This window comes from Patella vulgata, chromosome 1 (genome assembly GCF_932274485.2).
Source record: "Patella vulgata chromosome 1, xgPatVulg1.2, whole genome shotgun sequence".
Taxonomy (NCBI): Eukaryota; Metazoa; Mollusca; class Gastropoda; family Patellidae; genus Patella; species Patella vulgata.
Window position 1 is genome coordinate 32,485,008 of NC_065879.2, and position 237,179 is coordinate 32,722,186.

The 237,179-nt window shown below is 34.0% G+C and overlaps 16 protein-coding genes across 25 annotated transcripts; 9 read left to right on the plus strand and 7 right to left on the minus strand.

The window, feature by feature from the left end:
- Positions 1-19,903: 19,903 nt before the first annotated feature.
- LOC126808950 (protein SDA1 homolog) lies at positions 19,904-22,437 on the minus strand. The gene is made up of 2 exons (XM_050534021.2): positions 20,434-22,437; positions 19,904-20,277 (listed from the first exon to the last, which is right to left on the minus strand). Exons 1-2 carry the CDS (start codon positions 22,300-22,302, stop codon positions 20,059-20,061), a joined length of 2,088 nt encoding a protein of 695 aa, XP_050389978.1. The 5' UTR covers positions 22,303-22,437; the 3' UTR covers positions 19,904-20,058.
- Positions 22,438-22,552: 115 nt separating this feature from the next.
- Positions 22,553-29,890, plus strand: LOC126808952 (adenylate kinase 8). Its single transcript, XM_050534024.2, has 10 exons — positions 22,553-22,714; positions 24,536-24,620; positions 24,858-25,021; positions 25,921-26,071; positions 26,965-27,036; positions 27,293-27,493; positions 27,911-28,042; positions 28,269-28,358; positions 28,559-28,700; positions 29,335-29,890. The coding sequence occupies exons 1-10, from the start codon at positions 22,631-22,633 to the stop codon at positions 29,651-29,653; spliced, it is 1,440 nt and encodes a 479-aa protein (XP_050389981.1). The 5' UTR covers positions 22,553-22,630; the 3' UTR covers positions 29,654-29,890.
- A 41-nt stretch (positions 29,891-29,931) lies between these two features.
- LOC126808951 (F-box/LRR-repeat protein 6) lies at positions 29,932-41,271 on the minus strand. Of its 2 annotated transcripts, XM_050534023.2 has the most exons (11): positions 41,015-41,271; positions 38,019-38,178; positions 37,660-37,833; positions 37,039-37,228; positions 35,785-35,913; positions 34,312-34,434; positions 33,571-33,717; positions 33,210-33,313; positions 32,274-32,448; positions 31,882-32,036; positions 29,932-31,286 (listed from the first exon to the last, which is right to left on the minus strand). In XM_050534023.2, exons 1-11 carry the CDS (start codon positions 41,046-41,048, stop codon positions 31,130-31,132), a joined length of 1,548 nt encoding a protein of 515 aa, XP_050389980.1. In that variant the 5' UTR covers positions 41,049-41,271; the 3' UTR covers positions 29,932-31,129. The 2 variants fall into 2 exon arrangements, with proteins under 2 accessions (XP_050389980.1, XP_050389979.1); XM_050534022.2 differs by lacking the exon at positions 41,015-41,271 and having other exon boundaries at positions 38,019-39,026.
- A 614-nt stretch (positions 41,272-41,885) lies between these two features.
- On the minus strand, positions 41,886-46,376 carry LOC126808953 (6-phosphogluconolactonase). Its single transcript, XM_050534025.2, has 5 exons — positions 46,219-46,376; positions 44,094-44,294; positions 43,464-43,606; positions 42,750-42,890; positions 41,886-42,484 (listed from the first exon to the last, which is right to left on the minus strand). The coding sequence occupies exons 1-5, from the start codon at positions 46,343-46,345 to the stop codon at positions 42,359-42,361; spliced, it is 738 nt and encodes a 245-aa protein (XP_050389982.1). The 5' UTR covers positions 46,346-46,376; the 3' UTR covers positions 41,886-42,358.
- Positions 46,377-46,826: 450 nt separating this feature from the next.
- LOC126808949 (parafibromin) lies at positions 46,827-57,694 on the plus strand. Its single transcript, XM_050534020.1, has 13 exons — positions 46,827-46,987; positions 48,146-48,251; positions 49,450-49,579; positions 49,920-49,978; positions 50,200-50,282; positions 51,209-51,431; positions 52,045-52,161; positions 52,941-53,007; positions 53,312-53,488; positions 54,006-54,093; positions 55,064-55,293; positions 55,710-55,851; positions 57,638-57,694. The coding sequence occupies exons 1-13, from the start codon at positions 46,857-46,859 to the stop codon at positions 57,672-57,674; spliced, it is 1,590 nt and encodes a 529-aa protein (XP_050389977.1). The 5' UTR covers positions 46,827-46,856; the 3' UTR covers positions 57,675-57,694.
- Positions 57,695-63,051: 5,357 nt separating this feature from the next.
- LOC126821983 (uncharacterized) lies at positions 63,052-70,832 on the plus strand. 3 transcript variants are annotated; one of them, XM_050550697.2, is made up of 9 exons: positions 63,052-63,327; positions 64,550-64,691; positions 65,497-65,642; positions 66,074-66,187; positions 67,464-67,577; positions 68,390-68,542; positions 69,056-69,264; positions 69,697-69,855; positions 70,492-70,832. In XM_050550697.2, exons 2-9 carry the CDS (start codon positions 64,552-64,554, stop codon positions 70,663-70,665), a joined length of 1,209 nt encoding a protein of 402 aa, XP_050406654.1. In that variant the 5' UTR covers positions 63,052-63,327; positions 64,550-64,551; the 3' UTR covers positions 70,666-70,832. The 3 variants fall into 3 exon arrangements, with proteins under 3 accessions (XP_050406654.1, XP_050406646.1, XP_050406662.1); XM_050550689.2 differs by having other exon boundaries at positions 63,052-63,315; XM_050550705.2 differs by having other exon boundaries at positions 63,052-63,315; positions 70,238-70,633.
- Positions 70,833-71,966: 1,134 nt separating this feature from the next.
- LOC126821977 (serine--tRNA synthetase-like protein Slimp) lies at positions 71,967-82,749 on the plus strand. Of its 2 annotated transcripts, none has more exons than XM_050550676.2 (14): positions 71,967-72,182; positions 73,464-73,861; positions 74,108-74,212; positions 76,123-76,203; positions 77,123-77,197; positions 77,398-77,440; positions 77,714-77,774; positions 78,425-78,566; positions 78,983-79,109; positions 79,608-79,729; positions 80,179-80,285; positions 80,957-81,050; positions 81,477-81,563; positions 81,786-82,749. In XM_050550676.2, the coding sequence occupies exons 2-14, from the start codon at positions 73,553-73,555 to the stop codon at positions 81,819-81,821; spliced, it is 1,389 nt and encodes a 462-aa protein (XP_050406633.1). In that variant the 5' UTR covers positions 71,967-72,182; positions 73,464-73,552; the 3' UTR covers positions 81,822-82,749. The 2 variants fall into 2 exon arrangements, with proteins under 2 accessions (XP_050406633.1, XP_050406623.1); XM_050550666.2 differs by having other exon boundaries at positions 71,968-72,182; positions 81,662-82,749.
- A 5,247-nt stretch (positions 82,750-87,996) lies between these two features.
- On the plus strand, positions 87,997-107,354 carry LOC126815604 (A disintegrin and metalloproteinase with thrombospondin motifs 6). The gene is made up of 25 exons (XM_050541328.2): positions 87,997-88,045; positions 88,676-88,804; positions 89,438-89,577; positions 90,267-90,426; positions 90,703-90,857; positions 91,343-91,426; positions 91,612-91,736; positions 92,002-92,145; positions 92,513-92,647; positions 93,138-93,303; positions 93,472-93,573; positions 93,756-93,907; positions 94,020-94,083; positions 94,423-94,528; positions 95,138-95,295; positions 95,520-95,640; positions 96,171-96,251; positions 96,581-96,747; positions 97,071-97,212; positions 98,034-98,163; positions 98,811-99,012; positions 99,491-99,647; positions 100,252-100,689; positions 104,429-104,590; positions 107,104-107,354. The coding sequence occupies exons 1-25, from the start codon at positions 87,997-87,999 to the stop codon at positions 107,217-107,219; spliced, it is 3,585 nt and encodes a 1,194-aa protein (XP_050397285.2). The 3' UTR covers positions 107,220-107,354.
- A 754-nt stretch (positions 107,355-108,108) lies between these two features.
- On the minus strand, positions 108,109-113,535 carry LOC126815609 (protein Dr1). 2 transcript variants are annotated; one of them, XM_050541341.2, is made up of 5 exons: positions 113,422-113,495; positions 110,810-111,002; positions 109,866-110,217; positions 109,364-109,527; positions 108,109-109,076 (listed from the first exon to the last, which is right to left on the minus strand). In XM_050541341.2, exons 3-5 carry the CDS (start codon positions 110,092-110,094, stop codon positions 108,954-108,956), a joined length of 516 nt encoding a protein of 171 aa, XP_050397298.1. In that variant the 5' UTR covers positions 110,095-110,217; positions 110,810-111,002; positions 113,422-113,495; the 3' UTR covers positions 108,109-108,953. The 2 variants fall into 2 exon arrangements, with proteins under 2 accessions (XP_050397298.1, XP_050397305.1); XM_050541348.2 differs by lacking the exon at positions 110,810-111,002 and having other exon boundaries at positions 113,422-113,535.
- Positions 113,536-113,745: 210 nt separating this feature from the next.
- On the plus strand, positions 113,746-120,991 carry LOC126821265 (uncharacterized). Its single transcript, XM_050549667.2, has one exon. The coding sequence runs from the start codon at positions 113,905-113,907 to the stop codon at positions 116,440-116,442; it is 2,538 nt and encodes an 845-aa protein (XP_050405624.1). The 5' UTR covers positions 113,746-113,904; the 3' UTR covers positions 116,443-120,991.
- A 677-nt stretch (positions 120,992-121,668) lies between these two features.
- Positions 121,669-144,282, minus strand: LOC126820315 (aspartate--tRNA ligase, mitochondrial). Its single transcript, XM_050548183.1, has 18 exons — positions 144,160-144,282; positions 141,824-141,987; positions 140,480-140,569; positions 139,595-139,693; positions 139,341-139,464; positions 139,017-139,063; positions 138,567-138,638; positions 138,041-138,145; positions 137,170-137,343; positions 136,412-136,516; positions 135,666-135,731; positions 128,319-128,471; positions 127,363-127,417; positions 125,529-125,612; positions 124,676-124,755; positions 124,144-124,254; positions 123,150-123,225; positions 121,669-121,949 (listed from the first exon to the last, which is right to left on the minus strand). Exons 1-18 carry the CDS (start codon positions 144,263-144,265, stop codon positions 121,789-121,791), a joined length of 1,872 nt encoding a protein of 623 aa, XP_050404140.1. The 5' UTR covers positions 144,266-144,282; the 3' UTR covers positions 121,669-121,788.
- On the plus strand, positions 131,285-135,743 carry LOC126820307 (insulin-like growth factor-binding protein complex acid labile subunit). The gene is made up of 2 exons (XM_050548170.1): positions 131,285-131,402; positions 132,589-135,743. The coding sequence occupies exon 2, from the start codon at positions 132,747-132,749 to the stop codon at positions 135,510-135,512; it is 2,766 nt and encodes a 921-aa protein (XP_050404127.1). The 5' UTR covers positions 131,285-131,402; positions 132,589-132,746; the 3' UTR covers positions 135,513-135,743.
- Positions 144,283-144,608: 326 nt separating the features above from the next.
- Positions 144,609-159,982, plus strand: LOC126820236 (rab-like protein 6). Of its 3 annotated transcripts, none has more exons than XM_050548078.1 (14): positions 144,609-144,716; positions 145,977-146,242; positions 146,921-147,027; positions 148,237-148,457; positions 149,126-149,272; positions 150,100-150,205; positions 150,409-150,512; positions 150,802-150,959; positions 151,292-151,498; positions 151,864-152,002; positions 152,507-152,993; positions 153,372-153,450; positions 156,144-156,229; positions 156,550-159,982. In XM_050548078.1, the coding sequence occupies exons 2-14, from the start codon at positions 146,107-146,109 to the stop codon at positions 156,754-156,756; spliced, it is 2,184 nt and encodes a 727-aa protein (XP_050404035.1). In that variant the 5' UTR covers positions 144,609-144,716; positions 145,977-146,106; the 3' UTR covers positions 156,757-159,982. The 3 variants fall into 3 exon arrangements, with proteins under 3 accessions (XP_050404035.1, XP_050404043.1, XP_050404029.1); XM_050548086.1 differs by having other exon boundaries at positions 144,615-144,684; XM_050548072.1 differs by having other exon boundaries at positions 144,622-144,778.
- Positions 159,983-160,477: 495 nt separating this feature from the next.
- On the plus strand, positions 160,478-171,561 carry LOC126816059 (ribosome-recycling factor, mitochondrial). Of its 3 annotated transcripts, none has more exons than XM_050542211.2 (7): positions 160,478-160,569; positions 162,169-162,385; positions 163,413-163,574; positions 163,972-164,090; positions 164,940-165,031; positions 166,004-166,163; positions 166,421-171,561. In XM_050542211.2, exons 2-7 carry the CDS (start codon positions 162,205-162,207, stop codon positions 166,502-166,504), a joined length of 798 nt encoding a protein of 265 aa, XP_050398168.1. In that variant the 5' UTR covers positions 160,478-160,569; positions 162,169-162,204; the 3' UTR covers positions 166,505-171,561. The 3 variants fall into 3 exon arrangements, with proteins under 3 accessions (XP_050398168.1, XP_050398178.1, XP_050398186.1); XM_050542221.2 differs by having other exon boundaries at positions 162,196-162,385; XM_050542229.2 differs by having other exon boundaries at positions 163,416-163,574; positions 166,421-171,560.
- A 3,217-nt stretch (positions 171,562-174,778) lies between these two features.
- Positions 174,779-188,815, minus strand: LOC126816057 (nose resistant to fluoxetine protein 6). The gene is made up of 16 exons (XM_050542196.2): positions 188,236-188,815; positions 187,734-187,891; positions 186,733-186,841; positions 186,125-186,218; positions 185,473-185,726; positions 184,125-184,295; positions 183,014-183,110; positions 181,634-181,726; positions 180,707-180,872; positions 179,888-179,967; positions 179,138-179,257; positions 178,561-178,684; positions 177,638-177,824; positions 176,423-176,565; positions 176,004-176,123; positions 174,779-175,208 (listed from the first exon to the last, which is right to left on the minus strand). Exons 1-15 carry the CDS (start codon positions 188,603-188,605, stop codon positions 176,004-176,006), a joined length of 2,286 nt encoding a protein of 761 aa, XP_050398153.1. The 5' UTR covers positions 188,606-188,815; the 3' UTR covers positions 174,779-175,208.
- A 3,675-nt stretch (positions 188,816-192,490) lies between these two features.
- LOC126812149 (GTPase-activating protein and VPS9 domain-containing protein 1) lies at positions 192,491-228,842 on the minus strand. Its single transcript, XM_050538421.2, has 21 exons — positions 228,807-228,842; positions 226,952-228,183; positions 219,218-219,349; positions 218,600-218,798; positions 217,858-218,012; positions 216,960-217,107; positions 215,139-215,447; positions 214,598-214,758; positions 213,974-214,075; positions 211,877-211,961; positions 210,577-211,565; positions 209,835-209,916; positions 208,267-208,311; positions 207,187-207,243; positions 206,328-206,718; positions 205,545-205,679; positions 205,178-205,301; positions 203,711-203,777; positions 203,418-203,532; positions 198,853-198,991; positions 192,491-198,104 (listed from the first exon to the last, which is right to left on the minus strand). The coding sequence occupies exons 2-21, from the start codon at positions 228,083-228,085 to the stop codon at positions 197,832-197,834; spliced, it is 4,842 nt and encodes a 1,613-aa protein (XP_050394378.1). The 5' UTR covers positions 228,086-228,183; positions 228,807-228,842; the 3' UTR covers positions 192,491-197,831.
- Positions 228,843-237,179: the final 8,337 nt, after the last annotated feature.

The following is a 237,179-nucleotide window of genomic DNA, read 5'->3' on the forward strand; positions in this document are numbered from 1 at the left end:
TGGACGAAGCGCATGCGTGTAAATGTAAACGCCGTTTGTTTGTGATTGTTTGTTGACTGTTACTGCTAGCCTTTCGTTTGGTAAATAACGCTTGTATTTTCTTTGATGCTGTTAAGTGGATTTCAACCTATTTTCCAGCTGCACAAGGTGAATGATTGTATATTATAGGCTATCTTAAACTCTTGACTTTTAATGTCTGAGTAAGTTCTGGAATCAGCATCACATTAGGCCTAGACCTGTGGCTGTTACACGGTGAACGTGACAAGCCGAAGGTCGGTGACGACGACATTATTATAATTTACTAAACTATTAGGCTAGTTGATCAGCTTTAACCATTACTATAAGGATTAGGCCCATTGTTTACCACTTGTGCATATCAGACCTCAATCACCACGCATCTATCGCCTCATAATTCATTCAAATCAAGACTCACGTCACAAATTCTCACCATTTTATTTTTATGATTTTGTAGCCTACTGTCACTGTAAATTAGTGTAAATTACTAATAGTACTGAACTAACTTAGCCTAGACCTACTTAACTAGGGTAACTAGGGCTTTGTCTACTCTATAAAGTTTATGATCTCTGATGAGTTGGCTCATCAGGTGACTTGTTGTAATCTCGGTGCATGGGCGTCACACATGGGGGGGGGGGGGGCGAACCCGGCCCCCCAATTGTTTTTTTTTGGGGGGGGGGAGGGGGGTCTGAATATACTTGCCCCCCCCCCCCAAAAAAAAAAAAAAAAAAAAATTTACATAGTAGGCCCAAACTCCTATTTATTTACAACAATTATTAGGATTAGAAAAGATTCTACCTGTATAAAACCTGTACATATCCCAGTATGGTTTATACTGCTAAAATAAAACACAGAGATAATCAGCCTGGAAACATGTGTGAAGTGAAAAGTACCTGTGTTCCATAAAATTGTGTCTAGTTAACCTGTCAGTAATATTTTGCCTACATAGTAGGCCCAAACTCCTATTTATTTACAACAATTATTAGGATTAGTTAAGATTCTACCTGTATAAAACCTGTACATATCCCAGTATGGTTTATACTGCTAAAATAAAACACAGAGATAATCAGCCTGGAAACATGTGTGAAGTGAAAAGTACCTGTGTTCCATAAAATTGTGTCTAGTTAACCTGTCAGTAATATTTTGTTAATTTTTTTCTGACACTTATCAGAGTGAATCGCATGTAGGTACACAAAAACATAACCGCCTAAACCAAATATTTATCGCCCGCTCAGCCAGTAACGTAACCATAATGCTTTTGCACGAGGTGTCTAGGAAGACAGCATGGCCACATGAAGGGAAGGGAATGTATGAAGGGAATACTGTACGGTCGTTAAACCTACGGTCGGTAGGCCTACCACCGGTATTAAAAAAAAAGTAGATCTATGTACAAATGATAGTAGGGATTAACATTAATGACAATCAATGCATTTCTTTTCACCTTTAGAGCTTACTAAATTATCCACAAGCTTTCCTTTTGTTTTCCAGGTTAAATCAGGCATGATGCGTGGCTCATAACATGCCAGGACCAATACATTTCCAGGTGTATCATGTAGCCTATTAATTTCACTGACTGGAAATGGATTCTTCAAGTTTAATGCAACAGGAGTCTACAATAAGGGACCACCACAACACTAATTTCGCCAATGAGAATATTTCTATTAAATTGGGCCAAGACAATGAAAATCCATCAACATACGAATCCGAAACGCACGAAATTGTCAACACAAATAAAGAGAAATCTAACACACAATTGTGTAGGGACTTGGTGGAGGATACATTACCAGTTAGTTTGAAAGACCGCTCTATCTTGTGTGCCGATAATGGTGTTAATATTGATTTTGAGACTTCGCAGCGACAAGCAGATAACATCTTACAAACGTTAATATCTAGTTTGCAAAACTCCAAAGTTGAAGGCGCAGCATCCACCCTACCATGTGAAAAAGAAATATTACAAAATATATCGATGGAGAAACCGATCAAAAATAATGAAGAACTTTGTTCGTTAACATTAAATTTAGATGGTAATAATCAAGGAACGGGTAATTCAGAACAAACCAAGTGTTTGATTGATCATGGCGAGAAAAATAAAAAGGAAGATTTTACGTTGGAATTGGCTAACTTGGAATTGGACAGCAAAAATTCACAAAGCTCGAAATCAAATGAACCAATATTAAATCAAACTTCTCTGTTTACTTTAAATAGTCATACCAGCCCTGGGCAAACAAACGATCTGTCCGTTTACGTTTACGATTCGAAAATAAACGACCCAAATCCTGAAACCTTAAAATGGGATTACCAAGAAGATAGTTCAGAACAAAAGATAACTGTAAGCACAAATTATCAATGTCGAGAGATGGATGAACAAATATTAAAACCAGTTACGCCAGGTGTTAAAAAATGTGACATTACCACAAGTATTTCGATCTCAGACGTCTGTTTTGAAAACGCGTCACAGAATGGTGAAAATGAGCAATGCATTCAAGACAAGAATTCATCCAAAGAGGGTTTTACTAATTATTCAGACACAGACATAGATACTAACTTACAAATGGGTATCAAGAATATAGATGGAGATATTGAAAGTTATCCTCAGGTATCTATAATCCCATATGAAGAAGTAAAATTTAATCCCTTATACAACGATCCAGTTCTCGGTGCAGATCCAAATTTTGCGTCTAATGCAAATCTAATGGAAGGAAATGTCCATGGACTGATTCATTTAGACGAAGATTGCAATCTACCACAAGAGTTACAGGAATTTGTGTTTAATGGTTCACTCCCTTCTGAGAATATTTCTTTAAGTGATGTAATGTCGGCATCAGACCCACTACCCACTATGGACAACCTCTCAATGCTTGTTAACACGTATCTGGCTGATGGTGAAAATGGGACAATGTGGACTAGTGGAAGCGACAACTCAACTTCACAGACATATTATACACAAGATACGCAGACACTGCAACAGCCAAATTCACAAATGTATATGTATATGCCATTAAATGCACCAACAACGGACATACACGAAAATCAGACATATTTCATTAATCCATCCCAAATAGGTACCCAAGGTGTCCAACTCTTTGTTAACGAACAAGGCCAATATATCACACAGCAAGTTAACCCGTTTCCGACTGTAAACAACATACAGACCAATCTATCTAATCCACCAACCCTTTCAGACAGCACTCCCCCACCTGGTTGGAGTTCTACAAGCTTATATCGATATTTTAAACCACGCTCTGTAAAGAGGGACAGTTTAACAGCCTTCAGACGTTGGCGAATACAACAACAGAAACGCCAAAACGAGGAAGCTTTAACGCAGTACCCCACGAACACTGGTGATACAACTGGAAAATCATTAAAACCAAGCACCAGCATTATAGCCAATCGCCACGTAAAAAACGTTAAACCAGCGAATAATGAGCTCTGTAATACCAATAACAATTGTCTGCCAAAAGAAGATGAGGTTAAACCAGTTAAAAAGGTTACATTGGAAGAAGACGAAGAAGTTGATAAAGTGTATGTTGTTCCTGCTCATTGGCTTACTGAATCAGCGGATGTTACTTTCCATGACAGTGGAAAAGATCCAGGTGAAGTCATTCCACCTGGTATTCCTTACTTAACTGTGAAGAATCAAACCATGTCATCCAAACCTGATTCGCATATAACAGAAAACAATCGATCTCAGTTTTGTAACGAAGTTTCGGATACCCAGTCCACGGGAGTTGAAAGTGTGGCGTCTAATGAGAACACTGGGGATCAGGACGATTGTCCATCTGTCGAAGCTATGATAGAGTTTTGTAAAAGGTATAACAGATGTAATTTGCCAGATGAAAGGACGCGTAAGCCTAAAAAAAAGACTAAAACAGCTTCCAGACCAATAAGTCGCGCTTCTAGCCAGTCATCAAGTGAAACACATATTTCTAGAATAAACAATTTACATGGTGATAATTATGCCCCGTTTCACGGCGAACCAGCAACATTATCCGCAGATTTTCTTAAAATACCACCTAATCATACATCAGTAAGTGAAACATCGAATGAATCCAGACACAATACGCACAATGTAAAAATACAAGAACCATATCCATTCAAACCCAACAACTTCCTTACTACTAAAGAGATTCCAGAGGGATTCAGGCTTTTAAAAGTTGCAGAGCATAAAACTGCTGATGGAAAAACGAGTTATACATTGCTTGAACAAGACGAGATAGCAGAAGCAGACGAAAAAAATGTTTCTGAAATAAACGATATATACTATAACATGTGTGATACCTCGACAGACAAAACTATTCCATTCGAGATGCAATTCTCGAAAGATCGCTGTGACAACTCATCTAACCCTATTGCTGTGAGTTGCACTCAAAATATATTTAATAACTTGGGCTACTCCCCTCAATTTGCACAGTTAACACAAACTCAAACATCAGATTGTCATCAAATACTTACTCCTTTAAAACAAGGACTATCTAGGCTATCGCCCAAGACCTCTCCTATCCCGGAAGCTACCTGTGTAAAGAATGCTCTTACGCCCGTCTCAGAAGCCTACCATGACTCGCCCAACAGATTAGCCCACAACATAGGCCACTTAATAACACCTATCGCAAAAGAGCGACCAAGGGATGGGCTTTCGGGCGTGAAAAAATACGTTTCAGAAGATGCAGAAATCATAAGAAAAATTGAATCCAATAGGAGAAGGCATAGTGTTTCAGATTTAGACCACCACCCTTTGATTATGTCACCAACAGCATATTATAATAGTACCAAAACTGAAGTGGGTATGTCTGAAAATTTACCTAATAGACCACACGTGATGCCCGATTCTAAAGTTAAAGGACTTTCAAGATCGACGGAAAAGGATACAGTTATGATCAACGCTTACACGATTGCCAGTGGTGAAAGCTCATACAAAAATCGAAGAACTACTAGAACATTACAACCAGATTTGATTAAAGGGTGGTATGCCTTACGAGATGGAACCGGAGAAAGTAACCATATTGTTTTATTGGAAGAGAATGATAATTTGATAGTTTTACCTATTGAAGATGACGAAATCAAGAAGGAACTTGGCACCTTGCGAAACGAAAAATCGACTAGTAATATCGACTTAGATAAAAAAGAAATGAATAACTTAGACGGAGAATCAATCGATACGTCGGCGCGCGACTCAATAAGATCACGGTTACGTTCATCAAAAGTTACTACGACCAAAAATGCTGTACAGAGGAATACAGATACAACTAAGGCGTTATCAAAGCAAGGAAAGGGGTGCACCAAACCCTTATTAAAGCATAAGGAAGAACATATAGAGTCTTGCTCTTCGCCACTCACTGTTTCGTCAGTAAATTCGGACGTTACAGTTGGAGAGACAGACACTTCTCACATGAAAGTTCAATATTCTGATATTTCCATATGCAGTTCCCAGTCTAGGAAAAGTCCACCATATAATTGTGTAGGTAAGTCACACAGTAATGACAGCAAGTCACACAGTAATGATAGCTATCGATCTGTTAGAAGTGATAGTAATCAAAACCTTCTTGGGGTCTCGGCAAGTAAGAGAAAGTTATTGCGTTCCAAAACAAAGGCCAATAAAAAATTAAATTTTGATGAACAAGAATGTCAAAGCCGTGAGCAAGCTGAGGACGTATCACCTGTGGATTTAATCCGTATCTTAGACCCCTTACTCCGAATTTCTGCCGAAAAAGATTGCCAAAAACAATTAATTCTGCTTCAAGTTCACATTTTGAAAGCCAAGGACTTGCTACTGGATGAATCACAACAAAGAAAGATGAATACTGTTGGACGGTCTCTTTATCAATGTATCAGTCACCTGACAAATGCCATTCTATCGAGTGTAAACAGCTTACATTGTTTGATGAGCAACAGTGGGTCGCCAACAAATTCCTTGTGTCATCATCTACATCAAATGTTAAAAGTCAATGGAGAACAATTGTGCCAAATGATCCCACAGTATGTCTTAGTACTGTCTACGCCTGAAGAAGCACCACTCATAAAAGAATTCTTTAAGAATTCCTGTTTAGTATCACCCCCACTGTCTTCAAAGAATAGAAGTGCAGAAAATTTGTTTCGTGGCATATCGCCATCATCAAGTAAATCTATGAAAATCATAGAATTAGAAACTCCTAAGTCATCAAAACCAAACACAAAATTACACGAAATACAAGATGAACTTTTTAATGTAGTAGGAAATGATAATATCCGTGGCTGTGTTGAATGTCATAAACCGACTACAGAAGCATCAAATGACGATCTGAACACTTTTGATACAGGTACGTCTCTAACTAACAATTCATCGTTGCCAACGACTGTTCAACTACTGGGTGATATCAGAGCTAGTCAAAATGAGGAATTATCATATGAAAGTTCACAAGCCAATCCTGAAAGAAAGGCTTCGTCCCCACGTCTGTCAACTGTGGGGGATGATTACTTGGACACATCTTGTAGAACTCGGGACAGTTCTTCTGATGAACTTGAACTTTGTGGTGAAGTACAGTCAGAATTCAGCAGTTCATATTCGTCTGATAAAAGTCAACAATTTAACGACTCTGACAATGTCAAATCTCAAAGCATACCACTGGTGGTTATAAATCACACGACTAGTAATCCTACAGAACAAAGTACGAGTTCTATTGACTTGGAAATCAACGAGTCTACCCCTACTCTTGATTTTGCGTCATTCCATTCCTTGCCATCAGACGAAGATGACAGTCATAAATTACGATCTTTCCCTTCTCTGGGATCAGGGTCAAGCGACACTGTTCCATCAAGACGGTCTTCGGATTTAAACAAAACACATCCAGGTATGCCTCTTGTTTTGTTGGAAAACTCGCCTATTTCGGAATCAAAAGATATTCAGCAAATTGTTTCCTACCATATTCTTCAATCCGATTCGAGCACATCAGTAAAAACATCAGAGTCGGACTCAAGCATTAAAGAAGAGTTGTGTGATTCCAGTTTCACTCATCTGTCCAATTCCAACGACTCGATACGATCAGTTGAATCATTGATGGGTGCCAGAAGAACTTCCTCTCGATTAAAGAGACAGGGAGAAAGTAGGGGAAACATACAGATTTCTGCTGGAGATGTTAACCATACTAATATTTTACAAGTAAAAGAGGCGCTTGTGGAAGATAAAAACAGCAGGGTAACAGGTATGAATACATTTGTTCTTTTGTCAGTGACAAAATGAGGGTTGCATTTGGCAATGTTTCAGACCGAGGGCTTGGCAAGGGGCGGTGACTAGTCGTTCGGTGAGGCGATGAAACCGGGATCCAGTGTACATATTGGCGTGAACGTAAAAGAACCCTTGACAGTCGAAATTCGAAATAAGAATAGGCCTTAGCGCTAGAGACAGGGCAAATTTGCCTCATAACAAATTGCATTTAGCCCGATTTGTGCAGAAAAGTGTAGGACATTAAACCTCATTTAATTCATTCGTGACGGCTTGAGTACTGTCTTACAAATTCAAAGAATTAAATTAAATGAAAATTATAGGGAAATTTTAGTGTTCCATATTTAATTGAAGGTAGATCAGATGCAAAGCAAATGAGTAAGCGGAGACGTAAAGAAGTAGATGAAAACAGTCCCGAATCCGTTATAAATTCAAAAATAAAGCGAACAGGTTTAGTATTTTCTTTTTAGCTTTAAACTTAATCTTAAAGTGGTAATTTCATATTTTAGGTTATATTTTTAAAATGTATGAAAATAAAGCCTTAAAATAGATGGTATCTATAAACAGTCCTACCTTGTTAAAGAATAATCCTATTAATCCTATAATTCACTATTGCCAGTTGAGTAATTGGCAAAAATATCATTTTCAACTTCAAATTCAAACGTTCGTAGATAGCTATTCCATGGGGGGGGGGGGGGGTAGAAAAACAAGGGAGGTAATTGTGTTATTATTTCCGAGGTGAATGATTTTTAAGTGTGAGAATGATACCTATGATCGTATAATAGTGAGTTGACAACCTATTGAGCAAAAGACATAGAAATAATTATGTTTTGACTTTCTTAGAAAATATGAAATTCTCGCTTTAAGCCATTTTGTCTTCATAATAAATTAAGGGGGACTGAGGGTAAACGAGCATTCGGCGACAAAGAGAGAGGTCACACGGCACTATGCTTTTTTTTTGTATTGAGAATTTTATAATATGATAATCCCTAATGGACAGACATTGTTCCCCGGTTATAAACTAAGCAGCAAAAGAAACGTCAGGTTGGTATGTTACTCTGAATAGACGCATTGCATAAAACTTGCTCAGAGGAACCGGGCGTTTTGAAGACTCGACGCTGGCCACACTGCCAAAGCCGTTGCCAATCACTTCCAGGTCAATTTTCGGACCATCTAAAGGATTCAGCAACGCTTTCGGGCCACCAACACCACGGGTGATCGACCCCGAACTGGTAGACAAGACCGCCATGTTGTTCGACAGCACGTGCATAATCCCTTCACAAGGCATCTGAGACAGCACGTCAAACAGTGGGAACACACGGAAGATCCATCAGTACCTAAACAGTGCGCCGACGTCTGACCAGAAAGAACATCTATTGCCGTAGACCTTACCGTGGACCGATCCTCACCCCTCGCCATCGACGTGAACATCTACAGTTTGCCCAACAACACCAGAACTGACGACACAGGCAATGGAGAACTGTTCTGTTCATAGATGAGAGTCGGTATTGCGTATCAGCTGCAAATGGCAGGGCCAGAATATGGCGTCGACGTGACCAGCGTTATTCTGACCAATGTGTCATGGAACGAGACTCATGGGGAGATCCAAGCATATAATGGCTTGGGGTGGAATCAGCTTGAACCAGAGAGTGGGTCCTGTGGTGTTCCAAAATCTTGGTCCAGGTAGAGGAGGCGGCATCACAGCAGTGCGCTATACATCGATCAAGCTCTGAGACCCCACGTCATACCACATTTCGCACGTCATTGAAACAACGTTTTTCAGCATGACAACGCCAGAGTTACTCGGGACTTTCTACAGCAGAACGGTGTCAACGTTATGCACTGGCCAGCCCTTAGTCCGGACTTAAACCCGATTAAACATCTTTGGGATGAAATTCAGAGGAGACTTAATAACGTCGTACCGAGACCAAACACAACCGATGGATTGCGCCAAGCTTTTCTGAGAGTGTGGTTCCAGGTGCCAATGGCGTTCATCAATCGTCTGGTCCACACCATGTACAGACGCTGCGCTGCGGTGGACACGCCAGATACTGATGTATAGACTGTGTACAGGCTCTAAACCTTCTCGTAATGTCTTGGAATTGTGATGAATTCATCACTAATGTGTCAGCATACTACTCTCAAAAAATTGCTTTGATTCATTTAGTAAGTCGTTTTCTAGAATGATTTGATTAAAGTGCCTCTCTGATTTTGAAATCGTATTGACGTTTTTATTTTTTTGCTGTTTGAATATAAATTAGTCACACATCCTAGTCAAAAGGAAAAGGAATAGAACAATCGTTTATAATTAGTCTGAAACGTTACAATTATTTTTCAGGATCTAAGAAAACTCCCAAAAGGAAACCTTCAAAGAAAAGACAAAAATCAAGGAGGCAACCACAGAGAAAGTGGTTTCCAGATCTAAGTGCCATGACAAAGAACACCTCTATATTAGCAGGAGCTAGTGATAGTCTGCTTTCTCTAGTGGGGTCGTCCTCGGAAGAAGTTATACCACAATCTGTAAAACGAGGATTTCAGTACAAAGAGGTATGCGGATAGAATTTATTTACACGATGAGCTGTCGGAGCTTTGGAAAAAAAGGAGAATTGTCTCAAACGCTGTCAGAATTTTGTAAACTCGACATGGCTGATTACGTCCTCATTTAATTTACAGATAAAAAACAGAATTCTAAATTGTGATAATTGACGAGACTGTTCATTGCTTACGGGCGTTTGTTCACATTTTGAGTTGCGATGCAGAACAAAAATTCTATGAATTGACGCAATACAGGACAAAATTCTTGATATATTTTTTTAAGAACTGGGTGGCATTGTTTATTGGGAAATCAAGTGAAACCTTATTGAAATTACGACTATTTCTCAATTGGCTATTTGGATTTTAAAAAAAAGACTTGCTCAGAAGGGTTTGTCAAAATTGATTTTAAAGGGTAACTTTGCATATGAGGGGGCTCTACATAGAATTTACTTTTTTATTTTTTAGGAATGCCTGACAATTTTGAATGTTTTATATAACCACCAAGATAGTGATTATTTCTGTCATGAAATAAAGTCGTGTCAAGATCCAAATTACTATAAAATCATCAAGAGAGGCATGTGTTTGGATGTTATAGCTACAAAAATAAGACAGAGTTTGTATAATAATATGGAGGAATATATTCGCGATATGAAGCTTATATTTACTAACTGTCGCACATATCACAAGGTTAGTATATAACAAGCAGTAGCGTAGTAGTATGGAGCGACATTTACGAAATAATTCTAACTCTTTGCCTAGTAATGCGCAGGGCTCTATAAAAGTTGAGTGTGCCTGCGCACACACTAGAAAATGTGCCTGCAGGGTCATACTGAAACACAGGGATGTAGCCATGATTTGGTGAGTGGTGTATAAATATATCTGGCGAGCGGAGCGAGTCCAAAAATTTTTTGGGAGGGGGGCGTAGTCTTTTATGAAAATTAAACCCTTATTGGTGTATTTTCAGAGCATCTACTGCCTTTTGTATTTGGTTCAGTGCAAATCAAATTTCCATTTATATATTACCAAATTCACTTAATTTTCATCAATGATACAGGGATCTAAAAACTTTTTGACACCACCCGACCAAGCATAAAATTGTCCCACCCCACTCTGTTTCTCTGGATAGTTGAGGACCTTTCGGTATTTGATGTTTTGTTGGATTTTTTTTTCAAATATTACTTTATTACTTTGAGATTAAAAATTAAAACGATTCTTAAAACGGTGTTTATGTTTTATTTGAGTACTGCAACGAATTATGACAACAGGTAGATATTGATAATTAAAACACGTTGTATTATTTGACTTGTTTGTAAAGTTGTTGTACGTGTCTCACGAATATTATTATTATTACGGTGGAATGAGAATCAGGTCAGGCAGAAACTGAGAAAGCTCTCATCGTCCTACTCTCGGGCCGTAGCAAATCCACGGTCAACACAGGTAAGAAATAAAATAAGAAACATCATGAAAATTTGCAGGCACGTGTTGGACAATTACGACATTCAAACCTGTAACATTGGAGTGCCGTAAATTAGTCTGGGTGACCTATTTACGGCAAATAAACAAATATAAAGACCGTAGAATAATTGTAAAATGAATATACCTAGGCCTACACATCTTCTAAGTATAAATAAACAAAATACCAATACATCTTTCTTAAAAAAAATTTGGGATGATAGGGTCTACTACGGCACACAAAAATAAATTATGCCGTGACAGACATGGTTTGCGTACATCGGCTTTTACCATGGCTTTGCCGTTTAATTGCCGTGGTAAATTTTGAGCGCCGAGTTTGTGTACAGAAAAGGACGAAGGGGTTTAAATACGACTGGGCGACTTTCTTCGATTTTTTCTTTGTGCTGGGCGGCAAAAAATAGTGCCGGGCGCAGGCGCCGCCGGGGTGGCTACATCTTTAAAAATGTGCCTGCAATTTTTTTTTTAAAGCAATTGTGCCTGCGCACGCCGTGCGCATGTGCGCGGAAATATCGATGCCTGGTAATGCGTATTGCTTACTTCAATACATGCAACTTCTAACTTACTGGATGATTATCTGACTTGTTTGTTAGATACTATTGTTGGATTTGTATTGTGTTATATCTCCATGATTGTCCCCCGCCTTTCGAAGAAAGCGGGGCACTATTAAAATGGGTTCGTTTGTCGGTCCGTCCGTCCGCCCGCCCGTCCGTCACAGTTTTTGGAACACAATAACTTTCCTTCTAATTGAGCTAGAATGTTCAAACTTGGTGTAGGTGTTTATTAGGTGAATGCCTTGATGGAGTTGGAAGATGGGCATTTTCTGCTAAGAGTAAGCAGATATATTCAATTTGATTGGTTGATGCTTTTGGACACGATAACTTCAGTTTTAAGTAAGTAAGAATGATGAAATTTGGTGTATAGTATCATTACATCAATACCTTGACTAAGTTCGATAATGAGCATCTTCTGCTCAGGGTAAGCAGAACGATAAGCAATTTGATTGGTCGAGACTTTGGAACATAATAACTCCCCTTCGAATTGAGGTAGAATGTAGAATGTTAAAGCTTGGTGTAGGCTTTAATTAGGTGGATGCCTTGATGGAGTTCGAAGATGAGCATTTTGTGCTTAGGGTAAGCAGAAGTAAGCAATTTGATTGATTGGTGCTTTGGGACACGATAACGTTTGTTCTAATTAAGTGAGAGTGATGAAACTTGGTGTATAGATGTTCATTAGGCGAAATTCTTGACTGATTAATATTTCCCGTTAAAGCTAAGCAAAGCTAAGCAATTTCATTGGTCGATGCTTTGGGACCAGATAACTTGGATTCTATCTGATGGAGAGTGATGAAACTTAGTATATAGTTTCCCTACCATGTACTTCAAAAAGATAAATGTGCAATTAATTAATATGTGTCATCAGTGTAATTTGGGATTTCGACGGGGGCATCAGTCTCACTGTTGGCTTGTTAATTATAACTCCCTCTCGATATTAATAAAGCAGTTTAGAGTCGATTTAGTTTCGTCTACATTTCACGAATATTACAACATATCGACTCAATTCAAATATTATGGTAACAAATAGCATTGTTTACAAATATGTTTTTCAATAATCAGTTTTGAATTATAGGGTCGCAAATTGTGGCCATGTAAAATCTTACCCTTTTCGTAATCCGACAACACAGCACGACAATATTAGGTAAAAGTTGCTAAGTTGATGCTGCGCATCCTCGATATCCTCAGTGGTATCGTTTCGTTCTACGCCACTGTACCCGTGGTCCATTCACGGAGTTTTCACAAATTCAAATTATCTGCCCTTGGTTGTAGGTTGATTCTACGAACCAATCAAAAATAACATTACATATCAGTCGTAGCGTCATTCTTTACGTTCACCATAATAGTCTTAGTTGAAAATGAAATAACGTGCGAATTACTCCCCTTCGCCCACTCGATTAGTCGGTAAAAATTAGACAAGTATCGAGGGCGGCTAATTTGATTATGTGTCTCCCCCATGAAAGGACACAGTGTATAGTAAAGTAGAACGGAACGATACCACTGGTAATATCAAGGATGAATGCTATGTTGCTATTAATTTGTACTCTTAATATAGACTTATATACAAATCTACTTCTGTTAGTTTTCTTTTTGGGGAGATTGAGTTGTGCAAGAGGCCTTCGCATCATCAAGTAGTTCCTTTAGGAACTGTCTCTGAGCGGACGATGATGTCCTCTGACAATTCCTGTCGGGCCTTATATAGCTGCAATATGAAAATACGGTAAAATACCGCTCTTCCCTACCTTAGTTCTTGGGCTGTTTTAGAACACTAACCTTCTATTTTTCAACGTGACTATTTATTTTCCGCCAAAAGGAATCATTTGTCACTATATTTGACACAATTTTTTTAATAATTCAACACCATTTTCAAGTAGAATTTAACGATAAAATAAACATGCGGTTTGCGCATGTTCGGGTCTCGTAATGGCTGATCAGTTCAAACGTATTTTGTGTATGTTTTAATCGCAGAACTCTACTTGAAAATAGTGTTGAATCATTATAAATGTGTGTCAGCTGTGGCAAGAAATGATTCCTTTGGCGAATAAAGTAGAATCAAGGTGAAAAATAGTAGGTAAGGATTCCAAAATAGCCTTAGAACAGAGGTGGGAAAGAGCGGTATTTTCATATTGCAGCTATTTTGGACCCGATAAGGAAGTGTCAGTGGGCATCGTCCGCTCAGAGACAGTTCCTAAAGGAACTAATCATCAAGTAAAGATGGTATAGTTATTTTATATTCAGTGTTCTATTACGAATATCTAAACATATGTTCATTTCTGTACATTACAGAAAGGTCATCCTTTACGCCAGTCGGCAGATCTTCTGGAGTCGTTGTTTGAAGAGAAATTTAGAAGTCAATTTCCTGTAGAAATTTTACAAAGTGAGTGAATCATAGATAAATTATCTTTTTTTTAAATTTTTTTTTTACAAAGCAGTCAATTATAATGCGCTTTTATAGTAGCCAAGTCTATAACTCGGTATCATCCAAAGTCTTTGACATTGAAATCGCGAATTCTTTGTCAAATTAAATCAAAATTGATGTTGTGATCTTACCGGGAAAAGATGGGCTTGTGATGACCAATATTTAAGACAAAATACATGTAGACATTTTACCATTTGTAACGCGTTTCGGTGCCATTTGTAACAAGGGACTCGAAGAACGAGACTAGACATATTCTACAAACGGTGACGGCATATTCTTATCTGGAGAGCAATAAATACTATTGGTGTAGACTGGAATAACCAGACGCGAGAGATTGCCATTCGACTGAGACTTCTTGCCTTTTCGCCGAAAAGAACTGATTCGAAATTACAGTAAAAACTGAAACGATTGAATGTAAATCAGTTTGTGTACATTCATAATACATTATTATATGCGTTGCGACCCATTCGAGTCAATTTCTATATATCCCAAATATTACCGATTTAGTCCCTTTAAACTACAAAGAGAGAGAGAGAGAGAAATGGGGTTTAACGTCCACTCGACACAAACTAGGTCATTTCGGGACTAACATATGGTTTAATTTTATTTCAATAATTCGCTTGCGCATAGGGGTCTTTAGCAGTGGGAGGAAACCGGAGGACCCGGAGAAAACCCACGAGGTTGGACAGGCGACCCTACTCCTTGTCACGTACAACCGGGGATTCGAAACCACGCCAGTCGACTCAATGACAGACTTTAGGATACAGCGCGCGCACGCTAACCATTCAGCCATCCAACCCCCCAAACTACAAAGAAGTAGGTTATGATGCGCTTTTAAACTATCGTCCATGGTCTTCACAAACATCCGTCAGTCCACTCACGTTTTCACAAAAATGTTATATTATATTGAGTTTTTATCGAAATTCGACACACTTCCGCGATTATTTACTGTGTTATTGCACTTATCTAAAAAATAAAAAAAGAGTGTAGTGAAAAATGTTTTTCGAAACTTGGTTGTTGGTGTCATCTTATTCGTAAGGATGAATCCTAACGAAAATCGGTGAATGTCGGCGATCTACAGAGTCATTGCATTTGCCTAAAAGAAACAGGATCACTGTCCTTACCTCAAAAACACTGTTAGTGCCTTACACAAGAGAAAAGTCGCCAATACATTTTCGGAACCAACAATTATTGCATAAATGCTGCATAAATCCAAAAACGATTAAAGATAAGTTATTTTTAAATGTATAGTTTTAAAACTAAACTTACGTACCAGTAGTGAATTTTTAGGAGCATACTGACGAGCCATCTAAGAAATTTTAAGCTATTATTAACCCATTTATGTCTGTGGCTAAATCCATGCATGCTCCATAAAAAAAAACCTATTTTATAAACAATACGGATCGGAAATCATGATTTACTGTTACAAGTTCGATGACTTCGGTTGGATGAAGAACCTTTTTGAAATTTTTATACGCCCACAGTTTTATGTGGACATATATTGTCATCGCCCCTGTCCGGACGTGCGTCCGTCCACAATTTGTTTGTGGACATTCTACAGTCACAATTCTTATCCGATTTTGACGAAACTTGAAATATAGGTTTATCTCCAAAAGATCTCGGTTTCGATATTGACATATATCGGATCGAACCTTCATGGATTATGACCCCTGATTGTACGAAAAGTCAGGTTTTTAGCTTGTGGACACTCTAGAGGTCACAATTTTCATCCGATTTTGATGAAACTTGAAATACATGTTCATAACCCAACGATCTTGGTTCCTTTCGATATTTGCGCATATCGGAACGTAACTTCCTGAATTATGGCCCTTGATTGTACGATAAATCATCTTTTTAGCTTGTGGTCCCTCTAGAGGTAACAATTATCATCTGATTTAAAAAACCCAAAAACGTTTGAATACATCACTGTTACACCCTTATGATAGTTGAGTTCGAATTTCGTGAAAATCGGACCAAAACTGCCGTACAAAATGGCAGCCCCTTGTACGCAAATAGTGTAAAAGTATGCAATACCGGTACCAAGGTTGTGGACTCTCTAGAAGTCACAATTTTTATCCGATTAGGATCGTAACTTCCTGAATTATGGCCCTTGATTGTACGAAAAATCATCTTTTTAGCTTGTAGTTCCTCTAGAGTTCACAATTGTCATCTGATTTTTTAAAATAAAAAACGTTTGAATACATCACCGTTATACTCTAATAATAGCCGAGTTCGAATTTCGTGAAAATCTTGCCTGGCAACCGCAGGTTAAAATATGATTCACACCTGTCATGAGTAACACCTGCTGCGCTGACTGGTAAGAGTGTCTAGTTGTTCGGACGGGTCATGTTATCGAGGTCCAGTATACTTAAAGAAACAGATTGAGCGGAAACAGTATTGTATCTTCAAAAATATTTTAATTTGATTTGATTTAAGATATGTTTTCTCTTCTTTCAGATTCGTTAAGCTAAGACCCCGGTGCCTTCAAAGAAATCCAGAAAATGGTGTGCGGTTTCGAAGATTTCAGACACGTTATTACGTTATGATTTTAGGTGTTTTATTTCTGTAAGGGTGATGTTGTCCATGATATTTAAGGTTATTCTATACGGATCGGCTTCCATTGCTCAAATTACTAATAAACAAATCATATAACGGCCTTTAATGGGATAGTATTCCGTTGTTCGAGACTAGTTGGAATTTTGCGTAAAAAGAAGTCGGTTAAAGCCTTTAATGGCTCGTTGTGTAAATATAATGATAGAAGGGGGTGGGAAGGTGAATTGGAAAGATGGACAGACTCATGTTTTTCATCATAGATTGATGTTGAATGTATTATTATTTTTGATATTATGTCCAAATCAGTTCATACCATATAAATAATAATGTGATAGTCCAAATGTTTGTATTTTATTTTAGTGACAACGTTCTTGTTTATTTATTGTTATGTACATCCAGGTTGGTGCCAACATCCATTAATTTATGTGATTTCGTTTCTTTGTATGATTATTATAATGAAACTGATTTTGTTAAAATAGATTTTGACACATTCGAATTGAACTCTCTTGTTATACACAAATGCGGATGTATATTGTCATCAATTATTCCTGATATCGTCCTTATTACTATTTTATTACTATATAAATAAGCTTTGGAAAATTAGGATATAAGGCAGGCTACTCCATTTAAAATACATTTACTGAGAATGGTGATAGATATATTGCAACAAAAAGTTCATTCAGGATTGCATGAATACAAATTCAGTCATGTGGGATCAGCACGGGCAAATGCCGGTCCCAAATTTTCAACGATCGCGATAATCGGGTAGACGGGTGGCGAAGCAACAGGTTGACTGGCTAACCTGGAGGTCCCGTGGGCGATTCCGGCGGAGAAAGTTCGTCGTGATTTCACCTTGTCAGTGCTAATATGACGGCGGGCTTTCTCGGATTCTGGCAGGCCACTTATTGGGGAAAATTGGTGTATTAAAAACAAGTCACCTTCGCGTCGTGGAGCCCCTGTCCGACCTCGTTTCGATTGAGGCTCTCGTCACCGTCAGGGTATCCTAACCCCGCTAGATAATCGGAGCCTAGTCCAGGCCTGTAGAACCCTAAGATGATGGTATGCGCCCGTGTCGCTCCGCTGACAGTGATTATGCACGCGGTTAACGATTGCTCTAGGAAGGCTGACTGGTATCCGATCTTTAAAATGGAAACTGGAAGCGAAACTTTTACTTTCGTCTTTGTTTTATTAGCCGCTAAAAATCTCAATTTTTTTTAAATATATTTTTGCAATGTGTTTTTTGCAAAGTGACCCCCAATTACCCCAGATATATGCCAAAAATGACGCTAACGCTAGAGACCATGTATCTTTCTAAAAAATTTCGAGCTTGGGAGAGAGAGAGCCCCCCCCCCCCCCCACCTCGCTTAGTTGTTTGTCCCATGGCCCGGAGGTCCCTGTCGCTGGCCCTGCTTTGGTGACCTTTATATCAATGCACAACTCTTAATTTTGACCGAGTTCTTGCTTTATTTGTCCTGTTGGAGCAGAAGAGTAGGACGTTAAAACCCCGCATTTAATTTTCTTTACTTGTTTAACAGGTTTCGCTGAAATAAGTTATAATTCACATGAACCGGTGCGAGACTCTAAATTTAGTTAGAGACTTAGCTACTTTAATTAGAACCAAAGTTATCGTGTCCCAAAACATCAACCAATCAAATTGCTTATCTCTGCTTACGCTAAGCAGCATATGCTTATCTTCGAACACCATCAAGGCATTCACCTAATGAACGCCTACACCAAGTTTGAAAATTCTACCTCAATTAGAAAGAGAGTTATTGTATTCCAAAGTCTCGAACAGTCAATTTGCTAATCAAACTTAGTCTAGATATTGATCTAATGAAACTATACACGAAGTTAAATCACCCTCACTTAAACATGTATTATGCAGGAGCAAAATCTGATTATTGCAAGTCTTAATTTAGGCTTCAGATGTTATAGAAATTATAAATTAGATCTTTATTTAAACAACAAGCCCAAAATCAACTCTGTAGACCCACGGATGGCTCGGCTACAGCTCGGATTTAAATAGGATTTCACTTATTAATTAATTCAAATATGGCGCATCCTGATGAGAATACGTCAGTTAGATCGAGGCTAAATGATAGAGTGTACTTAGCGAGGCCGCTGTAGAGCGTTTCCGCATGCCATTGAAAACTTTACTTGATAATCGAGATATGTAGGTGGTGTCAATCAAACGATCGGCCAAGGTGACGGCACATTTCACTACCATTTCTAGTCAAATATTACAACGATGATAACTATGTTCAGAATAAAGTAATTTGACTGAAATTTTCAATATATTCTTCTATCATCATCTACTTTTGAACTGTTATAGCAAGAATGGCCAATTCTCTATAAAAATCTCCCATAATGTATCTTTAATTAGTATTAAAGTTATCGGGTCCTAAAGCATCAACCAATCAAAGTACTTACCTCTGCTTACCCTAAGCAGAAAATGCTCATCTTCGAACTCCATCAAGGTATACACCTAGTAAACAACTACACCAAGTTTGAACATTCTAGCTCAATTAGGAGAGTTATTGTGTCCCAAAACGTGTGACGGACAGGCAGACGCATTTTAATACTATAGTATGCTGCTTTCTTCGATAAGTGGGGGACAAAAAAATAGATAATGCAAAGGAGCTATGCTGAAAATGTCAGTCAAATTATTTCACTCTGAGCCGAGAAATCCCCGTTTTAATAACACTGTAGCCTTGATTGTCATTGTTACACGTACCTTATTATAATAAACAAAATCGGATTCAAATCTGTTGAAAATCGGACCCATCAGATGGCATTGAGAGTTGATTATGGTCTTGTCAGGTTAATAAATGACTATATTAATAGTTTATATAACATTTAAGGCCTGAAGCTGTCATCTTTTACAGAGTTATTGGAAGACTTTCGTAATCCTCTGTGAAACAGACTGATCTACACTGGCACATGTCAATATATTGATTCCAGGAGGTACATTTAATCACAGGTTTTTCTCTATTCTGGAACTGACTGTACTGAAAATGGTAATTTTCAGCCCTGGACTAACATCCTGTAAAATTTTCTTTATTTTAAAATTATAAACAGAGGGTTTTAACAATTAGATCCATGGCTTATATGAACCATATACCGGTACATGTAATACATTTTGAATTTAAACATAACCCAGAATGATCATAAATATATTTTAATCTCTCACTAAAAAGAAACACAATATTTACTTTTTAACACAGGACTGTACATATTTTTACAATATATCTCATATCCATCAACAAGTCTCCTAAGAAGTTCATTTTGAACAATGATAATAATATAATGTACATAATTTATATTTTCTTTTTTCTCCTTAACTTAGCTCTTCTCAGTAAATTATCTCGTAATAATACCTGTTTTTCCCTGAAAGAACGCTTATTTCTTTTCTGGGTTGCTTTTGGTCTCAACATAAGAAAATTTTTGTTTTTACGTTTCTCTTTATTGGTTGTGCTGGCAAATGGATCTGATCGTTCCCGATGATAAGATTGCTTTTCTCTACTTTCTTTCTCTGCCTGAAATTTAAATAAGTTAACAGAATTTTTTAAAATAAACATTCACAAACATAATCAAAAACACATGTAACATTCTGAGAATCCTTCACAGGTTTATATTCTGCATTTACATTAACCTATGTCATGTATATTTGACTATCTTTCAAACTAACTTACCTTGTGAGCAGCCATCTTAGATTCTTTATCACTCTTGTGTTTTTTATCAATTGATTCTATGTTTGACAAATGAGGTAATTCTCCTCGAGAAATTTGGTCAAACCTTCTCTTTTTACCTCTTGGTCTATCGTGGAGCTGTTTTGCTAACTGTCTCTTCTGGATTCTTCTGAACTCAGCTTGTGTTAGAATACGAGTTGAAAGAATTTCCTGTGCTTTTTTTATTCTTTCAGCTTCATCTAGTTCTTCCTCAGATTCATCACCGCTTTCAGATTCTGATCCTGATGCTTTAAGCTCAGCATCATGATGAACGTCGATCCATTCTCCTTCACTGTCGTCTTCATCTTCACATTCCTCCCATTCATCATTTTCTTCATCCCCATCTTCTTCAACATCTTTTAACAAACTCAATGCTTCTGCTCCGGGAATATAATTAAGAGCATTTACTTCACCATACTGACTAGTAATCAGTTCTCTCTGGGCCTCTGTTGGTTTACCTCGGTCTTTCCGTCTCAACTTATCTGGATCTGTTTCTCGGAAAAAATGAAGAAGTGATCTAGCAGCTGTGATAACAGACTTTACACGATGTGATTTATATTGAACCAAATCCTGAAGAAGGTCATCTCCCATTGCTAAAGGGCACCGGGCACAAATTTCTCTAGTTGCATTCAAACCAACAGCCATAGCATCTGTGACATTTCTTTCTGTGATGAAATTATTCGCAATGGTTTTCAGCACATCTTCCATTAAATCTGGAGGAACTAATGGATGACTAGCTTGGGCAGCAAATAAAAGTAGCTTTGTGACTTCTTTTTGCCTAGGTTGCAAAAATTTCTGAAGGAAGGGATAAAAATTACACAGAATTAATTGATGTATGCCTATCAGACGAGAGATGAGGTCCATCATCATAAGCTTTACCTCAAAGCGTTCATTAGATGTTTGAAGTTTCTGGAATAGTTTTTCACAGAATTCCTGAGGATCATGCAGCAAATGAAGAGCTGAAAAATTAAAGTTTGGTGGTTTCTTTCCATGTCGAACTTTTTTGACCATTTTAAGCTCTTTATCCATTTTTCTTATTCTTTTTCTTGTCTTTTTACCAATTTTAAGATTTACTTTAGCCTTTTTTATTTGCTTAGTAGGTTCTTTCTGTTCATTATCACTGTCATAGTCATCCTCCTCCTCATCTGACTCTTCATTATGACCTAAGAAAAATTTCATTGCTGCAACAAGAACTTTAGTTACTTTAGAGAAACAAGCTGTCGAAATAACATTAACAACTTTGGCATCATTCCAGATATTACGTCTGTATAAATCAATCATGACATCGAGTGACATTTTAGCTGCTGTATGGTTATTATCTCTTAACATGGTGTACATGAAATTCTGAAGTGTTGAATTTAACTTAGCATCTTTGTGTTTAGCATTTACATTTTTAATATCTGATATTATGTAATTAAAAAGAATTTTTCTTAATAATTTATCTTGGCATCGAAAGAGTTTGAAAAATAACTCAAGTACACTAGTGGCAGGGATTAAGTTCTTGTTTCTCAGTAGAATCAGAGCTTTCACAAGTGTCATTCTCATTGTGGGATCAAGAACAGTTCCATGTGTCTGAAGAATGTCACATAGTTCCTGTGGGTATGTAGCAAGTTCCTCTCTGTAGCACTGGGCAATCTGAGCTATGAATGTCACAAGTTCGTTCAGAGTCCGGATAAATTTAGATGGTTTGAGACGAAACACCTCCAAATGTGATTGATAATGACGATATTGTTGCAGAAATTCTTCTCTATAAGAAGCCCCATCTCGTTTGATTAAATTCTGTAACTGGGGTAAGTTGTCCGGTAATTTGTTATTTCTGCTTTTCTGTGACATCTTGGATTTAATGACAATCAATATCCAATCTTTGATTTCACATCAAACCGATATTTCGACAATTATTTTGACCAGATTTTCAGGTGGAAAATGGGTCTACATTTTAACACGTGCTTAATGTTTTTGATTACAACTTCCGGTTAGAAAATCTGGAGTGCGTTCCCCTTTGTTGACATATTTAGTAGCCAATCACTGCCATCGGTTGTAATATTTATGTCCAATCACAGAAAACGTGTTAAGATACTTAGGCTTCAGGCATAGCAACACCCAAACATCACAACATTATTCACAAAAACTGAAAGCAGAAGCAGAAAAGTAACGTTTTGAGATGGATCAGACAAAAAGACCTTTGTTAATACCTCCAGAATTCGCAAATTATGCAGAACACCATGGCGTTTTCGACATGTATAAGGTAACTAAATTTTAACATTGACCAGGAATCACGGCCTACACAGTACAGCACCGGCGGTACGAAAATATTTTTTTTTAATAAAGTAGGCCTAATTTAGTAATACTAATAAGGCAGGCCTACAGTCTGAACCATCATCGTAAAATTTAAACGGATTTCTTCGATTATGAACAAACTACTTAACTTTGGTTATTATAAACTTACCTGTGTGTTTGAAATCACCTCCCGTTAAATAAAATCCATTCTGTGAATTGATTAAATATTCCAATGAATGTATAAAAACTTTAAAATGTTCTCTCTTGCAAATTTGACGTATTTACTTGTATTTTTGACTGAGTTCAAGACAACATAGCTTTCGTCACGTGTTGCATGAAACCAGTGAAGCTGGTGCGAGGGTGGTTTAATTATCTTTGACAGATATTTTGACAACCATGCGTTGCAATTAAAACAAAGTGACATCGTTTTGATCCTTTGATTTTTGGCATCGAAAAATATCGACTGAAGACAATTACAAGTTTTCAAGTGTATCGTCAATTTGATATCATTCTTTCAATCGTTTAATGACATCTATAAGCTCATTGCGGCAGCCCTGAAAGTGCCTTTTGGGTGGGTTTATAATGCTAAAAAAATGTAGGACCTCGTAAGAAGCGCACCATCACTATGTTATATATCATTAAAGATATTCATAGGTAAAATCTAAGCCCGTTAAACAAATGATTGTTTTTGTGCCACATTTGTGTTCAAAAGAAAATTCATCCACCCCCTACTCTCTAATCAAAAATATGATTAAAACAAAATACCGGTATTTCAAAAGGTATAGCTATAAACTTTGCAGAGATTTTACTAGAATGTAAAAGATGGTAACAAGATAAAGGAATATGGACTGTTATGTATGTGAACACCCAAACTCAATACCAAGCCGAGACTTGTAGCTTATTCTTACTCAAAACTTTAATCGTCGTAAAATTACTGCAAACCATGGCATGCTGTAAGCCCTTTAATAATACGAAGTGATCTCTCCCGAAGAGTGACATAATCAGCTTCCATTTTAGTATGTCAGAAGTTGGTGGGAATTCAATTTTTCAAAAGAGAACTTTTTACTCGTTGGGATATTGAATTGTGCAGTGGATTTTATTTAACGGGAGGTGATTTCAAACACACAGGTAAGTTTATAATATGGTAACCAAAGTTAAGTAGTTTGTTCATAGTTGAAGAAATCGGTTTAAAATTTACGATGGTTCAGACAGTAAGTGTAACACACACTATAAATTTACCATCCATAACTGAAATTAATAAATTAGAACCTTAATAAACGAAAGTTAAAAGACCTAATTTGTAAGAATGATTTTACATTTTTTAGCTCTTCTTTGGCTTTGTACCGGTGCACATAAGTAGACTGCAGTCTTGTGGATTGATATGATAGTTTCTGTGCATGATTTGGAAACAATGTTGGATTCAATCAGATTAAAAACAGGCCTATCAAACAAAGATTATGAATTTTGACCATAACCCATTGATCATTATATTGTTTGCAGAGCTTAGAATTAGATTCTCAATGTTGACAAATTTATACTATAAAGCTTATTCCTTTTATAGACCCAACTTCGCAATGTTTTTGTTTGCAAGGGATTCCTAAAAATACGCTCAGCAACTTTATGGAATTTCAAGCTATTCTTCAGTTTCATATTATTATGACTGAGTAAGCTTTCCAGAATCCAGATTTTAATTACTTTATATTATGAATATGATTAGACCTAAATCCTAATAATATATCTACTTTTATTAAGTCTTATAATTACACACTCTTGTTGATTATATCTTCAGAGATTATTAGAGCAGCTGATTATTACCAAACCAGCAGACCCTGTAGCTTATCTCATTGATCTGTTAAAGAGAGAAAATGATGATGGTAATTATACAAATAATATAAGCTTATTGAAAGTACATTGTACATTGCAGTAACCCTCCATACTATAAGTAAATAATAACGATTTCCAATATTTTTCTTCAAGCTTAAAACTAAGCTAACATATTTTTGTTCTTTTACAAGTTAACTTTATCGGTACTTTAAACCAGCTAGATGAGATACTATACGAACATGCCATTTCTTATAGTTTAATAATCATTTTTTTTTTAACATTTTCAGTACCACAAATTGTTATTCTTGGTCCACCAGCAGCTGGGAAGAGATCAATTGCTAAACTCATTTGTGCAAAGACTCGTGCAGCTCACTTGACCATGGAGAACCTGATAGGTGATGCAGAACTTGACTTGAGAGAAAAGGCTGAAGATTGTATTAACAGTCAAAAAGTAGGCCTATGTTATGTTTACATTGATACTCATTATCTCTGACATCACATTTAGTTACTATTGATTTGGCAAATCCTTTATTGAATTGCACATATTTTTCCGTAGATAAAACATAAATGCGTTTTTTAAAAAGTATGTCCTGCATGTTTTTCGTCCAGGTTTCCACTTGGTTGTTAGATGTGTGCAGTTCCCCTGCACTTACTTGGAGACAATTATAGAAGTAGTGAATATTTTTATCGAACGTTACATAATGATAAATGTCTGACAAATAAGTAACAATAGATGAAAGAGCCACAGAAAATGCTTTAGGCATTCGAGCAAGGACAAATAGTGCACTACCAGTGTATGTGTTATGTCTGAACGGATCATAAATATTATTTTTTTTATATCACTGGAAACTGAGAAGGCCTACAATAAAATGATTTGCTTCTTAAATTTGGCTTTGTATATCTAGGCTAATTTATTGTTATTGATTAAACATGCATTATGCAAGAGCAAAATCTGCTTATTACAAGTCTTTCTTTAGGCCTGAAATGTTATCTATATTATCAATTAGACATTAATTAACTTATCCAGACCATAATAAACTCTCGATGTCAAGGCTAGCCTTCGATGTTGGCTGGATTAGATTCCGATATGTCGCTAACGGCCGTTGATAATTAAATCAGAAAAAGTGGATAATCGAGACTATGCTGTTTACCGGTATATTAATGATTTTAGTAATGATGACCGAGACTATGCAAAAATTTCACCCGCTTCTTTCTCGGCTCATAGTGGATCAATTTGACTGAAATTTTCAGCAAATTACCTTTACACTATCTAGTTTTTAACTAGTATTATAGCGAGAACTGCCATCTCTTTATCTTATCTCCCATAATGTATCTTTAATTTAATTTCAGGCGGTTCCAACAGAGTTGTGGTCAAAGATAATAGAACAACGTATGCAGTTATTTGATTGTGTGAAAAAGGGATGGGTGATGGAAGGTTTTCCCCAAACTAGAGAACAAGCATTAGCATTACAAGAGAAGGGAATCTATCCCAAACATTGTGGTAAATATTAAACTATATTTGACATTGAGCTTTTAATACATAGTAAAGCTCACTTTACACTTTTTTTGGGTGTTTAACTTTAACTGGTGGAACTAGCTGGGGTTAGAATGGAGGTCACTTGAAGATGTACCCACTATGAACATGTGACAGTTGAGATTTAAGAAGGGATAACACTGCTGCCTCAGTGCCTGTGCAAAAATATTTTCCACCAGCAATGCACACATAAACCATAGTAAAAATAAAATAAGTGATAAAATATTGTTTATTAATCTTTAAATGACTAAATTATAACCCCATTCCTTTCTTTTCAAAATTTAATATTAATGTTTTCTCTTCTTGTAGCATATGACTATGGTAGTCAACAAGTCATCCAAATTCTCTGTTATCCTTTTATTTTTGAAGCATGTATATAATAGTTTATGAACTTCTTGCACAAGTACATAATAATACACAAGCAATCCATAATTCTGTTAAAGGCTCAATACCACTCTTGTTGTAACTGAATAATATGTCCCAATCTTTATTCTGGTCAACAAATTGTTACTATTTTACAATATTCCAATTAATTGATGATACAAATTTCATCTTAACACACCTAATTTAAAAAATTGGAAAAATTCAACTAAATGATTTGAAAAGCCTGACGTAAAGCTTTTCAAATGTGACTTGGATTTAAAAATATTTTTGAACCCTCTGGACAAGTAAAATAGGATTTAATGGATAATTTACACAACAGGTAAGACACTAACACATCTAGTAATTAGAATAAGGCTATTTTTTATTTTCTGGAGCTCACGAAATCTGAGGCAGAAACAGTTGCTAGCTACCACTCATTATTGAATTCTGTAAGTCTGTCTTTTTTAGTTTTACTTTTTAATTACTCTCTATTTTAGTTGTACTGGAGTCTCCTGATACAGTATTAATCGAAAGAGCTTCTGGTAAAAGAATTGACCCTAAAACAGGAGGTAAATAAAAACAACAGTATTGTGAGAAAATGAAATAAATTATTTTAGGAACATATAATTGACAAATATATCTTTATCTCTCAAACATTATAATTTGATATTTAACATTTAGGGGCTAGAATTATGACCATTAATAATAGTTCTGTTCTATCAACTGTACTATGAGAGAGAAATACTAGGAGGATAGCTAAGAAACAGTCATTTTTTTTTTTAAAACATACTAATTACTATTCGAATTAACTCTTGTTTTATTTAGATGTGTATCATACAACCTTTAATTGGCCAAGTAATGCAGAGATTCAATCAAGATTAGAAGAGGCTACTGGTTGTACAGAAGAAGAAATGATAACTAAACTTATAGTCTATCATCGGCATATTGATGCTATTCTACGTTGTTATGATAAAGTTTTAAAGAAAGTCAATGCAGATCAACCTAAAGCAGATGTTTTTGCACAAGGTAGGTTAATTTTGTATACCGAATAATCTTACCGATTTTGTTCATAATAATATTAGCTTTTAAATAGCCATACTATAAATCAAGGGCTTATTTAATTGTTGATTTTATATCAATACTGGTACTGCCTATAATAATCTTACAGAACCAAATTAATGTCAGCAATATTACTAATGTAATCTGGGCTTCTGTTGCACAAACAATAGAAATGGTTATAAGCATTACTCACTGTGACAAGATGGGGTTATCTTTGCTAGCATCTGGTTTGATTAAAAACACTGGGCCCGTTATCCTTTGTATGTGAAAAGTTATCCTTTGTATGTTTTCACGACTCGTTGCAGTCATCTCAAGGTTTCTGTGTGCAGTATCTGTGTTTATGCTGCTAACAGGGTAATAAAGCCATTGTTACATATATTTCAGTGTTTACATTTGTCTGTAGTCAACTACGATCTAATACCCCCCACACACCTCGAGTTGTTCTTCTTGGACCTACTGGAAGTGGAAAAGCAGTACAAGCTGCATTATTGGCATCTAAATATAATCTTGTAAATGGTAAGTATCTCTTTAGTACTAACATAGATTCTGGCATAGTCTTTATATTTTACTTTGTAACAAATATATGAAAGCTTAGTTCACCTTATGTATCTCTTGATACACTTTGAATGGAAAACAAAATCCAGTTTTACAGATGGATTCTTTAAAATTTGGGAAAATCTTCTATGTTGAAAGTGTTTCAATAGCTTTTTTCCTGGTAATGAGAATAAATTTATTATTTAAGTTTCATGTGGGCAACTCATAAAACAGGCCATAGCTGATGAAACAAAAACAGGACAGGCAGCTAAAAGTTATGTCCAGAAAAAAATTATGGGTAAGATAATATTAGTTACTAATTTTATGTAGAAAATTAGTTACTGTAACTAATTTCCTAGTTTGCTTGAAAGTTAAAAGAATCAGAAATATCAGTAAATATACATCTACATTATATTAGTTTTTGAGGTGATTAGAACAGTTTTTCCAGAAGACTGTTATTCTGATTTTTCTTTTAATAAATATTCATTTTACTTCCAGTTCCAGACAGTCTGGTATTAAATATATTAAAAGATAGACTAGGTCAATTAGACTGTGTCACAAGAGGTTGGGTGTTACATGGTTATCCAGTTACCCGAGAACAAGCTGAACAATTAGAAAAAGAGGGATTAGTGCCTAACAGGTTTGTAATATTTGTCACTCTTTTCGTATGCCCATGTACTGTTTTAGATATTACATCAAGGGTTATTGCCCTATATCTTTAAAAGGTTTAAATGGCATATGGCTCTATTTTTTGGAACCATAAATGTTTCTAGAAGGACATATTAATGTAATATGAGTGTATGTAAAGTGATATATATTCAGTCTTTTTTTTAAAAATTTTAATTTCTAATTAATTATGTTCAGTGAAATACGTGAACAGTCCAAACTGAACGACAGTCATACACACCTGCTTCGTCCGTTCTAAACATTTTTATTATTATCATTTGTGAATCAGCCATTACTATTTACTGTCGCACTGTAATTTTGGATATGTTTTTCCGTGTTCAATGATTTTGAATCTGAAACGATATGGTACACAAAATGTTAATTGTGTTTTAAATATTGGATATTAGGATCCCACATTTTCACGGCAACATAACATCAATATGGATTGAAATGGACCAATATTAAATTCTAATTTGTGTTTTTAATTTCAAATATTATAGAAAATATTTAGTTAGAGACTTAGCTCCTGTTAAATTGCTGAGTCACTAGTTCCAAAACTAAAGCCCTGAGTTTTCTGTGCTTGTATTGATTATTAATGTCTTTTCCAGAACATTTTTCCTGGACGTACCTAATGATTCTGTATTAGAAAGATTAACACAGAGATATACAGATCCTATCACTGGCGAACGTTATCATTTACTATACAATCCACCTAGAACACAAGATGTCAAGGACCGATTACAACGACACGGCAAAGATAATGATGATGATGTCAGAAAACGTTTAGCTCAGTACCATGCTTACGCAGAAGAATTGAGTGACTTTTATGTGGACGGACAACATATCAACGCAGATCAAGATCCACACACTGTGTTTGAAACGTTAGAAAGTATGATTGTTGAGCCATTACCTAAGAGACTTCAATAATACTCACATCAGCCTTATTATGAATCTTACAGCAAACTAATTGACCTTCTAAAAGAATATGAAGAGTTTTCTTTCATTTTATTTTATATATCGGCATTTAAATTTTAAGCAGAAATATTGTATTATATGAAATCAGCATTGGATTTTTAAGCAGAAATATTGTACATATTCGACATTGTCATCTTATAAAGGCAACACTAGATATGTATTTAAAATATTTTATTGTCTATTGATGATACAGTATTTAATTTATATCTTGTGGTTTGTAAATATAAACATATTTATTCTTTTATGGTGTGTAAGTACCAACAATTATAATAAAATGTATTAAATAGAATATAAATCTTTTTATTATAAGTTAAAATCCAAATAAAATAGACACTGTACAGGTATATGTATGTATACCAATAAAAAATGACCAAATGGGGAATAAATTTTCAAAATTGTGTTAAACTTTTACCTGAGTATGGTAATAGAATAATTTATTAATTCAAAATGTGCAATTAAGACAATAATGTTAAAAAGAAAAAAAAAATACTAATATAGGAATATGTAGATATGCTGCAAGTATCAATTATAACAATTACATGAATTATGTTCATTTTTGAGATCAGACATATTCAATACACATATGGTACTGAATTGCAGTACCATAATTATTTATACCCTCAAAACATGCAAAGTGATCTTTAAACAGGTCACATTTCTGTGGAATACAATTACTGCTTATTACTGAGCGACACTTGATGAAGACTTCTGAGCTAGCAAGCATTTGAATGTGATATTTTTTTATCTTGCTTACGAGCATTGTTTTGTTTCGGACACTTTCTATTTATAGTCTATCAGCCAATTGTTTGTTTTGTAAATTTCAAACAAAAACTGTCAGATATGCAATGCTTGCTTTGTTGTCATGGAGGCTGTTACAGTAATAGAAGTGGACCTGGAGTTACAACCCCCTGATTTACCTCACATCTTTAGAAATAGTCATTATTGGATTAACATTGTGCTTATCGATGCAGTACTGTATATTTATGTGCTTCTGTCAGCTTCACCGAGTTCAGTCTTTAACCTATCAGGAACCGTTGAAACAATGGTCATTAATAAGATAACCAGCTAATCAGAGGCCTGGATATTTGACAATATTATTATTGGGTAAATGGTTTCTTACTTACAAGTTAAGATTATAAAATGTCACAAATTTTATACGAATTCAATCTGCATTTATGTTGATCATCTTCGGGTCGCATTGATCTCTTGTAATACAGCATACAAACAAGTCTTGACATGATATGCAAGTTATACAGAAGGATCTATCAGATTGCATACAGGAACAGTTAATAATCCAGTTCCCACAGAAGTCCTATTATATAACATAACCAACATTTTATCAAATTTCCTGGACATCTTTGTCATTATATGTTTATTTTTAACCATCAGGTTATCCATACAGAGGTAGTGTGTTCTTTAGTTTGCTTTTCAGTTACTTGAATCACTTGAATCCATTGAATTCAATTCCTTTCGTAATTTTCTGACATCTGCTGCTGTTTGGAATTCTCTTTTAAAACCACGGGTCATTCCACGACATGAGGTAAGGTTCACAGAGGTTAAGTCTTGACATTTGTTCAATACAAGACTGAAACATACAAACAAATCCATAATCATTGCCATTTAAAAATATTTATTCATTTTTCAATTGTTAGGGTTACCAGCAGAGAGAGAAATGTGGTTCAACAACTACTTAACACAAACCAGGTCATTTTAGAAAAACATGTTTCCTTTCAATAAGTTTCTTGTTTGCATCAATCTTTATAAGTGACACTCCCAACCCTTTATGATTTTAGGCAGGTAACCCTATTCAATGTGACATTTAATCAACAAACCTCATAATCAAAAGCAGATGCATTAAACCGCCCAGCAATCCAATCCCTCTTGTATCAGTACAGTCCAGAGAAGTTTTGATGCATAACGTAAGTTTTTATGCAGAGGGGGACCGTTATTGTTAAGATTTTTGTTTGAGTGAAAAGAAGTTAACTTTTTTTTTTCATTTGTCTTACAAGCATGATTTATTCCTTTTGTATCAGTACAGTCCAGAGAACTTTTGATGCATAGAGTGACTGTTCAGATTTTTGTTCTAGTGAAAACAAGTTAACTTTTTTTCATTTGTCTAACAAGCATGATTTATTGAACTTTCAGCAAAAAGTGAGCAGTGCTACAATTGAAATTTTTACCTTACTGTTTCTTGTGTCACATTTGTTCCTGCCAAGTTGAGGCTGGATAATGGGCAATGATCGGTCATATTAACCAGTCCTTTGAAGGCATGATTTAAATCTTCTTCCCGTAAAGTACTCCACGATAAGTCTAATTCTAAAAGACTTCTTCTCCACTGCAAAGGAAAAGCAAAGATTTGTTCAACTGGTGGGTATTTTATAGATCACTGAACAAATAAAGCAAATACATTTAACTGTGACAAGATCCAATTGGTTTCCAAAATCAACATTTAAAGTTTTATTTGATACAAGTTTGGAGCAAGTATATCTACACAGATTTATAAATGGAAGTTTAGTTCTTTATTTCAATTTCATTACTATACATAAATACACAGATGTACAACAGTACTTACCTTCGTCAACAATAATGCCAGCCGTTGATATTGAGAACCATCCCTTTGTGTAGCTGTATTCGAGGCATGTAGAGACTGTACATTATTACTGTCTATATTACACAAGTTATAACAATCTATATTATCATTACCTCGTAGATCTAATAACTTTAAATCAGGTGAATCATGTAGAATCCTAAAATATAAATGTACTCTTTCAACACTTGTACCTTAATGGATCATTACTCAAATCTGACTCCTTAAACATGCATTATGCAAGAGCTAAATCTGCCTATTGCAGGTCTTTCTTTAGGCCTGAAATGTTTTCTAAAGTATTAATTAGTCATTAATTAACTGATCCAGGCCTTAATCAACTCTCGATGGCATCAGATTTCTCCGATATTAAATAGATTAGAATGGTTCAGCGATACTTAGATTTAATCAAATATGGAGGACCAAGACTTAGCTTCGATCAAACAGTACGGTGGTTGAAATTATTGCACACGTCTATCAAACCTTCAAAGGCTAATATCTTCGCTTGCAATAGAGTAATTTGAATGAAATTTTCAAATTATTCATTTTACATCATCTACTTTCGAACTATTATAGCAAGAATGGCTAGTTTAGTTCTTTATCTAAATCTTACATAATGTATCTTTAATTTTGTCAACTGACTTTACACCCATTGCTTTCTAACAAATTACCCTTCAGAATATTATTTATTGAACATACACTAGAGCTTCATATATCCCTAGTTATTCCGAGTCCCCTTTATATCGGACTGAAGAGCTTTGTTATAATGCTGTCATTAGGGTTCACTTTTGTATATCTTAAGTCCCCTATATATCAGACTGAAGGGCCTTGTTATGTAGTCACAGATTTATTGCAATTCTACACATAAATTAAGAACAAAATATTTTCATCACTATCACATGGGGAAAATTAAAATCGATATACCTTGTAACAAGATCTAAATTAAGACAAGATCTTGGTTGATCTCCTGGTTTATTGTATGCTACACTTAACTGTTCTAACTTGGGAAACGATGATAATCCAGGTTCCTAGTGAAAAATTAAAAGATTATAGCATACCCTTAAAATTGAAAATGACATCTATAAAAAATGGCTCAATATAGTCAATAAATAATCTTTTTTTTTTTCCTTCAAATATTAACCTTATACCATCTACATTTGATTTGAATTACAGAATCGATTTTTAAGATTGCTGAAAATATTTAAACCAGACTGACGTCTGATAGAAGTCACTAAGTAGGCACTTTGGAGTGCAGACACAATGGCAAAGAACACTAGCTACAAACCTGTGAAACTCCAATTCTGGAATTGGCTAGTCCTAAGATTTGTAAATTGGGACAAGAATTCTGGAATTTTTTCACATTGACCAAAACGATATCAGTGGAAAATAAGCAATTAGAAATATCCAACATTTCTAGCTGTGGACAGTGACTCTGAAATAGTTAACAATTAGAAGAATTTTAAATCCAGATCTTACATATATTTTTATATGATTTTTTTGTGACTCAAAATATTTTATAGCGAAATGAAACATACTGACTAATCAAACTTCTTTTGATAATGCTGTAAGGTGGAAATTTTTTAAAAGGATAAAGTTCAGACCTACAACTGAATTTTTAAAAAATGCATTATGTGAGATTAGACAAAAAGTTGACAATTCTCAAAATAATTGTTAAAAAATAGATAATATAAATAGAATATGCTCAAAATTTCAATCAAATTGCCCAAACTTTCTGAGATATTAGCTTTTAGGCTAGCCTCGATAATCCTTACTAAAGCTGGTACAATAAAAAACAAAGTCTCAATTATCCATTTTTACTTTTAATTATTTTTCAAAAAATGTATTTCAATCTGCTAAATATCACAGGGTAGTGATGGCATCAAGAGTTGATTATGGTCTGGATAAGTTAATTAATGTCTAATTAACAATTTAGATAACATTTCAGGCCTAAAGAAAGACCTGCAATAGGCAGATTTAGCTCTTGCATAATGTATGTTTAAAGAAAGTTTAAAATTTAATTACTTACTAAAATCAAATTAAATACGGAATTGAAAGACTTATAGGTATTGCCTCCCATAGTAAGTTGTTTAAGATAAAGGCCATGTTTAGGTAACAAAACTTTTAAACTCTGTAAACATACAGCATCTACCTGAGAAAAACAACACCATTATTGCATGAAAGATCAAAACAGTTACAAGCTACAAAATTGTACATGACACATCTGTAAAGATCTGTTTATTCCTTAGGACAGGTTCCAGCCAGCAAAACATACAACCACGGCAGCTAAGTTGTACGATCAGTCAACAAGGGTTGTCTCATATTTATTGTTTTTGTGGGTAATGGCAGCATTTGGAAGACACTCATATCAATTTCTGACAGATTAGATGATAATTTTTATCATTTGAGTGTTCACAAGTTTCTACAAAGTGAAAAAAGGGCCACAACTCTAAGAACTAATTGAAATTGTTGAAATTCAATAGAGGTCTCTGTTTTACTAATGTAAATACTGGTAATATAAACAAGTCAACAGTGCACTTAGTCAAGGTATTGGTATAATGAATTTATTGCTTATCTCTGCTTAGCCTTAGTGGCAAATCGGTGATCGAACACTGTCAAGGCATTCTCCTAATAAATACCTACACCAAGTTTGAACATTCTACCTCAGTTAGAAGGAGAATTATTGAGTTCCAAAGTCTCGACCAATCAGATTGAAGTATCTTCTTAGTCTAAGCAGAAAAGCTCATTATCAAACTTAGTAATGAAACTATACACAAAGTTTCACATAGAATCAAAGACTCCACTAATCAAATTGCTTATCACTCTGCTTACCATGAGCAGAAATTGGCCATTATCGAACTCAGTCAAGGTACTAGAACCCAAGTTATCGTGTCCAAAAGCATTAACCAATCAAATTGTTTACCCATGCTTAGCCTAAGCAGAAAGTGCTCATCTTCGAACTCCATCGAGGCATTCACATAATAAACACCTACACCAAGTTTGAACATTCCAGCTCAATTAAAAGCCGAGTTAAAGTGTCCCAAAAAGTGTGCCGTTCGGCCGGACAGACAGACAGGTGACAATAAATTTTATGCAAATCAGATGATAATGATAATTTTTGTCATTTAAGTTCAAGCATTCACAAGGTCCTTGTGAAATGGTTGAAATTCGTTAGGCTTCTCTGTTTTATTAAGATAAATGATTCATGTTAATTTCATACAATTGGATGATAACTTTTTGTCGTTTGAGTGTTCACAAGGTTCTACAAAGTGAAACAAGGCAAATAAATAATTAACCGAAATTTTCTAAATTCGATAGACTTCTTCATTTTTACATTGAACTCTTAGCCATATTATTCTGAACATATATTTTAATTAAGATTTGATTAATAAGAGCCCTCAACATAGGCAAATATTTAATCTTATTTCAATTTATTAATCGAAAGTAAAACTACTTATCAAATGAGGCTTAAAAAGTATTAAAAAAAAATACCTTTACTTACAGGTGTAAAAGATAGATCAAGTGATGTTAATTGATGACAATTTTCAGCTATTGTTACAATTGTCTCTGTGGTTACTTTACAATATGATATATTTATAACTTTTAACTGTGAACAGGTTTCTGTTAATAGCTACAAAACATAAATATCCAACTAATATTTCTTTCTCAAAATGCATAGTTCATTTTTTCATAATCTAGATTTAAATCTAAATTCGTTTTGTACAATGCAAAGAGTACTGTAGTAGTTGAGCGATTAGGTTACTGGACTCGCAACTTGATTGTCCAGACTTTAAATCCTGGCATAGGCTGAAATAACTTTCAGGTTTAAACTTGTCGGTGGTAGCAGCTGTAGTCCAACAGGCAAAGTGTTGCTTAGATGTTTCAATGATACAAAAATCTAAAGTTCAACTCTGCACACAATGGCATACTAGTATAAGTAAAAGAACTCCTAAAACTGGATAAAGTCAGAACCCCATTGTTAGATAAATTATCCTCTTTATTGCTAAACTACACATGACACATGAGAGAGAGAGAGAGAGAGAGAGAGAGTTGAGGGCCCACTCTACACAAATTAGGACATTTTACACAAATTAGGATATTTCGAGACTAACATATGGTTCAATTTTATCTAATTTCAATAATTCGTTTGCACATAGGGATCTTTAGCAGTGGAGGAAACCAAAGGATCTGGGGAAAACCCACGAGGTTGGACAGGTGACCCTACTCCTTGTCACATACAACCGGTGATGACTATAAGAAAGTATCTGTGTTTGCACAACTCAGAACACTCAAAATTCCAGGAGTTTTCCAGGAGTTATTTACCAGATTCCAGGAGTCTCTGTATAGAATTCTGCATAATAATGTATTTTTTTTACGCTTGAAGAACATTTACGGCGACAAAGTAGTGAACTTTCGAAGAAACATTTGATGACTACGTTCAGTTTTATATCTTAAAATATATACATGTATAGCGAAACCACAAATATTAATTTTCCATGAGTTTCAAGGAGTAATCTTGTTTTTCCAGTACTGGAAATCACATTTTCATTTTTCCATGTGTTTCAAGGAGTGTGCGTACCTGGAGTATTGCTTTAATGGCTAAGGTATTGCATTAATAATACCTTATACTCCATTCCTTAGCTTTCCGGGAGGTCATTCCAAAGCTGATTTTAGCTCTTAACTGATAAATCTTTTTGAACTGCCCATTTGCATTTCAGGTTGTGCATCGTTAAAATTAAAAAAAACAACAAAAAACCTTTATGTTGCTGTTGACGAAAAATTTTGATGCAGATAAGTTGACATCCCTGCAGTGGGTCAATCTGTTTTCACATAACCATTTTAATACCCTTTCACTCATCTTAATCCAACCAAAAGACAAATCCACTTTTCTCCATAATGTGGGATCACAAGCAACATTTCTCCATGTTCTGCAAACTTTTGATGCTCTGGAAATATATACATGTTTTACATGGCAAATGTTATGAACGAATTGAGGATTTTTCTAGAATTCTTATACTATTTATATCAAGAGGTGGTAGTAGTGGTTGAATTGTCTGAAGTGAGAAAGAGAGAGAGAGAGAGAGAGAGAGAGAGGGGAATGGGTTTATCGTCCACTTGACACAAACTTGGTCATTTCGGAACTAACATATGGTTAAATTTTATTTCAGTAATTTGCTTGTGCGTATGGGTGTTTAGCAGTATGGGTAAACAAGAGGACCCAGAAAGAACCCACGAGATTGGATAGGCGACTTGAGTTTGATCCCACCAATTTATATGGAGACAAGGAGTAGGGTTGTCTGCTAATGAGGTTTTCTCCATGTTAAAGAGCAATAGATTTGTTATCATAAGTGGGTGTTACACCATTTCTCAACCTTACCTTACAAGGAATGGGAGAGTACCCTGACTATTTACTAATTCTTGAAATACTTTCAGTAAAATTTCTTCTGGTAACTGTAAGCTAACTCCACTTCTTTCAGTTGACTTCTCAACAATTGATTCTTTAGGTTTTTGTTCCTTGGAATTTTTTATGCGTTTCCTTCTATTAACTTTCCTGAAATACAACATGAATATAACCTATTTATTTTTGCTACATAACTGCTTTAGATTCTCATTGGTAGTCTCTATTTGAATTCAATTTTTGGCATTTCATTACTGTATTGTTATAAAGGACTTTGCATATTATGCAGTATTAAATAATGGTACTTGCAAGGGTTTTTCTCCATCATCTCATATTACCTTTTGGTATTAGATATTTCCTCATCAGAAGGGATATAATCTGAATCTTCTGAATCAGAGCTCCATTCTTCACCTTGACGTACATTAAAAGAAAATAGCATCGGTCTCTTAGGAACACCAAGTATCCCTTTCTCTGTTTTTCTCTTTCTTTTCTTAGAATCTATCATAAAACAAAAATAATGGTTGTAAGTGACTGCTTTTCGTCCTAACATGATCTGATTATTACATACTAACAGTGCTATTTAATAACTAAAATGACGGATGTTTCAAGAGTTTAACCTAACTATCCCCACATCTGATTGATAAGGGATTATGAGGTTACTGGACAGTAGAGGGGGGGGGGGGAGAGAGAGAAATGAGGTTTAACGTCCACTCGACACAAACTAGGTCATTTCGGGACCAACACATGGTTAAATTTGCTTGTGCGTATGAGTGTGTAGCAGTACGGGTAAAAAAGCTCACCCAGAAAAAAAACAATCATTATTTCAATCATTCGCTTGCGCGTAGGGGTCTTTAGCAGTGGGAGGAAACCGGAGGACCCGAAGAAAACCCACAAGGTTGGACAGTTGACCCTACTCCTTGTCACGTACAACCAGGGAATCGAAACCCTGGCAATTGACTCAATGACAGACCATATGATACAGTGCGCACGTGCTAACCATTCGGCCATCCAACCCTCCCTGTGGGTGTAGGCCAAGAACACACTAATCATTTGGAAGGTTGGCACTGTAAACTGAAGAAGCTTGGTCAGGGCCATCCAAATATATACAAGTTCCTAGACTTGATTAAGACCGAACACGAAGATATTAAACTAACCATCAGATAACTAGAATCTGGGGGCAGACTTGCTCCCAAAAGAAGAAAGTGCCGCCACCTTGATAGAGAATCGTAGAAGAGAATACCTTATTAATCACTGGTGCCAAGACACCCACTGAATACCTCAACACTGTTATGAAATTTGTTGGAATGTAAATTGTCATGTTTATCAAACTGTTAATAAATATTTATACTATAAAAATGTATTTGTTTATTTATTTATATATTTACTCATTTTAATATATGCACTTACTTATTATATATATTACTTATTATATATTTATACATTATTGAAATTTATTTATTCAATCTAACAATGCACTTATTACTTATTTATTATATTATATATGTATTTATTTGTATATTATTAAAATTCTGGAAATGGTTTAATATAAGAATCCATATTATATGTACTTTTTACATGTAGTCTTTTTCACTAAATACTGTTTAAATCATTTTGTTGAAGTGTCACAAACTTGTTACAGACTATATTTTACCCCCCCTTTGTTAATTAATTAGCCTTTTAAACAAAGTTTATAATAATATGCAGCTATATTGTTCTTAAAGGCTCAATACCACTCTTGTTGTAACAGAATAATATGTCCCAATCTTTATTCTGGACAACAAATGTTACTATTTTAGAATATTTCAATTAATTGATGATACAAATTTCATCTTAACACACCTTATTTAAAAATTTTGAAAAATTCAACATAATGGTTTGAAATGTCTAACGTAAACCTTTTCAAATGAAACTTTGATTTAAAAATATTTTCGAACCCTCTGGACAAGTAAAATAGGATGTAATGGATAATTTACACAACAGGTAGGACACTTAAAAATCTAGTACTTAGATAGAGATATTATTTATTTTCTGGAGCTTTCAAGCCAGCAAGAGTGTTATTGTCTCTTTAAATTTTAAGCTTTTCTCTAGGTCTTGCAAATAAAGTTAACTGATCTGAGATATTATTTCTGTGTATAAATAATGCAATATATCAATATTCTCACATTGTTGGATAAAAGGAATAAGAATCAAAGAAACATATATTATATAAAACATTTTTGTTGTGAATAATATTGAATAGTCTTTTAATTTAGTTATGAAGCGAATTAGTAAAGGAAAATATTGGTCAGAGTAGTCTACATGTATCAACCGTCCGACTAGTTTTTGTCCGAGTTGTCTGGTTACCCTAATTTTGTCCTGTTTGAAACAACTACTTAATTATGGTTAATTCCATATTTGATGTTACTCCCATTCAAGATGCTATCCTAAACCCAGTCCTAAATAAAAGTCGCGTATGTTTGGCACATGAGTAAAGTCCAGTAGAATAAGACAGTCGAAAAAAACAGTTGATGGCCGATTAAAATTAAGTTTGTAATGAATGTAATTTAAAGAAAAAATGCACTAATTCAAATATCGTTTATCATGGTTTCTGTCTATTTTTTATTTTCCCTAATGTTCAAATTTGATTGTTAAAATCAAAACTTTATTATTGTTTTTTCATTCAATACCCTAAAACAACTTATGCAGACCTCTCTTTGTGAGTAAGGTCATCAATTAGGGTTAAAGGTGAATGACAGAAATAAATGGCAGGACTAAATACCTTCTTTTTAGTCTGTGTCCGATGCATAAAACTGATGACAGCATAGTATCTAGTTGCTTCGGAATAAAAACAACAATGTGGGGGTATTTATAGAGCACTAAGCTACATGTTGTTATCTTAGTTACTGCCACCGCTGCTTACTAAGTCTAAAGTCATGCTTTACGTTTTTCCTCATCATATTGAGCGACTGGTTAAATTTATTCAACTGGATTATTTGACAGGTTTATACGACTGGATCATTTGACTGAATTATGAACTGATTTTATCATCTTAGATATTTGACTGGTTTTATTGTCTGAGATATTTGACCGTTTTTATTGTCTGGATGAGACTACAAAGTAGTAGGCCAACATTCCTACAAGAAAACGCCTTGTCCAATACCTATACCACATCCACCCACCATTTGGGCCTCTATTATCTTAGTTCACTCCAATCAATGTTGATTTAAATTGACAAATAAGTCGTGTTTGCAATGTCGAAGACTGTGGGTGATACTGAGCTAAATCTTGGCTACTTTAAGATACGGTACCACCACTACTGGCACTGGCACCAGACTTGTGTACGTCCATTTCTTACCCGAACTTTGACCAGGTCGTTTTCTTTCTGCCATCCTAAATATTACGGAATCACATTAGCTAGATCTTCATTCCGTTCAGTTCAATATCAAAGACGAGTTGCACAAACTTTGTTATATACCGGTACTTCAGATTCAGCGTTTTCTGTCAATAAATCTGACATTGAATTGTTATGTTTTGTTTTGTTTTCATGCATTGCGCCATTTCCTGTAAGCATCGCTTTCGTTGTTTTCAAACACTAGAGAAAAGCTTGCTAAAAATGAGTTACCCCCCTTTAATGAAAGTGCCCTCTTTCATTAAAACGGCATTAGGTTAGGGTTGTAAACAAAAAAAAACAAACAAAAAAAACCCAAATAAATTAACGATCTACCCTCTAAATAAGAATTCCTAATAAATGCACAAGATTATTATCAAACCGGTACTATTTCCCTTGAAACTATTTCAAGCATCATCTGAAACTTCTACAAACAATTGAAATATTGATATTATCAATATAGGTACAAATGTAGGTATCTTTTTTTCGGGGGGTGGGGGGTGAATCACCAATAATCTAGGTAGGTATGGGGGAGATGATTTCCAATCTAGGTAGGTATTGGAGGGATGATTACCAATCAAGGTAGGTATGGGTTATGATTATCAATCTAGGTAGATATGGGGGAGATGGGTGTGCGTGTGTGTGAGTTCGCAAAATAATTTTTTCAATCCATAAACACATTTTTTTCAGCAAAATATGTGATCTAAAATTATAAAATATTAATACTGAGCAAAACTTAAAATTACCAATATTAGATTCGGGATTTCTTTTATATGCACAGTGTTTTGGCTATCATTATGGTCTTGAGGGAATAAGAAAATGTAATAAAGACTAAATATCTAAGTACATGTATTTATTCAATATCATTTATTATTTGGTAATATTTCATTACTGTATATACATGTGTGCGTTTTTACTAGTACAAAAAAGTTTGGTCTATGTTTGCATAACAAATACATGTACATTTATTGGTGTATGCGGCCTATCCTTTACATTGTAAAATGATATTTTTGTTGTATTTTAAATCATTATAGCACAAATTTGTTTTAGATTTATTTGTAACTCTATAGATTTTAGAACTTAGTTCTTTGTTAATAAAATAATAAATGTAACATAGCAAAAAATAGCATTACACAAAAATATAGATAACAAGCTTCTTAAGCACATACAAGTGCTTCTTAAGCACATACAAGTGCTTCTTAAGCACATACAAATAACATAAAACATTAAATAATTATAAAATTTAATAATATCTTATGTCATTTCAACAATAACAAAATCCTTGTATACCATAATAAAAAAAAAAATATGTTACATTTTACTGTAATTTTTCAAGTTAGCTGCAGCTGGGGCATCTAACATCCAAATTACCTCCCCTTGTTCTGGCTTTACTCTTGATGCAGGTAAAGGTTTCTCCTCATTTCCTTCCAAAACACGCTGAAAAATTAAGATAGTTATAAGTAAACAGAATATTAACAACTTTACGGATACATTAAGAAAGTAACTACATCTTTAATATTTCAACCTCAACGTTAATATGATGAGTGACATTGAATGGGTACGTTTCAAATCTTTATCATAAACAGGATTAACACTCATTAAAGTCAAATAAACATAGATTTATGCAAATGGAGAATACAATTTGCAAGTAAATTTTATAAATTGTACAGGCTTATTAAATGACCATGATGTTATACTTTACCTTCAGTATTTCAGCTTTCCCTGCTCCACAGGAAGCAAAAACAGCACATCTACATTTATTAATAACAGGATAGGTCATTGTAACTCGACACGGTGGTGGTTTTGGTGAATCAGATATTGGTGCCACTATTTTCTCTGTTTCCTGTAATAGATACAATGCAACATTTGGTAATACAATGTGAGGTTTTTTTTACTTTTTCTATGTTAAAAACAATCCTTAGAGGTTCTCTTCCATGCAAATTGATCTAATGAGCTAAATAGGCTGAATATAATATATCAAACAGTACATGATGGCATGCACACACAAAATCAAACCAGATTGAGGGTAGAGATAAAAGAAGCAATCAAGTTATACAAGCCTGACATCAGAGAATATGTGTAGTTCTCAACCTGTGTCACTAACATAACCATACCAAATGCCAGAATATCAATATATTTGGCAGCAATTTATATTCAAAGTAGGTATTTTATTACTAATTTCTGGTCTCTCGGCATGTAGATGTAAACAGATGCTAAATGTAAATGATTTTGGAATAAGAATGTTTAAAAATAAGTTTTGCAAAGAATCACATTTCAGAGCAGAAATAATGAAAGAATAAAATTGGGGTTAACGTACTGCTTTACTGCAACAGCAGAAATAACAATACTGAAATGTTTTATTTTCTAAAAATCTGAACGAAAGTACAGATTAAAAATAAAAATAATCTAATTCTACCTGTAACAGAGGATGGTCAGGGAAGAGAGAACAGGTATGTCCATCAGGACCCATTCCTAATACCAACACATCAAAAACTGGTAGATCTGTTGTTGCAAACACTGTGCTGATTTTTTTAGCATAATCTACTGCACACTCTTCAACTAAAATTGTCAAAATAAGTTAAAAAAAAAATGTGGTATAGGTAGTTTAAAAAAGTATTTTTATTAAAGAGAAGATGAATATTTATAGTTTGTAAATAATATCTTTTGTTTTAATTGTATTTCTGAAGACTAGCCAGATTCTTGAGGTTTGAACTTTGAAGTCCCAAGAAAAACGGAAAAGATCTTTATCTTTATAAGTATTTCTCATTATCCCAATACACCAAATGATTGAAAATAAATTAGATAAATAAAATGGCTATGGCTTAGCATGGAAATAAATCAGACATGAAATAGGAGTCAATGCCCTACTCCTTTGCACCAACAAGACCAAGAAAACATGGTTCTTTGGGGGAACATGACAAATATAATCAGTTTACTTCAACTGAATGTGTTACATATATCTTCAGTTATATTTTCCTTATAAAAATAGAAATGAAAATGTCTTGATTCCCAGAGAAAGATGAACAAAATATATATAGAAGTATACCTGGAAGATCTGGATTTATAGGGTATATATTCTCTGGTGGAAAATTTATTTTGGATAATAGATTGTTTTTATAAACACTGTAGGTACATTCTGGATTTGTAAAAGGCACATGACGTTCATCACAAAAAAATATTCTCCATTTCGACCAATTAGTTTCAGCCTTCTCTAAGCCATCACATAAAAATTTAGCTGCACTTCCCCCTATCAAAAAAAGATTTGTAAATTATATCATACAGATACAGCATCACACAATATAGCTAGGCATTAAAAATCAGGTCCTTACTGAGAATAGTTAATATAAAAAATAAAACAAGCCAACAGTGAGGTGGATGTCCCCTGCCAAAATCCTGAAATAAATAGATGACACGTATTAATTAATTGCAAATTGATCTTTTTCAAAAGTATTGGGCAATCAAACTGATTATCAACTATACACTAAGTTTCATCACTCTCTATCAGAAAATTCTCATTAAACTTAGTCACGGTAATGATATAATGAACCTATACTCGGAGTGTCATAGCTCTCACTTAATTATAACTACGTTATCGTGTCAAAAAGCATTAACGAACGTCTACACCAAGTTTGAACATTCTACCTCAATTAGAAGGAGAGTTTTTGTGTTTCAAAGTCTCGACCAATCAAATTGCATATCGCTCTGCTTACCCTAAGCAGAAAATGCTTATTTATGGAACTTACTCAAGGTATTGATGTGATAAAACTATACACCAAATGTCCTCACTCTCACTTAATTAGAACTAAAGTTATCGTGTCCCAAAGCATCAACCAATCAAACACCTACACCAAGTTTGAACAGTCTGGCTTAATTAGAGGAAAGTTATTGTGTTCCAAAGTCTCTGCCAATCAAATTGGTTATTGCTCTGCTTACCCTGAACAGAAAATGCTCATTATCGAACTTAGTCACGAAGAATGGTGGAAATTACTAATGTTGAAATTTACCTTTTGCAGGTAATATAGACATTAGGGTTCGGGTTATACTTTTGGAAAGGATATGTTGACATTATTACTTGCATTATTTAAAAAAAAATTGATGCTTTTCTGGTGACCTTTAACGTCTTGCAATTCAGTATGAAAATTGTCAGGTGATACATCGATTCAGTGATATAAGGTGCCAGCACTATATTGTACTATGTTTTTATGGGTGATTATTATGGTTGACCAGATAATTTCTTGAATGAATGGGATTCTGGGAGTCACATCAAACCAGATTGCTGTTTTATGAAAGCCAAAGGCACACAGGTCTAATGTATTAGGCTAAATACAAAGTAAAGTTCTGATTGTGTAGTAGTTACTTTAGTAACGAAGTCTTAGAGACCCCTAGTACTCTCTCTTCATTACTGGCGCTTCCTAATGACAACTAATATGAAAATGAGGCTTTCACCGCACATCTCGGTTCTAAGACTATTTTGGAATCCTTACTGTCTGTTTTTCACTGTGGTTCTTCTTTGTTCGCCAAAGGGAATCATTTCTTGCCACATCCGACACAAAATTTATAATAATCCAACACTATTTTCATGTAGAATTTAGCGATCCAAAAACACAATCAAAATTCATAAAAAAAATTGGTGTGGATTCCAAAATAGCCTTAGAACCAAGATGGGGGGAAAGCCGTATTTTCATATTAGTTGTCATAGGATGCGCCAGTAACGAAGAGAGAGCACTAGCCTCTAGGGCCTACTTAGTACTAGATGGGGATGCTCGATTCACAGTCAGGAAGGTCCCGAATTGACAGAATTGCAATCGAGTGACACGGAATCCAGCCCTGTCACAGTTCTGTCAGTCCCAACGACGGAGGTGGTGTGAGTAGAATTGTGACGTAATTAAACACGACGAACAGGTTTCGGATGCATGCTTGGATGAGATATTTATATATCCAGTCGACGCATGCATTGTAGCCCGAAGTACCCATTTTCACTCGATTGTCACTATTTTTGGGATTGAGAGATTTCAATTCCGGAACGTTCAATCGAGTACGCCCCTGGTAGGGGTCTCTCTTCCCTAAGCCTAACTTATAAGTTATTACTAAAATAGTCACAGTGGTCAGCTTAGTGCTTGCATCATTTATAGTCAAATGTTTCTAACTGAAATCACAGAACATGCAATTACCAGATACACCTATAAAAAATTGACCCCTAGAGTTGATTGCGTCCTTAGCTTTGCGAATAACTAAGGAACACAAATTGTCTGCGACGTTTTTATCAGAATCAAAAACTTGCACCGTGGGGGCAGCCATATTGGAAATACTCTCCGCTTCTTACAAAACAATAAATACATTTTATATATCAAGGAAATGATTTCAACAAAGTATTGAAATTTTCTGTTAGATATCTGTTATTTTTCAACACACTTCTGTGGTGATTGTATGTGCGATCTCTTAAATAATCAGATGGAAAACAAATATAGCTGTAAAGAGTTTATTTGGAGAATACTTTTCGTGTGCTGTACATAGAGATCAGTGGTACTGTATAATAAGCCTTTATCGTCCAGACCCTCGATGCAATGCCATTTCGATTTAATGTCTTTTATTTATTAAAAGGATGTGATTCTTGTTTTCAAATGATAATTAAAGTGAAACAAAATCAAACGTGGATATGGATAAATTGACTAAATTTGAACCAATTAAAGACAGTGAACTAAGTAGTAATAGCCGGCCACGCTGTGACCGACTTTTCACAGTGTGAGTGTGATGACAGAAACATTGAGCGACTGGACAACCAAAAATATGTTAACCCAAATCACCAGCAATGGCGGATGTACTGACTATTTTGAGACAGTATAATGTCAACAAAAAAGACATCACGGAGAAAGATGACCAAGTTATATTTGGTGAATTTGCGTGGCAAAAAAACGTAAAGACCAATTATGTCGTGTGGGGGTAAGTATTGGAATGTATTTTATGGAAAAGTGTGAAAAATAGCGTGGAGTGCAGGCTACGTTTTTACTTCCATTTTATCAAGTTCGATAACTCCCGAGAACTGTGGTCTTTATCATTTATAGTAACATGGGGTTAAACGTCCCACTGTTCTGCACCGACTGGTCGACATGTCATAATAGGGGGTCCTTTCGGATGGCGATACGTTCATTACATGTATGTACAGAATATTTGGTTTCCCAGTGAATAAGCAATGAGCAGAATCGCTAATTTTGAACCTAGAAATTGACACAAATGGGTCGCAACACATATAATGAATATACATGTAAGTGTATACAAACTGATTTACATTCAATCGTTTCTGTTTTTACTGTAATTTCAAATCAGTTATGTTTGGCGAACTGCGCCAGAAGTCTCAATCAATTTGTGGTTTCAATGTCAAAGACTTTGATGATTGAGTTAGATATTTAGCTACTTTAAACTTACTGGACGTGTCACGAATAATCAGCAAGCTTGTATATTTATGATTGAACAAAATTGCCTTTAAATGTAAGCTTACTACTTACTTAGATTGTGTCTTAATTCTCACAACGGTACGACTGTTATAGTTTACATGTAGCTGACAAGTCAATGAATGAACAGGTAATAATCAACTCCTGTAATTAGCATACATGTACATGTAGGTGCCATTTTCGAACGACATTACATTAGGAATAAGATTAAAACGTAATCAGCTAGATTGAGTAGTCAATCAAGTTTGTGTTTATAACACTGTAGTTGACTTGATCCTGTCTATTATTAAAGATAATTAAGATTAGTAAAGACATGGTTAAGCTAATACTCTCATTATGTACATTATAATGTTTTTGGGTTGGTTTACTTCTTGATGTCCGATGGGCCTATTTGCTGTCGGTCAGATATTGGACAATCCCAATCGACATATCTGCCAAATACATACAAAAAGAATCATTGCTATACACTGTTTGTGTAGTAATAAGTAATATATTTATTATGACAAAAATTATTTTTTAGTAAAGGAGATGTGATTGAAATTCTTAGAACAAACGTAAAAAGAAATAAAGAATGTATTTTGTGCTATGAATCTTTTAATCATTAATGAAAAGATGTCACTTATTTGCTTTATAAAATAATGTATTTTAGGACTGGCAAGGATGGTATACCAAAAGAATATTACACACTAGATTCAATCCTGTTCCTCTTGAAAAATGTTCACCTTCAGCATTTTATGTATGTCAAGGAGGCTGTGGTTAGTATAACTGCATTGTATTTAATTTTCTTGAAATCTAGAGATCTTTAAATTAAGAGGAATAAGATGTCTTAAATTTAGTTGTTTGATGTTTTTAAAATCTTAACATCATTGATAATTAAAGATACATTATGTAAGATTTAGATAGAGCTGGTCAGTCTTGCTATGATAGTTCAATAATAGATAATGCAAAATGAATATATTCAAAATTTCATTTAATTTACTTATTCTGAGCAAAGATATGCGCCTTTGAAGGTTTGACAAGATGTGTGCACTGATTGTAACCACCGTATTGGTTGTTCAAGGCTAAACCTCGCTTGTCGCTTCACCATTTTGATATGCCCACATTGAAATGTGGTTATATATTGTCGTCGCTGCATCTGTCGGTCCAGCAACCACAGTTGCTTGAGGAAGCTCTAGAGGCTAAAGTTAATATCCGATTGACTTTAAATTGATACACAGTGTTTAAGGTAATCAGACGAAGAAGCCTATTGATTTTCACCAATTTCCGATAATTACTGCCAGAGTTATGGTCCTTGATCACTTTGAGAAATCTGGCGGGTTGGATGGCCGAATGGTTAGCACTAATGTGTTGTATCATAGAGTCTGTCATTAAGTCAGCTGGCATTTTTTCGATTCCCCGGTAATACGTGACAAGGAGTAGGGTCGCCTCTCCAACCTCGTGTGTTCTCTCCGGTGTCCTTCTTCCCACTGCTAAAGACTCCTAAGTGCAGCGAATTATTGAAATAAAATTGAACCATATGTTAGTCCCGAAATGACCTAGTTTGTGTCAAGTAGACGTCAAACTCCATTTCTCCCTCTCTTGACGAGTTGTTAGTCTTAATCAGATTTTGGTGTATTATAAATGTTTCATTACTGACAAAATTAAAAATATCTGACAACTCTTGTTGACTGCACGGGCGATTTAGCTGCTGTGGGCATATGTTTCATTACCTGGCACAACCTATCTTTAAAGTAAATCATTAAATAGCTCATCTGTTCTAATCTACTTAAAATCGGACCCATTTGATGGCATCGAGAGTTGATTATGATCTTGTCATGTTAATAAATGTCTAATTAATAGTTTACTTAACATTTAAAGCCCAAAGAAATAGGCACATAGGCAGATTTACTCTTGCATAATGGCTGTTTAAATATATTTTGTTTCCTACTTTTGTATTAAATTTCATTTTTTCAGGCAAACAATTTACATGTTGTTCGTCGTCCAGATAGAAAAGATCTGTTGGCCTACTTGAATGGAGAAATAGCTACTTCAGCTAATATTGATAAGAGTGCTCCATTAGAGATCTCACAAAGACCCATACAAGGTAATAAAAAAAAAAATGTATCTAGACAGAGTACGTTCATAATGTCATTAGCTAAAATTTGTGATTTTGATTGTTTTGTATTGTCTCCTGGCTTTCGAAGAAAGTGGGGCACTATTAAAATGGGTTTGTTCCATTAAAACATAAATGTGGCAGTAATAAATGAATTAGTGTCATCAACCTCACTTTTGTAAACTTAAACATGAGCGCTGCATCATGACAGATCAATTAATTTTGAATTGCTTCTAATCTGTTTTGATATTTTATGAAAAAAATAGCTACTCAGAATCACTAAAGTATTCTATTTTAAATCGATCTGATTAAGTAAATATTTATTTTTTAGTTAAAAGATCAGCAGAAGAACAAGGAGGAGAAAGTGATAAAAAGAAAAGTCGTTTGGAGGTTAGTTAAAATACAGATCCTGTGCTGTTGTGACTGGATACTCTTGTCAGGAACAAAAGGAAATTTCCCTTTAGCAAAGTTAGCAAAAAGTATTTGATATCACGACAACACATAAGAAATCAATCTTAATGTCCCCAGCCCACTATATATTTACATTAATGTTCGCATAACTGACCAGAAATTTTTCGAGTAAAAAAATGTATTGTATAATTTATTTCTAGGAAGAACAAGTGCAACAGGCTAAAAGAAACTGGATAACCAGGATTGATAGATCTCGTGCTATGTCAGGAATTTCAGGACATGGGTTTGTGTTTTGCTCATATTTTCTTTTATACGCCCACATTTTCATGCCGTCGCCCCATCTGTCCGGATGTCCAAGGACACTCTACAGGTCACAATTTTTATCCGATTTTGACGAAACTCGAAATTTATGTCCATCTCCCAAAGATCTTGGTTTCTGATGCTATTAGCATGTATCGCGTTTTTATAGGTCACAATTATTATCCGATTTAAGAAAAAACGTTGAATATATCACCGTTACACCGTAATGTCGACAAATCTGCCGGACAAATTGGTATATCAAGGTTGTTGACCCTCTAGAGGTCACAATGGATTGTACATAAATCATGTCACAATTTTTATCTGATTTAAAAAAACATTTGAATATATCACCATTTTAATAAAACTTGAAATGTATGTTTATAACCCAAAGATCTTGGTTCCTTTCGATATTCGCGCATGTCAGACTGTAACTTCCTGGATTTATGGCCCCTGATTGTACGTAAAATCGTGTGTTTTTTAGCTAGCGATCACAATTTTTATCTGATTTTATAAACCGTTTAAATATGTCAGTATTCCACCATAATGAAGGCTAGCCTCGATCATCATTACTACAATAAAAATCGGTACAATAAAAAAAGAAGTCTTGATTATCCATTTTTATGTTTAATTATTTTTCAAAAAATATATTCCAATCCACTAAATATTGCAGGCTGGCGATGGCATCGAGAGGTGATTATGGTCTGGATAAGTTAATTAATGTCTAATTAATAATTTAGGTACCATTTCAGGCCTAAAGAAAGACCTGCAGTAAGCAGAATTAGCTCTTGCATGATGTATGTTTAATTAAATGCTACATCATCAATTTTAGTACATTTTAGCCGCAGATATTGTCCGAAAAATGCACATCAAATGGGATAATTATTAGTATATAATTACCATGATTTTCAGTTCCTCATCTTTACATGAAGCTTTACCATTAGAAAAGATTGCAGCTCTGAAGGCTAAAGTTTTAGCCATTAAAAGAACTAAGATTAAAGGTGATGATGATGTACAACCAGGTGCTCTAGAACAGAGAAGTTTTGTAGATGCAGAAGTTGATGTTACTAGAGATATTGTCAGTAGAGAAAGATTATGGAGAACAAGAACTACTATTTTACAGAGTGCTGGCAAGGTTTGTTTTACACAAAAGTAGATTAAAAATGTTCAGCATTGTTAGCAATGTGAACTCCCCCTCCAAGAGAAGTGATATCAGGTATCTGGACAATGAATACACTCTGCCTCATTCATGATACCTCATACCTGTTATAGACGATTGGATCAATAGTTTGAATCTGGACTTCACTCAACACAAACTAGGACATTTTGGGACTAACATACAGTGCCCTTTTATTTCAATAGTTATCTTATACGTAGGACGGTGCAATTTTATTTTAATAATTATCTTGCGCGTAGGGGTCTTTACTAGTGGGAGGAAACTGGGGACTGGGAGAAAACCCACAAGGCTAGATAGACTACCCTACGTTTCATGTACAAGTGTTATTCCTTTACTAATTTGAAAGTTGGATAATTTTTTGTGTTTAATGAAATAAGCTATAAAAGTAATGATCTTTAACATCAGGTTTTTTTTTTAGTTTTTTGTAATAAATTGATGTTGGTATTGGTGTAATACTATACAAGGATGGATAACTTTATTAAATAAAGCAGTATCACATCTTTGTTTATTATTTTACTTTGATAGCCTGTAATTCTAACTTTAAAATTATCTTTTGTCTCATTTATTTCAGCAATTTGCCAAGAATGTGTTCAGTATTTTGCAATCAATAAAAGCTAGAGAAGAAGGTAGCCATCGTCATAGCCATAGTCATCATAGTTCATCTGTCCAATCAACTACACCAGCCATGGTAAGATAACAGCTCTAGTCTGTTTTGTCCTAGAATTTATTTCTCTTTTTTCCTGGAAAAAAAAAAATTGGCTAAAGTTATCAATTAACATTCTAAACTTTTTGAAACCATTGATATTTTGATTTTGATTTCTTAAAGATACATTATGGGAGATAAGATAAAGAGATGGCAGTTCTCGCTATAATAGTTAAAAACTAGATAGTGTAAAGGTAATTTGCTGAAAATTTCAGTCAAATTGATCCACTATGAGCCGAGAAAGAAGCTGGTGAAATTTTTGCATAGTCTCGGTTATCATTACTAAAATCATTAATATAAACAGCATAGTCTCGATTATCCACTTTTTCTGATTTAATTATCTTTGGCTGTTAGCGGCATATAGGAATCTAATCCAGCCTACATCGAAGGCTAGCCTTGACATCGAGAGTTTATTATGGTCTGGATAAGTTAATTAATGTCTAATTGATAATTTAGATAACATTTCAGGCCTAAAGAAAGACTTGTAATAAGCAGATTTTGCTCTTGCATAATGCATGTTTAATTAGATGTTAAATAATCAATATGAGTACATTTTTGCATGGATTAATCTGTGAAAAATTAGATATTGTCTTAACAATTTATTGTTTACATAAAGTGTTTTTTGAGAAAAAAAAAAGATTCTGGTCTCTGGCCCTAATTGGGTGTGTTGGAAATAAATGTAAAACAAAGTATAATTTTCATTGCATATGTACCAAAAAGTAATTGTATTATACATATCTAATTTCTGCTATGTTATATTATAGACACAACCTAAACCTCAACCATCGGCTGGTTATAACAGATATGATCAGGAAAGATTCAGAAAAGATGGTGAGATTTGTTATATTAAACATTTGTTCTTTCTAGTGTTAACAATCAAATACATAGGAAAGTTTTTCTAAATTCTTCTAAAAAGAGCTATAAAATAAGAAACTAATGCATCACGAAATATATGTGTATTGAAGCTGTACCCTACTACTTTATTACAAAGTGAATGAAGTCGAGGTGAGTCGGTGAAAATTGCAATGGCCCATTAACCATTTATTCTTGTCTAAAATTAAACATTCTAACAGAATTAGCATACTTATAAGTTATAACTGTTTTAATAAAATGAATGTATTACATTCTTTTTCAGAAACGGAGGGTTTTAAAATTGATACTATGGGAACTTACCATGGTCTTACACTCAAATCAGTAACAGAAGGTGCTTCAGCTCCTAAACTCCCTCAAGTTTCTCAAAATAATCCTCAGTCATTTTCACAACAATCTCGTCCTATATCACAAGCTCGACCACCACCCAATCAGAAAAAAGGTAAGCTATAGAAAAATATTAACTGATTGTACTCTAATATAGTTACTCATGTTCACAGAACTGTATACAAAATTAATACATCAGCATTCAACCAGATTTGAAAGTCATGATAGCTCAGTGAATAGGGCTCTGGCTCACTAACCTGGAGGTCCCTGAAGTTTGATCCCAGTGTTGGCAGAGAAAGTTTCTATGGATTTTCTGGTATGGTTTCGCCGTATGTCAGTGTTGCAGGACTGAGGGCCTGGTCTGGTCGTTCTGATGATCAGAAAAAACAAGGTCTCAGGTACACATTGGCATGCAAGTAAATGAACTCAAAATGAGAGTAAGCTATAACACTGCTGTCTGTGCAAAAGTTCCCTAATAGCACACTACATGATGTATACCTATCTTCAGCCTGGATGGAGAGGAAGAAATGTTTTATTGTGTAGAACTAGAAATTATTACAGTGCTCTCACAAATATGATTAAAACATGATCACTGTTTTTATAGATTGTTTATAATGTATAATTTATTTCAGGGTCAAAAACACCTATTATTATCATACCAGCAGCAGGCACATCTCTTATTACCATGTATAATGCCAAAGATATTTTACAGGATTTTAAGTAAGTAGCTTAAATTGAATTAGTAACAGACAACTATATGTCTACTTTTTACCGTCATTAAAAATGGTAGTAAAAAGATACAGTCACAATGTTCATCTCAACACCTTCCACGTATGCTCATAACCATATAAAGCATAAGGGGGTTGGGTGGCCGAATGGTTTAGTGGATGTTAAAACCCATTTCTCTCTCATACTAAGCATGTGTATGGATTTCAAAATGACCTTCAAGATGTTGAAATAAAACAATACCACATGGTAATCCCATTTTTTTTTTTTCTTCGTCTTTCCAAGAAAGCAGGGGACTATTAAAATGGGTTTGTCTGTCCGTCACACTTTTTGGGGCAGGATAACTTGGTGTAGTATTCATTAGGTCAATGCCTTGATGGAGTTCGAAGATGAGAATTTTCTGATTAGGGTAAGACAAAATAAGCAATTTGATTGGTTGATGCTTTGGGACACCATAACTTTGGTTTTAATTAAGTGAGTGTTATGAAACTCCGAGCATAAATTCATTATACAATTACCTTGACTAAGTTCAATGATGAGAATTTTCTGCTTAGGCTAATGATTGATAAGCAATTTGATTGGTCAAGACTTTGGTACATAACAACTCTGCTTTTAATTGAGGTAGAATGTTTAAACTTGATGTAGATGTTCATTAGGTGAATGTCTTGACGGAGTTCAAAGATTAACATTTTGAGTTAAAATTAAGCAGAGCTAAGCAATTTCATTGGTCGATGCTTTGGGACAAGATAACTTTGATTCTATCTGGTAGAGATTGATGAAACTTAAGTGTATAGTTGATAATCAGTTTGATTGATTGATACATTTGAAATGTGTCATCTATTTATTTTGGGATTTCGGCAGGGAACATCAGCCTCACTGTTGGCTTGTTTTCTCTGCAATGTAAAAGAACCTATGGTCAGAATATTGTTGACTGCATACTATTTTACTGTTTTTCTATTTATAGATTTGTAAGTACTGAAGAAAAGAAGTCCCAGGGTACCAAGAGAGATAATGAAGTATTAATACAGAGAAGGAAACCAGGGGGATTAACTGTACCCTACAGAATTATAGATAATCCTTTAAAACTCACACCTGATGATTGGGATCGTGTGGTAGCTGTATTTGCACAGGGACCTGCATGGCAGTTTAAGGGATGGCCATGGAATGGTAATCCTGTAGATATATTTTCAAAAAGTAAGTGGAAAATTATTCACTTATATTATGGAAATTATAAAACGACTTATAATAATATGATCTATTTCTAAATTGAGAAAGTTTTTTTTAAAATAAAATTCCTGTAGAAAGTTGTACTTGTCGACACCTCAGTAAAATCATAACTCTTTTAGAAGGGAAAGTCAGAAAGGAAACTTGAGGGATTAATTTTCTTCTTTGTTCTTCTCGGTTCCAAGTGAAACAGATACAGTACAAAGCTAATTTCTTCATTTCTCCTCTTGATGTACCAGAATTCAGGTTTCTGAATTGTTCTCGCTTTTGTTGCATAGTGGGTTCCACTTCAATGCATGTGTGATGCTTGGTGTGCAAAGGACTGAAAACATACATTGAATGTCATTAAATAATCATTAATCGATCATTTTTTTTGTATTTTTCAGTAAAAGCTTTTCATTTGAAGTGGTCAGAAACACCATTAGAAGCAAATGTTAAGAAGTGGGCTGTACATGTCATTGGTTTAGATAGAAATAAACGACATCTTGACAGAGCTTCAGTCAATGGTTTCTGGGAAATATTAGACAGGTATAGTTTATTTGAACTCTGCACATACAGGTGTTTTCTACATTGGTTCTATATTATAACATGATTTATCTTATACATAGTACCAAATAAAATAAGAACTGAAGATAAAATGAAATAGGGTTTAATGTCATACTGTTGTGCTCCAACTGGACGTACACCATACAGTATGCTATGAGGCAAATTTTACCCAGACAGCAGCGCTATGGCCTTGTGTTCTATTGAATTCTAACTGCCAAGGTATCTTTTAAGTGCATGCCAATCTGTATACAGGACGTTGGTTTTTCATCCCATCTGAACGACTATACGTTGTCACTTGCGAGGCCAACACCACTGACAAAGTGGGTACCATGCTGGAAAAGGCTGATGAACTTTCTCGTCCAACAACGAGGGGGAGCCACGGTGGCTAACTGGGTAAGGCGCTGGCTCGCTAGTCTGGAGGTTGCGTGTTCGATCCCTGCATTGGCCGAGAAGGTTCATCGGGATTTTCCAACGTGGTTTCCCATTGTCAGTGGTGCAGGACGGAGGGCCTGACAAGAACAGCTGTCCAATCGTTCGGATGTAACGAAAAACCGAGGTCCCGTATATACATTGGCGTGCACGTAAAAGATCCCTTGGCTGCCCAAGAAATTTTCCCTCATAGCACACTGTATGATATATGCCCGTCTTCATTAGCCCAGTATAGGAGGACGTTAAACCACATTTCATTTCATTTCCAACACCAAGGTTGAACACAGGACCTCCAGGTTAGCGAACCAACGCCTTACTTGCTTAGCAGTTGGAATTCAATAAAAGAGTGCTGCTGCCCAGGCAAAATTTCCCTCATAACAAACTGTATGGTATATGCCCATCTTCATTAGCCCAGTAAACCCCATTTCATTTCATTTCATTTCCAACACCGAGGTTGAACCACGGTCCTCCAGGTTAGCGAACCGCCTTACTTGATGAGCCATTGCAGCTCTAAAATTGAGACGTAAAACACAATGTAGAAGACCATCTACTGGAATTATATATGTGACTTGACAGCAAACGTATTATCATTACCTGTGGCTGTTCCGTTCGAGTCCACTGGTGTGTTTTCGTTTCCCCGGTTGTATGTGACAAGGAGTAGGGTCGCCTGTCCAACATCGTGGGGTTTTTCCAGGTCCTTCAACATCCTTCCACTGATGCTAAAAAATCCTATGCACAAGCAAATTTTTGAAATAAAATAGAACCATTTGTTAGTCCCAAAATGACCTAGTTTGTGTCAGGTGGACTTAAACTTCTCTCTCTCGCTCCCCCCCCCCCTCTCTGTTTAAAATTAGATGACAGTCTATTTTGCTCTATATCCAACATGTACACTACAGTCCATGATCTAACATCTCTGTGTTTGGAGAATTGTCTGCCCCTGAGAAATAAATGGCCCAAAACATTTAAAATTTTATCAATATTTGATAATATCTATTCTTAGTGACTTTTTTAATGATACATATTAGTAAATGTCTTAAAGATTAACCATATATGCATGAACACAAATAATAAATTTGAGATACATTTCTCTTAACCAAGAGATTTGTCAAACAAATTTCATATTGGCTAATAATTAATTGGTAGGCAATGTAATACATTGTTTAATACAAAGAATATATCTGATTCCTCACTTTGAGTGTGTAAGATCAAGCCCTATTGCTCGCCTTTAAACTGATGAGCTGAATATATTGATATATAATTTGACAAATCACAAAAATGGAAAACCACATAAAGATAATTGTTCAGATTTTAACAATGCTTTTTTGTTCGTATTTTTCAGATATATGTTAACAGCTAAACCTCATCTCAGGTTTTAGATGTAGTTCCTTGTAAATGTGACTGTTATTGTGTGTTATTACATACATTAGACAATAGTTTGTGGACAATTGATAATAATAAATATCTAGCCACAAACAATATGTGAAATATAGATGTATATAAAATATATCAGACAATTTGTATATATTTCTAACTTACGTCTATATAAACGCTAAATGAAACTAAATTGGAATCTATTTTGAATGCCTGTTCTAATGGCATGGTGTTCTTATCTAAAGTTTATATGTGCAAGATATGAAAACAAGATGAAATTCAACAATATGAATCCTGAGAAATTTATTTCAAGATTATAAACTAGGATACAGGTAGTGGAAAGAGTAACAGCTACTGGACAAGCTGATTGATCTGGCTGACTATCTAATCACAAACTTCTGCAGTTGGAAAGAGTAGACATAAGTAGAAGATTGAGTAGAATAAAGTGGGAATTTAGTTCATAAGATTTCTTTAATAATTAAATTGCAATTTTATTCTACCTAAGTCTGTTTGTATTTCTGTGCAGCAGGGACCACTCAATCTTCAGATTATAAACTACTTACTATGATTATTTTAGTAATGTAACTAGTATTACGTTTAAAACTTGCTAACTTATATTTAGTTGTATAATGTATATTGACACAATAATATAATTAAATGTTCTGTTCACTTATCTTATACAGGACATTTTTTTTTTGGAGGGGGGGGGGGGGCGGGTGGTGACTGCAAAGACATTAACTTCTTTTTTGGAACTAGATTAAAATTACAAAATTTGTATAAAGACTGGTATTATTGTAATTAATATGCAGCTACACATTTAATTTTACCATACCATTTACCAATGTAATGCTATATCATCACTTTATGTTCCCACGGCTTACCATAAATCACATATATCGTATCACCCAGCTATTCTTCTACAAAACAAGTCTCATAGGTGAATTGTGAATATGACTTTAAATGTACAAAATGTGTTCCTGTAACTTGAGTAATAAAATAATTCATTACACTGGAAAATAAATGCTGATATCATCCTAGTAATATGTTATGATAGAAATACCAACACTGAAAACTCATCTGATCTGTCCACAATAAGTTGTTTATGATATATAATTGAAATATCTTAGCATGTGTACCTGAGAGAAATATATTTTTCTAAATGCAGCTATGTTTTCTCCATTATAGTATACCTGGTTTTGCATTAAACATTAATTTTCATACCTATAAATATTGAATGTTTACATCTATATCCACACTATGAGAAAATTAATATTCATCCTGCAAATATTTTAAAATCAATCTGCATTCATATCTAACAACATTGGTTTAATTTTCAATCGTACTTTTTGGAACATAGTAACTTTCTTCTCATTGAGGTAAAATGTTCAAACTTGGTTGAGATGTTTGGCAAGTTAATGTCTTGACTGAGTTTGGTGTGTATTTTCTTTTTATTTGGTTAGACACTTTAGAACACAATAACTCGACTGCTTTAAATTGAGGTAAAATGATGTAGGTGTTCATTACATTAGGAGTATATCTTGAGTTCAATGATGAACATTTTCCGCTGAGGCTAGTAGAGATCAGCAATTTGATTTGTCTATGCTTTGGAACACGATAACTTTGATTGTAATAAAGTGATTGGTGCAAGTATCTGACTGAATATGGATTTATTTTTATGATTAATATGCAATTGATAGATATGTAAATTCTAGCGAGGTTTATATCATAATTGAAATGTGTTGTTAAAAGTCATAAAACCATATTGATGACCATCAAAGTAATGCATATTATAATCTAGAAATTTGGGTTGTATGAAATGAATGATTTATAAAGAATATTTGATACCAGGTGTAAATATCACAATGTAAATATGTAATATTAAAATATGATAAATTAAAAAAAAATAAAGATGGATTGCTGTTAGAGTTGTCTGAAATATTTCTTGTTTAATGTTAAGTCTCCCAATTTTGTTTACCTGGCACTAGAACAGGGAATTAGGATGACAGCCGCAACTTACCTCTTTTGCTCCCACCTTTCCTAATTTTTAAGAGGTCATTAGCTCTTCCAAGCATAATAACTAGGACGGTCTCCAACAATGCAATACATGTAACATGTACGTTGTAATCCCTTTATTTGAAATAAAGTTAGCAGCGCTCATTTTTAAGGGTACCAATGTTCCCGGCCAACTTACCAGATGGGGACCCCTGACTTCCTTTATGAAATTACTTTTGTGAATTACAAAAAAAAACAGAGTATAAGAACGTTTGAAAAAAAAAAGTCACCAACATTCACTAAACTAAAGGTCAGTCGGTGTTTGATCCTACAGTATGGCTTATGCTTGTTTTCATCAGACCAGGACGTCCAAAAAGGTAGGCCATTAAACCCCATGCCATTTTTGAAACAATTATGGTTTAATATAATATCATTCATTTTAGTTCACTTTTTTATGTTATGAAAAGTTCAAAATCTTATACACCTATTTAGAGATGTTTCATCAAGCTCTAAGAAAATCACGATTTCAATCAACGTGAACTCATTTCCCGCCACAAATCAAAACAGTTGTCCAGGGGCATCATAAACACTAAATTTAGATATGGACAGTCCAATAAATTATGTTTTATTAATATATAACATGCTCATCATATACTATTCAAAAAAAGTAATGGATATTTGATTTTGTGGGCATAATACTAAAATATGCAAATGACTACGAAAAAAGTCACTATAGAACCTAACAGAAGAAACATTTCCAGTTACATGTGACGCCCAAACGCACCAATAGCTACCGCATGGAATGCAGGTGATGCTTGGGATCATCATGGGGGTCCAACCCAAGATTTGCACGACTCTGACTTTGAATGTTACAGTCATTGTGGCATTGAATTCCAGGGTGGAAACATCAGTTTAATTGTTTTAGTGACCAGAAAACAAATTTTGATATGCGTCGGCTTACCCAAAATGAAAGGTTACGTGCCCTTGGCATGCTACAGATCGGCACAACACAGGCGGTTGTGGCGCGGACGATGAATGTTTCTCAGTCTGTCATAAGCAGGCTATGGTCCAGATACCGTGATACACAATCTGTACAGGACAGACCACGCTCAGGTCGACCAAGGGCGACAACTCAAGCCCAGGATCGATTTATCCGTACCTTGGCCTTGAGAAATCGTGTCATCACAGCAAATCAGATCAGCGCTCGTCTTCAAACAGACACTGGTGTGAGAGTGAGTGGCCAGACGATTCGGAATCGACTGCATAGGGGTCACCTTCGCGCCCGACGTCCTCGCGTGATCCCTTGTTTGAGAGATCATCACATTCAGGCAAGACGTCGTTGGTGTAGGGATCGTCAACACTGGGATAATCGACGCTGGAGCAATGTGATGTTTTCAGATGAGTCAAGGTTCACTGTTGATTTTTTGGACAGACGTAGGAGGGTGTGGCGTCGTCGAAACGAGCGCTTCCAAGACAATAACGTCATGAGACATGATCGATTTGGGGGTGGTTCTGTTATGGTGTGGGGAGGCATCACTGTTGCTGGAAGAACGGCTTTACATGTTGTTGCAGGGCGTGTTACACTCCAGTACTACCGGGACAACATCTTGGCAGTCCATGTTGTGCCATTCGCACGACGTCATGGCCGTCGTTTCATCTTCCAGGATGACAACGCAAGATGTCACAGGGCCAGGATCGTTACAGGTTACCTCCAACAACAGAACATCACCACATTACCTTGGCCAGCACTGAGTCCCGACCTCTCCCCCATCGAGCATGTCTGGGACATGCTTGGACAGAGGTTACGTCAACGTCAACAACGTCCTACCAATGTCCAAGAACTTGCTGCTGCGTTGCAACAGGAATGGGACAATCTGGACCAAAATGACCTTAGACGTCTCATTAGGAGTATGCCACGTCGGATCAATGCTTGTTTGGCAAACAGAGGAGGATTTACCCGTTACTGACTTGGTTGTGATGCTGTGGTAACTTTGCTGTTTGACCCCGGGTATCATTTTACCCTTATAATGGTCAGTCTGTGCCTTACTTAGTCTAACGATCATTTGGAATAAATCGATGAATGTGAACTTCATTTCATTTTGTCATTTATTTCTTCGTCAGTTTCATTAGGTGACTTTAATAACACTTAAAAATCAAATATCCCCTACTTTTTTTGAATAGTATATATGTCAACATAATCACATTTTCCCCCAATTGTAGAATTGCCCCCTCTCCCCCTCTCACATATCTTGAAAACGCGATCCCAAACGCCTGATCACCACCGAAATTCGGAACCTCCGCCAAAAACTCGTCTAGAAAAACTGGTCTCATAAATTGACAGCTCCGGTGGCGTTCCACTGTATTGATCAGTGTATGTGTATGTGGGTCTACCCCCCAGCCCCCCAATTGTTTTTCTTGGAGGTCTGAATATACTTGGCCCCCCCAAAAATTTACATAGTAGGCCCTAACTCCTATTTATTTACAATAATTATTAGGATTAGTTAAGATTCTATGTGTATAAAACAATGTACAAACAGGGGCAGATCCAGGAATTTTTGCAGGAGGGGGTTTGCCAGGTTCCTGAGACAATGTATCTCCCCCCCCCCCTCACGCATTGCCTCTATCATCATTATGGCGTATATACACACACATTGAGCTTTTTAAACAGGGAAATTCAACATCTCGTTTGACGTCAATTTTTATTATGAATTAATACAATGACATTGTGATTCAATTTCATGGGTGCAAAGCATCAATTGTGATATCACATAATGTCTATATCATTATCTCGCGCTTTGAGTGCCCATCCTGTCCCACATCTGACGATAAAGGATAAAGCACACGGTAGAGAAACTTTTCTCTTTAAAAGTTTTCATGTACAAAATAAAATTTATGTAGCTGAGCGGGGGGGGGGGGGGGGGGGGTCGACCCCCCAACCCCCCCCCCCCCTGGATCTGCCCCTGACAAATTAAAACACTTAAATGTTTACTTTTTGAAATCCATTTATAATACTTTCTTGTAAATGTCAATGTGTACATGTATATAGTATTGTGGTTAACAAGGTGATTGTCAAATATGCATCCTCATAAACTAAATGTGATCAAGTTTAAATTTGTTTCATATTTGGATCCTCCTCATAAAAATTCCCCTGTCGTGTTGTTCATAACTCAAGTGTAACATTCATTATGTAAAAGTCATGAAAAAAATATTAATACGGAACCCCCTGACTTAAACATGATAAACATTAAATTGTATTGGTGTGCCGTAAAATATGCCAAAACACTAAACAGTGTTTACAGGGGACCCTCCCACAATCTCACTTACGCGCTACATCGGCTGCGCAGCGGCGCAGCCTCGTTCATCCGGCGTCACAGATTGTCAACATTTTATATAATTTCATTTGCGGACCCCCCCCCCCCCCCCCCAATACGGCTACGCCTCTTGACATGGCCGAGAAAAACTGGCCGATTTATTAAGTGGAACAAGCCTTTCAAGGGGGGTGACTGATACGAGTGCAAGCTGACGTTGAACTAGTTTTAACTTTAAGTGTACCGGTATACAGTGTCAGACAGTAGTTAGGAAGCCCGCAGAGACAAATATTGCTGAGATACTTTTATACCACTTTCTATTTTAACAATATAAACTCCAGTGTCGGTAAATATAACGGTATATATTATTGTCATTTGTGAATTAAAAGCATATATACGGCCATGGCTTATTATTTCGGATACATTAATTACTTTGTGTGTTAGCAGATATGTTTATATTATTGATTATTTTATTTCGTTAAATACATGTAGATTAAATAGAACAACAGTATCTGTATAAAATCATGGGCCTTATAAAATCATTTATTATAAGGTCCATGATAAAATCAAGTTAACAATGCCAAATTGTTCAGTCCCTCCTGCATCATAGTGAACCCTGAGTTCATTACAAGTGGGGGGGGGTTGGATGGATGAATGGTTAGCGTGCGCGTGCTGTATCATAAAGTCTGTCATTGAGTCGACTGGCGTGGTTTCGAATCCCCGGTTGTACGTGACAAGGAGTAGGGTCGCCTGTCCAACCTCGTGGGTTTTCTCCGGGTCCTCCGGTTTCCTCCCACTGCTAAAGACCCCTACGCGCAAGCGAATTATAGAAATAAAATTAGTCCCGAAATGACCTAGTTTGTGTCGAGTGGACGTTAAACCCCATTTCTCTCTCTCTCATTACAAGTGCAAATGTAAATGTACATCTCATATCTCTACTCTTTCTGTAATTTTCATCCACCTTTTATATGTTTTCCATTCATTTTTACACATTTTTTATTTACTTTTTATCTATTTTTTCATGCATAATATGTATTATTTATCTATCTATCTATCTATCTATCTACAGTTACAATATTCATAAATAATCGGGGGAGTGTTGACTTTAAATGGACAATAACACTCTTGCTGGCTTGAAAGCTCCAGAAAATAAATAATATCTCTATCTAAGTACTAGATGTTTAAGTGTCCTACCTGTTGTGTAAATTATCCATTACATCCTATTTTACTTGTCCAGAGGGTTCGAAAATATTTTTAAATTGAAGTTTACGTTAGACGTTTCAAACCATATGTTGAATTTTTCAAAATTTTTAAATAAGGTGTGTTAAGATAAAATTTGTATCATCAATTAATTGAAATATTCTAAAATAGTACAATTTGTTGACCAGAATAAAGATTGGGACATATTATTCAGTTACAACAAGAGTGGTATTGAGCCTTTAATCAGCTGTTACCTTGGTTCACTCATGTGATAAACAGGGGAGTTTACAGCTCATAAACTACTGGTCTGGTGTGTGTGTGTGTGTATTTTTTGTTTCCCAGTAAGTGCTATGTTTGATATTCACTTTCTTTAATTATAGGTATGGATTTAACAGAATTAGAAAATGTAGAATTTGGCTCAGCTATCAGAGAGAAAGAATTTTTACTTCGTGAGAAGTCTGTTCACTTAAATAATGGTTCATATGGAACAGTTCCCAGGAGAGTTTTTGACAGACGGATAAAGTATTTTTCTTTTCTTTATTACGATTTATTTCTGAATTAGTTTTAGATTGCAGAGATCTAGTTTTCAATTTTCCTCTTCACATTTTGGCCAAATCCAGAAGTAGTTTATGTTGAGAAGTAGTTATAATAAAGACCAACGGAACGATTTGACAGTGATATTAATCAAAAGTTTTATTATTATCTTTCTGGTTGACAAGAAATAACCTTCAATATTCTCTGCCCCTACCCCCGGTCTAAGAGACTTGATGATCCGTAACCTAAACCATTCTTGACTGATGCTATTGCACTTTAGATTATTTCACATCTAATACTAGGCTCCAACTGTCAGGTCAGTCGTAGCAATCGTGTTGATTGTAGCATATTGTGGGAAACAAGCATTTACATTACATATTTACTCTTCAGTTGGATCCACCACATATTATTTACCGGTACATTAATTCATTTTACTATTAGAATAGTATTAAAGGAAGTTCCTATCTTCACACCGTAGGCCCCCCCCACCCCCTACATATGATTTTAAAGTTAATAACCCATTATTTCCAATGTTACCTGGGATGTTCTTTAGCCACAATCAATTTGATTTAATATAAAAGCACTCTTAGTGTTTTTGGACTCCCCAAGGTTCTGACCCCCCCTTATGCAGTTATCAAGCACTGGGGCTCTTAAAGGTATAGACAGAGGGTTTTTGAACGATTTAAAATTCTTGTGTGAAAATTTAGATTTTAATTAGGTGCATATCATTTTACTTTCTATTTGCCTTTTTATTATATATAAGATAATTGCTCAACAGTGTATTTAATTATAGATACTGCCTTGAGCTTGAAAGTCATCCCGATAATTGGTTTAGAAACAACTTGCGTAAATATTGGCTGGAATCAAAGGAAGCAATTTGTAAATTTGTAAATGTAAAAGATACTGACTGTTTGGTCTTTGTTCCAAATGCTACAACAGGTAATGTAAACACACTGTTTTATAATATCTGTCATAATTTTTACTTTGATGCAGACCATGGTGCAATTATCTCTTTGATCTCCATGATTTTTATTTTAGACAATATGATAAAAACCTCCATGCATATTTGTTTGCTGTCCTAATCCAGAATAGGTCCTTTTTAAACGTTCTTTAAACACTGGCTGAAACTCTTCAAAGTTCGGATTGTTGAATATATTATCCTACTTTCTTTATTTGTCAAGCAAATGGCTCTCATTTTTAGGAACCTCAATGACAAATCTTCTCAACCAAAATGTTAAAATCTTATCAAAAATATCTTCAATATTCTCTCCAGAGATCTTTCTCCCTTGATTTTCTTAGGCTGATTCTCCAAATTCATCAGGTATTAAATGTGTTGAGTACAACTGTAAGTTATCTAATTCTTTTGACAGGGATCAACAGTGTACTGAAAAGTTTAAAGTATGAAAACGAGATAATTCTAGGTACTAATGAAACCTATCAAGCTGTTCAAAATACCATCAAATTTATAGGTGATACTGTTCCTGGTAAGTAGTGTCTTTCTGTCAGGAATTCATTAGTTGCTAAGCTCAAACTAAAAATATTTAATTAAGTATATAAGAAATGATATGATGTTTAAAGTCTTTGTCATCACAATTCGGTATATTTCATTTCTATGGTTAGGCTACAGGGAGAATTTTGTGCCCAGACAGCAGCATCTCCATCTGTTACAGTTTCTTATACATGCACTGCAATGTGTACATGGGTGGACCTTGTTTTTTGTGCCATCCGAATTACTAGGCACACTTTCAATTAAGAACCGGTCTCTTATCACCCCACATGGGTATTGCAACCCAGGATATTCTGGTCTAGAGGTCCCAGGCATTAGATGAATGAAGGAATAGGTTATAATAGCAGTTGCCAGATTTCAGAGGAAAATAAGTAATATACAGAGGTATCAATATTATATACCCTGTCCTTATATTTTATCTGTCCATAGGGCTGATCCTATGGTATCTTAAACAAACAATACGTATTTAAGCCTAAAAGGCTAATACACGATAAACAGTAGACTTACTAAAATGCATAATAGTCAGATTGTTATTAAATTGATATGTACTTTATTTTATTGTATGAAAATTGTTATTATACGCCCACATTTTCATGTAGATGTATACTGGCGTTGCCCCTGTGCGTCCAGACACTCTATAGGTCACAATTCTTATCTGATTTTGACGAAACTTGAAATATATACGTTTATCTCCAAAAGACCTTGGTTCCTTTCAATATTGACATTATCGCATCGAAACTTCATACATTATGGCCAATGATTGTACGCAAAATAACGTTTTTAGCTTGTGGACACTCTAGAGGTCACAATTTTTATCCGATTTAGATGAAACTTGAAATGTATATTTATAACCCAAAGATCTCAGTTTCTTTTGATATTCGCGCAACTGCAATTTCCTGGATTATAGACCCTCTAGATGTCACAATTTTTATCTGTATTTAAAAAACTGTAAATATATTACCGTTACACCCCAATGACAGAAACTACCTGAAAAATGGCCACTACTTGTTCACAAATATTGTAAAAGTATGTAATACCAAGGTTGTGGACCCTCTAGAAGTCACAGTTTTTATCAGATTTTGATGAAACTTAAAATATATGTTTATGTCCTGAAGATCTCGGTTCTGGTAGATATTCACGCATAGTCGCATATCGAACTGTAACTTCCTAGATTATGGCCTCATCTCAGCTCATCTCTTGCAAAATGTGGACGTATCTTGCATGCCAACCGCTTGTTTTTGTTACAATAACAGGAGCAGTACCACAGTTTATAGATATCCAGCTTCCAATTACCTCTAAGCAACAAATTGTGGATCTTTATGAAGATTTCCTACAGAAAAATAAAAATGTTAAAATAGCTGTCATTGGTATGCATTATGAATATCTTTATAATAATGGGTTGTTTGATTTTATATCTTAAAAAATTACCACTAGTGGTGATTAAATGTGGAACCAGAAGCATTAATGTTTACATATGTTATAATAACAAGTTCAATGTGAGCAAAGATTTAAGAAAACCTTATTATATTACAGTATGTTATTTGTTTTATGAAAATAGCACATTGAAACATGCTTCTAATGCATTCTCAGGGTGCATATCATGACCAGGGCTGTAACTAGCTCAGAGCATCAGGGGGGCAGGTAGTGTTCTCGGGGGTGCTGTAAAATTGACGGACAATGAATGCATATTTTTTTTTTATGGTCGACAATTTTTTCACAGGTGGGCAAAGCCGCTCCTCCCCCCCCCCCAACCGTAGTTACGGGCCTGATCCTGACTTTACAACACCACTGAAAATTACAATATGCCTGTAAAAGAGGTCAGAGTAGGTGCCTCCCCAATGAGACCAAGTAAGCACCCCTAAGTTTCACAAAAAAATAATAACCAAATCAATAACAATTATAATATGACATGAACTTTATGTCAGCTTGTGTAAAACTGTTTTCCAAGGAGATAACAATTATATAGGCAATATGAGTAATTTTACAGCGACACGCATATGTGAATTGGGATTGTGAATGGCGACCTAGATTTGTACTCCCCACCGGCCCCTCCCTATTCACAGCTTCTAAATCTCCTACTGGCTGTAATAAATACTAAAGGACAAGAATTAGTAATAATATGGACAACAAAGCTGCTAGTGAACTAACTAACTACTAATCTATACATTTTCTTTTACAGATGCAATTACTAGTCCCAGTTCTATTTTATTACCAATGAAAGAAATTATAAATGTCTGTAGAAAACATGGTGTTTTGTCCCTGATTGATGGAGCACATGCGCCTGGACAAATTCCACTTGACTTGGATGAGCTAGGTGCTGACTTCTTTGTAGGTAAGTTGTGGTTAAGATATATTCAAAAATTCAAATATGTGTTTCTATTGTTTTTGTTTTTTATAAAAAAAACCATGAATAAATCAAACATCTAAATACTGGTGGCTAATTGCAATTATGAACACTATGTTGTAAATTGTGTCTTTTGTAGAGATGCACCTTGATATTATATGAGATGTAGCTTCTGTGGGCAAGAAAAAATGTGAAACGAGCAATTACATTGCTAAAGAATGCTTCTAAATATAACTGACACACATATTTTTAATTATATACTAGTATATAGATTTATTTTAGAAAAAAGGGTAGGTGCTAGCTTGCTAACCTGGAGGTACCATGTTCGATCCTGGGGTTGGCCGAGAGAAAGTTCCTCTGGATTTTCTGGCGCGGTCTCCCCATGTCAGTTGTGCAGGATGTCTTTCGAGGGGAAAAAATTCAAAGGGCCCATGTACACATTGGCCCAGTCGGAGCAGAACAGTAGGACATTAAACCTCCATTTCATTTCATTTAATGTAGGAAATTTACACAAGTGGTTATTTGCACCAAGAGGATGTGCAATATTATATTCAGCTAAAGAACATATATCCAGGCTACATTCCTTATCAACCTCTTGGAATTTAAACAAAGGATTTGATCTTGAGTTTCGGGATAATGGAACACGCGACCACTCCCCATTTACCTGTGCGGCTTCAGCTGTACAATTCTACCAACAGATTGGTGGTATGGTAAGATAGATAGCATAAAATTTAAATTCATGTTAGTAAAGGTTAATATTAATAAATTTACTCTTGGTATTTCAGTTTCTATATATTGAGTAAAGGATACTTACTTTATATTTGATAACAAATAATTAATACATATTTGATAACAAATAATTAATACATATTTGATAACAAATAATTAATACATATTTGATAACAAATAATTAATACATATTTGATAACAAATAATCAATTTATATTTCATAACAGATAATTAATTAACTTATATTTGATGACAGAAAAATAATTTATATTTGATATATATATACAATATACAGCCACATAGAAATATAGGCATATAAAAATGCAATAAAGATAATTTATGTCCTGTGGCAGTTTGACGTTGGAAAAGACATCTTCATTTGTTCTTATGTTTCTCGTTTTTATTTCTTTTAGTCCCAAATCAGTAAATACAATCGTGAGTTGGTACGTGAAGGAAGGGAATATTTGTTAAAACTGTGGGGAGCTGAGAGACAAGCTATACCTGAAGATATGGAGTCACCATTCTTATTAAATATAAAACTACCACCTCTTAAAGATTACATTATATCTGATGTAAGTGAAACAAGATTTATAAGATTATGTTTTGTTACTAATGTATATAACATTTGTTCTGTTGAAAAGGTTGGATTATTTTCAACTCAAACAGGAGCATCTAGTCACATGCTAGTACTTTCAAAGTTGTGTGAATTCTTCTCTGTTGTGACTCATTCTTTTATCATTTTAGAACAATATTTATTTCTTTGACTACCAAGAGAAATGAAATGGGTTGACATTTATATTATGGCGTGTTTTTTTCAATTTATCTCATCTTATCAGCTTATTGGAATATTGGTTGCAATAACTCGATGAAATAAACACAATGTTATTTGTTTTAAAAAAAAAAGAGAAAGGTTCAATTTCTGTATATTAAACACAAGCTAAAATTTGATTTCAGGCTTCGACTATGAAGTTAGCATTGGATATTTTGGAAAAATATGACATTATGTCTATATTTATCAGTTACCAAGGCAACAATTATTGCCGTTTGAGTTGTCAAGTTTACAACACTATGGATGACTACAAAAAACTTGGAGAAGCTGTGAAAGATATGATCAAAACATAATCTAGTTAAAAATACAGAAAGAATATCTAATTTGTAACATGGAATACAAATTTATAACGTAAAACTTTTTGTGATATTTATTTCAGAAATCAGCATTACAATTAAAATTGGATATTTTGGCAAAGCATGATGTCATGTCTTACTTTAGCAGTTACCAAGGCAACATTTATTGTCGTTTGAGTTGTCAAGTTTACAACATTATGGATGACTACATAAAATTTGGAGATGTTGTAAAAGATTTAATCAAGAAAAATAATTAAAACAATTAATTCTTGTTTCTGTGACTTTATATATTTAATGTAAATTTTACAAATCTTTTTTTACCAATTGTAGATGTCTATGCTAAGTTTGTGTACAGATCTATATAGTAAAAATGAAATTCTGTTCATATTTGGGGGCAACTATATTATATTTTTTAATAAATTGATTTATCCACCTTTGTTTATTTGTGTATTATTCTGATGTTATACATAATATTGGTAATATATATGACATTAAGACTTGGGGGCTGAGGTAAAGGAACTGGACTCTCAGCATGAGCTGAAAAGAATCTCAAGCATGGTTCCCACTGACAACTATAAGGTTGCCTAGTCGTTTTGATGGAATAAAGACGGGGTGTACACAAAAAATACCCCTGAAAGTTAGAATTTGAGTAAGCTGAAATGACCCTGACCAGGCAAAATTATTCTCTGCAGTGCATGTAGGCACCAGGTATAGTTTTGATGAGAGATTAACCTCCATTTATTATTACGGAGAGATATTGAAATGGGATCACCCCGTCCGTATGTGTGTCTGTCCGTCCCGATATTTAGTTTCCGGAGCATATCTCATAAACCGTTCAAGATATCTTTCTGAAACTTTGTACACACATCAACCTTTTACAGTAGTTGGAATTTCTGGGATTTATATTTTTTGTGTTTCCATGGAAACAAATTTCTCTGTTGAATGATTTTTGAATTTTTACTTCACATTTGACTTAGTTTTTGGTATATAATTATTATTCTAGAGCATATATCAGAAACTGCTCAAGATACCTTTATAACACTTTGACATTCATCTACCTATTATTTTAATTTTTGATTTTGTTTCCGAAGTATATTTCATTATCTGTTCAAGAAATCTTTTTGAAACATTGTACAAACATCAAACTTTTATAGTATTTTATTTTCTGATGTATAAGGGCTTAAGCTTATTGTTTAACATACAGCAGCTGATTGAGGTAGTCATAGATTGTTGTGCAAACATTACAGGGAGTAGCGACCCTGGCTTGCCTTGCCCAGCTACTGTGATCAGGGTATGAATCTTCTAACTAGTCCCATTGATATTCCAAGGAATTGTTTTTCCTTATGTCTTCCAAAGTGGGATGTTGATGACTAGTCATCTTGTTTTCTTTGATTTAAATCCCCATTTATGTAGGCACATTATTTATAAGTTGAAATAAATTGAAGTTGAATACAATAGTCAATAATATATTTGTATTATTGACTATTGACTAAATACTTTACAAATGAAAAAAGTGTCATAGCTGCATTTCAAATGAAGCTTTTAAAAAAATATGAGGGAACTGTTTGGTGCACATGTAGACTAAAGGGGGATAACTTGTTACAGTAAGCACTCTCCAACGGATGAGGAAATGTTGGTGTTGTTAGTTGATAAACATGTGGAATAATGTGAATGTCAAAAGAAGTTATAGATCCATGATTTAATCTATATATGACTGACAATAAATGATATGAAGGCAGAGTAACTATAGACGAGAAATGTAGCATTTGTACACGTATGTAAGCCTTTTAATGATTTATATAAACAGAAATGATTTCACCGACTGTGTCGGATATTAAAGGGACAATAACACTCTTGCTGGCTTGACAGCTCCAGTAAATAACTATTAGCCTTATTTTAAGTATTAGATGTTTAAGTGTCCTACCTGTTGTGTAAATTATCCGTTACATCCTATTTTACTTGTCCAGAGGGTTCGAAAATATTTTTAAATCCAAGTCACATTATTTGAAAAGGTTTACGTTATAGGCTTTTCCAATTTTTTAAATTAGGTGTGTTAAGATGAAATTTGTATCATCAATTAATTGGAATACTGTAAAATAGTACAATTTGTTGACTAGAATAAAGATTGGGGCATATTATTCTGTTACAACAAGAGTGGTATTGAGCCTTTAATGATGATTAAATGCTTATTATTATACATTTACCGGTATAAATAATTACACAATCACAGCCCAACTCTATCCTACAAAATTTTTCAAACAGTGTATAATATGTAAGAAGGTACCACTTGTCAGGACAGGAATCTTGACTGAATAGTCTAGCATCAGACTAACTTACAATAATACCCTATAGGAAGTGATTAAATCAATGAAACATTGGACATCATATTCTTACAAAATATCAAAAATAAATACAATCTCCAAATCTTCTGTAAAATATGGCTTTCAGGACATTATTACAGACTGCTTCCTTGTTTGTAAAAATAGTTCTACACGCATAATTACATCATAAACAAATAAGGAAGTCTTAGGAGATATCATCCTGAAAATTAAGTCAGAATTCCTAATAATTGTCAAGTTTATCTGAATTCTATGATCATTTGGAATTTGAATTTTGTTTTAAAAATATCCCTATGGAAAAGCACATGAATGTCAAAATCTATCTTATTACTTCTGCCACCCCAGTCTGACTGTCCATCTGTCATTCTGAGAATTAGGTGAAAGAAAAAATTATAAAAAAGAAAGAAGATATTATTTAAACCTACTTTATTGTCGCCAACCTAGCTGACTTTTCCATCCGACATCCACATTTCCTTGTTGGGCAGTCTTAGAGGCTAAACTTATCATCCAATTGACATTAATTTTATGCTGTCGTGTGTTTATATCCATGAGACGAAGAATCACATCTATTGTCATTGATTTCCAATTATTAATTGTAGAGTTATCGCTCTTTGAAAAATCTTATGAACTCGCTAGAAAATTCAATCTCCTTACTTTATAGGGTGTATGTTTTGCTGTCTGGTAACCTATCTTGTTTTTTGTATTTTTTTTTACAGGATATTGATAGAGAAATTGGGGAAATAGACAATGTGAAAAATTACAGTGATTCTTTTCCACTGAATAAAATACATACATTTCACAAATCATGCATAAAGTTGACATATTGAGGATTTCAGGAATTGTATTCTCTAGACAATCTTATAGTAAATATGTATATTCAAGAACAATTCACAAAAACCAGTCTACTAAACAGAAAAATTTAAGACCAATAAAGGCAATTAGAAATTACAGTTCAAATATTAGGAAAAGATCAGCTTTGTTTCTTAGTGATGCTAATCCAACTGAAGACTCAATTGTGAAGGTTGATATTAACTTAAAAGAAATTTTATCATCACCTTCACAAATCAAAGAAAATCTTGCTGCTCGAAAAATTGATTTGAACATCTCTGAATTGGTGAGTCTTTTTTTATTGGTAATTTGGTGAAGTTTGTGAAACATTCGGGTTGTGCATATGGTATACATGTATAGTTGTAGCATATTCTCAATATATATGATAATTTAGTAGGCTATTGTAATGTAAATGTTAATTAATAAACAATAACTTGAGATAATGTAAACATCATAGTATTGACTTTAGTCATTATTTTGTTTATTTGGATTACGACTTGGTGGAATATCAGTTAATAATTAATTTTCACAGCTAGATGATTGCGAAAAAATGAAGATAATAGCAAAAAAGAAGCTAGATATAGAACAAGAAAGAAGAGATATAACTATTAGAGTTGGTGCTTTATCAAAAGTTAAGGTAAAAACATATACAGTAAACCTCGCATAAGTCGGATTCTTATAAGTCGGATCTTCGCTCAACTTGGTTAAAATCGTTTGGACCCTTTGATCCTGCACGACTTTCTTATTAAATTTCTGCGCTTAACTCAGATAAAATTGGTTAGTCCACTTAGATCCCACTTATGTGAAGTTTACTGTATTAAAATTTAGTTAATGACTGCACCTAAAAAGTTCATTTAATAAGAAATCCATTTATGACGTGAACTTACCCATTCCACCAATTTGCATAATTTTACTCTTTTGTTTACGCCCACATTGAATTGTTGTCATATATTGTTATTGACCCCATCTGTCTGTCATCTTTATATAATCTAATGTTTACCTTAGTGAGACAAAGAATAGCAATTTCTAATAACTTTCTGAGTTATTGTCATGGAACTTTGTAGAATCCTGCTTGGAATTTATGTGCATTTTTATACGCCCACATTGAAATGTGGTCGTATATTGTCGTCGCCCCCGTCAGTCCGTGTCCACAATTGATTGTGGACGCTCTAGAGGCTAAAATTAATATCTGATTGACTTTAAATTTATACACAGTGTTTAAGGTCATGAGACGAAGAATCCTATTGATTTTCAGCGAATTCCGATCATTACTGCCAGAGTTATGGCCCTTGATCACTTCAAAAAATCTTGTGGACGGTCTAGAGGTCAAAGTTAATATCCGATTGACTTCAAATTTATACACAATGTTTAAGGTCGTGAGACAAAGGTCCCTATTGATTTTCACCGATTTCCGATAATTACTGCCAGAGTTATGGGCCTTGATCACTTCAAAAAATCTTGTGGACGCTCTAGAGGTCAAAGTTAATATCTGATTGGCTTCAGATTTATACACAGTGTTTAAGGTCATGAGATGAAGAAGCCTATTGAGTTTCAGTGATTTCCAATAAATACTGCCAGAGTTATGGCCCTTGATCACTTTGAAAAATCTTGTGGACGCTCTAGAGGCTAAAGTTAATATCCGATTGACTTTAAATTTATGCACAGTGTTTAAGGTCATGAGACAAAAAAGCCTATTGATTTTCAGCGATTTCAGATAATTACTGCCAGAGTTATGGCCCTTGATCACTTTGAAAAATCTTGTGGACGCTCTAAAGGCTAAAGTTAATATCCGATTGACTTTAAATTTATGCACAGTGTTTAAGGTCATGAGACGAAAAAGCCTATTGATTTTCAGCGATTTCCGATAATAACTGCCAGAGTTATGGCCCTTGATCACTTTGAAAAATCTTGTGGACGCTCTAGAGGCTAAAGTTAATATCCGATTGACTTTAAATTTATACACAGTGTTTGAGGTCATGAGATGAAGAATCATATTGATTTTCAACGATATCGGATAATTTCTACCATAGTTATGGCTCTTGATCACTTTGAAAAATCTTGTGACGCTCTAGAGGCTAAAGTTATCATCCGATTGACTTCAGATTGGTACACAGAGTTTAAGGTCTTGAGACGAACAAGTATATTGATTTTCAATGAATCTTTATGACTTGAACAGCTAAATTCATGATGTTAAAAGTTTTGTATACTAAACATGGGACAGACAGAACTTTATAAAAACGAAACAAATTCTAATGGTTTTCTGATAATTACTTAATGAGTTGTTACTCTTAATCAGATTTTAATGTATTATAAATGTTTCATTACCGAAAAAAGTAAAAATATGCGACAACTCTTGTTGACTGCCCGGACGATATAGCTGTTGTGGGCGTATGTTTCGTTGCCTGGCAACCTATCTTTGAGATTAGTGAAATGAAGAAGCCATCACTAATTACATCTAGAGTTATGTTCCCTTTTCACTGTAGAACCCGACGAAGGCTCTTTAGCTACCAGTTTAATATTACACCAATATTTTGTTCTTGATTTCAGCTAAATGATGATTTGAGAAGGTCAAAAGAAATTCTTATACAAAGAGGAAAGGAAGTAAAGCAGTTATCAAAACAAATACAAGTATAGCTTTCAAATTTTATATTGTGTAAATTAAATATTTCTGATCTCGGTATGAAATAGAAATATCTGACATGCCAGGGTTGAAAAGAATAACTTTTAGTAAAAATTGAAATTGAGATGGTATAGATGGAAGTTATTGCCCCTGAAAATTTTATCACAAAGTTATAAAGTCAATTCAGAGCCAATTTTATAACAGCGTATTTCACACATCCTGTCTTCATTGGCCCTGTTGGTGCAGAATTGTTGGACGTTAAACCCATTTAATTTTTTCACACATGTACGCTTGTTTTCATTTGTTTGGCACTAGTTTACGAACACTCTTAATAAATTAGTCACGTATCGTTCAAGTGACCTAATTCTACAAATGCTGTAACAGCACCACAGTAATATCATGGCTCGAATTGAAATTTAAACATTGAAAAAATTAAGAACCATGTCCAAAAATAAAGTTTATACGAAGTCATGCTTGGATATTCAATTTATTACAGATATTTTATAATCTGAATTCTACACATTTCTCAACGGAAAAGTCATTAGCCTTTATATTACATTTAAAGCATGATTTTGGATGAATGTTTTAGTTGACTGACTCAATGTCAATTCGGTTATGGAAATGCATGAATTTTCAAGTTGCAGACCTAAAGCAGATTCGGGTGATTCACAAGAATTTTTAGTCCTGCCGATGTTGAAGAAATAAAACTGTTTTATATTACGATATTCATATGGATCAAAATAACAATTTAAATGTGTTTGTGTACATGTACCTACTTGTATGGATGATGTGTGACGTGGAAAATTATGTGTAACAGATTAGATACTGAGGCGACAAGTATGATAAAAGCGACAGGTAGCTTTTTTTAACAGTTCAATGCCTGATAGTTGAGAATATGTTTCAAATTATATTCATTATATCTTGTAGAAGCAATCGTGGGACGTAGAAGAAAGAGTTATTTTACAGAGTTTACAGATACCAAATAAATTACATCTTAATACAGTAAGTAGGAATTTATAATTCGCTCATTGAATAGATAGAAACGAAATACAATAAACTTCTGCTCAGTTTTTCTGCAATCTATACTAAATTTGATTTTAAAATTTGACTCTTAAAATTTTAAGAAAATGTGAGATAAGCCCTCAGTTGTTTAACAGTTCTTGGAATATTTTATTCAGTTTAACCTTTATTTTATTTTCAAGCCAAAGGAAAATAAGGTGTTGAGATCCAGTGGGAAAATAGAAGGTAACTGAACATTTCATTTTGTTTTACTTTCTGAAACATTTAGATTCTTTTAATGTCATATGGTTTTTGGTGATGTTCTTCTGTAAATATTATTTAAAATCTTAAAGAACACATAAAACAAATGAATTAGTTTTCGGTGTATTATTACATCAAAACTTCAATCAGTTACCATTTGCATGCATTTACTTTATGTGACCTCTTCTTATACTTAGATAAATCTGTGGGCAATCCAAAAAGTAATATTTTACATAATTGTTTTATTATTATTTTAAGATTGTCCCGCAAGTACAAGTCATATACAGATTGGGAAAGAAAAACAGTTAATAAAATTTAGGTAACAGAAAGATATTGTAAATTTAATTTTTCATAGATTTGTTGTATTAAAGTTCGGGGGGTTGGATGGCCGAATGGTTAGCACGCGTGCGCTGTATCATACGGTCTGTCATTCCCCGGTTGTACGTGACAAGGAGTAGGGTCGCCTGTCCAACCTCGTTGGTTTTCTCCGGGTCCTCCGGTTTCCTCCCACTGCTAAAGACCCCTACGCGCAAGCGAATGATTAAAATAAAATTGAACCATGTGTTAGTCCCGAAATGACCTAGTTTGTGTCGAGTGGACGTTAAACCCCATTTCTCTCTCTCTCTGTACTAAAGTTTGGAACAAACTATGATATATAAAGAAAAAGAGCAACAGATTTTCATTGATGTTCAACGCCACTGAATTACTAGATATCTATTTCACTGTGCTATGGTTCAATACAAGACAGGTCTAACACAGCAGCAATTATGTACTTAAAATTCCTTTACAATTTTTCTCCACAAAAATGGTGTAACATTGTTAGCGTATTCTTTTTTTGTATACGCCCAGTATAAGCACCTTTCTGTGTTTAAGTACATTTTACCCAGTCTGTAAATATATAACAGAAGTTAAGTAGTTCTTGTTCTATGTATATATCTACCGGTAGGTGCGTTTTTTTTTGTTTTTCAGTAACATTGGTCCAAAGGCGTATTATTTAAAAGATGAATTGGCTGATTTAGAACGTAAATTAATCATTTCAGCCAAAAACTATCTGAAACATGCTAAATTATCTCCCTTTACAACTCCAGATATTTTTCGATCTGTTGTCATGGTGAGTTAGAAACCCTTGTTTTTATCTTGCTTCTGTTTGATAGTATTATTTTTGTCAGTGATTTGACATAAGGATTATTGTCTCTTGTTTTACATTCTTGAGTAACAAACATCTGTTTTTGTTTTCTCGATTTTGTTCCCATGTATTTTTTTCTAAGAAGAATGTGTAAATCTGTCATTATGTGGTGTGTTATTACTTGTATATTTTAAACAGCCAATGAACATACAGTACTTTTAGTCATGCAAATAACTTAGATCTTATATGTAGTGCAGTAAATCAGAACCATAAAAATGAATCAAGTTAAAGGTATAATTTTAATGAGATTGGGTTAGGAGAGTGCTCTCTTTTAACAATTTTTGCAAAAAATATATATCTGTCTTTTTAGATAGAATTTATAAGCTAATTTGTTTTTTTAGGAAGGAAGTGGAGTAAATGTAGCTGATGAAAGACAAGTTTTAACATTACAATCAGATGAAGATAATATTAACTTACAGTTATTAGATGACTTTCATATTGTAGGAACATCAATCTACTCATTTGTTGGTACATATGCATTTATTTATACAATGTAAATAACATACACAGACACATCCGTTTTTGTAGCTGATACTTTGTCCTTTGGACACTGCTCTCACTTGTAGAATATCCTGGGTTAGAAACTCATCATAAACTGAATGAAACTATCACAATTTTTAAAGCATTGTTCCGTTTTGACAGGTACCTAATGATTGGCAAGACTGAAGAGAAATGGGTGACTAGTCATTTGGATTGGACAATTTAGCAATGCCTGAGTAGGGTGCCCAAAAATTGCTGCCACCTTGACAAAAGATTTTCCTTGCATTGCATATGTGAGCATAGAAATGAGAATGACCATTTTTGTCTCAGAATGACCAAAGTATTTTTTTAACAAGACATTGTCATTCCTGATGGTGTTACTGTATTTTATATCAGATATTAAGTTTTGATTTAATTGATCATCCAAATAGTTTTGTTTGTGTACCATGTGATGTTAGGTTGTTATATTAACGATTCAATTTTTAGGTTACCTTACCAAAGTGAAAGTTAGACCATCTAGTCTTCCCCTAAAATATTTTTCAATAGGAAGGCACTATTGTCCAGGAGAAAGTTTACCAGGATTATATGGCGTTCTTCAGACAACAAATGTAAGTACATTGTACAATAATTGTACTTATAACGATTTCTGATCTTTAAAGTTCAGTACATGTGTATCATGAAGCTTTTCTTTGACTCATTATGCAAGGCCAGACTCCACTTGTTTAGATCAGCAATATGGAGACTAAATCAGTCCAAAAAAGGTTCCATTCTGTTCAATATGTACAAAGATATAAATGGAATATTTGTCCACATTTGGCATCCATTTATACCCCCCCCCCCAACTCTTTTGATATACCAATTTGTGATCCAGTTAAATCCAAGCCAGACGATTATCTACCATAGATATTTTGATCTATTTTTCTTAATTGAATATTAAATAATCAATTTGAGTACATTTTAGCATGAATTTAGCTGTAAAAAATTAGAAATATGATCAGTGAATATAATGTAAATTTTGAATGTTTTAATAATAAGGTCTATTTAACATAAAATGCAGGCTGCAATATTTGGTGGTTGTTTATCAGAGAATTCAGCGCATGAGTTATTAGATGAATATACAGATTTAATATGGTCCTATTTATCTCTACTGAATATTCCTATTAGGTAAGATTTATATCCTTTACTAGTTGGAAGCAAAGGTGGCTTCGGGTTCGCTCCCAGTGTGAGTGGAGAAAGTTCCTCAGGATTTCCCCACACTGTTTCCCCAAGTCAGTGGTGCAGAACGATGGGATGAAAAACTGAGGTAACGTGTATACATTGGCATGCACGTTAAAGAACCCTTGACAGTTGGAATTTGAAATAAGAGTAGGCTGTTTATTGTGTTTTAGTTATTTTGTGACCTGATCTATAGTTTCGAGATATCAATATTATCTCCAAGGTGAATATAAGGCCAGGACAGCCTATCAAAATATTGAATTATTGGCATAGGTATGATAATATTTTCAGCTCAGCTGAAATTTTGGATTTGATGTTTCTAAGGTATGCAATTCATTTACAAAATGGGAAATCTATCCACTAGTCACAAGAAATATTTTTATGTTTTATAACTGTTTATAAGTCATCTCATGCAGGGGCCGAGCTAGTATGAAACTAAAGAGGGGCCACAGAAACAACTTCAGATTGCTATAGAATTTATATCTACTGTAGTGGCAGGATCATTTCTGGGGAAATAGCTACTGTACCATTAATTTATTTCACCATTTATCATGGATATAAATGTACATGTATGTAACATTTCCCTAAATTTCATACCATCATTGCTATTTTATTAACAGGATGGTCCGTCTTGGTGCTCCAAACATATCTCCAGCAGAAAGTCTGAAATATGTGTTTGAGATCTGGTCACCATCTTTACAACAGTTTATACAAGTAAGATAATACAAGTAGTTACAAATCATTTTAATTGTTTTTTTTTTAATAATTTTTTAAGCCATTTAGTGGAATGTAATATATTTCCGATGCAACACCATTATTTTTGGATTTGAGCACCAGAAAATGAGGGATGGAATATCAAGAAAATAATTGTTTTGTTCACTTTTAAACATTGAACTAAAAGTAACAGTAACAAATGGTTTAATTTTGTCAAATAGGATGATTTGGGACCTACTACATTCCTTTTCTTGATCATTTCATTACAAAGACCTATGATACATTTTGTTCTGGTATTTGTGTCACATGTGGATATAATATATTTACAACTTTCTTATTAAGGTATGAATGATTAATTTATGTGGTTTTTTTGTTGTTTTTTTGATAATGTTAATCAATTGAAGGTATTAATGTTTATCAATTTAGGTTTCAACATTGTCTATGTTTGGGGATTTTATAAGTCGCAGATTGATGTGTTTCCAAGACAACAAGGAAACTAAATACATTCATATGGTAAGTTCAAAATCTTCAATAATATATTATTACATGTAGCTGAGAAATGATTTGTTTTATTATCTTTGATTCTTTATTATAAATTTGTATATTTTCAGATGGGTGGCGATATGTTGAACATTACTAGACTTCTAGCTCTTATTCTCGAATATAATTTATTAGATGATAGAAAGTTGAGCTCTGTTTTAGAAATTCAACATGGATGATTATTATTATTTGTAGAATCAGAAAAGAATTAAACAGAATTTCTGCATTTAGAAGAAATGGAAGGCGATTTTGTGGATTTAATTGAAAGTAATACAGTTGTTCACTAGACTCTAGTGAGGATGCTATAATAAAGTAAACTGATAGTTATTTTAGTTTCTTGTCAATGCTAGAAACGAAAAATAGTATAGTGCAATGTTTAAATTAATCTATTCCTTCTAGTTTTATTAGAAATAAAGCATATTATTAATATTTAGGGGGGAAAATTATTAATAGTTTTAATTAATGCATTTTTATACATCCATGTTGTCATCTGTCAGTCATCAATAATTTCTTATTAGCTTGATAAAATAAGTACTGGGTTTTCCTTAAGTATGTGTTATACTTTCTTGTAACACTCTGCAGACTAGTCAAAGCAAACAAAAAATAACCTTTTCTTGTGATCTTTAATATTTTTTTCTTCAAGCAAATCAATAATACATTAATGCATTGTGCTAAAAATAAAATTAAATCTATGTTTCAACAAAAAATTCAGATATTGATGCATAGTGACCTTTATTTAAATATATCACATTGGTTTGATAATAGTAAGTTCTTGTTTAAATAAGTTATGTTGATTGTTCTACAGAAAACAATATAGATCTGTTTCACATAGCTTTATCACTATGTTAATATAAGTGTTATTTGAAATAATCTTATAAAATGATAAATTTATTAACAGGTTCTTATCTATATTTTAATATATGTAATATTTCCTTATATTTATATTATGTAGAAATAAACTGTCTGGAAATAAATTAAGTGAGTTAACATTTCATGTCTTACATTTAGTCAATAAGGAACATGTCAAACTTTTCATATCAAAATTAAATGAACAGGGCCTATGTGATTTATGTCAAATATTGAACATTAAGTTACTTTATCTATATTATTTGTCAGTCTAGAAGGTTTAATATTTGTAAATATATAATATCTGTAAACAGATGGCTGTAAATAGATTTGAAAACAAGACAGTGTTACAAAAATGTCATGTTTATAGATGAACAATTATCAAGATATATTTAAACAGGTGTGCGGTAAATTAGTAAGAGTATGAGAACCTTGTCTTGCTCCTGTCACAATATGGTTGTTATCTTTTTTGACCCTCTAACATATGAATTAGCCCCGCCAAGGTCTATAAAACCTGGATACATATATGTACTTGTAGTATTTCAAACCCTTGCAGGGTAGGGACGCAGGGGGGTGGGGGGGGGCGTAGTCTGTTTTTGAAATAAAACAAAGACATATACCATATTCTGAAATAAAATGCTATGTGCAACGTTGTTCTAGGATGGTCAACTAAATAAATCCTGGATAAAACGGAAGTGTGAATAGAACCTTTTTTGTTTATCTGCATTTCAAATGATAAACAGTGTAGCACGACTACTGTTAACAGAACAATTCAATCTTATTCACGGACCACTTGCACTCTGTATTGATCAAAAAAACAAAACATTAATGAATCCCTATATTATTATTTTCAGTACATGGGTGAAGACTGGACAATCATATTTAAGCCGCCTTTTATATAAACAAATCCAATACCTCCGTTTATTTGATTTTGGTTAAATTTGAAATTGAATGCATGATTCTGTTTTTATTTACCGATTGTATCAATGGTGCCTGAAATTATGTTCCGAATAATACAAATTTGTCTCTCGCACTCCTTGGTGATTTTTATTTATAATGCTCTTTAAGATATAACCCTACAACAATTTCCCGCTTTTACAATAAAAAAGATAGTTTGCTAAAAACTTGTTAGTGAAAATTGCTTTTTCGTTTCTAGGAAATTTGAGCAAATAAAGTTATACTTCATCATCGTGTTGGAATTACAAATAAACTAGTTTCTCCAGAGAAAAAAGTGATTAACGTTTATTTATTGTGAAATTATTTATATGTATATAATTACTTGCTGGTAAATAGCTGTGGAATAGGGATGCTTCCCCCCTCCCATACCGTGAAATTACTTAAATCACCCGGAACAAATGGTCTACTTGCAATTTTATTGATTTTTATTATGGCCTCTAGGAGAGATAATAAGGGTGTATAAATATGTCATTTATCTTACCCCGTTATTTATTCTACAGTAATTGTTTGTTTTTCTTTTAATTACGAGCTTGTTCAACATCAATTTTTATTTCCCTTTTCAACATTAGCTTTATTTATTATGCCCATCTCCCAGGGAATCTCGTGTAGTGAGATGCTAGACTCTATGCAAAGAGGGCGACTGCTATATGTGCAACAACCACGATGTACTAAATTCTCAAAAAACGTAGCCTATATTTTCCGCAAAATATCCAGGACTAAGCAAAGTCGTAACATTTTCCACCATGGTGCGAAATGTAATCACCATTCTTAGAAATCGTCGGCACATTATGATGATGATGAGGATAGTTTGTTTTTTTTAAAAACAAAAAACCATTACACTGTATCGTCTTGAGAATGTTCTATATGAGCTTCTCTTCTGTCTGTATCTCTTCAGTAAATTTGATTCTAAGCATTATTAAGCACATGCAGCATCATCGAAAATATATTTTGCGATCGACTTCGCAACATTAAAGCAGCTGAAGAAAATACTTATTTATGAAGGTCATCTGTAGGGCATACGTGTTGATGTTTTCCCCGAGCTCCACACACCCTTGCTGCGCCACTGGTCGTCAAACCTTATTAATAAATATCTGCAAAATTATAGATCACTATATATTCAGAATATGCTCTAGACTATAAATAATTTTCAAGGGTCATTTTTCTCAAAGATTATCCGCATCCACATGGGCCGACCATTGTAAAAGGGCGCCATAATTACGGTTTATACCATGGACCTTATAATACTATAGATCCCCCCCCCCCAAAAAAAAAAAGAAATAAGCACAATAAAATTATCTTGTTCCACTAGTCAAACTAGAAATTCATTTATTTGTCGTGGAAGCTATTAAATACCGATATAGTATAATTTTCTTAAGTCTGGGATCGAATTTTGAAGATTGAATGAATGTACGTGTCGTTTTGAAGTATACGCTAAGAGTAACACCTTATAATGTTTTCTTTTCTTATCCCTAAAGATCAAAATATTTTTATCACCTGTGTAAAAAGTGAATCAACTTTCGTCGTTTAAGATAAGAAACGGCTTTAAACTCGACCTACAGGTCAAACATTATTTGCGTTAACTGTTAAATCGTAACGGAAATCTAATGGGATTATAGAATATTCCAAAATGTTGGGGGCGCAGAGAGGACCGTTTGATTAAATGGTTTCTTTTGTAATTAATCTGAAATAAAATAAATAAATTAAAGAATAAATAAATTGAATATATGCAGGTATATATACGTGACCGAGCTGATTTTCTTCTAGTTTGAAAACTTAAATATCTTGATATATATTTACATTATATAAAATGAACACAGTCCACATTTTCTGGTAATACTTTTCAGATCATAGTAAATAATAATGATAAAAACACTCCTAGGCTATATTTGCCCATATTCCTCGATAGGGCCTAATGTATTTTCTTGTCCAGGAAGGGGATTAATCGTCATTAATAATCTTAATATTTTAACCATTATAAGAAAATTCAGTTCAAAAACCCACACCTTTGGAAATGCAATTGCATTAAGTCACGTGCTACCTTTCCGATTTGACGTTTATCGGAAATGAATAAACCACAACGGTATCAACTCCGCCCCCATTTAGTGGGAGGGATCAAGTTATAAAACCTACCAGCTCCTCTTTAAACTTTCAAACCAAAATAAACTTTATAACTACTTCTTCCAAAAGATTTTTGAGTTTCCAACAGTTGTCTTGTGAAGACTTTTTTTATGTGGACAAATGATGTTAAAGTTCATAATTATTTGCGGCATTTTGTCATCTTTGTATGCAGTGGAAACAAAGGTAAGGGTTTATATTAAAAATAAAAATTCAAAGAAATTGAAACTTTTGTAATGTTAATAAATTTTTACACAAAATTAAAACTACAAAATCAAAATTATTTGTTCCTGCCAGAATGACATTACCTTTAAGCTTCGATTATACAATGAAAAATATCAACGGTTTATACTAATTATATATTAGCTTATAATAATCTATTGTAATCCGTTATAATTTTACTCGTGAAATGTCATTTTCATTTCTATTCAAGGCTGTTTTCAGTTTTTATTTTTCATACTAATCCGCTAGATTCCACAATCCCTAATTAAAAGACCGCGAAGAAAACCTTTATACACAATTTACACCCCGTCTCCATTGGAGTAGAAAAGTAAAATGTTAAATCCTATTTCATCATTCATTCATTCATCCATTCACAACTATGCCACGTACCAGGTATTAATGAATTTGTAGAGAAAATTGTATCGTGTATTTGCAGAGAAAAAAAACTAATAATGTATTTTCAGTGAAAATATATAAATTGTTTGACTGAATCTTGCTTTCATCCTAAGTAAAGGTTACAACATGACAACCAACAATATAGATAAGAACTATGTGTTGCATTGTATGATTGAGAAAGTGACATAGAATAGGTATGGTGTCATGAAGAGACCTTTACTTCGGATAGCCGTATTATAACATCCAATGCTTATTTCCAATGGGAAATACTGTTTGTTAGGAAATAGAATCACATTCTAATCTAAAAAAACCCAATATATCGGGCCAGATGGGATATTTTTTTTATGCCTCTAATTGTCCCTTCCAAAAACAGGCCGCTATGTGGAGATTTTGATACAACCAATGTCTGAACTACGGGTTTTTGAAACACTTTAAGTATCCGGTTGTTAATTTTTTTATTACTTGAAATGAAATAGAAAAAATAACCCCAAAAAACGCTATTGCGACCATGGACTACCGTAGAAGTCTTTTATTTGTCTCAATTCTTTGTTTATAAAACGTATAATTCAACATGTATAGTCGATTTATTTATAATACCTAGTGGTTTGTTACAAAGCTATAGGTAAATTGATTTATTGTTAAATTTATTGTATAAAATATGTTGTCTCCTCACTTTCGTCACACTCTTTGAAACACCATAACCAGTGAAAGTATTTTGGTAGAACTTGAAATTCGTCTGGGGGGTTGGATGGCTGAATGGTTAGCGTACGCGCGCTGTATCATATAAAGTCTGTCATTGAGTCGACTGGCGTGGTTTCGAATCCCCGGTTGTGCGTGGCAAGGAGTAGGGTCACCTGTCCAACCTCGTGGGGTTTCTCCGGGTCCTCCGGTTTCCTCCCACTGCTAAAGACCCCTACGAGCAAGCGAATTATGTAAATAAAATTAAACCATATGTTAGTCCCGAAATAACCTAGTTTGTGTCGAGTGGACGTTAAACCCCATTTCTCTCTCTCTCTCTCTGAAATTCGTCTAGACTATTGAAATATAATAATATTTGGTCATTTATTTTTGAAATGCAATACTTTACTTCTAATGCAAAGTTATCAACTAAATTTGGCCTTGGATTCTATAATAACTGCTTTTAACCAACTGTTTATTAATTTACTGAGATCTGATTATAATACGGGTAGCCGCAAGGGCGTGGATTTGTCATAACTTTGTTTTTTTTTGGGGGGGGGGAAGAACCCTGGAACCTTTTTATTACCAAAATAATAATTACGAACAGTTTACCAGTGTTATTTCGATGAAAGCTGTAACTAGGGGTAATATGATGACGATATGGTAAAATTGACTACGCTACAATTAAGGAAGAAGATATCGTGAAGATGAATTACTGAGGCGAGACCCAAGGCAGTGGTTAGATAGCCTTCAGAACGGGACATTCATGTGGATATAAACCTGAAAATCTGTCCTTGCTATCAAAATCATGGGGGGGGGGGGCATAGACCTATTCCGTTCGCCCCCCCCCCCCCGCTTCCGATTCTAAGAGGGGGGACCCCCCCCCCCCTAAATCCACGCCCATGGGTAGCCGTACGAGGCGATTTTGAAACCTTCTTATAGTCTCGTAAATTCGAAAATCTATGCTATCTATGCGTATTTAGCCTAGGCTATTGCAATCTGGGCCCTTATTCACGAAAACTTAAACTAAGATATACTGCAATTCGATTGGCTGACCAGTAAAATCAATTTGCATATATCCAATTTGCATATTGGTCAGCCAATCGAATTGCAGTATTTCTTAAAATTTCGATTGTATCTTAGTTTAAGTTTTCGTGAATAAGGGCCCTGATTGGTCGATATCAACTTAACTATGGATATATTCGTAATTACAGTTCCAAAACAAATTTCACTGATAAAATGTTGAACGGGAGACGACCGCTAATACAGCATGTTATACTATCACTGGAATATTCTTGATTTGATGCCACCACAGCCACAACGATTATTATCTATCGTACATGCATATTTTATATTCGTTTCAGTTTCATGAATATTTGACAGAACGAGAAAGAGTAGAATATTTTGGTGTTGATGCAAGATATAACGGTTTGTTCCAAATGCTTACATATTTAATTATAGAACGAATTATATTTAACGTAAATTTTGACAATCTGACCTGGCGCAGAGCATATTTAATTTGTTCATGGAAATAAGGTCAAAAAAACTAATTTCGTGCGAAGTATTGCCGCTGATTTGGCCCACTCCACTGTAATTCTATAACATGTATTCACCTAAGCTTCCGATTTTTATCAAATTCGCGGTTAGTCCCCCCACCCCACCCTCGACCTAACGCCAAAATTGACGTTGTTGGACCACCCCCTGACTGTTTATTAGAATTCGGTACATCAGGTAAGTAAACATTTCTCCAACGTCCTCAGACAAGGTTAAAGTTGCTACATTTTGAAAGTTCAAAATTTACGTCTGCCCTTGAACGATAACTCTCCCTCCCTCAACTCTGTGTGACTAATGAAGAACACTTTCTTTTCCAGTTCCAGAATACGTTGTTGTGAGACCTCACCATGTATCTAAACATAAAGAATTTCCTGTCTATAGAATTAAGGCATTGGGAGAAGATTATTTACTACATTTATCACCTAATCATAGACTAATAGCACCAGGTATTTATAGAACGCAAAGGTTTTCTCAATAACTATTAAAGGGACACGATATTAGAATAACGGAAAATACATATTGGTCCAAAATTATTAAAATCAATCAATTATGTTCTGTTGATTTTTCGATGGTATCTTTGTGCTCATTTGAACATTTGATATATATTTATATTGTCTAAATTAAAATTTTATTTTTGTTTAATTTTAATTTTTTTTTTTTGTAATCCGCCTTGTTGCCTCTTTAACTGAATAAACAAATTAATTCTAGCCATAACTGAATTAATACTAGAACTTAATTCAGTTAATTGTGTGCCGGTATTTCAATTAATGATAATTATTACCACCAACCCCCTTTGTCATTGTGGTTTAATAATTTTAAAGACTCTTTTATGGTATCTGAAAACACTAAACTTTTTAATATAATATTAGAAAGTAGAATTTTTTAATAGGCCTATATGTTAGATAGTAGAATAATTTAGATGCCTTTTGAATTCTATTTCATCTGTTCTTTGTTCACTAAAATACAACTGTATTTAGAGATGGCTATTATTTGAAATGGTGTAGTAGTATTTCAATTTAATACTGTCTTGTGATTTACCTTTTTAATTTTAAATTTATTATTTATAACTTTGATTCCAGGATGTATGGTTCATCACAATAAAGAAAATAATACTGGACACAGGTATCCTTGTCACAGCAAGGGAGATAACTGTCATTATCATGGCACATCTATTAATCACAACTCATCAAAGGCTGCTATAAGTAACTGTAATGGATTGGTAAGTCTGAGAAATGAAAAATGAAATGAAATTGGGTTTAACGTCCTACTGTTCTGCTCCAAACTGGGCTAATGAAGATGGGCATACGCCATACAGTGTGCTATGAGGGGAATTTTGCTTGGACAGCGGCACTATGGCCTTCTCTTAAATTGAATTCCAACTGTCAAGGGATCTTTTACATGCATGCCAATGTGTACACAGGACCTCGGTTTTTCGTCACATCCGAACGACTAGACATCTGTCCGTGTCAGGTCATCCGTCCTGCATTATTGACAAGGGGGAACCACGTAGGAAAATCTGGATGAACTTTTTCGGCCAATGCAGGGGTCGAACACCCGACCTCCAGTCTAGCGAGCTAGCGTCTTACCCACTTAGCCACCGTGATCCCCCAGGTAATGGAATATATTGAAGAAACTCATAAGCTAATAGTGTCAGAGGATTAGTTAACAAATGAATGTATTTTCCAAATAAACATACTTAAAATGTACTACTGGTCTCCTTTATGTCCTCCCGCTCTCTATGTGTCAGTAATTATGAGACCAGACCAGATAATTCTAACCCTAACCCTAGTTAATAATTCATGACATCCGGCCAGAAAACATCTGAAGAACAGAAAACTTCCTACAATCAATCTTGATTTAAAGTTTGAATAACACATCTTTTGATATCTGCTCTGTATGTATTTTCAGGAAGGTATCGTGACTACCAGAGATCATGAACTTGTGATTAAGCCAATCAGAAAGGAACATTTATCAAGAGTTCAACAGGATACATCTATACAAACTCCACATATTATTTATAAAAAGAATACAGGAAGTATAAGACAAACACGAAGTTGTGATGTAACTGGTATGTTGTTTTATGCCTTAATTAATACTTTTATACAAAAGTTTTATGATTATTAACACATTTACTATGTACAGGATGTCTAGCTGCCCTTTTCAAATTTCCTTTTCAAAAATTTAATTATGGTATTTAAGATTTATTTCTTTTCAATGTGATACTCAGGTTTAACCCACTCATAATTAATGAATTTTGTTAGGTGTTGTACAAGTTCTAAATAAAATCTAATAACAAAATTAGTTTTATGGCAATTCACACAATTTGTTTTTTTTTAATATTCAGGACCAAACAGATATCTAAGTAAGAAGAAATCGAGACGAGAGAAGCGCCAGGTATCTGGTGAAAAGTTTTTAGAGATGGCGTTAGTAGCTGATAAACATATGTATAATTACCATGGTGATGATTTAAGGCAGTATATGTTGACAGTGGCTAATATTGTAAGTAATCTTCATATATGTTGCATTTGGTGGTGTTCAGTCTTCACCATGTATTACTGCAACATTTATCTGATAGGAGGCCAGAAGTTACTTTCAGTTGAGATGTGAAAATATTAACGAATCAGATCAATCAGGTATATTTTACATTGCCAGTCATGACCCTACAAACATTTTTTGTATTCTGATTTAAAATTTTATTTATGACGCTCTTTTACCGTATGACGGGTATATAATCATCTGATTTGTTAATTGAGTGGTGTAGGTATGGGTGCTATTAATCATTTTACTTTACTGAGTAGCACAGGTTAACATATTAAACTTGTGGTACAGGAATATCAGTTAATGAAGTCAATGTATTAGACAAATGTAGTAATGCTATGGACATGAGTAGCCAATATGGATATTGAATTTTAAGATATTAAATAAATTTTTTTACTATTTTCTTAAGTGTATGCCTTGAATTGCAAATTGCTGTTATTTTGTAGGCTGCTGCTAGATTTGTAGACCCTAGTTTGAGAAATTCAATAATATTGACCATTGTAAAAATACAAATATTGGAAGATGATGTGGTAGGTTTATTTTTATATCTTTAATTCTCTGTCACATTGTTTTTATATTCCTGCATGTGGATGATACACAATATATCACAAAGTAATTATATACCTCCTTTGGTATATATTTTGGTAATTTTGTTTAGGGTTTCCTCCTATATAAATTGATTTTATATTAAAGAACATTTTTTTTAAATTGACAGCCTGATTTACTGATTACTGAGGAAGCAGATGAAACATTAACTAGATTTTGTGAATGGCAGGAACAATTTAATGATGAAGATGATAATTCTCCTGCTCATTATGATGGTATATCTTTACTTACCAGGTAAGAATCAAATATTGCTGGTATAGTGATTAAGTATATATCATAGTTTTGCATCTGATTTAATGGTTTAAATAAATATTATGAAATATTAATAACCGTGAAGTATAGTAAATGATCAACTGTTACTAACAATACTAACAGGAACGGAGAAGGGTCCTGCTCATGAAAGCCTACCTTTCGATATGATCAATGCGAACTGTCGAGTATGTATTCATGTTTTATTTTGAAAAAAACGTACACTGATTTAGTGTTTTGTTTATTGTAGATTGGACATTTCCCATCTAGGTATTAAATCTAATACTGGATTAGGTACAGTAGGTGGAATGTGTACACCTAATGCCAGATGCACATATTGTGAAGATACAGGTTTAGATCTAGGTTTAACTTTATCACATGAAACTGGTCATACGTTAGTATCTTTGATTATTTATAAGCTAGTTTTAGGATAATTCCTCTCTCATTATATAAACAGATGCATATATATTTGCAATTTGAAAGAAAACTTTACTTTTGTAAATATCTTTTCATTAATTTATTCCATTTACAAAAATATTCTGAAGACTAAAGGGGAGATAACTCTTGTTGGATAACATCTTTTGAAAAAATAGAATAGCAGGTATTCACTGCTTAAAATGGCTTGAAAACATTGTGTTTTTATGATTTTTGTAATCAAACAAATATTGATATCACTCAGGGTTTTTTGAAGACTCAAGGGAGATAGCTCATTGCAATGTTAAGGTCTTCACTTATAGCAAACTATGTTTTCTACTTTACAGACTAGGTATGGAACATGATGGTAATGATAATTATTGTCAAGATGGTAAATATATCATGTCTGGAAGTGGAGGTGGAGGACCGGACTCTTTCATGTGGTCTCAATGTAGTGCCAGTGCACTAGAAGAATTTCTGAGGTAATGATGTCATGTCCCATCACAAACCAAGGCGGTCTGTAAATCTTACCATTGAAAAGATTTAAAAAACAACAACTTGGTTTCATTTGTTGTAATTATTTTAAGATTGTTTATTTTGTTATTAAAGATGCATTATACATGGGCTATATATGCCTATTGCAGCTCTTTTATCTGGCTTTAAAAGGAATATGAATTAGTATTTAGACATTTACTCACATGACAAACCCATTAGCTCTCTAAACTATCAGATGGCTAAGATATTTAGTGGATTAGTACTTGACATTCAAGACTATTTAGGCTTTTTCTTGAAAAACCTTTAAACATTCATGACTTCCCTCAGAATAAAGTAATTTGACCGAAATATTTAATATATTAATTTTTCATTATATTCATTTTTAAACTATTATAGCAAACTATAACATAATATTTCCAATATACATAGAAATTAATTTATAGAAAAATCATGTAGTAATTTATTTTTATTTTTCAGTAATGAGAACTCTTATTGTTTGGATGATTTTCCCACAGGTGAAACTATAAAAATACCTACTGATTTACCTGGTACTATTTATACTGCTGATCAACAATGTGGTCTGTTCATGGGACCAGAATCTAAAATATGTCTGGGTACATCTTTAGTTGAACCGTTTAATAATGTGAGTTGAGTTTTAAACATTACATGTATTAATAAAAAAAGAAGCAGACTTTTCTTTTAGACATTAGTGACATCCTGAAACTTTTTTAATTTGTGAATATTGTGATTATATATTTTTATAAGTTATATAACTAATACTACCGGCTCTCATTGTTATTTCTTTCTATAGGATGAATGTGCTCGATTAGTTTGTTACGATCCACATAATTCAGGTCAGTGTATTGGAAGTCAGTCACCAAGAATGGATGGAACAGAATGTGATGAAAGAAAGGTAGGATACATTCAATATTAATTGCTATTTTAGTTTGGAATTTTAGAAATCTATATTATAGAGATTCTTAGAAATTAATTAGAAAGTTATCCGTCCTTGATCATAGATGACCAAACCAACGAACTTTTATTATCACAGATAATTGGCAATTGTTTTTGAATGAAAACCTTTCTATATTTTAGTGGTGTATAAAGGGTCGATGTGTAGAAATTGGAACAAAAGGACCTCAACCTGTAAATGGTGGATGGTCGGAATGGGATGTTGATTGGTCACAATGTTCTCGTACTTGTGGTGGGGGCGTGAAGATTAAATCACGTGAATGTAACAATCCAAGGTAACTATTCAGAATATAATTAATTTTTTTTTATCAAAGTATGTTAAAAGAAAAGATTTTAATTTAGTAGAAATTGAAATTAAAGTTGTAAATGCAACATCCTTTTTTTCAGTCCCAGATTTGGTGGATTAGATTGTGTTGGAGAAGATACAAAAGCTGAACTTTGTAATCAAAAGGTATGTTACAAGTCAACAATATTTGTTTCAACATCTGTCTTCCAACCAGATGATCAGCCAGGCCAGTGTTGATTTTTTAATTACCGTTAATTTTCGGCTGGTCAATGTTCTGAGTAGAATATGCAGACTCATCTTTAAATTTATTTAATGTATGATTTGTTGAATTGTTCAACTTCACAGTATCAGTTTAAATACTTGTATATTTAATGTATGATTTGTTGAATTGTTCAACTTCACAGTATCAGTTTAAATACTTGTATATTTAATGTATGATTTGTTGAATTGTTCAACTTCACATTATCAGTTTAAATACTTGTATATTTAATGTATGATTTGTAGGATTGTACAACCTCACAGTATATGTTTAAAGAAGAACAATGTGCTGCCACTGATAATGCACCTCTGTTTGGCAAGCTCCATCATTGGATTCCTTATGACATTATTGGTGAGTTTAATTTCCACTCTATTTTCTTTCATATCTTGAATTTCACTCCACTCCTTATATATTTGTCAATGTGCCTCTGTTTTCTTTCATATGTGTCTATTTCACTCTTACTTCTGTTATATTTGGGAAGATCACGTAAGTATACAAAAAAACTTTATCGTACTTGTCCAGAAACATTCTGTTGACCATTGCTTGAGATTAAATTTTACCTTCGAAATCAATGCCCTGAGGGAGAGGTTAATGTCCACCCAACCTAAATTAGGTCATTTGGAGCTATAAGAAGAAAAAATTACTAGGTTAGACAGGTGACCCTACTGTGATGGAACTCTTTGTTCTGGCGATATCGAATAAGTAACTTTCACTGGATGTCAAAAGTCCAAAACTCCTTGTCACTTGGTACAAATCTGCGATTGAAACTGTGACACTTGACTTGAGGAAAGACCTTATGATATGCAGTGCATATCTTAGACATCGCTTCCCCCTTCCATTCACCCAGTGCAATTGTAAGTAATGTCATGCACATTGCACAAGGCATGCTTGAGCATTCTAGAACATCTGATAACACTTGTCATTTGTTTGGGAAGTTTATATAGCAATTATTTATATCAGGAGAAGAAGAATGTTTTAGATATTGTCAGACCGAAGATAATGATGGACAAATACAGATGAGAACAATCAACGATGATGAGAACTATTTTGATGGAACTTTTTGTTCTGGAGATTTTGAATATGCAGCTTTCACAAGATGTGTCAAAGGTTATTGTCGTGTGAGTAATACTACATTTAGTAATTAAACAAAAGAGTTTCTTTCAAATTTAATGATTCAACAGTGATTCTATTTCTTTAAATCTCTTTGTTTTAATTATTCTGAATTAAAGAGAAATAATTCTGTCAGGTTAAGTGTAATTATTTTCTTAATTTTGTATATTTAAAATGACAATAATCAGTCAAGTAAATCCCAATCTGAATGTAGGTATAATATATATTTTAGGCGTTTAGTTGTGATGGTATATCAGATGTAGATCGTATATTTGATGTATGTGGTGTTTGTGGAGGTCAAGGTGATACATGTATACAACATAATGGTACATTTAGTGATGGAGAAAAACAACGTAAGTAAAAAAAACACAAAAAACAACATAGATTGGTTTTGAGCCTTGACATACTATTATATATAGTACCGGTATGTCCTTGGTGGTGATCCTAGACATACTATTATAGTACCAGTATGTCCTTGGTGGTGATCCTAGACATACTATTATAGTATGTCTTTGGTGGTGAGGGGCAGCAGACTTTCTGAACAATGTACAATCTCACCAATATTTAAAGAATTCCAAGAAGAGCTCGGCCCTGTATCACATCTGGAGATTTTTAAATCCATACTGATTAACTGTATATAATTATACTTAAAGTGTGTTTGAACTTTAGCTGAGTGGGGATTTTTGAATTATCTATTGTTGTCCCCATCTGCATCAGCTTAAGATCCAGCAACTACATATATCTCCCTGCCTATCCAACCTCGACTGCACCTTTTTATAAAAGCTGTCCCCCCTTCCCTCAATCAGTAATATACCATAGAATACTTGAAGTCAGGGTTTTTGTTATGTATGGTTATACATATATTTATATAATATTTTTATAGGTTATGTAACATTTGTGACAATACCTGCAGGTAGTAGCGGTATATTTATAAATAATCAACATAGTGGATTCACTTCAATGAGTAAGAAAATTTAATTTATAATTTTTTAAAGAAATTACAATCATTATGGAATATTTGTCTTCCAATACATGGAATCCTAAATGAAGGGGAAAAGAATATGTATTGTTTTCAAATATTATGTTAACTATTGATTTAATTTAATTGTTAGTATACAGCTTATTATTGTCTATGTTACTAAATTTCATTGTTCCAGACATACAAAGTGAATGGACTGGATTATGGAAAGGCTACACAGATCACAGACACCTCCGAAAAACCACCAGACTCTTTGTGGAACCAGAGATATGACATGGAATGAAATAAATAGTCTCTGATTTTATTTTCTATAGGGATCAAAGTTGGAGAGGAAATATTGTTTAACATAGAAGGTGGTAAAAATGATCAATCAGGACAATATATTAGTAGTAATGGTGTCAAGGTCAAATATACCAGACAACTTCGACAACCAGAACTTATAGAAATAGTTGGACCAATACCATTTGATATAGAGGCTCAGGTATTGAAATATTAAAGGCCCATTTCTAGTTCATTTAGCACAATAAAAAGGATGTGAATTCAGTATAAACTAACAAGATAATTTTAAAAAGTCATGGTCGGACTCAAAATCTCTGGGTTGTTGAAACGAATGGAGAAATCTGTGGAATTTGCTAATCTGACAAATTATAATTGCGTTGAAAATTTGTACGTGTATTGATTTATTAAGTATGTTAGTTTAGGGTAGACCAACATTTCCACCACAAAAGTTAAATTGGTGGTAGTTAGGGTGAAAAACCTTGGTGTCTGAAACAAGGTAGATTCTATTTTTGTATTGTAATACAGGTATGGAAAAATTTTGGTAGTACTTTCTTCAGCACTAGACCTGATATATACTATGAATATTATACACCAAAAGAAATAAAACAGACAGACAATTTTAAATGGAGGTCTATAAATGAAGGTTGCAGTACAACATGTGGTGGAGGTAATGAATTGAAATAACTTTCGTCTATTTGAGAAAATTATGGGATATATTAATATTTTCATCAATTTACAGTCTATTTAGAGGAGAAAAACAGCTCCGTCTCAGGGGCAGATCCAGGAATTTTTGCAGGATGGGGTTTGCCAGGTTCCTGTTAAGAAAATTTGACAGTTGACAATGCAAGATGCCATCACTGTCTCCAAATTACGTAGGCATATATACACTTTTAAAGAGAGAAATCCAACATTACAAATTGACATCAATTTTTATTATGAATTAATAGGATCACATTGTGATCCACTTTTAATGATACAAAGCATTAATTGTTATATAACATATGTCTTATATCATTATCTCACACTTTGAATGCCCATCCCATCCCACCATCTGATGATAACACCCCAAACCTGGATCCCCCCCCTGCATCCAAAAACACATTAGAATGTAATATCATGTCCCAGTTTCTGGGTCTTTTTTAAGCAAACATGTTTTTTTATGAATACATGTGTTATGTAAAAGGAAGAGAATTGAGTTCTGAGAGCAGTGTTTCCTCCAATTCTTCTTTGAATTCCCTACCTATCAGTTGGAACCAATATCTAAAAATTCTTTTAAAAAAGCCAATAAGGGGAGCCACGGTGGCTCAATAAGTAATGCATTGGCTGTTTAAAACAGGAGATCCCAGATACGATCCTGCTTTTGGCCAAGGAAAGTCCTAATAATAATTACCGGCATGGTTTCCCCTTATTAGTAGTTCAATCTACAGCACACTTTGAGTTGTAGCCATTTTATAAGTTAATTTCTTGCAATTATATTTGTATGTTAAGGTCAGATGAAAGTAAAAATAGAGTGTATAGATACATTAAGTGATAATATAGTTGATGATAAAATGTGTTCTACAGAAGATAAACCTCTTACTAATGGTCAGATGTGTAATGAACAACCATGTGCTTCTAAGTGAGTATTACTGATATATAGGTTCTGGTTGGAATATTGTAAGGGGTTTATACAACATGCAGCAAACAGGAATAGAATGGGGTTTATCATCTTTCCAACACAATACTTTTGTCATTTTGAGACTAACATGTGACTTTCATTTCAGTTGTTATGTGTGCAATCCTTTTGTGTGGGATGAGGGATTTTGCACAGATAGTGGCGTTATCCCATCCAAACGACAAGGCACACTTTCCTTGTCATCTCTGTAGATTTCACCTCTGGCAAACGTTAACTAGTCTGAGGGTTCTTCTTGGCCCACCCTAGAAAATGAATTGATAGCCATGATATTATTTATAAAATATGACAGTTAAAAACTATTTAATACCTGAGCAGCATTTTCAGAAATATGTTAGTCACTTCTAGATGGTAAACAATGCTTATAAGGCATTCAGTTTGTGGAGAATAGTTTTTATTGCAATAATTGTGGTTTATTTATGCTTTGTTAGTAATTGCAGGATGACTGCATCATACACAACTATTAACAAACTGAAAAGCCTTAAGATACGCACTTTGACATGAACTAGACAAAAAAAAAACCATTTCGTGTTAAAGAGAACTATCAAATTAGATGAATGGTCATTTGAACAAATTAAACATATATTTTGTAGTTGGAGAACTGGTAAATTTAGTGATTGTTCGGTAACTTGTGATGGTGGTGTAAAGAAACGTACAGTTGATTGTATACAATCTATTAATAATACACTTACAGTCGTAGGGGCAGATAACTGTATTGGTGATAAACCGACTGAAACAGAAAGATGTAATGATTTAGCTTGTCCTGGAGTTTGGATGGTTGATACATGGTCACAGGTTTGTAAAAAAAACATGAAATGGAGATAAAACAAGCAGAGAGTAAGGCTGATGGCCTGGCTAAAATAAATATAATACACTTATTAATCATTTTATAAAGCATAGAGCGATCAAATTACTTATAACGCTGCTTAACCTGAGCCAGTATTGATGTAATTGATTATACCCCAAGTTTTAATTTATCAAATCAAATTGCTTAATGAACATCTACACCAAGTTTTAACATAAAATCATGGCATAGGCAAACAAGATGGGCATGTTTCAACTGTCATTATAGCTGGCGGGTGCATGCTTTGTGGCCTGAACTCTTTGGTTCATGGCATTGTCATGGTTTGTTGTTGGATTGTTGTTCTGGAACAATTAGTTAAGTATTCTCCTGGTGATGCCCAGCTTTAGACCACTAGACCCTTTAACCTATATATTTGATTTAATGTTTAGATACAGAGAAATAATGAATAAAGTATTTCATATATTATAGTGTTCTCAGTCATGTGGTTTGGGTATAAAGGAACGTAAAGTTAATTGTGTAAAGAATGATACTAGCAAGACACCAGTAGCTGATATACAGTGTGATTTCTTTAATAAACCAAACATGACAGAAAAATGTCTTCTAGCTCCATGTTATACCAATATCAGTAAGTTCTTTTAGATTTCTCATAGAACTGAGATGTTCTTTGTTGAGAATTTATATCTGCTTCCAGGTACAGGAGTGGATTCTTTCAGTCATGTGATTATTCTCATGGCAAGTTCACTTGTGGTTGTTACTTGATTTTGCTAAATTTGTTGATACTTAGTATTTTGACTATCTTGGTCAGGATTTATTATCCTTGATTTTTGGACCAGGAAGTTGTTGCTGTTATTGTTCTTCTTCTACTTCTTGGGGGTGTGACACTGATATTTGAAAAATGCCTAAGACTCTACCAATTTAAGTATAATTGACATGAAACTTGGCATGCTTCTTCTTGAACAATTGCGCACCGACTGTCAGACTTTGGAAATGATGTCATAATAATTGATTTCTTCAGTCATTTCACATCTGCTGTAGAGAATGGCATAACTATGCTGTAACATCCACAAAGAATTCCTGCAAGGGTTGGAATCGATTTTATGCAACTTGCATTGCTCAAGATGGAACCACATCCAAAAGTCTTTTGAAGTGTTAGTGATTTGATTGTCTTATTAAAATGTCCATAAAAATATTCCAATGAAAAATAAGTCACTTGTATTCTACTTTTTCAGCTGGTGATAATTGTATTGATAAAGTTGATTGTTCCAGACAAGATAATGTTTGTCACAATTATCCTGAATATGCTCATACCAATTGTTTACTGTATTGTGGTCTTTGTGTGAAAACAGCCTCAATAACAGGGACTACATTGACAGAGACTTGCGAAGATAAGGCTGACTGTGAGGCATATGGATCTAAAGTTTGTACAGACTACACACAGTGGAGCAAAATGAACTGTGCCAAATTTTGTAACATTTGTAGTATTGCCTTGAAGGCAGTTGGACTAAGTGAAAAACAATCCACTACAACACCAGCTAGTGCCATTACACAGCAGATGACAAACTGTACAGATACATCTGATAAATGTCAGAGCTATGGAAAAACTGTCTGCAAAGATTACAAGGAATGGTCATCAATTTACTGTCGCGATTATTGCGACTTTTGCTCAGGTAAGGAAAAGACAATTTCAAAGGAAGTTAAACCAACAACGTCACATAAAATAATCCAATTAACAACTGTTAAAAATGTAATGGAAACTAACACTAACACTCATGTAACACCAACATCTAACAAATTTGGAAAACAAGTTTTTGATCATACAGCAGATACAAAAACAACAGGAGGAAGAATAACACCAGCCATCATGGAGCCTAAATGTAAAGATCTAATCAATTGTAAATCTTACGGTGAAAAAATCTGCATTAAAGTTAAGACATGGTCTGATGTTTATTGTAAAAACTACTGTGGACGATGCCCTTTAAATAAAGTGACGTCAACACAATCCAATTTGACCCCAATAAAAACTTCTTCATCAAAGATAATTCTGCCAGATAATGAACACATTGAACTACATGCATCAATGAAGATTTTGCTCACTACGGTTACACCAGTACCATATGCAGTAAAAAGTTCTTCAAATTCATCAGAATGTTATGATATCTCACATGATTGTAATGATTATGACAAAACCATGTGCAAAGTTGGTCGGTACCAAAAATGGATAAATCAGTATTGTAGAAAATTCTGTGATCTTTGCTCAAAAGATCACCGACCAAAAATTAAAAAGGCCCATGGACCTATATGTAAAGATGAGATCAAATTTTGTCATGCGTATGGTAAAGGTGTTTGTAAAAAGTATGTTGATTGGTCGTTATTAAACTGTCCATTATATTGTAATCTGTGCGCTAACATTACTGACCAATCAGATCCCATTTCTGAAAGTACTAACCAAGCAGATTCCAGTTCTATTTCTAGACGTACTAATGAATCAGATGCCACTATTACTAACCCATCCGATTCGACGTCTGACAATACTAATGATGTGAATAGTACTAACCCATCAGATTCGAGTTATGATAATAATAATAAAGAGAACATGGTGATGGTACATGTAGAAACTAATAAAGGTGAGAGCACCAATTATTAAATACTAATTCTTGAAATATTTATCCGTATGCAACTATGCATCAAAGACTTCACTGATTTTACCATTTATGAGTACGTTTTACTTTTGACTTTTGACTTTGTTCTCAGATGCATGTTAATGGCCAGCACGTTTTCAAATCATAAGTTCTATAAACATTGGAGGCAGGTGTTGAAATTTTGTTTAATGCATGATTTGTAGCAGTGAAAGTATGCATTTTTTATACGCCCACATTTTCATGTGGACGTATTATGCCGTCGCCCCTGTCCGTCCGGACGTCCACAATTGTTTTTGGACTCTCTACAGGTCACAATTCTTATCCAATTTTGACGAAACTTGAAATATAGGTTCATCCCCAAAAGATCTTGGCTGCTTTCGATATTGGCATGTATCGGATCGAAACTTCATGGATTATGGCCCCTGATTGTACGAAAATTCACGTTTTTAGCTTGTGGACCCTATAGAGGTCACAATTTTTATCCGATTTTTTTAAAACTTGAAATGTAAGTTTATAACCCAAAGATCTCAGTTCCTTTCGATATTCGTGCTTATCGGACCGTAACTTCCTGAATTATGGCCCCTGATTGTACGAAAAATCACGTTTTTAGCTTGTGGACCCTATAGAGGTCATAATTTTTATCCGATTTAAAAAACCGTATTATTATATGACCGTTACACCCTAAAGAAGGTTGAGTTCGAATTTCGTGGAAATCGGCCGAAAATTGACAGCAAAATGGCCGCCGTTCGTTCTCAAATAGCATAAAAATATGGTATATCAAGGTTGTGGACCCTATAGAGGTCACAATTTTTATCCGATTTTGTTAATTGAAATTTAAGTTTATAACCCAAAGATCTCGGTTCCTTTCGATATTCGCGCATATCGGACTGTAACTTCCTGAATTATGGCCCCTGATTGTACGAAAAATCACGTTTTTAGCTTGTGGACCCTATAGAGGTCATAATTTTTATCCGATTTAAAAAACCGTATTATTATATCACCGTTACACCCTAAGGAAGGTTGAGTTCGAATTTCATGAAAATCGGCCCAAAATTGACGGACAAAATGACTGCCGTTCGTTCTCAAATAGCGTAAAAATATGGTATATCAAGGTTGTGGACCCTATAGAGGTCACAATTTTTATCCGATTTTTTTGAAACTTGAAATGTAAGTTTATAACCCAAAGATCTCGGTTCCTTTCGATCTTCGCTCATATCGGACCGTAACTTCCTGAATTATGGCCCCTGATTGTACGAAATATCGCGTTTTTAGCTTGTGGACCCTATAGAGCTCATAATTTTTATCCGATTTAAAAAACCGTATTATTATATCACCGTTACACCCTAAGGAAGGTTGAGTTCGAATTTCGTGAAAATCGGCCCAAAATTGGCAGACAAAATGGCCGCCGTTCGTTCTCAAATAGCGTAAGAATATGGTATATCAAGGTTGTGGACCCTATAGAGGTCACAATTTTTACCCGATTTTGGTGAAACTTGAAATGTAAGTTTATAACCCAAAGATCTCGGATCCTTTCGATATTCACGCATATCGGACCGTAACTTCCTGAATTATGGCCCCTGATTTTATGAAAAATCAAGTTTTTAGCTTGTGGACCCTATAGAGGTCATAATTTTTATCCGATTTAAAAAAACTTATTATTATATCACCGTTACAAGGATGACTGAGTTCGAATTTTGTGAAAACAGCCCAAAATTGACAGACAAAATGGCTGCCGTTCGTTCTCAAATAGCGTAAAAATATGGTATATCAAGGTTGTGGACCCTATAGAGGTCACAATTTTTATCCGATTTTGTTGAAACTTGAAATGTTAGTTTATAACACAAAGATCTCAGTTCCTTTCGATATTTGCGCATATCGAATTGTAATTTCCTGAATTATGGCCCTTGATTGTAGGAAAAATCACTTTCTTGTTAGCTTGTTCTCTATCCATCTCTCGAAAATGTGGGCGTATCCTGCCTGGCAGCCGCTGGTTTCTATAAAATATAGCCAAAGTCTTGTCAACTTGCAAGCCGCACACCTTGATGTAACCTAGTAGGGTCATAACGATGAATTAAGAATTTATTATTTTGTTTACAGTCCTTACTTTCCCAACTTATCCATATACTCATAAGAATTATAAGAACAGTACCTTTTGTGCAGTGGTGGGTTTTATCGTTCAGATTTGTTTCAAGCTGGTGCTACCAAAATTTAGTCCATATCCTAGCTCGAGAAGAACAGTACCTTTTGTGCAGTGGTGGGTTTTATCACTCAGATTTGTTCCACATCAAGCCGGTGCTATCAAAAATATAGTCCTTTTCCTAGCTTGAAAATGGTAGATCATGTTATTATTAGGGATACAGGGGAAGTGGGGATCTTACTTCCTCAGTCCAGTTTTAAATAAGATTTCACCTTCCATGTTTTCAATTTCATAGGCCTTGTTTATTATCTTTTAATTAAACATACATTATGCAAGAGCTAAATCTGCCTATTGCAGGTCTTTCTTCACGATTTTAATGATTAAATGGATAATCGAGACTATGATTTTTGTCCAACCGACTTTAGTAATGATGATCGAGGCTAGGCAGAAATTTCAGTTGCTTAATTCTTGGTTCATAGTGGATCAATTTGAATGAAATTTTCAGCAAATTGCCTTTACATTATCTGGTTTTTAACTATTATAGTGAGAACTGCCAACTTGTTATGTAATCTCCCATAATGTATCTTTAAGCAGTTACTATATCTATTATAATATTTAACTTTGAATTAGATGCTACAACAGCAGTGGAAGTTAAATCTACAAGCCAGGATGGTTGTTTAGACAAAGCAGACTGTCAAGCCTATGGTAAAACTGTCTGTAATGATTACAAACAATGGTCTCAAATCAACTGTAGAAAATCTTGTAATTTCTGTAAAAATTCAGTTCAAAGCGGTAAGTAAATTCTAAGATAATATGGCTTGAGTAGGGTTAATGAGTGGTCAAAACAATACATGTAATTCTGATACTAAGAACCTTTTTAATACGCCCAGAGAGGAGTTAAACGTTCAATTAACACAAACTGTAACATTGTGGGACTCACATACGGTACAACTGTATTTCAATAATTCGTAGTTAGGGGAAACCGGAGAAAACTCTACTCCTTGTTGCGTTCCAGCTTGGTATCGACACTTATCTCACTTGACTTAATGACCCACCACCCGGACCTCCGCCCCTGTCCGTCCACAATTTGTTTGTGTACCCTACACAGGTCACATTTTTTTTTTTCGATTTTTATCCCAAATTTGAAATATAAGTTTATATCCGAAAGATCTTGGTTCCTTTTGATACTAGGGGTTGGTTGAAAGGCCGAATGGTTAGCATGTGCGCGCTGTATCAGAAGGTCTGCCATTGAGTCAACTGGCGTGGTTTCGAATCCCCAGTTTTATGTGGCAAGGAGTAGGGTCGCCTGTCCAACCTCGTGGGTTTTCTCCGGGTACTCCGGTTTCCTACCACTGCTAAAAGACCCCTACACGCAAGCAAATTATTGAAATAAAATTGAACCATATATTGGTCCCGAAATGACCTAGTTTGTGTCGAGTGGACGTTAAACCCCATTTCTATCTCTCTCCTTTCGATACTGGCATGTATCAGACCGTAACTTCATGGATTATGGCCCCTGATTGTAGGAAAACTCATGGTTTTAGCTTGTAGACCACGTCACAATTTTTATTTGATTTTGATAAAACTTAAAATGATAAAACTCAATTTGATCTGAGTTTCTTTCCATATTCATGCATATTGGACTTCTTGGATTATGGCCTGATTGTACGAAAAATAACGTTTTTAGCATGTGGACCCTCTAGAGGCCACAATTTTTATCCAATTTAAAAAAAAGATTCAATTTTATCACTGTTACACCAGAACTGCTGGACAAAATGGCTGCTGCTCGTACACAAATAGTTGAAAAATATGGTATGTATATCAAAGTTGTGGACCCTCTAGATGAAACTTGAAATATATGTTTCTGACCCAAAGATCATGGTTCCTGGCGATATTCGCGCATATCGGATTGTAACATCCTGATTTATGGCCCTTGATTTCACGAACAATTGTGTTTTTAGCTTGTGGTCTCTCTAGAGCCAGGTCACATTTTTTATCCGATTTAAAAAAATGTTTCAATATATCACCGTTGCACCCTAATGATAGTCGAGTTCAATTTTCAAAACTGGACCAAAACTGCCAGACAAGATGGCAACCCCTCGTACACAAATAGTGCAAATATATGGTATATCAAGGTGGTGAATCTTCTAGAGGCCACAATTTTAATCTGATTTTGATGAAACTTTAAATTTATGTTACATCACAAAAATCTTGGTTTCTTTCGATAATCAGGAACATAACTTCCTGGATTCTGGCCACTGATTGTTCGAAAAATCACGTTTTTAGCTTGTGGACCCTCTAGAGGTCATAATTTTTATCCGATTTTAAAAAATGTTTTAATGTATCACCGTTACAACCTAATGACGGTTGAGTTAGAATTTTGTGAAAATTGAACCAAAACTGTCTGACAAAATGGCCAATCCTTGTATGTAAATAGTGTAAAAGTATGTTGTGGACACTCTAGAAGTCACAATTTTTATCCGATTTTGATGAAACTCAAAATATATCTTTATATCCCAAATATCTCAGTGCCTTTCGATATCTTCGCGCATTTCAGACCGTAACTTCCTTTTTTTTTTTTTTAGCTTGTTCTCTATCCAACTCTTACAAAATGTGGGCGTATCTTGCCTCTTGCCTGGCAACCACTGGTTTTAATTTGAAAGACTTATTTGTGGCAGTAATTGATACAAAGAATATAAAGTAGATACACTGATGTATTTTGCTGTTAAATAACTTTATAAAAGTAACCTTATTGTGGCCTTAATTTTGGTCTTTGGCCAATATTTCCTTTTAATGTCCCATCTGAATTAAGATTTGCGTTCATTTCAGTTACAACTGTATAAATAACATATTGGATAATTCATGTACTTCTTTAAATAGGACCTGCCACACCACTTAACAATTCCCTTTCATGTGTCATGCATAAAAGCTAATAATAATACTTTCCTTTATAATTCATGTATTTCTTTAAATAGGACATGCCACTACCACTTTACAATTTCCTTTCATGTGTCACACATAAAAGCTAATAATAATAATAATAATACTTTCCTTTATTATTTATTATATAGCTGAGAACCATATTTAGAGTGATATTTGTTGATCAAACTCTCTAGTAGATATTTAAACTGAGACCCAATCGTGACTTTCTTTGACTTTAAAGGACATTTGTATAATCCCAAATTGACTTGGGTTCCAAATTTTGCTAGATTTCGCCTTTAAAACTTACTGACAATCCAAGAAATCAAGGACAAATAAGTCTAACAAAACTGTTTAATAATAATGTCATTTCTTTTTTATTTCAGAAGCGGGTATGATTTGTTCAGATCTTATACAGTGTTCTGGTTACGGGAAGTCTGTATGTTCCAAATACAAAGATTGGGCCAGAATGAACTGTAAAAAATACTGCGAACTGTGTTAACTACAATATTTTATGTAACTTGTATTGGCTTCCTTACATTTTGTAACTTTACTACCAAATGTACTTAAAATAACTCCCTAAATCGGGTAATTATGAAACCACTGAATTTAGAATCATGACTGTCAAAGAAATATATCTTTCACAGGTGTATGATTTAGTTTAGATGAATTATTTGATACTATAAATCAATCAAATTGCACAGAGGAAACATGTCTGTGGTTTGATGTTTGCAATTCCTTTAGAAAGACTAGACTGAAGATGGCAGACTTTTAATTTAAAATATGAGTTGGCAGTTATGTCCCCAGCCCTATTGCTGCTTGCTAAATATTCTGATTAGAAGATAATGTCAAGATTTATTAATATAAGACCAAAATTTTCACCATGTACTCTTACTCTCAGTAACTTACACTTAAATATTTGTGGTAGTAGGGATTTTTATTTTTTTGTTTTTCAACATTTTTATGTGGCATGATAACTAAGTATTGATATTTTATAAGTATAATACTTGAAATCTAATATTAAAAAATGAGATTTTTAATAAAATTGGTGTCACACGTGAAGCCCATAATGAAATGAAATGGGTTTAATGTCCTCTGTTCTGCTCCGACTGGGCTAATTAAGATAAGGAAGCCCATAATATACTTGTAGATGGACCTTAGTCACTAATAGTAAACTTATATAGTAATTTATTAATTACCTTACAAGTTTCAAAGGATGTGCTAATTGTACAGATTTTGTATGTACATAGTTTTTGTTAGAACTTGTGTATTATTTCCTAATATTTTATAGTTTATACACATTTTGAAAATCTTTACTGTATTTATTTCTTGCTTTTGTACTAAATGTACATTTTTAGATATCATACAATTCATTATAAAATAAACAAACAAATAGATCAATGTTTTTAATGTTATAGTTTCAGTTTATTTCCCATTCTCAACATTCACACCACTGGTAGCCCTTTCCCAAATATAATTCACAACTATGAATTTCTTTTTAGAATCAAAAATATAAGCAGACAACCCAACTCACTCCAGATTTTCCACTAAGGTGTAAATGAAAACCCACATCTGCTTGTTCATAATTGATAGATTAATTTTCACTGTTGGACTGGACTTACTAATCGATAGATTATGTAATTTTCACTGTTGGACTGGACTTTCTATCTAATGAATGTAGAGAAAAAAATAAACCAGCTAAATATAAAGGCTTTAATTTGTCAGAAGGTTGAGGAAGACCTATCTTGGATGCTTTCAATTAGATGCAACAAATAGATATTCACCTTTTTTCTCTCACTTAATTCTTCAAAGTGACCACATACGCATATTGCTTGCACAAAACAAACATTTCTGTTATGTCACTGTCAAACAGAAGAGTTACTAGGCAATGAATATATCCCCACTACCAGTTTCCTGGTGCCACATTATAGTGATATGAGTCACAATCAATTACTTTATAAAAGATTTCATTGACACTGGGTAGGAAGAGTTCAAATTTAATAATGAACATTTCCAGACCCTTGAATTATTATATAGACAGTTTTGTCTTCATATGAAGTTATAATACCTCTTGTTTCAATAAAGTAATAAAAGTTGGAATCTCATTGACACAATCGATCATAGATTCAGTATTTTAAAGTCACAAATAAGCTTACACCAGAAACGCACACATATAACCAATCGGACAACAGTAAATAGTACATAAATTTAGTCAATCAATGTGAATAGTACTATACTAGGAATAATCATCTTCCTGTTCATCTTGAGTTGCACCTGATAATTGACCTTGTTGTTGTTGTAAAGCTTGCTGCATCTGGATCCATTGTTGTTGTTCTAATTCAGCCTGTTCTTGACGAGCCTACAAAAAAATCCAAATAATTAGCAAACAAGAAATCCATAATTTGTATGCAAAAGCACAAGAAATCTGACATGGGGAAACCAGGCTTGAAAATCCTGAGGAACTTTCTTGGCGAACCTGTTACCTAGAGGTTAACGAGACAGCACCTTACTCAGTGTGCCACCCCCCCATATAAATATTAACACTTTTAAACTTGAGAAATTTGAGAACTCTAGCAACACTTATCTGTAAACTATCTGTAATAAAGATATCTAGCCATTATAATGATGTAACTTCAAATTCTTTACCTTAGCAAATAATTCTTGTTGTTGACGTAATAATTCTTCCTCGGGTATGCCCAGATTTTCAAGTCGTGAACTACCTCTTCTCTTTTTAGCTGCAACTGCCTTGGCTTCTGCTAGAACTGCAACAGCTTCTTCTTTGTATGATCCAAATCCAAGGCTGTCTAAAGCTGTCAAATAAATAAGTATGGTATATAAAATATTTTTATAAAATGATAATAATGTATGGAGTGTTTATTACAAGGTCTTTGCACGGGTGGAAATTTTCATAAGGTTCCTTTGGATGACTAGTTACTGTATAATTCCAGTGAAATGTTAAGAAAAATTGCAAAAACTCTGACCTGTACAATTATTATACGGTGCTTTTTTAAAATTTTATGATAGAGACCATAACTTACTACAGGCAGTTTTTCATCTCTAAAAAGTTACACCGACTTTCGGTTTCTATTGTTATGTTAATGATCTGATAACTAACTACTCACAAAAATGATACCAAATACAGTCTTACCATTTAAAACATGTTCTGCTGATATTGTTTTTTTATGTTGTTTATTACACACTTCGTTGGCTTCAGATGACACTAAATGAATAAACTCTGTACAACAGTTCAATATTAATTCCCGAGCATCATTAGCAACACGTATACTTGGTGTTAGTTCTTTGATCATTTTATTTAACGCTGCTCTTGGAATACTCAAATCATCATCATCTTTCTTTTCATCTCTGTTATCAGCCATTTTGATCGAATCTGTCTATAATTAAGTGAAAAGATACTCCAAATATAAAACATTAAATTAAAAGTTATTGTTCTACACTTTTCAAACAATCATAGTATAACATCGTCCATCTGTTCTTTCAATCTGTAATGTAAAATTAACATACAAAATGGTAAGTGGAAAGGATAGACTTGTTTTCTGATATTTTTTCCATGCAATTTACTATTAATTCAGCAAAATGAAATGAAATGAAATGGAGTTTAACGTCCTAATGTTCTGCTCCTAACCTGGGCTAATGAAGACGGGCATACGCCATACAGTGTGCTATGAGGGAAATTTTGCCCGGACAGCGGCACTACGGCCTACTCTTATATCGAATTCCAACTGCCAAGGGATCTTTTACGTGCACGCCAATGTGTACACGGGACCTCGGTTTTTCGTGCCATCCGAACGACTAGACAGCTTTCCTTGTCAGCCCCTCCGTCCTGCATCACTGACAAGGTAGAACCACGCCGGAAAATCTGGATGAACTTTCTCGGCCAATGCAGGGATCGAACACCCGACCTCCAGGCTAGCGAGCTAGCGTCTTACCCACTTAGCCACGTGATCCCCCTTAATTCAGCAAAGGAAACTCTTTGATAGTTTTCAATGATGAGCTTCGTGACTTGTTCCAGGCAACACCTGTATATGGGCTATTTTCACAAAAACGTACAAATAACGGAAAAAAACTGTTTACCTGATTTTTGATATAAAATTTTCGCAACCGTCAAAAAAACTTATATATTGTACATCAGCATGGAAGTCCTTTCTTTGGGAAAATATTTTGACATGGTTATATTCAAAATAAAATTAGAATATCAAATTATGGGGTCAAAATGTCCTTCCGTTAGGTGGTAAAACTTCTCATTCTCAACTTCGAACTTGAAAATCTGCTTTTAAAATTGAAATGTCAGTAAAAATTACAGTGCTTTTCAATTAGCCATCCAATAGAGCTGAATAAAATGTTCTATTAACTTTTTTAAGAAGAAATTGAAATCAGCTATATCAAATATTGTTTCTGTCAAAATTTTGAGAACAATTTTCCATTAATGCTTTGTTAGTGAGTTAACAATATGCCCCATTATCAAGTATGTCACTTGGTGTCATTATTAAATCAAAGACAGGGTTATGGTCAAGCAGGAAAATCCCACATAATGGAAAGAAACAGTTTATAGAAAGGGAAATACAAACAATTAAACATACATTATGCAAGAGCAAAATCGGCCTATTGTAGGTCTTTCTTTAGGCCTGAAATGTTATAAAAACTATTAATTAGACATTAATTAACTTATCCAGACCATAATCAGCTCTCGATGTCAAGGCTTGCCTGCGATATTTGTTGGATTACAGTCCGATTTGCTGCAAAACTTTCCTTCGTGATTAACGATTAAATGGATAATCAAGACTATTAGTTTTGTCTTATCGTCTTCAGTAACGATGATCGAGGCTAAGCGGAACTTTCATCCGCTTGGTTCTCGGTTCATAGTGGATCAATTTGACTGAAATTTTCAGCAAGTTGCCTTTACATTATGTAGTTTTTAACTATTATAGTGAGAACTGCCAACTCGTTATCTAATCTCCCATAATGTATCTTTAAGTTGACCTCACATGGTTGTCGCACAAATTGTATGTCTCTTTTGTTGGTCTCTTCCAAGACATAAAACACTGACTGATCGAGAGGTTTTCACTCAGAAAACTAGGGAATGAGTTAGTCAAAGCACTGTGTTAATATCATACATGTTTATGCAATGTGAATGAGTTTGGACAGTCAAAGCATGTCTTTTCAGTTATAAAAATTGATAACGGAAAAGACTTCTTGCATTGAGATAGACAAACAAACAGTATTTAGTTAAAATTATAATTCGTTATCGCTTTTTAAATTCTTTCTAATGGTATTCAAACATTTATTTAGACAACTGGAGTCAAATTAATGACTTTAAATTTTTGTCTTTTCCATTATGTCTTTACTGTTTACATGGTCTTTTAAAGCGAGAATTTCATATTTTCTAAGAAAGTCAAAACATAATTATTTCTATGTCTTTTGCTCAATAGGTTGTCAACTCACTATTATACGATCATAGGTATCATTCTCCCACTTATAAATCCTTGACCCCGGAAATAATAACACAATTATCTCCATTGTTTTTCTATTCCCCCCATGGAATAGCTATCTTCAAACGTTGGAATTTGAAGTTGAAAATAATATTTTTGCCAATTTCTCAACTGGCAATAGTAAATTATGGGATTAATAGGATTATTCTTTAACAAGGTAGAACTGTTTATAGATACCATCTATTTCAAGGCTTTATTTTAATACATTTAAAAAATATAACTTAAAAAATATGAAATTGCAACTTTAAGTTTTACATGGTAATAACTGAAAAGAGATTCTTACAGATTTGATTTTGTTACATTTTTGTTATTTCTAAGAGTGCTGCATGGCTATTGCATATACTTCCTCTTGAGTTATAAACCTAAAGAATACAGTAAAAATTCCCAAAAAATTCATAATTACTTTTCAAAATTTGTCTTTACCGTTATTTGTGGCTCATGTGGCTCATTTGTAAATACCTACTCTAGAGTGAAATTTTCAGAGAATGTAAAAAGGCTGTTTATTTTAGAGCTAATTGGCTTTGATTTAAATGACTCCCTGTACATGTACAGATACTGTGACTATGGAAAATGAGACTTATAATCATCCTTCTTTGCCAGGTTGAAAAGGAAAGGGGCCCCTTTTTTTAATATAGAGCGAAGCTCTACAGCATCGCGCAAAGCGCAGTGCTTGAGCAAAGCTCTTTTCCGGTAACACAGGAGCGTAACTGAAATTGTCACCCACAGACTGTTGATTAAAAAAAAATTCAGACCGGAACCGGATACACTGGGCAAAACAGGCAATGCGCATGTCAACTTACCAAATCTCGCCCAAGCAAGATTACGCGCCTCATAGAACTATTTCTATGACGAGTCTAATCAATGACGTCACATATTTTTGACGTCAATGAAAATAATTCTCACACTTTTTTGTTCTTTTTTAAAAAACAAAATTAATGTATACGATTTAGATCTAAATGAAAATCAATTTGGAAAAACTAAATTATTTAACATTTTTTGTATCACTTGAGAAAATTAATTATGAAGGTTTTATATTTGACAATTGAATAATCAGCTTCGCTCTACTCAGGCAATGCCTGTTACATATTAAGTGCACATTCCAGAAATGAACCTAGGCTACGTTTGAACCGCAGTTTTGGCGCTATTCAGCACATTTCACTGTATTGACTTATAATTAACTATGTATGATTTCATTACCTTTCGTTATTTTTATTCGAACTATAGCCTAGACCTAAATGAAATAAAAACAACTTTCTACGTTCTCATGACATTTCCGGCTTCTAATACATGCGCAGAACGGTACATGCCGGCTATATCATTGACAAAACCAGTTTTGCTACTGATACCTTGCAGCCTTGTTTGTCGGATATATTTTTAGGTTTAACCTTAGCTGTTGAGCTTTTATCAGATATCATGTCTGCAATTCAATTAAGTATAGGTCTCATTGTATTAATGGCCATAACAAAAATCTTTTAGATTCGGGTAATTGTTGTAAGCGAAAAGAAAGAGGTCAAGGTCGCTAAGTAATAACAAAGCGTAATAGTGTTTTTTTTTCGATTATAAACTTCCTTACAGTTTACAGTGAAAAATCGATGAAATCCACTGACGATTTTAAGTGAGTCATGTTATAGTACAATAATTACGTGATGGTATCAAAGTTACTTCGTTCTAAAAGAAAACATGTTGATTATTTTGAAGAAAGGAAACAAAACTGAAAAAGTTGAAAATGTTTATCTGTCGGAAGGCCATAAACCTACTGTGGATGGGAAAATACCTCTCATGGATGACGAACAGAATCCGTTGTACATTGAATCCGCCCTGTGGTTTAAAACCTATATGGTTTCAGTCATTTACATTGACTGTGACAAGAGAAAAGTTATTTGGTTTAGAGACGATGTTGATCCATTCCAGGGAGGGGAAAACTTACATGATTGGAGCTCAGTCGACATAGATGTGGTTAACGGGCAGTATTTGTTTCAGGATGCCAGTATGGTTTATGATTTTGATCCCACTATAGATGAACTGACTGATCGGTCAGTAGAAGTAATGAATGCTCTGGCAAACAGACAAATAACAAAAACCAGTTTCATATCCGAGGTGATTCGTATAATCCACTGCTACATACTTCCGGCTGTTTGTTTCACAAGCCAAGATATGGAAAAATTGAAAGTAGCTTCTCAGAGAGTTGAGTCAATACTGAAAATAACAGAAGGAAACATCATTAAAAAAGGTACATCTGTGGACCTATCTTGTAACAGCCTTGATAAACAACGAAAACGACTTCTACGAATTGAAGATTTTCATCTTGAATCATATGTGCGTTGCTGTAACAGAATATTTTTATCATTCCTACTTCTGCACATAGAAAAAGACATTCTCAATCTTGACTCAAGTCTCTTTATTCGCCAGCAAGAAATAAATAAACGAAGAGACAGTAAAGCAGACACTGGAGATGTCATAGAAAGTGAATTAAAGCTGTTGAGAATTGAAAGAGATGAATCTCACAAAGCCCTAGAAAAATTACAAGTTGTCCGTGAAAACATTAAAAATGTTATAAAGAGACAAAATCATTCTAAAATTACCAGGAAAAGGTTTAAGATTACCCAAAATGTATTCCATGATATTTATCGTGAATTGTCTATCCGACTTCAAGAGCAAAAAGAAGAGATGCATAAATTAGTGATACAAAAAATAAAGATCACTGCTGTGAGAGAGGCAATCAAAAATTCTCTGAAAGAACTCAATCGAGATGGATTGTCTCCTTCTCAACCAAGAACTTCATATACTGATGGTAGCGAGTATTCCACTAACATGCTTGGCACTGATGAAAAACCAGCTGACTGGATGACAATTGATGACAGAGTAAAGAAGTTATTATCTTCTCTTGAATGCGAACCTTTGCGCACACATAGTGATGGAATTCATTTAATTCTGGAGAAAACAGAAGCTGCTTTAAGTGAAATGTCACAATTTGGATTGAGGATAGAAATTGGAGATGATCTTCAGGGTAGATCACGGTTATCTAGTATAGGAATAGAAACAGAATTCAATTCATTAAATTCTATGGGTGATAATTTAGATGCAAATATTTCTGCCAGTGAAGCGGATTGCGACTTTCTCAGGAATATGGGCGAAGCTTCACGTACTCGAAGAAGTCAAGTTAAATCACTTTCTGTATCGATGTGTGAACAATTAAGTGAGTTATCTACTAGTTCTATTAAACCTGCCATTAGTGACATTGTTCAAGATTTCCTTAATCACATTGATAAAATGTGTAGACTGTTTTTTAACTATTTTCCGAATGTGGAACAGCGCCACTTTAACAAATTATGGATAAGTTATGAAGCTATTTTCTGTGAACGTGTTATTAAAAAGTTGATGGAATTATATTTTTCTGTGTATAAAGGGCCATGTCACACACTCTATAGATCTTTAGTTAAACTTTCCATATCTGAATTTGTCATTGATGATCAATTTTTCCAAATGGTGATGCGACAAAGCTTTGAAAGTTTATCAGAATTTGAAGAGAGTGCCATGTCATCTACTGAGGCTAAGTTAGACTTCCAGGACTCTAATTCTGATATGATGAGCTTAACTTCATCAGAAATTCATTTTGAAATTTCGAAATGTACTTCAGAACAGCTGTATAACAGCACGGATCAGGAATGTGGACAGAATCTAAGTGAGGTGCACAATATTTTAGACCCAGCTTGTTGTTTTAAAACATCTCCAAGCATTGATTCTCTAACTAGTTTGACAGAAGATACAATTGGTCAGGAAATAGGTGTTTCTGGGAGGCCAGAATATCATACATCTAAAAGTGTTGAACAGTGCTATAAAGAAGCAATAGAGAAGTTACTCAGCCCGGCAAAAGATATGATTATAAAAGCCATTGAGGGTAAATCAATCCTAGAAAAGTTACGCCATGTAACCAAAGCATTTGCTTTTATGAACAATCAATTAAGTAGAATTAACAGTGGACAAAACTCTGTTTGCTGTGATGACATGATAACAATAACAACGGCATTAATTTTAGATCTTGACTGTGATATGTTTACTAATCTTTATTCTACTATTAATTTATTAATAGACCTTAAGCCACCATTTCTATCAGGAAGTGTTCATGATTTTTGTCTGACTACATTTTTTGGTGCGTATCAGTACTTATTTGACAAACAAGTTCTAGAAAGGCGGGAATTAACATCCACTAATTGCTAGTTAGTTAATTCATTGTTAATGTAGGCTTATCTAACTTCAGGTCAGGTTGAAATTACATTGGCTATATTTTTGAGATAACTTTGGGCTAATAAAAAAGTGATTAAATATTGCCAAAATTCACATACATGTAAGATGTTTGTTTAAACATACATTATGCAAGAGCTAAATCTGCTTATTGCAGGTCTTTCTTTAGGTATGAAATGTTATCTAAATTATTAATTAGACATTAATTGACTTATCCAGACCATAATCAACTCTCGCTGTCAATGCTAGCCAGCCTGCTATATTTACTAGATTGGAATCTGACCTGCTGCTCAAAGCTCATTAATGATTCAATCAAAAATGGATAATCAATAATCAAGACTGTTTTTTTTTTTTATCATACCGAATTTTAGTAATGATGATCGAGGCTAGTCCTAAAATTAAATCGCTAAATTGTCGGTTCAGAATCAGAATACTAATATAGCTACTGTAATTTTTATGAGTCAAAATAATGTTAGGGTTCTAAGAATTGGAAATTGCATGAGGCGGATTGTAATAATGCTGACATTATCCTTATTCTTAGATCTGTATACATTAATATTATATAAACATGTAGGTTATATAGGATTCATTTGATTTGTCTAAAGATAATAATCTATCCCGGTACATGTACTTATGATAAAGGTCATTCATTATTCATTACTCCCACATATTAATTAGTTATTCAAGTGCAGACAGGAATTGAACTTTGAATGGGAACCAGGATATATTTTAAAGACAATATTCAGTTGTACATGTACATTTTTGAATTTTTGAAAGCCGCCAAATTTTTTTATTTGGGTGGTGTTGGGGGGGGGGGGGGGCACTGCTCCCTGTAATTCTCTTCTGAATCTGTCAGTGCTATGTATATTTAGTATAATAAGAATTGCATGTTTTTGGTCAGATATATTACAGTTCTGGTAGTTTAACACACTGTACAACATAATTTTTGATATGTCTTTTTGCTATAAACATTCCAGTATTATTAGCGTACACATGGTGCAAAATAAGTAACCCTTTCAATACCAGACTTTTAAATTTCCTTACCACTACATTTATCACTTAATTTTCTTTAGTAATGTAGAGTTACATGACTAAATAAAAAATTTGTTTTAAGGGGAAATTTTTGTAATTTTATCTCAATGAAGAAAGAGAACAATGTACGCTACATGTACATTATATAGGGCTAATGTTTAAAAAGATCTGATTTTGTAATTTAAAAAAAAAAAATTATTATAAATAATTTTAATCCTAATCCTATTAAATGTCTTGTTTTATTTATTGCTATTGAAATATATAGCAGTATTTCATACCTTTATTTTTTGTAAAAGTGTATGCGGAAATATTAACATATTATATATGTATATTAAATATTTATAAGAGATTAATATCGTAATCAGTTAATAAATAAATGCTCTTCCTTCACATTTTTAAAATCAGACTTGTTACAGAAACCTAAATTGGGTTGTTTTTTTTTTCATATAATGTACATTGTAATATGAAAGATAAGATGTCTATGCTCTCTGTGTGTTAACTATTATTAAACATACATTATGCAAGAGCTAAATCTGCCTATTGCAGGTCTTTCTTTAGACCGGAAATGTTATCTAAATTATTAATTAGATATAAATTAACTTATCCAGACCATAATCAACCCTTGATGTCATCGCTAGCCTGCGATGTTTATTGGATTAGGTTCTGATTTGCTGTTCGACTTCCATTCATGATTTAATCATGAAATGGATAATCAAGACTATTTTTTTTATCGTACAGACTTTAGTAATGATGATCGAGGCTAGGCTGAAAATTCAATCGCTAAAATCTTGGTCCAGAGTGGATCAATTCCCTTTACATTATCTAGTTTTTAACTATTATAGTGAGAACTGTCAGCTCTTTATCTAATCTCCCATGATTTATCTTTAATATTATTAGATTTTATAAATTTTGTGGCAAATTATATCAATTTAGATAAATTAAATTTAATAACTAATTACAATGTAGTTACATGTACTCATGTAGCTTAATATTAATTTTTGGGGTGTTAAAATATTTTCATATATAACATGACATGAACAGACCTGTAAAGCCTGCAGAACAATAATATCTAGTTTTAGTCATCAAATACCGTTACATATTATGGTTAATAAAATACATACATGTATGGACACATATATCATTATAATGTTTAACAATATTCATATTAAACCTGTCTGTATCTTTACATTTAATTATTATTTTTTATAATATGACCTTTTATTCTTTATTTAATTTTGTATTAAATTGTAACCCAATTCAAAAATCACCCAAAGCCAGATTAAATTCAGGGGGCAAGATACCAGAATCTGTCTACCACTCATCACAGTTATGGAATGTGCACTGAACAAGGGGTTAAAGTGTAATTTGATTGTTAGATAGAAAAAGGTAGACAGACTCTGAAATTGTTCCGATAAGAGCAGCTATAGTGATACCAATCAGTTATTGCCTTATTTTTGATGAAACCAGAACATCGACTGGAAAGTGTATCATAATAGCATTTTTCTATAAATTTTAAACTAAGGCAGCTTTATTGGTTGGTTGAAGCCTTATTTTATAATATCATTCATGGATAATCTTTATTATTTATATTGATATTTTTATTTTATAAAATAAAGAAAATGTCGGAAATTAGACGTATGTACATGTACATTAATATTTCACAGATTTTATAGCATTTAATCTTTTATATGATCAATTTCATATTTTAATTTGTATTACTATTATGCTTTAAATGCACTGTCTTCCACATGAATACACATACATGTAGATATTGATTAAGAAGCCTGTGTAAATTTTAAAATATATTTCAGGTGCAAATCTTCCCTGTGAGATGAATATATAAGGAAATATTTTTTTCTGCTAAATTTCCTTTTCACTTTCTTTCCTATACATTGTGATACATATACATGCCATTTTTTCAATTATTGGAAATATAAACAAGGATAATACATGCAATAATTAATATTTAACAATAGGTAATCTCTGGGGATTATTTATTCAACATTCCACAAAAAGTAACTCATGCTTTAGAAGGAACCTAACGAATATATTTATATTAAGTATTATACATGTATTTATATAGAAATAATACGGTCTATCTGGTTGTATCAGTTTCATGTCACATATATTTTATTGCAATAGGAATTTTTTTTCTGGATGGCAGGTGGTCATTCAATAGTATAATTGGACTACTGTGCCATAACCTATAATTAGAAAAAAATTTTAAAATAGGTTAGGGAACCATTCATTCTTTTAGGGGAATGTTTGACCCATCTACATAGCATTTAGTCTAATCACAATAATTAGATTTGACATGTATATCTGAACATTACATTGTATAACTACTTAATATACCTTAAATTATACACTATCTGCGCTTCTTTCTATCATTAAACTTTATAGATATGTTAAAATATCTCAAGAGGTATAATAAATATTCATTTTATTGTGGGTGTATCCCCAGATAAACTAATTAGTACCAGAATCCAAATTTGCATCATTTCCAATAAACAATTCATGAGAAATATTGTTTTTAAGATTTTTTGTGTATTTGTTTACAAAGTGCATTACTATTTCAAAAACCATTGATGCTGTAGTGTTTTCTTTTGTAAATGTAAAGATAAGATTTTAAGCCTAAGCGTTGAATAATGTTTATAGATTTTTCTCTGTTAGTAAGTAAAATTTGAATTGTGTGTAATGCCAGTCTTGATGATTATTTTTATATAAGATTTAATTTAGATAAATATACATGTATATCAATTTTTGTAATTATGGTATTGGATAATTTTCATGCAGATTTTCTTTTAGTCTTACTAGAACAATACACTGTAAAACATCACAACAATTACTACTTGTTTGGGGGTTCAAATAGAATTCTCTCAACATTTTCAAGCAATTGAGGCCCTTTAGAGAATAATACTTTCTTGGAAACAATGCCCAAATAGATTAGTAATTTTTATTCCATGTTCTATAGTGTATTTCTTTAAGTTATTTCATGTATAATATCCTCGTACAGTTACAAGGCTGTTCCAGTTACAAAGGTGAATTGAACACCCTTGAATTCTTGAGCTGATTAGATTATGGACATAGTTTTCCAGCCAACGAAAGACTACAATATAATTAACTATGGTTACAGATAGTTAAATGTATTATAGTTTATCTAATCAAATACAACTTCACGATATAAGGGTTACAGTTCCGACAATAACTGGGTTGAAAAAAAAAAACAAGAATTAATAAAAGTGCAAGCCATGGTTGGTGAAGTAGATATAACCCTTGTCTCGAGAAGTGGGTTTAATATAGATTTATTTGTATTTAATAAACTTTTCATCTATATAAATCCATTTTATTTAAATAGAACTACATATTTATTTATTGTATATTATCTCATCTCATATTGTTGGTTTTCTTTAAATTTTATTAGTGTTTTTTATACCTTGCTTATTTTATCTAAAATAAAGATGTTCTTGATGAGAAATAAAATTTAACTTTATTATTGTTTTTACAAATCACCCTTCATTTTGTAAAATGGAAGTGCTTATTTTATCTAAAATAAAGATGTTCTTGATTAGAAAGAAAATTTAACTTTATTATTATTTTTACAAATCACTGCTCATTCTGTAAAATGGAAGTTTCCCAATGTGTAATTCATATGAAAACAAAGTAAGCATTGAGACTATTTTTTTCCTGAAAGCGATCTCAGAGCCCCTGCCAATTATGGGTAAATACAAATACATTAACTCAGGAATGGGTGATATGCTTTTTCTTTCTAGAACATCTGATACCACTTCTCATTCCAGGTGTTCAAATAGGGTTAAAATTTTATTACACTTGTTTTTAAACCCCTACGCTGCCAACTTGACTGTTCCACCTCCCGAAGTTACCCTCTGGTCAATAATTTTTGATTTTCCAAACTGTTAATCCATTTGGCTATAGGTGTTGATAGAGCTCATCCCCCAGGTAGACTATGTCCTTAATCTTTCTTGGAAAAAAACATCTGACCACGACTTTACTCTCACCAACTCATATTCTTGACATTGGGGAAGCCAGTGAAAAATTAAAGCATACTTCTGGATGTGCATTCATTTTCAGAGCAAAACACACATTGCTGTGTACTTTCTTTCTGTTAAATGAAATCTGACTAAATATCAGGAATAATAAATCCAGAAATAAGTTTTGAATAATTTATTACAAAATATACATTAGACAAATTGATTTTGTAAAGTAAATTTTCTCTTTATAATTGTAAACTAACAAATAGTTTTTGATTCTAGTAAGTATATTTCAACGTTAACTATCTTTGATTGTAATATGATATAAATCTAAATCCTCCTGGGATATTTTTGATGGTGCTCCGCTCATTAAATCTTTTCCTTCTCCGGATTTCGGGAAAGCTATGACATCACGGATACTGCTTGCGTTACAAACTACAGCCATTAGCCGATCTAAGCCTAAAATAAATTATATCATACAGAAAGAAATGAAATGAAATGAAATGGGATTTTCTGCACCAAACAAGGCTAATAAAGATAAAGGCTGGTGCTACAGCCTATTCATATTTCGATTTCCAACTGTTATGGGATCTTTAACATGCTGCCAATAATGGTGCACACAAAACGTCCATATTTCGTCCGATTAGAACAAACTTTATTGGCCAACACCTGAATAATTGAATCTGGGACTTCCTAGTTGGCAATATAATTACCCAGCGACCGCAGCTTCCCAATAAAGAAAAATAATTTTAATGTCTCACAAACACATATCTTAATTGATATCAAGACTAATCTATGATGCATCAATTTTCTATCAACACCTTTGTGCCTGTTAAGACCTGAAAGCAATCCCCTCGAAAAAGAAGAACTAAGGTTGAACTGAAAAGTCCTAAAGGTTGTTCTTGGCCCTTGATCCATAATATTCAAGTTGTCATTACCATAAAACTACAACAGCACCTGGCATAAGTTATAGCAAAATAAGTTGAACCAGCGGCTGCCAGGCAAGATACGCCCACATTTTGCTAGAGATGGATAGGAACAAGCTAAAAAATAAGCATGATTTTTCGTACAATCAGGGGCCATAATCCAAGAAGTTATGGCCTGAAATGTGCGAATATAGAAAGGCATTGGCATCTTTGGGATATAAAGATATATTTTAAGTTTCATCAAAATCAGACAAATATTGTGACCTCTATAGGGTCCACAACCTTCTTATTACATACATAGGGTGTAACAGTGATACATTTAAATATTTTTTTAAAATTGGATAAAAATTATGACCTCTAGAGGGTCCACAAGCTAAAAACAGGATTTTTTGTACAATCAGGGCCCATAATTCAGGAAGTTACGGTCCGATACATGCCAATATCGAGAACAACCAAGATTTTTTGGAGATAAACCTATATTTCAAGATTCATCAAAATCGGATAAGAATTGTGATCTGTAGAGTGTCCACAAACAATTGTGGACAGACAGGGGCAACGACAATATACGTCCACATGACAGTAATATTATGTTGCTTGATTGTTATTAATATTAGTGATGATGATAACATTTCATTTCACTGATAACATTTAATAACTTCATATCTTTGGAAAATTATCTGGGTGTTCCCCCCCCCCCCCTCCTATATACTGTTCTTTATTAGTAGTATGTTACCTAGTGCTATACCACCATGAGGTGGACATCCTGAATCCAACGCCTCTAATAAATGGTTCAACTGACTTGTATCTTCCTATAAAATAATACGAAATATCATTAAATTAGAATTAAATGAGAAAGTTGGCTTGCTCTTTGACATAATTAGATTATCATTTTATTACAACACTCAAGAGATAAAGATGACTTATGTATATCAACTTTATCAACAAATTAAGGAAACCGATGTGAAATCTGCTCATTTGTTTTGTTTATCTATTATAGTTAGGCCAAACCAATGGAATTTTTCAGTCCCTCACTTGAATCATGTGAAAGTTAATTTATTTAGCTTTAGTACAGTACAACCAAGTTCTTTTTTCTTTAAGATTACCGGTTATCTTTTCCCCATGACATCAAATGGAAAACTTTAAAAGTGTTCCTGAGGAAAGGAAGATCAATTTGGTGTGGCCTTACCATTTTTTAAAATTATTTTTGAATAGCTCATCATTGTTCTGACAGCTCATATAGTAAAGAAAAGCCATAATAAACAATATTATAGGGTACACTTATATTATATACCATGATGAACGACAATGTACTAATGAGATACAACAAAACACACAGCTTTGTCAAAATTTTACTGTTTTTGTGTCACTAAGCAAAATTATCAAGAAGCATATCTATGAATGTAACTGTAATTATAACAGCTTCTTCTTCATAAATAAAGGATATCAATTTCAAATAGAATGTATGCTTTTTGATCGAGAATTGCAGATTCTGAATTTAAATCGGGTTCCTTCTTAGGAATAGTTAAACAATCTAAGCAAGGAAACAAAAAATCTAAAAACTTCTGAAATGTAGAGTGTTTACAAGAGTTGTAATTGAGGGAATAACTTTGCAAAAAATTAATGCATGCTTCTAAATAGTATAGCCACAAAATACCAGCAAGTTGGGAAAAAAAATCTTACAAATTCTAAGCGTGGGCATTTAAAATGAAAAAATCTGATTAAATTACCTTTAAAATATCATGTAAAATACATTTCTGTAGGTCAGCTTGATGTATACGTATTGAACCACCTCCTATCTCATTACCATTTAATACTAAATCATAATGTTCACTTCTTACCTACAGACAATACAATATAATGATAGACCCATCATTTGTATATTTAGTTGTATATAAAATTACAATTTGTTTTATAGATATAGTATTTTCCATCTGCCACCAAATTATGTTAAAAAAGAACATCAGCCATAGGAAATATTTTATTCATTATCTAGTATTAAAATAGTTTCTACAATACCACAAGGCACAACTAGTTATTAAAACTGTTTGTCACTGTAACAACGCATACACATACAACCTTGAACCAACAACTTTCTTACTGTTAATTCACTGGATGCTATATGCTATATGTTAAAACGTAGTGTGATATAAACTCAGTGTTTGTTTTCCATATAAATTGTGTTTTATTATTATGTAATTTTATGTCGAAATTATATTTTTCTGTTTAATTTATTACAGCAGAATGTAAAATATATATTACTTGTAATGGCTGTGTACTGAGTAAATGTTTATCTCTAGGGTCAAGTGCTGTAAATGGATGATGAGCTGATTCTAAATCACCTACACAAAAATAAAATATATTCTTAAACACATTTTAAAACAAGGTACATTTCAAAATAACAAATACAGCACTTAATTCGGATAAAATAGGCTGACAATAATATTGGACAACATTTTAAAATATAAGAATATACAAGGACAAGGAACTGATGAATAATATCAAGGATTTCAGAAAGTGGGAGTGCCATGGTAATCCACAAAGTAGAATGCCATTTCAGTGAGTTTTGGAGATTGGAGCACAAATTATTTCTGCTAAATTCACACAAAAAAGTTTTTGAGAATAAACACTGAAAGACTATTGATAGCATTTGTTCAATCATATGTAGTGATACTGCTGTTTATAGACATTTCATATTTATACTATATGAAGAGCCCCAGGGAAGAACGATCTAAGTCACTTTTTCAACGAACCCCAGTTAATGGCGCCATCTGGTAGCAAATTTTATAAGCTTTCTGTGGAACAATCAATTTCAGATAAAAACAATCGGAGTCACATCGAACCAAGGCCCTTCTGAAATGGCCTCCCGGACAAATACGTCCATCGTACCCTTTAACCCTTTATTTGACCTTAATTTGGCTGAAAAGTGGAAGTCAGTTGTTGTACTGGTAATTATGATTCGTATTAAACATGATCATTTTGAAATTATAATTAAACCCACTCGTTGTTCTGTTCGCGTCAAGCATTCTCGTCCAAAAGTCTGTTTTGCCTTTTATACGAAAAGACAAAAATGTGACTTAGATCGTTCTTCCTCTGTACTTCATATATTGATTACCTGATCCATCTTCTTTAGGTAAAAATAGAGGGAATTCATAAACCCATAAAAAATTAAATTTGTCTTTTTCTCTAACTGGTATACCTGTAAGAAAATAATATCTTGAGATAAAGTTGAACCAGGGGTAGAATTTATACTCACTGATCGAACATGTTAAAATCACCACATTCATAGATGTAGCTTTCTATTACATAGCCCAATAGCAGCTTTTTGAAGGGTGACTTTAGGTTTTCTGGGTCAGGGGGCAATAATGCATAAAATGGATGGGAATCTGAATTTTGTATGATTAGTCAAAAGATCCCAGCAAGTTTAAAAAGAAATGTCAAAACCTTATTAATTGCAAAACATTGTTAGTGTTCTTCCTAAGGACTAGCCAAACAATCCCAGTAGTCTGAAGATAGATTGCCAGGCAACAAAACATACGCCCATAGCAGCTAAATCGTCTGAGCAGTCGACAAAGGTTGTCACATATTTATTCTTTTGTAGGTAATTAGGGGAATTTAATAGACAATGACAGATGACATTATAATTTTCGTCGTTTTAGAGTTCACAAGGTTCTAAAAACTAAAACAAGGGCCGTAACTCTGGAAATAATCTACTGAAATTGTTGAAATTGAACAGGCTTTTTCGCTTTACTAATGAAAACTATTGCTAGTTTTACAGCTACCCTTGTTTGATCATAAATTTTATCAAAATTAGATTACTGTAACAGTCTCCTTACTGGCATTTCATCTGAATTATTACAAACACTACAGAAGATACAAAATTCTGCAGCCAGATTAGTTTTTAAATCATCAAAACGTTCTAGTATATCTCCAGTACTAAATTCTCTGCATTGGTTACGCATAAGTGAAAGGATAGATTTCAAAATTTTAACAGTTGTGTATCAGTGCCTTCATGAAAATGCTCCTTCGTATTTAAAGGAACTTGTTAATCCCTACCAGTCAATACGACATCTGCGATCTCAATCTCAACATTATATTACAGTACCAAAATGGAAACTGAAAAAATTTGGTTTTAAATCATTTGAAGTTTCAGCGGCTTTGAAGTGGAATGCCCTCCCGTCAGCTTTAAAATCTGCTCCAACATTTTCAATATTTAAATCTAAATTAAAGACATTCCTGTTTTCTAAATATTAAAAATAAACTCTAAAGTAACTTAGAATTGACTTTGTGTGCGCTTTGAGCAGACTTTATTGTTTGGAGTTTAGCGCTATATAAGAATCCTATTATCATTTATTTATTTATCATGTTCTTGCCTAACGAAAGTGTTTCAGAGATATTATTTGTACTAAACCAAAAGATGCTGCTCCTAACGGTACAGTTAATGATAAAGCAATTTAAAAAATAAAATGAATGTAATTTCTAAAGCTGCTGTAATAACCGAAAAGCTAAATTTTACTGCTATTCAGAATCGTCAACAATAGATTTTTTACGGCTATAATAGTTGATAGATGTGTAGATAATTGCACGTGCGATGGCTATTTATAGTCTCATAGACTCTAGTGCTGAGCATTATCATACTGCATATTTAGCCAGAAATCACTTCAAGACAAGCCACTGAAGCGTGCACATTCGCTGTGTCGAGTCCAACTTTCCGTCGAGAAAATTTTCAATGCACGGGTCACCCTGACATATAAAATAATAATGAAATGTAGATATGCATGAGTTAAAGTCACTGATCATCATTTGCCACCTTTTTATTTGGCAATATCAAATTTTTCACGACTTAATCCACATTAAAATGTTTTAACTATATTTCAACCATACATTAATAATGTAACAGAAATGAATCTGTTTCTATCAATATAAACACAGAATCACATTATACTCACCTTTTGATTCTAGTTTATCAGCTATCATTAGTCTAATTTTACCTAAAACTGTATGCTAGAAATAACAAGTAAGTTATGTATTAGTTATTTTCATCACTTCTCATGCATTGTTTACTATTTTTGGAGGGGAAACTTAATCTAGATGACCTAGTCCTAATAGTTTGACTGGATGGAGAATCAGACAGATAAGGTCCGAAATTTTGTCAATCTGATTAAAATACAGATCTATATTTCGTTTCGTTTTTTTATACTTTCGATGGCCTACACTACATGAAGATCTGACAAGTTATAGCGATAGTAGGTCACGTCAGGGGTCAAAAGACCGACTTATGACCTTATGACATCAGACATTTGATTAACCAATCAGCATTGATGTTACTAGTGGATTACCCACAGTTCCGTGAAAAACACGCCTAAAGCTTGCCGTAACAGACCCTGACACCATTCAGAACACAAGTTAAATAACAACTCTTCATCCAAGTGTAGTAAAGACAAGTAAAACGAAATTTTGAACTATAAAAACAAAACGAAATAGGATCTGTGTTTTAACCAGATTGAAATTTTGTCATACATTTGAAAAATTTCACACAAAAGTTTTCGCCTTTGACATACATTATATTATTTATATTATACACTGTTCGAATTAAGCTGAATCATTTAAGACACATCTCTGATCTCTCTACATCTTCTTTAACCAAGCTTTCGCACAAATACATTTCAAATGTCGTAGGTTGAACTGGGATACATATTCAAAGGTAATTTTTTAAGCTTTTGAAGCAGAATGTGTATATAAAGTTTTAACTTGATGACCAGATTTCTACAAAATTCCTTATATTACCAACTGAAAAATTCAAGCAAGGTTAAAATGAAACCCTCAAAAACACTGTCAACAATCGACATGCGTGATGACAATATACTGCCATATGGAAAGTTGACCATATAAAAGTGTTACTTACAGGTTGATAATTTGAACCACATGTTAATAATATGATATCACCAGTTTCAACTTGTAATGATGTTTGTAGTTGTTGTATAGAATCATTGTTAATAAGTTTATATATATTACTAGACCATGTACCATCTTTACTATATCTAAACTGCAACACAGGCTAAAAATAAATAATATAAATTATAATATATTAAAATTTTGGTACTTATTAGAAGGCAGATATAAACTGCAGTTAGGCCACCTAATATGCCCACCAGATGCATGGGAGTTGTCCATGTCAGCTCTAAATTCAATGTCAACACAAATCTAACAAAGTTTTTAAACATTCCATTGAGAAGTTTGTCTCGTATTGTGTTTACAAGCTTGAAAAGTCAAAATGTACACAGAAACTCCAAAAACTCTGATTTACGATTAGAATGTTATTTATTTTAAACACCTTTTGTGCCAATGGTCAATCCAACCAAATTTTACAAAATTCCATTGAGAACTTTGTCCTTAACATTTTCATAAGCTTTAAAATCAGAATCTGAAAGCAAATATAACTCGTCAAAAGCATTCAAAACTTTCAATTCAATAGGGTTTTTTTTTTTCTAATGAACAACCTCACCGAACTTTAAAATATTCCATCAAGAACTCTGATCTGTATTGCGTTCATAACATATATAAATTTTAAACAAGAAGCTTACTCTGATAGTTCAGTGTGAATTTCTCTGTATGAATTAGTACTTGTACACACACTAATTAAACACAATGTAGGCCTATTGAGAGTATGGTAGTCTGAAAGATTTTGCCTGTCAACTGGTATTAATCTCATGACAGGCTAGCAATAATTTCATGGTGCAACATTTTTATGTTTCCTGAGAATAACATAAGATAGGTCCATACCATTTTTCCAATAATTCATTTGTGTGAAGGGGTCTTTAGAAGTGGGAGGAAATAGGAGAACCTGGATAAACCCTTGAGGTTAGGCAGGATTCCTTACTTCTTGTCACCTACAAACGTTGGTTTGAAACCCTGACAACTGAATCAATTACCACTTCGCGCTTTGATCTAAAAATGTTCTGAGGATGTTGTAGAGCTGTGCACCATACTAAACTTATGTGGTCTGTCTACAGTTAGCTTCATTTGAGATTAGACACTAAGCTAGTTGACCAACATTTTAAGTCCTAAATTGACGATTTTAGTTGAAAAACACTAAGTATTTTTCGAGAATTTTGTTAAGTATTTGTTCAGCTTCCATTTAATAAAATTGAAAGAGTTTATTTAGTCTTTGCGTGTATGAAAGATGTGAAACGGAATAGAACCGCATTACAAAACAGTATACTAATTTTTGGATATGGCGGCTATTTAGGGCAGATGGATCTCCGTATAAAAAAAACTAAACGAAATATAGATCTGTATTTTAATCAGATTGGATAAATTACAAAGGTCTGAATTTATCCATTTTTTTTTCTCCAAAATATAAGGGAGACTGCCCCTTTAAGTTTTTGTACAGTAATCTTCATGAAATCTGATATCAAATCCAATTTCAAAGCAATGATCATTATGCTAAATATTGGGGTATAATATATAGATATATAATTTATACATTATTTAATCTATTATTTATTCAATATGATTACAATAAACTTGGGTATAAAATGTATTCCAATAAAACCTGACGAAATAGTGTAAGAGAACATATATAAGGTCTAGGGAAGGATTACATTACAGAAGAGGTTTATATTACAGACATGATAAAACAAGTGATAAAATTGTTACTAATTAACACCATTACAACTGATAATATAACAAGTCAATTACAGTGTTAATTAGTTTAAATACAGATAACCAACATATATTATAAATATATTAGTAACTTAAATACACATTTATGTCTTTTTTCTTCCAATATTTATTCATTTCATGTTATCAATATCATTTTAATAATTATGATAGTACCTCAAGGAAATTTTTTTTTAATTGCTTTGTTGAGTGTCAAAACTCAATTTTCTTTAGAAATATTTTATACTCTATTAATAGTCTTCTTTTTAATGCAAGTCTGATTTATATAATATTTATTATTAGTCTGTCTTTATCAGAGCAATACTGTCAGTGTTTAACCCTACCTATCTTTTCTGTTTACCTTTCTGTTTTGTTCACGCCCTTATAAATAAAGGGATACTACCATTAAAATGGCATGTTAGGTCAGTTTACATTTTCTGGTATTGGAAGTTTCCTGACTACCATCAGATTCATTTAGAATGATACAAAAATAACATTTAAATGTGATAGTGATTCACACAGTGTGTTGTAGCATTTTGAATTCAATATCACATTCTTATATCAGTTCGAATATGTAAACTCAAAACTGAACTTTTCAAAGTACTGGTAATAATAACTTTTATTATTGTTAATAACTTTTAATTATTGTTTTATGTGTATTTGTTGAAAACTTCTGAACTTTTTATAAGAACTTTTAAAAGTAATAAGAAATTTTAAAAGTAATAAGAACTTTTTAAAGTAATAAGAACTTTTATTATCATTAATAATTTATAATTATTGTTTTATGTTTATTTATTGAAAACATAATACTGAACTTTTTATAAGAACTTTTTGATTTTTTGTTTTTATGTGTACTTTTTGTTATTGTATTGGCACTATCGATCAGCTTTTTAGCTGGATTTTGGGCACCTTATAAATGAATAAATTATTATTATTATTATTAAGGACCTAAATTGCACATCAGTATACAAGAGAGCACACAACAGGACAGAAATAAGATAGACTGTCTAAATAAAAAAAAAAAAGAAAAATAAACAAAGTATGAATTCCACATATTATGCATTAATGATTTTATCCATTTCAATGTGTGGGAACACAGCCTTAACAATCATGAAATGAACACTTTTAGTTAACAATATCTTACTTGAATATATCTCTAATTAGTTATACTAATTAAGATAAGGGACTAGTCACATTGGGTGTTTTAATGTTCTGGTATAAACCAAATTTATTTTGTCTCTTCAGTTGGATGCCTGAAGATGGGTGTAATTTGTTTTAATACCGAAATCATTTAATTAGCCATCAAACTATATTTAGTTAATATTTGGTAAGTAATTTTTTAAATTTTTATTAATGAATAACATTCCACTCTTTTGAAAAATATTTTGTGAATTCAAATATAGAAAAAAATGTTTTATTATCACATTCTATGGTTATCCGTATTTTGAATAAAACTTTTCTAGGTCTAATATTGATATATAAATACTAATAAATTAATAGTTTATTAAGATGGAAATAATCAATATCATTTTATAAAATAATTATCAAGGACTGTGTATCATTACTTGAATTACTATATAGTAGACTTTCATGTTTTGCGACAATACTATATACCAGAAAACACCGGAAAACTATCGGAAAACACCATGTTATACCGAATATCGGAAAACAACGGTTGTTTTCCGGTATATAGTATAGCCCATGTTTTGAGGCTAGCACCATGTCAATCTCTTCAGTGTGTTTATACTTATAATTGATCAGTTCATAGACTTCATTTTCAAATGTGTTATGTCCAATTTTATATTTTTGATGTGAATTATTTTTTGAAAAACCTCGAAAAAATCATTTATTTCAACAGGCATTTAGTGATTATACTTCATAGACTTTACATTCATAGTCTATGATAATGATTCATGTTATACTGTAAACCTGTAAAGTACCTTGGAACCATTTGGTGAATGGAGCACAGAACACTACAGAATTATGATGTTAAAAAATATTTTCAATAAACCCTTGATCTAACACTGAAAACTTTTATCAAGATTAGAGAATCTAAGCTGAAAAGTGAATCAGTTAAAGATACATTATGGGAGATTAGATAAAGAGCTGGCAAATCTCACTATAATAGGTAAAAACTAGATAATGTAAAGGGGATTTGCTGAAAATTTCAGTCAAATTGATTCACTCTGAACCAAGAATTTAGTGATTGAATTTTCGGCCTAGCCTCGATAATCATTACTAAAGTCGGTATGATAAAAACCAGTCTCAATTATCCATTTCATGATTTAATCATGAATGAAAGTTGAGCAGCAAATTGGATCCTAATCCATTAAATATCGCAGGCTGGCAATGACATTGAGAGTTGATTATGGTCTGGATAAGTTAATTAATGTCTAATTAATAATTTAGATAACATTTCAGGCCTAAAGAAAGACCTGCAATTTGCAGATTTAATCAAAATAAATTAAAACACCAAAATAGAGAGTATTAATAATTTTATTTTCTTATTTTAGTTTTGTCCTGAGAAAATATAAGCATATGGAAATTTGACCTAAAAGAGAAAATGTGGATTATACAGAAGAGGAAGTGATTTTACTTCAATCAATAAAAAATACAGTCATTGTCTAAAAAAAAGAAAGAAAAAAATTGGCCTTTCAATACAAACAGTAAAATGATCAGAATGAAAATATTCACAAAGTGTCTGCTTTTGATTGGTTTCATCATTGGTAGTACTTTCAGTTTCACCTGTCCATTAAAGTGTCAGTGTAGAGAAAATGTGACTTGGGTCAAATGTCAAAGTGCATTGATAAAGATTCCAGAATTACCCAATCATATAGAATATCTGGATTTATCACATAACTTTCTTGGTCCTGTCATCACCAAGCCATTTTTTCACTTGAAGGAACTGGTACATCTTGATTTATCATATAACGGATTGACCAACATGACAGAACGTGGTCTACGAGGCTTAATCAAATTGGAAGTTCTAATTTTATCCAATAACCATCTTCCTGACTTGCCTAAAAATATGTTCTGTGATAACACTAATCTAAGAATACTGGATGTTAGTAACAACTTATTTCGTGTTATGCCAGATTCTATATTCAGAAGTCTGGATAATCTAAGATATTTTAGCATACGAAACAATAAACTAAAAAGACTGAAACTTGGACCACGCTGGCAAGTTCCTACAAAGCTAAAAGAATTAGATTTTTCCAACAATAAATTTGACAATATCTCCCATGATGCATTTGAATTTACTAGCTACTGGGATGTTACTATAAAACGTTCATTGGATCTGAGGAATTGTGGAATTAAATTCATTGAAAATGGTACCCTGGTCCAGTTTAAAGGTCTGCACGACTTGGACTTGTCAGATAATCCAGGATTAGGTGGTGAAAGGCTGAATCATCTTCTGCTGGAATTAGAAGGAAGTCGTATAAAGAGATTAGATTTTTCTGGAATGCGTCTGACCACAATTCAATCGTTATTTCAAGATGTTGATCAACTTTCATTAGAATATCTAAACTTGGCTGACAATTTTTTTCGGGATATTCCTGTTTGGGCAGTTGGCAATGTTCGAAGTTTACAACATTTAAATCTTAGTAATAACAATCTAGCGTCAGATATAATTGGATTAAAAGATCTGGGAAATCTCAAAACTCTGGATTTATCATCCAATCAGCTGTTAAAACTCAAATCGGATATAACGTCACAAACATCGAGATTAACCTTTCTTGACATTTCACACAATCAGATTCAAAAGACATCTGACCTTGAACTTTCATCTCTGCAGAATCTTCAATATCTGAATGTGAGCCATAATAAATTAGAAGGTCTTGTTCTTCCTGGAAACACATCGGATTTAAGAGTTTTGAACTTTGCAGCAAACCAAATAACAGAGTTGTTTTCCATTCTCAATATTTATAAGCTTTCCCATTTTGATATATCAGGAAATAAACTCACATCTCTAGCCTCTTTCCTGTTCTCTCAAACTTACAATTTCCAACTGGCTAATTTCAGCGGCAATAAAATATCAGACATTGATCATCGGTCCTTTTTACCATCTGCTCCCAATGTCATAGATCTATCTCATAATTCTTTGACAGAAGTCAAATTTGCCAGTTGGACGGATGCTAGTAAAATTCTTCTTCATCACAATGAAATAATAGAAATCAGCTATCACGCCTTTTATGGTATGAGTGGACTGAATTCCTTGGATTTATCTTTCAACAAACTGTCCAGTCTTCCAGAGGTTACCTTCAAATATCTTGTTCAATTACATCAGCTAAATCTGGCTCACAATAGTCTCAATGTTAAACCAGATGTTTTCGTGGATGTATTCAAGCCACTTAAATCTCTCAAGATCTTGGATTTAAGCCATAATGAATTATCAGACATCAATATTACAATATTCCATTCATGTCCCAACATAGAAAGACTTACTTTGTCCTATAACCAGTTTTCATTCATCCCCATTACCCTGTTCAATCATCTTAACAACCTAACTTATTTAGATGCTGCTGGGAACCCATTTATTTGTGACTGTAGCTTAATACCATTCCGTGATTGGATAAAAGATAACCTAAAGACCAAAATGAGGCGATCCTATAACAGAACTAAATATACATGTGTTAATCCAGTAGCACGTAAAGGATTAACGATAATCGATTTTAGTGAGGAAAGGTTTGAGTGCAACGAAAGTCTATTGTTTATGATAATATTTGGATCAATTGGTGGTTTTCTAATTCTAGTTGGAATAATAGGATCCCTTAGCTGTCATTACTATCGAAAATGGCGAAAAAAGAATCCTCGTAAGAAAACCAAACGGAAGAAAAGCCCTGTCAAAGTAGATAGAATCAGGAAGAAAGTAAAAGCTGAAATGGACAAAATTGCAAAAAGTGAAACACAAAAGAGAAATAAAATTCAAAATGGTGGATCTAGAGTTCCCTATTTTGTCAATGAAACAGAAGGCAGGCTGGCATTAGAGAAAGACAGAAGGCTACCACAATATAGAGCCAGTAAATTTAATCTACCTCAAGTTTTGCCATCTGAACCAGCAGAGAACTGGCAGAAATTAAGGTCCCGAAATGATCCACGCAAATTTCACACCGTCAATCCCAGAGTCCAAAATCAATATGAATCTTGGGATAGGTGGAATCGGCATCAGCCTCATAAAGTCTATTCAACAATGCCTTTTCCAAGTGCCATTTCTCAATATGATGTCAACAAAAGTCGTCCAGAAAGGGGGGTAACCTTTGATATGAATCTTCATAGGCATCGACAGTCTGTTGATGATACTTACCTTGACAACTATCGCCATAGATACAAACATCCACGTGATTTACATAGAAATAAGAATATGAATGGATACGGTGAGAGGAAATATTCTATGCCGAATGTTTACATGCAAGATAAACAAACTGATTGGGTTTAATAACTAAAAACATTATCTTTATTTACAGTTTAAATACAAAGATTGAACTAGACACCAATTTCTGGCGAGATAAAGCAAATGTGTATTGTTAAGACTTGTACATTGATAGTAATGATTTCATCAAACATACTAGATCATTAATCTTATACTCACTAGTTTATAGCTTTGTTCTTGACAAAACTCTGTAATATATTTTAATTCTGTATTGGATAATAAACTCTGAAATATAAATTATTCATTCAGATACATACAATTAATCTGGTTTGAAATTATATTGATGATTTTTTATCAATAAAGGAAATGGATGACAACAGTGTGGATGTCACAACCATTTTTCGGGACATGATAAATAACCTCATGTAAACAATTCCTTTTATTTTTTTACTTTGAATACTTAAAAAGTTTAGAGTCAAAGCTTATGAGATGGAAAAAAAGTACTTTTCATTTTTAAAATAGTGTTTTTACAAGAATTGAGAATCAAAATGTTAATAGGTGTTCAGGATGAGCTAAAAGTGGATCTTTTTAAAAGGAATGCCATAGCTCAGATGTAGGTTATTTGGTCACTGTCTTTTGTATTCTTCTGACTGGTTCTCACTAAGAGAGCTTCATTTAGAGTCACATTATTTCTCTTGTAAATATTTCATTAAATATGGGTAGAAAAATCTGTCCTTTAGTCAAACCAATCAAGTATTTGTAATACGGTAATATTTCATATATATGGCAGTTCATATATCAAACTACTTGTAATTTGTTAATAAATACTAAAGTTCTATTCACATTGGTTTGCATGAAAATGGCAGACTTTGGAGAAAATCTAGAATATGGAAGATATCATTTTTTAAATTCCTTTTTCACGTTAGAATCCAAGAAATATTCTGTATAATATTAGGCAAACTTACACTAGTATTAGAAAGTTTAATAGCTTGTATTGTATTGCTGTTATTTGATGGTAGTTTCTTAAAAATTTCAACTCTATCTTGTAATATATCTGTCACATTTTTTATCTATAATAAATACAATATATCATTTATTACAATTTTTTTGTTTTAATATCTACAAACATATATTTATCACAAAAATGTTAAATGTCGGGGTATCAAATGCTTGAACTGAAGAACCATGAATACAAGTAAATGTCTTGTTTTTAGAACAGAAGGTATATTTAGCTGGAAGTATATTTTATGACAAATAAAACAAACCTACAGATGCAAAACTCATCAAAAATATTACATTAAATTGATGAGACATTTATTTCTTAAAGTTATTAGATTGAAGCTACACCAATGATCAGATTTGCATTATTGAGAAATGGATGTATACACAAGCAAATAAGATCATAAACTTTGATTAAGGTCTAACATGAAATCAGATGTAAGTCTCAAAACCTATGGGGGTCGTACTGTGTAAAGCATAACATATTGTAAAATACAATTTGTATTACCGTGCAAGGGAGGTAACTCCTTTTATCATTCCCCAACTCCTTTTATCATTCCCCAACTGTGTCATTTTGACAAGTGCATGAGGCAGGACCACGGCAGAGAAAATGAACATATAAACCAAATTTCAGCAAAATCTATGAGGGTATGACTTACTATTTTCCAATTTTGTGGTGATATGACATGGAAGAACACTATGTTAGTTATCTTATTTTACTTACCGTCATTTCAAACCTTGTGTCTGGTTTATCAACACCATATAAGGACATGACATGATGATATGTGTATCGTGGGAAGGGTGTGGTTAACTGTTGTAATGGCCAACAGTCAACAATCAGATCTTCTATAAGCTTCATTATATTATCTTGATTTACAAATGACATTTCTATATCAACCTGTATGTAATTACAAAAGTAGAGAGTGGATATACGTGTAATTCAGTGGAATTCTCCCCTTCTTCAAATCGATAATACAAATATGTGGAATCAATATCCTAAATCAGACTCCTTTTCTAGTCGTTTTGTTGATTGACAGACAAGGGAGAGCTACAATGTTTAGGTCACATTCAGTGGCGTAGCGAAGAGGGGTTTGAGACAACAGCGACAGCCCCCCCCCACACCAGGCCCAGTCTCCAAATATTAAAAGCTCATTATTACATAATATACTTTGCTATCTGAAAATTTCACTCCGCTGTGGTCTTATGCTAAACCTCACAAAACAGGCAGAATTGATTGACAGGATTTGCTCCCAGCAACGAACTAACATGCCAGGAAATTGAATGGGGGGACAACCTCCCTCAATCTCCCATCAGATTGCTTGAGCCTACGGCGCTCGTAGCATATCGAAAGACATCCCTGCCGTCCCTTAACGCCACTGGTCCCATTTCTTTTGTTATTGTGTCCAAGGCGAATGAGTATTTTCCAGATAACTAAAACTTGAGCATTTTTAATTGCAAAAATATATCTCCTAATCCAACAAATAATATTTTGGGATAATTGGCTTAATTTGGATTAATGTTGTTTTTAACACAAAATTAAATATATATTTTTTTGGGTGGTAAATCTATGGGAAGTATCAAATCAAATAAGATACCTGTGTAAATTCTGGCTGTCTATCTGGTTTAGCCCCTTCATCCCGATAACATCTAGCTATCTGTACATATCTATCTATACCACCCACCATTAATAATTGTTTAAACTGTAAATAAATATAGAACTATATAAATGTCTGAACTTTATGTTAATAAATAATATAACATGTATTTAGATATAAACCACACATCATTAATAACTGTTGAAACTGTAAATAAATATATTAATAAATAATATAACATTTATTTACCGGTAAATATAAACCACCCATCATTAATAACTGTTGAAACTATCAATAAATATATAAACCCTAACCATTTTGGAAAAATCTCCTTGCCTATAATGCTTTAATAAACCCATTTCCGTGATGGCTTTGTATCTTCGAGGGTTGAGTTATTGTAGTGTTATACAAAAATAAAAAAGAGCAAGTGACAAAATTGTAATCTTCAATCTGTGGGTAGAGATCACATGCTCTCTCTAGTTTGCATTTTTCCTTATTTTACAAAGTATCCTACAGTTTACATTACCTGCTGAGGACTTTGTGGTAGTGTATAAAATTTACCAGATTTCTGTGTGGGAACAATAAATTCTTGAGCACCCTGAAAATAATATTTTAAATGTTTAATTGTTTTTGGCAAGAAGGTATTATTCACAAGATTCTGTTCTGAGACCATTCCTGTTATTATATATGAATGACATTTTTCGAAAACATCTTTTTTTTTCTGACAAAACCACAACCTGATAAAAACACAGATCCTATTTCATTTTGTTTATTATAGTTCAAAATTTCGTAAAATGGTAAAATATTTTAGAATAGCAATGAAAAAGTCTCTACATTTAATTTATCATATAACTCATTTATCCCTTAGACATAGGACTTCTGACCTTAGTGAACAGGTCATCTTCCAATTTAAAAGATTTAACAGTAATTTGATCATGGTGCAATTATACCATTATCTTATACAGACAATACTTACCCCAGGTGTTTTACGAAATAATGTTGGTGTTTCAACATCTACGAAGCCTGAAAATATTTAAACTGCTTAATTATTCTTGAAAACAATTAGCAAAAGTTTTGATATTAAAACAATTGTCCATAAAAGAGCATTCTAAGATCCTATGAAATGGGGGCAAAGATACAGTTTTTTTTAAGCATTTTTATTAACATTTCCCTTTAAAAATCTACAAAATAGTTAATCTGTAAACATTTAGGACAAGCCATTTTCCAGAGATGTAATAATGGCTAAAGAAGTCGTATTTAAAGTAAAAAGCTGACCATGGTTGTCAAAAATACAACTTACCATGTTTATTGCACAAAAAATTTCTGATTTTCATTACCATTTGTGAACGTAACCTTAAATTTTGTTGTAACATTTTCTGCCGTATATCCAGATATCTATATTCCATTCGAAGTGATTCTTTTACCTGAATACAAAAAGTTAATAACTTTTATATAAAAAAGTGAAGTTTACAGTCCCTCAATTTCACAATCAAAGTTGTGTATTTGTATTGGTTACAGAAGTGCTCATTAAAAGTAATTGTCTATGTTCATTACCTTATGAAAATCTCGTATTTCAAATGGTAAGTTTGTTTTACATTGATTTAAAATATTAATATTTTTAACTTGGACCTCAATATCTCCAGTTGGCATTTTCTGAAATAACAAATATGATAATTAAAATATCTAAGTGATATCGATTCTATTATCAGTAAATTCAATATCAATAAGTATATATCCATATATCTTTAAAATTATATCAGTATAAATAATATATGTACATATCATCTGTTTCTTTATTTTAGCCTATAAAATATTTATCTTATTATTTCAACAATAAATAATACAATATCAATGGTTTGGTTAATTATTTAGTCAATAAAATAAATAAAGGTGATGGGAAAGAGCAGTGGATTTAGATCATAAGGTCTGAAATTGATGCCAGTATCATGATTTAAATCTAATGTCCGTATGTGATAAGGAATAGGGTTGCCTGACTGATGTGATAGCTTTTCTTTGGGTAATGTGATTTCTTGGGAATGTGTATTCATTTCACACTCTCATTATGCATATATATCTGAATGTGTATTCACTTCACACTCTTATTATGCACGTAGACTTATGTATTTAGTGGAATGCACATTGTACATGTATATTGTAAATAAAGCTGTTCCACACACAAATTAAGATCATAGAGGTTTATAATATTGTTCAACAGTTACATATTTATCTTTAGTGGTTTTATAACAAATTATCATAAAGCAGAAAATATACTGAATGACAAAACATACATCATCTGACATGAACATATTCTGTAATATATACGGTAGCTTATTAACAGCATTTAAACTTGAAAATTCAAAATGTTAACTCCAAAATTCTTTTTCCACTTTCCATTTTACCAGGATTTAGATTGACATGTTTTTAAACTTTGATTCTAACCTTGTTTTCTTGACCTTTAGGTCTAGCTATAACTTTGCCTTTTATCTCTAAAACACTTTCAAATGGTAGCTTGTCAACATCGTTATCATCCTGCATTATAAATTACCATAGTAAATGTGAATCTTTCATACGGGATGTTAAACCCAATTTCATATCATTTCAAGAATTGGTTTGAAAATGAAATGAAACTTAACATCCTGCATGCACCAACTGGGCTAATGTAGATGGGCATACGCCATACATTAACATGTGAGCGAAATTTTCCCCAGACAGCGACAATTCAGCCTACTCTTATTTCATTCCAACTGTCAAGGGTGCTTTTACGCGCACGCCAATATGTACCTGGGGCCTCCATTTGTCATCCTATTCAAATCACCAGATGCTGTCTTCGAAGGCCCTCTTTCCTGCACTACTGAAAGGGGAAACCATACTGGAAAAGTCTGTGGAACTGTCTCGACCAACACCAGGATAAAACCCCGAACCTACTGGTTAGTCAGCCAGCACCCCGAATTGATTTGTGAAATGAAATGAGTTTCGATGTCCCACTTTTCTGCACCGATTGAACTAAGGAGACAAGCATACATCATGCAGTGTGTTATGAGAGAAATTTTGCACGAACTGCAGTGCTACGGCTTACTCTGATTTTGAATACTAACTGTCAATGGGTCTTTTACGTGCACGACAATATGTACATGGGACCTCGGTTTTTCGTCCCATCTAAATGACTAAACATTGTCCCTTGCCAGGCCATCCATCCTACAACACTGACAAGGGGCAACCACACCAGAAAATCTTGAGTAACTTTCTCAAAGAACATCGGGATCGAACCCCAGACCTTCTGGTTAGTGAGCCAGTGCCTTACTCACTGAGTCACCACGGTACGATACCTGAAATCGATTTGTATTGTACCAACCAACATATATAATCTCTTAACTCGACTACCTTAAGATGTGAGCTATCAGTTATATAAACAGTTTAACATATTAGTCATATTCTTCAAGCGACATTTAGAAGATGAAAAATGTATTACAAGACCCAATTCTATTGATAATAGCTATTGGATTTACTCAAAACACCATTTTGATTTTCTTTATCAAGTAAATAAATTTAGTAGATGTTATCTATAAAATTATGTCTTGTAATGTAATTATTAGTTTACATCATAGATAAAAGGTTTTGCATTCATTAATGGTTTCTGTTTATCAATAGATTCAAGTTGATGGCATCAATAAAAACTAATTTAAAGATATTATCTAGACTAGGTTAACTTCCAGTTATCTTTTGGACTATATAAACAAGATCAATATATTTAGGTTTCTTTAGTCTTTACTAGACTAGATTTACCTGATCATTGATAGTGATCTGTATTGAACCATGCCAGTCTCGCAGTAGAAGGAATTTGCCATAGCGCTGATACTGAACCCAACCATATAATGTGACCTGTTCTCCAACATCACACAGTCTTAATTCTCCACATGTATGGCTTCGATCTATGTAACTGGATAAACCTGAAAAACTAAGAAAGATGTATGGACAGAATACTTCAATATTAAAGCCTTATATCATTGTATCAAATCTATCTTCTTTTCAACAACAAAATAGGCAGTGGATATTGGACTAGATCTGACCCAAAGAGTACAAATCGAATATCAACAGCCGGCTTCCTCAGTATTACAGCAATTCTAGGACCATAACACTGTAACACTGTGTATTTTAATTTTCATAGGCTTTATAATTGCCTCTAATAAAATAACTTAATATTAAAAATTTGGCACCAGGATTTATCTTGTCGGTTTTGTTTTGGATGTAGTGTGCTCCTCCTGCACTCATTATTGATGGTTGGGGATTGGAAGTTGTATGGATATCACATCAACCATGAATGGGCTTTATACAATGTATAACTTTAAAACGGGCGTGTTGAATTACCCAATAACACCCAATAACTGCCCAATAACACCCAATAACTCCAAAATAACACCAAGTAACTCCAAAATAACACCGAATAGCTCCAGAATGTTGACTTTGGAAACACAAAAATAACAATTTTGTTGAATTTAAGAAGCAGGATTCGTCATATTCTGGAGAGTATACACCAAAGTTGGATCTGTTTTTTCGTTGAAATATTTCTTGCTATAACGAGTTGAGTAAACAATTGCCATCCGGAGTTGATTGGATTGGTATCTTTACTTCTGTTGTGAAATATTTAACGATATTCATCAGTTGAGGCTATTTAATGCTTGGCAGTGAGTGCTAATAACGTACACAAATGTCAAAACTTTGAGCGAGAATTTAAAGACGTCAACTTTCCGATACTTATTACTAATGACAAGTGCTATTTAAAATATTTATGTGGTCTTATTGAAACAAAACAATGTTGTGGCTATCTTTCCTGGGTTTAAAGGTCGGGTATCATATGAAAACGAATACCGATTAGTAATTTTTTGAACCGGTTCAACAGTGCAACCGAACCGTGACCAGTTAACCGAGTGATCGTTTACATCCTTAATGAGAATACTCTGAGCAGAGATAATTAATTGTCAGTGGTACTAATCTAAATTGGTTTCATTTATTTATTTCAAAATAAGTTATACGATGTCGATGACCGAAAATGACAATCAACACAATTTGTAGATATAAATAAATATAGCTATAATATTAATTTGTTTATTGCATTGTATACCATAGGCATAATATTGTTTCATGCATATAATTACAATACGGTACATTGCAACGAAAGCATATATTAATTTCTTGACAACAAAAATCACATACACGAGTTATCTCCCTTCCGGCGAGTGAGCGTGAAACTCTGATTTGGGCTCAAAGCAGCGAGGCTTTTTAAATTAAACTAAATTGGAGGGTCTAGAGCACAAGTGATCTAACAACCAACTAAAATGGTTGGTAGTTAGATCACTTGTGCTCTAGACCCTCCAATTGTTATTTTGTGTTTCCAAAGTCAACATTTTGGAGTTATAACTTGAATAACTTATTGGGTGTTATTGGGTAATTCGACGCGCGGCTCTAAAACAGCTCCTTTTAGTTTCTTGTCGTTAAAACTATTTAGGAGTTTGGAAAAAATAAACCAAGTTTTACCAATAATCAACAAACAAAGGGCAAAGGCCAAAGGCAAGACAACAAATACCCTATACAGCCTGCCTGGGGAGAATTTTACAGGAAACAATAATATAGAGCGAAGCTCTACAGCATCGCGTGAAGCACGGTGCTTGATGAGCAAAGCTCTTTTCCGGTAACACATGAGCGTAACTGAAATTGTCACCCACAGACTGTTGATTAAAAAAAAATTCAGACCGGAACCGGATACACTGGGCAAAACAGGCAATGCGCATGTCAACTTACCAAATCTCGCCCAAGCGAGATTACGCGCCTCATAGAACTATTTCTATGACGCGTCTAATCAATGACGTCACATATTTTTGACGTCAATGAAAATAATTCTCACACTTTTTTGTTCTTTTTTAAAAAACAAAATTAATGTATACAATTTAGATCTAAATGAAAATCAATTTGGAAAAACTAAATTATTGAACATTTTTTGTATCACTTGAGTTGAGAAAATTAATTATGAAGGTTTTATATTTGACAATATAATCAGCTTCGCTCTACTCAGGCAATGCCTGTTACATATTAAGGATGACACGAAAAAAAACCAAAAGACACACTTGAGGAATACCGTCGATGATTGTGCTTGCAACAAGAATTAACTGCTGATAAATTATTTCTATTCTTTAACCAGTTGAAGCAGACGCTTTTCATGGAGCGCGCCATCTTTTTTGTGATGATTATCCAGATCGCTTTTCGTATTGAAATTTTTAGCTGCATCTAAAGTCTGGTAATCTATGTCTATACCGGAAGTTTATTGGCTACTGTAATATTTTGTCCATTTATTTATCACGAAATGAATATTGCAATTCATCCAAGAACATACTCAACCTTTTTGTTTAAAAAACCCCCACAAAAACCCCAAGAATAACAAAATACTTAAGCCTTTAAAATTATGAAGAAATGTACCGTACATCAGAGAATAAAATTAATTAAAACCAAAATTGTATGCCAGTTGCTCAGGATTCCAACGTATTTCGGTTTAGCAAGGGTTGTCATTTGAAGCAAATTTGTACGACACCGTCAAAATAAGGTGGACAGAGATTAACTAAATAATCTGCTGGTCCAAGTAGCAGATTAATTAAGTACTTTGTTTATATTTCTGTAATCAGAAGAGGTATTAATGATTTTGTCCCCCAAAATAATGACAAAATAATATACAGGATCATAGATTAAACTGTACGGTGAAAAGCGTTTTTTATATTTATTTTAGCCGGTGCGGTGGTTCTAGTCAGTAGTCTATACTCACTGCTACTAGTGCTAGTGCCAATGACAGTGTCCGTTTGCTAGCACATACAGGGGGTCTGCTTGATTTGTCCGCTGATAGGTGAGCCGGTTTCCACTACGGCGTATGCCGGTCTGGTTACCGTATCGAAGCAAATATGGCGTCAGATAATGTTATAATATTAAATTAATTAAACCGGTTACATGACACGTTTTAATCAAAAACAGTATTCTTGAAAGTATGACTTGAAAGTGCTGCAAAATTAGCAGAAAATTATTATTAGTAATATTACTGAGAAAAAATAAATGACATATGAACTTCTGGTTTTACGAAGCTCAAATTCAACTTCAAAACTTTTGGTTTAATTTTAACGCTTTAAAATTAGTGTTTTATGGCATTCCTAAATAACGTGAATTTTATCTCGGTGACCTGTTCACCATCTTGCGCTGGTGTTCTCCGCTGCCGCCAAAGCGGCGCATTCGGCCTATGCCGCAGCCGAACTTTTGTTGACTTCCAGTGAAATCAAGTGACCTCGTGCAAAAACTGCCGAACTGTGGTCAGCCGTTATGCGCCGGTATTGACAAATCAAGCAGGGCATTGTCTAAGACCCTGTATTGTATTCTCTCTTATTTTCTTCCTGTGGACATTTTGTGTGGGAATGCAATCATCTGTTCATGTCTGCAATTTAACGAAATTAAAAGAAGATTGCTGGAAACCACGGTGTTGTTCTAAACACTATATTCTATCTCCATCATCTTATATTTCCATCATCATATTCATTGACATCATCATCTGATCTGACTGATCTCCAGGTTACATGACATAAAATGAACTAATCCACCTTATCGAATGTAGGCCTATGGGCTATACATTAAATTAATGGTGTTATTGCCTATACATACTTGATGAAAGTGATAATGGCAATTAATGCCTATTGGTCTGGTGTAAAAATCCAATTATTGCTTGATTGAATAAAAGTTTTTTCAGCAATGTAGATGAACTTGGGAGGATTAGTTCTTTGATTACAGGTATATAAAATGATTGCCTAATATTTCATGTGGGCGTACTGAATAAATGAAAATGAGCGCTGGTAAATGTACAATGTACATGTACTTTGTGATATTGAACTTTTTCTGTCGTTTCTTTTTTCAGAATTTCTCCACAACTGCCTGTAAAAACTTGCTACAAAGAATGACAATTACCGGTATACCAAAGAACTTCAGTTGGACAGCCTAGTGTAGTTCCAGTTTAGTTTGTCAAAAGGTGTTGATTAATCATTAAGATGTCCATCTTTAAGCGATTCCTTGGTAGCAAGGAGAGTGATGGATCAACCAAACAACTAACATCACCCACAGCTAGTATGCAGCCAATGGGTCAGCAGTTACAAAGAAAATTTGCAAAAGGTGTCCAATATAATAGTAAGTGGAAATAGAAGGGAAAAGGAGGAGGTTTGCTAATGCTCACTGTCAAGTCGGAAGTAGGCTTCAAAATGGTTTTTGGCATTATATACTAGTTGTGTTTCCAGTTTGTTAGCGGTATGCAGACCAAAAGGAATTGACATAAAATAATAATAAAATATAGAACCTTTACAGCTATTCTAATACTGTACATAATGTATGTGTATGGTACATAATCCATTTGCAAAATTTTTAATTTATTATTTTATTAATCACTATTTAATTAGCGGCTCTATGTTTATTCATACTGATGTACCATAGAGAAGAAGAAGGACTAAGGTTACCAACCTTACCTTATGTGTTTTCTCAGGTTTCCTTCCACTGCTATTGAATCAAGATCCCTGCAATCAAGCGACTTGTTGAATAAAGATATGCCATAAGTTATATAAGATAAGGTTTTATTCCATAAACATTCTAAAGAGAACTGCATAGAAACAAAAGTAAAGTAAATACAGTCAATTACTAATATGTTAGTCCAGAAATTACCTGATTAGTATTTTGAGGATGTTCAGCCCCAATTATTAATTAATTACTATCCAAGTTTGAAGATAGACTGTACTATAGCAGCATCTGGTGTCCTTATATATATAGACTGGCAGTTTAAGAGTGATTGTTTATTTAAAGCTATTATAATTTCAGTGAAAATTGTGATTCGTGGTGATAGAAATGTAGGTAAATCTTGTATATTTCACCGTTTACAAGGACATAAATTTATAGAAGAATATATTCCCACGGATGAAATACAGGTTTGATTATTTTTTCATTGTAAAGATGCATTATGTAAGATTTAAATAAAGAGCTGGTTGTTCTTGCTATAATACAGGCAGTTCAAAAATATATCATGAAAAATGAATATTGAAATGTTTATTCTGAGCGAAATTTGAAGTTTTTACAAAATGTAGCATAGATTGTCTATATTCGTAGAAACAGTACTTGACAATCGGGACTAAATCTCGATTATCCATTTTATCATTAAATGTTTAAATCTCGCTGGTGTTCAATGTGCAAGCGAATTATTGAAATAATATTGAACCATATGTTAGTCCCGAAATGACCTGGTTTGTGTCGAGTGGAATAAACCCCATCTCTCTCTCTCTCTCTTTCTCTCTCTCTCTCTCTCTCTCTCTCTCTCTCTCTCTCTCTCTCTCTCTCGCAGAGGTCGCAGTCACGCAAAATAAATGCAAATATTGACGGACGCTGGGTAATTTACACGCAGAAAATTTCCGCGACGTGAGAATAATTAGATTATTCTATGTGGTAGTTTGTACAATTTATGTGCTTCACCCGGCATTTACACACCTCTACTGTACATAGTCTCCGTAGTTTTTTATATTTCCTCTTATTTCATTCATAAGTTCATGGCAGTAAGCCTACGTAGCTATCCTATTGGAAGCAATAAAGCGCATTTCATACAAGACTTGAAATGCTAGAACAAGATGTACTGTTTACATTCAGCCATCTCTCTCTCTCTCTCTCTCTCGCTCTCTCTCTCTCTCTTCTTTCTCTCTATAATACAGTTAAGTCTAGGCCATTTAATGTTAATGTTATGTTAAATAAATGTCTGAAAAATAGTTTATATGACATTTGAAGCCATAATAAAGACCTGCCATCCTGCCACAGGCAGATTTAGCTCTTAATATAATGCATCTTTGATTGATATAAATTAATACTATCTCTAACTCGGATATTATGTACTGTAATGATTGGTTCTTTAGCATACATTATTCTAATGAATAAATATATATTTTGTCTTAATATTTATTTCCAAATACATGTAATAAGAAATTTGCAGAGGATAACTTAATGAAATGTTCCATCAATAAAGGGCACATATTCTGTGCAGTAGTTATCATTTAGGCTTTTAGCGAAATCATTTTATCTTATTAAAACAGATTATAGCCTAATTTATCTCAGTTCTACCTATTAAAAAACAGTTCATAACATGATGTTTTCAGGTGGCTAGCATACAATGGAATTATAAAGCTACAGACGATGTTGTTAAAGTTGAAGTGTGGGACGTGGTTGATAAAGGTCGGCCTCGTAAAAAGATGGAAGGGTTAAAATTAGATAATGCTGCAGAAATTATGCCAACAGAACCTTGTTTAGATGCAGAGTTTTTAGATGTTTATAAGGGAACACATGGAGTTATTTTAATGTATGACATAACTAAGCAATGGTGAGGAAGACTATTCTAAAATTTTAATTTCTTGCAAAAGTAAATATTCAAAATATTCATCATCCATCAACCAGGGTTTGTTTTCACCTGATTTGTCTGTCCTCGCTGACAGCCAATGACACGGGCCAGCTTAGAATTTGGTTGTGTTTTGTAATTTATGAAGTAGTTGCTTGTATTACATATGGATGACTTACACGTATAGTGCAATCCTGGAATTTACAGTTCTAATTGGGGGTACTCGATTGAACGTTCCGGAATTGAATTCTCTCAATCCCAAAAATAGTGACAATCGAGTGAAAATGGGTACTTCGGGCTACAACGCATGCGTCGACTCGATATATAAATATCTCATCCAACCATGCAGCCGAAACCCGTTCGTCGTGTTTAATTACGTCACAATTCTACTCACACCAACTCCGTCGTCGGGACTGGCAGAACTGTGACAGGACTGAATTCCGAGTCACTCGATTGCAATTCTGTCAATTTGGGACGTTCCGGACTGTAAATCGAGCATCCCCTAAGTGTCTGACAAAATATCAAACTGAAATGACATACCAAACATTTTTAACTGTGTCCTGGACACATCAATTGAATATATAAAAAGAACATAGAAAAAAGTCAAATTAACTGCAGAATTTTAAATTGATTATGTATTGATTATTTTACAGGACATATGCTTATGTAGAGCGGGAATTAGAGAAAGTACCTCTACATATTCCAGTGTTAGTGTTAGGTAACCATAGAGATATGGGACATCATAGAACAGTTAATCAAGATAAAGCCAAATTTTATGTAGAAAACTTACAACGTGAACGGTTGGTAACACAGATACAAAGAATTTGTTATGTTGGTTGCATGCAATGGCAAACTTGATAAACATTTTAACTATCAGTGGCAAGCTTATTCAAAGGATTATCACTACTGACCAGAGCAGGACTCTTAATTGACCGTTTTCTGTTGCCTGCAAATGATATTGAACCAATCAATATTGTATCATAAATTAATCTATTTTCTGCACGGTTACAAAGAATTAATTATTTCTTGTTGATACAGAAGTCAATCAACTTGTCACCTAATTCTTAACAGTCACATCTTTGTAAAAAAATCAGCCTCATTCAGTTCACAATTATGTGATAGAAAAGACCAAAATCCCATCTAAGTGATTATTCAGAACACGTGGCGTACTGGTATAACAAATTATTTTGCATGAAATGGGTCACTGTCATGCTTCAGTTAATCAAAGAGTTCAGGACTTTAAACTCTATTATGCACATCGCATACTACTAGATTAGAATGGTTCAGCTATTTAATGGTTTAATTTAAAAATGGGAAAGCGAGGCTAAGCCTCGAATATACCAATATAGGGATAACTTAGCTCAGAATAAAGTAATTTGAATGAAATTTTCAATATATTCATTTTGCATTATCTATTTTTGAACTATTATTATAGCAAGAACGGACAGCTCTTTATCTAAATCTTACATAATGTATCTTTAAGATCCCTGCTGACCAGTATCAAAAAAGTATCACAGAGGTTTAGCTGATAGCATACATCTAAGATAAATCTTTCTGAGATTTGTTTGGGCAGAATAAAGCGATTTTATTTAATAAAATTATATATTATTTTTATATTGTATTTCAGACCAGAAGGATCAGGGCAGATCCGTTATGCTGAATCATCCATGAGAAATGGTTTCGGTTTAAAATATCTACATCTTTTCTTCAATGTTCCATTTTTACAATTACAGGTAGTTTTCAGTTTATTCTTTAATATTCTTTAAATTGGCTCAAAATGATGATTTGTAACTATTTTTGTTGTGCAATGAGAAGATATTTTACTCATGATTTTTTTAAAAATATATGTAATATAAGTAATTTAAGATTCCTTTACTTAATTTTTTGATTGGATATTGTTTACATATTGTTTATGTGTTTGTATTTTTTTTTGAAGAGACAGACATTATTAAAACAACTAGAAACTAATACCGATGATCTCAACTCAACAATTGAAGAATTAGAAATACACGAAGATTCTGAAGAACAAAATTATGATCTGTAAGAAATAGTTTAAATATAAATAAATGTAGAAATTATTTTAAATAATCACCCCTGACAATTCAGATTCCTATATCCAATGACAAACAGGTCAATAAAAAATATGTGCAGGTTGCAAAAATATAGAAAAAATTATAACTGTAAAATTTGTTTAATACCAATTTTGGTTCCCCAAATTTTTTTCTTGGCATATAGCTTTACACATTGAATAAATCAAACAAGATTTCAATTGTTAGAACCATTCAGAGTAACAGTTATCATTGATGTAGAAATTTTTATTTGTTTGAAGATTTATTGAAAATTTAACATCAAGTCGGCGGAAACAGGCAGAAAATTTAGCAGAACAAGCAACCGCTGAATCCAAATTTAAACAAGATGCATCAGGAGCCATAACTTTGAAAGATCAGACACAGCTTGAGTTAAACACAAACAGTAATACTGCAACAGGTTAATATGTTATTATTTATAAAATAAATATGTTTTCAAAGTTGCAAAAAACCAAACAAATTACATATAATCTTTAAGAGACTGGAAAAGCAGCTGCATGAAACAGAACATATATCTTATATAAAAAAGATGGTTGTATTTCATGACGGAAGTGAAATTTAAAAACAGTAATTAGATATATTTATGATATTTTTCCCTTCCTTTTTTAAGTACCACGATCTGTCTCACAGCCAGCATTTACAAAGATTCCCTCCACATCATCACTAGACGGAAGTGAAATTTAAAAACAGTAATTAGATGTATTTATGATATTTTTCCCTTCCTTTTTTAAGTACCACGATCTGTCTCACAGCCAGCATTTACAAAGATTCCCTCCACATCATCACTAGAAACCTCAACTACACAACAGACAGCCCTGCCATCTAAAAGTACACCAGTTACTCCAGCTACAACTCCTCAGGTCGAGCAGAAGCCAGGCTTTCTTTCACGCTTCTTTAAGAAGTCTGAAACACAAGAAGTGCCAAAAGAAATTGTTACAGGTTTGTGTACTGATTAAAAATATGAGAATGAAAGCTGTAAGTTTAAGTTGGTCACATTCTCCTGTAATCTTGCAAATATCACAATCATACACTTGTATCCATGAATAAACCTGTATGAGCCACACAAAATCTATGTCTCACAGGCTGAAGAAAAGTTATTAAAATAAAACACAACACAAGGTATATAACTACTTCTCTGTTATTTAATAACGATGTTTCGTAACACTTGCAGTTATCTTATGAATTCATTCTCTCTCATCAAATGCCTCGTAAAATCCCACCTCAGGTTAATTAATGACAAACCATCATTGATTATTATAAATATGTGCCATAATAATAATTTTTCACTTTTGAAATATAACTAGAATTACATGATGGTGATATAATGGTTAAATCTGTAGATGATTTTGTACCCGAATCTGATGGAATTGATAAAGCTTTCCTTGATGATAATACTAAAGATATCTCTGATACACGCAAAACCAATGATGGAGATTCAGACAGGTAAGTTTCTATACAGGGATTGCAGTTCAACCAATCATAAGCAGGTACCTTATGATCCAAAACTCTCTACAATGCTCTCAATATTTGTATAAAGAATTTCTTTTTATCTTCTGCAAAATGTTTGTTATGAGCTATAATCAAAAAGAAAACAAATGTAATTAATTTTAAATAATATCATCCAAATGTCAAAAAATACTTAAAATAAGGATTAAGTTCATGAGGATTTGTTAAACTCCTTAAAAAACACTAAAAAGTATCTATGATTCATAAATGGAATGTCCAGACAAATATACCTCCTCAATAGCTTGTCATATTTACCTCAGATTTGACATACTGTCTATTTTGAAAATGACCAATTTAACTGTCAAAACAAAATTTACTTTTTTACCATCTGATGAAGATCTCCAAAGCAAAAGTGCTAATGTCTCTTTGATGTACAGACCATGATATCTTCTTTTGAGTTGTTATGGCAATTTCCTAAATTATTTATTTTCTTTTTGCCAGTGATGAAGGAGGCATCAACCCTATGGTGGCTGGGTTTCAAGATGACTTAGACTCTGAAGATGAGGCAGCTCAGGTTTCAACTAATCAAAAACCGTCTATTATTGCAAAAAAAGCACAGGATGTAGAACTCTCCAGTGAGGAGGAAGATAATGTTGTTTCACCCACTGTTATTTCTGCAGTTGTATCAAAAGACATTGACATTTCCTCTGATGAGGGGGATGGTTCTCCTCCTGTTAAAATAATGCAAAATGAGGATTTTGAGGAAAAAGCTAAACATGCTTTGGATCCAGAAAAAAAGTTACGAAAGAATAGGCATTCATCAACAGCAGTTATAGAATTGTCTGATTCTGAGGATGCGGCGGAAGTGGAAAAAGTAGTAGAAGTAGACATTCCAAATGTTGTAGTGACAGAGGCTGACGATAAACCACAACAATTAAATATTCCTAAAGAGGATTTAAATAATTGGTTGGATGAATTAGAAGAAAAAGTAAATTGGATTTTTTAATTTGTTATTCAGTAAATCCTCTGGGGGTTTTGTGGTCAAAAAAGGGGGTGAAATAGCCCTTTTTAAATCCATCACATTTTTATAAAAAAGAAAAAAAAAAGAAGCTATTCTGCATTTTAATAGCATTAAGATTGAGTTTTGAGTGCTGAAAATGTATATAAAAGAGGTATATTGCATTATAAATGCTCTAGAATAATTATTATACCTTTCCTATAAAAATGCTGACAAAAGACAAATCTGTGTCAGAAAAGATGACACGCATCAGACGGAATGGCTTATATCCAGCAATATGGCAGAACCAACCTTGTTTTTGTATGTTATTTAAATAAATGATCTTGTTTTTTTACCTATATATTTTAGTCTAGTGTAGTATCAGCAGCTAGTAAAAGTATAGAAGATAGTGATGATGAAGCTACTGGTGCTATGAAGATATCTGTCAGTAAGTACTAGATAAAAGTGGATAAAATTTCAGTAACTTCATAGATAATTTAAGGAATTTAACTTTTATACTCCCCACATTTTCATGTAGATGTATTATGCCGTCGCCCCTGTCTGTCCGTCCGCCCGCCCACAATTTGTTTGTGGTCACTCTGCAGGTTAGGCCTACCGTTTTTATCCTATTTTGATGAAACTTGAAATATAGATATTTCATTCAAAAAACTTGGTTCCTTTCGATATTGGCGTGTATCGGACCATAACTTCATGGATTCTGGCCGCTGAATGTTTTCGAAAAATCACGTATTTAGCTTGTGGACACGCTAGAGGTCACAATTTCATCTGATTTTGATGAAACTTGAAATGCATGTTCATAACCCAAAGATCTTGGTTCTTTTTATATGCCCACATTTTCATGTGGACGTATTATGCCGTCGCCCCTGTCCGTCCGGACGTCTGGACGTCCGTCCGTCCGTCCACAATTGTTTGTGGACACTCTACAGGTCACAATTCTTATCCGATTTTGACGAAACTTGAAATATAGGTTTATCTCCAAAAGATCTTGGCTGCTTTCGATATTGGCATGTATCGGATCGAAACTTCATGGATTATGGCCCCTGTTTGTACGAAAAATCACGTTTTTAGCTTGTGGACACTATAGAGGTCACAATATTTATCGATATAAGCGCATATCAGACCGTAACTTCCTGAATTATGGCCACTGATTGTACGGAAAATCGCGTTTTTAGCTTGTGGACCCTATAGAGGTCATAATTTTTATCCGATTTAAAAAAACGTATTATTATATCACCGTTACACCCTAAGGACGACTGAGTTCGAATTTCGTGAAAATCGGCCCCAAATTGACAGACAAATGGCCGCCGTTCGTTCTCAACTAGCGTTAAAATATGGTATATCAAGGTTGTGGACCCTATAGAGGTCACAATTTTTATCTGATTTTGTTGAAACTTGAAATGTGTAAGTTTATAACCCAAAGATCTCGGTTCCTTTCGATATTCGTGCATATCGGACCGTAACTTACTGAATTATGGCCCCTGATTGTACGAAAAATCGCGTTTTTAGCTTGTGGACCCTATAGAGGTCATAATTTTTATCCGATTTAAAAAAACATATTATTACATCACCGTTACACCCTAAGGACGACTGAGTTCGTATTTCGTGAAAATCGGCCCAAAATTGACAGACAAAATGGCCGCTGTTCGTTCTCAAATAGCGTAAAAATATGGTATATCAAGGTTGAAATGTAAGTTCATAACACAAAGATCTCAGTTCCTTTCGATATTCGCGCATATCGAATTGTAATTTCCTGAATTATGGCCCTTGATTGTAGGAAAAATCACTTTCTTGTTAGCTTGTTCTCTATCCATCTCTCGAAAATGTGGGCGTATCCTGCCTGGCAGCCGCTGGTTGATATTTGTGCTTATCGGATTGTAACTTCCTGAATTTTGGCCCCTGATTGTACGAAAAATCGCGTTTTTAGCTTATGGTTTCTCTAGAGGTCACAATTATTATCCGATTTAGATAAACGTTCGAATATATCACCGTTACACTGTAATGTTGGTGAAGTTCAAATTTTATGAAAATCGGATCAAAACTGTCGGACAAAGTGGCCACCCCCCATACGCAAATAGTGTAAATTTATGGTATATCAAGGCTGTGGACCCTCTTGAGGTCACAATTTTTATCCGTTTTTGATGAAACTTGAAATCTATGATTATTATCCAAAGATTTTAGTTCCTTTCGATATTTGTGCATATTGGACCGTAATGTCCTGAATTATGGCCCCTGATTGTACGAAAAATCATGTTTTGAGCTCTAGGGGTCATAGTTTTTATCCGATTTTAAAAAAACGTTTTAATGTATCACCATTACACCCTAATGACGGTTGAGTTTGAATTTCTTGAAAATCGGAACAAAACTGCCTTACAAAATGGCTGCTCCTTGTAGTGTAAAAAGTATGTAAAACCAACGTTTTGGATCCTCTAGAAGTCACAATTTTTATCCGATTTTGATGAAACTGAAAATATATCTTTATATCCCAAATATCTCGGTCCCTTTCGTTATTCGTTCATTTAAGACGATAACTTACTGGATAACAGCCCCTGATTGTACGAAAAATTGCTTCTTTTTTTTTTTTAGCTTGTTCTCTATCTATTTTTGGCAAAATGTGGGCGTATCTTGCCAGGCAATTGCTAGTTATCATTGTCTTAAAATATTTATAAACTGCATTCTGTTTAAGCCTAATGTTAATTTAGTGTTAATGTATGAAAGAAATATTTTGAGTATTTTAGCAATTTATAGCAATCATTTCTAGTAATTTCTGAGTGCTTCTTGGGAGAATTTATATGTCATGAAATTAGACTTCGAAAGAATTGAACCTTATAAAAGAATAAATACAGTTTTATGTGTAAAACCCTTTAAAAACATTTAAAAATTGGGGCACTGCTAAAATTTGTCTGATCTGCTAATCTGAGGTAAATATATTGAATGGTTAGCAAAATTTTGGTATGAAAGTCCTGACTTTTGCTATCTGCTCATTAACAGGTACTGTTGTGATATTGAGAAATAAAAATATTTTTTCTTTATCATGAACTTCAGCAAAAATAATTAATTATTAGTTTACCATGACGAATGAAACTTTTATGAATGTTTCGCTCTGGTTATGTTATTTTTCAGAAAACATTAGTTCAGATGTAGATGAGATGTCATCTTCTACTTCATCAACTAAAAAGAAGAAAAAGAAGAAGTCAACAGAAGACAAGGTAATTGCTAAACTTATGTGCAGATTGTTCTTAGACTTATATACACAGCTATCTCTGTCAAAAGTAAGCCTTATCAACTGTGAATGTTTTGATGTTTAAAGTCTTTGTGCATCATTTGCATATTGCGGAAAACAAAAAATTGTCCAAAACTTAATAATGCACATTATATTGTGTAATTAAGAAAACCAAAGAAAAAGAATTTGAAGAATTTGAGTTAGTATCAGAACTATTTTTGTTACCTTTTTTTAAGCTCTTACACTGATTGTCAAAAATCAAATCAAAGCTTATGATTTTCATATTAAACTTATTTTTTTTCATAGGATGAAGAAAAAAGCAGTAAAAAACAAAAAAAGAAGAAGGATAAAGATAAGGATAAAGAAAAGGAAGGAGAGAGTGGAAAGAAAGAAAAGAAGAAAAAAAAGAAAAAGAAGGAAGACAGCGAAGAACAAAAAGATATGGATGATTTGGAATCATTTCTTGCCAGTTCGGATCAACCAGGTGCAGGGGGAGATTATGAAACATTGTAGGATGTATGGTTACGGGAAAACAAGTTATTCATTTGGCTCGGGTTCCTAATAGAATGACCATGTGAAAACTTTAGGTTTTGTCAAGATTTATACAGAGTGATTTTTCAATTCTAGTTGAAACAAATTATAACCCCATTAACATAAAATTTTATTCTCTTTTTGCATTTGAAATTGTCTTCTGGTAATAATTTAATTTTATTAATTGTATCTGTAAGGCTACTGACCATTTATAACCAGAAGTACCGTTAAATCTAAACTTTATATTTTCCATTCCATTTAACTATATTGAGATTATTTTGTGTTGGATTAATAGAATATTGACAAGTTGATATAGGTTGTGTCTCTGTCATCTAATTGTTTCTTATTCCAATACAAAGTGTGACGTCTCTTTTAATCAATGTAAATGTTCAAAGGATGAAATTAGTAGATTTGATGATTTTAACATTATGCTCTGCAAACTCTTATACTAATGCATATGATTTATTGTGGCACATTTTTTTGTCTTCATAGAAAATCAGAACTTCCATGACAATACAGCAGACTAAAGTGCATATTATAGAATATTCAGAGCTGTGATGATGTTACTCTTCTATGATTACATGAACATAGATACATTAGGCATTCAGATTCATTATGCACAAAGACCATGCGGTTAGTGTATATAGCATATAGACAGACTATTTGATCCCCCAAGTAAAATTCTCTATTGGGACCTTTAAGTATCAAGGACAAAATAGATAGTCCTCATAGTTGAGTATCTTTTTGTTGAAATGATTTTGATAATGTGTTCACTGTAAAAATAAAAACAGTATTATTAAGAATAATAGTAGAAGCCCTCTAATAAAGGTTGTGTTAAACATAAGATTTTATGCTTTGAGTAAAACTTGGATTTATACATTGTTAAACATGGGGATTTATACATTGTGGTTATTTTAAACTGTATAAATACTATATTGTATCGCATTATGTACCTCAAATCTATATATATACATACATGTATATAAAAAATGTGTGGATGGGAATATGGTGCTTTATTAGCAATATATTTTATATCTTAAGAAATATAGATTATCATTTGTTTGAAACTTTAACTTTTAAAATTGTGTGTAAATTATTGTTAATTGTTACCAATTTTATTTCTTAGGCATGTCTTTCAATCTATCAACTTTCTATTGTCTTTTTTTCATTTGTGAAATTTCTAATTAAATGTAAATTATTTATTGCATATCAAATTTTAAAGATTTCCCAAAATTCTGTAATACACCCTCGCAGATATTTCATTAGTAAAAGGTAGTACATTAATTTAATAAATGAAATATAGTTATTTATGCTGCATTTTCTGTGATGTTAATATATTTATTTGTAGTTTTAGTAGAACACAAACATTAGGTACGCAATATTTTGTTGATTTTAACAACACTGTCTCTTTATTGTTATGCATTTATGTCTGTATTAATATAAGATAATATTTAAAATCGGTATTGACATATATAAATGAAATTATATTTGAAAAAATATTTTCATTGAAGTAAATTTTTATTTGGATTTCTGCTGATATCTCTGTCTGGTTGAAATTGCATGACAGTAGTTGATATTATTATATATGATAATACAATAGGTAAGGGTTACATTAAACATACATTATGCAAGAGCAAAATCTGATTATTGCAAGTCTTAATTTAGGCTTCAGATGTTATAGAAATTATAAATTAGATCTTTATTTAAACAACAAGCCCAAAATCAACTCTGTAGACCCACGGATGGCTCGGCTACAACTCGGATTTAAATAGGATTTCACTTATTAATTAATTCAAATATGGCGCATCCTGATGAAAATGCGTCAGTTAGATCGAGGCTAAATGATAGAGTGTACTTAGCGAGGCCGCTGTAGAGCGTTTCCGCATTCCATTGAAAACTTTACTTGATAATCGAGATATGTAGGTGGAGATAACGCCTGTCAATCAAACGATCAGCCAAGGTGAAAGCACATTTCACTACCATTTCTAGTCAAATATTACAACGATGATAACTATGTTCAGAATAAAGTAATTTGACTGAAATTTTCAATATATTCTTCTTTCATCATCTACTTTTGAACTGTATAGCAAGAATATCCAATTCTCTATAAAAATCTCCCATAATGTATCTTTAATAACTTGAATAATTATATTATAGTACTAGGAAAACAAATTATATTCATTATTAAATCATTATTAAATCATTATAATGCTTTATTAGTATATAGTTTTGAATATTTTAATGTTTGAAAAACCTAATAATTTTCATGTGTCATTTCATCAATTTAGCCATTTGTTAGACAACCTGTGATTGGTCCTTGAGTCTTGCAACCCAACATATGATAGATATTCTGAATGTGCCAGAATTTTGTTAAAGATGCTGAAATTTTGTTATAGATGCTGAAATTTTGATAAACGGTGCATAATGGGATGCAACTGGGAATATGTGTAATAGACATACAATTCTTTTACTGACTCCTGGAGTATGTATGTTTAATATTGTTGTATATTTATTATGTTGTATATGTGTATTATATAAACTAGTACCATTTTTACCTTCTCGGAGATCCATTACCTGTCGCTAACAAGTAAACTCTACTAATGATTTAATTCATTTCACAAAACAATCCTTATGAATATAAACCACAAATTGTATTCTGCCAACATCTTGCACAAAGAAATGGGATCTATTGTGGCTCCCTGTTAACAAGGGTGACAGTTGTGATCCATAGATCTTTATGAAAACTATGAAATTAAACAACCATTTTATTTCATTTCTTTAATTATTATGATAAAGAGCAGGGCTCTTGTTTCAGTAATATTTGTCAGTTTTGACTGACAGACTGACTGACAGTGAAATTGACTGACTGGAGAACTTACCTGTCAGTCTGTTGAAATGCAAAAAAAAGTTGAATTTCAAATAACATGATAAATACTGTTAAATTTATAGTTTTTATGTGTAAAAAAACATATAAAAATTATTTTAAAAATGGGATAATGTTAAAAGTTATCATATTTTTAAAAACAGTAAACCTGCTTATAAACTTTTGAAGTGAAAGCCCTTCTAGGAGTAAGCGTGTTAGCAACTAATGGATTTTCCTGATTGATGTTTTTAAACCAAAACTAAATGTCGCAATGTAAATGAAGTGAATTATTTTCAATCTGTTTTGAAAGTATGTTTATTAAATAAACTTGTGAATATAATTAAATATTTATTTTAATATTTTATCACTGGTCAGTAGATGAACTTTGAAGTGGAAGAATTTCACTGACTCAAAATTTGTACAATAATAGATGTACATGTATGGAAACATAATCAATTATACCCTGGTAGTATACTGTATCAGGAATTCCAAAGAGGGGTGACAGTCAGATAAACAAAACTGGAGTTCTTTTGCAGCGGAATGTTTCAGCATCATGAACCGCACAATTAAATTGTTTAGCCTACCACTGATGGTTCTTAAAAAATCCAAAAATCTTCAGTGTGCTCACACCTAGATAAGGACACAGGTCAAGGGTAATTGGTATAAAAGAGATTCTTGTCACTCAAGAGTATAAATATGCTTCAACATTTGACAGTTGTAATAAGGTGCAATTAAAAAGCTTTTATTTCAAAGGAAAATTTATACAAAGTTTTTAAAGGTAAAATTATGTCTGGATGATCACATCTACTATTTCAGTTTTATACAGAGTAGTATCCCTTAGCAATATGGCAGCCTCCAGTGTTAGTAAATAACTGAACGAATGAATTTATGTTTTCAAATTTAAAAGAATAATTAGGCCCTAATCAAAACATGTAAGTTTCTAAATAGAAAGGGCATACATGACTCTCTAAGATCCCATCCCTATCTCTAAATAAAAGGGAGATAGAAAGACAGAAATGTTTATTAAACATTATGTAGCAGAACTATGTCTGTAGGCCTACTCTGTGATGTCCTATCTTTAACTTTAACTCAATATAATATAACCCAAAGTCTTCGACATTGAAAACACGAATTATTTGTCAATTTAAATCAACATTGATGTTGTGATCTTACAGGAAAAAGATAGGCTTCTGATATCAAATATTTAAAGGCTCAATACCACTCTAACTGAATAATATGTCCCAATCTTTATTCTGGTCAACAAATTGTACTATTTTACAATATTCCAATTAATTGATGATACAAATTTCATCTACACACACCTTATTTAAAAAATTGGAAAAATTCAACTAAATGATTTGAAAAGCCTAACGTAAACCTTTTCAAATGTGACGTGGATTTAAAAATATTTTCGAACCCTCTGGACAAGTAAAATAGGATGTAATGGATAATTTACACAACAGGTTGGACACTTAAACATCTAATACTTAGAATAAGGCTATTATTTATTTTCTGGAGCTGTCAAGCCAGCAAGCGTGTTATTGTCCCTGACAAAAAAAACATTTTACCAATCAGTCCATTAGTATACGAATCATGTCATAATGCGTTTCAGTGCTATTTGTAGTTACAAAACAAGAGACTTGAAGAACAAGGCTTGACATATTCCACTAGTCGTGTCAAACAGTGACGCCATATTCTTATCTGGAGAGCATGTGCATAAGAATACTATCGGTGTAGACTTGAATAACCAGATGCTAGAGATTGCCATTCGATTGAGACTTCTGGTGTATTTTGCCGAACAAAAAGAAATTGCAGTAAAATGGAAACGATTTAATATAAATCAGTTTATATACGTTCATATTACATTATTAATATATGCTTTGCGACCCCTTTGTGTCAATTTCTAGGTCCCATATATAAGCAATTTAGCTCCTTCTAATAATATTTGGAAATTATGCATGACTGTTGACGTTATTGAAAAGCACATTGAAATACAAGTAGGGCCCATACCATATAAGAGGTGTTTAAAGTTGAAACACTGTTTCAAGTGCAATCCATGGGCTTTATTTACCTGACATGAGAGTTAGGAGAACTTTTCTGTTTGCCTTTACTATATTTGTTTTCGGTAGGGCTATAATATTAGATCTTTTTTTTTTATTTTGGTCTGAATTTTTTGGGTTGGTCAACACAAGATACAATTGTTTGTTCTGACTAGGTTTATGACCTTACAATTACGATTAGCATTTTTGTAGTCTGTCTTAAATTTATGACTGAGTTGAGATGACTGGATAGTCATAGAAAAGACTAAAGGTTATTTTCTTGAGTTATCTGTTTACGACAAGGACTAACAAGTGTCAACTTTATATCAGTAGATGAAAATCAAAAAGAACACATTCCTTAAATTTATCCTTCTTGAAAGTTATCACCAAAAATGAAAGAAAAGAAATAAGTCAAATGTTCATTAGATAGTTTGTCTGGATTTCTAACAGTTATACCCTCATAGTACAATCCTTTCTCTATTTTTGATTCAGTTTTTGGTTCTATTAATAATTGTACAGATATTACAAATGGCAGCAACTACAATTCGAAATATTGCACCAATCTTATCAGGATTAAGAAACCTGAGATGTGTAAAATCTATCAGATTTAACCATTTGTCAGCCAGATGCACAGCACCATCTTTATATTATACACCATCTACTATATCAATCAGAGACTATGCTACCAAGAAAGCTAAGAAAGAAAAAGGTAACACTTGTTTACACTCGGACCTCATTAGAAAAGAGTTGTTTATTATAAAGCAGTTGTCGGCATGGCTGCCTGGTTGAACATGGCTTTGACACAGCTTTTCCCAGTTGATTGCCAAACGACTGCATTTCCACTCAGATATCTTATTCCCAAACCAATAGTCTTGATAAGTCATAAAATGTAACAAACCATTAATTGAGCTGAATAGTTAGCGAGTAAATGTTGAATAAGATAAAGATAAAATCGGGTCAAAGTGTTTCCATCGGCAATTTTGAAGGTAGTAGATTTTGAACCATTTCATTTGGCTTTTACCATTCCAGGATGCTAATGGTTTGTAATTTGGTGAATGGAAATAACCAAACACTGCTTTGAGATTGTGAAACACCCTTGTTTGTAATACATGTTTATAATATCATCATGTTAGTGTCTATTCAAATTTTAAAATTAGAGTGCCTCCATATTTATTCCAACAAATTCTTATCAATAATATGTACAACCAAACTTTTCAGAAGATCATTTTTCTTTGTATGTTATGAACAACTTTAATTTTACGGGGTCTCCTTTCTACCATTCTTGTACACTGACATTGAAACACTACCTGACTACTGCCACACAGTCATAGACCATATTTCGACCAGGGAGACTCCTTTCCAGTTTTGGACTGTATATTTTTATATAACTGTTTTTTAAAACAGGTGTTTTAAAGTTTATTATTATCCTTAGTCCGGGGGAGGGGGATGGCTGAATGATTAGCACATGCCATTGAGTCAACTGGCGTGGTTTGGATTGCCTGATTGTACGTGACGAGGAGTAGGGTCGCCTGTCCAACCTTGTGTGTTTTTCTCCGGTTTCTTCCCACTGCTAAAGACCCCTACCAGCAAGCAATTTATTGAAATAGAGTTGAACCGTGTGTTAGTCCTAGAATGACCTAGTTTGTGTCAAGTAGATGTTAAATCCCATTTCTCTCTCTCTTATCCTTAGTCTGCCATATGCACTATAATATTGAATATTATTTTCATTCTTTAAGCAGCTAGTAAAGTAGCCAAGAAGAATGTACATGTAGCTGAATTAAGTGAAGCTGATATGGAGGGTGTTTTAGATAAACAGAAACTAGAAAACGACATGAGATCGGTTTTAGAAGAATTACATGATCAGTTTATACATCAGTTAACTGTACGCACAAATCCAGGTTAGTATTGTGAACATGATCTTAATAATAATTCATTTATAGTCCATATCTAGTTTTATGTATTTTAGTTATAGTCCACACCTAGTGTTATGTTGCCTGAGAAAAACTTTTATAAACAGAGGCAAATGTTTCTGCTAGACACAAAATATAATGTTTTAAATAAGAAAATAAAACATTGCCATGGCTTCATTGATATTGTCTGTGTACTTGTGAATCAGTATATAATACTGTTTGATAGTAGAGATGTATTTGTGAATCCTTATAATATTAGTTGGATATTGTATGTTAATTTGTGAATCAGTATAATATTGTTTCATTTTGTACAGGTGTTAGAGAATCAATTGTTTCATATTGTAGGTATAGTTTTGAATCAATGTAGCATTGTTTCATATTGTAGGTGTATTTGAGGGGTTGGTAGTAGAAACACCGGATGGGAAGTTTCCATTGAATCATATTGCACAAATAGTATTAAAAAATCCTTCGTTGTTATTAATTAACCTGTCATCCACACCTCAGGTATGACTTCTTTATACTCGATTTTAGGGGGGTTGGATGGTTAGCGCATACACGTTGTATCATAAGCTCTGTCATTGAGTCAACCAGCGTGGTTTTGATTTCCCGTTTGTATGTGAAAAAAAGTAGGGTCGCCTGTCCAACCTCGTTGGTTTTCTCAAGGTCCTCCGGTATCCTCCCACTGCTAAAGACCCCTACGCACAAGCGAATTATTGAAATAAAATTGAACCATGTAAATTTCAAAATGACCTAGTTTGTGTTGAGTTGACATTAAACCACATTTCTCTCTATACACGATTTTACATGTTAACTTAAAAACATCCACAATTTTGAGCTGTACAATTATAACACTAGACTCCTAGCATATCCATTACAACCAGGTAGTATAATTTGGATGTCAGTTTCTATTTGCTACACATTTAATAACCAATAACACTGTACCATACCTGTTCAAGTGTGCAGGATTATACACAGTAAGGTTTCCCTGTATAAATTTATCCCAATTTATCTTTAGTTACATGGATGGATTTGTACCTTGCTAATCATGTTTAAGTTATTACATAGTCAAAAATTCATTTTGTCAGGTGAATAATTAATATCCCATGTGCTATTTGGTACCACAGTTACAAGATTCATGTTACTATTGTCATATAATGACCAAATTAAGATGATAAACCCTATCCCTTTCCTAGAAAAATACTAATAGTATACCATCTCTCTGGTTGATCAAAGGTGTATGATCTGGTGATATAGTTCATGTCTTCAAATATATAAAATCTTTCTTGTATAACTAATAGTTTGATAACCATCATGTTTAGATTCAAATTTCTATATGTATTTACTGTTTTTCAGTATATATCAGCTGCTGAAGAAGCTATAAAAAAATCAGGATTGAATGTTAATCCACAGATAGACAGCACTACAATATTTATACCTTTACCCAAGTGAGTTGTTATATATTTATATAGTTGTGAATACTGGTATTTACTTCTTCTAAAGCTAAAGGGTCTGTTTCATTAGACTTTGCATTATTTTAATGTCTGATATAGATCTTGCCATTTATTAGTCCTTGAATATGGTAGCATTTTACTATGTCATTGGATGGGACCCTATGATTGGATTAAGTTCTATGCTACATGTGGATTTATTTAATGTTCAGTGTATTTTTTTGTGGAGTTAACTACTGATGCATTGAAAGATAGATAACTTGATAATAAAAGCTGATAAACTTGATAATAAAATATGTCTAAGAATAATGTTTTGTAAAAGTGATCATATATATAAATATGAAGTTGAGACACCATAGTTAGACATTGAAATAACATTCTTATACCCTTTATTGTAGTTGTATTTTAACTTATTCTTTATTGTATATTCCATTTTAATATTATATTTTATATTCTATAGTGTATATTTTAACTCTTTATCATATGGTCTCAGGTTCACTCCCTGTGCTGTTCAAAAGAGCTCCTCGGGATTTTAAGGCATGATTTACCATGGACAGCTGTCTAGTCATTCGAATGAGATGAAAATCGAGGTCCCATGTACACATAGACAGTTGGAATTTGATATAAGAGTTGACCGTAGTGCCGCTTTCCGGGCAAAATTTCCCTCTTATCATAGGGTCTCGGGTTCACTCCCTATGCTGTCCAAAAGAGTTCCTCAGGATTTTAAGGCATGATTTCCCCCAAGGACAGCTGTCTAGTTATTTAGATGAGATGGAAAACGAGGTCCCATGTACAGATTTACAGTTGGAATTTGATATAAGAGTTGATCATAGTGTCGCTGTCTGGGCAAAATTTCCCTCTTAGCACACTGCATGGCGTATGCCCGTCTTCATTAGCCCAGTCAGTCCAGATAAGTAGGACGTTAAGCCCCATTCAATTTCTTTATCATAGTCTCTATTTTATTTACAGAGTAACTAAAGAACATAGAGAAAACTTAGCCCATAATGCTAAAACATTAGCAGAAAAGTCAAAAGTCAAATTACGAGATGTGCATGGAAAATATGTGAGAAAAATAAGAGCATGTAAAGACAGCCATTCAGAAGATTTAATACACGATTTACAAGAAATGGTGAGTTATTTTTAATATATATATATAATAGCAAGGATATGGTGGCTTATATTTAAATGTTGTGGATATTTATTCTGTTAATCACATTAGGATTTTTTGAGAATGTGTTCAAAACACTCCTCAGAACAATAAAAAGATAATAGTCATTAACAATTTCTATGGTAGATGTGAGTTATTTGGAATAATGTGTATCTGTTCAAATACTTTATAAACATATTGATTTCAAGGTTTAAATAAATATTTTATTATTATTACAGGTATTAGATATGATGCATTCTCATACACAACAGATTGATGCACTGGTTCATGCTAAAAAGAAAGATTTACTTGGTGAAAAATAGTACTATTTTCTAGCAAATGAATTTTATTTTATTTTCTTGCTAACCTGTATATAATTTTGGGCTATGAGAATATATCTTGTTATTAGTGATACTAATCATGATGAACTGATTTGAAATATTACTGGAATATTATTGTGTGAATATGGACTGATTAATTGTTAGAAGAGTATATGAATACAGTAATGACTGGAAACTAAAGGTGCTGCAATTACCTTCTTGTATTTTGCAGACTCAATTAAATATATTAATAAACTACATTTGGAAATGTTCTTATTGTCAAATCTCCAAATGCTACTGGGCAAACAAAAGAAGATAATCACAAAAAAAAGGAAATCTAAACTAAAGTAGACAGATCACCCATAGTAGTGATGCTGTATCTGAGATAATCTAGCTCACAGAGAATACATCAAATTAAATACAGATGTCCATACATAGACCAAAATATTGTCTGAAGGATTTATGTTGCTATTACATGTCTAGCCTTGTGGGTATGTCGTTTTACTGCCAGTAGTTTGTCATTTTAGTCACTTCAATAAAGAGCCCTGTATGCAAGGAAACGAATGATCAGTAGGCTTACAAAATTAATGAAATAATTAAGTTGCGTGGATATCAACTTCCCTTTAGGCAGGAATGTTCAGATGATGTAAGAATTTTTGGGACAAAAAAATAGGGGTAGAAGTTTATTTTTTTTCTGCTTAAACATACATTATGCAAGAGGTAAATCTGCCAATTGCAGGTCTCTCTTCAGGCCTGAAATGTTATCTAAATTATTAATTAGACATTAATTAACTTATCCAGACCATAATCAACTCTCGATGTAATCGCTAGCCTGCGATATTTACTGGATTATAATCTGATCTGCTGCTCAACGCTTATTCATGATTAAATCAAAAAATGGATAATCAAGACTATGTTTTTTATCGTAACGAGGCTAAGCCCAAAATTCAATTACTAAATTCTCGGTTCAGCAAATTCAGTTTACATTATCTAGTTTTTAACTATTATAGTGAGAACTGCCAGCTCTTTATCTAATCTCCCATAATGTATCTAATTAAAATTCAACAATATCTTGAATGAAGATTATGTAGATTAAACAGAAAGGATATCAAGTTCATCTGTTCATCAATTCTAAATGGTGTATCATTTAAACTGGTAAAAAAGATCATTGTAAAGTTTTTTGGGTTTTTTTGTCATTGAAAAACAATTTGTACAAAACCTTTTTGTTTAGGGGTTTGACCTTGGGATGAGATCTCTTACAGTATACAAATATGTCAAAATATTGAATATTCTAAGTAAAAAATTGTGAAATATATCTGTATGAATTAACAATAAATACATATAGTAATATAGTATTGATTAAAAATGTATATCCCTAATAGTAGCTATTCTAATTACATAACCATTGATTGACTCAAGTTTACTTTCTGGTACATTTTAATGAATTTTAATAAATCAAGTCTTAAGTAATAATAAATACTATCAGCTAAAAATTCAAGATTTAAATTTTTAAAAAAAGAAAAATTTGACCAGCACAATTACTTGTACTTGATATAATATAAATATATGGAATAAGAATGAAAGTGCTAATATGCCTTATTAAGTGATGAGTTGTGAGTATTTGCCCAAGTCAAAATTGGTATCTACACAGATAAGAGCTAATGTTGAGATTTTGATTTTCACTTTAATCTAATAATATAATTAAAATTAGTAAACAAACTAACATCCGCCATCATAAATCTAAATAACAGGTAAGTCTAAATCACTGAATCTTGATTTATAATTATAATATAATAAATATCAGGTTTGCTTCATCTTGATGACTATCTATTTTTTGTCTCGTTTAAATGTAGCTTTTTCCAAACCCATCATTGGTGCCTCAAAGACCAGTGATACTATAAATACAGGGGCGGATTGGGCCATCGTCGGGCGATTGGGCGATAGCCCAAAGGGCCGGTCGGCCAAAGGGCCGGTCGAACAAAAGATGAAAAAAAATAATTTTGTTCAATTCGTCTAAAAAACCTTTTCTGCTGAACATTATATGGGAGGGGGGGGGGGGGTATTGGACCGGCCATGGAGCGATGATGATCATGAATCATGTTCTATGTGGCCGGTGGCTTTAACGGGCCGCCACGCCATCACTGGAATCTGGATTGGGCTGGTATAATAGACTTTCTGGGCCGGGTGTGGGCTGGAATTCGGAATCCTGCAATGGGATTCCGAATTTCATCCGAAAATTTCATCGGATTCACCCGACACTGTCACCAGAAACGTCTGCCGATGGTTCGTAACTCCCCAAACAAAATTCAATTTTAAGGCCTTGGCAAAATTTGATGATAGCTGGTCTTGACGATACGATGATAATACGTTAATTAATAATATGACGATATGATAATTTCACAGGTTGATGGTTGTAAATTACTGCAGGTCGGGGTTTTGGCCTAAATTAATCGATTTATGAGATATATTATTTGACAGAGATTATAATCAGATATGCCACCAAATCGCATATTTGGGGTTCATTTTTCAAAATTTTCATGGGGGAGAGCCCCCGGAACCGCTCCGACACGGGAGTCCGGGCCGGTTCCCGGTCCCAATCCGCCCCTGGGTAGATATCCACAGTGTATACTATATATATATATATATATATTGCTTGATTTGTTATTTTAAGCTATAGTTGTATAGTTTGGCTTCGGCTTCCATTTCCTAGATATTAAATTGTGCCTATATATATATTGGCATGCACGTTAAAGATCAATTGGCAGTTGGAATTTGATAAGAGTATAGGCTGTAGTGCGGCTGTCCGGGCAAAATTTCTCTCATAGCACACTGTATGGTGTATGTCCGTCTTCATTAGCCCAGCTGGAGCAGAACAGTAGGATGTTAAACACATTTCATTTCATTTCGCATATCTTAGGCCTACATATATGTATAAAAATTATAATCACCCATCTTTGCCAGACCTTAATGAATATATAAAGACTGGGTGACAAGTGACTTCAGCATAATGTCCCCACACCAGTTTAGTACTTATTAGCTTTGAAAAAAAACCCCAGACAGATTCTGAAATACAGATTCTGAAATACGGTACCTCTAGGCCTACCTTTAATTCCTTAATGAAATATCAACATTATTTTGTAAATGATGTCATTGGAGATTTAGAAATGAGTAGGTGGGTCTAAATAATTTTTCGGAGTCTGCATGGATAATATATTCTAGGACTTCCACTTTAAGAGTTATATTGCATTATGACCTTATGTGCATGGTCAGATTAGGAAAAACATCACACCAGGCCGGGACTTAAGAATTATATTGTAACGTGACCTTACAATGGAAGTCAGATTTTAAAAAAAAAAAACATACATAGGGCTGGGATGCCTACTTTAAGAGTTATTTTGTAATGTGAACTAATGCTGTCATAAAAAAAAACCAATACAGGTGATTATGTATAACTGTCATATGATTTGTGTAGGTTTGTATCTGTCTATATTTAGAATTTTAGGGTCAATAAATAGGTTTAATGTTGAGATACAACTTATTCTGCATTCAAGGTCTACAATAACAAAACTAAAATTAGCATAAAGAAACCGATTTTTGTCCTGGGTCATTTTAACAAATCAGGATAAATTCACCCAATCAACATGTATTTACCAAATTTCATTATGATAATAATACTAATAATAATAAAAACTTTATTTATGAGGAAACTTATTTAGTTTGCAAAAAAAACCCTAATCTTCCATAAGTCTCTCCTAAGCTACAAAGACATAGGCCTATACATGAAATATCAGGATAAATTCAAAATCATTTGAAATGCAATAGCATTTTAAAGTGAGAAGTTTGGCAAGTAACCCACGAGGTTGGACAGGTGACCCTACTCTTTGTCACGTACAACCGTGGAATCGAAACCCCGCCAGTTGACTCAATGACAGACTTTATGATACAGCGCACACATGCTAACCATATAGCCATCCAACCCCCCTTACTTTTTGAAATCCATCAAGAGTTTAGAAGAAATTGAAAATAAGAGAAATGATGACATAGCTTCTTCGACTAAAACCGCCTTGTGGTGTAATATTTGGATACCCCCAATTGGTCTTGTCCTTATTTAGTTTTCTTATATGTTTATTTATTTTTATTGCATATTTTATTGAATTGTATTGTACAGCGCATCTGAACATGTTTTGTGGAAGATAGCACTCTATAAATGTTAATAATAATAAAATAATAATATCATCGAAATTTTGTCCACAGCCTATAAACCAAAGTTTTTAACCCTTTTGATCCCAGAGTTCCCTGTGAAAGTTTCCTAGGATTTTCCAATGTGGTTTACCCTAGTTAGTGGTGCAGTGTCTAGTAGTAGTAGCTTGGATGACCTGAAAAACCAAATATCGGTGCACTTTGGCATGCAAGTAAAAGAACCTTTGACAGTTGGAATTCGAAAAGAGAGTATGCCATTGTGCTGCTGTTCGGGCAAAATTTCCCTAAAAGCATACTGCATTGGCCTGATTGGTGCAGAAAAGTAATAAACCCCACTTTCATTTCATTTTAGATTTATATTTAAAAAATGTCAATAAAATTCATACACATGAGTGACAAGTTGACAACTAATATAACACATATAGTCATTATACAATATCCATGTTCTAAGGAAAAGTCGTAAAAAATAAATTTGTACATGATGCAATTTGAGGCATTGTTTACAAATTAATATTTCTGGCAAGTCTGTATGAATAACAGTAAATATATATAGTACTGATTAAAGATATATATCCTTGATAGTGGTGATTTTAACAATATAAACATGGAGTGGAAAACATATCAAAAATGTTTGTCACCGAAAGCAGTATATCTTTTGAAATACTTTTTGTTAATCTACAAATTTCAACACAGGTGCTGTTATATGTATTACACTTGCAAGGTGGTGAATGAACAAGTGTTAGCATTCGAGCAATATAAAGGATTAACAAGAGCATCGCTAATGCTGCAATATACGTCCACATTATTGCTTTGATTGATATGGTACTCTTTAAAATGAAGAGAATGAAATAGCTGTAATATGACAAAAGGCAAAGAAGGCTAGGCGTTGGGTTTGTCTGCCAAATTTGCAGACAAAATATTAACAAAAAAAGTGGGTGTGACACTGCCCCAGGAAGTCGAGGCATGCACCAAAATAAATAGTTGCTGTCTTTACGATTGTAAGGAATAAATATGCAAAGTTCCAAGATGATCCATTCAGAATTGCAGCCTGTAGACGTTGAATACAAAAATTGGGCGTGGCTCTGCCCCTGGGGGTTGGATATTGAACAATATAAATAGGTACCACCCTGTTATTGAAATGATTGATATGCTGAATTTGAACATAATATGTTAATTATTGCAACCTGTAGAGTATTTACCGATAAAAAAAAAAAATAAAAAAAATAACAAAAAAGTGGGTGTGGTATCCTTACAAGATAAGGAATAAATATGCCAAGTTCCAAGATGATCCATTTAGAATTCCAGCCTGTAGACAAAGAACACAAAAATTTGGCATGGCTCTGCCCCTGGGTGTGGGACATGGACCAAATATAGGTACAACCCTACGCTGGATCATTTCGAATTGCATCCAAATTTCCAAATTTGTTAATAATTGCAACCTGTATATCATTTACTGACAAAATCAACAAAAAGTGGGTGTGGCATCGCCGAAAGGGCAAGGGGTGGGGGTGGAGTAGGGGGGCGTGCACCAACATCAATAGTTGCGCTAAAGGAAAAAATTGGGCGTGGCTCTGCCCCTGGGAGCATTCACCAAAATCAAAAGTTGACGCCCTTAGGCTATAAGGAATACATATGCCAAGTACCAAGCTGATCCATTCAGAATTGCGGCCTGTAAACATCAAACCCAATAATTGGGCATGACTCTGCCCCTGGGGGTCGCGCACCAACATCAATTGTTGCCGTCCTTAGGGTATAAGGAATAAGTATACCAAGTTCCAAGATAATCCTTTCAGAATTGAGACCTTCGAGCGCTAAAGGCAAAAATTGGGCGTGGCTCTGCCCTTCGGGGCATTCACCAAAAGCAATAGTTGACGCCCTTAGGCTATAAAGAATACATATGCCATGTACCAAGTTGATCCATTCAGAATTGCGGCCTGTAAATGACAAACACAAAAATTGGGCATGGCTCTGCCCCTGGGGGTCAGGACATGCAGTTGTCGTCCTTAGGCTATAAGGAACACATATCCCAAGTTCAAAGACGATCCATTAAGAATCGTGGCAAGAGCATTGCTAACGCTGCAATATACGTCCACATTCAAGCTTTGATTGATATGGTACTTTTTAAAATGAAGAGAATGAAATATGAAATGGCTGTAATATGATTAGAGGCAAAGAAGGCTAGGGGTCGGGTTTTGCCAAATTTACAGACAAATACAAACAATAAAGTGGGTGTGACACTGCCTAAGGAGGTCGGGGCAAGCATCAAAATAAATAGTTGCTGTCTTTATGGTATAAGGAATAAATATGCAAAGTTCCAATTCAGAATTGCAGTCTGTAAACGATAAATACAAAAACTGGGCGTGGCTCTGCCCGTGGGGGTTGGATATGGAAACAATATAAATAGGTACCATCCTGTTATTGAAATGACAACATCAATAGTTGCCGTCCTTGTGGTATAAGGAATAAGTATACCAAGTTCCAAGATAATCTATTCAGAATTGTAGCCTTTGGGCGTAAAAGGCAAAAATTGGGCGTGGCTCTGCTCCTGGGGGTCGGGGCATTCACCAAAATCAATAGTTGATGCCCTTAGGCTATAAGGAATACATATGCCAAGTACCAAGTTGATCCATTCAGAATTCCGGCCTGTAAACGATAAACATAAAAATGGGGCGTGGCTCTGCCCCTGGGGGTCGTGACATGCAGTTGTCGTCTTTAGGATATAAGGAATACATGTCCCAAGTTCAAAGACAATCCATTAAGAATCGTGGCCTGTAGGCAACTCACAGAGACACAAAGAGAAAATGGGTGTGGCTCTGCCCCTGGGGGTTGGGCAATCACCAAAAAACAACAGGGGGCATCTTTAGGGAAAAGGAATGCAAAGTTTCAAAAGGAAATGTTAAGAATTGCGGCCTGTAGGCGACACAAAAGGTACACAAATGTTGAGCGTGGCTCTGTCCCAGGGGGTCGGGCATGCACCAAAAATAATAGAGGTCAGCCTTAGGGTATAAGGAATAAGTATAAAAAAGTTTTCAAGATGATCGATTAGGCATTGCAGACTGTAAGTGACATACAGACACCCAAAAAGAAAATGGGCGTGGCTGTCCCTGAGGGCTGGGCATTCACCACAAACAATAGGGATGTTCCTTAGGATAGAAGGAGTAAGTATGCAAAGTTTCAAGGTGATACGTTAAGAAATGCGGTCTGTAGATGACAAACAATGAATGCAAGAAATGGGCGTGGCTCTGCCACTGGGGGTCGGGTATGCACCAAAAACAATAGGGATCATCCTTAGGGTATAAGGAATTCATATGAAATTTTTTTAAGACGATCAATTAAGATTTGTTACCTGTAGGCAACAACACAGACACACACAAAAAATGGGCGTGGCTCTGCCCCTGGAGGCTGGGCATGCACCCCAAACCATAGGGATGTTCTTTAGGGTACAAAGAATAAGTATGCAAAGTTTCGAGATGATGCGTTAAGAAATGTGGCTAGTAGACGACAAACAAACAAATACAAGAAATGGGCGTGGCTCTGTCCCTGGGTATAGGGCATGCACCAAAAACAATAGGGATCTTCCTTGGGGTATAAGGAATAAGTATACCAAGTTTGAAGAAAATCCAGTAAGAATTGCGCCCTGTAGGCGACACAAAGACACACGAAAAGAAAATGGGCGTGGCTCTGCCCCTGGGGGTTGGGCATGCACCCCAAACGATAGGGATGTTCCTTAGGGTACAAAGAATGTGTATGCAAAGTTTCAAGATTATTAGTTAAGAAATGTGGCCTGTAGACGACAAACAAACAAATACTAGAAATGGGCGTGGCTCTGCCCCGGGGGGTCGGGCATGCACCAAAAACAATAGGGATCTTCCTTGGGGTATAAGGAATAAGTATACCAAGTTTGAAGAAAATCCATGAAGAATTGCGCCCTGTAGGCGAACCACAGACACACACACACACACACACACACACACACACACACACACACACACACACATACATACATACACACACACACACACACAGACAGGGGCGACGGCATAATACGTTCACATTATGAATGTGGACGTATAAAAAGGACTTTTATATACCAGCTTTAAAGGAGCTAAATCGCTTATATTTGGGATCTAGAAATTTACACAAATGGGTCGCAACGCATATAATAATGTAATATGAATGTATATAAACTGATTAATAACATTCAATCGTTTCTGTTTTTACTGCAATTTCTAATCAGTTAGGTTCGGCAAATATGCAAGAAGTCTCAATTGAAGACGATCTTTAGCGTCTGGTTATTCCAGTCTAAACCGATGGTATTTATTGCGCATGCTCTCCAGATAAGAATATAGCGTCACCATTTGACATGACTTGTGGAATATGTCTAGCCTCGTTCTTTGAGTCCCTTGCTCCAAATGGCACTGAAACGCATTATGGTACACAATTCGTGTGCCAAAGACAAATTTTTTATTTTGTCTTGAATATTGGATTTCAGGAGCCCATCTTTTAACTGTAAGATCACAAGAAACAATGTTAATTCAAATTGACAAATAATTTGTGTTTTCAATGTCGAAGATTTTTAATGATATTGAGTTAGAGACTTAGATACTTTAAGTAAAATTTGATTCCATGGATACCCAAAAATGATTCCCTGAAAAACACCCATTGAGCACATCCAGGACAAAAATGTAAGGGTTTCCCTAACTGTCATCCTGACGATTAGAAATGTCGGCTTGTGTGAAGTCAAAGGCTGCACGCGAAGATTGTTTGATCTCTCAGCGTTAGTAAGCACTCGTTGATAAACTTGATAAAGGGCTTAAAGTACAACAGTTCCTGTGATAAAAACCATGGAAAATGACGTGGACAGTGGATGATCTGAAAATTTAATTTGGCTTCAATATTTATGATAAATGGACGGCGATTAAAGACGACATCATCTTGTATATACAATAAATTCTCCTCCGGATCTGCACCCGTTGCTAGGTAGCTATCAGCCAAGTCACATGAAACAAACATGACTTCCTTTTAACAGATTTTTTTATAGCAGGGGTATTCCCTTGCGAAAACAATGTTTTGAGAAGGATTTAAAGAGAAATTTTGATAGATTAATTAGTTTGAATATGTTTTTAGTCCAAATATATCATTAAATCACCCAGTTTGTACGCGGGAAGTTATTTTTAACATCTATTTAAGATTTCAAAATAAATCAATTTGTTCCACCAGTCATCACCAATCAAAATAACTTAGCTCTTGATTTATAATTATAATCTAATAAATATCACGTTTGCTTCAATTTGATGACGACCTATTTTTTGTCTCGTTTAAATATAGCTTTTTCCAAACCCATCATTGGTGCCTCAAAGGCCAGTGATACTATAAATGCTATTGCATAAGAGGCCACCATGTTGCCAAAGTAATAGTAAACCTGAAGAGAAAGACAAAGCAAATAATCAGTTTGATCTTCAAATATGTAAAAAAAATTCTAGGGTACACTTTAGCTTTAATGTTATAATAACAAGTATTTAAAAATAACAATGGTTTCAATACTTGAATTTAACATGTGAACTCCATGTGCAAATACACATAAAAGTTGAAGCATCTAATCTTAAAAGAGTCTAGATAGGTACATAATCTTCATTGTTAACTGTTACCATGACTTGCCAAATTTGACTGCATCAGTAACTTTTTGGTCTCAAATATCAAAAATATTTTAATAAAACTTACCATACCAACATCATATAAAAATAATGGTTTTCTATTACTAAAATAAAACGAAAACATGACCAGTGGATGAACTAAATAGGCACAGTAAGATAGTCGACTCAATGGTATAAATCCTTTCCATGATAAAATAGTATTCACAAAACCTATAACAACAAACACAAAATATTACACAAATACGTACACTAAGGTAAAAGACCACATTTGTACATTATTAAAGTCCCATGTGTACTCTATGCAGTCAAAATGCTATTATTACCAATATTGATTTCAAAATATCATTTAATATAAATATTACATACTAGAAGAATGCCCGGCTTTGCTCGGGGGTCATAACCCCGAAACCGAAAGTGGTAGACTAATGCCACCTGACCTATGTTACTCCCCGGTCCGAGCTACCCCTATACCCAAAATTTCAGACTTGGGGCAGACCTAGTGTAGCCGCCAACTACGAACAGACAGACAGACAGACAAACGACAGTCACAAATATTAGTACAGATAGATAGATATTGATAGGAATTGTTATCTGTATAACTATATAAGATAAAACAAGCATGAGAGTGTAAAATGGTGCTCCATTAATCTGTATTAACGTGCATGATACCAGATGTATTTTAGATTACTTGCATGTTTCCACAATCATTTATTAGTTAAAACAATAGCCCTATATATATTTTTGAGTTAGCAAATCTATGGTGAAACCTTAAATCCTTGTCCTGTGCAACTATCTGAAACTCTGTGCCACTTACAGTTTTCATACAGTCCACATATTCCATGCTGTGTAGCTGTCTGGATAACCATGTCTATATATGTTTGCCAAATTTATAGTCAGAGAATGATATTCTTTAAATAAGTTAACCTCAGTTGCCAAGTAGTCATTTCAGAACATCCTAATACCTGTACTATTTATAATTTTCAGACACTGTAAATAGACGACCGGTATATTGTCACATTAATTCTTTTATTTAGTCTTTGGAGCCATAACCTTGTAGTTATACAAGATTTTGTGGTTTTCTCCTACCAAATGAAAATAGATTTGAACCGTTGATGTGATCAAAGATGTATTGAAATATGCATAACAGTCTGAATCCAAATTAATCAAGGCTGAATCAAAATTATTCAAGAGCCACGTTATACCATTCGGCATATTTGTCTGGTACACTACATTTTCTCTAAAGTTAGTAGTCAAAATGTATGAGTAAATAAATAAATACTACCTCCATAACCGGTAGTACATGCGATCACCACCCATGATACACATGCTCCCCATACAGTTCTATGTACAGTATTATAGAATGCACCAACATCTTTTGTTGCTACAGAACCATTGGCATAGTCATATAAACCATATACAATGGCTAGAGCAGATCCAGCAGCTATAAACCATATAATCATTGCTGTTATCTGAAAATACAGAAGCCCTCCAAAATGTTAATAGCCAGCATAAGTGACTTTGTTGTTGGGGGATATATAAGCAATGATTAACAACACTTATATCAAAAGCAATAATTGATAACACTTATATATGAAACAGTGATTAACAACACTTTTATATGGTTAAATTCACTTATATTAAGAAGCAATGATTAACAACACTCCCATAAGAAGCTCTAATTCAATAGGGAACATGGTATAGTCATATAAACCATATACCATGGCTAGAGCAGATGCAGTAGCTATAAACCATATTATAATTGCCATTATCTGAAATACAGAAGCTATACAAAATTTTATTAGCCAGCATAATTGACTTTCGTTGATGGTGGGCATATAAGCAGTGGCGGGTAACAGTATAAAGTGTTGGGGGGAGGGGGCCACAAGACTGTGAACATTTTTTAAAATTAGAGCATAGTGTCAATTTCATAAGCTAGTACATCACTCCAACTAACAAAAAGTCCCAAATTTACACGCTTCATTATAGCTACAGGGCCGGCGGAAGCAATTCTTGATTGGGGGGGCTTCCATCCTAGGTCCTTATAGGCGTGGGTCCAGGGGCCGCAATAACCTGCAGAAAAGAGTACTTGCGGCCAAATTATTTTATGAAAATAGGTGAAGATTTGAACTCTGTAGTAAAAATAAAGTTAAGTGTGGACGAACAGGGTCAATGAAAATCTACAACAATATAACAATATAAACATACCTTTCTTATTTTGATTTTTTGGGCTGTGATATAGAGGATATAACCAGCTGCTATACCAGCAATATATGGTCCCATTCGACAATATGGAGCATAATAATAATCATTCATATAAGCTGTAGTATCTCTGAAAAATCAAACACATTTAAAGTCCTACTTTCAGTTTGATATCTGTAATCATCTTATATCTATGAATTGTCAAAATTAACATGAGAAGTTTAATAAATATGCAATTGATCAGAAATCTATGGACTGTTATTATTCTGAACACATCTTGATTTATAAGATCACCCAATCTATATCTCTTATTCTTCTTTGAGCACCATTACCAATAGATCTACCCGATTAGGCCTGGTATAATGATAGTAGTAATGACTGAGTTTACTTTTATGTTGTAAAGCTAGGCTGTAAAAAGATTTCTACTTGTGCTCCATCTTGTATAGATTGTAATGATAGAGTAGGCCTAGGACCTTATTAAATAGTAGTACTGACTTGAGTTTACTTTATGTAATAGCTAGCGGTCAGTACTGTATTACTACTCTGGGGCAAATAGCCAGGTGGTAAAAAAGTTTGTACTTACGCTCCCTCCATCTGGTAAGTTGGACCTGGTGCTATATGTTCCAACCTGCTCACAAGACCAGTTGTCAACCAGATTGCAAACAGAAATCCGATCAAAACAATAGAGCCCCAAAACATTGACCTAGAAAATAAGATAAACAAGTTTGCTCAAGCATGCATTTATAAAAGGCTGATATTACAAATACATTTCTGTGAATATAATATTCAAATACCTATACTTGTGGATAGAATAAATTCTATGAAAAATTTTATGAAAAACCGCATTCTCATTGATTTTAAGTCAATACAGGGCCATAATTCAGTAAAAATCTAATAGAATCTAATGAAACGTAACTTGATCTACTACAAACAGCAATGTGCCAACCTTCAATCAAACACCTCAAGTTTAAAATAAAATAATTCATGAAAACATAATTTCTATTGTTTCTTAAGTCAAATCGAATGAAACTCAGCTATATACAGCAGTGTACCAAACCTACAATCAAATACCACACAGCTTAGCCTAAAATAATTCTGCAAAACAATAAGTGGAATCACAAAAAATATGTGAGCTTGATCTGTAACTTTACTCAATACAGCAGTGTACCAGATTTCAATTCACTGACAATTCTTATAATATCAGGAGTGGATTTTAGCTCATTCCTTTCTATTGCAAAATTTTCTCTGGAAGATGCCCTTTAGTAGCTTTTCTCGTTTAACAGATGACTCTCTACAGTACAGACGACCCCACTGGATTTAGAAAATAACTTACATGAAGAGAAGAACCAACATCAATGGACTCAAAACATAAAACTGCATGTCATTGGCCAAGTACCACGACCAACCAAAACACTGAAATATATACAGGCATAAAAAAATAAGTACTAAGACTATGTATAGTAAGGAAAACCTGGGGACAAGACACAAACTATACTGAAATTGCATGTATGTGAGTTTTATTATTTTAATAATAAAACTCACTAAAATGACAAAATACAGCATATTCCAATATATATGGCTCGACTTTAATTCTTAGATAACTCGATATTCAGTACCACTGTGATCATCAGTGAATATTCGCTTGGCTACTACAATCACTGATAGGGATGACATCGGTGCGGCTTAATGAGCTCCCAATATTAACCGTTTTCCTTCTGCAAATTAAATTCTAGAACATTTTTTTTAAGCATTAGAAAAATAAATAAAGGTATTTGAATTATATGTAAGTAAAAAATGTCCTATTTAGTGTAAATGGGTATGTAAAATGAGTAAATGCACCATTCTGCCCGGACCAGTAACACCTTATGTAAACAATTCACGCGCCATGATTGACGCCGCGTGGTGTGACGTTATGTCTTGAAAACAGTCATCTTTTACAGAGTAATTAGAAGACTTTCGTAAATCTCTGTGAAACAGATTGATTCAGTACCTCTTGCCTGGTTCACTACTACTAGGGGTGTTACATCCACTTCCATCTAGGCTGAGAGAGCAGGCTATAGTTCATCCATCAGTGTTTTCTTTTCTTCGCAATTTATAATATTATTTAGTAAGAATGTGTTTTATAAAGCAAAGATCTGGATTGTCAACTTACTTGATGGTCATTTTTAACCAAGTTGTTTATATAAAGTAAATTAGTCCACCATGTATCACGACATTCATTTAGTTCAAACCCTTTTTGTGGCCATAATGGACCATCACCAATATAACGGAGTAAACAAACATCTATCATTAACACCATCATATAGACTGGAGTTAATCTATTAATATAAATAAACATCTATCATTAAAGGAGCAAAGTCGCTAATATTTGGGACCTAGAAATTGACACAAATGGGTCGCAACGCATCAATTATGTAATATGCATGTATATAAATTGATTTACATTCAATTGTTTCTGTTTTTACTGTAATTTCGAATCAGTTAGGTTCCGCGAAATACGCCAGTATTCTCAATCATATTTCAATCTCTAGCGTCTGGTTATTCCAGTCTACGCCGATAGTATTTATTGGGCATGCTCTCCAGATAAGAATATGATGTCACCGTTTGACATGACTTGTGGAATATGCCTAGCCTCGTTTTTCGAGTCCCTTATTACAAATAGCGCTGAAACGCATAATGGTACACGATTCGTGTACTAATTGTAAAATGTTTATTTTGTCTTTAAATATTGGATATCAGAAGGCCAACTTTTCCCGGTAGGATCACAACATCAATGGTTGATTTAAACCGACAAATAAATTGTGTTTTCAATGTCGAAGATTTTGGATGATATTGAGTTAGAGACTTAACTTCTTTAATACAATCATATAGACTGCAATTAACAAATTAGTAAATATCACAATGTATAGTCATCTTCAGTGAAATATATATGAATGACAATGATTATATGTCTGTCAAATTTTAAAGAGGACATCACAGAAATTAATCTTTTTATCATTTTTTTGATTCTTTCCTAAAACATATTTGCAGAATTTTATAGAATTTAAATTTTATCAAAGATTTATGATATGGAACTTACCTCCAAAATCTATGAAAATAAAACATAAACCAATTAACTCTTCCATTATTTTTTTTCATCTCAGTTAAAACAACATAAGCCACCAACAAACCACTAAATTATACAAATAAATGAATTTTAATTTAATAATCGTGTTTCATAAAAATATATATGCACACTATATGTAAATTCCAAAAACTAAGTTATTTCTATGATGATTATTGATCAAGAAAATAAACAAAGCATTGCCAGACATTAACCAATGTCCATGTGCAGCGTTCTGCACATGATGTTGATCAGTCAAAGCAGTAATTACTCTATTGCAAGCTGTATAAAGGCTTTTTTGTAACAGAAGCAATTACTTCATTTAAAATCGATGAGGGGCTCTTAATTTCTGAATGACTAGCATAAATATAGTTTGAGAAAGGGGCTATAAGATAGGTTGCCAGGCAACAAAACATACGCCCACATTTATTCTTTTGTAGGTAATTGGGAGCATTTACAAGACAATTTCATACTAATCAGGTTATAATTTTTGTTGTTTGAGGGTTTGGAAGTAATTTACAGAAAATTTTGAAATGCTTTTTCATTTTACTAATTTAAATACTGCATATAAATTTCATACAGATTGGATGATAAGTTTTGTCATTCGAACGTTCACAAAGTAAAACAAGGGCCATACTAGAAATAATTGATGGAAATAGCTGAAATTCAATAGACCTCTGTTTCACATATTTAAATGATGCCACGGCCGAAAATAAGAAAACTGTGCTCTGAAAACAATGGTGTAGTGCTCTCAAAAAGTGTAAGGTAGCGATGACATCCTGCCCCCTAATGAGTGTTTCCTCTTGTGGTGGTCAGTTAACTTGTAGAGATCAGATCAGATCAGCTGGCGCTCGATCGACTCTCGGATGAAATTATTGAAATTAAATAGGCTTCTTCATCTCACTAATGTCAACAACATACATCAATTTTAAAACAATCGGATCATAACTTTTGGCGTTAGAGGCTCTACAAAGAAATTGTGGACAGACGGACGGACGGACGGACGGGGGTGACAGCAATATATGTCGACATTTCCATGTGGGGCGTAAAAAAATAAATCTTCATTCTTAATTTCAGAGAGCTTCCTCCTTATGACAACAGATGAACAATTTCAGCAAGTATGAAAAAAAGAATCTCACAAACTCTGATTTACTAGAATTGTGATCTGACAGACAGACAGGGGTGATGACAATATAGCCCAAAGACATAAGGTGGGCCTATCAAAATGACTGATCCCCAAAAGTGATGTCCCAACCCACATCCAAGGTGCTAAACAATTGATACCCAGGAAGGAATGACATATCAAATGCATACTAAGTTGTACGTATTGTTATAACTTATTTGAAATAGACTTACCTTAATGTAAAGAAAGAATCAACTGATACCAGAGCATTAATTATAGCAGAAAATGACTGTCTTGAAAAACTTGTCAACATATACGGATATAGGTTATCTTAAAAAAAACAATACATATGGTACTATAGTAAGTACAAAAGAGAAATTTCTTTTGGCTCAACTAAAATTTTAAACAAATTTCAATCTCTTGTTACTAATCTTTTGAGTGAAATATGCAATTCATATTGGCCTGCTTTTCTGCTCCATCCGGGGTGCTACAGCCTACTCTTATTCTGAATTTGAGCTGTCAAGAGTTCTTTCACATAAACACCAAAGTGAACACAGGACCTTGATCAATCCTATTTACCATCAAAGCAACATATCTACCAAATTTGGTTGGAATCCATTGAGTGGTTTAGGACAAGAACTGGTTAGGAAGAGGACATATTGAATAAATCTGAATACCTAAACAATGTACCATCAAGTGGCTGATATCAGTCAAATGGTTTAGGAACAGAAGTTAATTATGTAATAGATGAACAGAAGACAGTAAATATGAAATGAAACCCATGACTGAACCAATGATCCAAAATGGAATTTGTATTTTTGAAATAATGTTTCTGAAATATATTCTCACTTTTAACATGAACCTGTATTTCAGAGAGAGAGAGAGAGAAATGGGGTTTAATGTCCACTCGACACAAACTAGGTCATTTCGGGACTAACATATGGTTTAATTTTATTTACATAATTCGCTTGCGCGTAGGGGTCTTTAGCAGTGGGAGGAAACCGGGGGACCTGGAGAAAACCCACGAGGTTAGACAGGCGACCCTACTCCTTGTCACGTACATCCGGGGATTCGAAACCACGCCAGTCGACTCAATGACAGACTTTATGATAGAGCGCGTGCACGCTAACCATTCAGCCATCCAACACCCCACCTGTATTTCATGTTGCGTATTCTTATAAATATATATGTAAAATATGTATATTTTTTTTTATTCTATGTTCCTTATGGTATGTATATGAATTGTATGCAGCCTGCAATGGGTGTTAATAAATAAAATAAAACAATAAAATCTTATCTTATCTTATCTACTAAAAGTTGTCCCATAACAAATTTTGAACAAACCTGTAAGATACACTAGAGCAAAGGCAAAAGTATGTCCCAGTATCACCCATGACATGCTGAGAAAACGAATTCCATGTACTGCTCTTAAGGAATCTTTGGGTTGATTAGTGTCCAGTATTTTGGCACCATTAGTATAAACAGAGAAAGCCAGGATGATTTTAGCTAAAGTATCTAAAAAAAACATAAACTACATATTACCATGTACATGTAGGATCAAACTTGCTATTTCTTTAATGAAATGAAATTGGTTTTAAAGGTTCTAAACCTCTAACTCAATAACTCTCACTAAACCAGGCGCTTGTCCGACAACATTATTTTGTACTACGGGCACAAACAAATAAACTGTGTGCCTTCTATTTGTCATGAATGAGCCGAACTCAATTCCAGATGTTACGTCAAAATTAGAAAAAATTGTATGTAGGCTGTGGACTTTTCAATATGCTGCCAGCTCTATTGTCATAAAAATGACCAAGAGCCTGGTTTGTGGGAGCGGGTCACATATTTTTCATATTCTCAATTAAAAACATAAATTAAAATTCAATATTGATCCATTTCAATCAATATTGATTTTGTTATCTTGCTGTGAAAAATATGGGATCCTAAGATCTAAGACACAAGGGACATTTTATGGTTTGGCTACTATTTATAATGAACAAAGAAAAACATATCCCACAAGACAGTGTGGAAGTAATTAGTAGTGGCTGATTCACAAAAGACAAAAAAATAATTAATAATAATGTGCAGCATCGACTAAGCAGACGTAAACAACTGCCTTCAATTTGTACTTTTCAAGGATTTTACCGAACATAATTGATAAGAAATTACAAATACTGTTTTAAGAATTGAAATTAAATCACTTTATATACGTTCAAATTACATTAATATGTGCTTCTAGTACCATTTTCGACTTTTTTAAGGTTCCAAAGAATAGAGCCATTTAACATCTTACTATTTTGCCTGGACAGCCACATTATGGTTAACTCTTATTTTGATCTTTAATATGTGCTGCCACAGGTTCTCATCTTTTATCTTATCCAAACAAAACTAGATACCCTTCACTGTCAGGCCCTGCATACTACACCAGGCAGAAAAATTGTGAGGAAATTTCTAATTAGAAAACATCCAATGTAAATTCTTGCTCAAACAATGTCAAATCAAAATTTTTTTTTTACTATCCAATGAAGATCTCCAAACCACTTAAGTGAATATAGTGGGCCCTTATGAAATTTTTTTCAGCCAGCCAGTCAGAGAGAGAGAGAGCCTTGATGTCTAGTATAATAGCCTTTGGAGTCTTGGACACAAAGCTTTATTCATTAAAATAAATTAAAAACACCATAACTTAAATTACCTTGTTCAGTTTGTGTATTTTCATTGTTTTTTACTATGTGATCTGCTGTTGAATTAGTAACATTATCTTCTGATACAGAAGAATTGTTTAACAAAGCACTTGATTCATCTAAGCTGGTTTTGTTTGTACTTGAATATTTATTTTTACTGATAAAGGTAGGTATTTTCATATTAGGGTCTGACTTAATAAAACGTAGATATAAGTCATAACATGTTCCAATTATCAGGAAAAATAGAAAAATTGAAAGAATGCATCTGTAATAGAAATAGAATTATATGTATGTTTCCCATTGTTCATATCATGAATATACCCTACATGGAGTACTACTGTTTATAAATGTTATCCTTGTGACCCTGCCTTATTATTGATCATTTACATGTACAAGCACATCAACATTAATAATCTTTATGTCAATCTTCAGATGATAATTTTGGCAGCCAAAGTGAAATAATCATCTGGCAGCAATAGATTTCTTCTCCTAACGAACATCAATTTTGCATATAAATTTCAGGTCATTTTGATGATAATTTTAATAAAGCGTCTACAGCAATGATTGTAGAAAGAAAATATATTAATGTTTGGGAAATGTGAACTCAAGATGTTTTCTACCGCAAAATTAATCTTGTTTTGAAAAGTTTTTATAATGACTCACATTGCAGCAGTAGCTTTACTGTCAAAAGGTAGATTGTTTTCCTGGCACTTGACACCTTGCATTGAAAATGATGTAACATTGAATCTCATTAGTACTGTAATCAAAAAGGTAATGTAATAAATGTAACAACAGCAATAATGAATGAAAATGAAATTGTGAGATTTTCTTTTTAAAAAATACTGGTTAAACTTAAAGATGAATTATGTAAGAGCTAAATCTGCCTAATGCAGATCTTCCGTTTAGCCTCAAATATTATATAAATCGTTAATTAGACATTTATTCACAGGTCAAGGCAATAATCAACTCTCTAGATCATTGGATGGTTTTTATTTTTAAGTTAATAATTTAAAAAACAAATGGATAATCAAGACTTTGTTTATTACCATTACAACGGTAGCAATGACAACCAAGACTCGTTATTCTTCCAGCGGCCATGATTGAAATTTTCGATGTATTCCCTTTTCATCATCTATTTTCTAACTATGATAATGAATACTGTCAGCTTGCATCTTTAAGTTTGTACTTAAAATTTCAAACATTAAAATGAAACTGAAATTACTTATTTTTGAAGAGTATATTTAAATGTAAATATAAATTATTTGACTTACATCCATTTATTAGTAATTGTATATCTGTATTACTACATGTATCTGGTATACACATTCCTAGCATTGGCACAGGTGTAGGTATAGTCCCAGGTGCTGCTGGCTTTGTATTCTGAAAACAAAAATATTGCATCAAAAACAAAGACAACATTCTCTCCACAAACATTCCTAGTCCTTCTGCAGTATTTGGATCATTTTTGCCAGTCAATGCAATCACAATTCTACCATGATCCGTAGGATAATTTAGTGTAAAAATGTGGCACAGTGGGTATAGACCACACAGTAATGGGGTTTATCTCGGGTTGCCAAGTATAATGTCCTCTGGAATTTCCAGCAAGGTTTCCCTTGTCAGGGGTGCAGGATGTCTACTTGTTTGGAAGGTTTGAAAAACCAAAGTACAAATTGATAGTGCAAGTACAAAACCCCTTGGCAATTAAAATTCAAAAGAAGACCAGGCAAAATTTCCCTCAAGCATACTGCATGACATATGATTGTCCACATTTGCTGAGTTTGTGCAATAAAGTAGGACACTAAACCACATTTCATCAGATTTCAGTGTACCGGTTGATATAGATCTTAGAGCATTGGTTCTCCTTATCAGTTTTGTAAGACCACACTATAAAGTGTCTAGTTGCTGGGATGGTACAAAAAAAACAAGAACCTGTGTACAATTGGCAGTGCAGGTAAAAGATCCCTTGGTAGTTGGAATCCCAAATAACAGTAGAATAGTAGGTCGCAGCACTGCTGTCTGAGATAAACATAAAGTGCTCTGAGAAATGAAAAAAATTTCCAATGGTTTGGATTTGTAACAGCTATATTATATAGGTCTAAGAACTCAGACATTAGAAGCATTTTTTTCAGAATTGTAATAGTAATTGTTTAGTAATTAAAACAAAATATAAATTTATGGTACCGGTTTTATATACGTCATAAGAATTTATCTCAAAACTGTAATTGTATGTCAATCAATTATAACAACAAAATAAATAATAAATTTATGGTACCGGTTTTGCTAAAGAACCAGAACAATATTTTCCTTTAAAACCTCCAGCATATTCTGTCTTGTTTATAGCCACAACAGCCACACATTCTTCATAATCTCCCAGCCAGTTGGTGGCACCACGTAATATTCCAGCATCAGGTTTACCAAATGCATCTAACACTACAAATAATACAAAAATTATGTAAATATTTTGTACATGAACACATCACACAAAATGAATGAATCTTGTAATAGTTTAAAGAATCTACTGGGGGGCAGGTAGGTGTACCTTGAAAGCCCCATGAGGTTAGGGAAGAGGCAACTCTACCCCTGATAATTAACATTAACCCCGCAATGAATTATTAGATGGAGCGAGTCAGATGCGGGTGACATCAAATTTAACACAGGCTATCTATGACCTCATATATCAATAAACATCTTTAGCTATCTATCTCATATCAATGGACAAGCTTCAGAAGCTTAATCATGCCACTTTGTTCCCATGAAAACAGAAAATATCTTACTCTGTAAAGCCCAATTTTCCCTGGCCAACATGCTACTCAACATAAATTGTGTATCATTTTGACATTGTGGTGAAACTGTGACGCCAATGTCTTGTATAACTTTTTCAGTAATAGCTAACTGTGGTAACTCTTCATATAATCTTGAATTGGCTAGTAATTGTTCGATTACAAGCGAGCCTCTTCTAATCTCTGAACTAAACAAATCATTTTCATCTGTGAAGTATGGCTGTGAAGAAGCATGTCTACTGGCAATATGCCGCATCTTTTCCCCCGCTGTACGGAGAATACCGTTGTAATTAATTTGCTCATTATGGCCTCTTGATACACATATCAACATTAATCCACATAAAATCAGTTTCTGTTGATACATCTTGTTGGTCTAAACAAGTGACTAAACTAATCGTTATCAATGTCCCTATCAAACACCGCTTCGATAGAGTTGATCATTAATCTATGACTTAGCATTCTATTTATACATCTTAGACAAAATCAAATTAAAGGGACAATACATTCAATATATTTTTAAAAGAAATGAAAATGAAATGGGGTTTAATGTCATGGTTTTCTACTCTGACTGGGCAAATGAAGACAGGGATATGCCCTACAGTATGCTATGAGGGAAATTTTGCCAGGGCAGCTGCAGTATGACCTACTCTTTTATATCGAACTCCAACTGCCAAGGGATCTTTTACGTGCAAGCCAATGTATACATGGGACCTCGGTTTTTCATCCCATCCCTACAACTAGACAGCTATATCCTTCTCAGGTCCTGCAACAATGTCGTAAAATTTTTAAAAGGATGTAGTCTCGGTCACCCAGAACCTCATAGTCTTCAATGTATTTCTGGAAGATGTTGCTTTGAAAATCTATATCCAAAATACACATTTATAAACATTAATTGGCTAATATTAAAACTGTGCTTTGTTCTTTTTTTATGCTTAGTCTTTCAGATGGGATGAAATAATGAGGTCCAGTGTACACTTGCATGCACCTAAAAGATCCCTTAGACAGTTGAAATTTGATATAAGAGTAGTCTGAAGGCTAGCTGGCAAAATTTCCCTCATAGCACACTATGGCATATGCCTGTCTTCCCCCAGACTGAGATGACTACTTTTAGAATTATATTGTAATGTGACCCTATATGGTAGTCAAATAAATAAAAACATTACATAGGACAGGGACTTATATTGTGATATGACCTAATATGGTAGTTTGATTAAATAAACATACAGGTGATAAGGCCTATGTATAATTGTCATGTGATCACTATTGGTTTATTATCTGCAGTATACAAAAAATATACAAGTGGGTATCTGTCTGTATTTAGAATATTAGTATGGGTTCAATAAATGACTTATTAAAGTACTAATCAAAGAAAATGATATAGCGCCTGTCTTCTTGACTCTCTTATCAACATAATTAATTAAAGTATTCAATAATGGAACTACAACAACAATTAATATATTGTAAATAATAAAAAAAAATTGTTTACTATAATTTAAAAAAAACATATCCAGAGTAAATAAAGCCTTTATAAAAATACTTTTATAAAAACAATTTGTCCAGTAGGCCTACAATTAAAATGAGATACACACTAATTATTTTCATTAAGTGTTTATTGCATGATTCTGATTTAAGAAATATCACACTTGCTTCTCATATATTGGTTCTTTATTGGGCATGGCTCTGTCCTGGGGGTCGGGTATTCACCAAAATCAATAGTTGACGCCCTTAGGCTGTAAATGATACACACAAAAATTGGGCATGGCTCTGCCCCTTGGGTTCGGGACATGCAGTTGTCGTCCTTCTATAAGAAATACATATCCCAAGTTCAAAGACGATCCATTAAGAATCATGGCCTGTAGGCAACACACAAGACACAAAGTAAAATGATCGTGGCTCTGCCCCTGGGGGTTGGGCAATCACCAAAAAAACATTAGGGGTCATCCTTAGGGTATAAGGAATAGGCATGCAAAGTTTCAAAAAGATCTGTTAAGAATTGCGGCCTGTAGGAGAAACAAGACACACAAACATTGGGCGTGGCTTTGTCCCAGTGGGTCGGGCATGCACCAAAAATAATAGAGGTCAGCCTTATGGTATATAAGGAATAAGTATAAAAAAGTTTTCAAGACGATCGATTAAGCATTGCGGGCTGTAAGTGACACACAGACACACAAAAAGGAAATGGGTGTGGCTCTGCCCCTGGGGATTGGGCATTCACCACAAACAATAGGGATGTTCCTAAGGATAGAAAGAATAACTATGCAAAGTTTCAAGGTGATACATTAAGAAATCCGGTCTGTAGATGACAAACAAATAAATACAAGAAATGGGTGTGGCATTGTCACTGGGGAGGGGAACAGAGCAATAGGGATCATCCTTAGGGTACAAGGAATTCATATGAACATTTTTTTCAAGACAATCGTTTAAGAATTGTGGCCTGTAGGCAACAAACATACACACAAAAGAAAATGAGAATGGCTCTGCCCCAGGGGGTAGGGCATGTACCCCAAACAATATGGATGTTCCTTAGGGTACAGAGAATAAGTATGCAAAGTTTCAAGATGATACGTTAAGAAATGCAGTCTGTAGACGACAAACAAACAAATACAAGAAATGGGTGTGGCTCTGCCCCTGGGAAGCAATAAGGATCATCCTTAGGGTATAAGGAATAAGTATGTAAAGTTTCAAGATGATCACTTAAGAATTGTGGCCTGTAGGTGACCCACATACATACATACACACACACACCCACACAGAATGAATGTGGATGCATAAAAATGATAAAATAGCATATGACCTAGACATTAGTCATAAATGCATCAATGAATCAAATTGTTTACTTTACTCCTTATGTCAACACTTTGGTGACAGTAGTGTCACAGTGAGATTTCGAGGTCGAGGCTGTATAGTTGTAGAAAAAATTATAGTGAGATGCTCCAGCCTCTGACCCATTAAAAAAATTAAAATATAAAATATTAAAACACCTAATCCCAGGGGCGGATCCAGGAATTTTTGCAGGGGGTTTACCTGGTTCCTGAGACAAAGTATCTTGCCCCCCCCCTCCCGCATGATCTCTATCATCATTTTGGCGTATATACATACGAAATGAAATGAAATGGGGTTTAACGTCCTACTGTTCTGCTCCTATACTGGGCTAATAAAGACGGGCATATGCTATACAGTGTGCTACGAGGGAAATTATGCCCGGGCAGCGGCACCATCGCCTACTCTTATATCGAATTCCAACTGCCAAGGGATCTTTTACGTGCATTCCAATGTTTACACGGGACCTCGGTTTTTCGTCTCACCCGAAGGACTAGACAGCTGTCCTTGTCAGGCCCTCCGTCCTGCATCACTGACAAGGGGGAACCACGCTGGAAAATCGGGATAAACTTTCTCGGCTAATGCAGGGATCGAACACCCGACCTCCAGGCTAGCGAGCCAGCGCCTTACCCGCCTAGCCAGTATATACATACACATTGAGCTTTTTAAACAGAGAAATTCAACACCTCGTTTGACGTCAATTTTTATTATGAATTAATACAATGACATTGTGATTCAGTTTCATGGATACAAAGCATTAATTGTGATATCACATAATGTCTATATCATTATCTCGTGCTTTGAGTGCCCATCCTGTTCCACATCTGAAACCCCCCCCTCTTGATCCGCCCCTGAATCCAGAAAGTAAAACTTGATATGGATCACCTGATGTAGGATCCCAGGGTTTATTAGAAGCGCCACTAGTTCTCAAAACTGGAGACCGATTCCAAGAAAAGGGGCCCTTTGATTTCAGTGCAAGATCCTGTGGCAAAGAGCGATCCAATCTTTCACCAATGCTGTCATGCATTGGGCCAAATTTGAATTCTATGATTTGTGCTCTTTTTTGATGCACTTGTATTGCTGTGAATTTGGGCTCTGGATATTTCTTAACTGTCCCTATATTATAATGCATGCCGATATAAAACATGTCCTAATGTGTACTGGACTTGGGATTTACTTTTATATCACACTGACTATCTGTAGCGGAGAGAATTCCATATCCGTTCTTGTGCAAATCAAGACAATTTAATTACAAAAAAATCTTGAGTGTGAATCTAGCACAAGTGTAAAAATTCACTTTGAATATTTAAAAGAAACTGGGCAATATAGGATATGATGAATAAGAAGACTATAATATTTTAGATGTATTTATTATAATACAGATAAGAATCTTAAAGAAACATACATCATATAGATAAATCCATACACATCTTTATAAATTATGGTTAATTTTTTTATAATATGGTGATATTTTATATAAATCTTCATACATTGATATCAATAAGACAGTCAAATATTTTTAAATCAAATTATAGCCGAACATTCACTGAGGAAAGTAATTAATTGTGCTAATTACTCGAAATATGAAAATTTATCAAAATTAGAAAGTTGAATAACAGTAAAATCTCATAATTAGATTATTTATGATTTTACATACATGTAAATGTAAAAGAAATATTAGAATAATCTATACATTGTTCAGCTAATTAGTAAAAAGTGAACAGATTCACATTGTAGCCATAGGCAAAAGAGTAATTTTATTTGAACCTGGTATCCTATACTAGTATACATCATGTTTATAATAGAAATATACAATTTCTACTTCAAACTGATCCAAACACACAATTACTCAAAGATTTTCTCCTATTATCAAATCTACTCTTCGGCTACTATATAAACTTCTGACATCAGATTTTGAGTATTATTAGAAATGTATATCTAAGTTTGTAAAGTGTGTACACTCCTACATCTGGAGGTATATCTTTGTGCTGGTATTTTACCCAATATATTTTGCACTGTAAATTATACATTGTTTACTGAGTAGACACAGCCAGTAGATGTTTTAGATTTTATTTCAGAAGATGTATCAAGCAAAATTAAGTCATATATTTTGACTAAATGTTAATTTCATTATTGACAAGTCTTCTAAAGAGTTTTTTGGCCAGAATCTATTTTTATTTTATTGTATCGAATAAAGCCAGCTTTAATTGTATGATTTTATATGGAAGGTTGAACAAGTCACTGAAATACAATAATTTTAGGGCTGTTTTGTCATCACATACCTGTGCGATTTTTGGGATTGTGGTCAGTCATGCAGCCATTTTAGATCAGATATGGAATTTGCTATTTTTAGTCATTTTATCCATAATCAGCAGTTTCCATTTATTATTCTGGTATTATTCCACAGTATTTTCATAGATCTTTACAGAAATTTGTGATAGTATAAAATAATTATGTTGATAGCTCATGGAATTTCTGCTGCACACAATCGAATTGCCATAGTTTGTGGCCGCCAAAACAATATCTAGTTATTTTCTCTAAGACAATAAAATGTATACATACATGAATACATGTACATGTATATACACAAGAAAAGATAAATATATTTATATATATATTAACAGTAAATAAATTATATATAATACACAACAAAACTATGACATGTTCTTCATTAACAAGGTGAGAATAAACACAACGAAAATAACACCACACACTCTTTGTGTTTTGTACTATATATAAATATGTGTGCTTATAATTATACTCTCTCTCACTCATTGACAACAAACACTGAGTACATTTTTAGCTTGTTTATATTGGAAATATCCATGAATACACATTAAATAATACTTACAGAAATAATTTACCAATATATTCAATGCAGAAATGTTTTTGTGATGTTAATGATACAACCACTGGTACAGAAGGACACAAGAGATCAAAACTCTTTAATATAGAATGATATAAATTTATTAATAAAAACTTTCAATAATTTAAATAACATGCCACATCTGAATAACTTATATGTATGTTACATCAATTAAGCAAATATATGGATAGATATAATTCACACTAATAGTGATTAAAATATTCTATTGTAAAAGAGTGAGGTAGAAAAAACTCTTCACATAAATCAAAGTTATAGTTCTTATAATTTTTAGTGTAATTTACACTTGTATGTATTTACATGTACCAGTACTGTATGAGCGTGGCAAAATCCGTTGAATGAGCAATGTCCATTACCAAAGCTACTGACAAAATATAAAAGGCTTGAACCAAGTCCAAATTCAATCCATATTTGAAAACAGAAAAAAATGATTGACAAAAGTAATCGGAAAATCAAATTCAATAGAGTTCTTCCTTTAACAATGTTGCCTTTTGAAAGCAATCTTTTAAAAATACTACCCTATTGCATGCCATATGTATAACAAGTTACTTAGACAGGAGGTATATGTAATGACAATATGTCCACATTAAATAAAAAAAATAGAAAGAAATGAACAAAAATGATTTTGTACAAATAAATTGAACTGCCATTATTTTACTCAATAATATCCATACATCAACTATAAAAAGCTATCATGTAAACATAAATAATATGGTAGTTATAAAAAAATAAATTACAGTACTCTGTACTCTAGAACTGTATTAATCTTAACATATATTTAACACAATGGTCCACTGCTAAGTTTTGTTTGGTAATGGTAGTCTTGATCGCCACAGATCATATTGTCATTGCTTTGACTGAAATAAATATTGGTCTATGCAAAATAGTGTCTGACTCAATATGGTCTATTAAATACTTTGCCAAGATTTGTTTGGTAATGGTAGTCTTGATCATCACAGACCATATTGTCATTGCTTTGACTGAAATAATATTGGTCTGGGCAAAATAGATATATAGCTATGTAAGATAAAGAGAAACTGTTCAAATATTCACAATGTTTAAATATAAACCCGTTCATAATATTTATGCCAACTTTTAATAAAACTATTCAGTTAAACTCTCAAAATTAAGCCATTCAGAAATTTAGAATAATAGTTGATTTGTGATTAAATACTGTTCACTGGAATAGCCATACTAAAATGTAATTATAATATATAACAAGCCAACAATGAGGCTGATGTCCCCCGCCGAAATCCTCAAATAAATAGATGACACATATTAATTAATCGCACATTTATTTTTTTCAAAAGTATCAAACAATCAAACTGATTATTAACTATACACTAAGTTTCATCACTCTCTATCAGATAGAATCAAAGTTATCTTGTCCCAAAGCATCAACCAATGAAACTGCTTAGCTCAGCTTAGCTTTAGCTCGAAATGTTAATCATTGAACTCAGTCAAGACATTCACTTAATGAACATCTACATCAAGTTTAAACATTCTACCTCAATTAAAATTAAAAACAGAGTTGTTATATTCCAAAGTCTTGACCAATCAAATTGCTGATCGTTCCTTAGTCAAGGTAATTATCAATCTGGATGACAGACCCACCCTAGCTACCATTTAATTTTCGTACGTTAGTTACGTACGGGTAATGATATAATGAATCAATACTCAGAGTTTCATCATTCTCCCTTAATTATAACCAAAGTTATCGTGCCCCAAAGCATCAACCATTTGACGAACTCATTTGAATAGTCCCCTGCTTTCTTTGAAAGGCGGGGACAAAAAGGTAATCTTGTTTTACTTTACAACTCAACCAAACATAAAGAAGCAATAAACTTAGGAAAGTTGTAATAATTTTTTGGTCATTAATCAATATATACCCTTAAAAAAAAGAAATGCACAGCCCATTTTTCATCATATTTTAATTTGAACGGGATCGTTGTTTCCATAAATCTTACTTGTTTTTAATGTCATAATGTAATGATAAAAGAAATTCATTATTGGTTTTAAATGTAGAGTCATTAATTATGACGGGTCATACTTTTTGTGGAAATTTGTTTTCACTTGATTGCACCAAGACACACAAGTTTAACAACTTCGCAAGCTTTTTGCATAAAACCCCTAAGGCCTTTAAAATTCTGGGGTTCTCGGTTTCAAAATCAGTTGCACATGTAAACACCCAATGAGCCAAGTGATGCCACATCTGAACGAAGACCAATGCAACAACGTTATCGGTCGGTTACAAGCAGGTGAATCCCAGACAGATGTAGCCAGGCTGTTGAATGTTTCCCAGGGTACAATTTCTCGCCTTTGGGATAGGTACTGACAGCAAAGTTCAACACGTGACCACCCAAGCTCAGGCCAAACAAGAGTGACCCCACCTGCCCAGGATTGTCACGTGCGGTTTCGTCATTTGAGGAAATGGTTAACAACAGCAACCTCTACTGCAGTAGCAATTCCTGGACGGCGTAGGATCTGAGTCCACGTGAAACCGGATTACTAGCTAGACGTCCCGTTAAAGAGTTGTTTTAAAATACGCTGACACCATCAAATCCGACTTTAGCGGGTTCAGACACACAGTGTATGGCCACATCAACGCTGGAGAACAGTTTGGTTCAGCGACAAGTCGCGGTTCCTGTTGCAACGAGGTGATGGTAGAGCGGGGGTATAAGATAAAAATAAAACAGCAATGTTAAATGACAAAAACATGAGAAAAACATTTACCGTAATTAGGTATTTGGTCAAATTTTGTAAAAAATTCCTAAGAAAGCAAAATGCTGTAAATACAGGTTAACTTAAGTCTATACATCATCAGATGGGCCTATAATTTCAATTTTCAGAGTATTTCTCGCACATGCATGTACGATGGGTTGTAGAAGTCAATAACACTGCCTTTATGTAAAAACATCTATATAATATAAATGATTATTGTTACTGTAATATAAGTTTTATATAATTCCAATAACATGTAAAAACAGCACCACAAGAAAAATAAATATCATTATAATCACAAACATTTACATATAAATATTATGTAGATAAATAATAAATGTATTAAAAGAAATGGTATTCATAAAATGATGGTCGCCATTTAGTTGTACCTGGACCCAAGTCCAAATTTTACCATTACCATATATTGAGTACATGTTTTACTAATATCCTAGTCATTATTAATCATTAGCAAATCATAATCAACCATTAACTAAACTTCATTAACTAAACTTCTCTTAACGCTTTCACAGTTCATCATTGATTACTGATTATGTTCATTCCTATGAACCTGGGTAAGTTTTAGGCAATTTTTTAAATTTAAAATCAAAATTGACTTTATTTAATATTTGTTCCATCAACTTCTCGGTTAGATCATACCAATTTGAATTTTGTTCTTCAAAGACATCTAACAAACAATGTGCATCCTATTTCTTCAGGAAAAAAAATAATTTAACGAGACGCAACAAGTGGCTATGTTTAACAAGGCCCTGAACAACTAAAAATTAAATTCCAAAAGTCTTATGAGAATTGGAAACATGGCAAATAAACCAGAATTTAAATGTGGCTGTTTTACATCTGAAATAGAGATTATTTTAAAGATGGGATTTCATTGGTAGGTTTAATCTGTCAGACTTTTCAAGAATATATATTACGGTAGTGTTGCAGAGAATCTACAAGAACATTAATCAATCAAGCAACATAAAAATTATCCAAAGCAAAAATATAACCATCACAGACAAAATTTGAAAAATATTTTTAAATTACACAACAATTGAAACTGTCACTTGTAACAAAAGTCGACATTTCTACGATATTCCCAGTTTTTCAATCAGATACATGTGTAGTACATAAACAATTTTTTTTTCTATCACTTAATTTCTTTGTATCACTCGCTATATTCCATAGTCTTGATAAATTCAACAGCTGATGAGAATTGGGACCACCAATAACTCTCTTCACCAGCTAATCGGTTATCATAAAAACTTTGCACATACTGTATAGTAGATAGGAGACAGGGAGGGTTAGCTCGAATAATGACATAGATTAAAACAGGAATAAAATCGTCTGCAGCTGGCACCGATTTTTCATTAGCCATACTTAATAAGTTCATAATGGTTGTAGAACATCGTAACACACATCCAAGTTTATCCTTTGGCGTCTGCAAATGCAGAAATGTCGTTATTATGCATGTGTTCAGAAAAAAATGAAAACAATACATGAATAGATGAATGAGTTTTAACATACACCGGTACCCTATAAACATGTATTTGGCCATGTTCCTGAAACAATGACTGTGAGTTTTACAACATCTGGATGTTGCTAGATTGATTTACTATTCCCGAACTTATAGCTTTGATATCCCCCTTTACTGCAGACATGTGAACAGTAGTGTCCAATCAGAGGGTTGTGACTCAAACACGCTCAAATCAAACATAGCGACCTCCACGGAAACCTTGACATTGAACGAACCTTGAACTTAGCAACTCAATTGTCACGGTTAAGACATTTTAGCTGAAAAGCGCAAGACTTGGTATTCACGATTATACACAATCAAAATTAGAGCCGAAATATGCAATGCAGGTTATTACGTGAAGGCCTTAATAAGATGTACAGAGTGAAAGAGAGATTAAGCCTTCTATTGAAGATGGTATTTGACAGATTCTACATGCACACAAACTTAACTTTGATTAAAGCAACAATTTGAAATAATCGTCTTATTTTCAATTTTCTGAGTACTGGTAATGTTGGAAATGAGGAACTTGTGATTACTTCTTTCCATATTTTAAATTTTACACAAGAAATGCACACATTTCTATGATGTAATAAAAGCACAACACTGTCCATCATAATATGTTATTTATGTATTTGTTTTATTTATAAGAATATTATGAGAGAAAACAACTTGCCTTATATGCATTAATCATAAATATTTCCCTTTGTGCTGCTGGCCATGGGCATTCAAAATGATACATTCTAGGTATACACAAATCACGATGTGTAGGTTTTATATTCTGACTTAAGGTTTTTATATGTTGCTGAAAAACTCTGAAATTACACAAAATATATTTTTAAAAAAACTGTATTAACACAACTGATTATTTAATAAAGCATGGATTTTAAACACCCTATCATGGGTAGGCCATTTTAAGAATAACACATGCTTACTATATATTTAGTGTTATGTGGGAAACTTGAGGGAGTTTCTGCATATTGTTTGTCGATTTCTAATCATCAAGAAATCTTATACATGTAATTAAGTTTTCATATGTATTACATATGAAAGCTTATTGTTTCTGTTAAGATTATTATTATTATTTTTTTTTTTGTGTTTTTCCTGCAAATCTTATATCTCAAAATCTAACCGTGGGATCTTTCTGAAACTTTGACCTCCCCCCCCCCCAAGAATGGGTGGTGGCTTTGGAATAGGTATATTTTCAAAACGTTTTACACATCCGAAATCACCGAATTTTACGAACAAATCCATTTGACTTACTTTGCTGTAACTTTGTGACTATTTGACCTATTTTACTAAAAAAAAATTCTTTGAGTACCTTGAATCATTTACTTCAAATCTGCAATTTCGGATTTTCGAATTTCGAAAATTCTTCGCTGTTATTTCGAACCGGAAGTTAAAATCAACTTGACAACTTCTTTAATAGTTGCACGATTTTCATGAAATTAAGTATGTAAGTAGATCTTACCGATACAACTTGAAAAATGTCATTAGAAATTTTCTGTATTATCTCTCCTTGATGAAATTAAGGATCAAAGTTTTCAAAAAAATCGACGAAATATAGATCCGATTGCCTTGAAATTGTTTTTCTTTACAAGCTACGACACTACTGGTTCGTACACAAAAAATTGAGTTTATGGCCCAATCCGGAAGTGCCACCATCTTGAAATGTGAAAAATCCCTAAGGCTTTTATGATATTTTACTTACAGACAAGGCAATTATATTTTCCGAATCCTTGAAGAAATGTCTAAACAATGTTCGACGCAGAATTTTGATTTAGGTCAACTGATGGACGCCATTTTGAATTGAAAATGAAAAACAGTGAAAAATCCACATTAATGGGCTTGAAAACATACACAATTGGTCGTGGCTTTAAGTATCTGTCCCCTATTACCGAAATTAATACATTTCAGGATAGCCTGGATCATGGTCGAATGTTTGGTATTTGAATATTTCAAAAATTCGAATTTCGCCTTTGATGTTTTCCGTGCCGACAAGGTTGTTTTCGAGTTTAGCTGGATTTGACTTCGAGCGTGCGCTACGCTGGAACCAAAGGTACAATGAGTACCAAATTTTAGGATAGCCTGGATCATGATTGAATGTTTGGTATTTGAATATTTCAAAAATTCGAATTTCGCCTTTGATGTTTTCCGTGCCGACAAGTTGTTTTCAAGTTTAGCTGGTTTTGACTTCGCGCATGCGCTATGCTGGAACCAAAGGTACCATGAGTACCAAATTTCAGGATAGCCTTGATTATGGTCGAATGTTTGGTATTTGAATATTTTAAAAATTTGAATTTCGCCTTTGATGTTTTCTGTGCCGACAAGGTTGTTTTCGAGTTTAGCTGGTTTTGATTCCGTGCATGCGCTACGCTCGAACCAAAGGTATCATGAATACCAAATTCCGGCGAGGAACTTTTCATGTTGGTACCTAGGTACCCTGAAAATTTCAAGGTGATACCTGCATTCGTTCAAGTCGTTTGTTCTTGGCACGGCTCCAGGTCAACTGCCGTTTGTTTTTTTTTCTAAGTCAATTTACGGCTTCTATAAGGGGAAAAAAGTGGAATTTCGCCGCGACACCGGCACTGATTGTCCGAAAATCATGAAATTTGGACACAATACGCCCATTACCACCCCGGACTCTGTGCTTTACCCCCATTTTGATCACATTAAAAAAAAAGAGTTTTAGCAAAAAAAAGATTTTCGCTATTTAATATTTGTTTTAATTAATTTTGAAATTGCAAATGCAAAGAGATTTTATCGCCTCTTCCGTATGTGATAGGTATTAGTACTATAAACATTATCCTTAAAAGACAATTTTTTAAAATGACCGCAACTATGTTTCGACACTAGAAACCGAAATCGCCTATTTTGACCTATTTTGACTGCTGGGGCATCTTTCCGGTGGTCCAAATCTCTGGAATTTCTAGCGGTTGGCTACGCTGTGATGATATTTATCACATATTAAAAGGAGAAAATGCTGAGATATCAACAACAATAAAAATTCAATAAAATATGGCAATTTTTTTAAGCAAAAAAACTTTGATGAGTGGGGGTGGGTTTCGAATTTATTTTCAACGTTCTCGGAATCATACACTCTTCTATTTTTAATATGTGATAGCTAGAATCCCAAGGTACAGTCTGTGCAAATTTGAAGACAATCGGACCACCGGAACGTTGCCTGGGCAGTGAAAATCAACACCGGTCGCGAAAATTTGCTCATTCTTCAACGTATTATAATAGATCAATCCGGGTCCCCGATCCACCGTCACATACCAAACCACTCCGAAATATACCCAAAATCCCAAAATCGACCGTAATTTCTTTTGACTTCGCACATGCGCCACGCTGGAACCAAAGGTACGATGACTACCAAATTCCGGCGAGGAACTTTTGACGTTGGTACCTAGTTGCACTGAAAACTTCAAGGCGATACCTGCATTCGTTCAGGTCGTTTCTTCTTGACACTGTTCGTGCCGTTCGTTTTTTTCCGCCATTTACGGCTTCTGTAAGGGCGAAAAAAGTGGAATTTCGCCACAACACCGATTGTCCGAAAACCATGAAATTTGGACACAATACGCCCATTACCACCCCAGACTCTGTGACTTACTCCCAATTTGATCAGATTAAAAAAAGGGAGTTTCAGCAAAAAAAACCCCAACCGATTTTTGGGGTTCAAATTTGGTTTTAATTAATTTTGAAATTCCAAATGCAAAGGGATCTTATCGCATCTTCCGTATGTGATTGCTATTAGTACTATACACATTATCCGGTCCAGTCTTCACTATAATTTGTGATAGAATTACTTATTTAAAAAAAACCAAATGATATAAAAATAAAAATGGTTGGAGTGCCCAAGTTTAGATTTGTCGCTGATTTCATAAAGATGTTAGGATATACATGTAGAACGTTAAATACTGTGTGATTCAACATGGCGGCCGAGGGGTTTAATATGATATAAGTACGAAATACATGTACATGTAGTACCAAATGGTTTATATGTATGAGAGTCAAGGTTTGGACTATAATGTCTTGGGGAAGTAGGAGGCGACTAGTATGTGCCTCTCTTTAGTGGACCGATGTGAGATTGCCCATTGTATTAACTGGACGGGTAGGCCTATTCACCTTCGGTTATGTGTCAATGTCAAATAAGCGGCTTCTTATCAACACGATTGGCTCTGGGCCGGTTTAATTCTACGTATCTCTCGTAGCTGAGAGAAAAAAGATTTCTTAGCCAAGAGAATATCTTCCGTCAAAGTGGTTGTTTATTCATAGATTCTAATAACCCCTTTTGCAGTTTATATGAAAGCTTTGATATCTGCTATGCAGATCTAGTTATTATTATTATTACATATAATTTCCACACAGGAACTCTCTTGACTGAATTGTTAAAATTTATACACTTTATTAGTTCATGGCGAATTAAAACCATTTGAAAATATAGTGAATTTGTTACTATCAAGAATAAGCTTACAATCTATATATATATATATTTGTGACTGTCGTTTGTCTGTCTGTCTGTTCGGGGTTTGGCGGCTACACTAGGTCTGCCCCGAGTCTGAAATTTGTTTCGTCTACCACTTCCGGTTTCATAGTTATGACCCCTGAGCGAAGCCGGTCTGTTCGGGGTTGGCGGCTACACTAGGTCTGCCCCGAGTCTGAAATTTGGGGTATAGGGGTAGCTCAGACCGGGGACTAACATAGGCCAGGTGGCGTTAGTCTACCACTTCCGGTTTCAGAGTTATGACCCCGAGCGAAGCCGGGTATCTGTCTGTCTGTTCGAGGTTAGCGGCTACACTAGGTCTGCCCCGAGTCTGAAATTTGGGGTATAGGGGTAGCTCGGACCGGGGAGTAACATAGGCCAGGTGGCGTTAGTCTACCACGTCCGGTTTTGAGTTATGACCCCCGAGCGAAGCCGATCTGTTCGGGGTTGGTGGCTACACTAGGTCTGCCCCGAGTCTGAAATTTGGGGTATAGGGGTAGCTCGGACCGGGAAGTAACATAGGCCAGGTGGCGTTAGTCTACCACTTCCGGTTTTGGAGTTATGACCCCCGAGCGAAGCCGGGTATCCTGCTAGTTAAAAATAGTTTTCTTCCAAATTTATTTTAACGAGACGATCACATAATACACTAAAGTTGATTTAAAAAAAACCCTAAAATTCCAAATTACTGAAATAAAATCAGACATCAGTTTTACAGTCTTATATACACACTGATTATTTTTGGACTCAATACTTACTGATCCCTGGATATATCACCATCACCATTAGGAAATAGAGCATTAGTATAAATACGACTCATTATAGATCTCTCTATAGCTAGACGAGCATCTTCTATTTGGTTTTCTGTAGCAGCTGAAAGAAAATACATATTCATTATATATAAATGACATATTACGGGCAAAAAGGTAGTGCTGATATCAGGTAAATCTTTTACGTATTTATGTATCGAAAGCAAACATCAATACTTGCATCAACGAATGATAACAGCACTAGCTACGGGTATGAAAAAAGAGTAATCTTATCATCATACCTGTCCATATTGGATTTTGTTCCATCTCTCTATACATATATTCTAAAAATTTCTCAACTAGATCAGTCTGAAAAGATAATTCAAATCACAATAATATTTTTCTGTTCTTTATTACATCAAGCCATTGCATGGATGTTTGGAAAACCATCAAGTTGTCCTATTTTGCTGATTTAAGTCTCTCCTCTCAGCATCATGTCATGATCAAACTTACCATGTTAGGGAGGAGAATTCCTTGAACCCCACCAGCCATCAATGCTTGAAAATCTCTATGCTCATCTCAAGATTACAACCAGTTCACTAATTGCTTGAGTATTAGGAAATTAATTTAAGTCAATACTTAAGTCAAGACTGTAGTTTAACCAGCGTCTGCCAGGCAGGATAGCTAAAAACAAACAGGATTTTTTGTACAATCAGGGGCAATAATCCAGAAAGTTATGATCTTAAATGCGCAAATATCGAAAGGGACTGAGATCTTTGGGATAAAAAGATATGTTTTACGTTACATCAAAAACGGATAAAAATTGTGACCTCTAGAGGGTCCACAACCTTCGTATTGCATACTTTTACACAATTTGCGTACATAGAACAGACATTTTGTCGGGCAGTTTCATTTCGATTTTCCCGAAATTCGTATTCAACATTCATTATGGTGGAATGGTGATATATTTAAACGGTTTTTAAAATCTGAACTCAATCAGGGGCCATAAATCAGAAAGTTACAACCCGATATGCGCAAATATCGAAAGGAATCAAGACCTTTGAGTTATAAACCTACATTTAAAGTTTCATCAAAATCAGAAGAAAATTGTGACCTCTAGAGAGTCCACAACCTTGATATTATATTTTTACGCTATTTGAGTAGTAGGGGCGGCCATTTTGTCTGTCAGTTTTGGTCTGATTTTTACGAAATTCGAACTCAACCATCTTTAGGGTGTAACGGTGATATATATAAACGTTTTTTTTAAATCGGATAAAAATTATGACCTCTATAGGGTCCACAAGCTAAAAACGCAAATTTTCATACAATCGGGGGCCATAATTCAGGAAGTCACAGTCCGATATGTGCTAATATCAAAAGAAACCGAGATCTTTGGGTAATAAACTTGCATTTCAAGTTTCAACAAAATCGGATAAAAATTGTGACCTCTATAGGGTCCACAAGCCTAAAACGCGATTGTTCGTAAAATCAGGGCCCATAACCCATGAAGTTACGGGCCGATACATGCCAATATCGAACGGAATCAAGATCTTAGGGAGATAAACCTATATTTCAAGTTTCGTTGAAATCGGATAAGAATTGTGACCTGTAGAGTGTCCACAAACAATTGTGGATGACGACAGGGGCGACGACAATATACGTCCACATGAAAATGTGAGCGTATAAAAATAGAGTAAAAAATCATGCATGCTATTGTTTATTGATAAAAAAGTTTAATACAACCCTCATACTTAAACTTCAAATCTTACCTTTTCATCTGCCATTTTTAGTTTCTGGAATTCGCTGTAAAATTGGATTATTTTTTTCTCATATAGTTCTAGGAATAGACGTGTACAGGAGTTCACTAATTGCTTAATTCCTATATCTTTATCTCTGTAAACATACAAAAATATATCTCATATCATTTATGGTCTAGTGAAATTTACAATGTTTATTAAATAATATCATTTAAATGGGAATAAATGCTTGGTTTAGTATATCGCATCAGTGTTCAGAAACCACACTATTATTTTATTGATTGTGTCTTTAACATTAGATTGTAATTGTAAGTACAGATGATATTTTTCTCGTAACTGAACTAATATTTTAATATATTCACTTTCAATTATTTCTTACCTCCTAGTTCTAGATAATAATCTTTGTAAATGAGATAGACTACCCAACAGTCCTTGTCGACATCGCACTAAATATGAAATATATGCTGAGCGGTTTCGATATTCCTCCCGTAAACTCTTGATCAACTTTCGTATACTGAAAATAAATACAAAGATAGATTGCCAGGCAACAAAACATACGCCCACACTATTTCAGTAAGGAAAGCATTTACAACACACTAAGTATTTATCAGAAATCATTAGAATTTGTCTGTCTTCTAGTTCTGCCCCATGCTAACATTTATATACATAACATGTAATATCTTGAATTTAACTGTTCTATTTATCAGATATTGTTGAAAATCAAGGGCTGTAACTCTGGCAATATTTATAAGAAACCATTGAAAATCAATAGGTTTTGTTGTTCCATGATCTTAAACAAAAATTGCAAATAAATATAAAGTCAATCGGATGATGAATTTGGTCTTAAGAGCGTCCACAACATTTTTCAAAGTCATCAAGGTCCGTAATTATCGGAAATCGTTGAAAATCAAAAGGCTTCGTTCATATTGTCTCATGACAGTAAACACTGTATAAATTGAAAGTTAATCAGATAATAACTTGGTCTCTAGAGTACGTACAATATTTTTCGAAGTCATCAAGAGCAATAACTCTGAAAAACAGCAGACTTCTTCTTGTTTCTTAACACTGGCTTCATCAATTTTGAACGAATACAGATTGTCATCTTGCAAGACAAATTATTGGCATAGATGAATCTATTATAATATATATTTTAATTTCTTACCCGTCGGCATCAAAGAGTCTAACACAACGTATAACTTCATGTAGTTGAGCTACAACTGCTTTGTTCTGTAGGTTAATAGCTTCTGCTAACTGTGCCCTTAATAGACCAATCAAATCACTTTCTTGTCTTGGATCATCACGACTACTATTCAAACTTCCTAACATCTGAAAATCTCCAACACTTAAAACTAAACGCAACTTTCTCTTAGCATCTTGGAATGCAAAACAACCTTCTAAATTATTTGAATCATAAAATGGTGGTGCTTCCTCTTCTTCTTTAGACTGCAGTGGACGATCTAGGTTCTGCTGATTGGTTAATAAATCATCAGCACTTGGGCTCACCTCTTCAGGTTTCTTTTTACGGTATTTATCCAAAATATCATCAAGTGTTTCTACATTAAGAAAAATAACAAACATTCAAAACATGAAAGAAGTAACATAACAGAAGGCCTAGTTACCTAAACATCTTTTCACTCAAAGTACTTCTGATTGCGTATGGCCATAACATGAAAACATACACATATTCATATCATTGTTGCTATCTATACACTAGGCTTATTTGAAGGGGCCCAAAACAAGATACTGTTTATCACTATGTAGTGAACAAGTTTAGAAATCATGCTCTGTTTTGTTTTCAATCATTATTTACATTATTATCAAGTATATCGCTAATATTTTCAGACATCTGAGAGTTTAAATCTGTGTAGGCTACATTAAAGCCACTGTCTATAAACAACATAGACTGTGGGTGTAAAATTGTTTATGTACAATGTACTTATTGAATTCCATGGTAGATATCAAACTTCAAACTCTTGAAATTCGACAAATAGGTGAGTAAATTAACTATAAATCAATCTTACCTTCTGACAGTCTAGCAGATTCAATATTACGACTATCTATTGTCTCATTACCACCATCTGTAAATATAGTGATATATACTTTTCAATTGATCTATAGTGAAAATCAATATAGTTTCACAGGGGGTTAAAATACTCAGTATTAGTCTCTGAATCATATGGGGAGAGAGAGAGAGAAATGGGGTTTAACATCCACTCAACACAAACTAGGTCATTTCGGGACTAACATATGGTATAATTTTATTTCAATAATTCGCTTTCGCATAGGGGTCTTTAGCAGTGGGAGAAACTGGAGGACTCAGAGAAAACCCACAAGGTTGGACAGGCGACCCTACTCCTTGTCACGTGCAGTAACTCTGCAAAAAAAATCAATCAGTGACTCTGAATTGCGGTAGGGTTCAAATGAAAACAAGAATTGTGCATGGATGGACTGACAGGATGACAATGTACTCCACTATGAAATGACGGCAGTTAAAAATAAATTGCTAAATTATATTGATCTGTATTATTTTGAAAAGTGATGTACCTACAGCAAGCAGAACTGAAAAGCAAGAAAACAATGTGAGATGAAATTATTGCGATCATCTCTGTGACAACATGTAACTGCTGTATTAATTTATTGTAACCAGCAATAACCTTAATAAAGTTATTTAACCGAAGTTTATGTCTGGATAATTACAGAGAGACAGAGAGAGAAATGTGCTTTTGCCTCCACTTGACACTAACCATGTTGTTCTCTGGTATATTATCATTTTACTAATTCGCCTGCAGTGCATCCAGAGAAAATCTGAAGATGAGACCCTAATATATACTTGCCATATACAACTGCTATGATAACAAGCCTTAGGGACAATTCTATTAGTATTAGTGAATAGTTTTATGTTGGATTCCATACACATCTTGGGAAGAAGCTCTTAAATATGTTCAGAGAAATTCTGATATTAACATAGTATAGCATAAATATGTAAATATTGGGAATCACCATTTTTGGCATTACTGAGTATTTTTATGAACACAAATTTTCTTCCTTTAAAGTAAATATTACTATAATAGAATTAGAAATAAATAAAAAGATTAACTTACTAGGCATAAGAGGATTTTCATATTTTGTTGATCTTTTCTTTATAGCTTTAAATAAATAAAATATTCTTTGAAATTGATGATGTCATGAGGTGAAGTGCATGCAACTGATTAATTACAAGTATATGTATACCTGTAGTCTGACAGATGATTGGCATCTATTAATAAATTCAATTTAAATTGATTAACCCAGACAGAAAATCAACACAATGTGCTAGCTGTACTCCAAATTTATAACAAGACAAATCCAACTGCCTCATAACAATATTTTGCCATAACTGATTTATAAAGCTTAAATATGGTACATTATACCAGGTCTAATTCATTCTGATTGGCATTTTGAAATCTACTGTAGTAGTTTCAAGTCATTTTTTGGTCAGATCATGAGGTCATGTGATATATATATAACAAGCCCACTACCACCTACTGTTTTGAGATAGGTCGCCAGGCAAAGAAACATACGCCCACAGCAGCTAAATCGTCCGAGGATTGTCGCTTATTTATTCTTTTGTAGGTAATTGGGGGCATTTACAAGACAATTTCATACAGATCAGATTATAATCTTTGTAGTGCACAAGGTTCTACAAACTGAAACAAGAGCCTTAACGATGAAAGTAATTTACAGAAACTTTTGAAATTTGCCAGGCTTTTTAGTTTTACTAGTTTAAATAATGCATATAAGTTCCATACAGATTAGATGATAACTTTTGTCATTCAAACGTTCACAAGGTTCACAAAGTAAAACAAGGGCCATGACCCTAGACATAATTGACGGAAATTGCTGAAATTCAATAGACCTTCGTTTCCCAAATTTAAATGATGCATATAATTTTCATACATACGGGATGATAACTTTCATCAATCGAGCATTAACAAGGTTGAACAAAGTGAAACAAGGGCCATAACTCTAGAAGTAATTACTGTAGATTGCTGAAATTCAATAGGCTTCGGGGTTTCACTAATCTAAATGATGCACATAAATTTCATATAGATCGCATGATAATCTTTGGCGTTAGAGTGTTCACAAGGTTCTAAAAGTTGAAACAAAGGCCATAACTCTAGAAGTAATTAACAGAAATCATTAAATAGGCGTCTTCATCTCACTAATGTAAACAACATATCAATTTTAAAACATAAAACAATCAGAAGATAACTTTTGGCATTAGAACGTTCACAAGAAATTGTGGACGACGGACGGACGGACCGACAGATGTACGGACGAGGACGACGGAAATATACATCAACATTTCCATGTGGGGGTATAAAAATGGTATAGACCCTAAAATCTGTTCAACTTGGTAATACATGTGAATGGGGCAAACAACAATTCAGGGAATTGACTGGAGTAAATGTTTATTAAATTGTACTGCAATCAGATCAGAAAATGTTTGTCATGTATATTTACAGTCACAAATATAGAATTTGTCTGATAAAATTGGCAACTTGGCAAACTTAGCACAGATAGGTCAATCTAGCTTCATTCGAGATGGCATGGCCTTACAAAGTTTGGCCAAGATTTTCTCTAAGGGTCTATTAATGTTAATTGTATACAAATTTAATACAATACTTACTGGTGTTTATTTTATCTTTTAAAGATCGAAATATTCCACCTCTTTTAGAACTTTTCTCACCCTTTCCTTCAATATAAAAATCCTGAAATACACATAAATCAACTTTGTTTGATAAAACAAATAAAATTGGAAATTCAGATTGAGCATTGTGGAACTGATATTCTAAACACAATAAACAAACATATGAATGAATGAAAAAAGGTTTAACTCCTACATTTTCACACCAATTGTGCAAAAGAAGACGCAAGATTTGCATTGTTCAGAAAATATCAAATTTTTCACGGCTTCATCAATTCTAATATGTACTCAGATTGACTATTTGACATTAAAATTAAGAAAACAACATCGAAATATCAACACTACATAATCTCCCGGCTTTGATTTAATCGGATTAACAACTAGCTCATCTAACAATAAAAACGACTTGTAACCACTGCCAATTACAGCAGATTTTAAAATGGTGGAAGGTTCAATTTTGAAGAAATGTAGACTGGTGTTGTTGACACATTCTCTCAAAAAAAGATGCAAGAAGAGAGAAAAATGGATATATAAACTGTTTCATTTAGCAGCAGCATAGATCAATGGAATTTCGAAATCTTTGTAAATACTGAACAGTACTGAACCATTTTGGGGCTGATATTCCTGTAAGAGATTTAACTACAATATTTTTGTTTGCAAGGAATTCCTATATTGCTGAACTCATGCTCAAAGACTTTAAAGAAAGACAGTTAAATTTACAAACCTTGTCATCAGAGCGTAGAGAAACAGTATCACTGCTGATGTCTTTAGCAGCACCACCTTCATTTAGTCTTAAGGAAGAAGCTGAATGGTTACTGTCACTACTATCCCGTCGTTTTACTGGTGAAAGGTCTTCTAGGCTGTTCCGACCAAGTGATTGATCTTTGTCATCTATGGTGCTGTCCGATTCACTCATGATAGGTATAGATGCCGTTAAAAGATCTATTCCATCTTGCGAGGGTTCTGACACACACAGTAAGGGTGCTGAACTACGTGGAATCGTGGGAGGAGGTGGATGAGATATACTAGATGTTCCGAATGCTTGATTACTCGAGCCCTCTTTCAATATATCTGTATGATCATTCTCCAATGATAATGGATCAAATAAACTCAATGCTGCAGATATTCTTCTTTCATCAAAATCCGTTTCTTCTGCTGATCGAGGATCATCGGTTTGAACATTAGGCATATCTATTAGTAAGTCTGTTGCAACTGGTGTAGTGGTGTTAGTGACATTTAACTGTTTAGGTTTAATGACTGATGAGCGTATCGCACCTTGATTGGATACATTACTATTGGTCAGATCTTGTGAGTCTATAGCATTAATTCCATTGGTTCTTGCCCATAAAGCAACATCAGAATTTTTCATTTGAGTTTTGTTGCCACGGCGATGATATTCTTTAGGTCGTGCACCAAAATTGGTGGGAGCATCAATGGGAATGAAAACATCATCAGAATCATTTTTATTGTCCAAATCATGAATGACAGAGTTAACCCGCCCCTCGGTAGTTTGTAAAGAATCTGAAGGAAGCCGTTGAGATGGGTGAGGTGCCATTTTCTTCATCTCTAATTTATTAAAATTATAAACTAAATCACTAACATGGGCTTCATCGCTCAAACCATTACCCTTATTTGTAGCAATCTGATCTCTACCTGGTCCACCTATAGCACCTATACCAACAAGATCTCCTTCACCAGGAGGACTTGGTCCACCTAAATCATAAACAGTACATAAATATTCTACATGTTCTACCTATAATAACTAATCATTAGACAATTTTGATCCAAACTTTTACATTTTTGTCATATGTGCAAAAATTCTTTTGGATTCAATACTCAGTAATATAATGCAGGAAACACTGGGCATCTGGCTGTGTTGATACATAAGATTTTATGCAGAACTTTGAATTGTCATAAAAAATAAATGTGTAGTATTAAATTACTTACACATGCTTAATGCAAAGTTTTAAGGTAGGCTCAATGACTTTTTGTGGATGAAAATGTGTTATAATATACTGATTTACCTGAAGCTTGTGGTGTTTCTTCACTACCTGTTAAATCTAAATCTTCTAATATTTCTGATCTGCCTGTTATACTACCTATATCATCCTACAAATATAGAATATACATATTATATTACCTATATCATCACATATAAATAAACATATTATATTACCAATAATATACATAATATATTACCTTTAATATACATATTATACTACCTATATCATCCTATACTATTCAAAAAAAGTAGGGGATATTTGATTTTTAAGTGTTATTAAAGTCACCTAATGAAACTGACGAAGAAACACATGACAAAATGAAATGAAGTTCACATTCATCGATTTATTCCAAATGATCGTTAGACTAAGTAAGGCACAGACTGACCATTATAAGGGTAAAATGATACCTGGGGTCAAACAGCAAAGTTACCACAGCATCACAACCAAGTCAGTAACGGGTAAATCCTCCTCTGTTTGCCAAACAAGCATTGATCCGACGTGGCATACTCCTAATGAGACGTCTAAGGTCATTTTGGTCCAGATTGTCCCATTCCTGTTGCAACGCAGCAGCAAGTTCTTGGACATTGGCAGGACGTTGTTGACGTTGACGTAACCTCTGTCCAAGCATGTCCCAGACATGCTCGATGGGGGAGGGGTCGGGACTCAGTGCTGGCCAAGGTAATGTGGTGATGTTCTGTTGTTGGAGGTAACCTGTAACGATCCTGGCCCTGTGACATCTTGCGTTGTCATCCTGGAAGATGAAACGGCGGCCATGACGTCGTGCGAACGGCACAACATGGACTGCCAAGATGTTGTCCCGGTAGTACTGGCCTGTAACACGCCCTGCAACAACATGTAAAGCCGTTCTTCCAGCAACAGTGATGCCTCCCCACACAATAACAGAACCACCCCCAAATCGATCATGTCTGATGACGTTAACGTCTTGGAAGCGCTCGTTTCGACGACGCCACACCCTCCTACGTCTGTCCAAAAAATCAACAGTGAACCTTGACTCATCTGAAACCATCACATTGCTCCAGCGTCGATTATCCCAGTGTTGACGATCCCTACACCAACGACGTCTTGCCTGAATGTGATGATCTCTCAAACTCGGGCGCGAAGGTGACCCCTATGCAGTCGATTCCGAATCGTCTGGCAACTCACTCTCACACCAGTGTCTGTTTGAAGACGAGCGCTGATCTGATTTGCTGTGATGACACGATTTCTCAAGGCCAAGGTACGGATAAATCGATCCTGGGCTTGAGTTGTCGCCCTTGGTCGACCTGAGCGTGGTCTGTCCTGTACAGATTGTGTATCACGGTATCTGGACCATAGCCTGCTTATGACAGACTGAGAAACATTCATCGTCCGCGCCACAACCGCCTGTGTTGTGCCGATCTGTAGCATGCCAAGGGCACGTAACCTTTCATTTTGGGTAAGCCGACGCATATCAAAATTTGTTTTCTGGTCACGAAAACAATTAAACTGATGTTTCCACCCTGGAATTCAATGCCACAATGACTGTAACATTCAAAGTCAGTGTCGTGCAAATCTTGGGTTGGACCCCCATGATGATCCCAAGCATCACCTGCATTCCATGCGGTAGCTATTGGTGCGTTTGGGCGTCACATGTAACTGGAAATGTTTCTTCTGTTAGGTTCTATAGTGACTTTTTTCGTAGTCATTTGCATATTTTAGTATTATGCCCCCAAAATTAAATATCCCCAACTTTTTTTGAATAGTATATATAAATATATAATATACATATTATGCTACATAAATATACAATACACGTATTATACTACATATATCATCCGATATAAATATATAATATACATAATTATACTACTTATATAATCATATATCAATATATTATATAATCATCATATATAAATACATAAAATGCATATAATATATACCTATCTTATTCATGTGACATTAAAAAGTGTAATCAAGCAAATATTTCATGAAATAACTCGTAATGATCTATACACATAAAAATTGGTAATATAAATGTTTCAATAGTATGATTGTCATTTTTAAAGTTCATGTGATAATTAATGGCTGATAATTTATTCCCCAAAAACAGAAAATGTCCTTGTAGAATTAAAATGTAACCTGATCTAGGTCTGTTAATTCTGACTGTTTTTCTTCTGTATCACTAGCTAATACATCAGTACTCCATGCATCACTGGCAGTCTCAGATATCTCAGAAGGCGGCTACAAAATATAGAAATTAATACTTCATCACTTTTACAACAAAATACACATTGTGGAATATTTCTGATCAAAAATAAAATATTTGATTTTAAATCAAACAGATGAATATGCAGTGTCATTTATCAGTTCATCAACATCTCAGCAACAATCATTGTTTCGTTAGAACACTAACTAAAATGGCTGACCACAACCCCTTGTCCAGTCTTGTGTTTAGCTTACCTGTACAGGGGACACAAGGAGCGAGAGAGAAAGAGAGAGAGAGAGAGAGAGAGATGGGGTTTAATGTCTTTAGCAGTGGGAGGAAACCAGAGGACCTGGAGAATATCCACCAGGTTGGGCAGGGCCACAAGGAAAGAAAACTGTGTATAGTAAGCATAGAATGGTTAATGAGCAGAGGGTGCTCCTAATCACAACCATTGCTTTAGAAATATGTGCTGAATGATGTAGGTTTTTATGTTAGAAACCACAATTGAACATATTCCACTGTAATAATTTTAACAACTGAAAGATTTGGAAACTTACAAATGTAGAGTCTGTATCGTCTGGTGGAACTAGATTAGGCATACCCATATCTTCTACTACTTCTACTAAACGTTCTAACTGATTCTGTTCTGGTGGTTCACTATCACTAGCTAATACATCTGTACTCCATGTATCACTAACAGTAGATTTTGTTTCATCTCCTGTAATTAAATAAACAAACATATATGTATGCCTATTTAGAATTTATAGAATCTTTATTCAAATTCATATAATCCATCTAAGCACCGCATCCTGTTGTTTTCCAGGATTTCGATAAATGCATTATTACATTAAATTTTCGAACATTACATTCATTGAAACACATGAAATCACAATACACTGCATATTGATATCATTTCAAAATATTTTCATCAGTTTTCTTTTAGGTTGCAAAGGTTTGGTTGGACAAACATGGTTCTCTTGTTGCAAACACTGTGCTCATGAGTTTGATCATCTTATTGTACAGCATGCTTCATCATGACGAATTGCTAGGATTCCTATGTTCTACTAAAGCTATAACATAAAAACCAAATAAACTTACTTTCAAACTCGGTTTTAATTTCAAATTTTCCAAATCTATCTGTGACATCCTCTCGATTCTGTTTCCTTACAGTAACAGGAACACGAACAGAGAGCTCTGTAATATTTCGTTCTTCCACGCTACCTGCTTGAGACAGGGGTGTATCTCTGCCGCTGATACTCGGCGAGCCACGCCCACTAACATTTGCTGACATCATATCTGACAAATTATCATTATCATTTTCCTCTAGATCCTGATCAATATCATCATTATCTACAGAATGACTGGAAGCTGCTTCTGATATCACTTCCTGATAGTCACTTGTATTTCCTGAAATAAATTCATTTCTCATTCTTAAATAGTTTTTATTTTACCATGTTCTTGAATTCTTATTTCTAGAGCTGGCAAATATGATTGATTTACTGATAACTGAAAATGATAAAGTACAAATCCTGCTATTATAAGAATGACAGCTGGTAGATTTCCACCGAATATCACATAGTTAGAAAGAAGTTCCAAACTATCAGTTTCTTTTTACATAGAAAATGTCGACTTTTATCAACAAATTACCAGTGTACTATATACTCAGGCCTTGATATCTGAAAATCACTCTGGAGTGACAAAATGTGTTCACCATGTATTTTGTGGAAGCTATTTAACACCGCCAAATTTCTATCAATTATAAATAAACACTGTTTAATAAAGTATTTGAAAGAATTCAATTTTTTGATATCATACATGTGTATGTCCAATTACATTTTGACAGCTCCACGAATTTATTGTTTTGCTTTAGAATGGTGGGACAAGCTCCAATTACATTTACATGACGGTGATTACGACGTGTTGACATCACTATCGAGTCTATGATGAGAGGGCTACGATCTAGTGCCGTATGTAGGCGACTAAACGTTGACACAACTATACTGGGCTTAGGATATGCCTTTCAATCACAAATTATGCCACTGAATGTCAACTTGTATGCGTATTATTTATTTAATATCAAGTTACATGAAATAATGAACAAAAACAAGCTTCTCTTTGATAGATAATAATACTAAATCATATCCACCACCATTCTGAATGAACCGGTAAATTGCTAACTATGATTGGCTACTATTTTTGGAGTTAGATAGAGGTTCTAATGGAGCCAAAAAGATTACATTTCTTCACTATATGTTGAATGTTTTTTGGTTTTATATTCGTTTAAGTAATTTTAAAAATAACTATCAATGTTTTTAAATAGTTTGGGCAAAATTCTGAAATAAATATGTAGAAATGCGCATCTATGTATTTTTTACAACCGATCCAAATTTCAAGTTTGCCTTCCAGCCTCGCTTGTGCTTCTTCACCTCGGAATCTCTTGTTAAATTGATAAATTGATAATTGAATTTCATATCTCGGAGGATAACTTTGCACCTGAATAAAATGAACAGCGATGTGATGGTGACATTTAAAATCCACCAAGACTTTGTAGGGGAGAATTCATTCATGGTTTTGGGGACGATGTCGCCCACTATTTTGAGCCCATAGATCGACGTTAATAAAACTGAATAATTTGTTGGCACGATAATTCGTGCTTAAGACAAAATATAAATGTAATTATCTCAGTGCCATAGTCTTTAGTCATTCAAAAATAATAGTTTTCCTGGAAATTTCTACTGCTTTCATGGAACAGCTTAGCAAATACTTAGAGTTGCCGTATACAAAATTGACAAGAATTTACTTCTGTATCAATAGGAATAAATTCAATAGAACTTTATATTTGTTTAGGTCTTGGCAATCAAATATTAAATGATTAGTAAGATTTCTCTTTAATAAATTCATAATGCCATACAAACCAACCTATAGATTCTTGGTCATGTGATAAAGAGAATCTTGTACGTTTTTCCTGAATTTCAACAACACCTGCACCTGATGTCACAGCACTATCTTCTGCCGGTGTTTGATACTTAACTCTTCGCTTTCGTGACTCTTGATCTAAAGAGAGTACCTGAAAGAATACAACAAAATTATTTTAATAAACAAAGACAATTACAAATCAATGAGGTATTAATCCTCAATTTGAATGTGATACCATTCTACCATTGTCGAAGACAGGATTGAGTACAGGTAGACTTCAGGAAATGAATTGTGTTGAATATTCGATGAGTGACATCATTAAACTTTAGGTTTATGAAATCAAATCCAATAGTTCTACCAACATAAATGTTTTCTCTGTTAGGCTCAAAGATGACATCTAAACAAAAGGCATTGTGTGTCAGTCAGATAATCTTGTTTCTCATGAGGCTAAGACATAAACATAATAATGTCAGACATTGAACATTGCTTAAACATACACTATGCAAGAGCTAAATCTGCCTATTGCAGGTTTTTCTTAGGCCTGAAATGTTATATAAACTATTAATTAGACATTTATTAACGTGAAAAGATCATAATCAACTCTCGATGCCATCTTATGTGTCTGATTATCATTGGTTTTGAATCTGATCTGCTGTTCAATACCCACAGATGATTAACCACAAAAATGGATAATCAAGACTCTGTTAATTATAGTGACTGCGGTAACAATGACAATCGAGTCTACAGTGATTTTAAAATAAGGTTTTCTCTGCTTAGAGTGAAGCAATTTGACTTAAATTTTCAGCATATTCCCAAAATATTATCTAGTTTTTAACTATTATACTTATAGTAAGAACTGCCAGGTATTTATCCTTAATTCAGCAGCGGAAATGATAATTACCTTATTTTCTGTCATCATACCGGGACATTCAGACATTATACCTAGCCGTATAACTAATACATCTTCTGGTGGTGTTATATTTGTTGAATCAGTACTATCGGTTTGATAATCAAGTGCTAGTGTCAAGTTAGTATTGGAATGTTTCTTCTTTAAACCTGAAATAAATTGAGACATTTTATTCAACAACGTGTACAACAATCACATTATTGGTCAATCAGCATGTGCTCAAATTGATCCAGTAAATTTACATCAACATTCAAAAAGAGATTAAAGATAAGAGTTTTAAGAAAGAATTAGCATTAGAATTTAAGCCATTATGTAATTCCATACTTTATTTTCCGATGCTCCAGTAAAATTTGCCCTATATATGGGTATTCAATAGAGGGCTGGACAGTGGGGTTGGGATGGCCTAGTGGTCTAGAGTGTCATGCTTTGAGCTCCCGCTGGCCGGTCACCTCTGACTTGCATTCATGGTTTCAATCCCTGGTGTAAGCGTATGTGGCTTGGAGACCGGGGCGCCTTCTCACCCTCATGGGTTTACTCCGGGTACTCCGGTTTCCTTCCACAGCAAAGACCCCTGCGCGTGCGCTAAGACATTAAACTCTAAAGTCAATCGGATATTAACTTTAGCCTCTAGAGCACAAGCAATTGTGGACACGGACCGCTGAACAGACGGGGGGCAACGACAATATACGACCACATTTCAATGTGGGCGTATAAAAATATCTGGCTTTATGCTAACCTTTTGCATTTTTTTTCTGTGAACTTGGTGTTCCAGGAGGTGTTGGATTAGGTGTATGATTAGGTGTAAGTGTTTTTACATCGCCCCCACTAGATGCAACATTAATTATATTAGGAATAGAGGATAACATCTCCTCTAACTGAGCACAGCCTGGAATTTTGTCCTCCCTTTGACTCTGCGCTAAACGTAAAAATTCGATCTGCAAAATAGAAACATAGTTTATTTTTAAGAAAATAGAATCTTTGAGTGGCAAGCCAGGAAATAAGGCATCATTTATCTTAAACATTGTGGGAAACAGATTCAGGTTTAGTCGGAGACAAACACAATCCACACAGGTTTGTCTTTTTTCTGTGTTTTATTGATATTTTTAATAATGTACCACATAAAGTTCAGAATGTCAGGTACAAGTTCAATAGCCAGGCATAATTAAAATCATTATTTCCAGGTTTGTAAAATTAAGCATTAAGAATGGCATTACTTTTCTAAGAAATATTAAAATGAATTTCTTCAGCTATTAGAATAAAATATGATAAACTAATATACATGTATCATTATTTACAATTCATCAAGAGACTGTTACATCAATGAAGAAAAACAAGAGCATAAATATTCTCTTACCAATTCATTTAGTTGTCTAGTTGTAATAAGAATACCAGACTGTTCTACTGATTGTGTCTGGCTACTACCAGCAGATGGTATCTCATCAACACAACTATGTATTAAAGCATCTATAAAATTTGTCATACAACCCTGTAAATAAATAATACAATAAATAGAAATTAACATGTGCATGGACCCTTGCCGTTACTAAAATATACATGTACCCAACTATTTTACAAACATACAAAATTCGCAAAGTTATGAACATGCACATACAGTAATAACAAATTAAAAGTACCATGTATTATACATGTATTTTAAAATTGGGAAAATATAAAAAACAAAATTTATCTCCACTTTAATTCAAACATCTACAGAATTAAATACTCATTATGGGCCCTACATGTACATGTACAGTATGTGGTGGTCTTTTTTTTTAATAGCTACATGTAAGTTACACTTCAGAGATTTCGAATTACTCAATTATCTAATGCTGCATACTTCTTGCTACTGTAATTAAAATTTGATTAAAATTAATGTCTGTTTTTGTTTTTTTTCACATTTTATGTATTACTACATTAACAATCAAATTGTTTGTATGGATCAATTATGAGAATTTTAAAAACCAATCATATGATTGGTTCTGGGTTATACATGTATGACTAACAACTGGTAGTATACATGTACATACACATTACTATATGTAGTACTGCACAGACAGAACTGGTTTTGTAAGAAAATAAACTAAACAAGCCAACAGTGAGGCTGATGTCCCCCGCAGCAATCCTAAAATATATATTTATATATACATGTAGATGACACATATAAATTAATTGCACATTTATCTTTTTGAAAAGTATTAGTAAGTATTGAGCAATCAAACGATTATCTACATTATCTAAGCAGAAAAAGTTCAAAATCGAACTCAGTCAATGTTTTGAAGTATCTGGTAATGAAACTATATTCACTATACACTATTTTCATCACTCTCCATTAGTTAGAATCAAAGTTATCTTGTCCAAAGCATCGACCAATGAAATTGCTTAGTTCGGCGTAGCTTTAGCAGAAAATGATATGGACTGAACTCAGTCAAGACATTCACCTAATGAACATACAATGTAGCTACACCAAGTTTAAACATTCTACGTCAATCAAATCGCTTATTAGTGCTGGGTATTGCCACTGCAGTCACGCTATGATGTGTATTGCGATTTGAAGGTGCCAACATACAATTCGTATCAAGATTCATAACCAGGTCAATATTTACCAAGAAAACAACAGGATAAATGAATAATTGATATTTTTAGTCTTGCCAATGTCGAAGAAAAAAACTTTTTATATCATGATATTGATGAGGATCAGAATAAGGACCAAAACAAATGAACAGTGTTTGTGTACCTGGATAATGTGTGATGTGGATAATTAAGAGTGACAGGTTACTTAGTGAAGTGACAAAAAAACATAAAAAAAAAAAAAAAAATTGTGGTAAAATGTGGTACATGTACATCGATTCAGAATCTTGCGAATCAATACGCAAATCGTGATACATCGATTCATTGATATATATATGTATCAAGCCAGCATTAATGCTTATTGCTAGATAGCCAATCTGATTAAAACACAGATCCAATTTCGTTTCGTTCAAAATTTCGTTTTTACTTGTCTTTACTACACTTGGATCTGGAAGACTTGTTATTTAACTCGTGTTCTGCTTGAAATGAGGGGTCAGCCAATCAAATGGTCTGTCGAATCGAGCGTTTGACCTTTTTTGCGCAGAACTGTGGATAGACATTACCAGCAATAGAAATCAAAACAAAGGAAAAGTAGATTTAAAAAAGCATGGCGGTCGCTAATTGGTTAATCGAATGACTGACGTTATCGGGTCAAATGTCGCTTGCTTGGTACCTGACATGGTAGAACGTGAACTCCCACTATAACTTGTTAGATCTACATAGTACATGTAGTGTAGGCCATCGAAAGTATAAAAAAGTAGATCTATATTTTAATTAGATTGCTAGATAGCCTAAGCAGAAAATTCTTATCACCGTACTTAGTCCAGGTATTGATATACATATTACATGTACATGTAATAAATCTATGCTCTGAGTTTCATCACTCTCACCCAATTACAACCAAAGTCTCAACCAGGGCTCACACTGGCTTTCAATTTTATTTTCTGCCAAAATGGATGATAATTTTTATGTACAAAAATGTTTATATTTTTTTTTACCGTCAATTGGAATATTTTATCTGCCAAAAATGAGTGATAAAAAAGACAACATGTAACATATTTATTTCTCAGGCAGGCCTATCAAAAATAATTAATGATATAAATACAAATACAACAACTTAAAACATTTGTCTTTAAATAATACATAAGCCCAGTTTTGAGTCAATTTACTAAAATCAGATTTTTAGTGGGTGACTTACATGTAAGTCTAATTGCACATCGTATTGCACAATATATTTTCAGTATTTACTAGTCCAGGCAAGACAGCAAAAGTGCGGGCAGTTGCTGCAATAGAAATACCGATCACGGTTTATGGTTGGTTTAGACGTATATTATGTCCCAGTCCGAAATCCGTGCCCAAATGGGTCAAATTGGCCAAAATCCAAAATGCCCACCGCTTTTGGCTTGTAAATTCCAATTTCCACCCAATTATCACAATATGATCGAGTTTGGTATTAAAATATACATTTTCGGGGTAACTGAATCCATTTCAATACACATTTTTGTGATAAGTGGTACCACTGAGTCAATATTAGGGGCTATTCAAGATGGTGGTCAGTTTTGGCGGGAAAAGTCGAATTTTACATAAGGATCAAGTTTGGTGTCAAAATATATGTTTTCGAGGTAGCTGAATCTATTTTTGTACATATTTTAGTGATTAAATGATTCCCTGTGTCAATATAGGAGAAATTCCAAGTTGGGATTTAGATTTCCGATTAGGGATTGGAGATTAATGATACTCCTACTTTAGACCTAATACAATGACTTTCATCCAGTAGCGGTATAGGGTATGTCGGACTGGGGTCACTGCGGAAGCTGGGCGTGCCTTTTGAAGCACGTGGCACAAAATAATTCAGATGTTAAGACACAGATGGATACAATATCGCCTGTTTGTCAGATATGCAGTGAACCATTTAACAATGAACAACCCATAGTTATTGGTCAATGTTTTAAGGTTAATGAAGTGGAGGAGTCTGTCTATCAAGGTCTAGAGGGTCCGCGGTGCCAAAATTCATATTTGCGGACCGATGTCTTTTACATGGCCTGTAGGAAAGACTAGCAAGACGGTCCATTACAACATATATAATCGGTGACCGCTGTTACAACAGTAAACAGTAGAACTCGCAATGCCTATTTTTTGGACAAGCCAAGACAGTTCAAATGACGACTTGACATTAATCTAGTTGTATTTATTAAATCAGCATTGAGGCTGGTGTCCCTAAATAGATGTCACTTATTAATTACTTGCACATCTAGCACAGAAATTGTTCTTCACTCTGTGTAACTTAAGCAAAAAATCTAATTGCAGAGGCATGCTGGCCAGGTAGTCAACCGCCTACCCTGCCCTCATCAATGCAAAAACAAAAGAAACTCGAAATGGTTGGTAAAGCTCGAATCCGATGAGATTTCATAACAAGGTATATGGGAGGGAGCAGGGGTTGCTATTTGCCCTCACTTCCGAAAATGTGCCATCGAATATTGTGCCCCCTTTTTCTGCTGCCCTTCCCTTGTTCCAACTAACTCCAGAGATACTACAATGTCCATTTTTCATTGATGATATAAGGGCCCAATACACGCTCAATCAGACCATGATTTCCACGGATGACTTCCAGAATAGATTTTACAGACGGAATAATATTTCCATAATATTCAGAATCAACTAATTTGTCTTAGTTTTATTTATATATCTAAATGAATTTAGAAAATTGCAACACGGGCGACGGGAACCATTATTGCTGGTTAGCATACTCAGGGCCAATACGCAAACCGTCACAACGAATGACATTTTTAATTCCTTGGCCTGGCTTAAAGTGTATTTTGATCGTCGTCTCATTCTTGGGGTTTTCAATTTACTTTTAATTCTACCTCCCTACCCCTACCCTCATTGGGGAACAGAATCGAATGAAACTTGGCAGGTACCCTTTGTAAGGAATATCAGTCCCTTTTGATGCTTATTTTTCCTTACTCACAGGTCGTTTAGTTCTTGATTGCAGCTAACTATGTTCATGTTTGGATCTTTGTTGAATCATTTTCTGAAATAAATTTGCCACGTGATTCAATAGGTTTGGATATCTTGGTTCAATTTTCGAGGTTGGTGATCGAAATCGGACACGCCCACGACACTACGTCCACAGTGGGCTGAGAGTGACCCCTTTTGTCATGCCTGCTACGCTGCTTCCGTAGTGAGCAGTGGTCGACCAGAGCGTCTAAATGAAATTTAGTTGATGCTTGATGAATGCCATCGTATTAGATCTGAGGCGGACTCGACCACTCGTATTCCCCAAATCTCCAATGGGATTTCCCATTATTTTGACCCAGGGGAACCAGTTAATTACCAAGATGAACAAAATATGTCAAAAATGAGATAAGCTGCCTCCAAAACATATATTTTGACACCAAATGTGGTAATTTTGTAAAATTTGATTTTTCCCGCCAAAACTGGCCGCCATCTGGAATTATTTCCCAATATTGACTCCGCGGTATAACAATTCACCAAAATGTGTATGGGAATGGATCCAGCTACCTCGAAAGGATATATTTTGATACCAAACTCAATCATATTATGGTAAGGATATATTTTGATACCAAACTCAATCATATTATGGTAAGTAGATAAAAACTGGCATTTTCCAGTCAAAACCGGCGGCCATTTTGGATTTTTGCCAATTTGACCCATTTGGGCACGGATTTCGGACTGGGACTTTTTTGGGGTGATAATATACGTCTAGACCGACCATAAAACGTGGTCGGCATTTCTATTGCAGCAACTGCCCGAAATGGTGCGAAATTGAGTTAAAATGCCTGGACTATTACAGGTCAAATCTCATCCAAGGACGGCTCTAGGACAATTCATCCACAGACAACTCATACTGGAGGACAATTCGTCCCAAGACAATTCGTATCATGACTATTAGTCCCATAGGACTATTAGTCCCATAGGACTATTCGTCCCCTAGGACTATTCGTCCCCAAACAATTCATCCCCATGGACAATATGTCCCCAGACTATTTGTCACCTAGGACAATTCGTCCCCTAGGACAGTTTGTCCCTGAACAACAATACTGGTACATGTAGTTCCATTATCAAAAACTGAATTAATCTTTATTTTTTATCGTAAATCTCAGCTTTGATGCTAGTTTTACTTTGCTTTACATTTAGTATTAAATCTAGGCATTAACTTAATGGTTCATGAAATTTTTTCGGCTAATCAGCTATGGGTATTGTCAATATGCATTATTGTGTATGATAAAACAATGTAGACCAGACATCAGTTAGTTTCAACTTCTTCAATTTCTTTGATTTGTTGATCATAATTAGGGGACGAATAGACCTACGTGTAGGGGACGAATTGTCCAGGGACGAATAGTTCTAGGGAACTAATTATACGGAGACGAATTGTCTGGGACAAATTATCCGGGGACGAATTGTCCCGTACCCCCAAGGACAGCTAATTTTCTATAAATTTATGTTTTGCGTGTACAACAGGCCTACATGTATATTGTTATTTTCAGGTACCATGAAGGTATCAGAATCTGAATCCCTTATAGAATGATATAAATTTCAATTTTATTTGTAACAGATGCTTCATCTTCACTTTAGAGCATTTTGGCTGCCTGGTAATATGAAGCAAATGGCTGACTGTTTTCTCACTCACGAATTGTCGCTATTCGACTCGCAGTCACGTTTCTGACCAATTTTGATAATATAAATTGAAATAAATACATCCGATTAGGCATGCTTCTGTATATTTCATGCCGTATAAAGCCACAGTAAACAGAATTCAACTACCAAGATATTTAAACATACATTATGCAAGAGCTAAATCTGCCAATTGCAGGTCTTTCTCTAGGCCTGAAATGTTATCTAAATTATTAATTAGACATTAATTAACTTATCCAGATAATAATCAACTCTCGATGGCATCCCTAGCCTGCAATATTTACTGGATTAGAACCCGGTCAGCTACTTCTGATTAAATAAAAAAAAAATGGATAATCGGGGGTATGGTTTTTATCGTACTGACTTTAGTAATGATAATCGAAGCTGATGTACATGTAGGCCCAAAATTCAATTGCTAAGTACGCGGTTCAGGGTGGATCAATTTGACTGAAATTTTCAGCAAATTCCCTTTACATTATCTTGTTTTTACATGTAACTATTATAGTGAGAACTACATGTACCAGCTCTTTATCTAATCTCCCATAATGTATCTTTAATATTAATTCCCTTCGAAAAGAACCCTACTGTCGGCCATTTACTTATTTTTTAAGACGAAACGAAACATCAAATAATCACTGTTTGGATAAACATTAGGTAATAGGAGTAAATAATGAGTTGGGATAGGCAATTATCAATCAACTAATCATTAATCCGAGACAATTGGTAAGTACATGTATTACTCATTGACACGATCCAGATTATCAGCAGGTAGATTAATTTATAATATGCCCGCCATGTGATTGAAACTCAATGTAATGGTTAATCTACATGTAGGATAATGATTTTTTTCTGCCAGTTCCCAAAAAGAATCGCCAGTACTGCAAAATGTTATTGCCAAAATTATTGCCATAATCAAATTTTAATTGCCTCTTTGATATTTTTATTGTGTGAGCCCTGGTCTTAACCAAACAAATTGCTTATCTCAGTTTAGCCTTAGTGGAAATTGCGCATGATCGAACATTGTCAAGACATTCACCCAATAAACACCTGCACCAAGTTTGGAGGGTTACATTTTTTGTGTACCAAAGTCTTGACCAATCAGTTTAAGTGTCTCTCTACTTAGCCTTAGCAGAAAATGCTCATCATCGAACTTAGTCAAGGTTTTGTTTTAGTGAAACCATACACAAAGTTTCACCACTCTCACTCAATTAGAATTAAAGTTATCTAGCTCCAAAGCCTCGACCAATCAAATTGCTTATCCCAATCAAATTGCTTATCCCTATCAAATTGCTTATCGCTCTGCTTCCCTGAGCAGAAAATGCTTATTATCAAAATTAGTCAAGGTATTGATATGAAACTATATACCCAGTTTCATCACTCTCAATTATATAGAACCAAAGTTATCGTGTCCCAAAGCCTCTACAAATCAAATTGCTTATCTTTGCTTAGCCTAAGAAGAAAATACTCATCTTCAAACTCCATCAAGGCATTCACCTACACCAAGTTTGAACATTCTAGCTCAATTAGAAGGCGAGTTATTGTGTCCCAAAAAGTGACGGATAGACAGACAGATGGACAGGCCCATTTTAATAGTCTCCTGCTTTCTTCGAAGGTGGAGGACAATAAAATTGTAAGCAGATTTCAATTCGATTCATTAATATTTCAGAAACAGAATATTTGACATTCAACGAGGTATGTATTTTCAATCAGTCTCCAAACCATAATAAAATTTGACTTTCAATATTTAAAGAAACCTTAGCTTTACAATGTATCTAAAGTAAGACTGTCAGTCACATATCTCCCTTTAACTTTTACCTCTGGTCGTGAAAATCATACAAATTAAAATACAATATTTTCTCACCTTTTCAAAACGACTATAAATATCACGAACTTTCTCATCTATTTCTTCATAAGAGGACACAGCAAGAACTTGAACAATCTGGGCCATTTGCATCAAGTTATGCTGAGCAATATGGCTGATAGGAACATCAGTTGTTATGCCATAAGGTTCCGGATCACATATTGCTGGACAGATAAATAAAGCAAACACAAGATCGGCACAAGTAGCTCTTACTTCTGCCATACTGACTTGACCTGCTTTCAGCAAACTGTGATAAACATGGGAGATAAGCCAAGTTAGACTTGATGGAAAACAATGTATATTTCCTTTTATGGAGTTAACAAAGCGTGAAGACAATAGTACCAGTTTATCAACAATAAATTTACGATAGTCATCTAATTTCTTCTGGTGGCCTTCTGATCCAGGTTCCCCAAAACGCTTCAGTCTCTCCTTTGGTGGGAATCTCACTAGGGCTTTCGTCGGATCAATGTCATAAAACCATTCATCTTCCATTAGAAGTCTCATAATTGGATCATGTAACGCTGCTGTCAAAAACAACCTGGCTGAAAATATTGAATCGCTGAACTGTTTAAAGACAATGCTGAAAGCACAGTTACCTTTCCTAAGCAGACGTCGAGGACTGCTATCTTGTGTCAACTGCAGATCAATAAGAGTTTTAATAATCTGTAATACATAACCTTCATCTTCTGTCAATATACAGTTGCTGTATATAGACGACATCAATATATTAATATACTTAGATACATTACTAGCATCTGTTCTTTCACCTAATAAAATGCAATGAGTTAATAAGACAGGATTTTCACGTAAAAACTTCATAAGTTCTCCATATTTGGCATCATGGTATGATAATTGTTTATAACTATCAATAAACGCTATTGACTCCATTTCATTATGACGAGCACATATATCATCACGCTTCACTCCAGTGCCTAAAGACAGCATCCTTTCAAGACTCGATTTCTGCTGACGAGCTATCCACGCTGTGTGAAAGAGATCTTTGGCAACTTGGCGGACATCTTCATAAATCTTTTGAAGATGTTCCCGTTCTTTATCAATGAACAGGTGTTCTTGCTTAAGCTGTTGACACAACTCATACATATCAAACATAATGCTGGAACCACCCCGTGCCATGTTTGGTTTGCTGGATAGTGACACTGGAACTGCAAGTAGATCTACTAGATTGGTTTGAAAAATTGACTTTTTAAAATATAGTTTACATTTTTCACAATCTGAAAAGAAAAAGTAGAAAGACCTTAATTAAATATTGATATGAAAAGTTATTTGCAAATATCCTTTAGATTCAACTGAGACCTAATTATGGAAAATCCAAGCACTGATCTACTTACAGTAACGTATTCTTTAACAAGGGTTCATTAAAATGCTGGAAAACCGATAAAGCATTTTAACAATGCGGTGATATTTTATTTAAAGTTTCTATATTTCATTTTCGTTAGCCTATAGATAGGCCTACTACAATTTATGAATAGCTCTCAATTAGACGGAAATTAACTATGCTATAGTATTATCATATCTGCACATCAAGTGGTGATTGTTCAACTGACTGTCACCTCTTACATAATCTAGCTGATTGTCTATGGTCCAATCCCAATATCACATAACTGCAACATGAGTGCTCAGGAAAGGGGGAGGGTGCGTCATTGAATTATATTTTGTTGACAAGTGTGTATTCGCTGTTTCACGAGTACCAGAAGACCAGAACCGAAATTACATACTGAATAACAGTAGTCTTTATCCAAGGCTATACAAATAGCAACTGCTAGTTGAAAATGCACTGAAGCTTATGAGTAGAAACCACTTATTATTGGGCCAGTGAACTTCATCTTCTACTTACTCAATCAATGGCCTTCATCTTTTCTCTTATTTATACTATTTGCGCATGCGTTACGGTGGATCAGTACAAATTTTGATTATACAAAAACAACGAAGCGACTACATTTCTCTAAATGCCATTATCTAAAATGTGAAACTAGCATTTGTGATCTCGGTTGAAGAATTATTTTCATCGTAAACAATTGTAACTTATTCTGATTAACAGAGGTAAAAAAAAAAAAAATCCCATCAAATTGCACTGAGGTACAACGGTGCAAGGGGGACTACTCTTTTTTTTTTAGAAAGGAGAAGATTTGTAGAATCCGGACTTAAACCACATCACTTCCACCGTGAAAGATTACATTTAATTGGAAATATACAACTCCCTGGGTGAAAGAGTTAGACATATTTGACGAACATGGCTAGGTTAAAGTAATTATTGAAATTGTTTAAAGAGGAGTGTTATCTGGAAGGGTGTAACTTCAGTCGGTCAATTAATCAATTAATTTCAATGAAAAGTAAACAATAATACCGCAGTTCTCGCAACTATTTTCCTAAACTTATCACAGTTATACATTGTAACCATCTCGGATTAGGATAGAAAAATGGTTCCAAATGATCCATTTCAGAATTTGTCTCGCCCTTACAAGAAATCCTGGATTTCAGATGGACAAAATGTTACCAGGATTGAGCTAGCATAGTATGTATCGTTCACGACTATCTATTGCTATATATACATTTAAAACTAAATAGTTTACGTGTTGGGGACCGATCTATTTCTCAATAAAGATAAGATCAGATAAGTTTAAATAAAACCGACTAGCTCTAACAGTGTGGAATGTCAATATGAGAATGGTGTTAAGTACGCTTCTATTCCTGGTGTTACTGGTGTTAGTAACTGTAGATTGTGCATGTCCGGACCAGAATTCTAAACTTTTACCATGGTCTGAAGCAGATACCTGGCCTGAAAAACAGGTAGGCTGCACTTTTTTTATTTTGTTTTTGGTGTAATAGCCGTGGTAGTGGGGCGATTATGACACTGACGCTCGTCTAAAAGATCTGAAGGTCGAATACCTGCGAGATTTTTCAAGGCACGTTCCCTTGTCAGATGTGGCTTGTGGGTCGATCCACATATGCACGTGACATTGGCAGTTTTGGAATTCGAAGAAGATTGGTTAGGTGTACCGCTCTCCGACCCCCACCCCGCCCATTCCACTCCCAGCATTGCACCTGTAACCATTGATATAAGAATTAGCCTTAAACTGACTAGACCTATTTGACATACTTAAAAATATAAGTATCGATTAAATTAAATGTGGGTTTGTTTGGCAAAGTCGGTACCTTTCAACATTTAAAAATTCTTGCTTGGTCAAAATTTTGAGATATAATTGATTTTCACAGATACTGATCAAAGATAATGATTTCTCGATGACCCTGAATTTTGTTTTGATAGTTATTGGCCCAAGATAGTGTTTCCACTGTCTTGAGCATTTGGTTGAGGTTAGGAGAGAGAGGGAGATAACGTTTCTATTAGCTTTCTCGTCAAGATAATCATAATATACATGTCTATTGAATCACGTTGCTCGACAAGAGCCCGCACGTCATTACTGAACTGATAAGAAACAATTGCACCACTTAATCACAAAAAACAAGACCACACAATGGCCCTGGTTATATACATGTATCAGACACATGTCTCGGGTCATTGTTTTTCGAATGCAATATCCCCCAAAGCTAGCTCTTCCTAACTAATTTTCTCCATATACTTTACAATGCTATTTCAATGACATCACTCTTTTTAAATAAAGGGTCTATTTGGGTTGCTACTCTTCGAACATAGATTGTGCTTTTTTTCTGAGGTCAATACATCACTCACAAAAAACTGCCAATCGAGAAGTAAACAATTATTTGCTTTTCTTAACAGAAACCAGGACTGGGTTCAAAAGTATCTATTTCTAACGCAGTGTTATTGGATGAAACACCTCCAGAACTTGATAGCATTACCATTCAACCCGGGGGAAGTCTTGTATGGGACACAAGCGATGACTTTAACCTAACACTCAAATACATCCTTATTTATGGACGACTGGATATTGGTTCTGAAGATTGCTTATTTTTCATGAAGGCGCACATTACATTAGTAGGTAAAGACCAAAATAATGAACGTACTTTACCACCAGAATTTGAAACATATCTTTTGTTTGCCAGAGAATGACAATGTGGTTTTATGGAATTTATATTTATTTGTGAGAAATCAATACTATGGTATTGTCAATTAACTTCAGTCCAAGGAGTCATTATTACGATTAGCATATGATATTTTTAACGGGCTTTGTTACATTCATTAAAAAGAACTTAAAACAAAAAATGTACAACTCTAACCCCGAAAGCGGCAGCGTAACAAATTTCTCTAAGATTTTGGGCACACCCCAATTCGCCCGATGTAACTGGTCAATTCTTTAAATTATTCGTGATGGATTCTCAATAGCTACGTAAGCGAAGCCTTTCATAGAGATTTTAAATTTAACATGTTTTATTCACTTTTTGATTGGTTGTTTTTTTTAATAATGTTAGAATAAAACCGTTGAAATTTCTTTAAAGCTTCTTTTCATCAATCTGATCATAAATCATGGACCAATACAAGGTCCATGGAAAAATCGCGTTTTTAGCTTGTGGACCCTATAGAGGTCATAATTTTTATCCGATTTAAAAAACCGTTTTAGTCTATCACCGTTACACCCTAAGGGTGGTTGAGTTCGAATTTCGTGAAAATCGGCCCAAAACTGACAGACAAAATAGCCGTCCCTCGTTCTCAAATATCGTAAAAATATAGTATATCAAGGTTGTGGACCATCTATAGGTCACAATTTTCTTCTAATTTTGATTAAACTTGAAATGTAAGTTTATAACCCAAAGATCTTGGTTCCTTTCGATATTTGCGCATATCGGATCGTTACTTCCTGATTTATGGCCCCTGATTGTACGAAAAATCGCGTTTTTAGCTTGTGGACAATATAGACGTCATAATTTTTATCCGATTTATAAAAACGTATTATTATATCACCGTTACACCCTAAGGATGGCTGAGTTAGAATTTCGTGAATTATTTTCCCTGATTGTACGAAAAATCACTTTTTGTTTAGCTTGTTCTCTATCCATCTCTTGCAAAATGTGGGCGTATCCTGCCTGACAGCCACTGGTTAATTTTTACATTTCAACATACTAAACAGTTTAGCACTAACTGCCCTGCAAACAATCCAAAATGTCGAAGATAATTGCAAAGCTTTTACAACGACATAATGCAAATACAATACCAATTTAATCCGACTGTTTTAACTAAATGAAACTGTTCAGTCCGTTCAGTTTAAACATGGACCTTATAATGTTAATTGCAGTAACACACTATTAAATGAAAAACAGATGTGATGTAAGTTGCTTTTGTTGTTACGATTTTACTCTGTCGTTATGTTTGCAGGAACGCGAGGGCAGTATCAGATAGATGTAGGAGGTATTCACGAATTTGATGAGAAGTTTATTGGTGTGGCACCGGGAGGAACTCTAGAAATACACGCAGAGAGAAAGCTATCGTGGTCAAAACTAACAAAAACTGTCCCAAAATTAACTTCTGCTAATGGGCTTATTTATACGCACGAAGTAAGACTTTTATAATAACCTTCTAGGTTTTTTTCCTAAATTAAAAAAAAGGTATGCTCGATCCAATGAATAAAAGATAGCGAGAATCCAGCGAAAAACGCAGGTTGGGGATTTGAAAAATCGATAATCTAGTTTGCTATATTTATTGAAAAAAGTCATTCGACAGCGATAATGAACTACATGAAGTCCTGTTTATTTTAATTTGATATCTTTTTAAAAATAAGTACAGTAAAATTACAAATATGGGTATATCAGTAAATCTAGAATTGGAATACATGTATACTTTTATTATGTGTATAAAATCCGAATTAACATTTATAATCATCATAACACTTTAATCGTTTTGAACAAGTTATAAGTTTATCTAAGGGAAGTACGGTATACGTAAAAGTCATTTGTCAGTAAAGTGCTATGCTTCAATGCAATGTTTTAGGGTTCTGTTGTGTCAAAGACAGACAGTTGGAAACCTGGTATGGTCGTGTATGTTTTTGACGAGAAAACTGGTAAAAGCATATCAGGAGAATATTTCTATTTAGGCAATTATGAACCTACTTTGTCTAATATAGACCCACCCAGACTGGTCCAGTTATTAAATAGTAAGTACTAAAAATAGTAGGGGAGATATAAAAATATGAAATCACAAGGGTAAAAAATGATACCTTTGGGGAAGATATGTAGGGACGACATACAAATATGATATCGTTAGGTACGATATGAAATTTATAATATCGTTAGGTACGATTAAAAATGTGATATCGTTAGGTACGATATAAAGATATGATATCGTTAGGGATGATATAAAAATATGATATCGTTAGAGAGGATATAAAATATCATCTAAGGAAATTATAAAAAATATGATATCGTTATGGAAAATCGTAAGTAAACATAAAGTTTAAGCATATTGATCAACAATAATTTTATTTCGTTAGATATTCCATATGAAAGAGTTGTAGCCGCAGCTGTCTATAAGAATATGGTTCATCCACAAGTTGACCTGGCACCAATAATAAAAGCTGTTGAAGAGTTGGCATATGGTCAGGAAACAAACAATAGTACACTAAGAACAATTACAAATGGTGACGCGTATGTTCTTCTTGTCCAAAAGGGTAAGACTGTTTTAATATCACTGTCTTAATACGTAATTATCGTGATGGTGATGCTAGTGATGATCATGACGACGATAACGATGATAATAACCATTTTGCCTATAGACAATCGGTATACCGCGAGTTACAGAAGATCATTTGAATGAAGCGCTTTTTAGTTCACAGGTTTTATTTTTAACATAGTATTTTTTATTGTGTATTTGCGTAGGACATCCTAATCTAACAGTAGAAAATATAAATAGAAAAGGAGACAGCGACAGCCAACGCGCTGAGGCATCACTGACATTACTCGCACCAAAGTTAAAGTTCAGAGTTACCAGTTATATTGACAATGTCAACGACTATAGGTCAGCCGTAGACTTCCGAGTGATGGACACCGACGCAGCCTTTCCTATACTTAATCTAGTGGATGATGTATCAACATGGGTACCAGGTATTTCTAAGTTACCTCACTAATGATTCAAGAGACATTCTGCGGAATAATAAAAAAACAACCCATACTAGTAACTAAAAGAAAAGAAAGGGAGTTTAATTAACTGCCGGCGGTTCTCTTCTTGGGAGCTAATTTAAACACGTTTTTTGTCCCTTCCGAATGTCTAGGCAATCGTTTTATAATCAATACGTCGACGTTTGCAACATAAATGAGTTGTCTTAAATCAGTATACAGCACATTATTGGCACACCCTTACCCTTTTCTGTTCCTCTTACTAGGGGGTCACGGTGGCTAAGTGGGTAAGACGCTGGCTCGCTAGCCTGGAGGTCGGGTGTTCGATCCCTGCATTGGCCGAGAAAGTGCATCCAAATTTTCCGACGTGGTTCCCACTTGTCAGTGGTGCAGGACGGAGAGCCTGACAAGGACAGCTGTCTAGTCGTTCGGATTGGACGAAAAACCGAGGTCCCGTGTACACATTGGCGTGTACGTAAAAGATCCCTCGGCAGTTTGAATTCGATATAAGAGTAGGCTTTAGTGCCGCTGTCCGGGCAAAATTTTTCTCATGGCACACTGTATGGCGTATGTCCGTCTTCATTAGCCCAGTTCGGAGCAGAACAGTAGGACGTTAAACCCCATTTCATTTCATTTCTGTTCCTCTTACCGTGTGGTCAATATTATGTCGTCCAGGTGGCCACATATAATAGTCTAGATAAGAAACCTTATCTCTCAACCCTCCGTGTTTCGAGATAAGAGATGAAATGAAATGAAAGAAACTCCTCCCACTGCTAAAGACCCCTACGCGCAAGCGAATTATTGAAATAAAATTAAACCATATGTTAGTCCCGAAATGACCTAGTTTATGTCGAATAGACGTTAAACCCTGTCTCTCTCTCTCTCTCTCTCTCTCTCTCTTATTGATAATATTTGCCGATTTCATTACATTGGGATTCGTATGTTTAAAAAGTTCTTATAGTATTAACTTAACTTATTTTTAAGATTTTACGTGCATTAGTACAGGAATTCAGTTTGCTAGGTGAAACTAAAAAATTAAGGCACTCAATCGTAGCTAAAAACAAGCACATCATTAGCCTATATTTCAACGTTTTTAGCTATACGTTCTCGTAAATAGTAGTCCAGTTGCCAAACCCCATTTTAAGCCTCGTGGAAATACAGTCCACCTAATGTTTTTTGGTGGATTATATATATTCAATATGTGTAGATTCAGAATCCGGATGATGCCACCCTGGCACCCTTGGGGAAATAAAAATATTCAAGAAGGCCGCCATGCATGAGGCATTTTCTGGTTATTTAGTTGGGTAAAATATGTGACAGATTCTCTCGGACCTTGGTTTGAAGATGGGTTTTGTAAGAACTCGACCCGCTGAATCGAATGAGCTAGGGTATTCCCACTAAATGTGATGATAATTCCGCTAGAGGGCCAAATTCAAAATGGAGGCTTATATTGGTAGGAAACATAATTATATAAAGTTCCCTAAAAAGGTGTGTAATGTATATATATTGCAATATAGGCTTTTGGTGTATTATATATCTTCAATAGTTTCAGAATTCGGATGATGCCACCCTAGCATCCTTGGGGAAATTAAAATATTCAAGATGGCCGTCATGACGCATTTTATGGTTATTTAATTTAATTTACAGTGGGGTAAAATTCGGGACAGATTCTCTTGGACCTCAGTATGAAGGAGATTTCTATTAGAATTTCAACCGCTGAAGCAAATGAACTTGGTTATTTATCCCCAAAAAGATGATTAATTCCATTAGGTGGCCAAATTCAAAAGGGAACATTATTTTGTGTGTGTGTGTGTGGGGGGGGGGGGCTCTTAAAGTTGTTTGTGCAATATATTAAACTATAGGTTTTCGTTGTCAGTTACTTCAGATGTAAACATAAAAACATGTTCCGACTAAATGTATTCCAGGCTGCGCTCATATTCAAAATGGTGACCATATTTGGCAAGACATAACGATATTAGTAATGTATTATACTAAAGGTTTTCGGGTTTGTCAAATACATATCTGAATGGAGAAATGTGCCATGACTGAACGAAAAATCAATATGGTTCCCAAATTCAAGAAAATAACTAAGTTTAGTAGACCATGGAAGAAAAAAGAACCGGTCATGTAAAAACTTATGTATCATAAGAATAAGCGCACAAATTACAGGGCCATACGAACAGAAGCTACGGAGAGCGAATTATCAAGCATAAATTATGATCCACTATGACAAATGTTTATCAGCGTGATACAAAACCCCAACTTTACCGGCGCGTATGAATGACCAAAAAACTGGCAAGACTAATGTCATCCCCATTGCATGGCACGGATGGAATAGGAAGAATCAGACTGTTCTACCGATTACAAGTATTCCCGTGATTAAAGAGAGGGTGAGCTGGACAAATACGTGAGGTTGCACAAGATAAATATTTGAGCCCCAGTTAGCTATTAGAAACATGGTCAGATAGTTGATTGTGTTTGACCGTGTATAATTTGTGTCCTTGTAAGAATATAAGGGCGAGAATATCATCGGGTTAGAATACCTTTTGGTCGAACATGTTTTGTATGTTTATGTCTGAAGAAACTGCTAACAAAAACCTATATTTCAATATATTACACACCGTATTAGCCGTCACTTTTAGAAGGAATACCCAGGCTCATTAGATTCAGCAGGTCAAATTCCCTCAGAAACCACCTTCATAGCGAGGCCCGAGAGAATCTGTCCCGAATTTTACCCATTAAATTAAAGTAAATAACCAGAAAATGACCCAAGACGGCCATCTTGAATATTTTAATTTCCCCAAGGGTTCCAGAAGATATATAACCCATCAAAAACATTAGGTGGACTATATTTCCAGGTTTGCCGACCTGCTGTCGGACTATAAGCTAGTGCAGCATTTACGCGTCCTAAGACAACTAACATATAACCCATCAAAAACATTAGGTGGACTATATTTCCAGGTTTGCCGACCTGCTGTCGGACTATAAGCTAGTGCAGCATTTACGCGTCCTAAGACAGCTAACATATAACTACTGAAGTTTTGACAGACTTTACGAAATAAACAATCCTATTGATCTCCGGCGTTGTGAAACCAGAATAATTTAAATCTTTAGACGGCATAATAAATATTTGATTGTTTTGTAGGCTTTAAGCTGGTTTTAGCGTCAACAGATTTTGACTGGAATC

Bases quoted from the DNA above. Each gene is read 5' to 3' on its own strand.
- LOC126808950 (XM_050534021.2), bottom strand. From the start codon at position 22,302: ATGTCACAGAAAAGCAGAAATAACAAATTACCGGACAACTTACCCCAG. The intron at 20,278-20,433 runs GTAAGTTAGTTT...TTTAAATTTCAG, and splicing joins CTAAGATGGCTGCTCACAAG to GCAGAGAAAGAAAGTAGAGA.
- LOC126808952 (XM_050534024.2), top strand. From the start codon at position 22,631: ATGGATCAGACAAAAAGACCTTTGTTAATACCTCCAGAATTCGCAAAT. The intron at 24,621-24,857 runs GTAATTATACAA...TAACATTTTCAG, and splicing joins AAAGAGAGAAAATGATGATG to TACCACAAATTGTTATTCTT. The intron at 28,359-28,558 runs GTAAGATAATAT...TTTTACTTCCAG, and splicing joins TGTCCAGAAAAAAATTATGG to TTCCAGACAGTCTGGTATTA.
- LOC126808951 (XM_050534022.2), bottom strand. From the start codon at position 38,230: ATGTTAGGACGAAAAGCAGTCACTTACAACCATTATTTTTGTTTTATG. The intron at 37,229-37,659 runs GTAAGGTTGAGA...ATATATTTCCAG, and splicing joins ACTCTCCCATTCCTTGTAAG to AGCATCAAAAGTTTGCAGAA. The intron at 32,449-33,209 runs GTATATCGATTT...TTTATATTTTAG, and splicing joins AATTTAGATCTTGTTACAAG to GATTCTACATGATTCACCTG.
- LOC126808953 (XM_050534025.2), bottom strand. From the start codon at position 46,345: ATGGCTGCCCCCACGGTGCAAGTTTTTGATTCTGATAAAAACGTCGCA. The intron at 44,295-46,218 runs GTAATTGCATGT...TTTTTTTGATAG, and splicing joins ATTTTTTATAGGTGTATCTG to GGGGAAGTGCAGCTAAATTT. The intron at 42,891-43,463 runs GTAGAATTAGAT...TATCTATTACAG, and splicing joins CTGACCATCCTCTGTTACAG to GAAACAGAGAAAATAGTGGC.
- LOC126808949 (XM_050534020.1), top strand. From the start codon at position 46,857: ATGGCGGATGTACTGACTATTTTGAGACAGTATAATGTCAACAAAAAA. The intron at 49,979-50,199 runs GTTAGTTAAAAT...ATTTATTTCTAG, and splicing joins AAAAGAAAAGTCGTTTGGAG to GAAGAACAAGTGCAACAGGC. The intron at 55,852-57,637 runs GTATAGTTTATT...CGTATTTTTCAG, and splicing joins TTCTGGGAAATATTAGACAG to ATATATGTTAACAGCTAAAC.
- LOC126821983 (XM_050550697.2), top strand. From the start codon at position 64,552: ATGGATTTAACAGAATTAGAAAATGTAGAATTTGGCTCAGCTATCAGA. The intron at 66,188-67,463 runs GTAAGTAGTGTC...TTACAATAACAG, and splicing joins TATAGGTGATACTGTTCCTG to GAGCAGTACCACAGTTTATA. The intron at 69,856-70,491 runs GTAAGTGAAACA...TATTTATTTCAG, and splicing joins AAGATTACATTATATCTGAT to AAATCAGCATTACAATTAAA.
- LOC126821977 (XM_050550666.2), top strand. From the start codon at position 73,553: ATGCATAAAGTTGACATATTGAGGATTTCAGGAATTGTATTCTCTAGA. The intron at 73,862-74,107 runs GTGAGTCTTTTT...TAATTTTCACAG, and splicing joins ATTTGAACATCTCTGAATTG to CTAGATGATTGCGAAAAAAT. The intron at 74,213-76,122 runs GTAAAAACATAT...TCTTGATTTCAG, and splicing joins GTGCTTTATCAAAAGTTAAG to CTAAATGATGATTTGAGAAG.
- LOC126815604 (XM_050541328.2), top strand. From the start codon at position 87,997: ATGGATATATTCGTAATTACAGTTCCAAAACAAATTTCACTGATAAAA. The intron at 92,648-93,137 runs GTAATGATGTCA...TTTATTTTTCAG, and splicing joins GCACTAGAAGAATTTCTGAG to TAATGAGAACTCTTATTGTT. The intron at 98,164-98,810 runs GTGAGTATTACT...TATATTTTGTAG, and splicing joins GAACAACCATGTGCTTCTAA to TTGGAGAACTGGTAAATTTA.
- LOC126815609 (XM_050541348.2), bottom strand. From the start codon at position 110,094: ATGGCTGATAACAGAGATGAAAAGAAAGATGATGATGATTTGAGTATT. The intron at 109,528-109,865 runs GTAAGACTGTAT...TTTATTTGACAG, and splicing joins AGCAGAACATGTTTTAAATG to CTTTAGACAGCCTTGGATTT. The intron at 109,077-109,363 runs GTAAAGAATTTG...ATTTTTTTGTAG, and splicing joins AACAAGAATTATTTGCTAAG to GCTCGTCAAGAACAGGCTGA.
- LOC126821265 (XM_050549667.2), top strand. From the start codon at position 113,905: ATGTTGATTATTTTGAAGAAAGGAAACAAAACTGAAAAAGTTGAAAAT.
- LOC126820307 (XM_050548170.1), top strand. From the start codon at position 132,747: ATGATCAGAATGAAAATATTCACAAAGTGTCTGCTTTTGATTGGTTTC.
- LOC126820315 (XM_050548183.1), bottom strand. From the start codon at position 144,265: ATGGCGCGCTCCATGAAAAGCGTCTGCTTCAACTGGTTAAAGAATAGA. The intron at 139,694-140,479 runs GTTAGAATCAAA...TTGTTATTTCAG, and splicing joins CTAAAGGTCAAGAAAACAAG to AAAATGCCAACTGGAGATAT. The intron at 139,064-139,340 runs GTAAGTTGTATT...AAATATTTTCAG, and splicing joins TTTTTTGTGCAATAAACATG to GCTTCGTAGATGTTGAAACA.
- LOC126820236 (XM_050548078.1), top strand. From the start codon at position 146,107: ATGTCCATCTTTAAGCGATTCCTTGGTAGCAAGGAGAGTGATGGATCA. The intron at 150,960-151,291 runs GTTAATATGTTA...TCCTTTTTTAAG, and splicing joins AAACAGTAATACTGCAACAG to TACCACGATCTGTCTCACAG. The intron at 152,003-152,506 runs GTAAGTTTCTAT...TCTTTTTGCCAG, and splicing joins AATGATGGAGATTCAGACAG to TGATGAAGGAGGCATCAACC.
- LOC126816059 (XM_050542211.2), top strand. From the start codon at position 162,205: ATGGCAGCAACTACAATTCGAAATATTGCACCAATCTTATCAGGATTA. The intron at 163,575-163,971 runs GTTAGTATTGTG...TTCATATTGTAG, and splicing joins AACTGTACGCACAAATCCAG to GTGTATTTGAGGGGTTGGTA. The intron at 164,091-164,939 runs GTATGACTTCTT...ACTGTTTTTCAG, and splicing joins ACCTGTCATCCACACCTCAG to TATATATCAGCTGCTGAAGA.
- LOC126816057 (XM_050542196.2), bottom strand. From the start codon at position 188,605: ATGTATCAACAGAAACTGATTTTATGTGGATTAATGTTGATATGTGTA. The intron at 181,727-183,013 runs GTAAGTCTATTT...TGTATAATTTAG, and splicing joins GATTCTTTCTTTACATTAAG to TGGTTTGTTGGTGGCTTATG. The intron at 178,685-179,137 runs GTAAGTACAAAC...TTGATTTTTCAG, and splicing joins ACTTACCAGATGGAGGGAGC to AGATACTACAGCTTATATGA.
- LOC126812149 (XM_050538421.2), bottom strand. From the start codon at position 228,085: ATGGCACGGGGTGGTTCCAGCATTATGTTTGATATGTATGAGTTGTGT. The intron at 211,566-211,876 runs GTAAATCAGTAT...TTTATGATTTAG, and splicing joins AGAAACACCACAAGCTTCAG to GTGGACCAAGTCCTCCTGGT. The intron at 198,992-203,417 runs GTAAGTATTGAG...GTGTAATTTCAG, and splicing joins GGTGATATATCCAGGGATCA to AGTTTTTCAGCAACATATAA.